Source organism: Schistocerca americana, chromosome 2, assembly GCF_021461395.2.
Source record: "Schistocerca americana isolate TAMUIC-IGC-003095 chromosome 2, iqSchAmer2.1, whole genome shotgun sequence".
Classification (NCBI taxonomy): domain Eukaryota; kingdom Metazoa; phylum Arthropoda; class Insecta; order Orthoptera; family Acrididae; genus Schistocerca; species Schistocerca americana.
The window spans coordinates 466,391,519-466,679,876 of record NC_060120.1 but is presented as its reverse complement, the minus strand read 5'-3'; the positions used below and the strand labels follow the sequence as shown (position 1 = coordinate 466,679,876).

The window sequence follows — 288,358 nt, the reverse complement described above, 5'->3', positions numbered from 1 at the left end:
TTAGAGTTTTGACATGGTTCTATGGTGTGAATTTATCGCACTATCGAGTACTCCACTACATGACAGAAGAAGGGCCATTGTCCAGTTCCATTACAAGCAGAAGCAATCTTTACCTTGACAGGACGTTTAGGGTCATGTCTGTCATACATCGAACGTCTCCAACTTATTCCTCGAACCTTACCGTCTAATGTCAGCTCATTGCTTAAAATTATCCTGTGACGTAACCCCCGAACAGTCATTCTGTACGGCGTCATGGTTATCTTGGTTTTCTAGGTTATTAAGTGAGATTTTGCTCTGATGACCTCTACTGAGTGGATTAAAAATATCAAATCATGTGCAGAAAATCCTCGACTAGAAGTCTGACTGGTTCGAAATACTTTATCTGTCCTCTTCGTTGCAATTATGTATAATAAGGATGTGGTGTGCGATACGTTAGATCCAGAGGTAAAATACTGGTATCACTGGACTAGGAATAGTCCCCTTAAATTCTGTTCAGACGGAGATTTGAACTCCAGGCCTATATTTTTGTCTCCGTAACGATTACCTACTCGTACTGTAAAATTAACGAGGACAAGGCTGACTGGAAGGATGATAACGCACCCACTTGAGTGATTTATAGATTGCTCCATTCAAACGTTTCTGATTAGATACATTCATTTAGAGAAACAAGAATTCTGCTTCACTTTCGCCATTTGCATCGGATGTACTTAGTAGCTTCAGTTTCAGATCAGAACGATTTAGGTTTCCTACGTTTTTTCCTAAAAGACATTAAAGGGACGATGATCTGCTTGCATTACCTTTTACCATGTGGGCTGCGGAAGCTAATGACCTTGTCGGCGGCTAGATGACACATTAAACGTTTTGTAGTTCAAGCAGCTGTACACATTTAAGTTTGACGAAAAACACAAATGTGTCTTATTGTGGGGAGGAAATGGCAGTTCCTCGTAAATAGATGAGTATTTTTAAGTGATGAAGTTTCCTCTTCGAGCATCTCAGTGTTCTGGACTAACAGTTTCTTGATGGGAAACTTGTACTGCATGCCTCCTGGAGCAGACACTTGTGCGATAACCTTTCGTGAAAGTGAACATTATTTACCGCGGAAAACTTCGTTACGAGTTATAAAGTGTCAAAAACTGATAACGACGAACTTTCTTTACAAAAATATTACAAAAAATATTAATTAAATGTATCATGGCCTATAAAGAACTGTTGTACGGGAAACTAATATCTACGATCATTGTCATTCTTAGAACAAATCCTCTGATTATTTTTTTGTTCTCACTTCTTCTTCTTCTTCTTTGATTTCTGATGTTGTATCTTGAGCGTGCCGGAGGCCAGACGTGATTGCTGTAAGTGTAATCTGTTAATTTCAAGCAATAGACGAAATTTTACCTAATTTCATGCTCTCTTATTGTAGTATCTGCTAACCCCACCAGCTTACGCTTTAAGAAGTCTCTGTGAATATTTTAAATACCACGCGAGGGGCGCAGATCCTATTCATATTGTTGTCGGCCATCTTAAGACCGATAACGGTGGTTAGCACACTGGACTCGCATTCGGGAGGACGACGGTTCAATCCCGTCTCCAGCCATCCTGATTTAGGTTTTCCGTGATTTCCCTAAATCGTTTCAGGCAAATGCCGGGATGGTTCCTTTGAAAGGGCACGACCGATTTCCTTCCCAATCCATCCCTAACCCGAGCTTGCGCTCCGTCTCTGATGACCTCATTGTCGACGGGACGTTAAACACTAACCACCACCACCACCGATAACGTTATTTAACTATATTTCTGAACTGATTAATAATATTCAACTCGGACTTGTTTAAAAAAATAATACTAATAATACTCCTTCAGAGTGGTTAGGCTTTTCCTTGATTTCAAGGAATTTTACGTAAAAACATCGTGCTTATGTGTGCTGATAGAATCTGTGGCAAAGACGATGTTTTATCAATACTTAAAGAAAGCTAATACACACCACAAACTTGACCGATCCTTTGCAAAAGGAGTAGTCGTGATAAGCTCTTCTTTGACATGAAGTACGGAATATTATTTACTGACTACTATAGGGGACAATTCGTTTTACTGTAACTTGCTGTCATAAAAATGTAGACAATATACTAAAATTAAGGTGAAAGTTTAATTCGTACGTTAATTCTGTATATAAAAAAATCAGCAGCACTTAATGACTTGGTGGATGTCAGACTATAAATCAGAAGAATCGGGATTCCACAGGCAGTTTTGGTGGCCTCAGGATTTTTTTCTGCTACGTAATGTTACTTTCACATCTGGCACTGCTTTGTCTATGTGAAAAACACATGTTGCTCTTGGTTTGGATTCCGTACTTGGTTAGGTGAGGTCAGAGGACACAAGACCATGTCGCCTACAATAATTCAATAATGATATTAAAAAGGAAACACTTCCCTCATGTTGTGATAAACATTGTTTATTTGATCACAGACTGGGTTTTGGCTTGTTAAGCCATCGTCAGGTGATGCCGAAAGTCGGTTCTTGATTAAATAAATAATATTTTGCAGGACGTCAGTAAAGTGTTTGGTTTTAATGTTATTGTTGTGATGTTCTCCAAAAGTATTGACTGGAAGTTCAGTTAATCAAACTAGCGTTGGTACTGATGATTTCTTTACTTACACACTAAACACTTAGTCATTCAGCTTGCTTTACCGTTTCAAAGACGTATGAGGAAGCAATTTTAGCGTTGTACAATCTCCAGTAATTTAATAAAGATATTAAGAAGGGAACACTTTCCTGATGTTATCAAAAATATTGTTTATTTGATCACAGGCCGATTTTTGGATTATTAAGCCGTCGTCAGGTGATGTAAAAAGCCAGTTCGCGATCAAGTAAATAATATTTTGCAGAATACTAGGAAAGTGTTTTGTTTTAGTGTTGTTGTCACGTTCACTCAAGCACAACTGGAAGTTAAGTTAATTTAATAAACCCTTATCGATCAAACCAGCGTTGATATTGATGACTTCTTTACTTACATGCTAAACACTTTAGTCATTCATCTTACTTCACTGTTTCACAGACGTAATAAGAAGAGGCGCAGTAATTTTAGCATGGATAGCTGATATGCTTTTATACGAAATTGATGTATTATTTTTTTAAATTTTTTAAATGTTTTATTGTGTAAAGATTATGTTCGATCTCAGGAATTTACTACTCCTGTTACTGCTTGTAAAAAGTTCGTTTCATATGGCATTAATTCTACCGCGAGGAAACTGAGTCTTCAAACTTCCTGGCAGATTAAAACTGTGTGCCGGACCGAGACTCGCACTCGGGACCTTTGCCTTTCGCGGGCAAGTGTTCTACCAACTAAGCTACCCAAGCACGACTCATGCCCCGTCCTCACAGCTTTATTCTGCCAGTACCTCGTCTCCTACCTTCCGAACTTTACAGAAGCTCTCCTACGAACCTTGCAGAACTAGCACTTCTGAAAGAAAGGATATTGCGGAGACATGACTTAGCCACAGCCTGGAGGATGTTTCCAGAATGAGATTTTCACTCTGCAGCGGAGTGTGCGCTGATATGAAACTCCCTGGCAGATTAAAACTGTGTGCCGGACCGAGACTCGAACTCGGGACCTTTGCCTTTCGCGGGCAAGTGCTCTCCGCAATATCCTTTCTTTCAGGAGTGATAGTTCTGCAAGGTTCGCAGGTGAGCTTCTGTAAAGTTTGGAAGGTAGGAGACGAGGTACTGGCAGAAGTAAAGCTGTGAGGACGGGGCGTGAGTCGTGCTTGGGTAGCTTAGTTGGTAGAACACTTGCCCGCGAAAGGCAAAGGTTCCGAGTTCGAGTCTCGGTCCGGCACACAGTTTTAATTTGCCAGGAGGTTTCATATCAGCGCACACTCCGCTGCAGAGTGAAAATCTCATTCTGGAAACTGGGTCTTATTTAAAATCGTTGGTACTGAATTTGACTTTCCTAAGAGAGTGACAACGTTGGTAAACGTCAGGTATTTGATTCTAACATATCAGGAGATTTGCTTGTCCATATATATATGGATAATCAAGGTACGCATGGTTCGGTTGTTGGAATACTAAAGAGAAGTGCATTGGCATGTAGCAGTTTCACAGGCAGCTTAAATTAGGACTGTTTTTGCCGCTTCAGCGGACCATATCAGTCGTCGTATTGCCATGGTGGCATACATTGCTTTTAAGTATTAGCAGCTCAGTGATGCCGGCGTAACGAATCAGGGTCAGTGTCTTCCACGTGGTGGGCCGGAAGCTTTGTGTTGGACAAGGGCTGCCAGAGGGTGCTTTGGCAGTCGGAGCGACCGCTCTTGTTTCCGCAAGGCAAGGTCACGCAGGGGCGGGACAAAGACGCACAGTTCGCAAAACTCCTTTGGTAACATTCGGCAAAAGAGTTCGGCCGGCGGAGGCCATTGTGCGATCCCGCAAGGGCTATAAAACACCTCTTGACAGCTGTCCGGCGCGGCAAGAGTTGCACGCACAGCGGGTCGACCACGGCCCCGGGCGGCAAGGGCAGTAGTCCCCGGGGACTTAACCATTCTCCTGCGGGATTTGACGCGCAGCCGGCTCCAACGTCACGCCATTCAACAGACACAACTTGGTCGCGTCCCACGCTTGTCACGCACTGCCCAAAGTTCTGTTACTGCTGCGTGTTCCCGCTCTTCTATCGTTTTAGTCTCCAGTCCTGTGGATTATTTTGCGCTCTAATTTCTTTGACGAAGTTGGTTTGTCAAACATATTTGGCGTAGTACAATGAGGAACTTTTGTCAAATGTTGCCCTTCGTCAAATATATTTGATAAAATCTAGTGCCTCACCGTCCCTTTGATCAACGAAAGCGATCGTCTTCTGCTTACTGCAAGCAGAAAGCTAATTTCCTATGTTAACCAAATTCCAAGACAATGTCACGAAACCCCCATGTTCTTCTGCAACTTCGCTAAGCGGTTGGCATGTGTTAAATAAACACAGGGCAAAAGAACTGTTTGAGTGTATGGGGCGGAAGAGCACATTTAAAATGCAAAGGAGGTCATATTACGTAGCTTATTGTGGCGCTCTAAATATGGAAAGATGTTTTTGTTAATGAGGAATTAAATAAAACGTTTTGCTTTTTAGGCGGGGAGATGGAAACCAACTTTCATTCTTCACAGAATTAGAACAATCTGCACTGAAAGGTTTATAAGCAGTCAAAATTAGGAATGATATAAGGCAAGTACATTGTCGCCATTGATGTCTATTCGTTCATTGAAGAGGGAATTAAAGAACTGTTGTTGTTTGTTAAGAACAGAAAATTAGCACAATACGATGATGCAGCAGTGGTAGCTCAAAGTGAATAGGAATTCTGCTAAACGCAGGTATGCAATAAAGAAGGAAGCGCCACAGGCGGATGGGTATGTTCGGATGGGTATGTTAGAGGACTAAACGTCGCAGCAGCAAAGAGAAACCTGATAGTTACACGCAAGGTATAGACGCAAAATCGGGACTAAAAGGTCTTTAATGAGAAAAAACAGTAGCTAATGCCCAAGAATAGCCCAGGAATGTAAAAATCGGTCTTACAAGTTAGTTCTGAATGTGTTAAAATGTAATTTTAATAGAAGCAATTGCGGAGCATAGTAACAAGTCTTCGTCGACCATTCTGAAGGAACTATGAAAGTATAATACCCGCTGTTGCGCCACGTCAAAGATCTTTGTCAAAGAAATATCATGAATCATTGATCAAATTTCTTTGTCATAGAAATTTAATACTGTTATACCGGCTGAACCCAACTTCTTTCCACTGGACTCGCTTTCGGGAGGACGACGGTTCAAACCCGCGTCCGGCCATCCTGATTTAGGTTTTCCGTGATTTCCCTAAATCGCTTCTGGCAAATGCCGGGATGGTTCCTTTGATAGGGCACGGCCGACTTCCTTCCCCATCCTTCCCTAATCCGATGGGACCGATGACCTCGCTGTTTCACCCCTCCCAAAAATGAAACCACAACTAAGAACTTCCGTCATTTTTCCCCACTTCCCAGTGAGAGGTGTGCCGCACAGAGCAAACTGATTAACTACGTTATATATACAGATATCTCAACGAATCCTCGATGGTTTAACGTGTCACGCAGAGACAGTGAGAGATGCAAATTTCATAAGTATAATTCCAATGACTGTACTGTTTTTCGAGGTTTTCATTTCATATAAATGTTTCGGAGCGAAAGATCCATCATTATGGTTTACAGCATTTGTTTCATACTTCCCGTCATGACTTAGTTATGCAGATGCACCTGAGCGTGGTCATATTATGTAAACGGCGAAACATATTAGCGCTGGTAAAAAGCAAACTATAGCGCTATAAAATACGAATTTTGGGAAGCCTGACGATATAACTTTCGCTCCTGTGTACATATCGGAAGTGAAAACCTAGAACACCTAAATACAGACAGTCGACGGACTTTTATCATAAAACAAACCTACTTTACATATTCCAATCATTGTCATTTCTCCTACTTTCATACCAGTTGCCACCCTAACTTTGCTGGACGCTTTAACATATATTTCTGGTTGTCCTTTACCCACTCACTCACGAAGGAGGTTCAGAAAGTTCTCAGCATGACAAAGGAACACATCTAAGAATAGTGTTTTAATTTCTTATATTTTTCAACATAGGCACTTGTAAATTAATACTTGTTCAACAACTTTCAAAGTTGTTAATACCTTTCGTAAAATAAAATTTACCTATGTGTCCAAAGTCAGTATCTCAACCTCATCTTTTGATGTGAAACTTCGTCCAGCCAGGTGCATCAGCAAGTTCAAAAATGGTTCAAATGGCTCTGAGCACTATGGGACTTAACGTCTGAGGTCATCAGTCCCCTAGAACTTAGAACTACTTAAACCTAACTAACCTAAGAACATCACACACATCCATGCCCGAGGCAGGATTCGAACCTGCGACCGTAGCGGTCGCGCAGTTCCAGACTGTAGCGCCTAGAACCGATCGGCCACTCCGGCCGGCTATCATCAAGTTCTGAGAGTCAAATGCAGCGGATACGATGAATATGAAAGCACTTCGAAACGAGTATAATTCAGTTTTACAGCAGCGATTCGGCATGTGTGTAAGAGGGCGTTACTGTTATGGAAGGGAACCTTCTTCTTTGCAAGATTTGGATGTTTATTTCAAATGCAATCTGCAGTTTGTCGAACAATTGGCATGTTAATCGGCTCTGATGGTTCTGACCTTGTATGTAGAAGTAGCCAGTGTGCGTCACCTAATGAGAACCGCAGGAAACCATACCCGTGACTTGTCCAGCTGATGGAAGTATCTTTATTTTCTGTGGCACACATTCGTCTGCAACTACATCTCCATCTACATACATACTCCGAAAGCCACGGCCTGGTGCGTGGTAGAGGGTACTCTGTACCAGTATTAGTTACTTGCTTTCCTGTTCCACTTGGAAATAGAGTGAGAGGAGAACGACTGTCTATATGCGTCCATACGAGCCCTAATTTTTCGCATGTTATTTTGGTAGTCTTTATGCGCAATGTATGGTGGCGGCAGTAGAGTCGTTCTTCAGTCAGCTTCAAATGCTGGTTCTGTAAATTTTCTACATCTACATCTATATTTATAATCCGTAAGCCACCCAACGGTGTATGGCGGAGGGCACTTTTCGTGCCACTGTCATTACCTCCCTTTCCTGTTCCAGTCGCGTATGGTTGGCGGGAAGAACGACTGCCGGAAAGCCTACGTGCGCGCTCGAATCTCTCTAATTTTACATTCGTGATCTCCTCGGGAGGTATAAGTAGGGGGAAGCAATATATTCGATACCTAATCCAGAAACGCACCCTCTCGAAACCTGGCGAGCAAGCTACACCGCGATGCAGAGCGCCTCTCTTGCAGAGTCTGCCACTTGAGTTTGCTAAACATCTCCGTAACGCTATCACGGTTACCAAATAACCCTGTGACGAAACGCGCCGCTCTTCTTTGGATCTTCTCTATCTCCTCTGTCAACCCGACCTGGTACGGATCCCACACTGATGAGCAATACTCAAGTACAGGTCGAACGAGTGTTTTGTAAGCCACCTCCTTTGTTGATGGACTGCATTTTCTAAGGACTCTCCCAATGAATCTCAACCTGGCACCCGCATTACCAACAATTAATTTTATATGATCATTCCACTTCAAATCGTTCCCGACGCATACCCCCCATATATTTTTCAGAAGTAACTGCTACCAGTGTTTGTTCCGCTATCATATAATCATACAATGAAAGATCCTTCTTTCGATGTATTCGCAATACATTACATTTGCCTATGTTAAGGGTCAGTTGCCACTCCCTGCACCAAGTGCCTATCCGCTGCAGATCTTCCTGCATTTCGCTGCAATTTTCTAATGCTGCAACTTCTCTGTGTACTACAGCATCATCCGCGATAAGCCGCATGGAACAGTGTTTCTTGAAAAGAACGTCGCCTTCCCTCCAGTGATTTCCATTTGAGTTCCCGTAGTGTCTCTCTACCCCTTGCGTGTTGTTCGAACCTACCGCTAACAAACCTAGCAGCCTGCCTTTGAATTGCTGCGACGCCTTCCTTTAATCCGACCTGGTACGATCACAAACACTCGATCAGTACTCAAGAACAGGTAGCTCTGGTGTCTTATTGCGGTCTGCTATAGAGATGAAACATACTTTCCCAAAATTTTCCCAATGAACCGAAGCCGACCATTCACATTCTCTACCGCAACCCCACATGCTCGTTCCATTCGATATCGCTTTGCAACATTACCCCCAGATATTTAAACGACGTGAAGGTGTCACGCAGGACACTACTAACGCTGTGTCCCAACATTATGGGTTTGTTTTTCCTTCTCGTCCGCATTAACTTACATGTTTCTACATTTAGAGCTAGCTCCCAGTCATCACAACAGCTAGAAATTGTGTCCAAGTCATCTTGTATCCTCCTACCCTCACTCATCTTCGACTCCTTACCGTACTCCACAGCATGGTCAGCGAAAAAGCACAGATTGCTTCTCACCCTGTCTGTCAGGTCATTTATGTACACAGAAGATAATAGCGACCCTGTCACACCTCCCTGGGGCGCTCCTGACGACGGCCTTGTCTCTGATGAACACTCGCCGTCAAGGACAACAAACTGGGTTCTATTACTTAAGCAGTCTTCGAGCCACTCACATACCTGAGAACCTATTCTATATGCTCGTACCTTCGTTAGAAGTCTGCAGTGGGGCATTGTGTTAAATGCTTTCCGGAAATCTAGAAATATGGAATGTGTCTGTTGCCCTTCATCCATAGTTCGCAGTATATCATGTGAGAAAAGGTCAACTAGGTTTCCAACGAACGATGGCTTCTAAACCCCTGCTGAGTCCTGGATATAAGCTTCTCGGTCCCAAGAAAATTTGGTACATTCGAACTGAAAATATGTTCAAGGATTCTGCAGCAAACCGAAGTTGGGGATATTGGTCAAACGATGTTAGAGATACTGGTTTGTAGTTTTGCAGGGCCGTTTTCCAGCCCACTTTCCACTACTCCTTCGACTCTGGCGCTTATTGATGAATGTATGTTACATCTCTTGATATGGCTTATCGGCTGTAATAGAGTTTTAACGAGTCTAAAGCCTGCCCTTTGACATTTTTGCAACGTCGTCGATCTCGCGTGCCGTCAGTCGCCTTCACTAAACACGGCATTGCGAATTTGCGCAAGTTTCGTCTGCACAGATTCTCGGGCGCCCTGTGCGTTCATCATCTTCCAAAGAAGCATCACTACGCTCAGATGCAGTAGCCCACTATTAATCGCCGAAAACTTAAAACAATCGCGAATATAACTACACTCGTAACTCGTAGCCGTTAAAATATTTAAAATGAAGTATTTTGTCACAGTTTGGGGTTCAACCTTATCCAGTTTTCAGGAAAATCTTAACATATCATTGTTTACAAAATGACGATAAAAAACCGATAAAAGTTCTTCTCCAAAACTAAATAGTGCGCAAGTTAAACGGTTATATTTTGCAAAGATTATTCAGACTATTTCTAAGTAGTATTTCTGTTGTAGCCTCCTTTGCAGTCCTATAGTTTCACAAACTTGTTTTGTGAGGCAGCATAAGAATTTAGCAGGGTTAGGAGGGAGGATTCACTATACATTTACGAACAGTGTGCTGCGACATTATCGTAATGAAGCACCAACTATCACTGCGTAAGGTGAAGAAAGCAAAGAAGAACAGACGTACTGGCGTATCTCGAACGCAATGAATCAACATTAGTTATTCGAAACTCAACTTGATCCTAAAAGGCATGAATCAAGGAAATAATGAATACGCAGAATTTCTTTACTTTTGAAAAACATTTGGCTCAATACGTCAACGCTTACTAACGAAAGTACGATCATGTGGGATATCAAACAAAATTTGTGACCGAGCGAGGATTTAGGGTAGGGAGGATGCAGCATTTGTTATTCATGTTGTATATTAATTACTTTGTTGGCAGTATTGACAGTCACCTCAAAGTTTTAGCAGATGATTCAGTGTGTGTAATAAAGTAACTTACTGTCTAAAAAGGCTGCACAGATATTGTCAGATGATAATAAGATTAAAAAGTGATACAAATACTGGAAACTTGCTTTTGATATAAATACTGGAAACTTGCCTTAAATGTTTAGAAATGTTTGTGCAACTCACTAATCGAAAAAAGTAGTAACGTACGGCTACAATATCAACGAGTCACAATTAGAATCATCCAACTCATAAAAATACTTACGTGTAATTTGCGTTGTATGAAGTGGAATGGCTACACAGGCTTACTCGTAGGTAAAGCAAGTGGCAGATCTCGTTTATTGATGAGATATTGAGAAAACGCGATCAGTCAACAAAGAAGATAGCACACAAATTACTTATGCTACCAATGCTAGAAAAATGGGTCTAATAGGTGATATTGAACGTGTACAAAATTGTTGATAAAGGAAACGAATTTCCCCTGTGAGTCCGCCATCATTGTGAGTATTTTATTAATGAAACCGTTTAGATCGCCGTTAAAAATTTTCTTTATTTGTTACGCCGTTTCTCTGCTACTACCATCATCACATATCTGCAGTTAAAATTTGAGTAACATAAAGAGCTACAACTATTTTGTGTACAACAACAAGGTACAAACGGCAAAAAATTAAAAAATTAAACTTTATTCTTAAGAATACTTCGAGAACAACGTTCAGTGTCAGTATTAAAACGTACGCCTAACTAATCGGGGCATCGGCTAACACGTGGTTCAAAAGGTCGCACTCATATGTGAGGTCCGGCAGCCAGGGCACTAGTGTAAGGGGGGGGGGGGGGGGGAGATGCAAGTCATCTTTAAATATTATTTCATTCTTTATTTTTCTCTCTCTTCATAGTTATAGTAAGACTGATTGTTTTTAAAATATAAACATTCTAAAATGAGTGTAGCTTCATACTAATCAGAGTAGCTATTCAGATAACGGCAATTAGCCCATGCAGAATTCGTTAAATTAACAACAAGTATTTCTTGAATCTGCTGCACAATAATATCTACATAACAGCTACGTGAACTTTCGTATTAAATGCATTTCGTTTTGACAAGGTGTTGCAATTATAAAAGCAGAAGTAACTATTATAATTACCAGTGTCCGATAAATAAAAACCTTTGTCCTGCAGCCTAAAAAATAGTCAAACAATACATTAAAATGTGTATACTTGCCAAACAGAGTGTAAAGAATGAAGCAATCAGATTATTAAATTCAAATATCTAGGAAAGCAGCTTCATGAAGAGGGAGAATCTGGAACGTGCCCTACGAGAGCGATGTTAATTGGCAAGCACCAAATTTTTAATTTTTCATTCTTTGTATTTCGTTGCTGAGTAGCAAATGGCTGTCTTTCTTTACGTTCCTCTAACCTTAATTGCAGATACCTGTTGATCTGAAACGCTATAATAAACAAGGAAAAATTTTAATAGGCATTTAGACGATTCTATTCAGAACGTATACAAAGTTGGCTACTGGAATGGTCATATGTTTGCTTGACCCATTGAAGGATGTTGCAAAAATGCTGAGAGCTCTGAACCGGCAGACGCTACAGCTACACTTGGAAGTTAACTTTCAAGAACCAGCATATATGAGAAATGTCTGGTTGCACTACTGCCTGCTGTATATTTATTTTGACCAGTATCCATACGTGAGTGGAATGGGAAAATACCCTCGTTCGTGGTAGTGTAGAATCACCCGAAATGGACTATTATTAGGAAGGAAACTGGTCATAGCTACTATCAAAAATATGCCTGTTAATTGACTGAAATAATTGGAGGAGAACAGAAAGCGTAAAGGGGACGCTTGGACGTGGATTTGAGCCCAGCTCCTCTCGAATGCTAGTTTAGTGCCTGAAGGTTCTTTTAAGCAGCTACCTGAGAGCTACCATCAGGCGCGAGAAAACAATCGTTACTGTGCATGTGCAACTACGATGACGTATGAACCCCTGGCTAGGTGTTTGGACTGCTCAAATGCTTTTTGTCCCACTTGTACCCGGAATTTCGTTGCTTGGTCTCCTATGGCTCTAGCTGTCAACACCTCCCCTCCCCCAATCACCACCCCAGTTTATTTTTTTACGCTGCGCAGGATTCAATCGCCCCAAAACTAAAATGCTGTATTTGGAAGTTTTCGTACTATAATTCGCGTACTAAGAAAATGTAATGTTCAGATACACGGATGCTTCAAAGATATATCAAAAGGAAGTAGTTTTTGTATAGCTAGACGCAGTTAAAATCGGAAAATGCAACGTTGGCGTATAAAAGTGTTACCTTCAGTCTACCTTTGTTTGCATTTAGGAATCAGACTACTTTTTAAATCTTGTACATCATGAATCCTACGCTTGCACTTGGAGCAAGCACACTACTCTTTCAGAGTGCAGAAGTGTTGCATGTATTGTATTTGTGGTAGTAAGTTTTGCAACTGAATATCTTGATGAAAAGGGCATTTTTATAAAGGCAAAGTTGTATGGACACTGAGATTCATTTTATGTCTTGTATGGGCATTTAATTTTTTGCTTTTGCTTCCAACAGACAGAGTTTATATCAAAATGCAGAACTGCTAAGGACTGAAATACGTGAATACTGGAAAAGCAGCTCTTCTACTTATATCTGCTGGCTTTCTGCTCTTGGTTGCGCTAGGTGGAGAGAGCAATCGCAGTTTGTATTATACTGTTAAACCATGTTGCGTTGTTGTGTTTTCACTACATCACTCTTAATTCCGGCTCTTAGTTGTTAAAGTTCAAGAAAATGACTCTACGTTGTTCCAAGTTTAAATTAATTTCTACCTCACTAAATTTTCAGCATTTATGTGTAATACCAGTCAGTTATGCAGAGCAGCAACAGCACCGAAATAGCTCTTAGAATATGTGGTCTAAAGTTTTTTCGTTCTTTTATGAGTCAGCGTTAACGAAACCAAGGTAAAAATGAGGTGTATAACGTTCTGAAAAAACTGTTCACAAAATATATCATATTTATCAACCAGAACATGTTGTACAACGATAAAACGCCGTACGCTGGCGGTCCATAATTTACCAAAGAATGACGTTTTCCAAATTTAAGACGTAAACAACACAAATCAAGAAGTAACGTGAGTCGTACAGAAGGTACCAAACAGGTTTCAAGTCTTATGATAGGAAACCATTGTGTCTCACGGAAGGCAGGTTAGTAAAAGAACAAAAGAATCCTTTTGTTCTGCTAAAGCTGTCAATATATTTGAAACAAAGTATTTTATTCCGTACTAACGATCAAATTCACCTACTTAGTCATCTTCAAGTGAACATTTACGTATATCGTACGTACAGTGTTAATAGATCGTACATTATGTCGTAAAAAAAACAAGGTATCAGTGCATCGGAATTTCGTAAACCTCACTAAAAATCATAATTCATCTTAAAGTTTACACTCGTTTGTCTACATTCACACTGAAGTAGTACTTGATATTAAGCTTGTATACGTGTGATTTTAGGAATGCCAGTTTTTTTGAGAATACTATCATGTTCGGCCCTTTTTACTGCAGTATAACATGTGATCTGTTAACGCTATACGCACGAGGAAATGAAAATGTGTCCTTCAAATTGAACGAACAGTTGAAATTAACCAATAATGGAATGAAATACTTCGTTCCAAATAAATTGACTTCCTCAGCGGAAAAGAACAGTTCATTCTAATTGATCAATAAAAGCCAAATTTCTTTAGCATACCGGTAAAATAACTTCAGTGTTGTGTAAGACGACAAATACTGCTAACAACATGGAAATAAAATAAAAAAGAAAATGGAACTAATAACATATTATTTTAGTCTTCCGCGATTATGTGAATGTATTTTAATTCACTTAATAGCTCCCAGTCACGAAAATCCGTTTTGTTTTCATTTGACTTGAGATTTGTACACGAAGTAAAAACAGAGAATAACAAAATTGCGAAACGTAAACACTGGTCACTTGGAGACTCCCAGTCAGAGCCCTATGCGCATGCGTGAATAAATTTTTCTTGGTATATTCTGACAGCTTGCTATATATTCCCTGCTTAAGGGAGGGAGGGAGCCGGGGAGGTTGGTAATCCCTATCTTAAATAATGTCAAAGCTATTCATATGAAAGGTAGCTTTTATCAGAAACTACCGAGAATATATTTTTTTTTAAATAAAGTTTGTAGGTTACACATTTCTAACCACTTTAACAGAAAAACTCCTAAAAGTATTGATTAGTCTTAAGATAATGTTTTTTTTTTTTTGTATAAAGTGGACATGAAACTCTCATCCATTTCCATATTGCTTGGTTTCCATTACGGCGTGCTCATGTACGAATTGTTTAACACTGCAGTTAGGTTATAACCTAATTTCCTTCCACGCACTTCGAGTCTTATAATTGCAGACTGTTTTCTGTATTTTCATCACTGTTACATCCTTAGTTTCGAAAGTGAACATTGTCACGTGCTTTCTCTAAATAGATAAATACGCTAAACATAGGTTGGCCTTTCTTCAGTCTGTCTTTTAAGATTAGTCGTGAGGCAAGTTTTCTTCACGTGTTCCTACGTCTCTACAGAACCATAACTGATCTTTCCCAAGGTCGGATTCCACCAAGTTTTCCATACCTCCGTAAATACTTCCTGTCAGCATTTTATATCCACGACTTATTATAATGTTCACATGTGTCAGCTCCGACCTTTTTCGAAACTGAAATCATTCCGTCCGTCTTGATTTATGGAGTATTTCGTCTGTCTTAATATGTCTCGCATCTAAGTTGGAGTACATCTACATCTACATCTACATTTATACTCCGCAAGCCACCCAACGGTGTGTGGCGGAGGGCACTTTACGTGCCACTGTTATTACCTCCCTTTCCTGTTCCAGTCTCCAGTCTCCTCGGGAGGTATAAGTAGGGGGAAGCAATATATTCGATACCTCATCCAGAAACGCACCCTCTCGAAACCTGGCGAGCAAGCTACACCGCGATGCAGAGCGCCTCTCTTGCAGAGTCTGCCACTTGAGTTTATTAAACATCTCCGTAACGCTATCACGGTTACCAAATAACCCTGTGACGAAACGCGCCGCTCTTCTTTGGATCTTCTCTATCTCCTCCGTCAGACCGATCTGGTACGGATCCCACACTGATGAGCAATACTCAAGTATAGGTCGAACGAGTGTTTTGTAAGCCACCTCCTTTGTTGATGGACTACATTTTCTAAGCACTCTCCCAATGAATCTCAACCTGGTAACCGCCTTACCAACAATTAATTTTATATGATCATTCCACTTCAAATCGTTCCGCACGCATACTCCCAGATATTTTACAGAAGTAACTGCTACCAGTGTTTGTTCCGCTATCATATAATCATACAATAAAGGATCCTTCTTTCTATCTATTCGCAATACATTACATTTGTCTATGTTAAGGGTCAGTTGCCACTCCCTGCACCAAGTGCCTATCCGCTGCAAATCTTCCTGCATTTCGCTACAATTTTCTAATGCTGCAACTTCTCTGTATACTACAGCATCATCCGCGAAAAGCCGCATGGAACTTCCGACACTATCTACTAGGTCATTTATATATATTGTGAAAAGCAATGGTCCCATAACACTCCCGTGTGGCACGCCAGAGGTTACTTTAACGTCTGTAGACGTCTCTCCATTGATAACAACATGCTGTGTTCTGTTTGCTAAAAACTCTTCAATCCAGCCACACAGCTGGTCTGATATTCCGTAGGCTCTTACTTTGTTTATCAGGCGACAATGCGGAACTGTATCGAACGCCTTCCGGAAGTCAAGAAAAATAGCATCTACCTGGGAGCCTGTATCTAATATTTTCTGGGTCTCATGAACAAATAAAGCGAGTTGGGTCTCACACGATCGCTGTTTCCGGAATCCATGTTGATTCCTACATAGTAGATTCTGGGTTTCCAAAAACGACATGATACTCGAGCAAAAAACATGTTCTAAAATTCTACAACAGATCGACGTCAGAGATATAGGTCTATAGTTTTGCGCATCTGCTCGACGACCCTTCTTGAAGATTGGGACTACCTGTGCTCTTTTCCAATCATTTGGAACCCTCCGTTCCTCTATAGACTCACGGTACACGGCTGTTAGAAGGGGGTCAAGTTCTTTCGCGTACTCTGTGTAGAATCGAATTGGTATCCCGTCAGGTCCAGTGGACTTTCCTCTATTGAGTGATTCCAGTTGCTTTTCTATTCCTTGGACACTTATTTCGATGTCAGCCATTTTTTCGTTTGTGCGAGGATTTAGAGAAGGAACTGCAGTGCGGTCTTCCTCTGTGAAACAGCTTTGGAACAAGGTGTTTAGTATTTCAGCTTTACGCGTGTCATCCTCTGTTTCAATGCCATCATCATCCCGTAGTGTCTGGATATGCTGTTTCGAACCACTTACTGATTTAACGTAAGACCAGAACTTCCTAGGATTTTCTGTCAAGTCGGTACATAGAATTTTACTTTCGAATTCACTGAACGCTTCACGCATAGCCCACCTTACGCTAACTTTGACATCGTTTAGCTTCTGTTTGTCTGAGAGGTTTTGGCTGCGTTTAAAGTTGGAGTGAAGCTCTCTTTGCTTTCGCAGTAGTTTCCTAACTTTGTTGTTGTACCACGGTGGGTTTTTCCCGTCCCTCACAGTTTTACTCGGCACGTACCTGTCTAAAACGCATTTTACGATTGCCTTGAACTTTTTCCATAAACACTCAACATTGTCAGTGTCTGAACAGAAATTTTCGTTTTGATCTGTTAGGTAGTCTGAAATCTGCCTTCTATTACTCTTGCTAAACAGATAAACCTTCCCCCCTTTTTTTATATTCCTATTAACTTCCATATTCAGGGATGCTGCAACGGCCTTATGATCACTGATTCCCTGTTCTGTACATACAGAGTCGAAAAGTTCGGGTCTGTTTGTTATCTGTAGGTCCAAGATGTTACCTCCACGAGTCGGTTCTCTGTTTAATTGCTCGAGGTAATTTTCGGATAGTGCACTCAGTATAATGTCACTCGATGTTGTGTCATGACGTGTTCTCTCAAAGTTTTCAATAATTCGCAGGTAATGTTGTTTACTCCAGGGGCCTTGTCGCGATTTAAGTCTCGCAGTGTTCTGTCAAGTTCCTCTCTCAGTGTCATGTCCCATTGTCATCAACTTCAGTTTTCGTACGTCCGTCCGAAAAACAACATTTATTTTTATCTGGGTCAACAGGCAATTTTGTCCCAGAAATATACTAAAGCATTTGTAATCGACCAATCCGACCAATATTTTCGGGAGTTTTCCCTTGTTAATCAGGTTAATCCCGACCCTGGTAATGGCCTCGCATTTATTCCCAACTGGTAACGCCTCTGCTCAGTTAACAACTTCTCTGGCAAAAGGCTGTCGAGAGCCACGTTTTTATAATGAAGCGGATGTAAAACTGCCCGCTCTAGCTCTCGGAATGGAGTATGAAAAATGAAAAAAAAAAGATCCATAATACTGATATCATGTGTTTCTTTGTATAGCATTTCTACATATTTCATCCGTCTTTCGACCTTCTCTTTTTTGCTTTTGTACTGGCTTGCCAGCCGAAAACGTTTCGCTCGAGAGCTAGTCCTGACAAAACTCTACCATCTGGTGAGCAAGATGTATGAAACAGGCGAAATACCCTCAGACTTCAAGAAGAATATAATAATTCCAATCCCAAAGAAAGCAGGTGTTGACAGATGTGAAAATTACCGAACTATCAGTTTAATGAGCCATGGCTGCAAAATACTAACAGGAATTCTTTACAGACGAATGGAAAAACTGGTAGAAGCCGACCTCGGGGAAGATCAGTTTGGATTCCGCAGAAATGTTGGAACACGTGAGGCAATACTGACCTCACGACTTATCTTGGAAGAAAGATTAAAGAAAGGCAAACCTACGTTTCTAGCATTTGTAGACTTAGAGAAAGCTTTTGACAATGTTGACTGGAATACTCTCTTTCAAACTCTAAAGGTGGCGGGGTAAAATACAGGGAGCGAACGGCTATTTACAATTTGTACAGAAACCAGATGGCAGTTATAAGAGTCGAGGGGCACGAAAGGGAAGCAGTGGTTGGGAAAGGAGTGAGACAGGGTTGTAGCCTCTCCCCGATGTTATTCAATCTGTATATTGAGCATGCAGTGAAGGAAACAAAAGAAAAATTCGGAGTAGGTATTAAAATCCATGGAGAAGAAATAATAACTTTGAGGTTCGCCGATGACGTTGTGATTTTGTCAGAGACAGCAAAGGACTTGGAAGAGTAGTTGAACGGAATGGACAGTGTCTTGAAAGGAGGATATAAGATGAACATCAACAAAAGCAAAACGAGGATAATGGAATGTAGTCGAATTAAGTCGGGTGATGCTGAGGGAATTAGATTAGGAAATGAGACACTTAAAGTAGTAAAGGAGTTTTGCTATTTGGGGAGCAAAATAACTGATGATGGTCGAAGTAGAGAGGATATAAAATGTAGACTGGCAATGGGAAGGAAAGCGTTTCTGAAGAAGAGAAATTTGTTAACATCGAGTATTGATTTAAGTGTTAGGAAGTCGTTTCTGAAAGTATTTGTGTGGAGTGTAGCCATGTATGGAAGTGAAACATGGACGATAAACAGTTTTGACAAGAAGAGAATAGAAGCTTCCAAAATGTGGTGCTACAGAAGAATGCTGAAGATTAGATGGCTAGATCATATAACTAATGAGGAGGTGTTGAATAAAATTGGGGAGGAGTTTGTGGCACAACTTGTCAAGAAGAAGGGACCTGTTTGTAGGACATGTTCTGAGGCATCAAGGGATCACAAATTTAGTACTGGAGGGCAGCGTGGAGGGTAAAAATCGTAGAGGGGGACCAAGAGATGAATGCACTAAGCAGATTCAGAAGGATGTAGGTTGCAGTAAGTACTGGGAGATGAAGAAGCTTGCACAGGATAGAGTAGCATGGAGAGCTGCAACAAACCAGTCTCTGGACTGAAGACCACAACAACTGTTGATGACCCATTGCCTGCGTAGCGAGCTTCTGAGATATTTCATGGGCTTATGAATAATCCAGTATGACCACTTGTGTCAAACATAAACAAAATACTAAATTCGAGATCCTAAAAATAAGCTGTAATATAGAAAAAGTGGTGGTCTGTGAGAGATCATGGCAGTCCCTGGTTGTCTTTCTAAAGGTACCGTAGTCAGGGGCTAACAAAGACGAGCTGCGGTCTACCTGTCCTCGCCTGCTGAAGTAGTGCTAAGCCGGATGCACGGCGGAGCAAGTTGTAAAGCTATTCTGCTGCAAATACCGCGTATCGCTCCCATCTCTGCCCGGGACGGTCATCCAGTTTGCCATGGTCAGTTCACTCACAATGCCGGCCTTAATGACAAACTCCATTCAGCCCTGGACCACGACGGTGTATCTGAATTATATCGAAACGGCTATTCTCCCTAACTGAAAAAGCGTCATCCTTTGTGGGGGCAACCTACGCCTCTATTCCGGCAATCTGTCTCAGCAGTCCCAAACCTCCGCAGAATGATTACGCATCTCAGTGCTTAGTTTAACTTAACGTTTCTTACAAGGGAATAACTTACCTGCCAAGTTTTCCGGTTTTCCGGGAAGATTTACGGGTATTGGTGTAATCTTCCGGTTTTCCGGATGAACATCGTTTTTTCCGGATTTTCAAATCCCGGGATTTTTCCCACCCACTGCATTCATATCACATTTCAGTTTTGACTTTCGATAATAGCTACTATTCTGAGATGCGAGTGTTTGAAATTTTCGGAAAGTCCACTGATAATATTATCGATAATCTCTTCTCCCAGAATATCGCTGCGCTTTTGTCATTTACTGTATGTGTTTGAAACACTGCCGGCGAAAGTGGATCGAACGTTCTATCGAGAATCACATCGTACATTTTTTTGCTGCATTCTCTTTGTGCTTCGACTGCATGTTAGCGGGAAAGGTTTGTTTATGCTTGCTCTCATGTGGTGTTTGCTGTATGTTCTGGTATTCGTGCAACTGTGTGACGAATTTTTGTGCGATTTAGTGTTTTCGTGACAAGTTCAACTAAGAAACGATAGCATCAGTCTTTCAGGGATGCATATTCTCCTGAATTTCCGTGTATTACGCGGTTATGGAAAGATGAAACATTCGCGTTCTGTTCCATGTGTTCGTGTGATATAAACATTGCTTACAGAGGAAGAACTGAATTAATAAATCAAATTAAATCCGATACACACGTCTCCAATACGATTGTGAAGGATAGCCGTAGGAAAATTGTTTCATTTTGCAGGTCGATGACTCTGTTACTGTTGAGAGCGAGAACTTGACAGATGATACCAAATGGGCTCGCTTGACGAGCATTCGTGGAGCTGATGGTGTTCCTAAGTACGATAGGTTATCCAGGCTAACGCTTTCGGTTTTGACTCTACCGCACACCAATGCTGAGTGTGAGCATGTGTTCAGCTTGGTGAAGAAGAATCGCAATCAGTTTAGGTCCTCCGTGTCGAATGAAACTCTAGCATCCATTTCTGTTTTGAAAATAAGAATCAGCGGTCCAGGTTACATTAATAGTTTTCCTTCAGAATTTCTGTAGAAAGCAAAGAAGGCTTCTCATCTTCATTTCTCCTTTGCAACCTGTGATGGAATATAGCCAGTATTCTGTGAACTTGAGAAAATTTTGTAAATAAGTGTAAATCAATGTTCAGTTTAGTAGTTTTGACGGTGTCGTTCATATTGTAGCTGGCAAGATGAAGAGTATAAAAGCTTATTTCTGTGTAGTGTGTAAACTGTTCCCAATGTTAAGTGACAAAAAATTAACACTCATCAGCAAGTAACTTGTGTAAGTACCTAATTCAGAGTTCGAAAACAGTGATCTTAAAATGTAGCCTACATTATATGTGTTAACTTTAGTCTCTTTCTGTGTAGTCTTTTCTCGCTCTGTTTGAACACCTTGCGACGCATGCACGCATTAAATTTTTGCATCTTGGGATCTTCTGGATTCCTGTTTTTGGAAGTTGGCATGTATGGACAGAACCGCAAGCTTCAGGGTGAAGAGCAAAGTGGGCGTTACTACAGTTAAAAGCAAGTACTGTAGAGTGAATGGAAAAAGCCTGTTTGTAACGAAGCACACAGCCTACACCGTCGAAATTTAATCTGTTTTAAAGACATTTTCAGTGCAGTATAGATGCAAAGATGAAGGGACGAGAAAACAAACAAAATTCAGTTACTGTGTAATAGGACACGAAAATATTCAGAAAATATGGCCGAACAACCTACTACGAAATTATGTCAGTGCATTTCGGATTCACTCTCTATATTGTTTTCAATAACGTATTTCGGATTCACTCTCTATATTGTTTTCAAGAAAGTATACCTAAATAATCACTGTAAAACAGTAATAATCGCCTTCGCAGCCAGAAGAATATGTCTGAAACGCTGGGCTACTTATAATTGAAACGGCGTTTATTGTCATTCCCAGCACTCATTGCCACCAAATACGCGCAAACGCCGATGTTGAATGTAAATTTAGATGGTTCCTTATTAAAAGAAGGAGAAAAAATTACTTACTTAGCAGTGATACGCTGTTGTAGCATGTTGAATAAAAAAATTAATTCGTTGCGGGTAGAGAGTTCAAAGACACGCAACTCTGATTTATACAGGTTTATTATTATTATTATTATTACTATTATTATTAATGATCTCGAATACATAGTTTCATTGATGCAGTACAATGCCAGCATAGTCAATCTTTTTTCGATTTCAGGAAACCGCTTTCACTTATCTCAATAATGACGTCATAGCATTATGACCATACAATTCACAGTTAGTTCCGCTGAAGCAATCGTCGTTTCTTAAGGATTTCTGTGTACCATTAAATCACCAAGATATAAAACAAAATGAAATTATTATTTTATTCTTCTCTCTCTCTGTACAGGAGTAAAAAGAAAGGAACCTTAGAAAAATTTTATCTGACACATTTTCAGTTGTGATGGTTTTGACACAAGCAGTACGGTAGTATCGGCACCATATTGTTGAGTATTAGGTATTTTATTTCGTGATTTTTATTTATTTCACCTGGTTGCCATAGTTTATGTGGTTCAACAGCTTCTTAATACTAGTAATAACTTTAAATAAGCAGCTTGCCATTTAGCAGCGACAAGCATTAATTACGAGTAAATCAGTACCCCAAATAACAGCCACTTTAACAAAAGCGCAATTCGAAGGAGCTATTTTAGTAAAGGATGCAGTAACACTCTTGTTTTTGAAGTCAATAAAGAATTTATTATAATTTCGTGATGGAACAGTATACAAAATAAAACGTTTTGCAGAACATTTATTCTAATTGATGATGAATTCTCTACGCCATTGCCCTAAGGTCTAGCTGCATCGATGTTCCAAAGAAAAATATATGTCTCGAGGACTACTTTGCCACTGTATTCAGCCACATTTCATGTTGGCTCTGGCTAACCTTCGCTTCCACTAATTACGCAAAAATCTATGCCACTTTTATGCTCAGCAATCATCAATCATTTTCTTGGCCCGTGAAAGGTGCTTTCAGGTCAGGTAGACAAGAATTAAAAAGAAAACGGTGGAACTGATACACTTCTAGGAGCGTACACTCTCGGAACTGTAACAGTAGACCACTCCGTGATGCAGAACGCCTCTTTTGCAGCGTCTGCCACTGGAAACAATCCTGCTGCAGGAACATCTGCAACTGAGCTTTATACCAGAGATTGAAAATGCCGCTACAATTTTAACGTTCCTTTTATTTTTCAGTGCTTAAACCACGACCGGTTTTGGGCTCTTTCACACCCATCAACGCATGTGACAAATTTATGGTGTAACACCGAGCGCCATGATGGACGAGTACAGGACGCGGTGTGGGCATGTAAAAGTCCGAAGCTGGTCGTGGTTTAAGCATTGCAAAACAGAAAGAACGTCACAACTGAAGCGGTGTTTTAACCTCGGCTTGTCTGCCACTGGAGTTGGCTGAAGCGTCTCTGGGACAATTTCGCACTTACTGACCGAACTTGCAACGAACCTGAAGATCTTCTTTCGATCTTCTCTATTTTCTCTATCAGTCCTAGCTGGTACGAATTCAATGCTCACGAACAGTATTAAAGTAATGGTCGAATGAGTGTTTTGTAAGCTACTTCCTTTGATGATGGACTACATTTCCTGGGGATTCTTGCAATGAATCTCAGTCTGGTATCTGCTTTACTCGCTATTTGGTCATTCCACTTCAAATTGCTCTGTACGCATACTACTAGATATTGTAAATTCTTCCGTTAATTATTCAGCAATTGGCTAATCGTACAGAAAATGGTCTTTCTGTCTATATTCGCAATACGTTACATTTGTGTATGTTGAGGGTTAGTTGCTACTCCCCACACCAAGCGTCGATTCTCTGCAGGTCTTCCTGCATTTCCCTACGATTTTCTAGCGTCGTAACTCCTCTGTGTACAACACTATCGTTCGTGCAAAGACTCATGAAACTTCCGGCATTATCTACTAGGGCGTTTATATTTACTGTGATAAGGTAATGGTTTTTAACACTCCCCTGGAGCAGGCCCGAAGTTACTTTTACGTCTGAAGACTTATCTCGGTTCAGAATGACATGCTGTTTTCTGTTCGCTAGAAATTCTTTAATCCAGTCACACGCTTGGTCTGATACTCCGTACGCTCATATTTTGTTCATTAGATAACAATGCGGGACAGTATTGAATGCCTCCCGGAAGGCAGGGCACACGGCATTTACCTGGACGTCTGTATCTGCTGATTTCTGGGTCTAGTGAGCGGACAGAGCGAGCTGGGTTTCACAAGATCTTTGTTTTTGGAAACCATGTCAGTTCCTACTGCGGATATTTTTCTGCCTCCAAAAATGCGGTAATACACCAGCATAAAACATGTCCCAAAATTCTACAACTGACGTGTTTTATAGATACAGCGCTGCATTTTTGTGCGTCTGTTCGACGACCCTTGGTGAAAACGGGAATTACTTGTGCTTTTTCCCAATCATTAGGAACGCTTTGCTCATCTAGAAGCCAACGGTACACTGCTGCTGGAAGACTCAAAATGGTATCCCGTCAGGTCCAGTGGCCTTTGTTCTGTTGAGCGATTTCAGTTGCTTTTCTATCGCTTGGTGACTTATTTCGGTATCTGTAATTTTGTCCTTCGTGTGGCGATTTAAAGGAGGGACTACAGTGCGATCTTCCTCTGTGTAAAAGCTTTGGCAAAAGACGTTTAATATTTCGACTCTTTCTATCGTTTGGTGTTTCGGTGCCATTATGGTCACACAGTGTCTGGACAGATGGTTTCGATCCGTTTACTTATTCAACGTAAGACCAGAACTTCTTAGGATTCGCTGACAAGTTGGTAGATAGAGTACATGATGAGTATTTAATAAGGAACTTGTAAAAATGCAAAAATGGCTGGCCAGGGTGGCCGAGCGGTTCTGGGCGCTAGAGTCTGGAACCGCGCGACCGCTACGGTGGCAGGTTCGAATCCTGCCTCGGGCATGGATGTGTGTGATGTCCCGAGGTTAGTTAGGTTTAAGTAGTTCTAGGGGACTGATGACCTCAGCAGTTAAGTCCCATAGTGCTCAGAGCCATTTGAACAATTTTTTGCAAAAATGGTTACCTGTTTCGAGCCGTTGGTGCTGAGAAATAAGTACTTCAGATGTGCCGCTGTGCATGTCATGACTTACTCCAACTCAAACACTCTCTCGCGAAGAAAAAATTGCACTGTACCCTCACAAATTGAAAAGTTACATGGCACGAGTACGAACCATGAACGGCTCAGTCGTCATGGCATCTTCAATATGATATTTGTATACAGTGCAATCTACATGAACAATTTTCTGTGACTGAATTCGTTTACTGCATTTAGTGACGTATTTATTTACGCCAGAGTAGGCTGTACCTTTATGAAATGCATGCCTTCCCTTGAGGTAGGCTTGAAGACCTTGCGGAACTTGAAATCTGAATGGAAATGTGATTAGCATTTATATGATGTTTCTGCAATGGACGTGGGGGAGAATGCTGGTCCGGCCGCGTGCCATATGGTGGCGAGGGCTGCGAAACTTCTCGTGCCTGGCAGCCGGCACGCCCGGATCGCTTCCGGCGCCTGACAAACCGACTGGTGACGGGGGTCGCGCGGGGCACCGCCACCAAAACACCGGCAAAAAACCAGCGCCCACCACGTGCTGCCACTCCACTCGCCTCAAGTGTTTTCACTACGTTGGGGCCAACATTCGAGTCGGTACAAACGATCTACTTGTGACTCTTACCAAACTCAACGGGAGTAGTGCGGAGGCAACGCGTTTCACTTATTCTCGGGAAGGTCAGATTCAGTGATCTGATTTGTGTAACAGCACTGTTTCTGGTCGAACATGGCTTGTGAAGACCCGATGCGTTAAAATCTTCTCGGTTGACAAAGAACACGGCCTGTGGCCATATGGATAATAATTACAGGAATACCTGTAAGATGAGACTCTTATGTGACAAATTAGATAAAGGACTAAGGAAAAGACTTGGCAAATGTTTTGTCTGGAGTGTGGCACTATATGGGGCAGAAACATGGACACTGAGACGAGAGGATGAAAAAAGGTTAGAAGCATTTGAGATGTGGATGTGGAGGAGAATGGAGAGAATGAGCTGGATGGAAAGAGTGAGTAATGAAAGAGTATTGGAAAGGGTTGGTGAGAGAAGATGTCTGCTGAAGGTTGTAAGAGAAAGGAAAAAGAACTGGTTGGGACATTCATTGAGAAGGAAGTGATTGCTAGTAGATGCTTTGGAAGGATTGGTTTGTGGGAGAAGACTGAGAGGAAGAATGAGATATAAGGTGATAGACGACATAAAGGGAAGAGGAAATTATGCAGACCTGAAGAGGATGGCAGAAGACCGGACAGCCTGGAGAACTACCATGTGAAACTTTCCTTTAGGCAGAACACTGATGATGATGATGATGATGATGATGATGTGTTAAATGATTTGCAGTTGTAAAACACATTACATGTATCATTACTACCTTTTTCATAAACATAACGATTTTCATATCGTGTGTTTTAAAATAAGAAATCAATAATGACAGCGAATTGCCACTGTAAGTAATTTGGAGATCATAAACAAAATGATGTGTCAAGACGGACGCGCAGGTCCCTTACTGTTTTTCTACAAACACCGATCAATCGTGAGAAGAGGGTAAGTGAACAGTGATTGATCTCATTCACGAAGACACGAGTCTCTTATATGACGCCTGCTTGCAAATGTTGGAACTGGCAATTATTTTAGTCCAGGCAGGGCAGTGGAATCAAAATTTTTATGAGTAATTTTATTTAGAAATGTAAGACATTAACTTTTATTTTATACTCTTGATGGTGTCTCCATTGGGTGCTGGGTTTTCAACAGGATGTCTTCTCTCAATCCATTTCTATAGCAGAGTTGTATCGAGATACCGGAAGGTTCTTACATGGTGTGGGTAGATGGAAGAGCTGCAACTCTCTGGAAGTATGCCGGCCCGTGTGGCCGAGCGGTTCTAGGCGCTTTAGTCTGGAACCGCGCGACCGCTACGCTCGCAGGTTCGAATCCTGCCTCGGGCATGGATGTGTATGATGTCCTTATGTTAGTTAGGTTTAAGTAGTTCTAAGTTCTAGGGGACTGATGATCTCAGATGTTAAGTCCCATAGTGCTCAGAGCCATTTGAACCTCTCTGGAAGTATAATTCGTAATTTCGTAACCAGACAGTTTCATGGAACACGTTAAGTCGAGTTGTAGCAACAACGTTATTAACAATTAGGAATGGTCCTTAGAGATACGTTGTTGTTCGATACCACATTGTAATCCATGCTAGGTCCACATGATGCTCCGCAGGAACACCAGTTATGAGGCTCAGAATAGTTGCAACTGTATAACACGTTTGGCAAAGGCCTCTTCACAGTGGCAACACTGTTTCCCGTCAGATCACAAAGAGAAAGCGATGTTGGGCTTGGCTATTGCTTGGATGGGTGACCGTACGGGTCTTCCGCGCGCTGTTGGCAAGCAGGTTGCACCCAGCTCTTGTGAGGTGAATTGAGGGGCCCATCACGAAAACTGACGACGGGCGAGAGCGCAGTTTCCTGGGCACACGCCCATCCATATCGGCGTCTGTCCCTCCATATCCGCATCCAGCGACGCCTATCGCCTGAGCGTGACACGGCGGTCGGTCAGTGCCGTTGGGCCTTCCAAGGCCTGTTCGCACAGTTTTAGATTTAGTATAACACGCTTGTTGGAGTTGTATCTGGTAATTATGACATTTGAAATTCTTTCTGAGCAACTTAACAGTTGTTTCCAGGGCTCTCGGCTGTCCAGCCGAATGCGATCGTTGAAGTCTTACGATATTTCGGCAAATAACCTTTCCGCCATCATCAGGTGGTTCTGATGGGACTTCAACGATCGCATCCGGCTGACACCCGAGAGCCCTGGAAACAACACATACGCCGGGAAAGCCTCCGATCACATATCAACTTAACAGTTGATTCTGAAGCGTACAATAGTTGCAGTTGTGTCTCCTAATTGTAGCATTTAATTCGAATCTGTTCTCATCGCTAATACGGATTTGTCTGGGATGCCGCTAACGGTCCAAGCCGTACCGACAAAATTTAGTTTTGTGATCACGATCACTTTCATCGGACGCATGGAGTGATATTCGAATGCACCTTTTTTTTCCAAATGCCTAACTTCAAAATCCCTTGGACACTTGACTTTGAAACTCTTGTCTCGTTAGCCGCTTTCCGCATGGGGTTTCATGTGGACGGAAGAGAGATTTGCAGATATTGTTGTTTTGACATTAGTACAGTACTGATATCATCCACAATATTCGTTATACATATGTTTGAAAGCTTTCAGTTGTAGTCTTACTGTGAGGTTGACGCATTGTGTTTGTGGGTTCCTACACTGTCTAGTCACATAAATGTGGCCACCTGCCAAAAGCATGGATAAAAAATTTTTGAGGGGGAAAATGTTTAAATGTGTGTGAATTCCTAAGGGACTAAACTGTTGAGGTCATCAGTCCCTAGACTTACACACTACTTAAACTAACTTATACCAACTTATGCTAAGAGCAACACAAACACCCATACCCGAGGGAGGACTCGAGCCTCTGGCGGGAGGGGCCGCGCAATCCGTGACATGGCGCCTCTAACCGCGTGGCTACTCCGCGCGGCCACCTTTTGCAGCGCAGGCCACTGCGGACGTGTAGGAAGATAGTGGGGTTCTGGAAGATGCCGATAGTGATGTGGAGCCATGCCGATTTCAGTGCCGAGGCCAGCTGCCCTAGGATTCTAGGCTGAGGATCCATGAGGCAAACAGCGCGATTGTAGTCGTCCCATAAATTCTCGATTGAGTTTAAAGCGGGGAAGTTTCGTGCTCAGGGCAGTACAATGCACTCATCCTGCACTGCGAGCTGTGTAACACGTTGCATTGTTCTGCTGGTAGACGCCATTGTGCCGAGGAAAAACAAACTGCGTTTATGGGTGGACAAGGTCCCCAAGCATAGATGCATACGAGTGTTGATCCATCGTGCCTTCCAGAGTTATGAGAGCATTCCTACCACTATAACGTTCCCTCCTCTGGACTGGACTGGACCCTTACGCAGATTGTTGCAGGGTCATTCAGTACTAAGCTTGGTCCTATATGGAACTTGCCCGTCTGGCAGGGTAATGTGTACCCACTTGAAAGAACACTACAGAAGCTGGAAACTTAGGACAGGAGACTAGATTTGCAGTCAGCCTGCTTAATGAAGGCCGTGGTTACAAAGTGGAACCTGAAGTATTGTATCACATTATGAGGATGCAGCCTCCCCCAGACCTCATATGAAATGTCCGATACCACCTTTTTTTAAAATATGCATCCGGATAGTTATCGGACAATATTCAGTACTTCCTAAGGCCCTGTATGTGTGTCTTTATGTATATCATTCTGTCCTATTTGATAAAAAACTTGATATTCATTGCGAAAGCATATGGAATGTTCTGGAAGGAGGTGCGTTATCATAATTATCGGTGGATTGTTGTCATTGACAAAATTATGTACATATACTAAATTAAGTAACTACTCAAGAAATTGAAGTAATAAGTCCTTAGAAATAAAGAACTAGGGACTGCAGAGATGTTAGCATGAAAAATCAATGCTTCTAATTAACAAAATGGTAATCTAAAATCCAGTAACAGGAGACCTCACTGTCTTGAGAAACAGCTTAAAAGTTATTACCCAGCGATGTATTTTCATTTGTTATTTATTTTTATGTCTTCCTCTGTAATTAATATTCATTGTGATTACATTTCTAATTAACTCTCCAATTGTTTACATCTCACAGTTTTCCAGTTTCCAGAATTTGAGGACTTGTTTGTGCATTTTGTGTACGTAATCGGATAAAGCACGATCTCTGTACTACCATTAAATATTAGTAACCAAATCCAAACTGTAATTAATTACGTAACTAAAATAATACGAGAGACATTATTGTAATTAAAGTTCAGAATGATTTTCTTATGGAAAACTAAAGATATTACTTTAAAAGATTGTCATTGAATATTGTATTTTATACCTTATTTGACTGTAACATCAGTTTCTTTACGTTTTGTAAATTTTAATTTTAACATCAAAATTGTATAAAATTAATAATGCTTTATTTTGGAAGTTATTGTAAAAATTCTATATAAAGCGATGCTGCGAGGAGTCAATTTTGAAGTTACTTTTGGAAGTCAAAGATATCAGTGAAGTCTCTCCATGTTTTGTTTACATGACGAGTGCGCAGTTCGGATGTCAATTAATGTCAATAAATTTTGTGAAGCATGAAAATTTCGCATTCATTTATCAATGGGCCAGGCAGAAGAAACTTAAATATTCAACATGAATCGTTACAACATCCATAAAAGACGAAAGATGAACTATCTTGAAATAATATAAATTAATCAAGACATGTCCACCGACCCAAGGTCAGTACTGAATGACCAGACACAGTTCCTTTATCGCCACTTCTAACTGCAGATGCTACTTATAATCTCATCCAGGCGACGTTGTAAATTGTCCGTCTTACTCACATGCCCCATTTTCTGTACTTCAGTGACTATAATTTCTCTCGTTGTGTTAAAAAATGTTCTTTGTATAATCACAGCTGCATCACTCACCTGCTTAAAATCACTATTATATCTTACCTGTTCGTAATTTAGGATGTATTAGAGACAAGATTATTTTGTTCAGGCACATCTTTGGAATATGTCACCAAAGTTTATGGTTCAATTATTTTCTTCCATGTATAACTCTTGTAATTTACGTATAGTTCGTTGGTTAGTGTTTCACATGTTTTATCTTAGTCAGATAATCTTACATCGCACTTGGACTGAAATAACCCCGCTTGTTTCATTCCTACTTCCAACATTAAATTTTTCATCACTACAAATTGAAATACTCTGTTGATGCACTAGTTCAAATTCTTTGATCCAAATTTATTTCACTGCACAACATACTTATCTTCGTAGGTGATGATGACGTAACAGCCGAAACCGGTTTGTAACAAATAATAAATATTGTAGAATATCCCTCCAGTGTTATATGAATTTAATTCATAATGTGTAAAATATTCTACTAAGAACCGACGAAACAGTCACTCAATGCAGGGCGTTGCTTTCAGACGTTTCACCCCGTTCCCGATGTAGCCTAAAAAACGTGATTCATCTGGAAAGCCCACCTATCGGCACTCTTGCGGTATTGTCGTGTAAACTGCAGCCTTCGTCGCCATCGTGGGTGCATGAACCAGGCGCCTGCTGCGGAGCCCCATACGCAGCAACGTTCGCTGAATGGGCTTTGAGGAGACTATGTTGGTAACCCCTTGGTTCATCTGGGCAGTAAGTTGCTCAACAGTTACACGTCTGTTCGACGGCTCACATCTCCGCAGCCATCGTTCAGCTCTGTTGTCTGTGCTGCGCGGGGTAGCCGCGTGATCTCAGGCGCCTTGCCACGGTTCGCGCACCTCACCCCGTCGGAGGCTCGAGTCCTCTCTCGGGCATGTGCGTGCGTGTGTGTGTATATGTGTGTGTGTGTGTGTGTGTGTGTGTGTGTGTGTGTGTGTGTGTGAGAGAGAGAGAGAGAGAGAGAGAGAGAGAGAGAGAGAGAGAGTGTTGTCCTTAGCGTAAGTTAGTTTAAGTTAGATTAAGTACTGTATAAGCCTAGGGACCGATGACCCCAGCAGTTTAGTCCATAGTAACTTATCACAAATGTCGTCATTGAGTCAAAAGCCAGTGATGATGCCCCGATGGACGTCAGATGCATCACTCCGTTTCCGCATTACGACAAAGACTGCAGAGCTCCCCACCTCCCTCCTCCCTCCCGACACACTTTATATACCGTCCGCTGTTCGTGCTGCCACCTGCCGTCTGTCAGAGGTTATAGCACGTTGGCACCGAAGGTAGGCAGTGGTCATATTAATATGACTGGACCGTGTATTAAATTTTATTCTAAACACTTCGTTGTTATTTTTGTGTTTACCGCTGATATTTTCGTATTTACACTTACATTACTGCAAACTTTTCGGTTCTTCTGAGCTTAGCCTCAGTGCTGGTGCAGTAAACGCTGTGGCGCTGTAGTTAAGAAGATGGATTTGCATTCGGACGGACACCGATTTAAATTGCCGTCCCTCTTATAAGATTTAATTTTTCCGTGACTTCCCTAAATCGCTTACAGTAAATTGCGGTATGGTTCTTTCGAAAAGCAGGCGAGTAACATCATTCTCAAATTGAAGCTCTTGCTCCGTGTCTGATATCCTCTTCGTCAAAAGGACGCTAAACCCAATTGCTCGTACAGTGCAGCCCTTAATTCCGTCATGGCAGCAGAAGCACTACTCCAATTTTCTGCTGCAACAGCGGGCAAACGCGCCCTATAAGTTTAGTCGAATGATGTAAGAGGCAGAACAGATATCGCAGCGGCCGCATGTTAGCCGGATTACACCTATTGTTGTGCTCTCCAATTCGAAGACTGGTTTGCTGCAGCTCTGTACACTGGACTCACTGGACTACCCTTTTGCAAGCTTCTACGTTTCTACATTACCATTACACCTTACAGCCATCTGAAGCAGTTTCTGTAGTCCAGCTTTGATTACCTCTACAACTGTCTTCTCCCTCCCCCCCCTCCCCCCTTCTTTCACTTGCCCATGTACGTTCCTGATCACAATCAGACTGACTGTTCACTTCCAAGCTGCTATTCCAGGCGGATGTAAAAATAAAAGTTCGCAACGCAAAATAATAAACGCTAAAATGAAGATTTGGTCCTGTCTGACTACCCCCTGAAGCAGATCTTAGGATCTCTTAATGGACTTTAACATATAAATTACAACCTAAACATAAATGAATGATTAAGGCAACTAACACTACTAAATGATTAACGTTGTTCCGGCTTATATGTTTATTGTAGATTAAAAAAAAAACTTTATATTACAAAGCTTACATTTCCTAAGTAAATTTACTAATCAATTGCTCAACTCTGCCCCTTATTATGACTGCACGATCTAATTTCAATAACGTGAAATGATTGACATAATCTACGTACCAGACACTAGAAGACACAACTTTCAAAGATGATCTACGGTGGTGTGGAACCTCAGTAGAAATAAACTAACGTGATCACAGCTGTTTAGCTTTTATAGCGCAAATAAGCTGAAGCAATTTGCGATATCACCGCATGTACTACGTCCGGTGTGTCGAAGTGGTGGTTCTCGTACTCGTCTGCGACGATGGAAGAACTCCAGCCACAAATAAACTCTTTCAAACACTAGGACGGCAGAAGGCGGTCCTCTGACTAGTATACTCTAATACGTTCTCCTCTCTGTGTTCTGCAGACACGAAACGCGAACTCCCAGCCACAAGGATGTATTTTAGATAACGTCTCAACGTAAGAATAGGCAGAGGAAGTGCTCTCAATTACTGAACGCTGCGTACTCAGCGACGACTTCCAACCCGGAGGCGAAGTCGAGAATCGTATAGGTTCGCAACAGTACAGTGCCTAACTGTTCTAACTATAGATTCTCCTGACAGCAAAGACAGCAAGTCCGTCTGTACCAGAAAAGCTGATATTGAGCGGCCGTCACACACGGGCGCTCACAACAGAAGACCTCGTCTCTCCACCGCTGGCCTCCCAGCAAGGCTCTGCTACCCACCCTCGTAATTCCGAAAAACGAATCATATTCCCGAAACAACGGAACCTTCTCCCTCTCTACAGATTATTCCGAACGCCGACAAACCATATTTTAGTCTTTTGTCATCCAGCGCGAAAAGTTTGCGAGGAAAAACCTATACTCGTACAATGGTACGCTTCTGAGTAAAAATCCTTGGAAATAACCCAGCCTGTGTGGTTTCGGAGATGACTCTTCCTCGTTTCTCTCAGCTGCGTCCAAGATTTTCGTAGTTTCCGAATATAATCCTTCCCGTCCAGCTACTAAACTGGCCGGTCGCGACTCTGTTGTGGCCCAGCGATCAGGTGTCCCAAGTCCGTCTTGCTACTTCCTATGTTTAAGCAGGACCAACACACCTGTGTGGGCCTTCCACTCAGGGCTTGAGTCCCGCCTGCCGTTTCATTTCCACTGTCGCTCCAACCTCTACTAGTATGATAATAAAGACACTCTGTCACCTTTCATGCAATAAGCGTTAACAATTATTTACAAGGCGTACGTGACAAAAAATGGTTCAAATGGCTCTGAGCACTATGGGACTTAACATCTGTGGTCATCAGTCCCCTAGAACTTAGAACTACTTAAACCTAACTAACCTAAGGACATCACACACATCCATGCCCGAGGCAGTATTCGAACCTGCGACCATAGCAGCCGCGCGGTTCCGGACTGCGCGCCTAGAACCGCTAGACCACCGCGGCCGGCGTACGTGACAACGTCAGCCTCCTTTACATACTCATATATATGATGTACAACCTATCACATGATACGGAATTGTGTTTGTAGATCACAGCAAAGTACGTGGATGGTTGCTTGTTACGTGCGAAATTATAGCCATCTTACACACTGATACCTCTGGATGTGAGCTGTCAAACAATCCCTTTTTTTAGCCACGTTGCACCATAAGGTTATTTCTCAACATTTCCATGCATGCAGAACTTTTTGATTATTTCGACGATGTACCCATCTAATGTTTAGCATTCTCCTGGATCACCGTATTTGAACCGCTTCTAGACTATTATGCGCATCGTGCATGTTACGTATTGCGTTAGTGCATAAGCTCATAGCCGGCCGGAGTGGAGGAGCGGTTCTAGGCGCTACAGTCTGGAACCGCGCGACCGCTACGATCGCAGGTTCGAATCCTGCCTCGGGCATGGATGTGTGTGATGTCCTTAGGTTAGTTAGGTTTAAGTCGTCCTAAGTTCTAAGGGACTGATGACCTCAGCAGTTAAGTCCCATAGTGCTCAGAACCATTTGACTCATTTGATCCATAAGCTCATAGCGGTTTTCCATAAGTTTAATAAACACAACAGATACTTATAACAGAGACTTTAGTCATTAATAATATGTTCTCCTTCACTATTTAGAACAATCTACCAAAGCTGGGGTACGTTTACGATTTTGCGACTGTAGAACTCACATGGTGGTTTGAAGCGAAGAACTCGCCGAGCCATGTTAGGAGCACATTTTCATCCGGAAAAGTAGTTCGTCGAAGATTGTTCGATAGAGAGCGGAAAAGATGATAATCTGAGAGCGCAAGATCAAGTGCATAAGGTAGGTCCGGAATGACATCCCAACCCAATTCTTGTATAGTGTTTTAGTGCGGACTTTATCGTGGAGTACTATCACTTCAAGCGGTCTTTCCGACCGTTGTTCTTGGACTGCGTCTGCAAGACGTCGCAGTTGTTGGCAAAAATGCCTCTGGGCAGCAAATCGTAGTACACAGCGTCGCTGTTCCACCAGATGCATAACGTTATGTTTTGCAGATGCGTGCGAGTTGTTGCTTTGTTTGTACTTAGTCATTCCTTTCTTTTCCTAAAGACACCATTTCTCGTCACCAGCGACGATACAGGGTAGGAATGGTCGGTGTTGTTCGCGAGCCAATTGATGACGAGCAAGTAGAGATGCACATATGGCCACCCACCGATTTTTGTGACACCCGATTTTTGAACCTTCCTCATTGCATACAAATGTCGCACGATGGTAGAATGATCACAGTTCATTACATCTGCCAGGTCTCTAGTATACTGATGTGGATCATTTTGGATTAATGCGTTTAACGATCTTCATCAAACCGCGAAGGTCTTCATGAACGTGTAGAATCCCTAATGCCAAAACGATCCTCCTCAAAACGTGGAAACCATTTTATTGTCGTACTCTGCCCAATGGCATACATGGCGCAAATGTTTCTGGTTGCCTCCGCTGCTGTCACCCCTCTATTGAACTCAACAGAAGAGTATACCGGAAATGTTTCGATTTCTCCACGTAGCGTCCACAACTCCAGTCATCATCTCCAAATGAATAACAACTCGAATGAAACGCGAATAACAACAGAGAACTACAATTAAAAAATGACAGCCGGTAAATAAATTCGTGGCAATCGGGATGCCAAGAAGCAAAAGAAAACCGCTGCGAACTTATGCACCAACCTAATCTTACTCTTTTTCAGAACAGCTTTTCTTGCTACGGACAATTTGAATTTTATATCCTCTTGTTTCAGTCATTGTCAGTTTATTAACAGAGATAAGTATTGGGGAAAGAGGGAGAACTATAGAGACACACCACTGCTTGACTACAGTAAGAAAGTAGCAGCTCCGCAGAAATGAACAGGCTTGTACAGGGTAGACTAGCTTGGAGGGCTTCATGAAACCAATCTTCCAGCCGACGACCATTGCGACAACAATGTATTATTGTAATGTGAGACGTAAAGCAATTACGAGGTATAGATGCGTGTAATAGTTACTTGTCTTAAAACGTTCAAATTACCAACCAACGTGTCGGAAAGAGATTCAGAACGTAATTGGAATCAATTAAGAGAGACTTTCAGCGTCAAAGTGCGTTTAATTTAAAAAATTCTAGCTGTGTAACCTTGTCATTGCAGACGTAATAAAGGGTATCAGTTTCAAATTACAACAAGACGTCGACGTGCACCTAGCTTTTTTTTCCCCACATGATTACAATCAAGTAGCAGTTCCAGCTAGCAGCGATGCATGCACGATGATATGTATTAAAATCCACCCATTATCTTGTTTGACGCTGTGGTTTCGTCCAACACAAAAGAAACAAAAAATTTCGTCACATTCCTGAATGCTGCATAACATTGCATGTCACTACACTTACAAGGGCAGAAAAGGTCGGAAATTTATAGCATAACGGCACTGTATCCTTTAATTAACTTGCCACTAAAGTGAAATTATTGTTTCATTCGTTCGTTATTATTCTCAGAGAATTTTGTATGATGAACGACACGATACTTATTACGTTTATCAAATCTTTTGCTATTTGTTACGTTAATGTAGCAGTTGAATAGTTGCAATTAATTCTTTTGGCGTAATATAAGTGTTATTATGGCTACTTCGCACCTTCACTTTACTTCTAAAAACCTTTTCTGGGACTAAGTTTTATTTATGTATTTATTGCCTTCATTCGCGATTTAAATACTTTTGCTCCATTTGTGGTGCTATGTTAAGGAGGATCGGGCTTCAGATTCCATTATGAATAACCTGGTTTACGTTTTCAGTGGTAGCTGTTAATCACTTTGGATAAATTTGGAATTTATCCCAGTAACAATGTCAGTATCCCTAACAGTTGGCGAGTAGAAAACTTTTTGAAAGCTTGCTTCAAGGTTGACGACCCGAGAAGATTATATCAGAGAAATTAACTGAGAAAGAATGACTGTTGTAAGCACAAAACACGGGACGGGACTAGCGATGTATGAAGAAAGTGCTAATGCTTGTGTACAGTTTGATAATTCGTGCGTACTAGTAGTAGTTTTCGGTGTACTGATGCGCCTGGAAGCTCCTTCTGTCTTCCATCTGCGGTTACGGACCGACAAGCGAAAGAACAACAGAGGGACCAAAGGTGTGCGCCTGCGGGATACATCTCTGTTCTGTGAATAATAATAGACTGGCGTTTGTGGGAAGAAGCCCCCGCCGTGAGATCGGCGCTCTGGGACTCTTCTGGGGTTATTTCCACCGCCGCGCCGCTCTCTCTCGTCCCGTCCTGACATTCCCCGTGCCCACATATCTCGCTCAGCCCCGTAGCGCCACAACCGACACATCCTCCACCCCAGTACAAGTGCCGCTCTTTCCATCCTGCCGTTGGAGGCCGTCAACTGAACATTCTACGATATGAACGTGTTACTGAGACATTCTCGAATATGTTATTTCCTACAAGTATACATGCTCCTTGCAGTAGCTGGTTCAAATGGTTCAAATGGCTCTGAGCACTATGGGACTCAACTGCTGTGGTCATAAGTCCCCTAGAACTTAGAACTACTTAAACCTAACTAACCTATGGACATCACACACATCCATGCCCGAGGCAGGATTCGAACCTGCGACCGCAGCGGTCGTGCGGTTCCAGACTGTAGCGCCTTTAACCGCTCGGCCACTCCGGCCGGCGCAGTAGCTGGATATTGCCAAACTTATTTTGACCTTCAGACAGTGAGGAAAGGCGGTGTTGCGCGATTGTGCATTGCGATTAAGTCCACTTGCCGCAGTTACGGATATGTGACTTATAATTCAGAAGTCAGCGAACTTCAGGCACGCTGAAAATTCTTATGAGGTAGTTTTTCGACATGTAAGGAGACAAGTCATAAAGTTTTAATTATCACCTCGAACGAATGAAGTTGTATGATTAATATTTTCTTGGAAATTTACAGGCAGACTTTTGCCTCTAGCGGGCAAGTGCTCTACCAACTCAACTACCCGAGCTCGTCTCACGACTGATTTTCACAGATGTTCTTTCGCCAGTGCCTCATCTTGTACCTTCTATACTTCAGAGAGCGTCTGCCAAACTTGCGAAAGGAGCACTCCTCGAAAAAGATGATATTATGGAGACATAGCTTAGCCACACCCTGGGAGACTGTTTCCAGAATGACTTTTCACTCTGTAGCGAGGTGTACACTGATATGAAACTTACTGAAAGATTAAAATTGTGTGCCGAACCGGGTGGAGCACTCGCTCGCGAAAGGCAAAGATCGCAGTTTCGAGTGTCGGTCTGGCAAACAGTTTTAATTTGCCAGGGAGTTTCAAATCAGCGCACACTCCGTTGAAGAATGAAATAGATCATTCTGCAGTCTTGGTGCCCATTGAAATCCCAGTGCCGTAGACACCGCTAGAGGGCCCAAGATAGAGTATCGCAGCCCAGCTACACATTATCGGTAGACAGCAGCGTCCTACTGTACTGTGGCGAGTGGATTACCAGGGCTGCAGACATCTGCCTTCAAAAAAAGAAAAAAAAATATTGATCGAACAGTCCACGGGTATACTGCCGGTTCATAGTGTCCAACGGGCACTATGACACTATGAACCGGCAGTATACCCGTGGACTGTTCGAGCAACAAATTCGCCGGGAGAAACTGAAGAATCACAAAGAAAATATTAATTACATAACTGTAATTTTTTCGATATGGTGACATTTACAGGTAACAAGATACACCCACACACATACAAAACAAAGGAACACACGATGAGTAGGAAGTTCATCAATATCTCCTTAATTAATAAATGCATATATACTGTATTAGTGTGCACTATTGATATTGATTAGAAAGTTCGTCAATATTTTCAAAAAAGAATAGTACTATTGATATTGTTAGGGGGTTTGTCAGTATCCTCTAAATTAATAAATGATTCGAAACTTTTAGTGTGTACTATTGATATTACTTCGCATTAACACAGCAGAAGCAAAAGACGAAAGATAAACGCACAGAGACAGTTGGCATCACTACACCGCTAAACACACACACGTTCAACTTACAGCGAAAACTGGAGGTAAAGTGTTGTAATCAGTATGGGTGAAACGACGCCGAAAATCGGACATCTGGAATATGGAGACCGAGTAAACGTATCTCCAGGACTACACACATGGACTAGCATCACCGAAAATCGTAACACCAAACGATAATTTGATCACACGAAACATGTGCTGCAGAAGTTGCTTCTAACTTGAAAAACAAAGAATAACACAAGAAAACGTAACATAGCAAAAAATGGTTCAAATGGCTCTGAGCACTATGGGACTCAACATCTGTGGTCATAAGTCCCCTAGAACTTAGAACTACTTAAACCTAACTAACCTAAGGACATCACACACATCCATGCCCGAGGCAGGATTCGAACCTGCGACCGTAGCGGTCACGCGGTTCCAGACTGAAGCGTCTTTAACCGCACGGCCACACCGGCCGGCGTAACATAGCAACATACTTGTAACTACTGCATATTATATTATCATATATATAAAAACAAACAGGTCACTGAAGATGCTTCATAATTAAAAGTAGCGAAACGCGTATGGCAAATAACAGTCCTCCACTTAGATGCAAAGACGGAACATCCCTCCATGAAATTTGAAGCAACTTGTGGTAAGGTTTTGAATGTGGAACCCGAGGATACGTTCGCTTCAGTTCATTCAAGGAAGAAATTTTTGCTCTCCCCTTGTCTATTACGACGATAACCTATCTCAGATTTCTTAATCGTCGGAGACGAGGAAAAATAAATACAGTACGTCGCAAACAGCAGTGTAAGCAGTGTTTAAATCTTCTAGATAACGCCGTTATTTCTCTGCTTGTTTTCTTTATTTATTTACAATTCTACTACGGGAGTCATAAGTCCATGGTCCTAGAACGCACTGCAAGGAAATGGTTCGGCCACAACATCTTCGGACACCATCCAGAACGAGTACCGTCCGTTATATTGGGTTGAGATTTGCAAAACTGTTAGTATCCATCAACTAAAAACAGATACCAGGTGGAAGTGGTATAAAGTTGTTAGCAAAACCATTCCAATAAGCAACCAGCTACATGCTATTCACCTAACCGGTTCACCCAACTGTGTAAAATGTAAGAAGGAAGACACATTAACACACAGATTTACAGGGTGACAATTACTGAACTATATGAAATAAAATCGTCATAAATCTGAACGGTTTACGTTAGGACGTTCAAACTGCACGGTAGGCCGCGGGGCATGATGGGAATTAGTGTGGTATATATGGTTTGGTTTAGCGACGAAACCCACTTTCATTTGGATGGGTTCGTAAATAAGGAAAATTCGCGCATTTGGGGTATTGTGAATCCGCATTTCGCGATCGAGAAGTCTCTTCACCCTCAACGGGTGATGCGTGGTGAACACATGCAGCACAGCCAAAGAAGTATGGCAGTGGCTTCGAGGAAGACTGCTATCATGCTAAGAACGGCTATACAACACATTCATATAGAACAGGTACTATGGGGAGTTGTAAAGTGATTTCCAATCCATAAACACAATATGACTATCGGGTGAATTTGTTCATTGAGTAATGAGCGTGAACAACCCAGAACTCTTGAAGTTCAAATATAGACTAGGAGGAGGATATTAGGAGGAGGATATTAGTGTTTAACGTCCCGTCGACAACGAGGTCATTAGAGACGGAGCGCAAGCTCGGGTGAGGGAAGGATGGGGAAGGAAATCGGCCGTGCCCTTTCAAAGGAACCATCCCGGCATTTGCCTGAAGCGATTTAGGGAAATCACGGAAAACCTAAATCAGGATGGCCGGAGACGGGATTGAACCGTCGTCCTCCCGAATGCGAGTCCAGTGTGCTAACCACTGCGCCACCTCGCTCGGTGACTAGGAACAGTGTGCGATGTACTGTTAAAGAAACGAAAATATAAAGATATTTTTGTTAACTATACAGTGGCATGATATTCTCGTGCTTAGTACTGCAACCATTCATTTCTTTAATGTTTCTATGTCTTTAAGAACTGTAATATTCAACTATAAAGCAACAGTGAGAATATATACATAACTTTATATAAAGGCTGTGATATAATGCAATCTAAAAGAAAGACTGGATTTTCAATGTTAAATAGTAGAAAATGAAATACTGCATATTTGGGAAAAATTTTGAAAATCAGAAATTGCATTTGTAAATTGAAGAGATTCAAGAATGAACGCTATAACAGCACCATGTGTAAATTAGGGCAAACGTTCATACAGCTCTGTTTTACGTACTGTATTTGCATTATTAACATTTTCTCGACTACGTAGAGTGCAATAGCAATTGAAGGTTAGCTTCTCAAACTGCGTAACGTTACACATCCAGAACATTGTAATAAAATAAAAAAGCATTACTTGGAGCTAAGGCCATCTCATTAATAAAAACCAAAGAACGTCATATTCACCAAGATACGTGGCTGATTGACCAAAAATAATAAAAATGTTTACTGCTTGTTTCGACCGCATATAGCAACAGATACAATAAAAATTCAAGTTAGTATATTTAACATACCGTAGGTAATCTGAAATCGTCAGTAATAGTTAGATGGCATCGGTGACAAAATGAAACAGTAGGGCTCTTTACAAATAATGGTCATTACTGTCATCAACGATCAAATTCCATATACAGGTATTTCACCAAAATATCTGTAAATATCAGATGTGCATTCTGCATTATGACAAGCTGATTACTGTTTTGCCGTCAATAGAAAAATAATTAATTACACAGTATCTTTATTGACAATTAATCGACAGTGACTGTAAAAGATATGAAAAAGTTTTCCACAGGCCACTATCAGTCACAAGATGTTGTTACCTAACATAAGTTATTTAATAAAGTGACGTGTTTCGTAGTACAAAACTGATCTTCAGCCTACAATGGCAATGCAAAAATACTGCCTTTGTAACCTGAAGATATGTTTGTACCTCGAAACATGTTACTTCATTGTATAACTTACGTAATACAACAACAACATTGCCGGCCGTGGTGGCCACGCGGTTAAAGGCGCTACAGTCTGGAACCGCGCGACCGATATGGTCACAGGTTCGAATCCTGCCTCGGGCATGGATGTGTGTGATGTCCTTAGGTTAGTTAGGTTTAAGTAGTTCTAAGTTCTAGGGGACTGATGACCTTAGAAGTTAAGTCCCATAGTGCTCAGAGCCGTTTGAACCATTTGAACAACATTTTGTGAGTGGTAACGGTCTCACAAAAACTTTTGTCATATTTGTCATAATAAGAGCCATGCATAATGTAGTGTACTCAACACTAAAGAATAATAATGTGTTGCCAGGAAAGGAGATGATGCTCTGAATCTAATAGTGACGCCCCAGGCTTCGGATGCTAGGTAAGGGTTCACAGAGCAGGTCCCTTTCAGAAGTATTCACGAACTGTGTGCCGGACCGAGACTCGAACTCGGGACCTTTGCCTTTCTCGGGCAAGTGCTCTACCAACTGAGCTACCCAATCACGACTCACGCCTCGTCCTCACAGCTTTACTTCTGCCAGTACCTCGTCTTCTACCTTCCAAACTTAAGAGAAGCTCTCCTGCGGACCTTGCAGAACTAGCACTCCTGAAAGAAAGGATATTGCGGAGACATGGCTTAGCCACAGCCCGTGGGATGTTTCCAGAATGAGATTTTCACTCTGCAGCGGAGTGTGCGCTGATACGAAACTTCCTGTCAGATTAAAACTGTGTGCCGGACCGAGACTCGAACTCGGGACCTTTTCCCAGGCTGTGGCTAAGCCATCTCTCCGAAATATCCTTTCTTTCAGGAGTGCTAGTTCTGCAAGGCCTTCAGGAGAGCTTCTGTTAAGTTTGGAAGGTAGGAGATGAGGTACTGGCAGAAGTAAAGCTGTGAGGACGGGGCGTGAGTCGTGCTTGGGTAGCTCAGTTGGTAGAGCACTTGCCCGCGAAAGGCAAAGGTCCCGAGTTCGAGTCTCGGTCCGGCACACAGTTCTAATCTGCCAGGAAGTTCCATATCAGCGCACACTCCGCTGCAGAGTGAAAATCTCATTCTGGACACAGGATACTTGTCACGTAGGTTAATACTGCTGCAATTGCAGTGGCTGCGTTTTCCCATCGGCCCTCTTGTCGCCTGCAGAGAAGAGATGTACAGTTTTTGCAAAAGTGAAGTTGCGGCCGCGAGCAGCTGCCGCCCTGGGCAGGTGGAGGCGGTCGACTTCCGCCCACGTGTCTGCCGCGCACGCGCCGCCACGTCCCGATACTCGCACTGACAGGCGCCACGGCCGCGCCAGCTGGAGGGGCGCCGACCGCCAACACCGATTTCATCCCTGTGACGTCCGGCTGATACCCGCCACACCAGGCGACTCTTAACTTTTACACGGGGATTGTATTCGCCTCTTCACACAAGTTTTGAGATATATCGAGGCAAAGATTTTACTCGCACACACAGCTGCTAAGAGGCTAGACGTCCTCTCTGGAACTTTTGATAAACATAAAATCAAACTGATGAACTCAGCTTTATTCGAAATTTGTAATGCTGAAGCGAACTTGGTATTCTTACACTGAAGCGCCAAAGAAACTAGTGTAGCCGTACGTATTTCAAATACAGAGCTATGTAAACAAGAAGAATAAGGCGCTGTAGGCGGCAAGTGTCTGGCGCAGTTGTTAGATCAGTTACTGCTGCTACAATGGCAGGTTATCAGGATTTAAGTGAGTTTGAACGTGGTGTTATAGTCGGCGCACGAGCGATGGAACACAGCATCTCCCAGGTAGCGATGTAGTGGGGATTTTCCTGTACGACCATTTCACAAGTGAAGCTGGTGGATACTCTGTAATGGTGTGGGGCGTGTGCAATTGGAGTGATATGGTGCCCGTGATACGTTAGATACGACTCTGACATGTGACACGTACGTAAGCATCCTGTCTGATCACCTGCATCCATTCATATCTATTGTACATTCCGACGCACTTGGGCAATTCCAGCAGGACGATACGACACCCCACAAGTCCAGAATTGCTACAGAGTAGCTCCAGGAACATTATTCTGAGTTTAAACACTTCCGCTGGCCACCAAACTCCCCAGACATGAACATTATTGAGCACATTTGGGATACCTTCCAAGGTGCTATTCAGAAGAGATCTCCATCTCCTCGTACTCTTACGGATTTATGGACAGTCCTGCAGGATTCATGGTGTCAGTTCCCTCCAGTTCCCTTCAGACATTAGTCAATGCCACGTCGTGTTGTGGCACTTCTGCGTGCTCGCGAGGGCCCTACAAGATATTAGGCAGGTGTACCGGTTTCTTTGGCTCTTCAGTGTGTATCTACACAAGGGAACGATACCCTTTGGAATTCGATGAGAAAAAAACCGTCACCGCTAAAACCGACATAAATACAATGCCTGACAAAAGAAGAGAAGCATTCAGAAAGGGTGGAGGAAATTAAATGAAAACTCACTAGTTAGTGAGGATGTGTGATGATGTGATTTCAGTGATTACAAAATCGAGCTAAATTCTTCACTTGGCAGCATGAGTCCACACGTCAGTATTACATTGCATTCGCTGTGTCCCAGATGCATGCACTGATTCGATTGGGAAGGTTGTCATAAAGCCGTTGTATCCTTTCCTGAGCAAGATGGCCCACAACTGTTATAACTGGTACTTCCTATCCTGGATAGCTGCCCGTGGGAGTGCCTCAATATTGCATGGAAAGTTCATAGACGCACGTGACATGTGTGGGCGAGCACTGTCTTGATGAAGAACGGCACTACGATGCTGTTGCTTGAGAGGTAACATATGGATGCAGGATGCCCATGACATATCGTTGTGCCTTCATAGTTCCCTCTGTCGCTGCCACTGTGATCTGAATTCATACCCGATGGCTAGCAACTTCGTGACTTCAGAAGTAATATCACTGTGCCTCTCCAAAACTTTCGGAGCGTGGGACTCCCCAGGTGGCCGCATACTCGCTGACGATGGTCACCCAGGGTAGGTGGTGGTGGTTGTTGGGATGTTTAAGGGGGACTAAACAGCGAAGGTCATCAGTCCACCCAGGGTAGTACAGTACCGCTATTCACCGCTGAACACAACACGACACCATTCATTAGCACTCCGTGATTACCAGTCACTGAACTGTTCCAAATGTTGTACAGTTCACAGAACAAGTTCGAATATCGCACCATGAACGTCAATGCACTTTTGCGTTCTGGTGATAACATGTTATGTTGCTTGTTCAATTACCTGTGGTTGGTTCCTAATCAATCCAGCAGCGTCCATGATGCGACGAAGCAGTCCATCTCGTGTATTTACCTTCACTTTGTGCACCTCTGATTTCATCCGACCCCATAAACAGAAATCTAAAGGTCTAAGGTCGGGTGATCCTGAAGGCCAGTAGTTAATAGCACCGCCACGGCCAATCTAGCGATTAGGGTAGATGCTGTTGAGATGGTCCCTCACACGTAAGGTAACATGTGCAGGGGCACCGTCATGTTGAAAATACATTCCAGTTCGCTTGGCTAAAGCAACCTCTTTCAATAGTTCCACAAATGAATTTTCCAAAAAATGCAGGTACCTCTCTTCCACCAATCGCTGGTTGATAATAAATGGACCTATCAAAAGGTTACCAAACATTTATGGCAAAACGAACTTGGAAATTGCTATCAACTGAAGCGTGTATATTTTCCCGTGACCGTCGATGTTTATTGCGTGTGTTGTTTATTTCATGTCGTGAAAACTGGGCTTCGTCAGTGAATAGTATGTATGGAAGCAAATGACTAATCTCAATTACCCAGTGACAGAATTGAAGTCGTTGGGCACTGTCACCAACATGGAGATTTTTGACACGCTGTATGTGAAATGGATACAGGTTTTCCGCATGTAATGTTTCTCATACACGTGTCTGTGGGACATTCATACGCAGGGACATTCTTCGTATGCTCGTACCGAGACTTCGCTTAACACTTGCGATAATTTCTTCCTGTTCTTGCAAAGTTTCATGACGTGCACGATCGGATGAAAAATGTCTACTTGGAAGAGAGCCTGTTGCCCGCAAAGTGATCTGGTAATCGTCTAGTCGGAAGGCGCCTGTGGTATTATTCTCTTGCAGCGATAGCACTACCGTCGCAGAAGCCATAAACATACATCATATCTGCGTATTCCTCATTACTGTAGATGTGTGGCATTGTTAGCAGCGCTTGTACGAACACAGTTAACACCATACACTACACAGCTAACCTATCCGTAGCTGGTACACTACACAATGCGGCTTACACGGCCCAAGTGCGCAAACAACGGGTGATTGTACTACGTACGTCACATGACCATAATACGTGGTAGGTTGCAAGCGTAAACATGGCATATTACCCGTGCATTGTTTGCAAGAAAATCACATTGCGGTTCAGATGTATCGCGTATATTTTCCCGTTGTGCACATCAGTTTTGCAGAGTTAAAGTTCCTTTCAATACCCATACATACCTAACGAAGTATTTGCGGACCTACCTTCATATAACATTTTTTGTTCAGAATTACTTATACTATCACTGTTTAAAATATTGACCTTTCCTACGCAACACCGTGTACATCGTGATCATTGTTCTAAATGGTTCAAATGGCTCTGAGCACCATGGGACTTAACATCTGAGGTCATCAGTCCCCTATAACTTAGAGCTACTTAAACCTAACTAACCTAAGGACATCACACACATCCATGCCCAAGGCAGGATTCGAACCTGCTACCGTAGCAGTCGCGCGGTTCCGGACTGAAGCGCCTAGAACCGCTCGGCCACCGTGGCCGGTTGATCATTTTTCTCTCAACCAACACTGCAGGTGTGAGATCAGTGTAGATCGTGATTCGACACATCATGTTTCCGCACTTAGATGTTGTCTGATACTACTCCGCTCCTCTGCTGAACGGCGCTCTAGTAAACGGCCTTCAGTGGCGTCAAGACATACTCTGCTCGGATCACTAAACACAAGCCCAACCATTCGCCACTCTAGCTGCGTCTGTCACTACAGTACTGGAGAACGAATTTGCGGCTGTGAGACGTGAGACGGAGTTTGGCAAACGGTTCCTACCGCTACTAGATGACGGAAGCGCAGCATACAGTGCAGTGTACATGGCAATTTTTTGTTTTTACTCCATCCTTGTAATGGATGGTTGCCAATACTTCAGCTGTTCAATATGAAATGAAAATTGAAACATCTGCAACCATCACTTTTACGTTTAACTTACTTATGCAACCAGATTCGGTGTTCCGTTAACACTGTCTTCGGACTCCGTGTCCAAAGTAAATTGGGAGGAATTCAATCTCGTGTGCTGTCATAACAAGAGCCAATATTATGTAGAGGTCTACGGACATTAGTTATTTAAAATTGGCTGCTGTTATGTTTGCACGAAATAGGATTCCTCCCAATTTACGTTGGACAACGAGCTTTAAGATGGCGTAATGAAACACGGGAACTGATCGCATAAATAAATTAAATGCAAAAGTGGCGGCTGCAGGTCTTTCAGTTTTCATTTCATAGACATTATTGTCGCAATTCTGTGTGGTCTTCGCTTTGTTGAGTTTTGTTTCGTACTTCGTTAACTCCACATGTCACGTCTGGTTTCATGTACAAAAACACACTGCATGGTAAAGTCAGTGCTGTCTGCCAACTAAGTCGGACGATATGAAGATGGTACATCGGTGACCATGCAGATTTCTTAGAATGAAATGATAATTAACTCAAGACCTTAAGCTGTCGACAGGCGTTGATATACATCAACGGGGACAGTTGAAAATGTGTGCTCCGACCGGAACTCGTACCCGGGATCTCCTGCTTACATGGCAGACACTCTGCCCATCTGAGTCTTGATTTAATTACCATTGCATTCTAAGAGAGCTGCATGGTCACCGATGGTATCTGTTCTTTCGGACATGTCCGAAAGAACAGGTACCATCTTCATATAGTTAAGGCTAACCGGCCATTGACTTCCTCCTTCTGTACTGGATACACATGCATTGCCCAAACGGTACTCGGTAAGATTGTCTGCCGCGAGTAACGAGTGTAATGGGCAGGGGCACTACGAATGTAGTGTGTGGACATTAAGTGGGGAATGTGGGTTCAAATGGCTCTGAGCACTATGGGACTTAACATCTATGGTCATCAGTCCCCTAGAACTTAGAACTACTTAAACCTAACTAACCTAAGGACATCACACAACACCCAGCCATCACGAGACAGAGAAAATCCCTGACCCCGCCGGGAATCGAACCCGGGAACACGGGCGTGGGAAGCGAGAACGCTACCGCACGACCACGAGATGCGGGCGGGAATGTGGGTCTCACGGGGAGCGTGCAAGGGATAAATCCCTGCAGTCACACTGTCCTCTGTGCCCTCGGTGGCTCAGATGGAGAGTGTCGTCTGCCATGTAAGCAGGAGATCCCAGGTTTGAGTTCCGGCCGGGGCACACATTTTCAACTGTCCCCGTTGATGTATATCAACGCCTGTCGACAGCTTAGGGTCTCGATTTAATTATCATTAAGTCAAACTAGGTTGACAGTGAGGGAAAGCTTTAACGGGTGTTCTTAGATTTCTGGTTTACACGACACTGTCCTTGCGTCCATCAATCGACAGTGATGAGCGAGTGGTGTTCAAATGTGGGTGAAATCTTATGGGACTTAACTGCTAAGGTCATCAGTCCCTAAGCTTACACACTACTTAACCTAAATTATCCTAAGGACAAACACACACACCCATGCCTGAGGGGCGCGTGACTGCTACGGTCGCAGGTTCGAATCCTGCCTCGGGCATGGATGTGTGTGATGTTCTTAGGTTAGTTAGGTTTAAGTAGTTCTAAGTTCTAGGGGACTGATGACCACAGATGTTAAGTCCCATAATGCTCAGAGCCATTTGAACCATTTTTTTGCCCGAGGGGGGACTCGAACCTCCGCCGAGACCAGCCGCAGCGATGAGCGAGTGGACAGTGTCGTGTAAACCAGAAATATGGCTCATTTTATGACTGCACACGAGTCAAGATTCCTCCCAATTTACATTCTTCAATGTGCCTGAAGTTGGTGTGATGGAACACAGAAATTAGTTGCATAAATAAATTAAATGCGAAAGTATCGGTTGCGAATGTTTCAATATTAATTTCATAGGCATTGTTGTCGTAATTCTGTGTGGTCTTCGCTGTTCTGAGTTTTGACCTGTGTGTCGTTAACATCTCACGTAACGTCTGTTTTAGTATACAGACATCGACCATACGCTGAACTCAGTGCTGTCTGCCAACTACGTAAGGCTAGGATGGCAGCGAGGTAAAGGTGTGAGCGACTGTGGAACACTTATTAGACGCTGTATCGAGTCAAAGAATTGCACGTGTGCCTTCCTCGTACTGCCGACACCTACAGTGATACCCAGCGGTCACCACGTCCAACGCATTTGGCATTTTTTAGGCTGGACCACCCAATCATAGCACATTAACTACAAGTCCTTGTTGATTCATTTAATTGCATGAACTGTGTTCGTCGATGTTGTCCTGGCACGCCTAAAATCCTTAACAATAAAAAATAGTAGACAGTTGTTTCATCAACTGAAGTACAGTTACTATGAGCTTAGCGTATTTATGTTTAGCTAGAATTTCCCACTGCCAGCAATTTGGCACTCTGAATCATCGCCCATACTGCACTGTGTCAGTGTTCCATGCAAATAATCTGATATTTCTGTGTCACATCTTTAGATACTGGTATGTTCATTATTCATTCTTCGCTGATTGTGAGTGTAGAGTATCGCATCTACCGTTTCAATAGCTTGTATTCATATTTCTGCGCGTCTGGCGCGCTGCTGAACAATGGCTCGACGTATAATGATAATGTTCGTTTCTAAGAATGTTTCACAAGGATAATTGTGCTAATACGTGTGTGTACTTTGCTGTAAACTGTCACAGCGCTCACTTCTGCTTATCATATGTTGTTCCGTAAATGTTTTGCGGCTTTCGTATTTCGAAAGTTATTGTTTCTACCTACAGCTTCAGAAAGGTATCCCGCGCTTCGGTAACTGTTATAAATGTCTCATCATCATTAGCAAAAGTCACGTAAGCTTCCGGAATCCTGTAAGCAACTGCATCATACCTGTGGTATTTAAACAAATCGAATAAAAAGTAATTCTTTATTAACAAAAGTACGTATCATATAAAATATGTGATTCGATGCATGATTTCTTGGTAGCGAGGACGCAGCAAGTTACCTTGGATGTAGAATCATCAACAGAAGTAGAGGTAACTTCATGCATGCCCCGAGGTACTCTATGGGGAGGCTGACAGTTGATGTTATACTGAAGACTCTCAGACAATATTAATACCAAAGTCAACTTTTGTAGACGATTTTGGTTTCTGTAGTGACGCTTTATCTGAGAAAAGACAGCACAAAGATCCAAGCAGATCTTCACAAGATTCCAAAGTGTTACAGTGATTGGGAAGTGATTTTATATATTCAGAAATGTAAAATTGTGAACGTTATAAAACGAAGTAATGTAGTTTCTTGAGACTACAATATCAGCTTATCTAAACTGGCATCAGTCAGTTCAAACAAATACGTGGGTATAAAAATATATATGAATTTGAAATGTGATGATTACATAGGCCCGTCGTAGGAACGGTCTTCTGTTCATTAGTAGAATTCTGAGAAAATGCAATCAATCTACAACTGAGACTGCTTGCAAATCACTTGTGCTTCCCATCTTACAGTATTACTCAAGTGTGTGACATCTATATCACATAGGACGGGATAGAACGTGTACAAAGAAGGGCAGCATGAATGGTCACGAGACACTTCAGCTCCATAGATATCGCTCTCATTGAGACCGCGGAAACCATATTAGACGCATTAGAGAGTGAGCACAGCCATTTAAGTAGTCGTTCTTCCCGTGCTCCATGCGTGATCGGAACGGGAAACAATACAAACATGTGGTGCCATACTAAGTACCCTCTGCCGTGCACTTCAAAGCGAGTTGCAGTGTGTGTATGACATCAGAAACTGTATGACATACTATCGTATGAGTTACACTGTTTCTCCAAATATTCACTATCATACTATCGTATGAGTTACACTGTTACACTGTTTCTCCAAATATTCACGCTGCATATTGTCGTTGCTTGTGCAGTTTGCAAACTGAAAGTCGGATTGTTCAGTTCTGTCATCAAATATTCGCACAGAGAGATAACTTTAAGATAATAGCTGCCACTCTAATGCCGTTTTACTGAAAAGATAGCTGATACGGCTATCAGTACAGAGTAGCGGCGAAAGCATCAAAATTCATCGAGACTCTACGGCCCGATGGACTCCGTGTCATAATTTGTACGGAATTTTTAACTGAATTGGGTCCTCTTTTAACCAACAAATTATCATGAATCCTTTTTCCAGAGAAGTATTCACAGCGATTCTACATCTACATGGATACTCTGCAAATAACATTTAAGTGTCTGGCAGAGGATTTATCGAACCACTTTCACAATTTTCTATTATTCCAATCTCGTATAGCGCGCGGAAAGAACGAACACCTGTATCTTTCCGTACGAGCTCTGATTTCCCTTATTTTATCGTGGTGATCGTTTTTCCGTATGTAGGTCGATGTCAACGAAATATTTTCGCATTCGAAGGAGAAAGTTGGTGATTGGAATTTCGTGAGAAGATTCCGTTGCAACGAAAAACTCCTTTCTTTTAATGATGTCCAGCCCAAATTCTGTATCATTTCTGTGACACTCTCTCCCATATTTCTCAATAATAGAAAACGTGCTGCTCTTTTTTGAACTTTTTCGATGTACTCCGTCAGTCCTATCCTGTAAGGATCCGAGGCCGCGCAGCAGTATTCTAAAAGAGGACGGACAAGCGTAGTGTAGGCAGTCTCCTTAGTAGATCTGATCTGTTACATTATCCAAGTGTCTTGCCAATAAAACGCAGTCTTTGGTTAGCCTTCCACACAACATTTTCTGTGTGTTCTGTTCAATCTAAGTTGTTCGTTATTGTAATGCCTAGGTATTTAGTTGAATTCACGGCTTTTAGATTAGACTGATTTATCGTGTAACCGAAGTTTAACGAATTCCTTTTACCACTCATATGGATGACCTCACACTTATCGTTATTTAGGGTCAACTGCCAATTTTCGCACCATTCAGATATCTTCCCTAAATCGTTTTGCAATTTGTTTTGATCTTCTGATGACTTTATTAGTCGGTAAACGACAGCGTCATCTGCAAACAACCTAAGACGGTTGCTTAGATCGTCTCCCAAATCGTTTATTTTAGATAAGGAACAGCAAAGGGCCTATAACACTACCTTGGGGAAAGCCAGAAATCACTTCTGTTCTCTCCTATGGTTTGTCAGATGCATGTTCTCTTGTGTTTCGACTGATATTTGCAGTTTCGTTTTTGCAACGTGTAGGTGGAGCCAGCGCAAACAAATCCTGCCCATTACGTCTTTCATTCGACGGCCAGCGTCCACAGAAAGCTTGGGTTTGTTCCCCGTTACAAACAGAAAGATTTTTAAATCGGAGTTTTACGTGTCCATTCAATAGGGCGGTCCCATATTAGCTTGGCGCGTTACTCGTTTAATCGACGAGAATTAACAGGAACAGTTAACGACGAATAACGGGTACTCCAGCTGCGACTGAGCAAGACTTCTGCACGGTGGCACCAGTCAGCGCAGGCCGTCGTTGCTGAAGTACTGTTATTCTTCGTGTTCCACTGTCCCTATTAATACATATCGGTAAAACAAATATCGCAATAGACTAATTTGGGACATCTCTACCGAACTGGAATGTAAAATTCCACTTTAAAAATCATTTTATTTTTAACGGGAAATAAACAGACGCTTTCCATCGCGCTGGGCGTCGCATGGAAGACACGATGAGCGATATTACTTTGGGCTTACTCCAGCTACACATTGCAAAAACGTCAGTGAAAATGCACCTGACGACTGTAAGGAGTGTGTGCACTGTTTAATAGCACAACGCACAACAAAAAAGGCATCAGAACTAATTCATAGAACTAGCATACGATGTCAGTCACCTCCTTATTTGTTGTAAAATTCTATATGAGAAAATGAAATCAAAAGATAGTGACCTGTGATTCGGGATAAGATGCTCCGACAAGACGAATTCTTTCTGTGAAGAGTGGCGCTCTGTCAGAAACAACTCCTCACATCACAGGCAGTTGCAAATTACTCGTCCAGAACACGCTATCAGATAGTCACCACGTTATATCAAAAGACCGTGGAGACCACAGTGCATTGAAAAATTAAAATGCCTTACTTCGAAAACATGATATCTCCTAGCTATGACCATGCAGATTTTTAGGTCTAAGCTGATTGTATCGTTCTGAATGAAAGAGTGGTCTAACATAATAGACTAGATATAATTGTTGTACACCAGAAACGAGACTAGGTATCATTGTTGTACACCAGAAACGGAGAACTGCTCTCCTCATTCACATTTCAGTTATCAGAAACTCGAAGATAACGTAATGTAAAAATAGAAATACGAACAAGACATTGATCCGTATTATAAAAATGTATTTGTGTGTGTATTTTTCACCCATCTCCTACTAAACCAGTGGCCCGGCTTCAACCAAACTCGGAATACATATCCCTTACTGTCAGACAACAATGACTGTGTGGGTACTTATTAAAATTCAAGAGATGTTTCGTCATAAACAGTGAGATGCGTGCAAAACTGCTGCATTTTGCGTGACGTTTAAATGTATTATTTCAGTACTACTTACCGTATTCGCCATAAATTTCGCAAACATATGGCGCTAAATGTACCTTCAAAAGTACCGGGTGATCAAAAAGTCAGTATAAATTTGAAAACTTAATAAATCACGGAATAATGTACATAGAGAGGTAAAAATTGACACACGTGGTTGGAATGACATGGGGTTTTATTAGCACAACAACAACAACAGCAAAACGAAGTTCACAAAATGTCCGGCAGATGGCGCTGGACAGCAAAACGTCAGTGACTGCGCGTGACAATCGTGTATAAAAGGAGCTGTAATGAGAGAGAGAATCAGATGCGCCAGCAGTCGCAGCATGTTGACGTTACCTGAAAAGGCGCTTTTAGTGAAGCTGTATTATCAGAATGGGGAATGTGCTAGTTCAGCGTTACGATCCTATCGCCATAGGAAGGGGATTCGAACGGGTAAAGGTCCGTTGACAAATGCAGCTGTGGCGAGAATGATTTCGAAGTTCGAAGCCACAGGTTGTTAGACGATAGACCCCGTAGTGGCCGACCGAGCACAAGGCGTAATGCTACTGAGACAGTTCAGGAAGAAATGGAGGCGTCTATGCACGGGGAAGTCAGCGCTCGTGCAGTCGCACGTCGCACCGGCATTCCATACACTCCGATGCTATCCGTACGAAATCCATCGGCATCATGAACTGTTACCTGGCGATTTAGTGAAGCGGAGGGCATTTGCGGTGTGGGCGTTTCAAAAGATGGTGGAAGATGACGATTGGTTGAGTAACGTGTTGTGGACCGACGAAGCTCATTCCTCGCTCCGAGGGTCTGTCAACGCCCACAACGGCAGAATTTGGGTTACCGAAAATCCTAGAACTGTCGTGGAAACTCCATTGCATGACGAGAAAGTCACGGTATGGGTTGGATTTACCACATCTACCGTTATCGGGTCTTTTTTCTTTGAGGAAATGCGTGATTCTGGTTTTGTAACTGCTACCCTGACGAGTGAGGTGTACGCCGATATGTTACAGAATCCCATCATCCCCAGCCTGGCTGATAAACACCTGCTGGAACGTACGATGTTTATGCAGGATGGCGCTCCACCCCATATTGCTAGACGCGTGAAAGATCTCTTGCGCGCGTCATCTGGTGATGATCGTGTGCTCAGCCGCCACTTTCGTCATGCCTGGCCTCCCAGGCCAGGCCGTGCGATTATTGGCTTTGGGGTTACCTGAAGTCGCAATTGTATCGTGATCGACCGATATCTCTAGCGATGCTGAAAGACAACACCCGACGCCAATGCCTCACCATAACTCCGGACATGCTTTACAGTGCTGTTCACAACATTATTCCTCGACTATAGCTGTTGTTGAGGAGTGATGGTGGACATATTTAGCATTTCCTGCAAAGAACATCATCTTTGCTTTGTCGTGCTTTGTTATGCTAATTATTGGTATTCTGATCAGATGAAGCGCCATCTGTCGGACATTTCTGGAACTTTTGTATTTTTTTGGTTCTAATAAAATCCCATGTCATTCCAAGCATGTGTCAATTTGTACGTCTCTATCTACTTTATTCCGTGATTTATTCAGTTTTCAAATATATACTGTCATTCTGATCACCCGGTATCTAATAGTACCACACATAGTTCAGGAGATATGACGTCATAAACATCAAGGTACGTGAAAAAAATGTCGCATTGTGTATGACTTTTAAATTTATTACTTCTTTACTACTAAGACACTCCTACACTCAATTAAAGGAAAAGCCCGACGCATCGCAGCGCTTTTGACAGCTTTCAACTGCGAAGTTCAAACGGTTGTAGGCGAAAACGATAGCCGTCTATAGAGTTATGAAGAGGCATTGCTATTTAGACGTTTACAAAATCGCGTTCTAGACACGCGAGGCAGCTGCGCACAGCGTACAGAAACAATCCGGGATCAAATGTTCAAATGTGTGTGAATTCCTAAGGGACCAAACTGCTTAGGTCATCGGTCCCTAGACTTACACTCTACTTAAACTAACTTACACTAAGAACACACTCTACTTAAACTAACTTACGCTAAGACCAATACACACTCCCATGCCCGAGGGAGGACTCGAACCTCTGGGATCATGTTTCTTAATTTTGATACTGTACTTATACATTTACACGACATTCATATTTCTTTGTATGGTTGGTTGGTTGGTTTGGAGAGAAAGGGACCAAACTACAAGGTCATCAGTCCCTTTGTATGACTGTTTCATAATTTCAAAGATGTTTTCACAAATACATGGAAATGGATGTTTTTCTTACTTCACTTGTTTTCGTTTCTAATAGAAGATTGGCAAAGTGAATACGAGGGCAATCTCAGCTTTGTCAGTAGGGTTCAAATAATGGAAAAGTGGAAGGTTACTGATGTCGAAATCCTTCCAGTCATTGTATGAAATAAGTGATACGTCGGTAAAGACTTCCAGAAAAATCCATCGAAAAGTCCGTGATGCTGATTGTGACTACGCATTGGATTGCGCGAAATTTGTAGCAGTGCAGTCCTTCAGCACCATACTAATCATATTTCCTGCATGTCTTGTTATTAGCAATGTTTTAGTTACCAGTTTTACTAATGCCCCAATGTTTTTCGTCAGTGACACACTTATATTTACCAGTCATAATGCTTTTCTGTTTCTTATTCGTAATTCTTTCCCCTGTGCTCATTGTAAATTACGCAATCCTGTAAACATAATTTCTTAGAGGGATTGGTCCCGAAATGGAATTTATAACTACTGTAGTAATAATAATAATAACGTTATAGTAGTAGTAACGGAAGCGGCATCTCACTACACTGTCGCTCACAGATCCATCCCCATGGTTTATGTTGCAGGTCTGAATAGGGAGTACCAATGAAACATAAAAAAGTGAAAACTCGTAAAACCATCCTACTACTGGCGAACACATGAAACAACTGGTAGTTATGTAGAGACACTGTTCCTTTGTGTTCGGCCCTCCTAGTTCCGTGCATCGGCTATGATCCAATGCACAGAGAATAATGTCCAGTATAGAGGCAACAAATGCAGGGCATGGCAAGGTTGTGGTATGGAATGGGTATGCTGTGAGTTGTGATGATACTGAACGGTTTATTGCTCAGAAAAATGGCCCTCACATCGACGCTTTCGGGTGGCGCAGTGGGCTGCTTCTCCTAACCTCATACAGTTTTATGAAATACTGTTAATAGTGGTCGAAAAATATGGATGTACACCCTGCGCAGTAGTTAATGAAATGTTATAATATTTCTTGAAAAGAAATTGTTCCCTGTCCCTTATACTTACTGGAGGAGGCAATATAAAAAAATAGCTCTACAGAACTCAAATGGTGTAATGATGGGGATAATAATAGTAGTATCTTTTCATCCTCATGGTCATCACAGTTACCTTGCTAATTTTCAACAGTGGTGATTATCATCTTAGAACATCCAGCAACCTACTGGGATTAATTACTACCACAATGAACGATACCGTTAGGGTCTTCCGAGACCTATTCGGACGGAGTCACACTAAACGATAGTGGTCATATAAAATGGTTGCAGGGACCTAGCCAGGTGCATTTCCTTGGGTGAGATCGTAAGAGGGAAGGAAAACAATTACAGGGACTACACCGCGATTCACCTTTGGATGGAGGAAATCTGGAAAGTACCCTTGGTCCATGTTTTCTCTAAACGTGTACATCTAATATGGTGGGACAGAGAGTAAAAGTGAACCACCAGAGCCGGCCGCTGTGGCCGAGCGGATCTAGGCGCTTCAGTCCGGTACCACGCGGCTGCTATCGTCGTTGGTTCGAATCCTGCCTCGGGCATGGATGTGTGTGATTTCCTTAGGTTACTTAGGTTTACGTAGTTCTAAGTCTAGGGGAATGATGACCACAGATGTTAAGTCCCATAGAGCTTAGAGCCAAGTGAACCATTTTTGAACTAGCCTTTGTTCTTCTCTTTCAAATAGATTACGAGAGATGTGGCAGTAGAACTTCTAACATATGCTTTCTGCATAAGCTAACATATGCTTTCTGCATAAGGTAACCGTCCCACTGTTGTCGTTGGCACTGTGTACTCGAGACGCCTTACTCTCGGAAGTCACTTAGGTAATGATGGTCATCTAATTAAGTGTAAACATCATTTTAATGCTCTCACGACTTCATCGATAACTGTAATTTATCTTCTGCTTTATATTTGGCAGTCGAAATTTTCCATAAAATATCTGTGCTGTGATGACACTATATAGCCCTTGTAGCTTCGCGAATGTTACAAAAAGATGTGTGCTCTGGCAATTTTCACGAATATGAAGTCTGCAATACCGCACGTGGTAATAGAATAACATAATAATACGACGATCGCAGGGGTACTGACATTCTAAGATTTTTTCCGGAGATATTATAGCAGAAGGAAAAGGAGGCAGCTACTATATTCTACAAATATATCAGAAAAGAAACTCTGGAAATGAGGTGTTTGTCTGTTGGGTGCACATCATTTTTGTCTAAGCCCTAATGTTGATCGTGTTATGCGATATTTAATGAGTAAAATAAGAATCATAAAATGAAGTACGATTCAGATGATTCCTATTGAAAGATATTTCTTTTTTCCCTCTCCTCCTCACCTCAGTTAATATCGTGTGAATTTTTTGTCCCTTTTTGTTTTATCAGTGTCTATTACGACTTCAGAAATAATTCTAGATGGATATATATTTTCCCGTTCTTGTTCATAAGGCAACTTTGAATGTTTGTAGTAATCACAGATTTACGGCCACGACGGCCGCTATTCGTTTGTGTTCGTTGTTGTGAACGTTTTTGGAGGTAATAAAATCTGTATTTCCAGCTAATGGGGTAGCTCTGATGACTAGACGAAACGAAAACTTTTTCTGTTGATTGTGCGCTCACTTAAAAACCTATTATGCATATAGTAAGCGTTATCTTTGACACTGGGTTGCGTCATTCACTGAAGCCTACTATGATTCTAGAACGTTGAGTGTAAAATGATAACCTTACTGTAATCAGAAGACGTACAGCTCAGTATAATGTATACTTACCTACGTCCTCTGTATGTTTTCTGCAGTAAAACACACCGTAACACTTTAAAAACACGACCTTGGAGAACATTAAGCTTTCTACATTTATCGCTTCATTTATACTTCGTAACCCATCTAACTGCGTGTGGCGGTCGTGTACTTGGAGAAACAGAAAAAATTGCCCGTTTCCTTGTTCCATTTGCCAGTGGTGCGTGGGAAGACCAACCGACGGTGAACCTGCTGCGTATGATGTTAATTTTCGTGTTGTGGTCATTTTGTGACATGTAGGCCTATGTGGTAGGAAATAATGTAATGTTTAACTTTACTTGAAACGTGCGGTCTTGTAATTTTAACGGTATAGTTCTCCAGGATACTAAACAGCTGCTACCTGAGTTTGATTAGCATTTTCCTGACTCCTTTATGCATACTAGACGATCCTGTGACGAGGCGTGCTGCTATTCTTCCAAATTTCTCTATATCCTCTGCTAATCTTTCTAGTTAATGATCACAGACTGAAGAAAAAAAAAGTCTGAGCACTACGGGACTTAACTGTTGAGGTTATCAGTCCCTAGAACTTAGAACTACTTAAACCTAACTAACCTAAGGACGTCACACACATCCATGCCCGAGGCAGGATTCGAACCTGCGACCGTAGCGGTCGCGCGGTTCCAGACTGTAGCGCCTAGAACCGCTCGTCCATTCCGGCCGGCTCACAGACTGAAGAGCAGTAAATAAAAAACTTAATAAAACTCTAACTGCTGTCTTTTATATTGTTTTTATTGTGTGTATGTACGTTTGAAAGTCTCAGTTTCATAATCAGGGCTTTATCTTTTTATGTCAGGGCCTTAACTGAGATCTCAACGCGCCAGAAATGCATTGTGTGTGGAAGCTGTAGTGGGTATGGCTGCCATGTAGAGCATTATTCAAGAACCTGCCGACTGACTTATTTGAAGCTACCTCTTTCATAGATGAATGATATTGTCGCAGAATTCTTCTAAAGAATCTCTGTTTGCCATCTGATTTCCCTATAACTAGTTTTATTGGATTGTACCATTTAAAGCTGCTACCAACTCATATTGAAAGATATTTTGAGGTTGATACTGTTTCCATTATTTGATCGCAAATACTCTAATCAAACAATAACGGGTTTTTTCCTCCTTTTGTGAGTGATACGTTACATTAGTTTATGTTGAATGTCGATTGTCAGACCTGGCACTGACGTCGATTTTTAAGCTGGTCGTAGGTTGTGTTCAAAAAACGAACAGCATAGAGACAGAAGTGATGACACTTTCTGCAGGACCTGACCATCATTTTGCAGTGCAAGCTGTTACTGATTTGTTTGACTGATGGGGCTGCTAGGTGCTATACCACCTACTGCACCCTCCTGACTTAAGCCCTCATAAGTTCAACTCGATTTCTAAACTGAAGGAAACACTTCACGGCATTCGCTTCAGAACTGCTACAAATTCGTCGGGCAACAGACCGCGCCGCTCCAACTGTCAACACAAATGGCACTGCTAAGAGTATCCTACAGCTTCCACATCGCTGGCAACGGGTTAGACACAATGCTGGTGACTAATCTGAAGGTCAGTAAAATTTTGAAACAAGTATCTATTTTGTACGAGCTGTAAATAAATAGTTGCCACTATTAAAGTTCCAACCCTCGTAGATATCCTCGGAGTAGTGAAGCAACTTAAATCGTTTGATAAAAGCAAGTCCTCTGATCAAGACTGTATACCAGTTAATAGCAATAGCTCCATACTGAACAATCATATGCAACCGCTCGCTCGCCGAAAGATCCATACCAAAAGACTGAAAAGTTACACAGGTCACACCAATATCCAAGAAAGATGATAGGAGGCATCAACTAAATAACAGGCCCATATCATTAATGTCGATACGCAGCAGGATTTTGGAACATATATTATGTTCTAACATTATGAATTATCTCGTAGAGAACGGTCTATTGACACACAGTCAACATGCTTTTAGAAAACACCGTTTTTGTAAAACACAACTACGCAGCTCTTTACACACACGAAGTATTGAATGCCGTTGACAAGGGGTATCAAACTGATTCCGTATTTCTAGATTTCCAAAAGGCTTTTGATGCTGTACCACACAAGCGGCTTGTGGAATATCGTCTCAGTTATGTGACCAGATTAGTGATTTCCTGTCAGAGTGGTCACAGTTCGTCAGAGTCAGGTCGACAGGTCAAAGCCATCGAGTAAAACAAAAGTGATTTCTGTCGTTCCCCAAGGTGGTGTTATAGGCCCTATGTTGTTTCTTTTCTATATAAACGATTTAGGAAACAATCTGAACAGTCGTCTTAGGTCGTTTTGCAGATGAGGCTGTCGTTTATCGTCTAATAAACTCATCAGAAGATCAAAGGATACTGAAAAACGATTTAGAAAAGATATCTGAATGGTGCGGAAATTGGCAATTGACCCTAAATAATGAAAAGTGTGAGGTCATCCACATGAGTGCTAAGAGAAATCCGCTAAACTTCGGCTACACGATGTTGTTGTTGTTGTCGTCTTCATCCTGAGACTGGTTTGATGCAGCTCTCCATGCTACCCTATCCTGTGCAAGCTTCTTCATCTCCCTGTACTTACTGCAACCTACATCCTTCTGAATCTGCTTTGTGTATTCATCTCTTGGTCTCCCTCTACGATTTTTACCCTCCACGCTGCCCTCCAATGCTAAATTTGTGATCCCTTGATGCCTCAACACATGTCCTACTAACCGGTCCCTTCTTTTTGTCAAGTTGTGCCACAAACTCCTCTTCTCCCCAATTCTATTCATTACTTCATCATTAGTTATGTGATCTACCCATCTAATCTTCAGCATTATTCTGTAGCACCACATTTCGAAAGCTTCTATTCTCTTCTTGTCCAAACTATTTATCGTCCATGTTTCACTTCCATACATGACTACACTCGATACAAATACTTTCAGAAACAACTTCTTGACACTTAAATCTATACTCGGTGTTAACAAATTTCTCTTCTCCTTGCCATTGCGAGTCTACATTTTATATCTTCTCTACTTCGACCATCATCAGTTATTTTGCTCCTCAAATGGCAAATCTCCTTTACTACTTTAAGTGTCTCATTTCCTAATCTAATTCCCTCAGCATCACCCGACTTAACTCGACTACATTCCATTATCCTCATTTTGCTTTTGTTGATGTTGATCTTATATCCTTCTTTCAAGACACTGTCCATTCCGTTCATTTCTTCCAGGTCCTTTGCTGTCTCTGCCAGAATTACAATGTCATCGGCTAACCTCAAAGTTTTTATTTCTTCTCCCTGGATTTTAATACCTACTCCGAATTTTTCTTTTGTTTCCTTTACTGCTTGCTCAATATACAGATTGAATAACATCGGGGAGAGGCTACAACCCTGTCTTACTCCCTTCCCAACCGCTGCTTCCCTTTCATGCCACTCGACTCTTATAACTGCCATCTGGTTTCTGTAAAAAAGGTAAATAGCGTTTCGGTCCCTGTATTTTACCCCTGCCACCTTTAGAATTTGAAAGAGAGTATTCCAGTCAACATTGTCAAAAGCTTTCTCTAAGTCTACAAATGCTAGAAACGTAGGTTTGCTTTTCCTTAATCTTTCTTCTAAGATAAGTCGTAAGGTCAGTATTGCCTCACGTGTTCCAATATTTCTACGGAATCCAAACTGATCTTCCCCGAGGTCGGCTTCTACCAGTTTTTCCATTCGTCTGTAAAGAATTCGTGATAGTATTTTGCAGCTGTGGCTTATTAAACTGATAGTTTGGTAATTTTCACATCTGTCAACACCTGCTTTCTTTGGGATTGGGATTATTATATTATTCTTGAAGTCTGAGGGTATTTCGCCTGTCTCATACATCTTGCTCACCAGATGGTAGAGTTTTGTCAGGACTGGCTCTCCCAAGGCTGTCAGTAGTTCTAATGGAATGTTGTCTACTCCCGGGACCTTGTTTCGACTCAGGTCTTTCAGTGCTCTGTCAAACTCTTCACGAAGTGTCGTATCTCCCATTTCATCTTCATCTACATCCTCTTCCATTTCCGTAATATTGTTACACGATAAATCAGTCTAATCTAAAGGCCGTAGATTCATCTAAATACCTAGGAACTACAATTAGAAACAATTTAAATTGGAAAGAACACAGAAAACGTTGTTGGGAAGGCAAACCAAGGACTGCGTTTCATTGGCAGAACACTTTAAAAAATATAACACCTACTAAACAGACTACCTGCACTACGCTTGTCCATCCTCTTTTGGAGTGTTGCTGCGCGGTCTGGGATCCTTACCAGATAGGAGTAACGGAGTACATCGAGAAAGTTCAAAGAAGAGCAGCATGTTTTGTATCGTCGCGAAATAGGGGAGTGTGTCACGGACATGATACAGGATTTGGGATGGACGTCATTAAAACAAAGGTGTTTTTCGTTGCGGCGGAATCTTCTCACGAAATTTCAGTAACCATCTTTCCCTTCCGAATCCGAAAATATTTTGTTGACGATGGCACGGATATGGAGAAAAGATCATCATAATAAAGTAAGAGAAATCAGAACTCGCACAGAAAGATACAGGCGTTCATTTTTTCTGCACTGTTCGATATTGGAATAATAGAGAATTATTATGAAGCTGGGGTCGATGAACCGTCTGCTAGGCACTTAACGTGTGATTTGCGGAGCACCCATGCAGATATAGACACATAGAGAATATTTCATATCTGTTAAAACCTTACAAGATGAGAATTGCAGATTCTGAGATATTCCATGAAATGAACAATTGTCATAAAATGAAACTCTTCAGAAAGTTAGGAATATTTTACAATAGTTAACAAAACGACCATAAAAGGATGAATATAGCAGTTGAAGGCGACTAAATGGCTGAGAGAATAGAACTCGAGACAACAATTTTGTACATGTAGTACTTTACAAATTTTACCGTATTTTTTTGTGTCTACTTTCTGGACTAATAACGCAAGAGGCAGCATTTTAATGGAACAGAAACGCGTAACGCTGTTTTATGATTGTGATCCTTAGATGCCAGTATGGCTGCCGAAAGAGGTAGGAATTGCAACCGCGCTGTTTCCAGGTAGAGGTGAGTGGCCACTGCAGGGAGCGGAAGCGTGGTGGGAGGGTGGCCGCCTCGACGTGGGAACGACAACCCGACAACCCTCTGCCCCCGCTCTCCGCACTTCCAAAGGCTTTTCCCACGCAGAGCTCACTGCCGCCGGACCCACAGTCGCAAACAACCTCACAGAGCCGACTAAAAAAGGGATCTTGTCGGCGGCAACGAGAGAAAAAATTGTTTTCGCTGAATTTCTTCTATCCCGCTTACCTGGAATTGTGTGGTCCATCATTCGTCCACAAGGCAGAAGTTTGTACACGGCTTCCATTTTTGTACGAGGTCTCCTAACTTGAATAAATTCTGGTGGGCACGTCCGACGAGACTCCCCATTTCTCCCCCTTTTCGTCTAGTTTGGCCAGCAACTGCTTATGAAAGAATTTCATCCTGTTCATGAACTTCCATGCGTCCTCGAATATACGAGCGTGAGTCAAATGAAAAACTTAAATATTTTTTAAATATTATTTATTGTGCAGAAGTGGTACAAAGCTGTATCACTTTTCAATATAATCTCCCCCACGCTCAATGCAAGTCCTCCAGCGCTTACAAAGTGCATAAAATCCTTTAGAAAAAAGTTTGGTAGTCCGAGCAACCACCCATGCACCACGTGGCGTACCTCTTCATCAGAACGGAACTTCTTTCCTCCTATTGCGTCTTTGAGTGGTCCAAACGTATGGAAATCACTTGGAGCAAGGTCTGGAGAGTATGGTGGATGAGGAAAGACACTCAGATTGCAGGTCTGTGATTGTTGCAACTATTGTACGGACAGTGTGGGGCCTTGCATTGTCATGTTGCAAAAGGACACCTGCTGACAGCAATCCGCGTCGCTTTGATTTGATTGCAGGCCGCAGATGATTTTTTAGGAGATATGTGTATGATGCACTGGTGACAGTGGTCGCTCTAGGCATGTAATGCTCCAAAATGACGCCTTTTTCGTCCCAAAAGAGAGTCAGCATAACCTTCCCTGCTAATGGTTCTGTTCGAAACTTCTTTGGTTTTAGTGATGAGGAATGGCGCCATTCCTTGCTCGCTCTCTTCGTTTGCGGTTGGTGGAAGTGGACTCAGGTTTCGTTCCCAGTAACGATTCTTGCAAGGAAGCCTTCACCTTCTCGTTCAAAGCGCCAAAGAAGTTCTTCATAAGCATCAACACGTCATTATCTCATTTCAGGAGTCAGCTGCCGTGGCACCCGTCTTGCAGACACTTTATGAAACTGGAGAACATCATGCACAATGTCGTGTGCTGACCGCCGGCCATGGTGGCCGTGCGGATCTAGGCGCTTCTGTCTGAAACCGCGTGACCGCTACGGTCGCAGGTTCGAATCCTGCCTCGGGCATGGATGTGTGTGATGTCCTTAGGTTAGTTAGGTTTAAGTAGTTCTAAGTTCTAGGGGACAGATGACCACAGATGTTAAGTCCCATAGTTCTCAGAGCCATTCGTGTGCTGACCGATGACTAATCTGTAAACATGCTGCAATGTCATTCAGTGTCACTAGGCGGTTTTTCTTTACTATGGTTCCAACTGCTGCAATGTTCTGTGGAGTCACAACTCGTTGTGCCTGACCTGTACGAGGAGCATCTTCCATTGAAGTCACACCATTTGTGAACTCCCTACTCCAGTCGTAGACTTGCTGCTGTGACAAACATGTATCACCGTATTGAACCTTCATTCGTCGATGAATTTCAATAGGAAACTTCCTGGCAGATTTGCCTTACTCCGCTAGTCACCCCACGGTGTGCGGTGGAGGGTTACTTTAATACCTCTATTTTTTCCCGTCTTTCCTAATGAATGTACGAACGGGTGCGATCTAATTTCTCTGATTTTAGCCTCGTGGTCATTTTATGAGACGTTGGTGGGAAGAGGTACTACCTTGCTACTCTTCCTGGAACGTGTACTCTTATAATTTCAAAAGTAAAGCTCTTAGTGATCTACAACCCTTCTTTTGTATGCCAACGGTTTTTACTGAGCTTCTCCATAAGACATCCGCGCCGACTAAACGATCCCGTGGCTATCGGCCCGCTCTTAGGTGGATCCTCTCTATTTGTTGCATTAAATTAGCCAAGCTAGAGACGAACAGAACTCGAGAATCCGTCGAACAAGTGTTTTGTAAGCCACTTCTTTCGTGGATGAAATACATTTCCTTAAATTTGCCCATTAAATCCCATCCTGACAGCTACTTTTCCTACAGTTTATTTTTTGTGGTCACTCTGTAACGGGCGATCGAAAAGTTGCAGCGTATATGCGATGTAGCGCGACCCCGAGGCGGGTATACAAGTACCGACATGTAGGCAAGGGATTAGTGTGAAATTGGTGTCTTACCGATGCGCGTGCGGTAAATGCGGAAACGTGAACTATGAAGACGTTATTACCAAATGCGTCCAGGCAGGGCCAACGCGCTATTATTCTTTTCTTGGCTGTCGAAGGACAGACGCCGTTAGAAATCTATTGGAGAATAAAAAATGTGTGTGGGACAACATGCCTGTCGAAAAGCACCGTTGTGGAATGGTGCTCCAAATGGTGCTGCTGCTTCATGATAACGCACGTCCCCTTATGGCAAATATCGTTAACGCAGAAGTTAGGTCAGTTCGAGTGGAAGACACTCGAACACACGCCCTATAGTCCTGATCTCTCCCTGTACGATTATCACGCCATCGGTCCCTTAACAAATACGTTGAACAGTCGACGATTCCAGTCGGACTAGTACGTGTGGCTGGCAAGTACGGACTTGTTCACGCAGCACACTGTGTTTCATCAAATGGATAGCTTCAACCTGGTGCGCCGGTGGGATGATTTCCTCAGTGCTCACGGCGATTTTTTCCTGATTGGCATACCGATTCTGGACTGTACGGCTTTCGAACGGAAACTTTCTTATCACCCTTTGTATTTAACTCCTACGTAGTTTCTTTTTTGTAATCGCTGTTTACGGATCTGCGCCATTCATTATTCGAACTGTTTTCGCCTTTTCCCCTCTTTCACTTTTTAATGTCATTTTCCAGTGCTATTTTTTTCTTGTAGAACTTTCTCTGTTCAGAGTATGAATAGTTGCTTTTTTTATTATCTTTACACATGGCAGAACAAAAGTTGTAATGGATATGAGCTCGAGCTCGACAAACTTTAGTAAGTTTACAAACCTTGTGGGAATCGAATTCTAGAGTACTATCACTCAAACAGCCGTCCAGCTATCCAGATACAGGTTTCCCACGATTTCCTTAAGTTGCCCTAAGCAAACGCTTGGCTCCTTATAAAAGGACATGGCTAATTCCTTCCCCTACTTCTTCTTGGCTTCGTCTCTGCTCACTTCGATGACAGTGTATTAATTCTGTCCTTCAGCAAGTCATAGTACTTGCCGAAGGAAACTGAAACATACCTTGATTCACTCCCCTCTTCTCCCTGTGTTTTGTAGTTGAAATTCTGTTTTGTAGTTGTAATTTATTGACACTAACTGACCCACTAACTTATTTCGTTACTATTCTCGATATACTCGACTGATTACTATAGAATTGATGTGGCTGCCACCAAAATATATAAACAAAATTGTATATATAAAATTTTAGGGTGCTTAGTGAAGGTAAAAAGAGATACTTATTTATGTGACAAAAATTTCAGAGGTTCGCCGTTTCCCCAGTACGTCTCCATGAAGATTTTGACACTAGTGAAGTCCTCGAACGGTGTTCGAACTGCCGTTGATGGATATGGTTCTAGAGTTTTTGCTGACCTATGGATTTCTTTTTGTGGCTGGAGATGAAGCGTTCGGCGTAGGCACTCGACAGACACTCCAGAAAATCTGGTTGCCTGTTTGGTTGAAGCTGCAGCCATTAGCTGGCCGGAGTAGCCGTGCGGTTCTCGGCGCTACAGTCTGGAACCGAACGACCGCTACGGTCGCAGGTTCGAATCCTGCCTCGGGCATGGATGTGTGTGATGTCCTTAGGTTAGTTAGGTTTAATTAGTTCTAAGTTCTAGGCGACTGATGAACCATTTTTTTTTCTTTTTTTTTGCAGCCATTATTCGTGAAACACTCCTAGAGGGGACAAGCCGCACCTGAGACGTTTTTGTTACCTAGCAAAATGTTTTTTCATCCCATCTAAACATTAAAATTTTTTATGCTTACCATTTTTTGCCACCCTTTCCATATAAAAGCAGTTAAGATATGAGTGACAGAGGGGGAAGGGGGGGGGGGATCTGGTTAGCTGTTCCGAGCTAGTAAGTCTTCGAAGTTATGTAGGAAAAATTTATTTCTCAATTCAGTTTGGTCATCGAGAAGGTCATCTGATGCTATGTGTGTGCTGACGAAAATTTCAGTTTCTTCAAAAAGGTTAAGTTTTATGCCTTTGTTAGCAACGTGCAGTACCTGAAGGTTCTGTCCTTTGCTACTGGCAGCATGACTGTGTTGGGCAAGATTTTCAGCATACCTGGATTTGCTTAGGTTCTTCAGACTGAATATGAAGTACCTTATGGTTCTGTCATGTGCTATTTGCAGAAAGTGTTGGGCAAGCTGTGTGGCAAAGCAGGCTTCGTTTAGGTTATTCGAACGGATTGAATCCATGTATTCTTCTGATCTTGTTGTGAAGTTGCTACCAGTTTGTCCATTGTAGAAACTTGGACGTGAGTTGAGTTTGCACACACCTGGCTTTTCATAATGTTGCATAGTAGTTCGAATATTGTGGACTTTTTTTTTTTTTTTTTTTTTTTTTGCTATTGGTGAAGAAGCTCGTGTTAAGGGGGTAGGACATCAAATGGGCCGACTTGGAGCAGGAGAGGCACCACAGGACATTTTAATTTCCACTGTCTATACTTTTACGAATAAATTCATAAAACTTTGTCAGCATGACCAGGAAGGATTCAGAATTCACACTCATAGCAGTGGAAGTTCGAGAACATAACGAAGTAATTTTTTTTTTTTTTGCATGTGAAATTTCATCTTTTTTTTCACTTACTAATGGCAGCATTTGTTGCTTTAGGTACACTTTTCTTCATAAGTAAGAGAGATGGTTCGATGAATTTTGCACAGCATACAAACCATACTTAAAGGTGTATGAAACTCTAGAATTTTCCAAATCGATTAAAAACTATGGAAAAAATTGAGGTAATTAACTACAAAATTTGTGTTTTTTCTAAACATGAAGTTTAAAATACAACAGATCATTCGTTTTTTCATAAATTAAATAAATTCTAGAGTTTCATACACCTGTAAGTGTGGTATGTATGCTGTGCAAAATTCATCGAAGAATCTCTCTAACTTATGAAGAAAAGTGTACATATAGCAACAAATGCAGCCATTAGTAAGTGAAAAAATGATGAAATTACACACGTGAAAAAAAAAAATGTTTTCGAACTTCCAGTGCAATGAGTGTGAATCCTGAATCGTTCCTGGTCATTCTGACAAAGTTTTATGAATTTATTCGTAAAAGTATAGACACTGGAAATTAAAATGTCCCGTGATGCCTCTCCTGCTCCAAGTCGGCCCGTTTGACGTCCTACCCCCCTTAAACAGGTTGGCAGTTTGGTAAGAGATCTTCACTAGGAAAGGTAAGCTTACAAACGTGGGTTTGTGGGTGGTTATTGAACAATTGGTTGGTTTAATGTTATTGTATAGATTAGTTCATGTATTAGTGCATGATTGTATCCAATACTTCCGGGTTCAGAGGCCGTGCACGATGTGTAAAACTGTTTACTAATGTTTCATCGCCATGTGTGGGAGATTCCTTAGAGATAAAACTGGTAACTGCGTTGAAATCTCCAAGGACCACGAACTGATAGGCGCATTATGAGCTATATGGAGACACCAGCACTTGTCAAGCGATACCAAATGCGTACGGTTGTCTATGCCAGGGGACATCATTGCATTGCACCGGCGCATAAATATGTAGCTCACGCACCCACCACCCCTGGCGCCATTTGCTAGTTGCATCAGACAGTTTTGATATGTGTCACTGTGCACTGCATTAACCATCTTAACACCGCCATAAAACAAATGCTGGTCTTTTCAGTGCTGCCACGCGGAGGGACTTAACGCCCTGCCGTCTGAAACCCTAGAAGCGGTCAGGCAAAGGAATACCGTCAACAATGACTGTAGTCTGGCTCGTGACCCAATCTTAGCATCACAGATGAATGGTAAGTAGTTTGATATTTTAGTCTTATTAGTGATACATCATATTTAATGAAACTTGTGAGTAGCTTTTAAATGCAATAATTCATTACATGTTTCGGCAGTTCAGTGATGTTTGCCAAGTGGTGCACGTTTTGTTATTTCTTTTCAGCAGAAGGCTGGGAAGAATAGAAAATATTGGTCAGAGGAAAATATGAAGAAGGCAATGGAATCCATTAAAGAAAGTGAAGGATCGTTAGAAGTACTCTCTTGGTGCAAATTCCGCATCCATATTTTAACTCCCCCTTTTGCCTCCTTAAAAGATATTTCTCTTCTTTTCATCTACACGAATTTTGACTAGGGCTCATCAACTAAAGACCAACACGTTTTTCCAGCATTACTTGCGAAAGGAACAAGTGCTTCACCACCAGTATAACACATCTGTATCGAACAAATTTAGTGATAACAAGTCTTTTTGCTGGTCTGCCAAGAAATGACACAGCAAAAATACGTTGAAAACCGTACGGGAATTTTTGCGCAGTTGTTTTAACGGCGCACTCGGCGGGGACTGGACAGAATACTCCCGTGCAGCACGACATTCAAACGGTTGCAACACAAGTGCAAAAATCCCCATGTTCTATGTATTTTCACACAGTAGTTTTCTTACCAGACATCCAAAAGTTTATATCTCTGAATATGTCTCATACGGATCTGTTATACTGGCAAAAGAGCTATAGTTCAATTAAAATAAATTTAATGTTGTATTTCGATGATAAATGGAATTGCGGAAACGGTTTGTTCTGGGAGGCCTGAGTTTCTCCCGGCGTATACAATGTTCAGAAAACTCGCTGGGATGCTCCCAGGTGAGATCGTCAGCAACTGCCGGTATTTCTACAGGAGCACACCCGGCCATTTTTAAGGCAAAGTGAGTGCCTGAGAGGACTGCTTTACGTTGACTTAGAGCTGATCCGGATATTGTTATTTTACCTGCTGACAAGGGCAATGCTACCATTGTTTTGGACAAGCAGGATTACTTTCTAAAGATGCAGTGTTTACTGTCTGATTGAGCGTATCGCAGGATCTGTGCCGACCGCCAAAAAGTGTTGAGAGAAAGAATAACAGCTTCCTGAGGAAAAGTTCCTGATAGCATGGGATTTCGGCGGCGTTGAAACCTGCGTGGTTCTTTTTTTTTTCCAAATATATGAACGATACTTTTGTTGTTTGGCTTCATGGCAGTGACAAATTGAACGACTTTTTAGAATACTTGAATTCGATCTACCAAAATATTTGTTTCACGACGGAAGTGGAAAGGGCTGGCTGTCTTCCCTTCCTCGATGTGGTGGTCAGGAGGAAAGTGGATGGTACACTGGGGCAAGGGACCCTACTCCCACTGACTTGTATCTGTAGACTTACAGTTGACACCATCCGGCTTAACGGGAAGGGGTTCATAGGGCCCATGTCATCTCGGACCCTGAGAGTTTATCAGCTGAGTTATCCCAATCTTGAAGTCACCTTTTTGTTAGAATGGTTATAGTGAAAGATAGATCAGATGTGCGTTGCGCTATCGGCCAACTGTGCACCAGGTAAGTGAAGATAATACCAAGGTGGCACCAAAGTCTATGGCCTTATTGCCTTGCGCAAGGAGCAATTCGAACATGATTGGGAGTATATTTTGCGCAAATATGATGTGAAGTGTGTTTTTCGACCACCATCTATGATAAGGGTCCTTTTAGGTCCCATAAAGAATGATCTTGGTTTGCGTAAGGAGGGCGTCTACCGTATTCCTTGCAGCTACTGTATGTCATATAGTGGTCAGACTATCAGGACTGTGGAGGATCTGATGTACTGACTATAAGTGACTGACACGTTTACAACAGCCGAGCATATCTGCCATTGCAGAACATTGTCTGGCACCGGTTATCCTAAGGAATATAACAACACGGAGTTTCTGTCATGCACTTCCAGCTATTGGGACAGTGTTGTTAAGGAAGCTATTGAAATTAAATTAGCAAGTAACCCTATGAAAAGAGATGGTGATTTTGGTTAAATTCTGCATGGCATCCTGCTCCCTCCCTTGTCAAAAAACGCAGAGGGACAAAGTTTATGTTACCTCATCCATTATTATTAATTTCACTATTTCTTTGGTTTGTGATGGCGCTAGTGTTTACTGTGTGTGTGTGTGTGTGTGTGTGTGTGTGTGTGTGTGTGTGTGTGTGTGTGGTGTCTGTATTGTCTTTCCGGTGTTTCTCTGAAAACCAAGGTTTTAAATTTCCTTGCACAGCGCTTACTTACTGCAGTTTTACCTTGAAAATGTCAGGGAGTGGTACTAGCCTGCCACTGTGGCCGAAAGGTTCTAGGCGCTTCAGTCCAGAACCGCACTGCTGCTACGGTCGCAGGTTCGAATCCTGCCTCGGGCATGGATGTGTGTGATGTTGTTAGGTTTAAGTAGTTCTAAGTCTAGGGGACTGTTGACCTCAGATGTTAAGTCCCATAGTGTTTAGAGCCATTTGAACCATTTTTAAATGGTCCTATCGAAATATCGGCGGTTGTCGACGTCACCCGGCTGCGTTCCAGAGAGTCATTTGGTTCGATCTTTGTTTCGCCGTCTCATGATCTACTCATCAAGGTGGAAAATGATTACAGATATCTTCAACTAGTCGAAAATTATTTGAGTTGACAACGTTAAGCGCATCGCGCTAAGTGAATACCAACATGAATTCCTTCTGGTTGGACCACAGAACATACAGGAACAGTAAAAAGGCCTAACAGTACCACAGCAAATTCAAAAGGCATCTATGCAGAGGCGAAATCAACAAATCAGCAGTGACGGGACATGCGCTAAAACGGGCGGAACCCTGATTTTTTGCAGACTATATTTACATTTACCATAAGCAACGACTATCATCACTTATCAAGGCAACCATTGCAGAATCAGACCCGTCACACACACAAAAAGAGAAACAATAAGCAAAATATGGTCACCATTCTAAAGACAACTGCGGACGTTACGAAACAATGCGGAGCTCGTCCGACAACGGACGGACGTAGTTGTAACTCGGATAACGGTCCCTGTTTCTTGTGTGCATACCAAGCAAACAGCTCGGGTGATGCTAGTGTTTTCCGTTTCCCACCGCAATTTGCAAACGCGATATTGAGAAGCTGGAGGAAGAACTGTTCTCCGAAAGAATGAACTTTTCTCGTAATTTAAACCTATATTCAGTTATTAGATCATGTTTACAGTCTAACATGCCCTTCAGCTTGGGTTAGCTTAGAAATCGTGCGCAATGTAGGTCATATTTTCCGCTGAGTATCTTGTTGCTCTCTGTTCAGCAAAGATCTATAATCATTGTAAGTAGAACGGATCAAATCTCACAGACATACTTAATAGAAAAATAATTAATTAACTCACGAAATTGAGCGAAAACGTTTCTGTCCCCGTCAGGAGCAGTGAAATACTACATACATGTTGATGCTTGTGTACGAGGACCTACAGACAGAAGTTTCTGAAGTCTTAGATTTATTATATTACTTCTTTATGTGTTAAATATTCCGATGACTTGCCTATAAATATGTCCAGCATTAAAAGTATCTCAAAGTACAATTTCCGTAGAAATCCGGATATATTTAAAATGACACCACTCATTAAGGGGTAGCCCTCTTTGAAAGCTTGAAAAATGGGTGATTTGTGATGTTTCTCAGGTAAAATAAAAAGTAATGCTAAATCGGATGATATAGTTTTATTTCTTAACACTTTTGTGTTCTAGCGAAATGTTTTTCGTCCAAAACAAAAGCGAGCACCGAAAATGAACGTTTGAAGACATCGAAAAACGGCTATGTACACTGACAGAATTCAATTTAGAATGCTGGCACCAAATTCAAATCAAAATCGTATGAACTATTCTCGTGTTATGTTTCCCGCCAATTTAACAAAATACGGTTTCGAAAAAAACGCGTTTAAAGTTCGGGTTAAATTTTTTTATTAAGTTAAACATGCCTCTATTCATCGATCCTTGGATAATAAAGCGAGCCTTCCATATCCAAAAGGGGATCCTCCTTCGTCTTCTTTGTGGACATGATGGACCTGAAGGTCTTTTTGGCAGCTTCTGTCATCCACTGCTCTGCTCCTTCGATGGGCTTTTCGTCCGCTCTTGTGCAGAAGCTGTAACGTGATGGCCCAATGTCGAGTTAGAGAACGTTCATAATTTCCATAACGCCTGCTACGTCGTCTTTGACGTTATATGCTGCCACATTGGCCGCAATGTCGATATTTTTTCCTCACTGCGTATAGTTTTCGGAGACACTTTTCGCAAATCGTCTTGTTACTCTACAACGAAGTTTCTGGCGTACTTGGGATGCACACTACATTAATGTAGGCACCCCAGAAAACATTTTCATTCCCCAAAAAACTGATATTTTAAATTTTCAAAAAGTACTACCCCTTTAAGTGAACTTCAGTTTTAAGGGCTTACATTGTATCACAACTGGACAACTGTCTCGGACAAATAGTCATTGTCCTCTGAGAGTTTAAGAATAATGGCAAGTGTCAAGAGCCGAATGCGGATTTTGCAGTCTGTCCGCGGACACCACTGTAAAATTGTCAGGACGCTCCGCTAAGCTATCGCCTGGCTTCAGAGGAGGGCAGTCGTAATTCAGACCTCGAGAGCCAAAATGGTATAGTTCTGGGAGGATTTGAGAGTGACAAACAGACCAAAATCGTTTCCTTCTTGAATAATAACCGCTTGGCTGCTCTTGTAAATATTTTATTTAACGACTAATTTCGTAGCATGGAAGTCACCTTGTTAATCATAACATTATAGTTGCAACATGGATGGGATGGAACGTTCCTATATGTAAATGAGTGATGCAACTGGCAGATCATCGGGTTCCTCAAGCGTACAATGAACGTTGATTGCGTCATTTATTCATAGACAAGAAATTTCGGTCCTGCCCTTGTTGCAGCTATAATGTTCTGGGAGGATCTGAGAGTGACGAACAGACCAAAATTGTTTCCTTCTTGAATAATAACCGCTTGGCTGCTCTTGTAAATATTCATATAATACCATATTTAACCCAATGATTAGCTTCTAGGCTGCGAAACCGGTCTTTAATAAATTATTTACAAGAGCAGCCAAGCGGTTATTACTCAAGATGTCTACTTATGACTGCTGTTGTCCCTCATGCAAGATGCGTTTTGTTCCGTTGATATTTGTTTCTTACTAAGCTCATTAGACCATATCAAAAAGTGCCTAAAATACAGAACTGGACGTGTATGGTGTTGTTGTGTCGGGGACCACTCTGAAACTCCGAAACGTTAGGGGATAATGGTCTGTACACCGAGGTTACGATCAAGATCGACCTCTGTGCATCTTTAACTCTGTTGCGTACAGTTCTAAAGGGCGATGGTTTCTACTATGCTTACATTGAGCCAGCCCAACTTCATTTTATCAGTACACTAATAGAATGCTTCTATCTAAAATAAAGGCAGGTGGATAGACAGAAATTTAAAACGAAGTCATATGACATAGAAGAGGAGGGAAACCTCGTGGCCATTTTGGAAACTCCCATCTTCGATGCAGCTTGTGATTGTCAAATGGAATGAGAGTTATGGACAACGTCTGGGCAGAGCTTTATTCAATTTCGAGTTATGTCGCATTTGGTGCAGAGGAAGGCAGATGCTATATGGTGGCATCGACGTGTTGTCTCACTCGTTGTAAGGTTATTGTTATCCGCTTCACCCATTCCTCATCGACATCGACCATCACATGTACCTGAATCTGAACAAAAGCATCAGAAATCTTAACTTGTTCGACTGACCCCAGTTTCTGCGAGATGCGGTGAATATTGCTCCGAACCGTTACTGAACGATGCCAGAATAGAGGTTGATGCTATTTCATTTCGATCGTCTAGCAGCCCGTTTGTCTGCAAAAGAGCCAGTTTCACGTAATTTTGCGATTAGTGTCACCAGCGCGCTTTGGGTAATGAGTGTTCAGTGTGGATGGCGTTAGCTGAAATCCTCTGCGATAACATGGTTGCCCCTCCCTCTTGATATCAGGACGATGTCAATGCTTTTGGCTTGTGTTGACGCCATCAGCTCTCGCACCAACCGTAAGGAAGAAACATTTGTCGTAACTCGAGAATGAGTACTCAAATGAAAGGCACCAGTGTAATCCTCGTGTAACTCTCTATCTGTTTGATATGTCACACGAAGCCCCTTACGTTTAAAAATTGCTAGTTGAGTCAAAGATGGCAGCCTCCAAAATGGTCCTATGTTGGTAACATAGCCTCATCGGTTTCCCCCCTCTCCCATCTCATACTAATTGACTTTAAATTTCTGTTTATCTCACCTGTTATTGTTTTAGAGGCGTGGTTCCCCACCTATGCATCATCCTGTACATCAGCACTCAGCCACACACGTCATTATCGTAATCGTCATCCATGTTGGAAAGTCTTTCAACGACTTCTCCATCCACTACTATAGACAACCAAGCTGCTATTGCATATTTTCCAGTGCCATCTATCTACCTCGCATTAAATTGTTGTCTCCTACCTTTTTCTTGCCTTTCGGAATCTACCAGAAACATCCGTGGCGCTACGACCATCCTCTCACCTGCATAGGCCTACGCGTTCCAACCTCTCCATTTCATATTCACTGAAGTTATGTCTTCCAGTCCAGTCTGTTCCATGACAAGTTTGTTTATTTTATGAGCATACATTCGTTGTTCGTCCTCTGAGCAGCCGCCAGTTTTTGATGGTATTCCCATTAAATGTGTTATAAGTTAAAACTGACAACACACCGTTAATAAGTATACTATACAGACACAACGGCAAGTATGTTTGTACTGCAGTTTCACGGGACAAGAAGAACGAAATTGTTTCCTACGTATAAGTACACACAGAAGAGCCAAGGAAATTGGTACACCTGCTGAACAGCAGAACACGCAGAAGTACCGCAACACGACGTGGCGTGGACTCGACTAATGTCTGAAGTAGTGCTGGAGGGAACTGGCACCATGAATCTTGCAGGGCTGTCCATAAATCCCTAAGAGTGCACGTTGCAAGGCATCCCAGATATACTCAATAATGTTCATGTCTGGGGAGTTTGGTGTCCAGCGGAAGTGTTTAAACTCAGAAGAGTGTTCCTGGAGTCACTCTGTAGCAGTTCTGGGCGTGTGGGGTGTCGTATTGTCCTGCTGGAATGGGCCAAGTCCGTCGGAATGCACAATGGACATGAATGGATGCAGATGATTAGACAGGATGCTTACGTACGTGTCACCTGTGAGAGTCGCATTTAGACGTATCAGGAGTCCCCTATCAGTCCAACTGCAGACACCTCACACCTTTACAGACCCTTCACCAGGTTGAACAGTCCCCTGCTGACATGCAGGGTCCGTGGATTCATGAGGTTGTCTCCATACCCGTACACGTTCATCCACTCGATACATATGGAACAAGAGTTGCCCGACCAGGCAACATGTTTCCAGTCATCAACAGTCCAATGTCGGTGTTGACGGGCCCGAGCGAGACGTGAAGCTATAACTGGATGTGTTAGTCAGTTTACAGCTCGAAGGAAGGGTAAGTCCAACAAATAATGCTGTGCAGAACCGAAATAAAAAGGAATTAATTGAGTTCGTCCTAATACTGTTTCACTATAAGAAATAATAGTGCTAGAAGAATTGGTTAAAATGCTGTATCTGATTAGAAGTTTCCGGACAGTCATATATAATTCGAAATTGTCCACTAGATGGTGAGAGAGGCGGACTCGCTGGTGTAAAAGGAGGCAGGGAGTATTGTGTTGGCGGTAGAGAAGCAGTAACAGCAGAGCGGCTATCAGGAGAGCTCAGTGACTTCAGACGTGAAGGCCTACTTGTCATTCGATTCCACATGAGTAACAAATACTTTGGGGACGTTCCAACCATTCTACAGCTGACCAGTCGACTGTTGGTGATGTGATCAGTGGCTTCGCGAAGGTATAACCACAGATAAACCGAGAACAGGCATACCTCATGTGCAGACGGGCAGCGACTATCGAGCTTTGCGGAGGGTTTAATAATTTTTTCATAATGCGGGGCCACAGTCATAATATATTTCTTTATACTATGACTGTGACCCCGCATTATGAAAAAAATATTAAATGTCTGCCTAGCCAAGCATTTGGGAATGTACTTCGCTTCCAACGGCTGAAGATAAAATTATTGAAAGATATTGAGTGTATTAGATTTAACAAAAAATGCACAACTGAAAAAGTGATACCAAATTACATTAACATTAAGACTAAAGCTTCTTCAAGACCAGCTAAACGTGCACTGGAGGAAACACTTGATAATGGCACTTTGAAATATAATACTTGATAATGGCACTTTGAAATATAATGATCGTGTAAATGTAACACTGCAAATAAACAACAGTCTAATTGCGGAGGGTGGTTGTAAAAATCGCATAGAAACAGCGGAAGGAATTACCCATAGGTTCCAAAGTGCTACCAACAGTCCAGCTAGCACAGTGACTGCGCGTAGAGAGTTTAAAGGATGGAGCACAATGATCGAGCAGCTCCTTATAAGCCACGCATGTAGTCTAAGCCACGCTTGGATAGTGTAAAGAGCGATGACACTGGGCAGTGAATGTCTGGAAACAATTTACACTACTGGCCATTAAAATTGCTACACCACGAAGATGAAGCGCTACAGACGCGAAATTTAACCGACAGGAAGAAGATGCTGTGATATGCAAATGATTAGCTTTTCATAGCATTCACACAAGGTTGGCGCCGGTGGCGACACCTACAACGTGCTGACATGAGGGAAGTTTCGAACAGATTTCTCATACACAAACGGCAGCTGACCGGCGTTGCCTGGTGAAACGTTGTTGTGATGCCTCGTGTAAGGAGGAGAAATGCGTACTACCGCGTTTCCGACTTTGATAAAGGTCGGATAGCAGTGCGCGATTGCGGTGTATCGTATCGCGACATTGCTGCTCGCGTGGGTAGAGATCCATTGACTGTTAGCAGAATATGGGATCGGTGGGTTCAGACGGTAAATACGGAACGCCGTGCTGGATCCCAACGGCCTCGTATCACTAGCAGTCGAGATGACAGGCATCTTATCCGCATGGCTGTAACGGATCGTGCAGCCACGTCTCGATCGCTGAGTCAACAGATGGGGACGTTTGCAAGACAACTACCATCTACACGAACAGTTAGACGACGTTTGCAGCAGCATGGACTATCAGCTCGGAGACCATGGCTGCGGTTACCCTTGATGCTGCATCACAGACAGGAGCGCCTGCGATGGTATACTCAACGACGATCCTGGGTGCACGAATGGCAAAACGTCATTTTTTCGGATGAATCCAGGTTCTGTTTACAGCATCAGGATGGTCGCATCCGTGTTTGGCGACATCGCGGTACACACATTGGAAGCGTGTATTCGTCATCGCCATACTGGTGTATCACCCGGCGTCATGGTATTGGGTGCCATTGGTTACACGTCTCGGTCACCTCTTGCTCGCATTGACGGCACTTTGAACAGTGGCTCTACCCTTTATTAGATCCCTGCGAAACCCTACATTTCAGCAGGATAATGCACGACCGCATGTTGCAGGTCCTGTATGGGCCTTTCCGGATACAGAAAATGTTCGACTGCTGCCCTGGCCAGCACATTCTCCAGGTCTCTCACCAATTGAAAACGTCTGGTCAGTGGTGTCCGAGCAACTGGCCCGTCACTGTACGCCAGTCACTACTCTTTATGAACTGTGGTATCGTGTTGAAGCTGCATGGGCAGCTATACTTGAACACGGCATCCAAGCTCTGTTTGACTCAATGCCCAGGCGTATCAAGGCCGTTATTACGGCCAGAGGTGGCTGTCTGTGTACTGATTTCTCAGGATCTATGTACCCAAATTTCGTGAAAATGTAATCACATGTCAGTTCTAGTATAATATATTCGTCCAATGAATACCCGTTTATCATCTTCATTTCTTCTTGGTGTAGCAATTTTAATGGGCAGTAGTGTAGTTGCGGTGATGAATCACACTATACCCAGTGGCAATCCGATGGAAGGCTTAGGGTTTGGCGAATGCCTGGACATCGTTACCTGCCATCGTGTGTAGTGCTAACTGTACATTTCTTGGGAGGAGATGTTAAGGTATTGGGGTGTTTCTCGTCGTTGTGTCATGGTCCCTTTATTATCTGAAGAAAAACTTTTTTGCGGGAGAATATGATAACGTTTGACAATATTGTGTGCTACGTTCAGTAGAGAAATGTTCGGATACTGTGATTGTATCAGCGTGATAATGCACCCTGTCTTGAAGTAGCATCTCTGAGACAGTGGTTTGTGGTCAATAACATCCCTGAAAAGTACTGGCCTACCCTTAGTCCCCACTTGCACTCAATGGAACACCTTTGGGATGAGGTGGAACATCGTCTTCGTTCCAGACGTCAGCGTCTAACATCACTACCTTTTTCTGGTTTTGGCTCTTGAGGAAGAATGGGCTGCCGTTCCTCCACAGACATTCGAACACTTTATTGAAAGTGTCCCCAGCACCAGAAAGGTGGAGAAGGGTGGACGCATCCCATATTAATGTTAGCTAAAAGTAGTCTCCATGCTTTTGATCTGATAGTGTACCTTGGTTCGCAAATGGTTCTCACTAGTTCACGAAAAAATTCGAAGATCTGTAATAGGATATTCCCTAGAATTAAGGTACTGGTGGAAAACTACTGAAGAGGAACGAAACTGACAGTAACAAATTGCTGGGCAGACGAGAAGACATACTAAAAGGAACTTGGGAAAAAATCTGGAAAACAAGCTCTGTTTGTTGATTGTATAATGTGGTAATGATGCAAGTAGTAAAAGAGGAGAAATGTTAGAATATGTTGTTCGAATTGCCGAGGACTTTGAGTGTATCAGATATAAGCAGATAACGTCATTGACATGTAGAGCGCTGGAACAAGTTCATGAGGCAATAAAATAGTCAAATGAATGATCACAAATGTTTCAGTTAGTGAGAAACATAATTTTTCTCCTAACCCTCTTCTTTCTTTTGATTTCATTTGATCTAGCCAGGGAGACCCCTGTTGTTCACACTGAAATTAAGTTTATTTTTCGGTATCTCTCCCTGACATTCCAGAAAAAATAACCAGTAATCGTCACTTTACTAGATCTCCATTAGTCACAGTTTCTTCTGCAATTAATGACTGAAGTATCTTGTTCTTTTGGCCTCCAGTGCTTCGCATCGGAAGATTAAGTATGGTGCTGATTCATCCACCGCACCACATAGTCTGCACTTAGAGCCTCTTTCTATGTTCCCACCATGTGCAGTTGTTTTTTGAAGTGCCCTTGGCCAGACATTAGATGTATTTTGAATCTTCTTCCTTTAATTTTTGAGTCTTATTTATAAATTAGAGGAACTTGCTCTAAGAGAATGCGTAGCAGTACCTTTAGGTATTTGTCTTCCACATATTGCTGGCATGATATTTCCACGCCTCCTCAATCCGTTTATTTTTTTCGTACAGGGAACATCAGAGGCGAATTACCATAAGAACGTGCAATATTCTTTCCTCTTCGTGGTGCTGGATTTGGGCTGCCTGCCATGTCCCACGTGCGTGTAGCTTCCGCCCCAGAGTCGCTCTAATGCGGGGACGGGACGCCAGTGTCGGGAAGCTCAGATGTACACACTAACCTTCACACATACCGCTTTCGTCTCCCACTAACAACGAACCATGCATTTGCTGCAACCATATAAACAATGTAGGTGAAGGATTAGTTTTCTTCGGAAACCTCTTCTGGAGGTTTAAGGTTATTTACTAATTTTATCTCAACAGTTCGCTTTCAATCAGCAATTTGACAAGTAGAGTAGATTTGTGATTTTAAGGATGACGTAATAGGCCTTTTACATCCTTATCTCCAGCTACAATAAGAGATGTAATTTTTCCGTGTCACAGTACTTACCACCGAAAATCGACTTCTAACACTAGACTGCACCACTATAATATCACCACATCCTCTCCGAACAGTCTGTCAAGTTTGAACCGTTACTTAACAGAATCAGTCAGACAGACCTGCGGGACAGTTACTTACAACGATATTACACAAAATACTCACGAACAATCCACCTACTGCTGACCATTCTAATAATTCAGACGTATTTTTACAGGTAATGAGAAGTTGACCAGCTAATTTCTTTGTTCAAGAAATCTGCCAACTTCTTTAGAAGTGTGAAGGCACCAACTACAAGGATCTATCCGAAAATATTCTGCACTGATATGGGAATCTAAGGTGAAACTCGTCATGAAAGCTACCCTTCTTGCGTTATGACTAGGACGTCTACCCCGAAAACTGCAGGCGACGAAAATGAAGAACATTTCCTCCACGAAAATTCTGAGATGCAAGAAATGTACAAAGGTAAAGTGGAATATACCATTGCTGACTGATTACTGCTGTACACCAATACTGGCTGATTACTGCTGTTCAGTCTTAAGAGAATCTCCAGTAACTTTATAAAAACTATAGGAGAATCGATTTTACCTTCAGCGACATTATAACGTTCTTTAAATACGGATATTTTAAGGGTAATTCGGCAAAAGTGGACTAGCTAAAAAACTAGAGCATAGCTTGCATCTCAACGACCATTTTCATGCTCAGCACTTACGGAAGTATAAAAATTAAAGACACAGAAAAAAAGTGAAATTTTGTTGGTTACTGTTGTATATTAATAGCAGATCGTACATTTACGTAGGATGCTGGGGGTGTAGGTAGTGATTAATATATACCCACTTCAGTGACGTACTGTAGTTTTAAGAGTCTTCCCATAAACACATCAAATAATTTACTATCTGGAGGTTTCTGCACGGATGTAACAGTGTCGCGAAGTGGACTACGCCTTCAGTATAGACTGTCGGTTTTGCGGCCATGCGTCCACACTTCAGTACCTGACCTGCTGCCTAGAGGAAAATGATCATTGATTGCCTACTTGTGCCACGCTGCTTGGAGGTACCAGCCAACCTAAAAACATATTACTCGTAATAGCTACAATTATTAATCCGCAAATGAAATAAATACTGATGTAATGGTGTTCAGTACATCGATTCCTTGTCTGGCGCATACTCTTAATCCTTCAGGAAATGTCAGTAGTACCTTGGCGGAATGGAACATTCTTTGATCAACCATCAGTAACTATGTGCTGTATGTAGTACTCGTTCCTCAAAACCTAGTATTAAGGCGGTTGTGCCGATTCTATTGGAAGTTGAACATTATGTACTCAAGAAACTTAATGGAGGGTTCGTTGACGACCGCTTCGTTAGAAAATCTTCACTTCATCAGAAAATGGCCGGAAACTTAAAAAAAAAAAAAAATAGCGAAATTTGACTGGTGAGGGCTCTTGCAAACATGAAGCACTTGTCGGCTTGCGCTCCGGTGTGCGGTGAAATACAGACACTATGTAAACGGTAAAAACTGTATTATTTTATGATTTTCTGTCTGCAAGTGTGCATTCCTTCTGAGCATTTACTGAACAAAAACAGAATAATTAATCATTGCAGCAGGAGGTTACCAATGTCTTTCTAAGGAAGTACTTGTTCAACAGAGATATCGTTCCTTCTAAAGTTAACATGAAGTGCTGAAACGACAAAATGCAAACTTCCGTTTTCAATTGTTTTTTTACCGTAGTAGAGTAAATTCTGTAAAGCTCAGTGAAAAGAAGTGCGACTTAAAGTAACTGCGCGAGTTGCAGGTACAGTCGCAGTCGCCATCTGCCGGCAGGATGGCTGTACTAGTTGCCCGCAGCACAGTGTCACCACCTGTCAGAGACGGAGAAAACTATTGGCGCCAGGATTAAAAAGATCGCAACCAGAGGCGCAACGGGAACGAGGTGACGTTAAAAACCACGCTGCCAGAAGCACTGATCGCGCTATAATCTATGCTCACAGTCTTCGTTTGCCACTCGGCGCGTTCGCAAGTACTGGATCGCACATACTCTGCTTCACACCTGCGCTTGCCAATATGAATCCATCCCAAAACGCTCTCAAAAATCTGCCCAAATCTAGGGTAAGTGCTTTCTAAAATTTAGTTCTGGAGTCTCCCACTTTAATTTCTGTGTATTCACCGCAATTTCGAAATATTCCAGTTATAAACTGACTGTCAGTCTTGGAATCGGGACGCTGTTTAGGCCCTCAGTGAGAAGTGATGGACTTTCAGCTGCACCGTAGATGTCAAAATAGAGTTCTATTCATCTTGTGGTTGATGCTGACTTCTGCTCCAAGTTTGCTTTCTAATATGTAATAACTAAAATACGGTTCTTCCTTGAGCGAACGCAAATTCTTCTTGTTTAAAACCCAAGCATGTTTCTGTGAACTTTCATCATCGTCAGTGGGTTCATTTATTTTCTAAGTATCACATACTGATATTTATGTGACTGAATGACATTTGCTGTGCGGCTGATATTTTGATCCAGTTTATCATCTTTTGTTAACTCTGCTTTCTCATGCCTCCACAGGGTGTGTAAGCTGGGCCTTGTACCTCGCACTCGTTACATACCCTGTAAAGGCATGAAAAAGCGGAATCAACAAAAAACGACAAACTCGAACAAAACATTAAATTTAGCATCAAATTGGCCTGCGGCGTAGAAGATATCTCTTAAAGACATTATGTAATAAAATTTACGTAACTGCTATTGTAGTTTAATGATGTATTTATTGTGATGGATACATTTCGGCTATAATGCCATCTTCAGACCATCTATGAAAGTGAGATATCATTTTTTGTTTTATTATTATGTTTGTTAATCGTATTTTCTGACATAAAAATTAGGTGCTTACGTCCATATATCATCAGCGATTCTGTGGTTTGCTCCCGTTGTTAATGGTCCTTTACTGTAATTTGTAAAATATGAAGTTTTATCGTCGGATTTGACAGATTGATAGTTGGACCCTCTGTCTTATATGATAAATCGTCAAATTATAAAAAATTACAAGAAAAACAATAGAGGCAAACCGCAAAACAGCTCATAGCATAGGAGTCGTAAATCTACACCATGTTGTAATATGATACAGAGTAACGGTGATTACTGATGATGTATTGAAATAACTACCAAATTTGCACAGTTTATCAGAAAATATGGTTAACTAACATTACAATAAAATATAAAATATTATGTCACTTTCGCAGATAGTCTTAGCGTCGCTGCCTCTGGATCACGGGGTCCCGGGTTCGAATCCCGGTCGGGTTGGGGATTTTCTCTGCCCAGGGTCTGGGTGTTTGTGTTGTCCTCATCATTTCATCATCATCATTTGTGAGAGTGACTAGATTGGATTGTGAAAAGAAAATGGACTGTGTAAAAATTGGAACTTTGTGCAGGCGCTGATGACCGCGCAGCCAGCGCCCCACAAACCAAACAACATCATCATTTTCGCAGATAGTCTGAAGATGGCATTCTAGCCGAAATGGACACATCGTAATAAATACATCATTTAACTACCATGGCAGCAATCTGGATTTTATTATATAATGTACTGCAAATCTCAGACAGCCACATAAACAACAGTACGTGACAATAAGATACTAAACGAACCCACTGACGATAGTAAAATTTTGCCGTGTTCAGGTGATAAAAAAAGAGGACTTGTGTTTGTTCAAGGCAGAATCTTATTTCCAGAATCCAGCTTCTGATGGTGTATTTCAATTATCCGTAATAATCTCAAGATACAAAACAAAATATTATGGGCAAGAAACAATTTTAATACTGTTGCTCACAAGTTTCCTATTTAGCTGAGTAAATATCTTGAAGTCAACTTACGAATAGTTTCTTATATATGAATAGTCATACATTTGGATATATTGTCTCCTGTGGCAAGGTCGTTGCGTGAAATCAAAGAATTTTTTTTTCTCTAGCGATGAAACGAAACATATTTACGGTCATTGTGTGCAATTTCTTCAATATGTGTACAATTATTTTCTAACCAGTGGCGTTTCTCGCGCTCTTAAGGTACTTTCGAAAGATATCCTCAAATATAAATAACAGTCCTCTACAGATAACAGTCATTTCCACTTAACTGGCGGACCTTACATCCTACAATAGTAATTTCCACATACATAGAGTGAAGTCGAACATCGCCAACACAATTTCTGATGTTGTTTCGGGATATTTTGGTGTAAGGACCTCCCTTCATATCACTCCTATAAGGATCGTGAGGAGAAGGTTAGATTAATTACAGAACGCACCGAGGCATTTAAAAACGGTCATTCTTCCCGCGCTCCATACGTTCACGGAACGGGAAAGAGCCTTAATTGCCGGTACGATGGGACATACCATTTCCCATGCACTGTAGATGTAGATGTACTTTCCAGTGGCTCGTCACAGAAAACACGGTGTCCCAAACCTTTTGGGTCAAATTGAATCAGGTGATAGTGGGTCCAAAGCCGATTATATTGAGACAGGGAACCAAGGGTCGGAAATGCATATTTATTATGTTATGAGATACACAGCGTACGCTGGATAACAACAACGCAGCTCACAGTAATTGTTCAAATGGTTAAAATGGCTCTGAGCACTATGGGACTTAACATCTGAGGTCATCAGTCCCCTAGAACTTAGAACTACTTAAACCTAACTAACCTAAGGACATCACACACATACATGCCCGAGGCAGGATTCGAACCTGCGACCGTAGTGGTCACGCGGTTAAAGACTGTAGCGCCTAGAACCGCTCGGCCACTCCGGCCGGCAGTAATTGTTCAAAGCGACAACCGCGCCTCAGAGCATGTATTGCAATGGGGCAAGCAGTTCTGCCGCATTCTTGTAGAGATCCCGGTTGTCTGTTGTGCACTGGAACAGGCAGCTGGTGATAAACAGCGTAAGCCACTGACCACCAAACAGACATACTGACACAACTTAGCTCAGAGCACGCTTGTCATGTGACGAGCGCCATCCTCGGAGACATTACTCCTTGTTGTCCGTGAAAGGGTGTGGTTTCAACTGGGCGGTGCACCAGCCCAGTCCGAAATTAATGTCCTGAATGACACGTACCCTCATCGTTGGCCTGGAAGGGGAGGTCCTCTCGCATGGTCAGCACGATCGAAGGATCTCACACCTGTGGACTTTTTCCTCTGGGATTACCTGAAGCTGTTGGTGTATGAAACCCCTTAGAAACGGATGAAGACCTGCTTGCTAGCGTCCAAGCTGCCTGTCTCCTGGTACAAAAGACACCGGGGATCTTTGAGAGAATGAGCCGTTGCGAACAGTTAGTATGAGCTATGTTGCGGTGTGCGCTGCGTATGCCCATAACACAATAAATATGCATTTTAGACCATTAATTCCCTATCTCAACATAATAGGTTGAAGATCCACTATCATGTGTTTCAATTTGACCCAAAAGGTTTGAGTCACCCTGTAGTTGAAATTCCTTTGATTCATTACACCCATTTATCTTTGCATCTGTATTCCAATAGAACAAATGTGCATTGTGTGTCTTGTTGGGAAACAAATTTACTCCATTCTATTGATTACAGTACTGCCCACTATACTGTTCCGCCTAAAATTTGCATTCAGTGTTGCTCGTTTCTGTGTCCGTCCCCTCCCGCCGTAGGTTCGAGTCCTCCCTCGGACATGGGTGTGTGAGTTGTTCTTACCATAGGTTAGTTTAAGTTAGTTTAAGTAGTGGGTAAGTCTAGGGACCGATGACCTCTGCAGTTTGGTCCCTTAAGAACTCACACACATTTGGACATTTTTTGTTTTTGTTCTCCGTCATCGTTACTTGTACGTTAACAGTGATACACCGCAGAGCAGATTGGTTTATTAGTGAAGAGTTTGCCGACATGCATCTCGTGGATAAGTTCAATGAATGTGGTTGAAGAGCGGCACAACGCCGCTACGCTGAGTTGCTACCGCAGCGATAATACCGTCAATATAATTTTGCATCTGAGGTTTGTTGCTTCACTATGTGTTTTGTGTTGTGCGGTTTGATGATCGTATATTAAAGGCTTTCTTACAGTTGTAAAATCACGGAAACTCAGCTAATTGCGGTAACAAACCAAATACAAGGGGCACCAACTGAAAACGAGGCAGATGGAAATAAGAAAGTAAACTGTTTATTATTTCAAAATCAATCATCATAACTGTTAATACATTTATCCCGCTGTGAGACAAGGCGGCCCATGCCAACATGGAAAAATGTTTGCGGTTGCCTGAGGAACCATGATTGTGGCCAGACGTGGATCTCTTGGTCCAAAGCAAACCTATGGTCACGAATGTCTTTCTTCAGAGCTCCAGAAATGTAGAAAACGCATAGGGAGAGATCGGAACTATATAGAGGCGGGTCCATATGTTACCAAGGTTGTTTCGATTGCGCTGCAGAAGTTTCGCTGGGAACCCCTTACACATCTTCCACACAGTTCCCAAGCGATTTTTATAGTTTTGGCGTCTTGGAGAGAGACATTCGTGGCCATCGACTTCCTTCGGACGAAAAGGTGCAAACCTGCGTACAATCATGTTTCCATAGGCAACCGCAAACATTTTTCAATGAAGGCTCTGTCTTCTTTCACAGTGGTTCAAAATGGTTCAAATGGCTCTGAGCACTATGGGACTGAGGTCATCAGTCCCCTAGAACTTAGAACTACTTAAACTTAACGAACCCAAGGACACTACACATATCCATGCCCGAGGCAGGATTCGAACCTGCGACCGTAGCAGTCGCGGGGTTCCGGACTGAAGTGCCTAGAACCGCTCGGCCACCCCGACCGGCGTTTCACAGTGGGATAAATGTATTAACAGTTATGGGATTATTTCTGAAACAATAAACAGTTTACATTTTTCCACCTTCCTCGTTTTCATTTAAATGCTCCTTATAACTCACATTGCAGTTATAGTAACGACTCTATAACGAGTTACTGGAGACCCTTATACCAAAATACTCATAAAACATCCGTGAACGGTCTCAGAAAACTTGTCGGTGAAATTCGGTTCAGCCCGTATATTTTCCCGTTAGTGATGTAAATAAAAATCATCCGAAAACATGTTCTTACTTATTTGCAATAACTCATATAACTACGGATACGCCAATCATCTGCCTTCTTCAATAACAGATCCCAACTATGAAAACATGCTTCTGTCGCATGACGTTGGCCTTTTACCGAAGCGGTCGTCACAGAATGCGGAAAAACGGAGCTAGGTGAACCGACGTTCGTAAACTTCGGTTTCGTGTCAGAAGCGACAGGGAAATGGGAAATTAAATACAGGATAAGACTATTTTATTTCGAGTCAAAAACATTACAACAATATTTACAATATATACAATATAACAAATCAGGTCAAATCATAAAAGAACAAACTAAACGGTATTAGCCCAAAATTGTGCAACGGCAGCAGCATTGTCTGAAACATCAACAAGCTCTTGTGTGGAACATGATACAGGACATCTAGGACAGTTAATTAAATGTTTGGTTGTCTGTTCTTCTCCGCAGTCACACAAGGTGGAAGATTCCTTCATGAAGCCCCATTTAAACAGATTGTCCTTAGTTCGTCCGACGCCACTCCTGAGCCGATTTAGAGACTTCCACACTGTCCAGACTTGATTTCCACCAGGAGGAAGGGTCTCAGAAGGAGTCATCCAATCGTTACTGTCAGATTTTGCTGTCCACTGAGATAGTCTGGCTGCTCCAGTCCGACCGGTGAGGGGTGTAGTAGTTCTCATGAAGCTCCTCCTAGATTTGAGTCTACTAATTGGTAGCTGGTATCCATGTAGCAGGTGATCGGTGTTATGATCTGCTTTATGTCTCTCAAGTTTGGCTGCGACTTCACGCCTTATGTCTGGAGGAGCAATACCTGCTAGTTTATGGAGTTTATCAATAGGTGTAGCTTTGAGGCATCCCGTTACTGTCCTGCAGGTTTCGTTCAGGGCCACATCAACCTGCTTTGCATGAGATGACTTGTACCATACAGGACATGCGTATTCAGCTGCGGAATAACACAAGGCCAAGGCTGATGTTCTTAGTAGTTTGGGATCTGCACCCCAAACGCTGCCAGTGAGCTTCCGCAGGATGTTGTTACGAGCAGCAACTTTCTGCTTGGTGTTAGTGCAGTGTTTTCTGTAGGTCAACGTTCGATCTAAGGTGACACCCAGATATTTGGGGTAGAAACAATGTTCAAGCTCTTGATCTTCCCAAAACACTGTAAGTTTTCTATAGGCCTCTCGATTGCGTAGGTGGAAAGCACAAACTTGAGTTTTAGCAGGGTTCGGTCTTAAGTTATTGACTCTGTAGTACTCAGATAGGTCCTTGAGAGCAACAGTAAGCTGGTTTTCTACTGTGTCAAAATCTCTGGCTTGTGTGACTAAGGCAAGATCATCTGCATAGATGAAACTCTTTGTAAGAGAAGGTTGAGGCTGGTCATTTGTAAATATGTTGAACAATATGGGGGAAAGGACACTACCCTGAGGCAAGCCATTCCTTTGACTTGCAATGAGGAAAAACGATTCGCCTGACTGACTTGAAAGACAGAAAGCCTAGCAAAGTGTTGCGCCGTAAATGTTCCGTCAGCTGGCCGTGCGATTAGTCGGTGATAACCAGTGGCAGATATGCCCACAGCACGCGCTGCAGAAACTCGGTCAGTACACGCAGTAGCGGTGCGGTCAGCAGGGTCGGCAGCTGAGCCAACGGCTACACGAGGCGTGCCGCGCGGCCTCTGCCGCGAGACATCCGCACAAAACCTTTGTACTGCGGGACAGAAATTGTTGTAAGCTAAGTACTCTGATGCTCATTCCACTCAAGAATGGACCAGGTGAAAAAGCTCAGAATATTCCTGTATTTCCTTTTGAAAATTAATATTACCTATTTAGGTTTCTAAGAATTAATTCTATTTAAGATTTTTAAATGTCTCTGCTATTGAAAACATAAAAGGATTCGACAAAAATATGAAAACACACGAGAAATGTATGCTTGAACATACATGCCAAGCCTGCAAGTTGGTGTTCAGCATTTGACCACGAACGGCACCTATGCGTCCTCAATACATTGAAAATGTCAGTCGTCGTCAGAACCGTTTTCTGTGTAGGAGTGAAAGCATTATGTTGGAGCTAAGCGAATTGTTGGAGCTCGTATGGTGAGAGCTTTCGTAACCGAGGTAGCCGAAGTGTTTGCGGGCAAGAGGCAACGCATCAGAGATTTATAACACATCCAGAGGAAGCAGAAAAACATCAACCGCTAAGTCATAACGCGGTCGAAAGAGTGTGTTGAGTGATCGTGACACACGGCCATTGATGAGAATTGTGACGCAAAGTACGAGGACGACAGCCCCGAAAGGCACCGCAGAACTGGTGAACTCTTTTCAGCATCCAAACAATACAAAGCAAGGAACTGCAGGACGAGCTGCCCTTAACAGGTAAACGTGGTGCCGAAGCCCTAAAATCTAGGCTATGGAGCAATGCGAGAAGGTCGTTTGGACGCATGATTCTCGGTCCACACTGTTTCCAACTTCTGGCCGAATTTTCGTGGTGGCGGTTTGCTGATGGTTTGGGCAACTATACTGAAGAGCCGAAGAAACTGGTACACTTGCCTAATATCGTGTAAGACCCCCGCGAGCTCGCAGAAGTGCCGCAAAACGACGTGGAGTGGCCTCGACTAATGTCTGAAGTGGTGCTGGAGGGAATTGACACTATTAATCCCGGAGGGCTGTCCATAAATCCGTAAGAGTACGAGGGAGTGGAGATCTCTTCTGAATAGCACGATGCAAGGCATCCCAGATATGCTCAATAATGTTCACGTCTGGGGAGTTTGGTGGCCAGCGAAAGTGTTAAAACTCAGAAGAGTGTTCCTGGAACCACTCTGTATCAATTCTGGACGTCTGGGGTATCGCATTGTCCTGCTGGAATTGCCAGAGTCTGTCGGAATGCACAATGGAAATGAATGGACGCAGGTGATCAGACAGGATGCTTACGCACGTGCACCTGTCAGAGTCGTATCTAGATGTGTCAGGGGTCCCATATCACTCGAACTTCCCACGTCCCACACCATTACAGAGCCTTCACAAGCTTGAACATTTCCCTGCTGACATGCAGGGTCCATGTATTCATGATTCCATTCGCTCGACACAATTTGAAACGAGACTCGTTCGTCCAGGCAACATGCTTCCAGTCCTCAACAGTCCAATGTCGGCGTGGAGGGGTCCAGGCGAGGCGTAAAGCTCTGTGTCGTGCAGTCATCGAGGGTACACGAGTGGGAGCTCGGCTCGGAAAACCCATATCGATGATGTTTCATTGAATGGTTCGCACGCTGACACTTGTTGATGGCTCAGCATTGAAATCTGCAGCAATTTGCGGAAGGGTTGCACTTCTGTCACGTTGAACGATTCTCATAAGTCGTCGTTGGTCCCGTTCTTGCAGGATCTTTTTCCGGCCGCGGTGATGTCGAAGATTTGATGTTTTACCGGATTCCTGATATTCACGGTACTCTCGGAAATGGTCGTACGGGAAAATCCCCACTTCATTGCTACCTCGGATACGCTGTGTTCCATCGTCCGTGCACCGACTATTTAACACCATTTTCAAACTCACTTATCTTGATAACCTGCCATTGTAGCAGCAGTAACCGATCTAAGAACTGCGGCCAGACACTTGTTGTCTTATATAGGGTGGTCCATTGATAGTGACAGGGCCAAATATCTCATGAAACAAGCATCAAACGAAAAAACTACAAAGAACGAAACTCGTCTAGCTTGAAGGGGGCAACCAGATGGCGCTATGGTTGGCCCGCCAGATGGCGCTGCCATAGGTCAAACGGATATCAACTGCATATTTTTTTTAAATATGAACCCTCATTTTTTAACATATTCGTGTAGTACGTAAAGAAATATGAATGTTTTAGTTGGACCACATTTTTCACTTTGTGATAGATGGCGCTGTAATAGTCACAAACGTATAAGTGCGTGGTAGCACGTAACATTCCGCCAGTGCGGACGGTATTTGCTTCGTGATACATTGCTCGTGTTAAAATGGACCGTTTACCAATTGCGGAAAAGATCGATATCGTGTTGATGTATGGCTATTGTGATCAAAATGCCCAACGGACGTGTGCTATGCATGATGCTCGGTATCCTGGGCGACAGCATCCAAGTGTCCGGAGCGTTCGCCGGATAGTTACGTTATTTAAGCAAACAGGAAGTGTTCAGCCACATGTGAAACGTCAACTATGACCTGCAACAAATGTTGATGCCCAAGTAGGTGTTTTAGCTGCTGTCGTGGCTAATCCTCACATCACTAGCAGACAAATTGCGCGAGAATCGGGAATCTCAAGAACGTCGGTGTTGAGAATGCTACGTCAACATCGATTGCACCCGTACCATATTTCTATGCACCAGGAATCGCATGGCGACGACTTTGAACGTCGTGTACAGTTCTGCCACTGGACACAAGAGAAATTACGGGACGATGACAGATTTTTTGCACGCGTTCTATTTAGCGACGAAGCGTCATTCACCAACAGCGGTAACGTAAACCGGCATAATATGCACTATTGGGCAACGGAAAATCCACGATGGCTGCGACAAGTGGAACATCAGCGACCTTGGCGGGTTAATGTATGGTGCGGGTTTATGGGGCGAAGGATAATTGGCCCCCATTTTATCGATGGCAATCTAAATGGTGCAATGTATGCTGATTTCCTACGTAATGTTCTACCGATGTTACTACAAGATGTTTCACTACATGACAGAATGGCGATGTACTTCCAACATGATGGATGTCCGGGACATAGCTCGCGTGCGGTTGAAGCGGTATTGAATAGCATATTTCGTGACAGGTGGATTGGTCGTCGAAGCACCATACCATGGCCCCCACGTTCACCGGATCTGACGTCCCCGAATTTCTTTCTGTGGGGAAAGTTGAAGGATATTTGCTATCGTGATCCACCGACAACGCCTGACAACATGCGTCAGCGAATTGTCATGCATGTGCGAACATTACGGAAGGCGAACTACTCGCTGTTGACAGGAATGCCGTTACACGTATTGCCAAATGCATTGAGGTTGACGGACATCATTTTGAGCATTTATTGCATTAATGTGGTATTTACAGGTAATCACGCTGTAACAGCATGCGTTCTCAGAAATGATAAGTTCCCAAAGGTTCATGTATCACATTGCAACAACCGAAATAAAATGTTCAAACCTACGTTCTGTATTTTAATTTACAAAACCTATCTGTTACCAACCGTTCGTCTAAAATTGTTGTGTGACTATTACAGCGCCATCTATCACAAAGCGGAAAAAGTTGTCCAACTAAAACATTCATATTTCTTTGCGTACTAACACGAATATGTAATAAAAAAATGGGGGTTCCTATTTTTAAAAAAATGCAGTTGATATCCGTTTTACCTATGGCAGTGTCATCTAGCGGGCCAACCACAGCGCCATCTGGTTTCCCCCTTCAAGCTAGACAAGTTTCGTTCTTTGTAGTTTTTTCGTTTGACGCTTATTTCGTGAGATATTTGGCCCGGTCACGATCATTGGACCACCCTGTATAGGCGTTGCCGACAGCAGCGCCGTATTCTGCCTGCTTACATATTTCTGTGTCTGGATACGCATGCCTGTACCAGCTTCTTTGGCGTTTCGGAGTATATCGTGATATTCCATGTGTCTCATGATTACTCTGCAAGGTCACATTACTCCCAAGGTTTATGAGACCATTTTGGCTGATTAGGTCCATCCCATTGTACCAAATTTGTTCCCCAATGGTGATGCTGCATTCCAAGATGACAGGACCCCTGTTCACACGGCTCGCGTTATCCGGGACTGATCTCGTGAGCACGAGGATGCAGCGTTGCATCTCCCTAGCCACAAGTCACCAGATCTCAATGTTATTTAGCCTTTGTGATCTCATCTGTAGAGAAGGGTGTGTGGTCGCCTTCCGCTTCCATCTTCGGCATCTGAACCTGTCAATATTTTGCTGGAAGACTGGTACAAGATTCCCTTGAAAAAGACACAGGACCTGTATTTATCCATTTCGACACGCCTGGAAGCTGTTTTAAATGCCTGGGGGTATCCTACTCCGTGTCAGACATGGCAATGTGTTGTGTTTTTGATGTTTCCATATGTTTATACCGTTCCATACTGTATACCTGTACACAAATCATTTGTCAAACACCAAAGTAATAGTACGAAAAATGTTGGCCTCTGCCATCCCATACTTACGTAACTTTTAGTGCACCGGGCTTCCTTGACCTTGGCATCTACATACACGTTCCTCGCGTAGACGCAGCGCCAAGTAGGTGAACATGCAGTAGGCAGCAATACAAGTCCCCTCGCGCTGCGGTAGTCACCTCCGTTGGTTTTCTTCAGTTTTTTGGAATCCTTGAAGCCTGCGCCACACACACCACTGCCAAGTAATAGGAACTCACGGTAAATGAGACTGTGGCATGAGCGAATCCTCCGGTAAGTGGCATCATGGACCAATGGCTTAGGTTGGGCCGGGAACCTTATGAGTCCACATCCCGGCAATTCTGCATAGAGTGTAAGATATTTTCTTTGTTTGCTTCTGCATCGTATTGTAATCAGGGTAGTACAGTGACGGATGACTGCTGCAACTGGACAAGGCCTGAACAAAAATTGGTTTCGTCTTTGCGGAGAGAGCATTACGACGTACGCCCAAAGAGAACTGAGGAAATAAAAACTTATAAAATCAGTTTTGCTTAACTGCAATACGAACAGGCTGCTCACGAAAGCCGGACCATAATATTTGCCTAGTGCTCTTTTCGGAAGCTTTCCAAGTCCAGTTCTGAGGTACTGTGATTTTGATATGGTTTTTATATGAAGGGGTTAAAGTCGTGTGGCAAAAGTACCTTCCCGGGTTTCCCCCTCCCAGCTCCCGCCCCTCTCCCCGCTCTCTCTCTCAATAGTTGTTTCCCTTAATGTAGGATTTGCGAAAGATCGACAACTGAACACTTATTTTCATTGTTGAGGTTTTCGAGGCCGCTTGTTGGCATATAGTCGTAAATAGTTTCGTCTCGGGATCTGCGGCTGACCTTTGTTTAATGATTTTACTGGCCTTTCGCAAGCACAAGGGGCTATCCTTGTCAAAGGTTCACTCTCGACTGCTGCTGGTAATGGAGGACGAACCTTGACAATGCCAACCACTCGCTCATCCGAAGATCCAGAGATGAAAGTCAGCAAGCATTACGCAAGTTAGTTTTGTTTCGATGCTCTTGTCGTATGCCCTTCCCATACCCAAAAATGTCAGTTACCTTTTGGGACACCGAGCGAGGTGGCGCAGTGGTTACACACTGGACTCGCATTCGGAAGGACGACGGTTCAATCCCGCGTCCGGCCATCCTGATTTAGGTTTTCCGTGATTTCCCTAAATCGCTCCAGGCAAATGCCGGGATGGTTCCTCTGAAAGGGCACGGCCGACTTCCTTCCCCATCCTTCCCTAATCCGATGAGACCGATGACCACGCTGTCTGGTCTCCTTCCCCAAACCAACCAACCAACCAACCTTTTGGGACGAAATTCGTGTGCGATATCTGTTTAAGTTTTTGTTATAGTGGTCATCGGTCCAAAGGTTGGTTTGGTGCAGCTGTCCAAGGTAACCTATCCTATGCATGTCCCGTCGCCTCTACGTAACTACAGCAAACTACACATATTTGTACCTGCGTAGTTTAGTCAAACCTTGCTCTCCCTCTACAATTGTTAACCCTCACAGTGCCCACTATTACCAGACTGATGATCCCATGATGCCTCAGGAAGTGTGCTGCAAAATGAACCTTTGTTTTAGTCAAGTTCAAGTTGTGCGAGATATTTCTTCTCTCCCCGATTCGATTTAGTCCTCCTCATTTACAGAAGAATGGAAAGAATGGTAGCAACCCACACTGCAGAAGATTATTTTGGGTTCCGGAGAAATCTAAGGACACATGAGGCAATATTGACGCTAAGACTTATCCTATAAGATAGACTGAAGAAAGGAACAGCCACGTTTACAACATTCATAGATTTAGAGAAAGCTTTTGACACTGTTGACTAGTTTGCGCTCTTTGAAATTTTGAAGGTAGCGGGAATCAAATAACAAGAAGCAAAAAGCTATATATAAAAGTAAAAGAGCAGTAAAGGAAGACAGTAGTTGAGATGAGAGGAGACAGGATTGTAGGTTCTCTCAGATGTTACTCAATCTATATATAGACCAAGCTGCGAACATAGGAGAAATTTGGAAAGGGAATTAAAGTTCACGGAGGAGAAAAAATTTTTTGAGGTTTTGCCGACGGCATGTAATTCTGTCAGAGACGAAAAATGACTTTAGTGTCTTAAAATGGCGTTGTAAGCAAATATCAACAAAATTAGAACAAGGATAATGGAATGTTGTAAAATGGCTCTGAGCACTATGCGACTTAACTTCTGAGGTCATCAGTCGCCTAGAACTTAGAACTACTTAAACCTAACTAACCTAAGGACATCACACACATCCATGCCCGAGACAGGGGAATGTTGTAGAGTTAAATAACGTGGCGCTGAGGGAATTACGTTAGGAAATTAGATACAAAGTGGTAGATGTCTTTTGTACGCAGAGTAGCAGTACAGAATCAAGAACAGGGAAACATTACTTCCGCTTGTGGCAGTGCGGGAACACCTGAACAAACAGTAGCGGAAATCGCTCTATGCCAAGATATTCCGAGATAGCAAGGAGAACTTACGAACTACTCCTAACCGATATGATTCATAATGACATGGTATACAGGGTGCTACAAAGAGGTACGGCCAAACTTTCTGGAAACATTCCTTACACACAAATAAAGAAAATATGTTATGTGGACATGTGTCCGGAAACGCTTAATTTCCATGTTAGAGCTCATTTTAGTTTCGTCCACCTACGCTCAATGGAGCACGTTATCATGATTTCATACGGGATACTCTACCTGTGCTGCTAGAACATGTGCCTTTACAAGTGCGACACAACATGTGGTTCATGCGCGATGGAGCTCCTGCACATTTCAGTCGAAGTGTTCGTACGCTTCTCAAATGGTTCAAATGGCTCTGAGCACTATGGACTTAACATCTGAGGTCATCAGTCCCCTAGAACTTAGAACTACTTAAACCTAACTAACCTAAGGACATCACACACATCCATGCCCGAGGCAGGATTCGAACCTGCGACCGGAGTGGTCACGCGGTTCAAGACTGTAGCGCCTAGAACCGCTCGGCCACTCCGGCCGGCAGTAATTGTTCAAAGCGACAACCGCGCCTCAGAGCATGTATTGCAATGGGGCAAGCAGTTCTGCCGCATTCTTGTAGAGATCCCGGTTGTCTGTTGTGCACCGGAACAGGCAGCTGGTGATAAACAGCGTACGCCACTGACCACCAAACAGACATACTGACACAACTTAGCTCAGAGCATGCGTGTCATGTGACGAGCGCCATCCTCGGAGACAGTACTCCTTGTTGTCCGTGAAAGGGTGTGGTTTCAACTGGGCGGTGCAGCAGCCCAGTCCGAAATTAATGTCCTGAATGACGCGTAGCCTCATCGTTGGCCTGGAAGGGGAGGTCCTCTCGCATGGTCAGCACGATCGCAGGATCTCACACCTGTGGACTTTTTCCTCTGAGATTACCTGAAGCTGTTGGTGTATGAAACCCCTTAGAAACGGATGAAGACCTGCTTGCTAGCGTCCAAGCTGCCTGTCTCCTGGTACAAAAGACACCGGGGATCTTTGAGGGAATGAGCCGTTGCGAACAGTTGGTATGAGCTATGTTGCGGTGTGCGCTTCGTATGCCCATAACACAATAAATATGCATTTTAGACCATTAATTCCCTATCTCAACATAATAGGTTGAAGATCCACTATCATGTGTTTCAATTTGACCCAAAAGGTTTGAGACACCCTGTAGTTGAAATTCCTTTGATTCATTACACCCATTTATCTTTGCATCTGTATTCCAATAGAACAAATGTGCATTGTGTGTCTTGTTGGGAAACAAATTTACTCCATTCTATTGACTACAGTACTGCCCACTATACTGTTCCGCCTAAAACTTGCATTCAGTGTTGCTCGTTTCTGTGTCTGTCCCCTCCCGCCGTAGGTTCGAGTCCTCCCTCGGGCATGGGTGTGTGAGTTGTTCTTACCATAGGTTAGTTTAAGTTAGTTTAAGTAGTGGGTAAGTCTAGGGACCGATGACCTCTGCAGTTTGGTCCCTTAAGAACTCACACACATTTGGACGTTTTTTGTTTTTGTTCTCCGTCATCGTTACTTGTACGTTAACAGTGATACACCGCAGAGCAGATTGGTTTATTAGTGAAGAGTTTGCCGACATGCATCTCGTGGATAATTTCAATGAATGTGGTTGAAGAGCGGCACAGCGCCGCTACGCTGAGTTGCTACGGCAGCGATAATACCGTAAATATAATTTTGCATCTGCGGTTTGTTGCTTCACTATGTGTTTTGTGTTGTGCGGTTTGATGATCGTATATTAAAGGCTTTCTTACAGTTGTAAAATCACGGAAACTAAGCTATTTGCGGTAACAAACCAAATACAAGGGGCACCAACTGAAAACGAGGCAGATGGAAATAAGAAAGTAAACTGTTTATTATTTCAAAATCAATCATCATAACTGTTAATACATTTATCTCGCTGTGAGAGAAGGCGGCCCATGCCAACATGGAAAAATGTTTGCGGTTGCCTGAGGAACCATGATTGCGGCCAGACGTGGATCTCTTGGTCCAAAGCAAACCTATGGCCACGAATGTCTTTCTTCAGAGCTCCAGAAATATGGAAAACGCATAGGGAGAGATCGGAACTATATAGAGGCGGGTCCATATGTTACCAAGGTTGTTTCGATTGCGCCGCAGAAGTTTCGCTGGGAACCCCTTTCACATCTTCCACACAGTTCCCAAGCGATTTTTATAGTTTTGGCGTCTTGGAGAGAGACATTCGTGGCTATCGACTTCCTTCGGACGAAAAGGTGCAAGCCTGCGTACAATCATGTTTCCATAGGCAACCGCAAACATTTTTCAATGAAGGCTCTGTCTTCTTTCACAGTGGTTCAAAACGGTTCAAATGGCTCTGAGCACTATGGGACTGAGGTCATCAGTCCCCTAGAACTTAGAACTACTTAAACTTAACTAACCTAAGGACATTACACATATCCATGCGCGAGGCAGGATTCGAACCTGCGACCGTAGCAGTCGCGCGGTTCCGGACTGAAGCGCCTAGAACCGCTCGGCCACCGCGACCGGCGTTTCACAGTGGAATAAATGTATTAACAGTTATGGGATTACTTCTGAAACAATAAACGGTTTACATTTTTCCACCTGCCTCGTTTTCATTTAAATGCTCCTTATAACTCAAATTGCAATTATAGTAACGACTCTAAAACGAGTTACTAGAGACCCTTATACCAAAATACTCATAAAACATCCGTGAACGGTCTCAGAAAACTTGTCGGTGAAAGTCGGTTCAGCCCGTATATTTTCCCGTTAGTGATGTAAATAAAAATCATCCGAAAACACGTTCTTACTTATTTGCAATAACTCATATAACTACGGATACGCCAATCATCTGCCTTCTTCAATAACTGATCCCAACTATGAAAACATGCTCCTGTCGCATGACGTTGGCCTTTTACCGAAGCGGTCGTCACAGAATGCGGAAAAACGGAGCTAGGTGAACCGGCGTTCGTAAGCTTCAGTTTCGTGTCAGAAGCGACAGGGAAATGGGAAATTAAATACAGGATAAGACTTGCAATGAGGAAAAACGATTCGCCTGACTGACTTGAAAGACAGAAAGCCTAGCAAAGTGTTGCGCCGTAAATGTTCCGTCAGCTGGCCGTGCGATTAGTCGGTGATAACCAGTGGCAGATATGCCCACAGCACGCGCTGCAGAAACTCGGTCAGTACACGCAGTAGCGGTGCGGTCAGCAGGGTCGCCAGCTGAGCCAACGGCTACACGAGGCGTGCCGGGCGGCTTCTGCCGCGAGACATCCGCACAAAACCTTTGTACTGCGGGACAGAAATTGTTGTAAGCTAAATACTCTGCAGCTCATTCCACTCAAGAATGGACCAGGTGAAAAATTTCTGAGCGGGCAAGCTCAGAATATTCCTGTATTTCCTTTTGAAAATTAATATTTCCTATTTAGGTTCCTAAGAATTAATTCTATTTAAGATTTTTAAATGTCTCTGCTATTGAAAACATAAAAGGATTGGACAAAAATATGAAAACACACGAGAAATGTATGCTTGGACATACATGCAAATACTAGCCAAGCCTGCAAGTTGGTATTCAGCATTTGACCACGAACGGCACCTATGCGTCCTCAATACATTGAAAATGTCAGTCGTCGTCAGAACCGTTTTCTGTGTAGGCGTGAAAGCATTATGTTGGAGCTAAGCGAATTGTTGGAGCTCGTATGGTGAGAGCTTTCCTAACCGAGGTAGACGAAGTGTTTGCGGGCAAGAGGCAACGTATCAGAGACTTATACCACATCCAGGGGAAGCAGAAAAACATCAACCGCTAAGTCATAACGCGGACGAAAGTGTGTGCTGAGTGATCGTGACACACGGTCATTGATGAGGATTGTGACGCAAAGTAAGAGGACGACAGCCCCGAAAGGCACCGCAGAACTGAATTTAGCACTGGTGAACTCTTTTCAGCATCCAAACAATACAAAGCAAGGAACTGCAGGACGAGCTGCCCGTAACAGGTAAACGTGGTGCCGAAGCCCTAAAACCTAGGCTATGGAGCAATGGGAGAAGGTCGTTTGGACGTATGATTCTCGGTCCACACTGTTTCCAACTTCTAGCCGAATTTTCGTGGTGGCGGTTTGCTGATGGTTTGGGCAACTATACTGAAGAGCCGAAGAAACTGGTACACTTGCCTAATATCGTGTAAGACCCCCGCGAGCTCGCAGAAGTGCCGCAAAACGACGTGGAGTGGCCTCGACTAATGTCTGAAGTGGTGCTGGAGGGAATTGACACCATTAATCCTGGAGGGCTGTCCATAAATCCGCAAGAGTACGAGGGAGTGGAGATCTCTTCTGAATAGCACGATGCAAGGCATCCCAGATATGCTCAATAATGTTCACGTCTGGGGAGTTTGGTGGCCAGCGAAAGTGTTAAAACTCAGAAGAGTGTTCCTGGAACCACTCTGTATCAATTCTGGACGTCTGGGGTATCGCATTGTCCTGCTGAAATTGCCAGAGTCCGTCGGAATGCACAATGGAAATGAATGGACGCAGGTGATCAGACAGGATGCTTACGCACGTGCACCTGTCAGAGTCGTATCTAGATGTGTCAGGGGTCCCATATCACTCGAACTTCCCACGTCCCACACCATTACAGAGCCTCCACAAAGCTTGAACATTTCCCTGCTGACATGCAGGGTCCATGTATTCATGATTCCATTCGCTCGACACAATTTGAAACGAGACTCGTTCGTCCAGGCAACATGCTTCCAGTCCTCAACAGTCCAATGTTGGCGTGGACGGGTCCAGGCAAGGCGTAAAGCTTTGTGTCGTGCAGTCATCGAGGGTACACGAGTGGGAGCTCGGCTCCGAAAGCCCATATCGATGATGTTTCATTGAATGGTTCGCACACTGACACTTGTTGATGGCGCAGCATTGAAATCTGCAGCAATTTGCGAAAGGGTTGCACTTCTGTCACGTTGAACGATTCTCATAAGTCGTCGTCGGTCCCGTTCTTGCAGGATCTTTTTCCGGCCGCGGTGATGTCGGAGATTTGATGTTTTACCGGATTCCTGATATTCACGGTACTCTCGGAAATGGTCGTAAGGGAAAATCCCCACTTCATTGCTACCTCGGATACGCTGTGTTCCATCGCCCGTGCACCGACTATTTAACACCATGTTCAAACTCACTTATCTTGATAACCTGCCATTGTAGCAGCAGTAACCGATCTAAGAACTGCGGCCAGACACTTGTTGTCTTATACAGGGTGGTCCATTGATAGTGACCAGGCCAAATATCTCATGAAATAAGCATCAAACGAAAAAACTACAAAGAACGAAACTCGTCTAGCTTGAAGGGGGCAACCAGATGGCGCTATTGTTGGCCCGCCAGATGAACCCCCATTTTTTAACATATTCGTGTAGTACGTAAAGAAATATGAATGTTTTAGTTGGACCACATTTTTCACTTTGTGATAGATGGCGCTGTAATAGTCACAAACGTATAAGTACGTGGTATCACGTAACATTCCGCCAGTGCGGACGGTATTTGCTTCGTGATACATTGCTCGTGTTAAAATGGACCGTTTACCAATTGCGGAAAAGGTCGATATCGTGTTGATGTATGGCTATTGTGATCAAAATGCCCAACGGACGTGTGCTATGCATGATGCTCGGTATTCTGGACGACATCATCCAAGTGTCCGGAGCGTTCGCCGGATAGTTACGTTATTTAAGGAAAGAGGAAGTGTTCAGCCACTTGTGAAACATCAGCAACGACCTGCAGCAAATGATGATTCCCAAGTAGGTGTTTTAGCTGCTGTCGCGGGTAATCCGCACATCAGTAGCAGACAAATTGCGCGAGAATCGGGAATCTCAAAAACGTCGGTGTTGAGAATGCTACATCAACATCGATTGCACCCGTACCATATTTCTATGCACCAGGAATTGCATGGCGACGACTTTGAACGTCGTATACAGTTCTGCCACTGGACACAAGAGAAATTATAGGACGATGACAGATTTTTTGCACGCGTTCTATTTAGCGACGAAGCGTCATTCACCAACAGCGGTAACGTAAACCGGCATAATATGCACTATTGGGCCACGGAAAATCCACAATGACTGCGACAAGTGGTACATCAGCGACCTTGGCGGGTTAATGTATGGTGCGGGGTTATGGGGCGAAGGATAATTGGCCCCCATTTTATCGATGGCAATCTAAATGGTGCAATGTATGCTGATTTCCTACGTAATGTTCTACCGATGTTACTACAAGATGTTTCACTACATGACAGAATGGCGATGTACTTCCAACATGATGGATGTCCGGGACATAGCTCGCGTGCGGTTGAAGCGGTATTGAATAGCATATTTCGTGACAGGTGGATTGGTCGTCGAAGCACCATACCATGGCCCTCACGTTCACCGGATCTGACGTCCCCGGATTTCTTTCTGTGGGGAAAGTTGAAGGATATTTGCTATCGTGATCCACCGACAACGCCTGACAACATGCGTCAGCGAATTGTCATGCATGTGCGAACATTACGGATGGCGAACTACTCGCTGTTGAGAGGAATGTCGTTACACGTATTGCCATGCATTGAGGTTGACGGACATCATTTCGAGCATTTATTGCATTAATGTGGTATTTACAGGTAATCACGCTGTAACAACATGCGTTCTCAGAAATGATAAGTTCCCAAAGGTACATGTATCACATTGCAATAACCGAAATAAAATGTTCAAACCTACCTACGTTCTGTATTTTAATTTACAAAACCTACATGTTACCAACCGTTCGTCTAAAATTGTTGTGTGACTATTACAGCGCCATCTATCACAAAGCGAAAAAAGTGGTCCAACTAAAACATTCATATTTCTTTGCGTACTAACACGAATATGTAATAAAAAATGGGGGTTCCTATTTTTAAAAAAAACGCAGTTGATATCCGTTTGACCTATGACAGCGCCATCTAATGGGCCAATCATAGCGCCATCTAGTGGGCCAATCATAGCGCCATCTGGTTTCCCCCTTCAAGCTAGACAAGTTTCGTTCTTTGTAGTTTTTTCGTTTGACGCTTATTTCGTGAGATATTTGGCCCGGTCACGATCATTGGACCACCCTGTATAGGCGTTGCCGACAGCAGCGCCGTATTCTGCCTGCTTACATATTTCTGTGTCTGGATACGCATGACTGTACCAGCTTATTTGGCGTTTCAGAGTATATCGTGATATTCCATGTGTCTCATGATTACTCTGCAAGGTCACATTACTTCCAAGGTTTATGAGACCATTTTGGCTGGTTAGGTCCATCCCATTGTACCAAATTTGTTCCCCAATGGTGATGCTGCATTCCAAGATGACAGGACCCCTGTTCACACGGCTCGCATTATCCGGGACTGATCTCAGGAGCACGAGGATGCAGCGTCGCATCTCCCTAGCCGCAAGTCACCAGATCTCAATGTTATTTAGCCTTTGTGATCTCATCTGTAGAGAAGGGTGTGTGGTCGCCTTCCGCTTCCATCTTCGGCATCTGAACCTGTCAATATTTTGCTGGACGACTGGTACAAGATTCCCTTGAAAAAGACACAGGACCTGTGTTTATCCATTTCGACACGCCTGGAAGCCGTTTTAAATGCCTGTGGGTATCCTACTCCGTGTCAGACATGGCAATGTGTTGTGTTTTTGATGTTTCCATATGTTTATACCACACAAATCATTTGTCAAACACCAAAGTAATAGTACGAAAAATGTTGGCCTCTGTCATCCCATACTTACGTAACTTTTAGTGCACCGGGCTTCCTTGACCTTGGCATCTACATACACGTTCCTCGCGAACAAACTAGTTTGCTTCGCATACTAGACGCAGCGCCAAGTAGGTGAACACGCAGTAGGCAGCAATACAAGTCCCCTCGCGCTGCGGTAGTCACTTCCGTTGGTTTTCTTCAGTTTTTTGGAATCCTTGAAGCCTGCGCCACACACACCACTGCCAAGTAATAGGAACTCACAGTAAATGAGACTGTGGCATGAGCGAATCCTCCGGTAAGTGGCATCATGGACCAATGGCTTAGGTTGGGCCGGGAACCTTATGAGTCCACATCCCGGCAATTCTGCATAGAGTGTAAGATATTTTCTTTGTTTGTTTCTGAATCGTATTGTAATCAGGGTAGTACAGTGACGGATGACTGCTGCAACTGGACAAGGCCTGAACAAAAATTGGTTTCGTCTTTGCGGAGAGAGCATTACGACGTACGCCCAAAGAGAACTGAGGAAATAAAAACTTATAAAATCAGTTTTGCTTAACTGCAATACGAACAGGCTGCTCACGAAAGCCGGACCATAATATTAGCCTAGTGCTCTTTTCGGAAGCTTTCCAAGTCCAGTTCTGAGGTACTGTGATTTTGACATGGTTTTTATATGAAGAGGTTAAAGTCGTGTGGCAAAAGTACCTTCCCGGGTTTCCCCCTCCCACCTCCCGCCCCTCCCCCCGCTCTCTCTCTCAATAGTTGTTCCTCTTAATGTAGGATCTGCGAAAGATGGACAACTGAACACTTATTTTCATTGTTGAGGTTTTAGAGGCCGCTTGTTGGCATATAGTCGTAAATAGTTTCGTCTCGGGATCTTCGGCTGACCTTTGTTTAATGATTTTACTGGCCTTTCGCAAGCACAAGGGGCTATCCTTGTCAAAGGTTCACTCTCGACTGCTGCTGGTAATGGAGGACGAACCTTGACAATGCCAACCACTCGCTCATCCGAAGATCCAGAGATGAAAGTCAGCAAGCATTACGCAAGTTAGTTTTGTTTCGATGCTCTTGTCGTATGCCCTTCCCATACCCAAAAATGTCAATTACCTTTTGGGACGAAATTCGTGTGCGATATCTGTTTAAGTTTTTGTTATAGTGGTCATCGGTCCAAAGGCTGGTTTGGTGCAGCTGTCCAAGGTAACCTATCCTATGCGTGTTCCGTCGCCTCTACGTAACTACAGCAAACTACACATATTTGTACCTGCGTAGTTTAGTCAAACCTTGCTCTCCCTCTACAATTGTTAACCCTCACAGTGCCCACTATTACCAGACTGATAATCCCATGATGCCTCAGGAACTGTGCTGCAAAATGAACCTTTGTTTTAGTCAAGTTCAAGTTGTGCGAGATATTTCTTCTCTCCCCGATTCGATTTAGTCCTCCTCATTTACAGAAGAATGGTAGAAACCCACACTGCAGAAGATTCTTTTGGGTTCCGGAGAAATCTAAGGACACATGAGGCAATATTGACGCTAAGACTTATCCTGTAAGATAGACTGAAGAAAGGAGCAGCCACGTTTACAACATTCATAAATTTAGAGAAAGCTTTTGACACTGTTGACTAGTTTCCGCTCTTTGAAATTTTGAAGGTAGCGGGAATCAAATAACAAGAAGCAAAAAGCTATATATAAAAGTAGAAGAGCAGTAAAGGAAGACAGTAGTTGAGATGAGAGGAGACAGGATTGTAGGTTCTCCCAGATGTTACTCAATCTATATATATACCAAGCTGCGAACATAGGAGAAATTTGGAAAGGGAATTAAAGTTCACGGAGGAGAAAAAATTTTTTGAGGTTTTGCCGACGGCATGTAATTCTGTCAGAGACGAAAAATGACTTGGAATGTTAGTTCAACGGGATGTTTAGTGTCTTAAAATGGCGTTGTAAGCAAATATCAACAAAATTAGAACAAGGATAATGGAATGTTGTAAAATGGCTCTGAGCACTATGCGACTTAACTTCTGAGGTCATCAGTCGCCTAGAACTTAGAACTACTTAAACCTAACTAACCTAAGGACATCACACATATCCATGCCCGAGACAGGGGAATGTTGTAGATTTAAATAAAGTGGCGCTGAGGGAATTAGGTTAGGAAATTAGACACAAAGTAGTAGATGTCTTTTGTACGCAGAGTAGCAGTACAGAATCAAGAACAGGGAAACATTACTTCCGCTTGTGGCAGTGCGGGAACACCTGAACAAACAGTAGCGGAAATCGCTCTATGCCAAGATATTCCGAGATAGCAAGGAGAACTTACGAACTACTACTCACCGATATGATTCATAATGACATGCTATACAGGGTGCTACAAAGAGGTACGGCCAAACTTTCTGGAAACATTCCTTACACACAAATAAAGAAAATATGTTATGTGGACGTGTGTCCGGAAACGCTTAATTTCGATGTTAGAGCTCATTTTAGTTTCATCCACCTACGCTCAATGGAGCACGTTATCATGATTTCATACGGGATACTCTACCTGTGCTGCTAGAACATGTGCCTTTACAAGTACGACACAACATGTGGTTCATGCGCTATGGAGCTCCTGCACATTTCAGTCGAAGTGTTCGTACGCTTCTCAACAACAGATTCGATGACCGATGGATTGGTAGAAGCGGACCAATTCCATGGCCTCCACGCTCTCCTGACCTCAACCCTCTTGACTTTCATTTATGGGGACATTTGAAAGCTCTTGTGTACGCAACCCCGGTACCAAACGTAGAGACTCTTCGTGCTCGTATTGTGGACGGCTGTGATAAAATACGCCATTCTCCAGGGCTGCATCAGCGCATCAGGGATTCCATGCGACGGGGGGTGGATGCTTGTATCCTCGCTAACGGAGGACATTTTGAACATTTCCTGTAACAAAGTGTTTGAAGTCACGCTGGTACGTTCTGTTGCTGTGTGTTTCCATTCCATGATTAATGTGATTTGAAGAGAAGTAATAAAATGAGCTCTAACATGGAAAGTAAGCGTTTCCGGACACATATCCACATAACATATTTTCTTTCTTTGTGTGTGAGGAATGTTTCCTGAAAGTTTGGCCGTACCTTTTTGTAACACCCTGTATAGGGCACGACTAGGACTTAAACATTTGTAAATAGGAGGATGCAACTCCCAACCGTTTTCGAGAAAATCGAGCTTTAATTTTAGACCTCTCGATATACTTAGTATGGTCGCTAGACCGCAGCGGAGTGAGTAAGCGGTACCAGGATCGAATCTGGCAACAGGTAGATAGATACATTTTCATCCATTCCCACATTATTTTGCCAACGTGCAGTGCTAAATTAATCCCTCCCAAATGTACTACGCTGGTGCAGCCTTGCGACGTTTATTTTTACATGCAGGCGAAGAACTTTTAAAACGACTATATATTGCTCGCACTTCATTGAAAAGAACAGAGGGATAGTTTCTAGAGAAGAATGCATAAAAATTCAGTCAGTCGTACGCCATCAGTCGTCTGTATTAATATTCGGTGAAATGCTTCGATATTTGTGGTAAGCCGCTAAATTGTGTGAAGATCTAGGACCGTTTACGCACGTTACCCAAGTTTGGTTTTCAGTAGAGACACTGAAAGATTATGCATACATACATTAACGTAATGATGTGGGACGTGTCGCTTTAACAAAAATTGTCTAATAATAACACTTATTATTTTTTTACAGTTACTACTTCATACCTAAAAATTCATCTTTTGAGTAGAAGGAGCTGTAATTCAGAAAATCTTTTAATTTGTTTTTAAATGTTGGTTGGCTGTCTGTCAAACTTTTAACGCTATTTGGCAAACGTTAAAACATTTTGTCAAAGTCAGATTTAACCCAGAATAGCGTAGATCATTCTTTCTTCTATTGTTGTAGCTATGCACTTCGCTGTTATTTTTGAATTAGGATGTGTAGCCTACATGCAAAAATTCGGCGTACATCACACATGCTGTATGTCGCAATAATTATTGGTTTCCATATTTCTACGATGAGTATCATCCTGATTCGTGGACTGCTCCAAAGGCTACAAATTATACTTGTCACAAATGTAGATACAATAATATAAATGAAATGACTATACTGATCTAACTGAAAGTTCTCGTACCGGTACGTCCCTTTTTTATTTCCAACCTCTTTACGAAAAAAATTTTTCCTCCTTTTTTTCAAGATAAGTGTTATGTAAAGAACCAATTAATCATGAAGTATTGATAATTTTCACAGTCGTGGTAATTTGTTGTTAGAACCATCCAAAGAACTCGCGCGTATGCAACTACGGTGCGGGCGGCTTCAATACACAGGCTGTTTCAAAAAGAATATACGTATGACAAAGTATTATTTTGTCCAACTATCGATCGCGGCACCTCGGTTCGGTTATTGGAGAAACGAATACATAGTCTAGTTTATATTAATAGCCGCTAGGTGCCAGCTGTCTTCTGTTTTGGTTGGTAACCGTCATACGTTTAAAATGGCTACTCCGACGCATAAATCATTTTTTGTTCTCGAGTTTGAGAAGTGCAGTTCCGTGATTACAGTGCAAAGACGTTTCAGGTTGAGGTACCAAATTAGTTCTCCGAATGGGTGGAACATTCGCAGATGGCATCGACAGTTTCTAGACGCAGATGTTTATGTAAAGGAAAGAGTCCTGGCCGCTCTCGTGTTCCTGAAGAAAATGTTGCACGAATGCAGACTGCTTTCCAACGTAGTCCTTCAAAATCAACTCGTCTTGCCAGTCGGGAGCTACAACTGCCTACGACAACAATTTGGCGTGTTTTGAGACGTCGGTTACAGCTGTTACAAGCTCTGCGTCCTGATGACAAACGCAAACGTGTGGTATTTTGTAATGAGATTCTTATTGCTATTCACAGTGATAATACTTTCGCACAACGCATTGTGTTCAGTGATGAAGCGACTTTCCGGTCTCCTTTTAAGGTCGGCAGCAAAAGAGGAACAGTCGCACTGTGGAGTGGGATATGGTGTCCGTATGATTTGTTTTGGACGATTCTGCAGCTGCAGTATCCAGAAATGGAAGGAAGCAGTACGCTGGAGATGGTACTATACGCTTGCCCTTGATCTTTACCAGTTGGGCAATATATCTGACAGTTAAAGGAACAGCCAAAGTGCATAACTATTGATGAAGCTGACGTTACAGGAAGGCCGAGCGCATAAGATGCAACCGATGCATAAGTCTAAATTCGGACATAGATAACATTAATAGCCATGAAATTGGATATCGATAATTTTAAAATCCATGAAACTAATCAGAATTTGACAGGAGGCCTATTGTGTCCATTTAATCCTAAGGGCAGTGAAAACTATTGTCTGGGATTATGCAGATCAGGCCCAATAGCCTGGATAAAACTGATTATGATTTTTTAGTTCTCATACCGTAGAAAATAATGATGACCATTAACAAAGATGCAGGCTAACGTACATAATAGGGGTAGTAACGCAATACCACTAGTAAGTTTACTGTGATAATTTTAGCCCAGCAAAGTGAAATCTGTTCTGGGAACGACTACGATAAATTTTAAAATATTTTAGCCATATTATGCATAGGTTTTCTTCTTCTTGTTGTTCCTTCTTATGAATCTCTTCTTCTCAGAGATGAGTAGATTCCTCTATAAAAAGATAACTTAGTGTTTCCATATGTATGACTATAGACTTTTCCGTTGTATACTGGCAATGAATAAGGTATGATAGTCGTAGAAACGACGAGGAACTTAAGCGCTGTCACCCGACTGGAAACCTTAGCTTTTCCTCGTTAGTACCCATATTTAATTTTCGTCGCCAGGCACAAGGTTTATTCTTACTATTGATGGTAGTGGGCTATACCTTTGTCAAAGATTACAAGTGAGTCAGCATTATTCATTAATACTTTCGTTCATGCCAGAACTGACATTATTTCATGCCTACCCATTTTAATTCAATACAGATTTAAAAGCCCTCTACTTTAGCTTTTGTTACTGATTAACAGAAAACATTCGAACTTGTTGTGACCAAGGTATAGAACGTTTGCTGGGGTACACAACTGTTAGATATTATCAGTCATGTTTTACCATATGATTTATTTATTACAGATTTTATTCGTTTTAGTACAGATTCATTTAAATCATGAACAATAATCTAGAGTGAAATTTAGCACTATTTTCGCGAAATACTGTATATCATTTATTTGTCGCAGAGTAGAGGGGCGAAAAAAAAACGGTTTTTAACTTAATTCCTAATACGAGTAACAGAAACCCAACAGTACCTCACCTAACGCACTGTTTTAGGGAAGATGCTCAAGTTCCTTTTCATCAAACAATAACTCACAAGTTTTACCTTCGTGCGTTAGTAATTGTCAGCGTGAAAAACTATGTAAGACGGCAAAATCTATATCGAAGTACTGGCCTGATCACTGGCAGCAATTTGCCTTTTAAGAGTAATAATGATGATCAGAAGTGCTGCTCAAAAGAACATGGACCCACGTCCTTTACAGTAGGACAAAAATGCTCTTTAGGCTAAGTTTCTAAAGTTTTCCATATATGTCAAAGCCGTGCCTAAGGTAATTCAACAGTTTGTCTTCAAAGGTCACCGCTCCATGTCTTATATTTGACGCGCCATAACTTTCTGTTCCGAACTGTTATCTTTTGTAAAAACGGATTCGGGAACGGCATTGCAGCTCCACCGCAATCGTTGATTTTTAGAATTTCTTGAAGAAATTATTGTTTTTTATTGTATCTGCTCTGAAGTGGTTCAGCGATTCATTTCTACAGTCGACTTGCGTATTTGGCAGTCCTCATTTTGGTGTAATAATCGAGGCTGCCTCTATCTCCTCTCATGAAGGCCGCACCTCCTATTAGTGCAGGTAACACCGTGAACAGACCATTATGTCCCATGAAATCGTATCTTAATATTCTGTTTCTCTGCCTTTGGAGTGATTAACAGCAGAAATTCAGAATTGCATAGATTCATCGAGTCTAGACAGACTATTCTCAATGAAAATACGCTAGAACATCAGTTCCTCCTATGGTTTCAAAAAGATTCGTGGGCTGCTATGTTTCTGCGAAACTTGTTCGAGATAATCCCGTTCATTCGCTCTAAAACTCAAGTCAGTGGCTATATCCTACGGCTGGATCTGTGAGAATGTCCACGTACACTCCTCTAAATCTACATCTATGCCCTGCAACCCAGTTTATGGTGTTTGATGGAGAATGCTTTATGTATCACCATCGCTTCCCCTCTTTTTGTTCCTGTCGTCAGAGGTGCACAGGAAGAACGATTCTTAGTAAAAAACCCCCTGTGAGGTCGAATTTCTCTAATTTTATCTTCATGGTTTTCGCGAGATATACGTTGGAGGAAACAATATATTGGTTGCCTCTTCTTGGAAAGTATGCTCACGTAATTTTATCGGTAAACTACGCCATGATACATAATGCCTCTCTAATGGCGCCTGCCACTGGAGTTTGTTGCTCATCTCTTGACGCTTTCACGCATAGTGAACGATTTGTAACGAAATGTGCCGCTCTTCTTTGGATATTCTCCATTTCCTTTATCCGCCCTATCTGTCACGGTTGACGTAATGACGATGAACAGCGAAGTATCGGTCGATCGAGGGTTTTTAAGGCTATCTCTTTCGTAAGTAGACTACATTTCCTGACGATTCTTGCAGTGAATTTCGATCTCGAACCCATTGCTGCCTGCCGGCCAGAGTGGCCGAGCGGTTCTAGGCGCTACAGTCTGGAACCGCGCGGCCGCTACGATCGCAGGCTCGAATCCTGCCTTGGGCATGGACGTGTGTGATGTCCTTAGGTTAGTGAGGTTTAAGTAGTTCCAAGTTCTAGGGGACTTATGACCTCAGAAGTTAAGTCCCATAGTGCTCAGAGCCATTTTAGCCCATTGCTGCCACGTCCTGGCTCAGTGGACTTAACAGCCTTCGTCCTGGAACAGAAGTGCCTCTGTATAGTGTTTCTTTCGGATTCTGGACAGAAGTCAAGGCCAAGTGACGAACGATATGAATTTAGCAGCTATACGTCCCCCCAATGAACCATGGACCTTGCCGTTGGTGGGGAGGCTTGCGTGCCTCAACGATAGAGATAGCCGTACCGTAGGTGCAACCACAATGGAGGGGTATCTGTTGAGAGGCCAGACAAACGTGTGGTTCCTGAAGAGGGGCAGCAGCCTTTTCAGTAGTTGCAGGGGCAACGGTCTGGATGATTGACTGATCTGGCCTTGTAACACAAACCAAAATGGCCTTGCTGTTCTGGTACTGCGAACGGCTGAAAGCCGTAATTTTTCCCGAGGGCATGCAGCTTTACTGTATGATTAAATGATGATGGCGTCCTTTTGGGTAAAATATTCCGGAGGTAAAATAGTCCCCCATTCGGATCTCCGGGCGGGGACTACTCAAGAGGACGTCGTTATCAGGAGAAAGAAAACTGGCGTTCTACGGATCGGAGCGTGGAATATCAGATCCCTTAATCGGGCAGGTAGGTTAGAAAGTTTAAAAAGGGAAATGGATAGGTTGAAGTGAGACATAGTGGGAATTAGTGAAGTTCGGTGGCAGGAGGAACAAGACTTTTGGTCAGGTGAATACAGGGTTATAAATACAAAATCAAATAGGGGTAATGCAGGAGTAGGTTTAATAATGAATAAAAAATAGGAGTACGGGTAAGCTAATACAAACAGCATAGTGAACGCATTATTGTGGCCAAGATAGACAAGAAGCCCACACCTACTACAGTAGTACAAGTTTATATGCCAACTAGCTCTGTAGATGACGAAGAAATTGATGAAATGTATGATGTGGTAAAAGAAATTATTCAGGTAGTGAAGGGAGACGAAAATTTAATAGTCATGGGTGACTGGAATTCGAGAGTAGGAAAAGGGAGAGAAGGAAACATAGTAGGTGAATATGGATTGGGGCTAAGAAATGAAAGAGGAAGCCGCCTGGTAGAATTTTGCACAGAGCATATCTTAATCATAGCTAATACTTGTATGCATAGAAGAACCCTGGAGATACTAAAAGGTATCAGATAGATTATATAATGGTAAGACAGAGATTTAGGAACCAGGTTTTAAATTGTAAGACATTTCCAGGCGCAGATGTGGATTCTGACCACGATCTATTGGTTATGAACTGTAGATTAAAACTGAAGAAACTGCAAAAGGAGATGGGACCTGGATAAACTGAAAGAACCAGAGGTTGTACAGTGTTTCAGGGAGAGCATAAGGGAAGAATTTGCAGAAATGAAGGAAAGAAATACAGTAGAAGAAGTTTGGGTAGCTTTGAGGAATGAAATAGTGAAGGCAGCAGAGGATCTAATAGGTAAAAAGACGAGGGCTAGTATAAACCCTTGGGTAACAGAAGAAATATTGAATTTAATTGATGAAAGGAGAAAATATTAAAATGCAGTAAATGAAGCAGGCGAAAAGGAATACAAACGTCTCAAAAATGAGATCGACAGGAAGTGCAAAATGGCTAAGCAGGGATGGCTAGAGGACAAATGTAAGGATGTAGAGGCTTATCTCACTAGGGGTAAGATAGATACTGCCTACAGGAAAATTAAAGAGACCTTTGGAGAAAAGAGAACCACTTGCATGAATATCAAGAACTCAGATGGAAAACCAGTTCTAAGCAAAGAATGGAAAGCAGAAAGGTGGAAGGAGTATGTAGGGGGTCTATACAAGGGCGATGTACTTGAGGACAGTATTTTGGAAATGGAAGAGGATGTAGATGAAGATGAAATGGGAGATATGATACTGCGTGAAGAGTTTGACAGAGCACTGAAAGACCTAAGCCGGAGCAAGGCCCCCGGAGTAGACAGCATTCCATTAGAACTACTAAACGGCCTTGGGAGAGCCAGTCCTGACAAAACTCTACCATCTGGTGAGCAAGATGTATGAGACAAGCGAAATATCCTCAGACTTCTAAAAGAATATAATAATTCCAATCCCAAAGAAAGCAGGTGTAGACAGATGTGAAAATTACCGAACTATCAGTTTAATAAGTCACAGCTGCAAAATACTAACACGAATTCTTTACAGACGAATGGAATAACTGATACAAGCCGACCTCGGGGAAGATCAGTTTGGATTCCGTAGAAATGTTGGAACACGTGAGGCAATACTGTCTCTACGACTTATCTTAGAAGAAAGATTAAGGAAAGGTAAACCTACATTTCTAGCATTTGTAGACTTAGAAAAAGCTTTTGACAGTGTTGATTGGAATCTTCTCTTTCAAATTCTAAAGGTGGCAGGGGTAAAATACAGGGAGCGAAAGGGTATTTACAATTTGTACAGAAACCAGATGGCAGTTATAAGAGTCGAGGGGTATGAAAGGGAAGCAGTGGTTGGGAAGGGAGTGAGACAGGGTTGTAGCCTATCCCCGATGCTATTCAATCTGTATATTGAGCAAGCAATAAAGGAAACAAAAGAAAAGTTCGGAATAGGTATTAAAATCCATGGAGAAGAAATAAAAACTTTAAGATTCGCCGATGACATTGTAATTCTGTCAGAGACAGCAAAGGACTTGGAAGAGCAGTTGAACGGAATGGACAGTGTCTTGAAAGGAGGGTATAAGATGAACATCAACAAAAGCAAAACGAGGATAATGGAATGTAGTCGAATTAAGTCGGGTGATGCTGAGGGAATTAGATTAGGAAATGAGACACTTAAAGTACTAAAGGAGTTTTGCTATTTGGGTAGCAAAATAACTGATGATGGTCGAAGTAGAGAGTATATATAATGTAGACTAGCAATGGCAAGGAAAACGTTTCTGAAGAAGAAAAATTTGTTAACATTGAGTATAGATTTAAATGTCATGAAGTCGTTTCTGAAAGTATTTGTTTGGAGTGTAGCGATGTATGGAAGTGAAACATGGACGATACATATTTTAGACAAGAAGAGAATAGAAGCTTTCGAAATGTGGTGCTACAGAAGAATGCTGAAGATTAGATGGGTAGATCACATAACTAATGAGGAGGTATTGAATAGAATTGGGGAGAAGAGAAGTTTGTGGCACAACTTTACTACACTCCTGGAAATGGAAAAAAGAACACATTGACACCGGTGTGTCAGACCCACCATACTTGCTCCGGACACTGCGAGAGGGCTGTACAAGCAATGATCACACGCACGGCACAGCGGACACACCAGGAACCGCGGTGTTGGCCGTCGAATGGCGCTAGCTGCGCAGCATTTGTGCACCGCCGCCGTCAGTGTCAGCCAGTTTGCCGTGGCATACGGAGCTCCATCGCAGTCTTTAGCACTGGTAGCATGCCGCGACAGCGTGGACGTGAACCGTATGTGCAGTTGACGGACTTTGAGCGAGGGCGTATAGTGGGCATGCGGGAGGCCGGGTGGACGTACCGCCGAATTGCTCAACACGTGGGGCGTGAGGACTCCACAGTACATCGATGTTGTCGCCAGTGGTCGGCGGAAGGCGCACGTGCCCGTCGACCTGGGACCGGACCGCAGCGACGCACGGATGCACGCCAAGACCGTAGGATCCTACGCAGTGCCGTAGGGGACCGCACCGCCACTTCCCAGCAAATTAGGGACACTGTTGCTCCTGGGGTATCGGCGAGGACCATTCGCAACCGTCTCCATGAAGCTGGGCTACGGTCCCGCACACCGTTAGGCCGTTTTCCGCTCACGCCCCAACATCGTGCAGCCCGCCTCCAGTGGTGTCGCGACAGGCGTGAATGGAGGGACGAATGGAGACGTGCCGTCTTCAGCGATGAGAGTCGCTTCTGCCTTGGTGCCAATGATGGTCGTATGCGTGTTTGGCGCCGTGCAGGTGAGCGCCACAATCAGGACTGCATACGACCGAGGCACACAGGGCCAACACCCGGCATCATGGTGTGGGGAGCGATCTCCTACACTGGCCGTACACCACTGGTGATCGTCGAGGGGACACTGAAAAGTGCACGGTACATCCAAACCGTCATCGAACCCATCGTTCTACTATTCCTAGACCGGCAAGGGAACTTGCTGTTCCAACAGGACAATGCACGTTGAAACACGTATGTAACGCAGCAGCGATGGCGAGGCATTGTAGCATCTGTGACCAGAGAGTATGCGCTTGACCGCGCGAGTGTTGCGAGCGGTTCTCAGTCAGTAGCAGTCTTTGCGAGTTAGTTGTCGCTATGCAGAGTAGCAGTCAGTCAGTCGTTGCGAGTCTGTAGCTCTGTTTAGTTGAGAGCAGTACTCAGTCTGTAGTCGTCATGCAGAGCGGTTGTGTGATGTAGGCGGTCGGCAACAATGGTTAAGATGAGGAATAAGGTATACTGTTAATTACTATAATCATTAGATAATGAAAAATTTTATTTATTGTAATTATTCTCCAACAAGTCTCTCAATAATAATTTTTTATTTCAAAAGCATTTTTTCAAAAGTTTAATTTTTTTTTGAACTAAAGATCTCGTTGCACTTCCCATTTCATTCCACTTCTTTTTGAAGAAAAATTTCACTAGAATTACAAAAAAAAGGGAGAATATTATTATTTGCAATGCAGTTCCTCCAAGTGGTGCGCAACAACAAGAGCAGATATGTGACATCCATTTATTCTGAGGTAAGACTTTAATTCTGATTGTTTTTACACAGGGCCAAAGACCGATATTTCGGTTTAATTGAATTTTTTTTGTCACTGAATGGACTTTAATTTTTTGAAGGATTTATAATTGAGTCAGATTGCGAATTTCACATTTGTTGCTATTGTCAGTACATTTGATTGTAGGCAGGTTACGCATAGAGCCATGTCCATCAGCATTTCTAATTAGTATCGTTATTTTCTTTTAAAATTTTTGTGGGGAGGTTACACTTGGCTCCCATTTCTATTAAGTATTGCTATATTTTATTTTCTCTTATAAAATAACGGTGGGAAGGTTACACTTGGCGACACCCAGTCCAGGATCGTATTTCGTTGAGAGTCTTTTGAGCGACAGTCAGATATCTGCTCTTGTTTGCTTAGATATAATTAGGATTTAGCGCAACGCTTTTATTAATCTTGTGACTTTCTCTCTACAGGTCAACGGCAATTTGTTGCTTTGTTGTATTTGTGTGTTGCTTTTGCATTGTGTTGATTTGTTTTGTGAAAAATTTTGGCGATTGTAAAAATGCCGCGAAAGACTGTGAATAGTGTATCGCGAGGTATTACGAACGAAATTACCGATTTAAACAACTTTACCGATAGGACATGTGACACGCAGTGTAATGATGACAATCCTGCGTTCACTAACAATCAGTGCATTCCAACCACTAATGATGACTTTTACCTTAATGATGAACAAACGAACTCAATTGTCTCGTCTGTTAACTTGACGACAATTGATGACGCGGAGCGGTCTATAGTAATGAGCGCTGCCGAGCTTAACACACCCGATTTAGAAAATCTAAGTAATGTACAGACAAATTTGTCTAATGAAAATGAACAGATCACACAAAGTAGGACAGATTTATTTAATTCCGAAACAATGACTGATAGTATACATTTGACTGACAAACCTTTTTGTAAATCTCAGAATAACCAAATGGTTACAGTAAGCGAGAGAGTTCCAGATCCACCACTAAACAGCACAGAGAGTATAAACGCTAACTTTGGCTTTGAACAAATTATGGTAAGATTGCTACAACAACAGAGTGAAAATTTCAAACAGTTTAATGAAAGATTTAATAAAATCGATGAAAATTTCAAACAACAGAACGAAAAACTTGACAATAATGACGAAAATCTCAAACAACTTAGTGAACAGGTCAGACAACAAAATGAAAAATTTGACGACAATTCGAGGCAGCTTAGTGAACAAATTAAAGCTGTTGCCGCGCAGTGTCATGACACTAAGGAACAGTTGCGCGCGGAAATTGAGGCGTGTTCACAAAAAAACAGCGAAGAAATTAAATCTGTTGCGCAAGAATTAAGAGAAATGCAAACAGTCGCAACAGAAACACTCAGAGACGAAATTAGCGGAGTCGCTAAACAATGCTCTGAAAAAGCTACACAATTACGGGACGAGTTCAAAGCTATGACGGTAGAACTTTCGCGCACAGTGGACGCGAAGATAGACGCGAAATTCGAACAGCAGAACACTCAGATTAACGAGCGCTTTAATCAGCACATACAGAACAGTGATACGCGTTTCCGCAGATTTATTCAAGATCAAAACAATGTAAAACGACAAGTCATGGAAACAATCACTGCACAAAGACAAGAGGACAAACGTAAAATGTTTGCGAAAGCGAAGACGTATGTAGATAATAATATTACTACAGTGTCCGGCAAAATTAATACCTTAGAACAGTTGAACGCGGAATTAAGGGATGAAATTTCTGATCTTAAATCAAAAACAGATACACACACAGTAAATATTCAAACAGTGACAGATAGATTCGAACAACTAGATCTAACACAGGATTGCGATGTCATCAAAGCTGATGTTAAAAAACTGAGCGAAACTACGCGCAAGTTGCAAAAACAGATTAATGCGTCTGATTCTAAAACCGATGATCAGGTTAAAATACTGACTGAAAAATGTGATGAATTGGCCAGTCGTATTGATGTTATCGAAAATACTGATGACAATAAATCAGACGATACTGCACCGGTTTCTTTTATCCAAACACCTGAATTTCAAAATTTACAGCAGACAATTAATGAAATCGATTCATCTAACAACACGTTACGTCGGAAGTTATCAAATTTACAACAAGAAGTAACAGAGATGAAAAACATGTCAGTTAATAACATACCACAACAGACGCCACCTTATGAACATGTGTCAGACTCACGCAGCGCGTATAATTTGGGTAATCTACAGAGAGTACGGGACTTAGATTCCGATCAACCGCAGTTCAATAGATTCTCTTACGATCCTGAACCTGTTTCATTACACAGAGATGATAATTTCGACTATAAACATTTTCTGTCAGTAAGAAAGTTCAAAATATTTAAAAACGATAGAACGCAGATTCACCCACTGGATTGGATTCAACAGTTTAGCTTTGCTCTTCCACCGACTTGGCCTGTAACACATAAACTTGAATTTATTTGCAGTTTTTTGGAAGGCGAACCGGCAACTCGTATGAGACCGATCGCGAGACAGTGTTACTCGGTAGAGGAATTTCAGAATGCTTTTCTGTCAGCGTACTGGTCGAAGACGACACAGCGCGGAATTAAAGATCAACTAATTAGTTTGCCAAACTATGAAAACTCAAATTTTCCCAGTGTAACCTTCCCACCGTTATTTTAAAAGAGAAAATAAAATATAGCAATACTTAATAGAAATGGGAGCCAAGTGTAACCTCCCCACAAAAATTTTAAAAGAAAATAACGATACTAATTAGAAATGCTGATGGACATGGCTCTATGCGTAACCTGCCTACAATCAAATGTACTGACAATAGCAACAAATGTGAAATTCGCAATCTGACTCAATTATAAATCCTTCAAAAAATTAAAGTCCATTCAGTGACAAAAAAAATTCAATTAAACCGAAATATCGGTCTTTGGCCCTGTGTAAAAACAATCAGAATTAAAGTCTTACCTCAGAATAAATGGATGTCACATATCTGCTCTTGTTGTTGCGCACCACTTGGAGGAACTGCATTGCAAATAATAATATTCTCCCTTTTTTTTGTAATTCTAGTGAAATTTTTCTTCAAAAAGAAGTGGAATGAAATGGGAAGTGCAACGAGATCTTTAGTTCAAAAAAAAATTAAACTTTTGAAAAAATGCTTTTGAAATAAAAAATTATTATTGAGAGACTTGTTGGAGAATAATTACAATAAATAAAATTTTTCATTATCTAATGATTATAGTAATTAACAGTATACCTTATTCCTCATCTTAACCATTGTTGCCGACCGCCTACATCACACAACCGCTCTGCATGACGACTACAGACTGAGTACTGCTCTCAACTAGACAGAGCTACAGACTCGCAACGACTGACTGACTGCTACTCTGCATAGCGACAACTAACTCGCAAAGACTGCTACTGACTGAGAACCGCTCGCAACACTCGCGCGGTCAAGCGCATACTCTCTGGTCACAGATGCTACAATGCCTCGCCATCGCTGCTGCGTTACATACGTGTTTCAACGTCCGCATGTATCCCGTGCCACCCAACGTGCTCTAGAAGGTGTAAGTCAACTACCCTGGCCAGCAAGATCTCCGGATCTGTCCCCCATTGAGCATGTTTGGGACTGGATGAAGCGTCGTCTCACGCGGTCTGCACGTCCAGCATGAACGCTGGTCCAACTGAGGCGCCAGGTGGAAATGGCATGGCAAGCCGTTCCACAGGACTACATCCAGCACCTCTACGATCGTCTCCATGGGAGAATAGCAGCCTGCATTGCTGCGAAAGGTGGATATACACTGTACTAGTGCCGACATTGTGCATGCTCTGTTGCCTGTGTCTATGTGCCTGTGGTTCTGTCAGTGTGATCATGTGATGTATCTGACCCCAGGAATGTGTCAATAAAGTTTCCCCTTCCTGGGACAATGAATTCACGGTGTTCTTATTTCAATTTCCAGGAGTGTAGAAGAAGAGATCGGTTGGTAGGACATGTTCTGAGACATCGAGGGATCACCAATTTAGTATTGGAAGGCAGCGTGGAGGTTAAAAATCGGAGAGGGAGACCAAGAGATGAATACACTAAGCAGATTCAGAAGGATGTAGGCTGCAGCAGGTACTGGGAGATGAAGAAGCTTGCACAGGATAGAGTAGCATGGAGAACTGCATCAAACCAGTCTCAGGACTGAAGACCACAACAACAACAACAACGTCGAGAAAGTATCAGCAACAACCAGTTAGCCTTTTTCTGTAACATCTTGTACGCTTCCTTTCGACTTAATTTGTACAGGGACAATACGCATAGCTTTAAAGCACAGGTTCTCCATCACTGCGGTCTTATGTAACACTACAGCTCTGAGGTTTGTAGACTGGACACCTAGAGCTGTTTACAGGTCTCTATTTAAAACTTCACTTGAGTCGTTGGAGTCAGCTAATTTTTTATTCATGGAGTCTGATTTTTTGACTGGGTGCTTAATATGCCAATCTTTGTAACATACACCGTGATTAAATACTTCACCAACGTGGTCACTATGAACATATATATTTATAGACCATCAATGCATGTGTTGTCATTTTCAGGAAGAATGTGAAACAGTCTTGTTATACGCAAGCGCGATGTGAACCGGAAGGAGGCGCAGAATTAATTGCACTGAGAAGCTTTCTTGTAATAGATAGACAGGTGAGCACTAAGAAACTGCGAAACTCGGCCAGCGGACGCCGTCGAGCGATGCGACACGTGACGACCACTGCCTGCTGACTGTATCTTATTTTTCCCTATTCCTAGGAGCAGTTTGGGCTTTTGAGTTCCTGTCCGTTATAGGGTCACGACTGGCATCGGCCAAAGATCCCACTAGGCTAGGAATGGGCCGGAAGGAAACCAAGCTGGGAATATTTGGGAGAGGATTACAAATTCCAACATTTGCCTGACAGCAAAGGTAAATCTCCCAAAAACCTTGGTTGGAACAGAGGCATTGTGTGGGTCAACGTTGTTCATTGTCCCAGAGAAAAAACAAAATTTTATATGTACAAGGTCTGCTCAGAAAATTCCTGAACTTTGTCCACTTCTGTGCTTACCTGTGGCTTGCTATGCAGTCTTGGTATGCCTCTTGCTGGATCGCGCGAAGCGCCGTCTGTGAGTTTTCTTTTATTTCGTCTGTCGTTGCAAATCTTCGTCCTTTCACGTGGGTCTCCAACTTTGTAAATCAATAAAAGTCCGCAGGGGCCAGGTCTGGAGAGTAAGGAGGGTGAGGCAGCACAGTGATTTCATTTTTGTGCACTAGTCACGCACCAACAGGGATGAATGTGCGGGTGCGTTATCGTAAAAGCAAGAGCCATGAATTGTCTGGCCGTTTCCTTCTCACATTTTCTTGTAGGCGTCGCAACACGTCCCGGTAGTACCATCGATTAACAGTTTGTCCCTGTGGCATGAATTCTTGATGAACTAATTCTTCAAAGTCAGACAAAACTACCAGTATGGCCTCGACATTTGACCTGACCTGACGAGCTTTTTTTGGTCTTAGAGAACCTTTCTCGACCCATTGTGAAGATTGAACATTGGTCTCAACATCATAACCGTAGACCCACGTCTCATCACCAGTTATGATTTCCTTAAGGAACATCTCGTTCTCATTTGCGCCATCCAAAAGCTCTTCACAGATTGCGTGGCGAAGGTCTTTCTGTTCTTGACTCATAAGCCGTGGGGCGAACTTTGGCGGCAGCACGATGCATTGCAAAATGCTGTGTCAGGATATCATGACATGATCCAACTGGAATTTTTCATTCTTCTGCAATTTCTCGGACAGTCAGGCCTTCGATTGGCACGCATAATTTCGTTGACGATCCTGACATGAGCGTCTATGGTAGACGTCGACGGGCGATGGTCATCTTCAACTTCCGTCCCGTCATTTTTAAACCGTGTGAACCATTCGTAACACCGAGTGCGGTATGAGCACTCATCACCGTGGTTCCTACATCATTTGGTGTGTCTTTGTAAAGGTCTTCTTAAGCAATACAGCACTGAACAATAACTAACAGACATACAACAATGAAACTTCTAGCAGTTACACATTAACCACAAGCGTGTGCAGGGATGCCAACTGGATTTCGCTCCAACACATCAGTGGCACGAAATTACGACTGTTCCGGTATTTTCTGAAGAGAGAGAGAGAGAGAGAGAGAGAGAGAGAGAGAGAGAGAGAGTAGGTGTGTGAATGTGGTCGTACATGAGGTGTGCCGTCGAGTCGCCTTTTCCTGATTAGAGCGAGCGGCCCGCTGCGGTTCTGCGGCGGTGTTAATGAACTCATTATCAGACATGTGAAGCCACCTCTCAGCCCACACCGTCATCCTGCTCGGGAGTTTTCGTCTGGTAACGAAGAGCAGCGCCGTTTCCGTAGACTTACTGAAAAGACTTGACTTAAAAACAGTGAAAGTATAGGGACGTTGTACCGAGTGGTTATAATTAGAGTGCAGCCACTCACGAAGGTCCATTGTGGACTGTAATTATAATACGCAGCGAAACCTAGTAGATATACTAATGCGTTAATGGGGAACCGATTTATGCTGAAAAAATTTGATACCGATTTTGGCCACCAGGTACAAATCTGGCACTTTACAGCATCTCCTCGAGAACTCCGATGTTCATATTAAACAAACTGTAAGCTGCGATTAACAATAAAATCGACGATATATCTTTCTCACGTGTCCGGAGATGACCCACACGCTAAGAATCCGCAGCACCAGGTGAAAACTTAGCCCACTGGACAAAAAATTTGTTGCTTGATTAGTTTACGAAAAAAGGTACCACACTGAACAAAAAATTTGATGCTTGATTAGTTTACGAAAAAAGGTACGTTATAGAAACAATGGTAGTTAAATATTCCAATCCTTGTAAAGTGTACGTCGACGAGCATTTTCAAACAAACATTGCGCAGAATATCAAGCATTATTCTGTACGCTAAGTCTCAAGTTTTACTGTTTTTACTGTAATAGTTTTGGAGATATATACAGAGGAGTCCAAAAAAATGTATCCACTGTTTAAATGTCCATAGCTTGCAAACTAATTGACGGAGTTGTCTCATTTTTGGTGAAAGTGTAGCTTAAAGTCCAACTTAAAGATATCACTGTAGGTGTTCGAAGTGGTCACCATTAACATCCAAACACAAACGATGCCGCCGAACCGCAGCACGAAATACTGACTGCAACATGTTCAATTGGATATTTGCACATGGATGTACGATGGATTCTAGAAGGTCATCCAATGTGCGTGGCTTTTGTCGATAAACGACGTCCTTTAGTGTTCCCCACAGGTAAAAGTCCAGAGGAATTAGGTCTGGGGAACTTGATGGATACTCCACAGCACCTCAACGGCCTATCCATCTTCCTGGTAGATTTTCGTCGAGATCCGCCCTAACACGATTTTGGTAGTGGGCTGGGGCACCACATAGTTGAAAGTAAACTCTTCCGTCTCCATACAAGTCTCGGATGTCAGGTAAAATGGATGTCTGAAGCTTCTGAAGGTACACCTCACCAGTAACAGTGCCTCGAAGAAGAATGGCCCAATCAAGCCACGGTAAGAGAACCCACACCACACATCTACTCCTGGCAAATTCACGGCTTTGTCTACATGGACGTCCGGATTTTCGGCGGCCCAGTAGATACAATTGCGGCTATTTACTGTACCGTTGAGTTTGAACTGTGCCTCATCAGACCACACAATCATCTCTGCAAACTCTTTATCGTTGCGCACCATGTTAGTAAGCCACTCGCAGTACTCCATTCTACGATCTGGGTCGTCCTCGTTCATTGCGTGTAGAAATCGTGGGATGTAGCACTTCCAGTTTGCAGTCTTCAAAATTCGCCGAACACTTGAGCGACTCACTCCAGTTTTACGGGCACATTGTCTCACAGACTTCTGTGGTGAGCGAATGAATTGTTCTAACACACGACGGGAGTTAGCTGGACTTGTTACAGGTCTTCCAGATAGTTGTTTGTGTACATCTTTCACACAGCCTTTGGCTTCAAATTTGTCTCGAATGCGACGAATCGTTAAACGTGTCGGTGGCTCTGTTTGATACTCATTTCGCCATTGCCATTGAACCTCATTAATGTTTTCGTACTTAAAATACCACTTCAAAACTGACTTCCTTTCATCGAATGTCAGCCTTGCGCCAGCCATGTTTCTCAAGTAACTAGGTGCAACTAAGAACAAAACACTTGACTATCTGACGACTGTGATCTGACAAAACAGAACAACGCAATACAACGCTTGTGTGGCGATTGCCGGAACTACAGACTATCACACTACCAAAGATGAGACAACTCCGTCAATTAGTTTGCCGGTTATGAACTTTTAAACAGTGGATACATTTTTTTGGACCCCTCTGTATGTTTACGTACAAGAATGCATTTTGCCTTACGTCTGCCTTTAAGTAGTCTTCCAGCCAAAGACCCTCAGACCAGCGTGATTGATGGGAAGACTAAACCTTCGACGACCATCGATAACCAGGGAGGCACTACTCTTCCCGCGAAGCGACAGCGCACAGCTCATTACTTACTGTGTTTCTAGTTCTTGTTTACATGTCCTGCAAGCCACTCCAATTTTATCTTCATGGTCTTTTCGCGAGGTATACGTAGGAGGAAGCAGTATATTGGTTGACTCTTCCAGGAACGTAGGCGCTCTTAACTTTAACAGTAAACCACAGTGCGGCGCAGAACGCTTCTCTTGTAGCGTCTGCCGGCCGCGGTGGCCAAGCGGTTCTAGGTGCTACAGTCTTGAACCGCGCGACTGCTACGGTCGCAGGTTCAAATCCTGCCTCCGGCATGGATGTGTGTGATGTCCTTAGGTTAGTTAGGTTTAAGTAGTTCTAAGTTCTAGGGGACTGATGACCACAGATGTCAAGTCCCATAGTGCTCAGAGCCATTTGAACCATCTTGTAGCGTCTGTCCCTGGATTTGGCTGAGCATCTTCGTGACTCTTTCGCACTTACTAAATGAACGAGTAACGATAAGTGCTGCGCTGCTTCTGACCTCCTCTATTCCCTCCATCAGCCTATCTGGTACAGATCCCGGACTGACAAACGGTATTCATCTATTGGTCGAAGGAGGGTTTTGTAAGCTACCTCCTTTGTGTGTCCTCTATACAGGATGTACATTAAGTCTGGGAACACTTTCAATTATTTATTGGACAAGAACTAAACATTCTACAGATATCATACATATGTCATTTTGAAGAGAAACTCTGAATTTTTTTTTTCATGTATACCGCCACAGCGTAGTTTGGTAATTTGCCGATAGCGCTAGTCGCAAACATGGCGAGTTCAGGCGCGGAGCGAGCTTCCTGTCTGTTGGAGTTAGACAAAAACAAGTGTGCTACAGCTCAAATAAATGGTTCAAATGGCTCCAAGCACTATGGGACTTAACATCTGAGGTAATCAATACCCCTAGACTTAGAACTACTTAAACCTAAATAACCTAAGGACGTCACACACATCCATGCCCGAGGCAGGATTCGAACCTGCGACCATAGCGGTCGCACAGTTCCAGACTGAAGCACCTAGAACCGGTCGGTCACAAGGGCCGGCGTGTCACAGCTGCTCAACGGATGTTTAGAACCAAGTACGGTAAGAAGCCACCAACAAGGAAGGCCATTTACCACTAGCACAACAAATTCGTTACGACGGGTTGCTTGTGCCCGGCAAAGAGAAGCGGACGTCCCAGTGTGAGTGAAGCGAATGTGAAGCGCGTACGAGAGACATTCAGAAGGAGTCCAAAGAAATCGGTGCGTCGTGCATCCCGTGAACTCGAAATAGCTCAAATAACAGTGTGGAAAGTCTTGCGACAGAAGCTGTCTATGAAACCAATCAAATTGGAGCTAGTGCAGAAGCTCAATGACGACAAAGACAAGTGTTTTGAGTTTTGTTCGCAGTTGCAACAAATGAATGAGGATGGGGATGGCATTGTTGATCGATTAATTTTTAGCGACGACACCACTTTTCACACTAATGGGAAAGTGATCAGGCATAATTGTCGAATCTGAGGTGCAAAGCATCCACACTAATGCATTGAATTTGTGCGTGATTCCCCAAAGGTAAATGTTTTTTGTGGCTTGTCACGTCGAAAACTGTACGAGCCATTATTCTTCGCCACGACCACTGTCACTTGATATTCTTACTTGGACATGTTGCAGCAATGGCTGATGCTTCAAATGCAATCGGACTCTCCGTTCATCTTTCAGCAGTATGGGGCTCCACCCCATTTTCATAGCGAAGTTCGTGTGTACGTGAATATGGAGCTGGAGCATCGATGGATCGGCCGTGCTGCAGAAGGGGACAGCTGTTTCAAGAAATGGTCTCCCCGATCACCAGATCTCACTCCGTGTGAATTTTTCCTGTGGGGACACATTAAAGATATGGTGTATGTACCGCCTCTACCACGTGATGTAGCAGAGCTCCGGGAGAGAAAACGGGAAGCGACTGCCAGTCAACGATGCCTTGCTGGGATGGGTATGGCAAGAATTCGATTGCCATAGTGACATCTGCCGGGACACTCACGGTTCGCATATTGAATGTTTGTAAAAAAAAAAAAAACTTTCAGAGTTTCTCTTCAAAAGATCAATATGTATGACAACTGTACAATGTTTTGTACAATGTTCAGTTCTTGTGCAATGTTGTTGTTGTTGTTGTGGTCTTCAGTCCTGAGACTGGCTTGATGCAGTTCTCCATGCTACTCTATCCTGTGCAAGCTTCTTCATCTCCCAGTACCTACTGCAACCTACATCCTTCTGAATTTGCTTAATGTATTCATCTCTTGGTCTCCCTCTACGATTTTTACCCTCCACACTGCCCTCCATTACTAAATTGGTGATCCCTTGATCCCTCAACACATGTCCTACCAACCGATCCCTTCTTCTAGTCAAGTTGTGCCACAAACTTCTCTTCTCCCCAATCCTATTCAATACTTCCTCATTTGTTATGTGATCTACCCATCTAATCTTCAGCATTCTTCTGTAGCACCACATTTCAAAAGCTTCTATTCTCTTCTTGTCCAAACTATTTATCGTCCATGTTTCACTTCCATACATGGCTACACTCCAAACAAATACTTTCAGAAATGATTTCCTGACACTTAAATCTATACTCGATGTTAACAAATTTGTCTTCTTCAGAAACGCTTTCCTTGCCATTGTCAGTCTACATTTTATATCCTCTCTACTTCGATCATCATCAGTTATTTTGCTCCCCAAATAGCAAAATTCCTTTACTACTTTAATTCTCTCATTTCCTAATCTAATTCCCTCAGCATCACCCGACTTAATTCGACTACATTCCATTATCCTCGTTTTGCTTTTGTTGATGTTCCTCTTATACCGTCCTTTCAAGACATTATCCATTCCATTCAACTGCTCTTCCAAGTCCTTTGCTGTCTCTGACAGAATTACAATGTCATCGGCGAACCTCAAAGTTTTTATTTCTTCTCCATGGATTTTAATACCTACTCCGAATTTTTCTTTTGTTTCCTTCACTGCTTGCTCATTATACAGATTAAATAACATCGGGGAGAGACTACAGCCCTGTCTCACTCCCTTCCCAACCACTGCTTCCCTTTCATACCCCTCGACTCTTATAACTGCCATCTGGTTTCTGTACAAATTGTTGATACCCCTTCGCTCCCTGTATTTTACCCCTGCTGACTTATTAAACTGATACTTCGGTAATTTTCACATTTGTCAACACCTGCTTTCTGTGGGATTGGAATTATTATATTCTTCTTGAAGTCTGAGGGTATTTCGCCTGTTTCATACATCTTGCTCACCAGATGGTAGAGTTTCGTCAGGACTGGCTCTCCCTAGGCTGTCAGTAGCTCTAATGGAATGTTGTCTACTCCCGGGGCCTTGTTTCGACTCAGATCTTTCATTCATCTTCATCTACATCCTCTTCCATTTCCATAATATTGTCCTCAAGTACATCGCCCTTGTATAGACCCTCTATACACTCCTTCCACCTTTCTGCTTTCCCTTCTCTGCTTAGAACTGGGTTTACATCTGAGCTTTTGATATTCATACAAGTGGTTCTCTTTTCAACAAAGGTCTCTTTAATTTTCCTGTAGGCTGTATCTGTCTTACCCCTAGCGAGATAAGCCTCTACATCCTTACATTTGTCCTCTAGCCATGCCTGCTTAGCCATTTTGCACTTCCTGTCGATCTCATTTTTGAGACGTTTGTATTTCTTTTTGCCTGCTTCATTTACTGCATTTTTATATTTTCTCCTTTCATCAATTAAATTCAGTATTTCTTCTGTCACCCAAGGATTTCTACTAGCCCTAATCTTTTTACCTACTTGATCCTCTGCTGCCTTCACTACTTCATCCCTCAAAGCTACCCATTCTTCTTCTACTGTATTTCTTTCCCCCATTCCTGTCAATTGCCCGCAGTAGAGCTTCTGTAAAGTTTGGAAGGTAGGAGACGAGATACTGGCAGAAGTAAAGCTGTGAGTACCGGGCATGAGTCGTGCTTCGGTAGCTCAGATGGTAGAGCACTTGCCCGCGAAAGGCAAAGGTCCCGAGTTCGAGTCTCGGTCGGGCACACAGTTTTAATCTGCCAGGAAGTTTCATATCAGCGCACACTCCGCTGCAGAGTGAAACTCTCATTCTGGGATCGTATATATCTCTGTTTGCGTATTTAAGACGTTACACGCAAAAACACTATTGCGTCATGGTTCGAAGGATCTTCTCCCCCGAATGTGGAACTTAACAAAACAAGTGATGTGCGTACTCCCGCTGTTTACACGTTTCGCATTTCACAGGTATACCGTTGTGGGCAACTTATGAATGCCTTGTTTCAAGATTTACAGATGAATCATTCCACAAGTGAACCGATTTTAGAAATTATCCCCACCTGACCATCTCCAATTTGAATAAAGTTTTGCACCGATGTTGAAGGTTTTACAAGGATTTCAGTAAGGGGCTGCAAAATGTAGTGTGAGATCTGCGAACATTGTGGTCAGAGCCAGTACGACTTAAAATTGAAACTAGTTGTAATCCAAACGAGATAGCCGGATCAGTTACACAATTCTTCATGCTAAACTACCTGTTAAAATTTCAAGGTTCTCCCATTAAGTATTTGTATGCTAATTAAGGTCAAAGCTGGGGGCAATTCAGTCGCGACAATATTTCAACTGTCCGCAGCTCGTGGTCGTGTGGTAGCGTTCTCGCTTCCCGCGCACAAAAAATTCTTTTCTTGGACAAAACACTTGAACTGTCCCTTCAAACAAAAATAAAAAAATAGGAAGTGATATTATTTTGCATATGACATATGCATAAAACTGATAAACAGAGGCGTTGGCATGATTACATATTTATGATTTATGACAACTGCTGCACTTCAGTAGAATCGATAAGAAACAACTTCTCTGTGGAACTATTAAAGAGTACTCAATATCCCTTTGTTGTCCAAAAATTAATTGCGGTCACAAAATTGTAGAAAAACGAATGCAGTTGATTTTTCCCAAACTTGACCTCATATAGCACAACGTTAGTGAATGACATTACCTTGAAATTTTAACAGCATACTTAGCACACAACATTGAACATTGTGAATCTAATACGAATAAATCCTTGGTAGTTCCAGTTTTAATTTCACAACATTTTACAGCGTTACTATTGAAAACTTCGTAAAACTATGACTTCTTTATATCGAGCTCAAATTTTACACAGCTCTTTTTTATTCCGTAGAGAACATTTGTGCAAATATCATTCAAATTGGAGACGGTCGGATGAGGACTACTGGTGGTCCATTGTGTGTAATGACGTCGGTGACTGCGAAACGCCGCCCTTGGTTCCCAGCCCGTTCATACCATAAAGTTTCGTAATGATTTTCATCGGGAGGTCCGCAAACTAGTCGTGTCAGTGGAATTCCATTGTGAGTTAAGCACAATGGTCTTTGCGCGCTTGTGCGACTGTGTTAGTGATGCTCCCGCCGCAGCATCCTTCCGCTCCTGTGTGCGCTGACGGGACGCTTGCTCAGTTCCGCCGCCTCGCCTTATCTGGTTTCGCTAACCACTCACTCCGTAGGCGTTGTTCCTGCACCGCTCGCTACTTCAGCCTCGTTGTTGTACTGGTTGACTACCACCCAGCTCCAGTACTATTTACCTCTTAGCGCCTGGTTCAAGCCAGACTCCCTGTAAAGCATCGTGTACAATTGATCGAACTCGACCTTGCCCTGCGAGTAATTTTCTCGTGACGATCAGTGCTTTACAGCAAATGGGGCAAATAAACTCCTGCAGTTCCTAGATGGGAGCAGCCCTTCTAGATTAGTTCCATTAGAGGGCGCAGGAGAGAGATTGTCCACTTGCACTCTTAAAACCAGAAGAAGGAGGCGTTGGCCCAACTGATCTCATTTAGAGGTTCACTTCTCTTTTTAACGACAGGACATTCAGAACTATAGAAATCAAGTCGGCCAGCCCGACAGCGGTCTTAATCGATGAATATTGGCCAGGGTCCAAAACAGCGCCAGTGGACCTCAAAAAGATTCTTTTTACACTCGGCTACATGCGATAATACTACACGCATGAGAGCTACATAATAGGAAGCGCCCTCAGTCCCAGAGAGAAGACTGCAAGGAAGATATATGACGCAGTTGGAGGCATTCCACTCAAGAATGCCATTGCGCCAAACTTCCGCTATAGCGGTGGAACATACACTGAAGAGCCAGAGAAATGGTACACCTACCTGATGTCGTGTAGAACCCCCACGAGCACGCAGAAGCGCTGCACCACAACGTGGCATGGACTCGACTAATGTCTGAAGTAGTGCTGGAGGGAATTGACCCCATGAATTCTGCAGGACTGCCCATAAATCCGTAAGAGTACGAGGGGATGGAGATCTCTTCTGAACAGTACGTTACAAGGCATCCCAAATATTATCAATAATCTTCATGTCTGGGGAGTTTGTTGTCCAGTGGAAGTGTTTAAACTCAGAGTGTTGCTGGAGTAATTTTGGGCGTGTGGAGTATTGCGTTGTCCTGCTGGAATTGCCCAAGTCTGTCGGAATTCACAATGGACGTGAATGGATGCAGGTGATCAGACAGGATGCTTACGTATGTGTCACCTATCAGAGTCGTATCTAGACGTATCAGGGGTCCCATATCACTCCAACTGCACACGCTCCACACCATTATAGAGTCTCCACTAGCTTGAACAGTCCCCTGCTGACATGCAGGTTCCATGGATTCATGAGGGTGTCTCCATACCCGTACACGGCCATCCGCTCGATACAATTTGAAACGAGACTCGTCCGACAAGGCAACATGTTTCCAGCCATCAACAGTCCAATGTCGGTGTTGACGGGCCCAGGCGAGGCGTAAAGCTTAGTGATGTACAGTCATCAAGTAGGCCTTGGGCTCCGGAAGCCCGTATCTATGATGTGCCGTTGAGTGGTTCACATGCTGACATTTGTTGATGGTCCAGCATTGAAATCTGTAGCATTTTGGCAAGGATTGCACAGTAGTCACGTTGAACGATTTTCTTCAGTCTTCGATGGTCCCGTCCTTGCAGGATCTTTTTGCGGTCGCAGCGATGTCGGATATTTGATGTTTTACCGGATTCCTGATATTTACGGTACACTAGTGAACCGGTCGAACGGGAAAATCCCCACTTCATCGCTACCTCGGAGATGCTGTGTCCCATCGCTTGTGCACTGACTATGATACCACGTCAAACTCACTTAAATCTTGGTAACCTGCCATTGTAGCAGCAATAATCGACTAACAACTGCGCCAGACACTTGTCTTATATAGGCGATACCGACAGCAGCACCGTATTCTGCCTGTTGACATATCTCTGTATCTGAATACTAATATCTTTGGCGCTTCAGTGTAGTACCGCAAAATGTCTCTGTCCGATTTTTGTCTCCAGAAGTTCGCAACACGTAGTGCAAAGATCTTAACAGAACGATATGTACCAGTGTAAAACTACCAAGCACACACTTGATCAGGGCAGACGTGTGCGACGTATGCAACAAACCAGTCACTCTGAGGCATAGGATTTTGTGTTGAACGGTCGCAGACGTTCGTGCCAAATCATTTTGCCCCAACAACAGTCACGGCACCAGAATTCAAGCCATTCCCTGCCTGCAAGAGATCTGTCACCAAGTAGACGTTCGCTCACACAACGCGTCCCATCTGTCACCTGCGACACAATGATAAATTGCAGTGTTTGGTAGCAACATGAGAAAACAAGTAATATACCAAAATAAGAAGAAATTTTTATGTTTTCTTTAATTTTTTTTTTAAATCATGGCATTAGACACAACCTTCAGAAAAATTGTAGTGAACGTCGGCTACGAAGCAGGTAAGAAACTGTTTACCAACAAGAAACAGGCAGGCTCTTATCAACATCAAGACGCAGTGGCACACGGATGAACGACACAACCCCCTACACAGAGTCGGCTTGCTAGTAGCACCCAGTCACAATGGAATGTATTAAGCTTCGAATCATTTCCCATTTACATTGTCGAATTAACTATGTTAAGTTCGTAAGATGATAATAAAATTTTCTATAATGCATGTGGAACGTGTGGCATGACAGTCACATATCGCTGTGCGATATTTGATTATTTTTCAGATTATTTGCTGACTATTTTTTGAAGAGTACGTGGCTTGCTAACTCAGGAAGAAGGCTTCACATTTTCTTGCTAGAAACGAATGGGTCCAGGTTTTCGTACTGCGGTCTGGCTTGACCACAGGAGATCAGTCACAGAGGCTCTAGAGAAGGAACGTGGGTTCCCAGGGCACTGTAGTTTGCAGGAGTCGGTTGCTGTGAAGTCCCTGCCCCGCACACTGTCGGCAAATGCGGTTTTCTCCTTTGAAAGCAGTCCGCCGCTAAACCACTACATGTCCGTAGTGTATCATTGGCGTTACGAATTCACCTCTCTACACACAGAGTTAACAACGGGCTGGTGGGGATCTGCTTGACCACCATGAGAAAATTCGTAGCCTTACACTCCAGATTTTGTCATCCAAACAAATGCGTATTGTCCCCTTAGTGCGATGTGATCGACCAATGAGTGGAACTTAGCTAGCAGTCGATAGATACCAACCTCTTGCAACAAGATGCATTCTGTAAGCAGAGAATGGGAAATTTTTGCGCCGTTCCCCTGTATTCACGATAAAAAGAAATATTTCGGTAGGCACATTGGCAGTGGCCAACGGCCGTGCCACAGTGGTAGCACCAGTTCTAGCCAGATCACCGAAGTTAAGCTCCGTCGGGCTCGGCTAGCACCTGGATAGGTGACCGTCCGGGTCTGCAGAGCGCTTTTCGCAGGCGGGTTGCACTCAGCCCTCGTGAGGCCAGTTGAGGAGCTGCGTGATTGAGGAGTAGCAACTCTGGTCACGTAAACAGACAACGGGTGGTAGAGCGGTATGCCGACCACATACCCTTCATATACGCATTCAGTGATACTTGCAGCTGAGGGTGACACGCAGGTCGGAAGGTATCTTTGGGTTGGTTGGTTGATTTGGGGGAGGGGACCAAACAGCGAGGTCATCGGTCCCATCGGATTAGAGAAGGATGCGGAAGGAAGTCGGCCGTGCCCTTTCAAAGGAACAACCCCAGCATTCGCCTGAAGCGACTTAGGAAAATAACAGAAAAACTAAATCACGATGGCCGGACGCGGTTACACCGTTGGGCATTCCGAGTTGCGTTGGTAATAGCACTGAATTATCCCTTTTGCGAGAAGTTTTCTAAAAAATGAGTTGCTGGTATCAGAGCAGGACTTCTGGTCCTGGCGCGAGTGGACATGGATGTGTGTGATGTCCTTAGGTTAGTTAGGTTTAAGTAGTTCTAAGTTCTAAGGGACTGATGACCTCAGATTTTAACCATAGTGCTCAGAGCCATTTGAACCTCTTTTTTTTTTTTTTCAATGAGTTCAGTAGACGTGCAAGGGCACGGCAGGTAGAGGCGTCTTTAGTCCGTGTGTGGAGCCATTGGATATATGGAGGCAGTATTCAATGAAAGAAGCGAACTTGGCGAGGTTTAATCGAACCAACTAAATTCCTTTTGTTTCCGTGAAAATCTGAGTCCCTTTTGGCGTGCTTGTTTTGAACTGTATTCCTGTTTTGTTGCTACGGAGATCATGGCGGAAGCAGCTTACAGCCAACTGGAAGCGGTGTGTGAACTGTTGCCGTTATATACAGTATATTCCAGTCTTTTTTATCAAGTTACGTAAGTACAAGACTTTATTCGCTGAACTTTGAATGGTGAGAAGTTTAACCCTTTTGCGCGGATCAAAACGAGGCTGGTGACCCTTATTAGACTGAGTTTGTAAGTGTTTGTAGAGGATTGAACTGTGTTCTGTGTTGTCATATTTCATCCGCTTTCGTATCTTATTTTTTGGGGCCACCCCAACATTTGCACAAATGAGTGTACAAAACTGCAACACACTTACGCTGACAGGCGTAGGAGCGTTGTGTTCAAAGCAATACGAGCAGTTCATTTTGAGATAAAGAATAACTCGTAGGAATTGAATATTCCAGGCGTGCTACCCATTTTGATTCTATGCTTGTTGTTGATAATACAGAGGGGACCCTCCGAATATTTATTTACTAAATTAACTAGCTAAATCTTGAGCTGAACAACTAAGCATAACGATTAATGCAGTGGAAGGGAGCAAGCAACCAAAAGAGGCAGGTAAACGAAGGTATTTACACCTTTGTCTGGCACGATCAATAACCACATGGGTTTATCATTTAAAGAATGACTGATTCAACATTATCTGGAGGTAAATCTATTCAGGTTTGAATTATTAGATGGGTTCAGGAGACCGAAATTATTACCGTGAACAATAACGTTGATTCTCATTAAAGACACAATTTATTTTATCACTTGGCCCCAGTGTCAGTAGAGATCAAAGAATATACACGCATAAAAAAAAAATTAAAAAAAAAAATTGCACCATCTCGGTTCCGGAACCTCTACAGAAAATTGGAATAGAGATCAACATAAACATCATTTCCTCCCTTTTTGTTGCTTATGAAAACCGCACATTGCATGTTGTACCACCATACAGCGAGACATTCAGAGGTGGTGGTCCAGATTGCTGTACACATCGGTACCTCTAATACCCAGTAGCACGTCCTCTTGCATTGATGCATGCCCGCGTTCGTCGTGGCATACTATCCACAAGTTCATCAAGGCACTGTTGGTCCAGATTGTCCCACTCCTCAGCGGCGATTCGGCGTAGATCCCTCAGAGTGGTTGGTGAGTCACGTCGTCCAGAAACAGCCCTTTTCGATCTATCCCAGGCATGTTCGATAGGGTTCATGTCTGGAAAACATGCTGGCCACTCTAAAACGAGCGATGTCGTTGTCCTGAAGGAAGTCATTCACAAGATGTGCACGATGGAGGCGCCAATTGTCGTCCATGAAGACGAATGCCTCGCCAGTACGCTGCCGACATGGTTGCACTATCGGTCGGAGGATGGCATTCACGTATCGTACAGCCGTTACGGCGCCTTCCATGACCACCAGCGGCGTACGTCGTCCTCATATAATGCCACCCCAAAACAGCAATGAACCTCCACCTTGCTGCACTCGCTGGACAGTGTGTGTAAGGCGTTCAGCCTGGCCGTGTTGCCTCCAAACACGGCTCCGACGATTGTCTGGTTGTAGGCATTTGTGACACACATCGGTGAATAGAACGTGATGCCAATCCTGAGTGGTCATTCGGCATGTTGTTGGGCCCATCTGTACCGCGCTGCATGGCGTCGTGGTTGCGAAGATGGAGTGAAGTGGCACATCATGCAGCCTATTGCGCACTGCACGAAAAGCATTATTCAACATGGTGACGTTGCTGTCAGGGTTCCTCCGAGCCATAATCCGTAGGTAGCGGTCATCCCCTGCAGTAGTAGTAGCCCTTGGGCGGCTTGAGCGAGGCATGTCATCGACAGTTCCTGTCTGTATCTCCTCGTTGTCCGAACAACATCGCTTTGGTTCACTCCGAGATGCCTGGACACTTCCGTTGTTGAGAGCCCTTCCTGGTACAAAGTAACAATGCGGACGCGATCGAACCGCGGTATTGACCGTCTAGGTATGGTTGAATTACAGACAACACGAGCCGTGTACCTCTTCCTGGTGGAATGACTGGAACTGTCGCACCCCCTCCGTCTAATAGGCGCCGCTCCTGCATGGTTGTTTACATCTTTGGGCGGGTTTAGTGATATCTCTGAACAGTCAAAGGGACTGGGTCTGTAATACAACATCTGTCTTCAGGAGTTCTGGGAACTGGGGTGATGCAAAATTTTTTTAGATGTGTGTATAATATATAAACCTAAGCGGTCTTGTATGTTATTATGCATGGGACTGGCAGGAAAATTATGTTGCTTATTAAGGTGGTTCTGACACGTAATTTCCATACTAATGCCATGCATGTACTGTCCAGTAGCTGCTGTTTCTAATGATGATCTACACAACATGGCTGTTGAGGGGGAGGGGGTGAATAGTTTTGACTGTAATAATCAATGCATAACTCCAAGATATTCTAAAATTGGGCAGATGGAGATTAAGGAGGCAAAAACACACGTGATAAAATACATATAAATCATCAGTATATGCTAGTAATTTCTACACAAGATCACATGTGTATCCTACTTGAAATTCTACAGGGTCAATCAATCTGCATTTGCAGTGACCGTGTATTTAACACTATGCGAACGATTGGAAGAAGACAATGGCAGCAACACGTACTCGGCATGTGGGATCGATTTTGGATTAATAGTAACACTTCACAAGCAAAAACCTGTTTGTAAATTACACAGGAACGTCCTCTGCTCATTTAGTGTGCAGCCATCACCCTGTTGAATTGTTCTTGGCTTAATAAGCATCACACGCCACTCCTATCCCTAACTAACTAGGGAAGCAGATGGCCCTTTTTCTCCGTACAGTTACACTCGCTTGAGAGCTTGGAGTCAATGACCATCAGAGAAAAACAAATAAAATCATGGTCGTGTAATGGTTTCATTGTATGTGCGGCACGTGTTTAAAAACTGCAGATGTTTCATAACAATCACCTACCTGGCCACGTCAGCTTTAGTAGCACACCTGAAAAACAATATGCGCCGGCCGGAGTGGCCGAGCGGTTCTAGGCGCTTCAGCCTGGAATCGCGCGACCTCTACGGTCGCAGGTTCGAATCCTGCCTCGGGCATGGATGTGTGCGATGTCCTTAGGTTAGTTAGATTCAAGTAGTTCTAAGTTCTAGGGGACTGATGACCTCAGATGTTAAGTTGCATAGTGCTCAGAACCATTTGAACCACTTGAAAAAACAGTATGCACTAGCTCGTGAGGTGTCTGTGATTTTATCCTTGTTTACAGAACGTGACTGGTTGCCGAAGACAGAGCATTACTCGTTGCGAGAACTTTTTCAGACATGCATTTAATGTGTAGCGCGGAGGATGCTGTGACCGTATAGCCGAATGACAGTATACAGGAATGTTACCGCAACACGCGTCAGCGTAATTGGAAATTGGAAATCTGTGGTAGGTTCTATGGGACCTAACTGCTGGTGTCATCGGTCCCTAGGCTTACACACTACTTAATCTAAGTTAAACTAACATACGCTAAGGACAACACACATCTATGCCCAAGGGAGGAGTCAAACCTCCGACGGAGGAGCCGCGCGAACCGTGGCAAGACGTCTTAAACCGCACGGCTACCCCGCGCGGCCACCTTATTGAAAGAGCTTTATAGCTGCGAACAGAATGTAAGTCATTCGAACCAAAGAGAGCTGGTCAGAGATTCTCGTGAAACGTTTACTCTTACAGTATAACTTGAGGAGAAGGCGTTGAATTGAGTGGAAAAAGATTCATGGATAAGAAAACGTTAACCCATCCATGAAATTTACACTTTGAGTAATACAGGGTGAAGAACACTGGTGGAGCATCAGTCAGAAACAAAGAGTGCAAATATTCGGCCAAATAATTTTGAACACAGAGGTAACTTCTGTGAGTGGATCTTGTGGTAATAAATGCACAGAATCGCGCTCGTCACTTCAAACAGTTGCTTTGGCGCTAAGTTGTCGCTGTAACGACTAGTAGTTCAAACACCAGTAGAAAACTAAATATTCATTTCCGACCATTACTTCCTTATCTCAGTGCACTAAGCTTAGGCCTTCTACCGGGTCTATAACTTTGATACTAAAGTTTTGGGGCGCCTTCTGTATCAGACGCTGTATTTTCTGCCATTCAAAGTTCACTGTTCCATTGTTCATCGTTTCGACAAGTGCTGTGAATTATGCACTAACGGGTGCTCGCTGCCTGAACTTGCCATGCTCCTATTAACATCACGTTTCTTTTAATGTTTACATCAACGTTTCGTTTCGTAACATGTACCCAGTACCTTATTACTCAAGTGGTACATATAATGATTAACTGTGTGTAAGGACAACCAGAGCATTTAGCAGCTAGGTCCTATCAGAGCACTTGTAGCTGATAAAACAGCATGATAACTAGGAACAAGTGCTCTTCTTTTAGATTTTTGAGGAATAAAACTATTTTTTCTGAAGTGACATTGAGACATGGTGTTATAATCCATTAAATGTATTAAATGGACAAACGTAAGCTGTAGTATGGAATGATGAAATGAAAATTTGGTCCGGCCTGGGACTCGAAGTCGGGTTTCCCGCTTTTCTCGAGCCGATGGTTGTCCATATTCGCAGTTGCATCGTATTCGGAATAACACAGGTACTGTAATGTCGTATTTTTCCGCCGACACCAGACAAGTGACTTTCAAGTAAAATGTCTCACCTGTATGGGCATATACATAATGGATGTACGAGTACAGGTTGTCGACACCTGGTTAACGACATATGAAAGTTTGGATGTAGCCATGAGTCGTGCACGGATGGCTAAATAGTAAGGCGACCGTATAAGCTGGAAATCCGGGCTCGAGTCCCGGTCTAGCACAAATTTTCACTGTCGTCATTCCATTCTACAGCTGACGATTGCCCGTATTCGCTGATGATTGCCCATATTCGCAATTGCGAATACATTTAATGTATTTCATAACGGCTGTAGTCGTCGCAGTGCATCGTATTCGAAATGACACATGCTCTGGAATATCGTAATATTATAACCGTCCATGTTTTCTATAGAGTAAACGCGAAGCGGCTTCGAGACGTGTGTTACGCATTACAGTGATGAGCAAAAACATTATGAGCACCTGCTTAATAGCTTGTTTGTTTGTCTTTGGAATGAAGACAACCCGGATTCTGCGTATCAGGAATCCGATAGTTTGTTGTTGGTTTTGTGGAGGTGTGTGGCGTTAGATGTCTACGCACAGGTCATGTAATTCGCGTAAATAACGGGCAGCAGATTTGCGTACCGGGTGATGGCGCCCGATAGTGACCCAGATGGGTTCCATAGGATGTACGTCAGGCGAATTTGGTTGCCAAGACATCAACTGAGTTCACTACAATGCTCTTCAAACCACTGTAGCGCTGTTCTGGCTCCGAGGAACGGACAATTATGCCACTGAAAGATGACATCGCCGTTGGGGAAGACATCAGTCATGGAGGGGGATTCAGATGGTTCGATTACTGCGACAGGTCCCGAGCAAGCGCAGGAGAACATCTCCTATTGCACGACACTGCTTCCACCATCCTGTGTCCATGGCGCGCTACACGTTTCGAGCCGCCGTTCACCTCGATGACGGCGTTGGTGGAGTTCGTGGAGACCTAGTGTAGCGAAAATGTGATTCACCCGAGGAGCCGACATGTTCCCATTGATCGACAGTCGAATCCCGATAGTCCCGCGCCCACTGCAATCGTAGTTGACGATGTCATTGTACCAAAATGTGAACACGTAGTGGTGGTCTGCTACGGAGCTCTATGTTCAACAATGTGCTCCGAAACACTTGCACGTGCACCAACATTGTGCTCTTTCGGCAGAGATGTCACAGACCACCATCTACACTACTTTACAGGGCAGACAAGCCTCCGAACTCCACGTTTTGTGGCGAGTCGTGGACGTCCAACCATTTAGCGCCTAGTGTTAGTTACCTCTTCCCGTAGATGCTCACGACAATATCACTTGAACATTCGACCAGCTTCGGCGTTTTCGAGATACTCGTACACAGGCTCTGCGTAATAATAACCCGCCCTTTGTCAAAGTCGCTTTTCTCAATGGATTTTCCCGCTTGCAGCCCATATTTTCGCTAGTGTGATCCCCCATCCGTGTCTGCTCCGCTTGCATATTTTTGTTACCGCGTCACATGGCGGCAACGCCACCCGGCGGGATTCAAAGTCGCGGTTGGCAGTGGTTGTAAGGTTTTGGCTTATCAGTGTACTATTGCAAAGTAACTTTTATTGAATGTTGCACTACACTTCAAAGTCACACAGACAGATGACACTATTTTTCAACCTAGTCACCAAGTCGCTGTAAACAACAATAGGAACGTTCTAACCAATTATTAAATTCCTAGGTGATAGAAATCCTGTCCTTTGTCACGGAGACATTTGAGAAAGGCTGTGCGGACGTCCTCATCGCTGAAAATCTCTTTCTCCTCAGACGTTCTTTCTGCTTGCCGAAAAAAAATTGAAATCGCGTGGTGAAAAATCTGTACTTCCAGATCAGCGTGATCCAATGTATGCTACATTTCACCTCAGTTGGACCTATCATTGTATTTGGTCCATACACCACCAGAATTTCACGATGAATCTTTGTGTAATTTAGACGTTCCGCTCACAAGAATTCTACTGTACCGCGTTCATTAGCTTTGGTGTGTACAGGGTGATAATTATTGAACTATATGAAAAAAAACGAAAGTAATCCCACAAAAAGGAGTCGAATGTGTTTAGATTCGGAGAATATGGCGGCCAGTCGAGGCCCATACCAGTGGCCTCTGGGTACCCCAGAGCCAAAATGCGGCGCCCAAAGTGCTCCTTCAGGACATCAAACACTCTCCTCCCTCGATGGGGTCGAGCTCCGTCTTCCCTGAATCACATCTTGTCGAAATCAGCATCACTTTGGATGATGGGGATGAAATCATCTTCCAAAACCTTCACTTACCGTTCGGTAGGCACCGTGCCATCAAGGAATATCGCACTGATCACTCCGTGTCTGGACATCGCACACCACACAGTCGCCCATTGAGAGTGAACAGACTTCTCGATCTCGAAATGCTGATTCTCTGTTCCCCAAATGCGCTAATTTTGCTTATTGACGATCCCATCCAAATGAAAGTGGGCTCCGTCGCCAATCTAAACCAAGCATGCGCATACTAATTCCCATCATGCCCCGCGGTCAACAGTGCAGTTTGAACGTCCTGACGCAACCGTTCAGAAGCTATGACGATTTTATTTCATATAGTTCAGTAATTGTCAACTTATATTTTCAGTTGCCACGCCATTTAAATACCACATGTTTTCTCTTGTGACAATGTGACACATTTGTTACGAAAAGGTCTTAGTGTGGAACGACACGTGTAACCTGCTTTCTGAAGTTCCTACGCACCAAACAATACGAAGATATAGTTGCACTATCAGCTGACCTTCCGTAGGATATTGGCTGACACTTCACGGGGTGGTACAGAAACTCTTCTTGGAGCTACACTTCAATTGTGAAGATAATGGTGTTTCTTCTGGGAAATTGTTGTTTCAGCTTTCTTAGTCTCTCGCGCAAAGTGACTTACTGATCGCCACATCACTCACACGAAAAGAATAACTGATTTACAACACCTTCTGATATTCAGCCACAAGAACAAATTGGATAGTTTTTGCAACCTACTTTACAGAGGTGACAGAGGAAGTATCCGTGACGGAAGCTCATTCTTATAATGAATTAGGGGCACCGTCTACAGAAAATACAACCGGTAAACCACGATCTTCAGGAATTGAGCAAGTTGCTAACTATACATGGCTCAGTCACATTAATGTCACCACCTGTCAGAATCCTGAATAACCACCTTTTGCAGCGCGGGCCGCTGCTAGATGTGCAGGAAGAGATTCATTGAGGTTCGGGAAGGTACCCAAAGGGATGTGGAACCATGCCAACTCCATTGCCGTGGCCAGCCGTACTAGGTTTCTCGGCCGAATCCATGCCGCGAACAGCCCGATCGAGGTGATCCCGCAGATTCTCAATTGGGTTTAAATTTGGGGAGTTTTGTGGCCAGAGGAGGCCGGTAAGCTCATAAAAATGTTCAAATGTGTGTGAAATCTAATGGGACTTAACTGCTAAGGTCATCCGTCACTAAGCTTACACACTACTTAACCTAAATTATCCTAAGTACAAACACACACACCCATGCCCGAGGGAGGACTCGAACCTCCGCCGGGACCAGCCGCACAGTCCATGATGGCAGCGCCTGAACCGCTCGGCTAATCCCGCGCGGCGGTAAGCTCATACTTGTGCTCTTCGAACCACGCACGTACTCCACGAGCTGTGTGATGCGTTGCATTGTCCTGCCGGTAGATGCCATTGCACCGAGGAAAAACAAATGGCACCGAGGAAAAACAAACTGAATACAGGGGTGGACATGGTCCCAAAAGATATATGCATGCGTCTATTGATCCACTGTGTCTTCCGTAATGACAATATCGCCAAGGGAATGCCACGAACATATTCCTCAGATCATAATGCTCCCTCCTCCGGCCTGGACCCTTCCGATGATTGTAGGGCTGTACACGGCAACGGTCATCTGCTCGATGGTGCATAAAACGTGATTAATTTGAAAAAGCCACCTGTCGCCACTCAGTGGACGTCCAGCTGCACACTGGACTCGCATTCGGGAGAACGACGGTTCAATCCCGTCTCCAGCCATCCTGATTTAGGTTTTCCGTGATTTCCCTAAATCGTTTCAGGCAAATGCCGGGATGGTTCCTTTGAAAGGGCACGGCCGATTTCCTTCCCAATCCTTCCCTAACCCGAGCTTGCGCTCCGTCTCTAATGACCTCGTTGTCGACGGGACGTTAAACACTAACCACCACCACCACCATCCAGCTGCGGTATTGGCGTAGGCATGGGTGCATCAGCTTCGCGCCTGCTGTGGAGACTCTTACTCAGTAACATTCGCTGAAAGGTCGTTGAGGAGACTTTCTGTACCCCTGGTGCATCTGGGCGGTCAGTTGCTCAACAGTTGCACGTTTATTCGCCCGCACACCTCTTCTCAACCGTCATGTACCGATTTTAACTACTGTCTGTCGTGCGTACCACAGTTGCCACGGCACAGGTTTTGGATAGCGCCATTTTGCCATACACTGTACTTTACCCACAGCAACACGCGAACGGTTTACAAACTTAATCGTTTCGGAAATGATTGTACCCGTGGCTCGAAAGCCAATGATTATTTCGTTACTGAGGTCTAATAAATCGCTCCGTTTTGTGACGTCCCTTGCCCCCTTCTTCACTCGCCGGGAAGAGACACGACTCGTAGCGATGTTCGTCACCTTCGGTGTGACGTGGAACAGCACCTGTAACTTTCGTAAGAACAGAACTCCTCGCGTGGTTTAGAAATATTCTGTTATCTGTTCGCATCAGTCTTCTCAGCTTGTGCGAACTCATAAACTGCAATCGTTTATTTTTATTTTTATGCCCAGTTATTTCCGTGATGAAATAAAATCTTGATTCTTGATTTTATCAGTACGGTCGTTTTTCACATCATACATAGGGAGAATGGAATTTTCTGTCTACTATTCCGTTGCTATGCCGTTGCTACGTCCAGTTATTAACAACGGTCCGACGTAACTCCAGAGATAACTTATATTGACGTAACTCCAGAGATAACTTATGTTGGAGTAAATGTTTGTTTTCTTTTTTTAATACGCCGTAATACTGGTTTAAACTATTCACTGTCCATTATTCATGTACTCACTTAGTCACTTAAAATGTTTAAAGAGTTTGGCGACACGTAAGGTTTCTCTTTTGACTCCGATTTTATTGTTCTTTCGGTAATTAATTGTTTCTCCCTACAACACACACACACCGATATGTCATTCAAGATTAACTTCTGTTCAGTTCAGTAATTCACATTAGGACAACGGCTGCATTGTTTTCCGCGTCCACTGAATGCTTTATATACCCTCCACTGCTAGTGCTGCCACTTGCTGTCGGTGAGTGGTTATTGCACGTAGTTGTCGAATATAGGCGGTGGTCACATTAATGTGTCTGAGCCGTGATCTACTGCCTACCAGCGGTCTCTGTGCCGTTCTGTTTCTTCCCACGCTATCCGCACGCATTATATACCGTCGATGTATATTCAAGGATGTGGCCGAATGCATCGAAACAGGGAACAAGCAAAAGTGTGCGGTGCTGTGTGACCTTTATGAGGAGCTTCGCATACTCATTTTGTTGGATGCATCGCTGCGCCGGTGTCCACAGAAAATTTCATACCGCCGCAGCTCAACCATCTGTTTCTGTACACTCGTAAGAGAATGTTTCTGTCTCTCTGTATTTCTGATATGTTTAGAACTGAAAGTACACAGCTATGAGCAGGACCAAGTTCAGTTTAGCAGTCCGATGCACTGGAGAATTTTCCGCTGTAAATACGCCGTGTCTCTGTGCCGTTCTGTTTCTTCCCACGCTATCCGCACGCATTATATACCGTCGATGTATATTCAAGGATGTGGCCGAATGCATCGAAACAGGGAACAAGCAAAAGTGTGCGGTGCTGTGTGTCCTTTATGAGGAGCTTCGCATACTCATTTTGTTGGATGCATCGCTGCGCCGGTGTCCACAGAAAATTTCATACCGCCGCAGCTCAACCATCTGTTTCTGTACACTCGTAAGAGAATGTTTCTGTCTCTCTGTATTTCTGATATGTTTAGAACTGAAAGTACACAGCTATGAGCAGGACCAAGTTCAGTTTAGCAGTCCGATGCACTGGAGAATTTTCCGCTGTAAATACGCCGTGTTCCTGTAGAAGGGAGAGTGACAGCTCTGCTTGGAATTCAGGAAAAAAGAAAGCGCTGCTCATATATGGTTGTTAGACATTTTCGACCCGGCGGTGAACATTAATCGTATCTACCTACTGTATCTGCGCGACTGTCGTGAACATTTTGTCGGGGTTAGAAGTTTCACGTGTGAGAAGCAGACGGAGTGAACAGCTGAGAGAAAGGAATTTTTGATGTACTGGTTTGTCTGGAGAAACTGAGTAGTAAGGAACCGTTCATGTTAAACAGCGAATACTACTTTTTGTTTCAATAGAGATGAAAGCTAGACTGTATGAGCATAGGTATGTCGGCCAAATTATTAAAATCGTGGTGTCTCCAGAGAATGGATTCCCCACAGAAACCGGCACCGGTTGTGGAGTGTCATTTCCTCTTCTTTGAGAAGCAGAGCATTGGTCGATGTTGAAGGCATCGCAGCGGTAATATATTTTGTTTAATTTGACGAGTGCTAACTTGACGCTACTGTGATGACAGATCGCACCAAGGACTACACCAGCAGTCGATACAGGTTGAGCACTGTGGTGGGATGTGTGCCCCACCAAGTATGCGCTAACGCTCGGGGAACGTTTATTGCTTGTTCAAGCCTCGGAAGACCCGACCGAATAGTAGCGGCTCCGGTCAAAGAAAACCATCGTAACGACCGGGAGAGCGGTGTGCTGACCACACGCCCCTCCTATCCGCATCCTCCACTGAGGATGACACGGCGGTTGGATGGTCCCGATGGGCCACTTGTGGCCTGAAGACGGAGTGCTAGCCTCGGAAGAAGGCGTCTGACGTAAATCTACCACGTCATCTATGAGTTATAAATTAGTCCCAGGAATGGTTCAGTCGAAGTTATCAATATCTAATTAATGGTTTCTCAAACCCATCTGCCTAGAAATACATGCTGTACACTTCAGCAAGTAAATACCACGACTTGTCGTTTGCCTAGTGATATTGCTAACTCATTTTTTATCAGCCAGTGGTCAAGTATTATGACAGAACGATCTATTCTGTAGCAGATATGATGGAGAGACGCTACCGTTTGAATAGAGACATATATCGTCGGCATATGTGAATAGTATAACAGCTGGAGATAATAGTATATTTCAGTATCAATAGTATTTATGGTGTACATTATCGGACTGTTGGACGCCTTTTGAGGAAAAAAATTAGGATGTCCTGCGTAAGCCTGCCGTATTATTTCTCACCTGAATGTACGACCGCCGATTGTGAAGAGGGCCGTCTATACCTGTGATGAATGTATCTGCAATTCTTAGAACGCAAAGCTCCGTTAATTTGCATGGTCACCAACCTTTCTTTATAAAAGTACTGTTGTGTGGTGTAGCAAACAAAACATATGAGTGGATTGAGTATTTCTTGTTAGGAAGGCCACAGTATTTTATCCTGGATGGAGAGTCATCAACAACAGCAGAAACAGCTTCATGCGTGCGCCAGAGAAGTGTGTCGGAAATCTTCTTAAATGTAGTACGCGGCATGATCAAAAAACACGATAAATAATTTTTCTAGAAACAAAATAATAAGTTTACATGGAATTTGATTTAATCTCTTTCAAAGTACTGTCCTCGGCTAGAAATGCACTTCAGTCCAGTTATCCCAACGTTCAATCCATGAGTGGAAACATTTCTGGAAGGGCGTTCAGCTGCTCTGTCGTGGCCCTCTCTGTGTCAGAATGGTGTCAAAACATTTCCTTCGAGCACGGTTTTACTTTCTTGGAATGGCCAGAAGTTGCATGGTGCTAAATCTGGCGAGTAAATCAGATACGATCAGACAGGAACACTTTTTACTAGCGAATCAAAATCAAGGTCTGGCATGGCTTGTTGTTGTGAGGAAAAAAGTAGCCGTTCCCTCATTTTCCCGGTCTCTTTTTTCGTACATCGTTTCGCAAAAGTTGTAGTACGCCCTTGTAAAATCAGAGTTGATAGTTATCCTTCTTGGAAGGAACTCTTATCGCACTATGCCCTCTGTCGGAAAAAAAGTCAGCACGACTTTGATATTTGATTTTGACTGTTGTGCTTTTTTAGGGCGAGGATATTTATGAATTTTCCATTGGCAACTCTGAATTTTCCTCTCCGTATCATATCCATAGACCCAAATTTCATCCCAGCTTACAGTTTTGGACATCATGTCCGGATTTGAGTAAAGACGATCCTTCAACTCTGTTTAAACTGACACACGATTTTTCTTCCATCACTCAATAGTCTGCAAACAAATTTTGAACTTACTTGTCTCATTTGCAAATTATCAGTTAAAATGTTTTTCACTGACACATACGAGATGCTAAGTTATTCGATAAGCTCCCGAATCGTTATTTGACAGTTTGAACGAACAATTTTTCTGCTTTTTGCACGTTTTCTGCTTTTGAGGTTAATGAACGTCCGAAACGTTGCTCGTCTTCTACCGACTTATTTCGGTTTTTAAATCATGTCTTGTAAACAGTCTTTTGAGTCACAGCAATATCGACATAAACGTGTTTCAACATGTCATGAGTTTCTTGGCATCTTTTTGCTACTTCAAACAATACTTAATGCTCACGCGTTAAGCCATGATGCGCGAGAGATACGGTAAACACAATCTCACTCTGGCGTCTCTGGACGCTGAGTGCCAAGTCAGAACTTGTTCCAACTTGACGCTGCCTGTCTCAACGGAACAAGATATCGGACAGATTACATCAAATGGTTGTAGCGTCAGCAGGTGCTGCTAAAACCGTATTTTTTTTATTACATCTCGTATATTAATGGCCTGGAGGGCAATATTAATTGTAACCTCAAACTTTTTGCAGATATTGCAATTATCTATGATGAAGTACTATCTGAAAGAAAAGCAAACATCCAGTCAGCTGTTGATCAGACTTCAAAGTGATGCGAAGTTGGCAACTTGTTTTTAATGTTCAGTAATGTAAAACTGTGCATTGTACAAAACGCAGAAAATTAGTATCCTATAGTTGCAAGAAAGATATATATAAATAATAGTGGAAGGTACGTAAATGATAAATTAGCTATTGAAAGAGTAGGATTTGTACATAGGTAATAGAATACGATAAAATTACGAAAAGGAATAAGTTACCGAATATAATAAGCGTTACAAAGATAATGAAGTTACAGTAGAGTAGTTTTTTGGTGTATGTCCATACATTATGTGATCAAAAGTATCCGGATACCTGGCTGAAAATGACTTACAAGTTCGTGGCGCCCTCCATCGGTAATGCTGGAATTCAGTATGGTGTTGCTCCACCCTTACTTAGCCTTGATGACAGCTATCACTCTCGCAGGCATTCGTTCGATCAGGTGCTGGAAGGTTTCTTGGGGAATGACAGCCCATTCTTCACGGAGTGCTGCACTGAGGAGAGGTATCAATGTCGGTCGGTGCGGCCTGGCACGAAGTCGGCGTTCCAAAACATTCCAAATTTGTTCTATAGGATTCAGGTCAGGACTCTGTGCAGGCCAGTCCATTACAGGGATGTTATTGTCGTGTAACCACTCTGCCGCAGGCCGTGAATTATGAACAGCTGCTCGATCGTATTGAAAGATGCAATCGCCATATCTGAATTGCTGTTCAACAGTGGGAAACAAGAAGGTGCTTAAAACATCATCAGTGTAGGCCTGTGCTGTGATAGTGCCACCCAAAACAACAAGGGGTGCAAGCCCCCTCCATGGAAAACATGAGCACACCATAACACCACCGCCTCCGAATTTTACTGTTGGCACTGCATACGCTGGCAGATGACGTTCACCGGGCATTCTCCATATCCACACCCTGCCATCCGATCGCCACATCGTGTACTGCGATTCGTCACTCCACCCAACTTTTTCCACTGTTCAATCGACCAATGTTTACGCTCCTTACACCAAGCGAGGCGCCGTTTGGCATTTACCGGCGTGGTGTGTGGATTATGAGCAGCCACTCGACCATGAAATCCGATTTTTCTCACCTCCCGCCTAACTGTCATAGTACTTGCAGTGGATCCTGATGCAGTTTAGAATTCCTGTGTGATGGTCTGGATAGATGTCTGCCTATTACACATTACGACCCTCTTCAACTGTCGGCGGTCTCTGGCAGTCAACGGACGAGGTCGTCCTCTACGCTTTTGTGCTGTACGTGTCCCTTCACATTTTAACTTCACTATCACATCGGAAGCAGTGGACCTAGGGATGTTATGAGTGTGGAAATGTCGCGTACAGACGTATGACCCAAGTGACACCCAATCACCTGATCACATTCGAAGTCCGTGAGTTCAGCGAAGCGCCCCATTCTGCTTTCTCACGTCTAATGACTACTGAGATCGCTGATATGGAGTACCTGGCAGTAGATGGCAGCACAATGCACCTAATATGAAAAACGTATGTTGTTGGGGGTCTACGGATACTTTTGATCACATAGTGTATCTTGTGACTATCTAATACAATATGGCAAACGTGAACATAGTAAACATTGTAGTATGTTTTAATACAATAGTATTGGTTTCGTTGGTGGTGTTGCGTCTCTTTCCTTGCCATTTTTAGTTGACCCTTGAGAGGGGTACGTTCAGAGTTGTCGAGAGGTCGTGTTGTTGCGATCTGTTGGTTTCTTGTGCTAATGCGTGGTGTCGTTTGTTTGTGTGCTTGCTCGTGCATGTGAGGTTAATCTATTATCCTTTCTTTGTGGTGTTGTGGCGTGGGTGTTGTGTTTTCAGTTAGGGGCAGTAGGCTCGGGGCAAGGTCAGGGAGTGATTTGGATGTGTTATGGGCTGTTGTGCGTGAGGGTGGTATGTATTTGTACATCGGTTTTCTGTTTCCTCTGTGGTTAATCGTGAGTATATTCCCCATACTGGGCCTTGTGTGGAATATGTGACTGATATATCTCGCTCTTCGCTTGTTTGCAGTGGTTCGATCCCAATGCTTTCAAGACTTCATTGCTGGAAATTGTGGGTGGTAGTTTGGTGATGCTACTGAGCAGTCTTCTTCCTGTTCTGTAGAGTGTTTCAGCAATGTGGGCCTGTATTCCTCCGAGTGGGGCAACCGCATACTCTAGCCAGGTCTTACAGGTATGTGTAGTGCTGTTTCGTCGCTACAGTCGTGGAAGCGTCCTTGTACTCGTCTTACCAGGTTTCGTATGAGTCGTGTTTTGTTTCGTAGGTAGTTCATGTGTGTTTTCCAATTGAGGTGGCGGTCGAGGTGTGCTCGTAGGTATTTAGCTGTGTTGTTGAGTATGAGGGGGGAGTCCCATAGTGATAGTTGAATGTCGTTATTGTCTTGTTGTCGGTTTTAGGTCAGTGTCTGTGTTAGAAGAGAACTGTTTACGTCTTGGCACGCGGCCGACTAATATCTCCTGCCCCCGCGAGCCTCTCCACAACCTATGGAGAGGGTAGACGTCACGGAGAAAGAGGCAGCTGCCATTATAAAGTACACTGGCGCACTATCGGGAAAAATCGGATGTATATTGAAGAAACATCGAGCAAAAACTGTATTTTGCCCGCCCAGTAAAGCACGAACATTACTGGGAAGCGTCAAAGACGATCTCGGTTTGCGGAAGGCCGGCATATACCATATTCCATGTCATTGTGGGAAGACATATATTGGACAGACAGTGTGCACCGTCGAAGTTCGTTGCCGAGAACACCAGAGGCAAACTCGGCTGATGTATCCCAACAAGTCAACGGTCGCAGAGCACAGTTTGAACGACAATCACGCGATGGAGTATGAACGTACCAGGATCTTGGCACAGACTTCCAAACACTGGGACAGCGTCGTTAGAGAGGCAACAGAAATTCGCAGCAGGGGCGATCTCATCAATCGACATTGCGGCTATAATATTAGCAAGGCTTGGAACCAGCACTGAGCTTAATTAAGTAGACTCTCAGTAAACAAAACGATCTGATGACCAGGGCGAACAGATAACATCAGCACTGTCACACGCTAGCGTCTCCGCGACAGCCGACGCGTGGGCGCGGTCGCGGGGACAGGGGATATTAGACAGAGCAACTCGCGGAAGCAAGGGATATTAGTCGGCCGCTCGTCCGAATTACAGAAACTTGAGACTGCGAATGTTTCCACGCGGAAATACTAGGGTCTCTCGAAGACGCAGTTAACGCCGAAGTACTCGGGGCCGACGCAGTCCTAGCGTTCCTCAGCCGAGGAATACTACGAGCAGCAAATGCAGCCATCCCGAGACGAACGCAGCGTCGACGAGACTTCCCGCGTCAGTTAGCGCCACGCATCCTGGCGGCTATCACTGAGAGAAACCGACTCTTCCGTGAATGGCAGTTCTCTCCTCAACCCAGACGACGGCAGCGCCTGGAAAATCGCGAAGAACCTCTTACGGCGCCGACAGCGGTACCAAAGCTACCAGTCGGCGACGAATACTTCAGCGAGCCAAATGCAAAAGGCAGCGTGCTGGCCGGCGCATTCGCCGCAAGCTTCACGCCAGTGGCCGACGTCGTGAACGAGGCACACAGCCGTGGGATCGACCAGAAACTCCCAATCTCCCTAGCGGCTAGAAATGAAGAAGACATAATCAAGCTGATTACAGAGGAACAAGTCGTGGTGCAACTTCGTTCCCTGAACACCAGGAAGGCAGGAGGGAGCGACGGAATAAACAACCAACTGCTGAAGAACCTCCGACCCCACCAGCATTTACCTGACGTGTTCAACGGGTTACTCCGCACAGGCAGCTAGCAACGGGGAAACACGCTGAAGTTGTAGCCATCCTGAAGACCGTCAAAGATCCACTAGCTACCGACGCATCAACCTGCTCCCGTCGCTCTCGAAAGTTTTCTAGACGCTTTACGCGAAAAGGCTGATGAACAAGTCACCCGGGAGGGTGGTATTCCAGACGAGCAGTTTAGTTTCCGTAGCGGCCTTTCGACATCTCTGCAGTTTCTGAGGCTGGTAGAGACGGCGATGAGAGCACTGGCAATAATAGCTTGGAGCAGTGTTCCTCGATATCTCCAGAGCCTTCGATTGCGTCTGGCACAACGGTCTCATATACATACACTTTGTACTCGGGACACCTCCTAAGATCCTACCGAGCGGAGCGAACCTTCCAAGTCAGGACAGACCGACAGATACGTGCTGGGGAGCCACAGGGGTCGGTGTTCGGCCCCTTGCTGTACTCACTGCACACTTCCAACAAACCGCGAGTGGCGCGCGTCGAATTGGCACTCTACGCCGCTTACGCAGCGGTGTGTGCCCGCAGCATGAACGGGCAGACGATACAACGCCGCCTCCAACTCGGGTGCGACACTCTTGGTTCGTGGTCAACGATATGGCTGCTGAAATTCAACGCTGTGAAGAGCCACGCAGTGATCTTTACTCGAAGAATGCTGCAGCCAGATCTCTCTCCCGTCGAAATCTTGGGAGCATCTACAGGGTGGTCCATTGATAGTGACCGGGCCAAATATCTCACGAAATTAGCATCAAACGAAAAAACTGCAAAGAACGAAACTCGTCTAGCTTGAAGGGGGAAACCAGATGGCGCTATGGTTGACCCGCTAGATGGCGCTGCCATAGGTCAAACGGATATCAACTGCGTCTTTTAAAATAGGAACCCCCACTTTTATTACATGTTCGTGTAGTACGTAAAGAAATATGAATGTTGTAGTTGGACCACTTTTTTCGCTTTGTGATAGATGGCGCTGTAATAGTCACAAATGTATAAGTACATGGTATCACGTAACATTCCGCCAGTGCGGACAGTATTTGCTTCGTGATACATTACTCGTGTTAAAATGGACCGTTTACCAATTGCGGAAAAGGTCGATATCGTGTTGCTGCATGGCTATTGTGCTCAAAATGCCCAACGGGCGTGTGCTATGTATGCTGCTCGGTATCCTGGACGACATCATCCAAATGTCCGGACCGTTCGCCGGATAGTTACGTTATTTAAGGAAACAGGAAATGTTCAACCACATGTGAAACGTCAACCACGACCCGCAACAAATTATGATGCCCAAGTAGGTGTTTTAGCTGCTGTCACGGCTAATCCGCACATCAGTAGCAGACAAATTGCGCGAGAATCGGGAATCTCAAAAACGTCGGTGTTGAGAATGCTACATCAACATCGATTGCACCCGTACCATATTTCTATGCACCAGGAATTGCATGGCGACGACTTTGAACGTCGTGTGCAGTTCTGCCACAGGTCACAAGAGAAATTACGGGACGATGACAGATTTTTTGCACGCGTTCTATTTAGCGATGAAGCGTCATTCACTAACAGCGGTAACGTAAACCGGCATAATATGCACTATTGGGCAACGGAAAATCCACAATGGCTGCAACAAGTGGAACATCAGCGACCTTGGCGGGTTAATGTATGGCGCGGCATTATGGGAAGAAGGATAATTGGCCCCCATTTTATCGATGGCAATCTAAATGGTGCAATGTATGCTGATTTCCTACTTAATGTTCTACCGATGTTACTACAAGATGTTTCACTGCATGACAGAATGGCGATGTACTTCCAACATGATGGATGTCCGGCACATATCTCGCGTGCGGTTGAAGCGGTATTGAATAGCATATTTCATGACAGATGGATTGGTTGTCGAAGCACCATACCATGGCCCGCACGTTCACCGGATCTGACGTCCCCGGATTTCTTTCTGTGGGGAAAGTTGAAGGATATTTGTTATCGTGATCCACCGACAACGTCTGACAACATGCGTCAGCGCATTGTCAATGCATGTGCGAACATTACGGAAGGCGAACTACTCGCTATTGAGAGGAATGTCGTTACACGTTTTTCCAAATACATTGAGGTTGACGGACATCATTTTGAGCATTTATTGCATTAATGTGGTATTTACAGGAAATCACGCTGCAACAGCATGCGTTCTCAGAAATGATAAGTTCACAAAGGTATATGTATCACATTGGAGCAACCGAAATAAAATGTTGAAACGTACCTACGTTCTGTATTTTAGTTTTAAAAACCTACGTGTTATCAACTGTTCGTCTAAAATTGTGAGCCATATGTTTGTGACTATTACAGCGCCATCTATCACAACGCGAAAAAAGTGGTCCAACTAAAACATGCATATTTCTTTATGTACTACACGAATATGTAATAAAAAATGGGAGTTCGTATTTAAAGAAACGCAGTTGATATCCGTTTGACCTATGGCAGCGCCATCTAGCGGGCCAACCATAGCGCCATCTGGTTTCCCCCTTCAAGCTAGACAAGTTTCGTCCTTTGTAGTTTTTTCGTTCGATGCTTATTTCGCGAGATATTTGGCCCGGTCACGATCAATTGACGTGACCACCCTGTATACCACGCAGCAAGACGGCGAAGTACCTAGGTATCATCCTCAACTAAAGACTCTCCTGGGCGCCTCATACCCGTTACTGAACCCGCAGTCGACACTCTGCCGCAACACGGCATCACGCTGTACGTAACACTGTCCCGACCAGTGTTGGAATACGCAGCTGTGGTGTGGGGAAAGGGCGCAGATTCGCTCATCGCAACGCAACGCTGCAAAGGATCCAGAACCGATCTCTGAAGACCGCTCTACATCTTCCGAGTGGATACTCCACTCGTGTGCTGTACGGGGCACAGGCTTCCCGCTCCTGCAGAACAGGTTTAGGATCATGCCAGGTCCCTCTACGAGAAGGCGGGAAAATCCCGTAACCGACTCGTCCGTGACCTGGGCCACCGACCCTATCACAGACCAACAACAAGTTGGCCTGACCTGTTGCGAGAATAATTTTCTCGCAGAAGACACATGATATAATCACTACATCACTCAAGGACAATTCGTATAGGGGTAAGATTCTTCTTTTCTTCCCCACAGGAACACCATTTTCATGCTTTACATTTCTCGACATGCGGAGCAAGGAAAGCCCGCCAATGAAGCCAAGGAAAGCTCGCCAATGGAGCGTCGGCGTCAGCTCAGGAACCGCACTCAACAGAACACATCATCCACCATCGGAGAATGGATGGAACATAGTGGAGCGGAACGGGAAAATCTACTGTGAACCTTCGCGACCGACTATGCCCGACGGTCGGAACCTACCACCGCACCACGAGACACCAGAACCGGACGATAGAATGGAATCACTCCAGACACCAACAGCATCAGCAGGCAGCTGAAGACGAGCCAACGACACTCGGAGCCCACTACCGGACACGACGAGTTAAGTCACCACCACATGTGTTACTTCATATGTGTTACAACTTCTGGAAGACTTCACGCAACACAAACTACCGACATCAGATACGCCACCAAATCAATCAGAATGACGAGATACGGTGAAACATTCATCAGGATAGTAATGTGGAGAATCGCAAGCCGAATTCAATCAGAAACGCCGAAGGTTCGTGAATACCAGAACAATAGTTAAGATAGAATACAAGGGACCGGCCCCAACAATGCCAACAGCCAGCATTTAGCGTAGTAATAAACAGAATACCACTTGACGTGGAATACGAGGAGACTCACAAATAACTCAAGACTTAAAAGTAGATAAAGTGTGGCGAATGCGTTGTAACAAAAGAAACGGAGCATTCACCGCAACAAAGACATAATGACGCCATCCTGAGCAATGGAGTAATAATAGATTACGCGCACAAAGAAGGCGAACCCGAGGCAGGATTCGAACCTGTGACCGTAGCGGTCGCGCGGTTCCAGACTGAAGCGCCTAGAACCGCTCGACCACACCCGCCGGCTCGTAGACATCGAGCGTGCTTTTGATAAGCTGTGGCATCGCTGTTCAAACTGTCGCAATTAGGAATACCAACCAGAGTGATAGGGTAATAAACGCTTACGTAATTAACAGAACCTGCAGAAAACACATAGGAAACTAACCCCACAAGCAAGGAGTCCCCCAAGGAGGAATACTATCATCATTATTGTACACTCTGTACACTACAGACATACCAAATGCCACGACACCAGACGAGACGGTTGCAATGCGTGTGGATGACACCGCATACTGGCGCACCGGACTACAAACAGCAGCAATACATCGGACGGCAAGGGCATACCTCCGAAAATTAGAAACAAGGATGGCAAAATGGAGAATAAAACCAAATCCTACTAAACACAAACAATCCTTTTCAGACATAGAAATGCGAAAAGAAAACGAACACATCCAAACGAAGACATACGACCAATCCTATCGGTCGCAACACTAAGACTAAGCAGGACAGCAAAATGTCTGGGGGTGCACATGAACTGGAGCGCTCATTTGGCTCACCTAGTAGATAAAATAAGAAACAGACAAAACCTAATAAGACTAATCCAAGGACACCTCTACGAATGCGAAAACAAAACGGCAATACATAGTATAAAACATTCATTATACCATTAATAGAGTACGCCACAGTACCCCTAGGAGGCATCTCAAGACCAGTTGCAAGCCGACTCTACAGCACTGACTACCCCCGCTAACCCCTTTCAGTGATAAATACCGCACCACAAAAATAGTCTCTACAAATAAGACTTACTCGACTAAGAGCAAATTATGGCAGAGACATCCTACAAAGACGCCCTGACATGGAAGATCTAATTACAACTAGACCTCCGCCAAAAAGAATACCCCGACATAAATACACAGTGCCAGCTTGTACAGTAGCACATAGCATATCTAAAATATTTCCAGAAACCGCCCGCACCATGGAACACATTATACAAAACTTAGCACAACAACAGAGCCATGAAACAACACACATAGGCGCGCGCGCGCGCGCACACACACACACACACACACACACACACACACACACACACACACACACACACACACACACATCCACCCACCCACCCAGCACCCACACACACACACACACACATACACACACACACCCATCCACCCACCCACCCACCCACACCCACACACAAAACTAAGTCAACTGCCTGCACCTCCAAATACACCAATGTGTAAAATGTAATTTACGTATAATGACAATGCACTTTTCTAACGAACTGCATACATGTAAAACCTCGTATAGCTAAAAAGGGCATATGCAAGCCTTCGAACAGCCCGCTCTCCCGCATCAGCGGGGGGGATTCAGGAGTTCGTCAGGGTGATGTCTGATCGCAAAATTTTGTGCCCGTTAGAACCGGCAGTACACCGGTGGATCGTTCAATCAATTCGTCAGTGTTCTCTTATGTTCTCTTACCGTGATTTTGTGCTGCATTGTTCGGCGATATCCACGTTTGTCTTGTCTCAGTAGGCCTTCGCGATGTTCGTCGTTATGAGATGGTGAGACTTTCGGTTGTTCGATGCACTTCATTTGATTGAGAATTTTGTGGATTTAGTCAAACTTTTCAGCTAGTGAGTTTCGAAGAGTTGCATCTGATGACAGTTGCGGCGCTGTAGGAGGATTCGCAGAAACCTGGAACCATGGTACAATGTTTCCATCAAACATGACAGTTTATCGATAGGGCGGGAACACTAAATGACGTAGTATCGATAAAACGTGAGTACTAACGGCTGCCGCTTCTTGAGGCAAGTCCACCCACTTCTGCGACTCGAAGCGAATTGTTTAGCTGACCCTGTTCTCGAACGCAGCAGCCAACTTAAGAGCGCCCCTATAGTACGGCCGTTGCTATGCAACAGTACACCATAGTTCAATTCCAGGCGGCTGCTACGCGCATTTGTTTTCCGGCGTCAGGCCATTGTTGCTAGAAAGTTCATCTCTTCGGTGACTTCGATTGTGGTGAATGAGGGACCTGCGAATGCTGGAGCTCAAACATTGCCGAAACGGTAAGTTTCCTTACTGTTCATTACGTTTCCAATAATGTTATTATTTACGTAGTCCTAGAACTCTACTACGATCCTGGTCTTGTCTATATCAGCTCCAGGTAGTGCCCTGCGACATGAGATTTGTTTGGCTCCTGCATAGTGCACGATGCAGATGTGTCATGTTAACTGATCTGCCCCTCATATTACATCTACATATTCACAGAACGTGGTATACATCCAGTTTTAGGAGTCCTATACTATCCTTAATTGGCATAAGTGAAACGTAATCACGTGAGGTACGTTACCGCATTATGATGTAAACTACAGAAAATGCTGAACTAACCAGAGCTTCCACCGTGTTGCACCAGTCTTCCTCAGGGCCTAGATTGTTATAGCTGCACATGAGCACTTTTGTGTACTGCGCCTGTTCTGGTATAGAGAATACCGACGTTACTGCTCTAATCTAACTAGGTGGCGAAGTGTCTAAGACCCTAGAGTCTCCTTCGGAGGACAGCGATTCAAAACCCCGTACGTCTATCATGGTTTAGGATTTTTGTGAGCCGGCAGCAGTAGCCGAGCGGTTCTAGGCGCTTCAGTCTGGAACCGCGCGACCCCTACGGTCGCAGGTTCGAATCCCTCCTCGGGCATGTATGTGTGCGATGTCCTTAGGTTAGTTAGGTTTAAGTAGTTCCGAGTTCCAGGGGACTGATGACCTCAGATGTTAAGTCACATAGTGCTCAGTGCCATTTGAACCATTTGATTTGAGTTTTGTGATTCCTTAAATCGATTATGGCTATCGCCGAGATGGTTCCTCTGAAGTGTAGGCCCTATGCCTCCAGTTTCCCTCCCTATACTCCACCGATCCGAAATTCGGTGTGCTATCCCCCTGGATGGTCTCACCTCGCCTTTGAGGTATAAAGTCCTGTGTCGATGGGAAGATGAGTGGCTAGAAGTGATCGACAACAATCTCCGTGTCGTCAAGCCCACAACTTGGCCGTGGCGTACTTCCTCCCAGCCACGTCGACGGGACGAGGTCCTTCTTACTCGTCTTCGCATCGGCCACGGCCCTATGACGCATGGATTTTGTACTCCGGCGAGAGGACCCTCCGATGTGTGATGCTTGTGGAATGCAGATCACGGTGCGCCACATTTTATTGGACTGCATTCTATTTGCCGACCAGCGGACTGCAGCGGATTTGCCGGCGGATCTGCAGTCTATTTTATGTAACGATCAAACGAATGTGGTTCGTGTTTTACCGCAGAATGTAACTTTCTGGGGTGCATTACGGCGGTTTTGGACAGTGTTTTGACGTCTTACTGTTGCTTACTTATGGTCTTCTCTGTGTGGAATAACGATCAGCACATCCCTTTTGATGACACCATCCGAGTCGCTAGTACGCTGGGTGAGATGTACAATAATTCAGATTGTTTCATTGTGATGTGTTGGATGTAGAAACAATCTAGAACTCAGTGCCCATGTCTACGCGTCCTAATGAATTAAAGTTGTTCCAAAGTTGGTCAAAGTTCAAAATAGGTTTTTGGCATAGTAATTATTAATTTAGAGAAACGATAATGGACAGAGGTTAATCAGCGTTGAAACTAGAACTGAATAGCGGTCTTAGTATCTCAATTGGCAAAATTTGATTTTCCATCAAAAAAGTGGTTATCCCTTACACGTCCTGTAGTAGTACTACTGTACGCGCGTGCTGCTAGTACTACTACAGCACGCGTGCGGGATAACCACTTTTTTGATGGAAAATCAAATTTTGCCAATTGAAATACTAAGACCGCTAATTAAAGAAGAATAGACTTGCTGCAAACAGTGAAATTAAAAGAGACGCGAGTGCAAATTTGCAAAGTTCTATGACACTTCGCCAGATTGCGTATTGCGGTGTGAGGCGATGACGTATGTTATAACACAACGTAGTGTGACTCAATAATTGTACACCAAAATACAATATTTGACATTGGGAGGCTTGTGGTTATATGGTAGAGTAAGACAGTTGAAAGGTTATGCCCTAAATACCTTTTTCTAAAAAATTTTTTTTGCGAAAATACTTTAAAAAGTAACTTACACTTTGTTATGATAGGCCAAGTAAGTTTCGTTGAATGTTGCATTGCATTTAAAGAGACATAGAACCATGACACGGTTTTTCAGCAGAGTCACCAAGAATCTATAAACAACGGTCGCAGCGTTCTACCACTCGCTATGGTTCTACCAAACGTTCAGTTCCTCGACAATATAAATCCCCTCCTTGGTTGCGGAGCCATCCCAGAACCGCTTTGTGGACCCCCTCATCGTTGGGAGTTGGAAAAAATCTCCCCTCCTCCCAGATGTTCTTTTCAGCTCGTTGGAAATCTGGAAATCGGATGGTCAAACTATTGGAACCATTTCGCTACCGCTGGACGCAATACTGCGTTTGGTCCATACACCGCCGAAATTTCACGGTGAATCTGTGTGCAGTTTAGAAGTTTTTTCCACATAAATCATACTGTCCCGCGTACTTCAACTTTGGAGTACGTTTCCGGTTGCTGTGCCATTTCAGTCGCACACTGTAATGCATCTGTTATTCGTACTCCAACGACAGTACGCCACACTTGTTGCCCACTGATTTTAGTGTGGGACGACATGTGCAACTTACTTTCTGGAGTTCCTACGTTCTTGTTTTATGTCTTTTGTCGCTGACAAATCTTTATATGCCTGAATAAATGTCAAGTTACACCACGGCTCCGATCCAATTAAACTCTAGGTCTACTTATAATGGCTCGAATGAGCTGATCATAGTAATAAATTAGTATCGTAATAAATTAGATGATGCTATATTACCTGCAATGCGACCGTAGTTAGTAAGTACCAATCAAGCCCTAATTCGTTAAAGAATCAAACTCAAATTTGTAAAACAGCTTCGAAGGTCTCATTACTTTACAAATGAGTTAATGTGTTAAACATTTGGCGTTAAGCATGTAAACGAGAAAAAGTTTCTAAGTCGTCACGCCTGATGTTGAAGTTTCACTGTGCGCCGTTTTAAGCAGAAGCTAGTTTTTCACGCATCTACAGTGAAGAGCCAAAGAAACTGGTACACCTGCCTAATATCGTATAGGGCTCCGGCGAGCACTCAGAAGTACCGGAGCAGGACGTGGCATGGACTCGGCTTGTGTCTGGACTAATGCTAGAGGCAATTGACACCATGAATCCTGCAGGGCTGTCCATAAATCCGTAAGAGTACGAGGAGGTGAAGATATCTTCTGAATAGCACGTTGCAAGGCATCCCAGATATGCTCAATAATGTTCATGTCTGGGGAATTTGGCGGCCAGCGGAAGTGTTTAAACTCAGAAGAGTGTTCCTGGAGCCACTTTGTAGCAATTATGGACTTGTGGGGTGTTGCATTGTCCTGCTGGGATTGCCAAGTCCGTCGGAATGCACAGTGGACACGAATGGGTGCAGGTGATCAGACAGGATGCTTACGTACGTGTTACCTATCAAAGTCGTAGCTAGACGTATCAGGGGTCCCATATCACTCCAACTGCACACGTCCCATACCATTACACAGCATCCACCAGCTTGAACAGTCCCCTGCTGACATGACGGGTCCATGGATTCATGAGATTGTATCCGTACCCGTACACGTTCGTCCGCTCGATACAATTTGAAACGAAACTCGTCCGACCACGCGACATGTTTCCAGTCAACAACAGTCCAGTGTTGGTGCTGACGGGCCCAGGCAAGGCGTAAAGCTTTGTGTCGTGCAGTCTTCAAGCGTACACGAGTTGGCCTTCGGCTCCGAAAGCTCATATCGATGATACTTCGTTGAATGTTCGCACACTGATACTTGTTGATGACCCAGCATTGAAATCTGCAGTAATATGCGGAAGGACTGCGGTTGTGTAACATTGAACGATTATCTTCAGTCGTCATTGGTCCCTTTCTTGCAGGATCTTTCTCCGGCCGCACCAATGTCGGAAATTTGATGTTTTACCGGATTCCTGATATTCACGGTACACTTGTGAAAGGGTCGTACGGGAAAATCCGTACTTCATCTCATCCCGGAGATGCTGTGTCCCATCGCTCGTGCGCCGACTACAACACCACGTTTAAACTCACTTAAATCTTGATAAACCGCCATTGCAGCAGCAGTAACCGAACTAAAACTGCGCCAGACACTTGTTGTCTTAACGTAGGCGTTGCCGACCTCAGCGCCGTATTCTGCATGTTTACGTATCTCTGTATTTGAATACGCATGCTTACACCAATTCATCTGGCGCTTCAGTGTAAATGTCTGTGATGACACATCTCCTGAACTATGTGTCGTACAATGATATGATTTTGCACATACATTAAATGCTATATGTTGATACTATTTGAAAACAGTGTTGCAAATAAAGTCGCCAGAAAAGAAGTAATAAATTAAAACGTCATGCTGAAGTTTTACTGCATGAACAGCGAAAATGTAGTAAGCGATAAAGTATTTTTCCCTTTTATGATTTAGTTTTTCTCCTTTTATCATTTTGTGGGAGATGTTAACGAGAAAACGTTTCATAAAGGTTTTAAATAATGTGTGCTTGGAAGTCACTGAGTGCGCGCCTTCTCAAATACTAGACGAATGCAGTCCGAGTATTTGCATGCCGTCAGTTGTACTGCCTCAAGACAAGCACATTGTTTTAACTACAATACTTTTTTTATTGTTTTAAACTTTTAACGTTTATAGTCCGATCCACGAACGATGGCGGTACGCGCACACAGGTGCTTTGAGCTTCATGAAAGAGAGTATCCTGCAAATTATTTCTCTCACTTGCTTTTCTAGACTTCGTCGCTTACCACCACAATCAGCCATGACAACTAGCAAGAAATGGAATAACAAGTTACGTAATAATTCGCTACGACCACGTTTAGTGCTCGCATTGGCTACCACATTCACAGCAGGGAGCTCAGAACGCTAAATGAATTTTATCCATAGTGGATACTGTTGAACTCCGTGACTGTTCCTTTATAGGGTGTAGAAAAATTTCCGTTACCAGTCAGTTTGTAGATAAACACAGCGTATTTCACGAGTGCACGTTGTAATAGTGAAATATACAGCTAAACTTTATATAACTGAAATATGGACGTGAAAATGATAACTAGTGTGCAACTAAGTGGAAAAACTGTCACCACATCGTAACTATAATAATGATGTTTCATCTTTCTTGATCTCCAGCAATATAAACATGTACATGAATGTATAAACACCTGAGGATGGGCACAAGCCCGAAACTGGTCGTGTGACGAATAAATAACCATTTATTGTGACTGGTAGCGGAATTTTTTCTGCTCAGAACACTACTGAACGCTTATTGGCTGTCGGAGAATGCTTGACGTAGGTGTGCAGAACAATTCTAAATTCGACCGCCATCGTCCTCGACTCCAACTATAGCATTCTAGTGTTGGAGAACCGCGACCTTTTTTCCTTCAAGCTCGTTAGTATGGAACCAACTTTAGGGGGATGATTACTTTCATTTTATTGGGCACCTGAAGACGCAATAGGAGCAGCTGTGAGTGGTGGGCGGAGTGTCTGGAAGCCGTCGCCTTACCACAGTGAACTCTAGCGAAGTCGAAGATTTCTCGGTAGCGGTGCGGCGGTATGCGGCAGCAGGCTACTTTCGCCAACCGGTCACCATTCAAGGCCGCGGAGCCGCGAGGCGTGGACCGGCGACAGCCGCTGCTGGCCAGCTGGAACGCGGCCACGCCGCCTCTACTGCGCTGGCACCAGCCGCGGCGTCGCTACAACCTGCCGTTTCCAGGACTCGTGAAACACGAGAGCACAACGGGAGGCATTTGTAAAGCAAATTAAACTTCTGAGAGAAGAAATAAAGACTTTGAGGTCTGCCAATGACACGGTAATTCTGTCAGAGACCGCAAAGAACTTGGAAGACCAGTTGCCTAGAATAGACAGTGTCTTTAAGGCAAGTTATAAGAAGAACATAAAAAATAAAACGAGAATAATGGATAATAAATCAACCGATGCTGAGGGAATTACACTACTGGCCATTAAAATTGCTACACCAAGAAGAAATGCAGATGATAAACGCGTATTCATTCGACAAATATATTATACTAGAACTGACATGTGATTACATTTTCACGCAATTTGGGTGCATAGAACCTGACAAATTAGTACCCAGAACAACCACCTCTGGCCGTAATAACGGCCTTGACACCCCTGCACATTGAGTCAAACAGAGCTTGGATGGCGTGTACAAGTACAGTTACCCATGCTGCTTCAACACGATACCACAGTTCATCAAGAGTAGTGACTGGCTTATTGTGACGAGCCAGTTGCTCGGCCACCATTGACTAAGCGTTTTCAATTGGTGAGAGATCTGGAGAATGTGCTGGCCAGGACAGCAGTCGAACATTTTCTGTATCCAGAAAGGCCCGTACAGGACCTGCAACATGCGGTCGTGCATTATCCTGCTGAAATGTAGGGTTTCGCAGGGATCGAATGAAGGGTAGAGCCCCGGGTCGTAACACATCTGAAATGTATCGTCCACTGTTCAAAGTGCCGTCAATGCGAACAAGAGGTGACCGAGACGTGTAACCAATAGCACCCCATACCATCACGCCGGATGATACGCCAGTATGGCGATGACTAATACACGCTTCCAATGTATGTACCGCGATGTCGCCAAACACGGATGCGACCATCATGATGCTGTAAACAGAACCTGGATTCATCCGAAAAAATGACGTTTTTCCATTCGTGCACCCAGGTTCGTCGTTGAGTACACCATCGCAGGCGCTTCTGTCTGTGATGCAGCGTCAAGGGTAACCGCAGCCATGGTCTCCGAGCTGGTAGTCCGTACTGCTGCAAACGTCGTCGAACTGTTCGTGCAGATGGTTGTTGTCTTGCAAACGTCCCCATCTGTTGATTCGGGGATCGAGACGTGGCTGCACGATCCGTTACAGCCATGCGGATAAGATGCCTGTCATCTCGACTGCTAGTGATACGAGGCCGTTGGGATCCAGCACGGCGTTCCGTAACACCCTCCTGAGCCCACCGATTCCATATTCTGCTAACAGTCCTTGGATCTCGACCAACGCGAGCAGCAATGTCGCGATACGATAAACCGCAATCGCGGTAAGCTACAATCCGACCTTTATCAAAGTCGGAAACGTGATGGTACGCATTTCTCCTCCTTACACGAGGCATCACAACACCGTTTCACCAGGCAACGCCGGTCAACTGCTGTTTGTGTATGAGAAATCGGTTGGAAACTTTCCTCATGTCAGCACTTTGTAGGTGTCACCACCGCCGCCAACCTTGTGTGAATGCTCTGAAAAGCTAATCATTTGCGTATCACAGCATCTTCTTCCTGTCTGTTAAATTTCGCGTCTGTAACACGTCATCTTCGTGGTGTAGCAATTTTTAATGACCAGTAGTGTAGATTAGAAAATGAGAAACTAGAAGTAGATGAGTTTTGCTATTTTCAGTGGCAGAAAATTGACAATGGCAGAAGTAAGCTGAACAATGCGGACTGGCAATACCAAGAACATCGTTTTTTACCAAAGAAAAATTTGTGAAGCTTCAGTGTAAATTCAAATGCAGTCTAGTACGGAAGAGAAATATGTAAAATAAACAGTTGAGATAAGAAGAGATTAGAAGTTCTTGAAACTTGATGCTATAGGAGAATGCTGATGTTTAGACTGACACATTCTGTAACTAATGAAGAGATTCTGGATGGACTAAGGAACAAAACAAATTTATGGCGCAGCTTGACCAGAAGAATGGTTCTTTTATACGACACATCACGAGGCACCAAGAAATTTTCAGTTTGGTAACGGAGTGTAGGAAGTAAAAGTCGCAGAGAGAGACCACGATGTGTCTAGATAAAGCAGATCCCAGTGGATGTATATTGCACTAGTTAATCAGAGATGAAGAATCTTGCATAGGATAGGCTTGTGCGAAGAGCTGCATCAAACAATCACTATTGCAGCAAACTGCCCCTTTCAGAGTGACGAGAGAAGAAGGTTATACTTGGAAAAGACCAGGAGACAACCGACTGCAAAGCATACCCAGTACAGACCACATTCAGACCTGGTATTCAGCCCATAACCGCGCACAGATGAACAGCAGGCTGAAATTGAAGGAGATAAGGAAAAAGCAGTTAATGAAAAAATGGAATATTGAAAATTTATGATACAGTGAGACGAAATGGGAATTTTAGGAGACAGTGACCAATGGCGCATGCAAAAGCGTCGAGAGAAGTTCAGCTGATGAAGAGTTGAATACTGTATAATAAAGAAGGAAATAATTAAGGCAGGACAGCATACCGTCGGTATAGCGAAATTAAATTATAAGAAGCATAGAATGACGTGAGAAAATCTCGAGCGAATCTTACGTGTGAGGTAGGAATGCAGTTGTGTAGCTTGCTTAGGAATTAGACTAACCGAAAAAGCAAACAGACTAATTCAGAATGAGTAAGTCGAATATGCAAAGCTACTGAAAAGCACTGGTTTCCATGACTCAAAAGAGGATGAAAAACGCCATTGACCCAAAACGCTGTGGTGCACAACACGCGATGCATCTTTAATAAAACAGTAAAATACCATTTCATACTTGGAATACGTTTCAAACGTACGAAATGAATGTCAGCCTGGCGCAGTATTAATTAACGCCAATGTAGAGTTTAATTACCCCAAGCAACAGTGTAGCACATAGTAGTATAGTGATGTCATCGTGTTAATGCTAAAATCTATGACAAGTTGAAGGCCATTCTTGTTGTAAACCTGTGCTTAGTGCACTAACGGTCAGACGATTGCGAGCAGCCACAAGCCTACAGAGAGCATTCCAAGCCTGCTCTTGTTATTCAGATTGGAAGATCGAGCTGACTGTTTCACGGACTAGATTGTTTGTTTTTGAAGGTATTCCTCCTCAAAACAAGCCTTGTGCGGTCGAAAATTGTTTTCTCTTTCAAAATCATGTCCTATTGCTCCAACACAAGGACGTAGACATTCAAAGAATATTGTCTCTCTAAATCTGCACAATCATTAAACCCCGCACAATTCCCGAAGACATCCAGTGTTTGATGGATGGTAACGGGTTCCGAATTTTCAATAAATCAAGGAATATCAGCCTGAAAAGTTAAGAGACGTATCCATGAAGAGAGCAGTGCTCTACTGATGAGTGCAGCGCACATGTTGGCTTGTTGTCTACAAATTTTTCTCCTGCCTCGAACGTGGAACATGTTGCCTCGGATACAAGCCACTCTCGAGAAGATTTCTGCTCGCAGAACTCGAGGTTTACTTCACGCATTTGACTGATGCATGGTAAAAGATTTTACCAGCGTTGCAAATTCTCTGAGTGTTTTGGGCTGAAGGTCGTTATGTAAAACAAAACAGTCGCCAACTGCAAATAAATATCAGTTTAGACGTTTTTAGTTTCAGTTCATGACAAATTGGTCACTCCTTCTCCTTACATCCTATGTCTAAAATTCTTTTGTAGATACACCGCCCTGTCGGTGGTACTTTGATCAAACCAAACGCGTCCCCGGGATCGTTCTAAATGGCGAGCACATCAGGGAGCTGACGACCTCGGATTTGGTGATTGCCACTGCCAAGGTTACTATACAAACAGTTGGATTAAAGTATTCAGCAGTGATAGGGCGTTTCCGCGTGACGCCACTGTCTAGTAGCTGTACCAGAGCGAGACGTATTGTCGCATTCGGGTATGACACTATTTCTCTTACACTAACATTAATTTATGAGAATTGAGGGACCTTACACTTGGGTACACAAAGGCAAATAAAAAAATGAGAGGAATAACGTAATGAATTATGCGTACGATAGAAACATACATACATGGGGACTGAATGCTACTAGGGTCATGAAACCCCTATGGTTCAAAAATGGTTCAAATGACTGGGTACTATGGGACTTAACTTCTGAGGTCATCAGTCCCCTAGAACTTAGAACTACTTAAACGTAACTAACCTAAGGTCATCACACACATCCATGCCCGAGGCAGGATTCGAACCTGCGACCGCAGCGGTCGCGCGGTTCCCGACTGTAGCGCCTAGAACCGCTCGGCCACTCCGGCCGGCAAACCCCTATGGTGTCTCACTAGTAATGACAAGAGTGAAACTATACATTACGACTCCTCTTGACATATGTGTTCTGTTGCTGAATAATAACTTCTAAACTGGCGTCCTTCAGTCCGTTGTTATTACACAGTTTTTAATACTGAAAGTTTTCAGTTCAGTAAACACATTATGTGAATCACAATTTGCAATAGGCGTTTCTTGTGTTTTCCTCGTAATATATTTCTTAAATTTCGTTCGTGTTTTTCTGTTTAAGAAGTGTAAGTTCGCATTTTGTAAGTGTAAACTGATTTAGTCTGGAGCACAGTTTTCATTTCTCGTAATAGCCGGCTACATAGCTCATTGAGGAATCAGCGGCCATTGGTGACACATCAGGAGGGTAGCAAGTTGCATATCCAGGATTCTGTCTGCCTTTATAATCTACTTCTTCTGGTAATCTTGGTGAGATGGGTAGGTTTATGAACAGCAGAATGTGATTTTGGTTACGGGCAGTCATCTTTAGGCTGTTATCTCGGGGTGTAGCGGTGGCAGAGAATCTGGTGCATCGCATGGGACACCTCAGGTGTCGCTAGTTTCAACCAAGGGCTCTGCTGCGGAGGCACCTCCTAGTGTGCCCGACGCGATGAATCTGCAGAGTGAGTGGCGGGTGATAATGCGTTGGCGCCGCTCGAGGCGCTCAGTGTGGAGACTGGCTGTCTGGCTTCGCTCATTCACCCGGTGAGTGGACAGGTGGCCGCTCCTTCAGCAAAGTCCGTGCAGGCACACGGGGGGAAGGGCTCAGTAGTTGTTGAGAATTCCAACTCTAGTCGCGTTATGAAGCCCTTTAGGCAGACAGCGTCCAGGGCCCGAAAGAAAGCCAGTGTGTACTCAGCATGTCTGCCAGAGGGCGTCATCCGAGATGTGGAGGCGGATTTGCCTGTGGCTATCAAGCGTGCAAAGTACAGTCGTCTGCAAGTCGTGGCTCACGTAGGCACAAAGGACGCCTGTCGCATGGGTTCTGAGTCCATCCTCAGTTCATGCAAGTGGCTGGCGGAGCCGAGTTGACGGTCTCAGATTTCTAGACCTGCATTGTCAGTTGGGGTTTTGTAGGACTCCCCTTGACAGATCAGGGACACACTACACGGAGGAAGCAGCTACTCGGGTAGCAGAGCACTTGTGGAGTGCACATGATGCTTTTTTAGGCTAGGCGATTATTTGAGGTACTCCGATGAACACTCGTCAGTCGATAGGCAGCAAGGGAAGTCAGACTGCGTTCAGAGTAAAGATACTTCGACTGTCAAAATTGCATAAGTAAATTGTCGAAGTATTCATAACAAGGTTCCAGAATTTACTGCCGTCCAGGAACGTTCTCGCGCTCAGATTAATCTCGGGACCGAGAAGTGGCTGACAGCCGAAATGGAAAGTTCTGAGTTATTTAGCGAGTCACGGAACGTATATCGGAAAGACACATTAGAGGCCATAGGGGGGGGGGGGGCTGTTCGTTGTAGTTGAAAAAAGTATTGTCTCTATTGAGGTCGAAGTTGAGTATGACAATGAAGTTATCTGGTCTCGTATGACAGGTGTAGGGGAAACCATGTTAATTGTTGGATGCTTTTACCGGCCACTCGATTCTGCTGTGACAGTCTTAGAGTCATCCAAAGAAAGTCTACGGTCAGTAGCGCGTAAAATACCCAGATTATGCAATACTAGTTGGAGGCGACTTTAACCTACCGAGTATCGATTGGTAGGTCAGTGGATTCTTTGCAGGGCCACAGACAGTCTTGCGAATGACTTTTGAACATGTTTTTTGAAAACTGTATTGAGCAGCTAGATTGGCAGCCCACACGCAATGGAAATATCGTAGATCTTGTAGTAAGGTGGACATAGAAGAATTACGGGCAAAGTTTTAAGCAGCTTTAAAATCGTGGTCTGGAGAATGATGTGCCTAGTAAGTGGGTTAAGGACGGAAAAGACTCACCATGATTTAATAACAAGATTCGTAAAATGCTGAGGAAGCAGAGGCTCAAAGGAGAACGCGCAACTGACGACAAGCAAAGGCTAGTAGAGGTTCGTGCGCCTGTGAAAAGATCTATGCACGAAGCATACAACTACCACCGTCACATTTTATCAAAAGTCTGGCAGAGAACCCGAGAACATCCTGGTCCTGTGTAAAATCGCTGAGTGGTTGTAAGGCTTCCATCCAGTCACTTGTTGACCAGTCTGTGTGGCAGTTGAAAATAGCGAAAAGAAAGCCGATGTCGTAAATTTCGCGTTTAAGAAATCGTTCTCGCAGAAGAATTGCACAAACATACCGTCGTTTGATCACTGAACGGACTTCCATGTGGACGATAAGACGCTATGGACAACAAGGTGCACCTTCAGTTTTAAACAGTTTTTTAAAAAATAACAATTTTTATTATTAGGTTGCAGAGCCAGACTAAAAAAAATTCTTAATTTATAAAATCGAACTGACGTTTAAAATCCTTGAAAATCATCATCTGAACCCTTTGTTATTCTTCTTCTTTGTCATCGTTGTCCTCTCCATATGTAAGATGGTCTTCAATGTCATCAAGAGCGTTACTTATGCCATACTTCTTCAAACATTGAACAATAATATCTTCTCTCACTCAAGACCACGACTGTTTCATCCACTGACACACTTGTTTCGTTGTAAGTCTTTTTAAAGCTCCCTTCGGCATGAATTCATGTTGGGTTTCATCCATCATCCATTTGCTACATTCTTTTCTCATATACACTTTAAATGGTTTATTTATCGAGACATCAAGAGGTTGCAATTGTGAAGTAAGTCGTCCCGGAATAACAGCAATCTCTGTATTTCCCTGTCGCATTTTCTCTTTCACAGAATTTTTCAGATGACTACTAAACTGATCCAACACAAGGAGAGAACTCTTCTTCAGTAAAGCACCTTTCCTTCTCTTTCACACTCTGTTAATCCATAACTTACTACCAGCCTCGTCCGACCAGCCATTGTTATGTACGTGAGCAACAACATCTGGTGGTATTTCAGAAGCTTTTGGCACTGTTTTTCGCTCGGAAATGATCATAGGATTGTTTAGTAATGTCAGCACAACATGAAAGCTCAACAGTGTAGTGCATTTTTGCACGTTTCCTTGTTTCTATAGTTACAGTTTTTGCACCTTTCTGGAAACAGTTCTGTTACTCGACACATCAAATGTCAGAGGAGTTGGTCCACATTCGCTATCTGGCTTAGCTCCATACACATTTTCTTTCAATGTTGAATGATAAAGTGATGGAAAGATTTTCTCTTCATACTCTTGTGGCATTTTCTGAGATAGTTTGGTCTTGGTTCTCATGCAGAGTCCCTGATGCTTCTTAAAACTGTACCACCAACCAACTACTCTGTTAAGTTTCACTTAACGCTAGTTTACGAGCGTGTATTTGAATCATTTTTGTATTAATTCAGATGGCCATCTTGATTTGCACATTTAGTCTTCCTCGTATTTTTTACTTCTGCTTTACTAGCCCGCCAATCGCGAACGATTTTTTTTTTCTAGTGTTAGAGGACCGAAATGCCGCTCAGCTGCTCTGTTTCCATGTTGTTCTGCATCTACATTTACATCTACATTTATACTCCGCAAGCCACCCAACGGTGTGTGGCGGAGGGCACTTTACGTGCCACTGTCATTACCTCCCTTTTCTGTTCCAGTCGCGTATGGTTCGCGGGAAGAACGACTGTCTGAAAGCCTCCGTGCGCGCTCGAATCTCTCTAATTTTACACTCGTGATCTCCTCGGGAGGTATAAGTAGGGGGAAGCAATATATTCGATACCTCATCCAGAAACGCACCCTCTCGAAACCTGGACAGCAAGCTACACCGCGATGCAGAGCGCCTCTCTTGCAGAGTCTGCCACTTGAGTTTGCTAAACATCTCCGTAACGCCATCACGCTTACCAAATTGCCGTGTGACGAAACGCGCCGCTATTCTTTGGATCTTCTCTATCTCCTCTGTCAACCCGACCTGGTACGGATCCCACACTGATGAGCAATACTCAAGTATAGGTCGAACGAGTGTTTTGTAAGCCACCTCCTTTGTTGATGGACTACATTTTCTAAGGACTCAACCTGGCACCCGACTTACCAACAATTAATTTTATATGATCATTCCACTTCAAATCGTTCCGCAGCGCATACTCCCAGGTATTTTACAGAAGTAACTGCTACCAGTGTTTGTTCCGCTATCATACAATCATGCAATAAAGGATCCTTCTTTCTATGTACTCGCAATACATTACATTGGTCTATGTTAAGGGTCAGTTGCCACTCCCTGCACCGAGTGCCTATCCGCTGCAGATCTTCCTGCATTTCGCTACAATTTTCTAATGCTGCAACTTCTCTGTATACTACAGCATCGCCGGCCGGAGTGGGCGAGCAGTTCTAGGCGCTACAGTCTGGAACCGCGCGACCGCTACGGTCGCAGGTTCGAATCCTGCCTCGGGCATGGAGGTGTGTGCTGTCCTTAGGTTAGTTAGGTTTAAGTAGTTCTAAGCTCTAGGAGACTGATGACCTTAGAAGTTAAGTCCCATAGTGCTCAGAGCCATTTGAACTACAGCATCATCCGCGAAAAGCCGCATGGAACTCCCGAAACTATCTAATAGGTCATTTATATATATTGTGAAAAGCAATGGTCCCATAACACTCCCCTGTGGCACGCCAAAGGTTACTTTAACGTCTGTAGACGTCTCTCCATTGATAACAACATGCTGTGTTCTGTTTGCTAAAAACTCTTCAATCCAGCAACACAGCTGGTCTGATATTCCGTAGGCTCTTACTTTGTTTATCATATGCTATTACTTTCAATTTATAGCCCGAATCATATGAATACCTCTTATTTTTTCCATTGCGAAACTAGCTATTAACAAAAATATTGTACTGTTACCGATAACACAAATCACTTTCAATTCAAGTTCACTGGCACCGTAGACTGCAGTGACGCCTGACGCATCATAAGTTACATGGTGTTCCGGGTGTGTGATGGCAGGGCAGGAGGGAGACATTATTAGGAAGCTTGTGAATCCCCGCAACTCATGTTCGTTGCATCGGTGCACTGCTACTGCCAGTCGAATCTAATGTTGCCAGATAGACAGGTCTCGCGGCATGCCCATTTTTAAGACTGTCGGAAATTTTAAATCAGGCACAGGACATTTTTATATTAATTTCTAGTATAAGACGCACCTGAATTTTGGAGGCAAATTTTCTAAGAAAAAAGTGCGTCTTATAGTCCGTAAAGTACGGTAGTAATAAGCGTCCCTGGCGGGGAGAAGCAACCGAGGGAGATGAAAATAATAAATTACCAAGTTCGATGGATGGAATCGCCATTCGGTTTTTCAAAAAGTGCCCTACAGCATTGGCTCCTTGCCTAGCTTGTGTTTATCGCGATTCTGTCGCCTGGCGCAAAGTCCCAAGCGACTGGAAAAAAGAGCCCAGGTGACTCCTGCATGTAGGAAGGTCAGAAGAACGCACCTGCAAAATCCCTAACATCGGTTTGCTGCAGAATCCTTGAACACATTCTCAGTTCGAATATAATAAATTTTCTTTAGGCCGAGTGTCTTTAGACCATGAATCAGCATGGTTTTAGAAAATTTTGGTCATGCGAAACTCAGCTTGCTCGTTACACACATGATATATTGTGAACTATAGATGAAGGGCATCAGGCAGATTCCATCTTTCTAGATTTCCGTAAAGCATTTGACATGGCACCCCATTGCAGGCTGTTAAAAAAGGTATGGATGTATGGAATAGGTTCACAGATGTGTTGAGTGGAAGTTATAGGATCCAGTATGTTGTCCTTGATGGTGAGTGTTAATCAGAGACAAGAAAATCGTCAGAAGTGCCTCAGGGAAGTGTTATAGAAACGCTATTACTCACTATATAGATAAATGATTTGGTGGACAGGGGGCTGCAATCTGGGGTTGTTTGCTGATGCCGGCCGGAGTGGCCGAGCGGCTCTAGGCACTACAGTCTCGAACCGCGCGACAGCTACGGTCGCAGGTTCAAATCCTGCCTTGGGCATGGGTGTGTGTGATGTCCGTAGGTTAGTTAGGTTTAATTAGTTCTAAGTTCTAGGGGACTGATGACCTCAGAAGTTAAGTCCCATAGTGCTGAGAGCTATTTGAACCAATTTGTTTGCTGATGATGCCGTGGTGCACGGTAAGGTATCGAAGTTTAGTGACTGTAGGGGAAAACAAAATGACTTAGACAAAATTTCTAGTTGATGTGATGAATGGCATCTAACTCTAAATGTGGATGAATGTAAGTTAATGCAGATGAGTAACAAAAACAAACCTGTAATGTTCAGATACAGCATTAGTTGTATCTTGCTTGACACGTTCACATCCTTCAACTATCTGGGCATAGCGTTGCAAAGCAATATGTAGTGGAGCGAGCTTGTGGGGGCTGTGGTCGGAAAGGCAAATGGGCAACTTCGGTTTATTGGGAGAATTCTAGGAAAATGTGGTCCATCTGTAAAGGGGTCCACATATAGGACACTAGTGCGACATATTCTTGAGTACTGCTTGAATGTTTGGGATCTGTACCAGGTCAGATGAAAGGAAGACAACGAAGCAATTCAGAGGCAGGCTGATACACATTTTACTGGTATGTTCAAACAACACGCAAGTGTTACAGAGATGCTTTGGTAGCTCAAATGGAAATCCCTGGAGATAAGGCAACATTCTTTTGGAGGAATGCTATTGAAAAAATTGAAAGAAATGGCATTTTAAGTTGACTGCAGAACAATTCCGTTGCTTCCAACATACATTGTGCATAAGGACCACAGATATAAGATATGAAAAATTAGGGCTCATAGGAGACTTATACACAGTTGTTTTTCTTTCGCTCTATTTGCGAGTGGAACAGGAAGGAAAATGACTAGTAGTGGTATGGGCTACCCTTTGCCTCGCGTGGTATAGTGGATTGCAAGGTATCTGGATAGATGTAGATGTAATATCTTCTTCATGCAAATATAAGGGGTGGCCAAAAAGTTTCTGTTAGAGGGTGTTGCTGCAGCATATATGCAACACAGCATGATGCCAATGTGTGTGTATAAGCACTGGTGTGTGGATGAGGAGTTAGTGTGGTATTTGTGTCTTTCTGACGTGTGTGTGGTAAGTGTGGAAAGATGAACTATGGTGTCATTATTACCAAATATGTTCAAACAAGACAAACATGCTGTTATTCTTTTCTTGTCTTCCCAATGACAAAGATGATAGAGATCCCGAAGGATCAATGATTCCTGTCGGATGAGGATGTGCAGCACATAGTTACGGAGTTCTTCATGCAGCAGGATGTGGTGTTTTACCAAATAGGTAACTTCAACCTTGTGCACCAGTGGGATGATTGCCTGAGTGCTCACAGCAGTTTTGACTAATTGGTGTACTGATTCTGGACTGTACGGCCTTTAACAGAAACTTTTTATCACCCCTTATATTAAGTGATAAGAAAACACCATAATTCCAGTTACCTTACACGTTACTATGCCTAGGTATACAGATGCTGGAAGTTATCGCCTTACTTTTGACACTTTCAGCAAAATATTGAATGCCTTATATACAATCTGGAATGAACTGCAGAAGCTCTCCACTTGCACGCTATTTTCTTCTGCTGCTGTCTAGCCCTGTGTGCATTTGATGATGTGTTGAGGTGGCTTATTCTGATGAAGGTTTTGGTCCAGGCATACATTGTGATGGCCTTTTGAGAAGTACTTAGTTGCTTGCCAGTTAAAAGTTTGGTCAGGTATTTTATTACTATGGTGTTTTTACAGAGACTGCTACCATGGCATTTTGAGGGTGAATACCAATATACATCTGAAACCATCAGCTATGAACTGCTTCAGCAACCACCAAAGAGTCTAATGGTAGAATTTTGTACAGAACATTATCCATTACTGTAAGTATGCGTGAATTGGTCTTACAGTCAGTGAGCTTGGAGAATGGAGTGCAAAGTGTTAATGGAGGAAAGAAAAACACAAGAAACTGGAGGATGTACACAAATTTTCTATGCAGAAAGGTCAGGTAGACACTTAAAGACCCCCCAGTTTATCGTATTTTATGTATCTTTTACTTCAACCTTTAATATGTCAGTTTCTAAAGTAAGCACTTCAATACTGCAGGGTGCAATCATGTCAAACTTTACCACACTGTAAGTGAAAGTGCAGTTGTATGAGTGATGTTGATAATGTGCCAACTGATGTCTCCAAATCAACTGCAGTAATAAATGAGATTCACTCGCATATTGTTACCAAGTCAACAGCGATACTGACGAGTATCTGTCCAACTACTCACATGCTCCCAACCACCACCACTCCACCTACAACAACAAAAAAAGTGTTAACTGATTCTTCCATTGCTCCTTGGTAGAGCAACATAATAAAAAATCAAATTGCAATATTGTGTATGGTCTACAAGATTAATTTGTTTAATTAATAGGGTTTTGGCTTACAAGACCATCATGAGACTTTAACTGACTATCATCGTCAAAGAAGTTTCAATGTTTGTAAATAACACTGGTAAAGAGTTCCTCGCCTAGATGTTAACAGTGAATTATACATTTAATTTTGAACAGTTTGCAGTATGTGACGACTGCTTGTAACATGACTTCAGTTTATTTCCAATGAATGGTGAAATGCTGCACATAATTATGGCAGGAAGTTGTAACTTACTAAGGATACCAAAAGTATGACAGGCAATGTTGTTTTAAAATCTGGTCTTTATCAGCCTCTGTGTTCTTAATCAATGGGATGTAAATTACAAGGTCTGCCTTCAGCAGATGAAAATTCAAGCCAGGGGCAATCATATGCAGATGAAGATCTCATTTCTCTTCTCTTTGCTGATCTCTAAATACAAACTGTTCAACATGTGTAGCCAGGAGAAGAAACCAGTCCAGGGCACAATTTTTCCTACAACACGTAGGGAAGCACATGATATAATGCTAGTTACAAAGGCTGGAGGAATTAGTAGATATGGAGGAATTAGCAGATACAGGAGCCAAAGAGCAATGCACAGCATTTATGATAACATAGTATACCATCACCCTGTGAACAGAGTTGACAGGCCACAGATTCATGTAACAGGGGAAGGAAAATAGTTGGAAGTGAAAGATAAGAAGCTGCCGTCTGCTGAACCTGGTGCCCAGCTGTGGCATGGCTCTTTCCATTCTGTCCCAATATGCCACAGAAAGCAAGCACAAGGCATTTCACAAAGTTATACTAACCCTTCAGAAGCTCACCTTATGAATCACTTATGATGCAGTGCGCAGACATAGCTGAGGATATTTATTCTCCACAAAGCATATTAACACCTCATGGAATAATGATATGAAATACCAATAACACCAACGCAAGAAATGCATGTTTACAGAATTTGTATAAATCTCTGAACACTGTTCCACATTGCTAGAGGGGCAACTTCCCCCACCACAAGTGCTGTTTGCTTTTCAGTTAACAGACATGATACCTTCCCATCATTAGAGGTCCAGTTCTGTCATTTGAGAAGACAACATAACTTTACAGAGCTTGTGTTTATACAGTGGAGTCATTTTTTAGTTTATTCTCTGACTATTTAATAGTAGCTGTTAAATGAGCTACTGTGTAAAAAAGCTCAACATCTGGTTCTGTCAACTGTCTACCACACTGAAGAGCCTGTCCCAAACATGATATAATGTCAATATGCATTGGACAATGTCTCCACTAACAATGGCTGGAATACATTTCACAACATGAAGGTATCAAATGCATCACCCCAGCCTCAGTGCTCCAGACAACTTAAGAGTCTCTGAGCTTAAATTGACTCCCTCTGTAATAGAAGTAGATCACTTAGATGTTATGCAACTTCAGACATTTCAATGTATCTAAGGAAATGCATTACAGCAGATTACTGTTCTAGACTTGAACATGATCACTCTCATTCCATCAAATACACTCACACCCACCATGCAAGACGTACTCTGGATGTGCGGTAAGTGGCTCCACTCAATGAGGTCCATTCCACAGGTGCCAGCAATTCCTGAATGGATTTATGTGGTCAACAAGTAAGACAGTTAATGGTGAGAGAATTACAGTAAATTTCTGATCATCCATTATTTTACCAGAAAATAACTGCAACATGGTTAATCAGTTTTACAACCCGCTGTCATCAAAACTATAGACAGCAGCATGGTGCCATATTTACAAATTCAGTATCTTTTCCACCAACACTGCATAGTCAGTGACAATATCATTGTCAGTGACTGTGACTGACTTTTCGAGAAGTGTAGTTCATATCTAAAAAGAGACCACATGTAGGACACTAGTGTTAACCCATTCTTGAATACGGTACTGCCCAAGGGTTTGGGATCTGCACCAAGTCAGATTAACATGCTGAATGCTATATGCCCACCGGTGGCACTTTGAAATATCTCTGTTAGCCCGTGTGCTCACTCTTGGTCATTCGGAGTGACATACTTCAAGCCTGTGTGTTCACCTGTGGGCATGTTTTATATGTTACAAGCATACACCAGAGGATTTTGTGGTCCTAGTTAACAACAAAATCATATGCAGTCTGGCAGAATGTATGTACTGGTACTGAGTTTTAAGGAACAAGAGCATGAAACATGTTCTGACATAAATGTATTATTATAATTTTTGTTATTTTATTTTCATGAATGCTTCAGAGAAGATTACAAAAATGCACATAAAATGAAAATATAATTTGTGAACTAGACCTTAAACTAATAACATATTATTTATTCTAATATATAAGAGAAAATGAGTGACATTTCCTTTGTTATTGCAAAAGCACATAAGTACATAAATGAAATGTAAGGAAAATGTGAAACATAAATCAAACTAATGTTGCTTCTTAGCAATGTCCTTGATGAAAACAAAAGTCATCGGAAATGTGAAACAAACTTCTGTTACACATACATTTAGTGATGTTTTTGGAAACATTCAAGACATGTTGGCAAGTTGAATGTTTTACAGAAGATGTTAATTTTTTTCTCATTTTTCAAGTATAAGCAGCATTCTGCCACTGTGTTATGCTTTTGCAGCTTTTGCTGGTAACCCTTTTCTGCCCCTCATATTCTTTCAGCAAGCAGCTGAAAGGTCTTAGCAAGTTTGGATCCAATGTGGGATACATGAGTGGTTTGACAAGAGTTTCTTTGAAATCTTTGATTTTCTTATTTTTTACCTTATTGTACAAAGACAGAGCAATTACAATAGAAGTAGAACTCATGAAATGGAAGACAAGTCTCTTGTACCATTTGTTAGTTCTCATATATGAGACATATGAGGCCATCTGGTTGGAGAGGTCAATAAGGCCTTTCCTTTGTTATAATAGGAGTAGTAGTTTATTCATCCAGAGACAATTTACATTGCATGGATTTCGTCAAAAAATACATAGTATATTGGCACAGAGTACATAAATATAATTGTTTAGTATGAAGCTATTCCAGGTATTCTTTTACACTATAATAGCAGTTGGTCATTAAAAATTTGAATACTGCTTCTTTAAATGAATACAATTTTTTTATTTCTTTTATCTTTACCGGTAGTTTGTTATACAATCTGCTTCCTTGTATGTTTGTTTGTTTCTGCGCCAAAGCCTTGTTAACTCTTTTTATATGAATGTCATTGCACTTTCTTGTGTTGTAAGTATGTAGATCCGAGTTGGATTGGAAATTGTTAATATTTCGTTTTACATTAATTACGCTTTTCTGTATATAGAGGCATGGTAGGGGTAGAATATTCAGCTGTTTAAATAATTGCTTTGAAGGAGTTAGCCTTGAACTGTTGGTAATTATTCTAACAGCTCGTTTTTGTAGAGTGAAGATGGTTTTGAGATTTTTTTTACTATGACCCTAGAATATGAGGCCATAGGTAATAGCAGAATGTATATACGCAAAGTAAACAGCTCTGCTACATTCCCTACTACATACAAAGCTAATAACGCATAAAGCAAAGCAAGCAGAGCTTAACTTATGCGAGAGATACACGATATGGGATTTCCAGCCTAAATTTTCATCTATATGTACACCTAAGAAGTTTGTGGTAGCAACTCTCACAATTTCTTTATTTTGTATTCTGAGATCTAGATCAGAGTGTGACTTTGCTTTCCTGTAATGGATATAGTTAGTTTTAGAGATATTTATGGTTAATTTGTTCACTTCAAACCAATTTTGCAAATATTCTATAACTCTGGTTGCAGATGTTGGCAATACCTGGTTTATGTCAGTTACTACAATGTTTGTGTCATCCGCAAACAGGGTTATATGAGTACCATTTACTGGAATCTTGATATCATTTATGTAAAGAAGAAATAGGAGAGGTCCTAGAACACTCCCCTGTGGTACCCCTATTGGCACAGTCTGAATATCCGATCTGTAAACAATACTTTGGTTTTTACTGTTTGTTGTTGCAATTTCTACTACCTGTTTCCTATTATGGAGATATGACCGAAACCACTTTTTAGCTACTCCTCGTATACCGACATATTCTAATTTGTCTAGCAGGATATCATGTTGGACAGTATTGAATGCCTTTGAGAGGTCCAAATTTATTCCTATTGTACTGTTGTTCTTACCTAGCCCCGTTACAATATTTTCAATGAATTGGGTGATGACTGACTCTGTACTCATTCCTTTGCGAAAGCTGTGTTGGTTTACAGACAATAGACTGAATTTCTCGAGGTAATTTGTAATTCTGTTTTTCATGACTGTCTCTATTACTTTTGAAAATACTGATAATAAAACTATTGGTCTATAGTTTCCCACTTCATGTATATTGCCCTTTTTATACAATGGTTTTACTTTTGCAATTTTTAATTGTTGTGGAAAGACACCTTCTGAAAATGATATGTTTATGATGTGTGAGAGTGGGTCTGATATGACACTAGCACATCTCATCACGACTGAGCAAGGTATCTCGTCAATCCCTGAGAACATTTTATTCTTCATTGTTTTTATTATTCGATTAACTTCCAATTTGTTTGTGGGAGGTAGCAATAATGAATTAACACTTTGTTCTTCTGGGATTGATGTTCTACTAATCTTAGAACAATTTTTATGCAGATTGATTGGACTATTTATGAAGTAGTCATTAATGTAATTTGCTAAAGTACGATTTCTGACTATCACACCTTGATCATCTTTTAAAACAAAGTCATCTGGATTAGTTGATGACCATAGCAGGTTTACTTGTTTCTTTTTCATTTTTGGGTAACTTGAACCATTGGGTCATCATGTTTTGTATTAAGAATTAGTGCATCTCATTTATCCTTCCACTTCAAAACTACAGTTTTGCCTTCATTCTATTGGGCTATAACATCCCTTTTTTCCAATTTTGTCTTGACCACATCTGAGGGATTATTCTTTCAGTTCGCATGTAACATGGCTTCCAAGTGTTTCCCTCGTTGGATTAGCATTTTAGATAGTGAAACATTAGTATACCAGTTATTGGTGTATAATGTCCTACCACTACACAAGAGTTCATCGATTCATTGTGTTACCACTCTCTCAGTAACAGATATATTGTCTGCTCTTTCTTTGCCAGTTTAGACTTTGAGCAAGTATAACGTCCATTAATAAAAAGCTTGAAAACCTTAACCCATATTTATATCTTTTATTAGTGATGTGTCAAAAGTAAATACATTCACGAAATGCTACTTTGGTTTTGTCTATGCAGATAACTTCTTCTGGAGTGTGGGATTCCTTGGAATTCTTCCCCAGAATATTAAAAAATTCTGAGAATTTGATGAGCCTGTCTCTGGATCTCTTTCTTGCTCATTATTTGATAAATGCTACAGTGAAAGTAACAACTCAGAACTGTTATGGCTCATTTTTGGAATCTCATTTTCATACATTCTTTTTGTGGACCAGTAGTGCCTCAGTTTGGGAAACTGCATAAATCCCATTCAGAGAATGAGCCCAAAAAACTTGCACATTTTGTCAGTATTGTTGCCAAACCATTTTGATAGCCTATGATTTGGAAGACCAGTTGCAGCAATGTTTTGCACAGCAAACCTATTAGTCTCTTAAACTAATAGAAATATAATATTATCTTCTATGAAGTGTTCAAAATTATCCACTGCTACTGGTTCCCATTTATTCCAGTTTACAAGATTCACAAGAGGAATGTCATCTGCCTCAGATTCAGTTGATCCTGCATTATGTTCATCATCATCATCATGCTCAGAACTCAAACTGGAACCACCATCAGGCGAAACATTCGGATCTGCAACAGAGCATGTGGCATCTTCAGAAAAATTAGCCATTATTTCAGTGATTTCTGAATCTGTGAAATACCTGCTAGCCATTTTAGTTCAAAGTTGGAATTGAAATAAACGTGTCAAAGTAAAAAACAAAATACCCATATGTGGTCATTTGGTTCCTTGATGCAAAATTACTTGTGTGGACCATGTGATCACAGGTGGACTTCTAAAAAAATACATAAAAATATTAATTAACAAGGTCAGAATAACAAAGGTTCCTATTTTATGACTTTCCACTCTGCTTTGATTTTATTTGCTGCATTAAATATGGTTTCTTACAATTGCACAGTATACCACTGTAAATCTTTATGTGACAGTGATAAAAGTTAATGAATTCTGGCACATTGTTAACTTTCTTATGGAACTGAAATGTTTAATGGTGTAGGAATACTTTTTAATACCTCTTTTTGTTGTTGTGGTCTTCATTCTGGTGGTTTGATGTAGCTCTCCACACTAGTCTATCCTGTGTAGGCCTCTTCATCCTAGTACTGCTGCAGCCTACATCCATTTTAATGTGCCTAGTGCATTTAAACTTTGGTCTCCCTCTACATTTTTACCTTCCACACTTCCCTCCATTAGAGAGTGATTATTCCTTGATGTCTCAGGTCATGTCTTATTAACTGATTTCTCATTTTAGTTAAGGTATGCTATAAATTTCTTTTTTCTCCAGTGCATTTCAGCACCTCCACATTAGTTATTAAATCTACCCATCTAATCTGCAGAATCTTTTTGTAGCACACATTTCAAAAACTTCTATTCTATTCTTGACTAAAATTATTGTCACCCATGTTTCACTTGCATACAATGCTGCTCTCCAGACAAACACCTTCAGCAAAGACTTCCTAACATTTAAATTTATGTTTGATGTTAACAAAGTTCTCTTTTCCAGAAACAAAGTTTTTGCTATTACCAGTCTGCATTTTATATCCTCTCCATTTTGGCCATCATCAGTTATTTTTCTTCCCAAATAATGAAACAATTCAACTACCTTTTGTAACTCATTCTCTAATCTAATTTCCTTGGCATCATGTGATTTACATTCCATTACCTCTGTTTTACTTTCATTGATGTTCATTTTACAATCTTCTTTCATTACACTAATTTCTCCTTGGTTTCCTTTATTGCTTGCTCAGTGTACAGCCCTGTATCACTCCCTTTATAACTGCTGTTCCCCTTTCATGTCCTTTGACTTTAATAACTACAGTTTAGTTTCTGTGTGAGTCATAAGCAACCTTTTTCTCCCTGTATTCTATTCTTCCAACCTTTAGAATTTCAAAGAATGTAGTCCAGTTAGCAACGTCAAAAGCTTTCTATGAATCTACAAATGCTGTAAATGGTTTGTCTTTCTTCAATCTATCTTCTAAGATGAGTTGTAAGTCGAGTATTGCCTCACATGTTCCTACGTTTCTCCAGAACACAAACTGTTCTTCACCAGTGCTAGCCTCTACCATCATTCCACTCTTCTGTAAATAATTCTTGTCAGTATTTTGCAACCATGGGTTATTAAATTGATATTTTGGTAAAATTCACATCTGTCAGTAAATGCTGCAGACCTGCTGTTATACTCTCCTGTTTTTATTGGATGTGTGTTTCCTGCAAATCTTGATGTCTGTAAGAGACTAGGGAGAGGAAGTTTGTATTCAAAATATGGTTTTAATAGTGTAAAGATGTTAGAAAACTTTGTATCTATACACTAGTAACTTTATTTTGTATACCAATACTAGTAAGTTCATTTTTTCTGTAAGTTACATAAACAAGAAACCATGTAGGACACATAAGTACATGAATTAAAATTTCTCCTTGTTTCTTCATCTGGCTTGCAACTTTGACATATTTGCGTATCCAACTAAAAGCCAAGTTTTTATTATAATGTCTCAACACTGAATGCATGACTGTGTGTTACAGCTGAGTTTTAATGTCAAGCCATCATCTGACTTTATGCTCTGGCCCCTCTAGAAGTTAATGTGACTATGTGTACTGTCAAGAGAGCACTTGTCAGGCATGGAATAGACAGGAACTGCATAAGTTTCATCTGGCATTCAAACACATGCCAGATGAATAAAGTAAAGTTGCCAAGTCACCTTCCCCCTTGGCAATTTTGCTCTGTCAAACCAGCAATTCTGGCACATTGATATAGACATAGTAGTTTAACAGGGAAGAGGAAAGGAAGACTGGGTTTAATGTCCCATCTCCATCAAGATCATTAGAGACAGGCACAAGCTTGGATTGTGTCAAGGATAATGAAGGAAATCAGCCACACCTTTTCATAGAAACCATCCTGGCATTTGCCAGGAGTGATTTAAGGAAATAATGTAAGACCTAAATGTAAATGGCCAGATGTGGGTTTGAACCATCATCCTCTCGAATTTGAGTCCGGTGTGCTAAACACTGTGACACCTGGTTCAGTTCAGTTTAACTATTGGCAGGCTATAAATGTCCCCTAATGGCAGCTGAGCCGACTGTTTTTCACATTGGGCAGAAGCCCTTATGTTGGCAAATGCTACGGCTCAGATCACATCCAAAACACTCTTCCATGGATGGATTTTGCAACTTGGCATACCTCAGTGTGTAGCTACAGATAACAGCTGACAATTTGAGTCTAACTTATTTAAGGACCTAGAAAAATTCCTAACAATGCACAGAATTTGGACAGTAACTTACTATCCTTCAGCAAATGGACAATTAGAGCACTTATATCTTTGGCTAAAGGCCTCTCTCAGGTACCGCACTCCTGAATGCTGGATGGAGGCTTTACTGATAGTCTGACTCGTCATCAGAACCTCCTTCAAAAAGAACCTGAATGCAACAACCATAGAGGTGGTCATGGACAAATGTTACATTTACTAGGAGAATATTTTGATGCCATTCTCAATAATGTTTATCAGGTATGCACACAAACAAAACTGTTTCATCCTGCAGTATCCAGACGGTGCCAAATGTCCACTCAGTTTTCAAGATTAGTGAGCAATTGAGTGCGTATGTATGCATTTAATGTGATTAGTAATTCACTCAGCCGCCATATGATGGCCTCTTTAAAGTTGTCATGCATCAGGGAAAGACATTTTATATTGTCATACACAATTTGCCTACCACAATCTTGATCAATAGGTAAGAACCAGCTTTTACTGCAAAAGTACAAAATACTTACAAGACCAGGAAGGGCATACAAGGCTACATGCACCTGACTATATAAATATGCAGCTAGCACATACCTTTTGACCAGCAACACCAGAGTGATCTGACTGTGCTCTCATGATATTAAATGCATTTTAACCCTAAATACCAATTACCTTTGTCACTTTCAGAGGAAGGAGTAGTGTCACTAGGCTGACACTGATGTATTGAGAATGTATGACTATAAAATTTGATAATTTTCTTGCTTTGTTTATCAATGTTAATTGTAATTCCTGTGATAAAGTAAAGTTGAAAACTCAACAGCTCCAATTATACATATAGAAAGGAATGGTTTTAACACAATATTATCAATCCAGCAATGTGCTGCCTCCCCAACTGGAAGAACCAAGTGCTGTGATGTGCATGTGGCATATCAGTTTCAGTGCAGCTGAAAACTACCTCTTATTTTCTTATAAGGAGATGGTAATTTGACTTGATGATGACCTGTTCTCTACTTTATTTAGCAATGAGATGAATGGAGATGATGTTAGATTTTTTTGAGTTGTCCACATTCCTGCCCAAATTTTTAAGCAGGATATTTTAATGGATGTCAGAGTGGCTGGTTACTCAGTGATCAACAGTCCATTGGAACTATGAATTTATAATTTTAGCTGTTTTAAACTGTTCTTTTAATTTCAATTCTTTTCAGAGCCTCAGGCTTCGAATGTTTTTGTATCTTTACAAACTTTTATTTCTTTAACCAAAATGCTTCACATTGATTGAAAATACAGGATCCATGATTACTCACTAGGTATTGAGGATACTGAGGGATGGACAGGCCTTAAAAATAAATATGAAAAATTGCTTAGCTTTCAGAGAGTCTGTTTAAGAGCTATCCAACGAACATAAATTCACATAGACAGACCTTATTGTGTCAAGTATTGTGTCTTGTGCCAAATGACAACAGCAACTGAACAGTGCTGCTGCATGGTGTTAGCTGTCAGTGCAGACCTGAGAGGTGCTGTTGCTGCTGGAGTACTGGTTATTGTTCATGTTTTACTGCCCCTCTCAATACATATTGATAAAACTAATATTGCACTTGACTAACTTGGGGCAGCTATATCAAATGGACATGTAAAATTCTGCTTCACTTGTCTGGTTCTCAGCACCTCCTCTTACGTGGTGATTATGATTTATTGGTATTTACATTGCATAAATATTTTATTTATTTCAACAACAGTCATCTCATACTAAAAACAGTGCAGGCAATTATAGCCCAGCTGCTATATATCATAAAGATGAAATCATAATTATTAGAAATAGAAATGAGGTTAAAAAGAAAGTCATTTTTTCTCAGCCTCATAAATTTACACAGTGATAGCTGATAAATTTACATGGTGATGTTGATTAAATGAACAGTACTTTGGGATCTTGAAAATCAGTTTGTTTTATTTTCTACACAATTCACTATTAATAATTAAGTTTTATGTATTTAATTTAGAGGTATAGATTTCAAAAGCATAATCATTATAAATTTCAATTTGTCAGTAACGTACTGTCACTCTTTCCACAGGTCGAGCTTCATGTGCACTTGGATGGATGTGTGAGACATGAAACATTATGGGAACTTGCAAAGTAAGTTTATTATCAGTGTATTTAGTTTCTGTAGTTTTGCTAGATATATTAAATGTAATGATTGTATTAGATCTCATTCTATTAATCAATATTTCTCTCAAAATGTATTCTGTGGTAATGAGGAAGAGAAGAGTCTTGAGAAGATTTATTGCACAGCGGGAATGTAACTTGACTACCTTAATGCTCAGACCTATCTACATGTAACTTCTTTCCATGTGGTTTCTCTGGTAGGAAATATATGTAGCATGACTTAAAACCATACCTTAAGCAGCAGCAGAGACATAAGAACAGTTTATTTCAAGTGAAAACCATAATTATATATATAATATACTTTTATGTGTTGGTAGGTAACAAACTGACTTCATAATCTGACAATACACTCTCATTTGTCGTTCTTGCCTTCAGAAGAGTGGTTTTTTTGTACTATTGACTTGCAGAAAGAAACACTAGTATATTTTGCATACTGCAAATGTACAATTTTATGTGAAACATTTCTGTAAAACACAACATAAGTCAATTAATTACTTGCATTGTGGGGGATTGTTTCCCTACTTAATTTACTAAAACTGAATACAATGTAGCAGAATGTGGCATGCTAGGTGCTGTATAAAGAACAGTTCTACATGTGGTTCGAAAATGACACTTTTATATAAAATCAAATTGTTACACCAAAGGAACATGATTTACTCTCGTAGATTAACTGTCCTTGGAGGAGGTTACTGGGTAATTTCTACAAAGCTAAGTAAAGCAGCACATGGTAATTGTCTCACATGGAAAATATTGACGATGAGATAAAGAACAAAGTTTGCATAGTTATTACATGCGTGTTAACAGTGGAGATGGGCAAACTCATACAGTACCCAGGTGGGCACAAAACACATGCTGGTCAGAATGTTTGTGGCATTAACTTTCAGTCACTCACTGGGATTTGTAGTGGGTATGTAGGCAGCACAGCATGGGAGAACTTTCAAACTCAGTGGCAAGTGTCACAATTTAGTGTGTCTGTCATGACAGTAGCATCAGATGGAACTTATGCTGAAACCATGAGAGCCAGGCTGAGCAAAGCTAGGCTGGCAGAAGCCTTCTTTGAATCGGTAGCCAGCGGCTACAGTGTCCAGGTATCTGGTCGTATGGTAAAATTGATAGCTTGTGATGGAAGTCAGCACACGAAGAAACACTCTAAATGGCTCTGAGCACTATGCGATTTAACTTCTGAGGTCATCAGTCGCCTAGAACTTAGAACTAATTAAACCTAACTAACCTAAGGACATCACACACACCCATGCCTGAGGCAGGATTCGAACCTGCGACCGGAGCGGTCGCTCGGCTCCAGACTGTAGTGCCTAGAATCGCACGGCCACTCTGATGTAGTAACCTGTGGGAATGCTAGGGTTGATGTGTGGCTAAGGGCCACCACAGCATGATATTCTTAAATTTCAGTTTTACAGAATAATTCAAGTGACTGAGTATGGTGAAGAAATTAGTTTGAAACTTTGTTATTCTTATCCTTTTGTTCAAATATTGCTGGCTAGGAATATGGGAGGGAGGGGTGGCAGGAATATGGGCTGGACATGTGATACATGGATTCCAGAGCCAGAGGCGAGGGGCACATGATGAAGTCACATGGAGACATTAATTGGGAGGGCGGATAGGACAGATCTGTTGGATGGAGGGTGTAGGGATAGTGGCTTAATGGAGATTTAGGCCAGGGGGGTTTTGGAGTGAAGAATGTGTTTTCCCAGAGATAGCTGCCACCTACGTGGTTCAGAAAACTTGATAATGGAGGGAAGGATACAGTTGACCCTGCTTGTGAAGCAGCCGTTGAAAGAGAGCATTTAGTGCCCAGCTGCATTTTGTACCACTGGTTCATCAACTTTGTTCATGGCAACTGTTTGGTGGTGGCCATATATTCTGGTGGGCAGCCGATTAGTTGTCATACTGACATAAAAATCTGTGCAATGATTGCAGCAAAGTTGGTGTATGACATGGTTGCTTTCACAGGTAGCCCTGCACCTGTCCTATCGTCCCCTCCAAATTCTTTTGACATGGCTGCTTTCTTAGGTGGCTCTGCACCTGTCGTATTACCCCCTCCCAATCCACATTTCTATGTCACTTTCTTTGTGCATCCCTCCCCGTCAGCTCTGGCATTTGTGCATCACATGTCCTATCCCTTAAAAAATATGTCTTTAAGTTTTTTCCAAGTTTGAAGTTTGTTAGAAAGTTTAACACTCATGGGGAAAGCACTGATCTGGCATAGAGGTGCATTGATTTAAGTGATATGACAGTTTTTGTTTTGCCTGTAAAACAGAGTACTGCGCTGGAAACACAGTAATGGGGATTTACCACACTCTTCCCCTACTGGAAAGGAGGTGGGGAGGTGCAACAACACTAAACATTGGCCCAGCCCCTTGCTGGGCATAGAACAAGGTGTGCAACCTCCATCTCATCTGCTCTCCCCCCTCCCCTCTCCCCTCCCTAAGGCCTCAGGCAGCAGAAGCCCCTGGTCTGCAGACACTTGAGGGTAGGGCCAAAAGTGGCCGTGACAGCGATAGCTGCACTGGGTGGGGATGGGTGTGGTGGCTGCAGCCAGAGGTGACGCCATGATGACATTTGGGCTATTGAGTTGTGGCCATCTCTGTGGTGCACCATCTGTTGAGGTCCCCAACTAAGGTATCTGGACCCAAATTGTCAGTCTGCCTCATGGTGGAGAAGCAGGAGGTGAGGCTGGGTTCTGCCTTCCCGTTGCTGTGGTGACCCAGAACAGTTCACATTGGGGTGAGAAGGGGATGGGTGGAGGAGGAATGGGGGGGGGGGGGCCGGATGGGGGGAGAACGGACTCGAGGTTGAGCTCGTCTTCCACCGAAGGACAGGAAACTTCGGGAGCTTGGGAAGAATTAGTGAGAAGAGAAATGTGGACTGAAATTGCATAACTGTAGCTGTTTCTGGTGAAAGGAAGGTGAATAGACGTGCTTCGCTCGATTCTTAGTGGAAAGTTCTCAAAGACCTATGCCCAAAATTGCAGCATTGTCAGTGACTATCACCTGCTGCAGGCCCTCATTGGTGAAAATCCTGGACAGCACCATTATTGTATATTCTGCCATGATAGTATGGCAGTTGACAATGTATATTGGAGAAACTATCTATTATGATGAGGCATGTTGTACTTAGGAAGGGTCCGGCAAAATCAAGATGCAACTGATTCTGAAGTTTGTTGGTTGTTGGCATTGGCAAAAAAACCTGATGCTGGGCTGCTTACTGGTCTCAATGTGTGTTGCATTGACAGATTAGGCACTTTGTTTTCCATTTGATGACAGGCCAATAAGTGAACCACCGGATGAGCAGCTTGGTTCTGAATATACCCCAATGTCCTTGATGAAGAAACTGAATGATTTGTCTTCATCGTGATGTTGGAATTACCACTCGTGATGACTTGTGGTCAATTGTTAAAAGGACCACACTATCTACCTGGCTCAAACTGTGTCTCAGCACATAGTAATGGTGAAGGGGATTAGATTATTGATAGGCCAGTTATTCATGCCACCCCCCTCAAAATGAAAGTGTGAACTTGTTGGAGAATGTTTCCATTCCCACGGCATTGGCAATTGAGATTCCTGTAACTGGAAAACTGTCCGTGGCTTGTTGAGCCTTGTTGTCCAGGAAGAAGCAAAGTATTTCCTCCTGATTGAACTTGTTGCTCAGCAAAAAGTGTCGAGTTTGATGTGCTGTACTGTGTTTCTGAAATAAATGGAAATGTCGTGTGGCTAGGGCCTCCCGTCGGGTAGACCGTTCGCCTGGTGCAGGTCTTTCGATTTGACGCCACTTCGGCGACCTGCGCGTCGATGGGGATGAAATGATGATGATTAGGACAACACAACACCCAGTCCCTGGGCGGAGAAAATCTCCGACCCAGCCGGGAATCGAACCCGGGCCCTTAGGATTGACAGTCTATCACGCTGACCACTCAGCTACCAGGGCGGACTGATTCTCTTACTTAAATCTAGAGAGGAACAGTGCACAGCGGTGGAGCTGACAACCATATGATATGGTAAATGAGCTGCTGGGTTGAGCAATGAGGTCAATGGCTTCTGGTCTGTCACCAGCTGGAACCTGCTACCATAGAGAAATAAATAATTTTTTTAAAGCAAAGATAATCATTGTGCCCATTTCTCATTTTCAGAGTTTTTTTATCACTGAGATTAGGGTTTCTGAAATCTGATCTATCATCATCATCTCTGTGAGCAAGGACAGCCCCCAACCCATATTCTGATGCATCTGTTGCCACCACTAGCTGCTTTCTGGATTGGAACATCTCTAAACAAGGTGCTGAGAGGAGGTGCCATTTGAGCTTAAGGAATGCCTTTTCCCATGCTGTGGATCAAGTTAATGCCACTCTTTTCTTACACGAGTTTTGTAATGGATGAGCTGTCTGGGATGCAGCAGGAATTAATTTTATGTAGTATGTAATTTTCACTAGAAAAGCCTGGAGCTGTTTTAGCATTGCTGGCTGAGGCATTGATGCAATTGCTTCAGCATGATTCTTTTTTGGTAAAATACCTTGTTGAGAAAAGACTTGGCCTAAGTACTCCACTAAAGGTTGGAAAAATTCACATTTGCTGAGACTGCATTTTAATCCTGCTGCCTGCAAAATAAAATGAGGGTCTTCAGGTTTACTAAATGCTGCTTGGTAGAACTTCCATGATGAACTGTGTGTTGTGCAGATTCCTAAAATCTTCTGAGCACTTTTACCTAACTGTAATTACATGTCAGTGAGGTCAACTTAAGGTAAGAAGTAGCCACCTTTCAGCTTTGTGTATAGTTCATCAGGCTTCAGAATCAGGTACATGTCCACTTTAGCTTGAGCATTCACCCTGACTTCAGAATCCCTACAAAGCATGAGCCTGCCACGTGGCTTCTTGATGATAACCAGGAGAGTTGCCTGCTGGCTTGATGAGATAATGTACGATCACATCCAATTCCTGCAGCCTGCCTAATTTATTTGTGACCTGTTCATGGAGTGCCTAAGGAATCGACTTGGGGTGGAAAAATCAAGGTTGTGCCAAAGGCTTTAGTGAAATGTGAGCTTCGATATTCTTTCTTTCCCAGATCAGAAGAAAAAATCCTGGGGATTTCTGTACAGAGCTCCTCCAGTTGTTTGTAAGTACATTCTCGAATACTAGATTGCTTGAGTCATTGATGGGCAATCCAAAGATGTAAATACCTTCAGGCCAAAAAGTTTTACCATATAATCACTGTTTAAAATTTAGAAAGTCATTTCTCTTCTCATTTTTTGTGAGTGACTCCTGTGGTAAACTGATCTTTCAACAAAATTTGTTGCTTGCTAGAATTTACCAGTCATTGAGCAGATAGAGTTAGTGCAGTTGCCCCTAATTGTAAATATGTTTCATAGTTGATGAAACTTGTGGTGGCACCTGTATTAACCTCATAGTTTACTGATTTCCCAGCTACTTGCAGGGAGATGTGTATTTTATTGGAGGATTTTCTGTGATTTGAAGGGTTATCATTGATAACATTTATGTCCATTTGATCTCACGATCGTGAAGATGGAATGGCTGCCCTGCAGGTAATAGGAAGCTGACAATGTCTTGCACATCTAGTGCACTGCCGATCTGCTTGGACTGTTGTCTCTAGCTTACTTCTGCAAACAGTCTAGGCAGGAAGGATGTGCCTGTCTAAACCTGGGGCATCTTGAAAACCACTGTTTACATGCGGGGGGATAGGCCTGCTGCTGTTTGTGGACTGCCACACTTCCCCTTTGGGCACCAAATTGTAAAGTTTGCTGGGCTATCTGTTTACTGCAGCAATTTCTGTCCAGGAGTCTAAGTGTTGGCCTGCCACTTGTGTGACTTAGTATGACTGTGTTAGAGGCAACACATCATCTAAAGAAGGGTCTCCAAATTGTAAAGACTATACGTGAAATTCTATCAGATGTTGCATCGATAAGTGCATCTCTAATCAAGACCTCTGCAGACAATTATTTGCTTTTGGCATTAAAAAAACCTGGATCTGTGACTTAGTTCTGCTGCCTGAGGTCGATAGGGTTGACCTGGTTGCTTGCAGCGTTGGTAAAACCCAGGACGAGCAGAAATCACATGACAATTTATTTGGTAGTGAGCACTAACTGAGGAACACATTTCCTCAAATGTCAGTTTATCAGGTTCTGTCAGGGAGGCTAGCTTGCTCAACAATTGATAAGTCTGTGGTTGGATCCAATATACGAAAAAAGATTTAGCTGTATCATTGTCCTTTACCTTAAACATCATAAAGTGCTGCTGTAGCCATTTTTCGTATGAGTCCAAGTCTTCTGAATTCTCCTTGTGTTGTGGAAATGGCAAAGGATTAGCCATCTGTTGCTATACCCTGGCCAGAAGATCCTAAATAAATTTTTGACTTTCCACCTGTTGAGCCATTAGCTGCTGTAGTGTAGCTGCCATAGATGGTTTGTCTATGGTGTCTGGAAAGAAGGAGAAACACACACGGTTCACAGTTCAAAGCACAGAGACCCAAGGTCCACAATTCACAGAATAATTCACAGTCCAGGTGTCACTGCATGAAAGAATGCACAGTCGTAGTGCACAAGCAAAGTTCACAGTTCGAAAAACTGCATGAAAAATTGTCACAGTCTGAGTGATAGAGCCCACACAAAGTTCAAATTTCTGTGAGTGGTGGACCTATAAGCTCAGTCCACAGTCACAAGTTTTCACGAAAAGTCTGAAAACTAATGCTTCTGAATTTTTTATGTGGAAGCTCTTAAAGCTGTTTAAATGAAATAGACTTTATTCTGCATGTCTACATATTTGTTTCTCAGCATAGTCACCCAGGCAACGAACATATTTTACCCAACAACAGAATAGTATTTTGTTGGTACAATCATTGTAGAATATTTGACTTTGTTGATGGAGGCACTACCTCATCTCTGCATGGACTACTTCTACATCTACATCTACATCTATACTCCGCGAGCCACCTTACGGTGTGTGGCGGAGGGTACTTATTGTACCACTATCTGATCCCCCCTTCCCTGTTCCATTCACGAATTGTGCGTGGGAAGAACGACTGCTTGTAAGTCTCCGTATTTGCTCTAATTTCTCGGATCTTTTCGTTGTGATCATTACGCGAGATATATGTGGGCGGTAGTAATATGTTGCCCATCTCTTCCCGGAATGTTCTCTCTCGTAATTTCGATAATAAACCTCTCCGTATTGCGTAACGCCTTTCTTGAAGTGTCCGCCACTGGAGCTTGTTCAGCATCCCCGTAACGCTCTCGCGCTGACTAAATGTCCCCATGACGAATCGCGCTGCTTTTCGCTGGATCATGTCTATCTCTTCTATTAATCCAACCTGGTAAGGGTCCCATACTGATGAGCAATACTCAAGAATCGGACGAACAAGCGTTTTGTAAGCTACTTCTTTCGTCGATGAGTCACATTTTCTTAGAATTCTTCCTATGAATCTCAACCTGGCGCCTGCTTTTCCCACTATTTGTTTTATGTGATCATTCCACTTCAGATCGCTCCGGATAGTAACTCCTAAGTATTTTACGGTCGTTACCGCTTCCAATGATTTACCACCTATGCTATAATCGTACTGGAATGGATTTCTGCCCCTATGTATGCGCATTATATTACATTTATCTACGTTTAGGGAAAGCTGCCAGCTGTCGCACCATGCATTAATCCTCTGCAGGTCCTCCTGGAGTACGTACGAGTCTTCTGATGTTGCTACTTTCTTGTAGACAACCGTGTCATCTGCAAATAGCCTCACGGAGCTACCGATGTTGTCAACTAAGTCATTTATGTATATTGTAAACAATAAAGGTCCTATCACGCTTCCCTGCGGTACTCCCGAAATTACCTCTACATCTGCAGATTTTGAACCGTTAAGAATGACATGTTGTGTTCTTTCTTCTAGGAAATCCTGAATCCAATCACAAACCTGGTCCGATATTCCGTAAGCTCGTATTTTTTTCACTAAACGTAAGTGCGGAACCGTATCAAATGCCTTCCTGAAGTCCAGGAATACGGCATCAATCTGCTCGCCAGTGTCTACGGCACTGTGAATTTCTTGGGCAAATAGGGCGAGCTGAGTTTCACATGATCTCTGTTTGCGGAATCCATGTTGGTTATGATGAAGGAGATTTGTATTATCTAAGAACGTCATAATACGAGAACACAAAACATGTTCCATTATTCTACAACAGATTGACGTAAGCGAAATAGGCCTATAATTATTCGCATCTGATTTATGACCCTTCTTGAAAATGGGAACGACCTGCGCTTTCTTCCAGTCGCTAGGTACTTTACGTTCTTCCAGCGATCTACGATAAATTGCTGATAGAAAGGGGGCAAGTTCTTTAGCATAATCACTGTAGAATCTTAAGGGTATCTCGTCTGGTCCGGATGCTTTTCCGCTACTAAGTGATAGCAGTTGTTTTTCAATTCCGATATCGTTTATTTCAATATTTTCCATTTTGGCGTCCGTGCGACGGCTGAAGTCAGGGACCGTGTTACGATTTTCCGCAGTGAAACAGTTTCGGAACACTGAATTCAGTATTTCTGCCTTTCTTCGGTCGTCCTCTGTTTCGGTGCCATCGTGGTCAACGAGTGACTGAATAGGGGATTTAGATCCGCTTACCGATTTTACATATGACCAAAACTTTTTAGGGTTCTTGTTTAGATTGTTTGCCAATGTTTTATGTTCGAATTCGTTGAATGCTTCTCTCATTGCTCTCTTTACGCTCTTTTTCGCTTCGTTCAGCTTTTCCTTATCAGCTATGATTCGACTACTCTTAAACCTATGATGAAGCTTTCTTTGTTTCCGTAGTACCTTTCGTACATGATTGTTATACCACGGTGGATCTTTCCCCTCGCTTTGGACCTTAGTCGGTACGAACTTATCTAAGGCGTACTGGACGATGTTTCTGAATTTTTTCCATTTTTGTTCCACATCCTCTTCCTCAGAAATGAACGTTTGATGGTGGTCACTCAGATATTCTGCGATTTGTGCCCTATCACTCTTGTTAAGCAAATATATTTTCCTTCCTTTCTTGGCATTTCTTATTACACTTGTAGTCATTGATGCAACCACTGACTTATGATCACTGATACTTCATCACTATCAAAGTGAAGTCCTCAAAGAAGTTCTTTAACTCTTGGAAACAGATGAAAATTAGATTGGGGCAAGTCTAGACTGTATGTAGGATGATCGATGACAGTGAACCCAAAACATCATATTGTTGCAAATGTTGCAGCCCTCATGTTTGGCCTGGCATTGTCATTCAGAAGGAGAGGGTGCTGCATGTGTGGGTGAACTCTTTGAATTTGTAATTTCAATTTTCTGAGGTTCTCTAACACTGACATAGTTTGTTACACACCACCATGTTACATGCTACAATTCAGAGCTCTGTATTGGCAGAGGGTTGCAACTTCCATCAACAAAGTGGGAAAGTTGACTGAGTAATGTGCATGACATGTAATATCTCAACCAATGTTGAGAAGAGAATAAAAAATTTGAAAGCATTACTTCTCAGTACACCCTTGTATACGTCAGTATATCATTGCATATTCCATCAGCAGCTCTGCTAATGTCCTTAATATTCAGAATGGAGAATCTTGTGAAAGTGTTTGTATGATAATTATTTGTGATACTCTGTTATCTGCATTAGAGTAATCACTGTTATCATGCCAGACCATAATGTAAGAGGCCAAGGTACTAATTTGGTCATCTGTGTACTGTGGCACTCTAATAATTCAGCCTCAATCTCTATAAAGAAATTATTCTCCACAAATTATTGTCCTCATGGTTTATTTTTTACATATACAGATTAATTCAGTAAATACAGTATGTTACCACCTTTCCTGTCGTATGCGCATCTCTCAAACTATTTTGTTTTTAGCTCTTTCTTCAAGTTATTATTTTTGTTGAATACTTTTGTATTCTGTTAACAACATTATTTTTGTCTATAATTATCTATTATTTTATTTGAAAATGGTGATGAGGTTGAAACTGTTCCTAGTCTTGTGTGTGTGTGTATGTGTGTGTGTGTTGGTGGTAGTAGTGGGGGGGGGGGGGGGGGGGGAGCTTCCTTTGTAGGTGCATTAACGTGGTTGTTTTGCACACATGCTACCTGCACTAGAAGAGAGAAGTGGGGACTTATTTGCTTTGCTCCAGCCTTCTTTCTGTTATAGTCTAAAACTGATTAAAATTAAACTAACTATATGTTTTGCTTCATTGTGTCTAACTCTACTCCCATTCTTCTGCCTCTCTATTTATCTACCTTTCTTGTCAAGTGGGGCGGGGGAAGATTGCTTTAACATTGACAATGTAGAGTGAGAAAGCTGGGTTAATTTTAATGTTTGAGAAGTCTGGGAGGATAACTGAATGTGACCTTGTTGTTGAAAGGGTCATCCCAGTGTTTGTCAGGTGAGGTTTGAGGAAGTAATAGGGAATGTGAGGCAGTACAACTTCACCAAAGCTTGAATATAATTTCTCTTACACAGAAATAGTGTGGCTTTGCCATAAAACTGCTTTAACCAACCCTCCTTATGTTTTATATTTGGCTGACACTTGCTACTATTTGTCATCTACTTTTACACTTATTACACCAATTCTATTCTCAGTTTTATTCAGCATTTAACAAACTTTGAACAGTCAGTAATCAGAGACCAGGCAAATTGCCTGGCTGTGTGTTGCATACAGGACTATTACAGTTTTTGTCCAGAATCATTTAGTTTGGTTGAGATTCCAGTAAAATCTATAATTTTAGCAATGTTCCTTTATTGAGAATGTGTCTCATTCTTTTCATATTAGCTTACTGTTAAAGCTAGACCATTCCTATAATTTATCAATACTTGGAGAGAAACCTATTATCTTTTAATGAGGCTTTTTGGAAGTATCTATACCTGCTTTTACACTGATTAACATGTTTGTTTACCACTGTGTTAATTATTTGTGGCTGCTATTGCTCTTTTCTGATTTCATATACATGATGGCCTTTATGTAGCATTATATTCTTCCATTCATTCATCATGTTCTGTAGATTCCATTAGGAGGAGAACCCATAGGGATATGCAACAAGTTCTAACATTACCTTTTCAAATTCAAGAAATATTACTGCTTTTTTTACTGTTCATAAATAAAGTGCTTAAAAAAAATTAAACACCAGAAATTTCTTATTTCATTCTAAGTTGCTGCTTGCATCTCTTTTCATTTATCTTTTTAAAACAAGGAAATGGTAGAATACTTCACTTGTCTCGTGGAGACTCTCCCACTCTCTTACATCTTTATGTTGGATGGAAGCACAGTGTAAGTTCTGCAATGTAAATGGTTTACTGAATAATTTCTGACTCAAATTATGTAACACTTTTTTATTTGGTAGAAACATTTGAAATATCCACTTTCCATGTCTTTCCAGAACTGTAAACTCATATTTTCACAGGAGGCCAATTCCAGTAGGATTGCAACCACATTGTTCAATGACAAAACGATCTGAGATTCATGTTGACTCTTTTGTTAATCATCCTCTCATTAGAGAAATAACCTATCTTCATAAGAGACAATGTCTGAGCTTATTAATTTTTTAAACTTTTGTGGTGCAAGAATCTTACAGTTAGTCAATGAACAGTGACGGGAGCCATCCACAATGCATTGACCTGAACATCCATTGATTAGAGAAGAGTAATGAATTTTTTTTTTTTTTTTTTACATTGGAATATTTAAATTTTCTTACTGAAGCTACTCAGAGAAACTGTAAGAATGAAAAATAATCCCATCACTGTTGGAATGTGCATTCTTGACATGACAAAATATGTGTACACAAACCTTTTGACTTATTCACATCTTATAATGTCACTTAACAGGAGAATTTTTTTTTTCCTTTGTGCAATTTTCTCAAAGAAGTAGGCACATTTCAGGGCCATAGTATACATTAATACAAATCAAGGTCATCATAGAAACTTAATCTCCATACTGTATTAACAATAAATTGTCAGTATTATGCTTAAAAAAAAAACCACCTACTGCCTCCTCAGTTTTATTGTGTAGTTGCTGTTTATCTGCTGTCTGTAGCTTAATATTCACTTACTTGATAAGGAAATATTTCTATATCTTGAGAGATACTAAATCTTGTTTATAGTACATTACTACTTGCCATGTAGGTAACAAAACTCTTCAGTCCCTGAATCTAGACACTCAGATAATTTGTAGGAAGAGTGGTTGATGAGGTAGGTTTTTAATTTTATTTTGAATTGATGTGGATTTCCAATTTCTTGCATGATATTAGATGAGAGTTATCGTATCAACAGAGTACGTAACTGCATTCTGAATCCTGGATAAGGAGGCAGTCTACATGAAAATTATTTTTGTGTCTTCTACTGCAACTGTAAATCACTGTTCACTTGATACTGACTTTTACTATTGGGAACAAAATCCATTAAGAAATGAATATGTTGGGAAGGAAGTGTAAGAATTCCTAGATCCTTAAAAAGTTGTAGATTATTTCCTCTGTGTAGTAGGATAGAACGTACCAAAAATACACGAACACAAATTTAACTGGCTACAAGTTTTATTTGTGACTGCACACTACAGAATCACCTCTGTCTTGCATTGCTCAGCACAAACTGCCTGTCTGAAGCACAGACACTTCACGCCTCTGCTCAGCTGTGTAAGTCAGTGATATTCTTTGCCTCAATGTTACCACAGAACAGGCTGTTCAGAATGGTAACCGGTAGAGTGATCTTGAGTTCACCTGCTGAGGAGGTTCATGAAGAAACTGTCATGACATCCACTGTTTCTGGGAGGCAAAGATACTTACAGAACTAGTAGTGATTGCCTTGGTTGTTGCATCAAAGGCTGCATGCATTGCTTCACCCAGAAGTCAGTGTTGATCAGTTTGACCACAACTGCTTCAAGTTGAAAGTCATGGATGTTGGCCGTGGCCATTTCTGATTAGTAGGTCGAGATCCGGTTGAATGTGAGACATCTGGATTGTTGTCGTCTTGTGATTGTTTGTATCCTCCATGGTGATGAGGTTTCATGCTGGTTTTACTCTGTTAATGAAGACTGTCATATGGTTGCCACTGACATCAATATCGAATGTGTGGCTGCCACTTTTTAACACTTAGAATGGCCCATTGTAGGGAGGCTATAAGGCCGGATTGTAACATAGCAATTATGTTATGTAGTACTTTATAAACATACCCATCCTATTTTGCAATTTTATTTAAAGGCTTCAATAGTCATTTTAGTAATAATACAGAATAATAAAATAGAAGTAATATCTGGCATTCCCCATTAAGTGTTATAGGCCCTCTATTGTTTCTGATCTGTATTAACGACATAGGAGACAGTCTGAGTAGCCGTCTTAGATTGTCTGCAGATGATGCTGTCATTTACCTTCTTGTAAAGTCATCAGATGATCAAAACGACTTGCAAAATGATTTAGATAAGATATATGTATGATGGGAAAAGTATCAATTGACCCTGAATAAAGAAAAGTGTGAAATTATTCACATGAGTACTAAAAGAAGTCAGCTAAATTTCGATTTTGCAGGAAGTCACACAAATCTGAAGGCTGTAAATTCAGATAAATACTTATGGATTGCAATTATAAATAACCTAAATTGGAATGATCACATAGATAATATTGTGGGTAGAGCAAACCAAAGACTGTGATTCATTGGCAGAACACTTAGAAGGTAAAACAGGTCTACTAAAGAGACTGCTTACACCATGCTTGTCCGCCCTATTCTGGAGTATTGCTGTGCAGTGTGGCATCCATATCAGGTGGGACCGACGGATGACATCGAAAAAGTACAAAGAAGGGCAGCTCATTTTGTATTATCGTGAAATAGGGGAGATAGTGGCACAGACATGATAGTGAATTGGAGTGGCAATCATTAAAACAAATGCATTTTTCGTTGCGATGGGATCTTCTCATGAAATTTCAATCACCAGTTTTCTCTTCTGATTGCAAAAACATTCTGTTGCCACCCACCTACATAGGGAGAAATGATCATCACAATAAAATAAGAGAAATCAGGGCTTGCACGTAAAAATTTAAGTGCTCGTTTTTCCTGTGTGCCGTTCGAGAGTGGAACGGTAGAGAGACAGCTCGAAGGTGTTTCATTGAACCCTCTGCCAGGCACTTTATTGTGAATAACAGAGTAATCACATAGATGTAGATGTAGATGAATAATAATAATATAATAATAACATAAGGGCTTTACCCAAATTTAAACCAAAATAATTCACATCACTCATAAGGCTACATGAATTAATAAATTTTTGTTATTAACCAAAGTAAATGTAAATGAGATTATGGAGAAGGCAGTGGGCAGGCATACTCAAACTATCAGTATAGAAGGCTCTGAGTCATCTCGAGAGGGAAGGCACACTGGCACACTCAATTATGTGCTTTACAGTACATTTAAAAGATATTTTTCTTAACCTGAAGGGTTGCCATCGAAGTTGTGGAGGGGGGGGGGGGGCTCCCGCGCCCCCCCCCCCCCCCCCCCCCAGCATCCCACCATTCACAATCCCTCATGCTTTCTGATACCAGAACAGTATTACAATGCTGAAATTGTTCTAGAAGGTACTAGAAACCAATAATTTTCCCACGCAACTGGCACCCCCATCTACACCCAGAATTTCTTTGGGTTTTGTGAAAGACAATTTGACAACAATCTGCTACAGTAATCATTGAAGGCTTCGTGCATTACTCTCTTGATGCATGAACACATTTCATTCAGCATCTCTCTCTCTCTACAGCCCTATGCTTAGTTTTATATCTATCATCCAGTAATTTCTTTTCCTTTCGAAGTTTCTTTACAGTGACTGTATACCTGGAGGTCCCTCCCGTTGTGAATTGTGCCACTTCTTACATATCTCTCCAGTGCATAGTCAACTATTCTCTTAAAGTTGAGCCAGAGTTTCTCTACATGCTCCTGATGTGTGCGGAAAGTTTCAAGTTCCTCATTGAGATGTGACATTTCTGACCATTTTTATCTAGTTTACTGAACATATATATCTTTCTGCTTTTTTTAGTTGTCCTTTGTACTTTGGTAATCATTATTGCTGCAACTGCTTCACATTCACTGATATAAGTTTTGATCTGGGCATCCACAAAGTGGTCAGGTCTATTTGTTGCCATTAGATCCAATACATTTCCATCATGAGTGGGGTTTTGAACAATCTGTTCTAGGTGGTTTTCAGAAAAGGCATTTAATAATGTTTCACAGTATGTCTCATCACATGCAGCACTAACAAAACTGTAATTTTCCCAGTTGATTGTTGGATGTTAAAGTCATCACTGATGATTACAATATGATTGGGAAACTTAAGTACAAGGGAACTGAGGTTTTCTCTAAAGTTTTCGGTTACATCAGGAGATGAGTCTGGTGGGTTATAGAAGGATCCATTTATGTTGAGTGATTCCAGTTGCTTTTCTATTCCTTGGACACTTATTTCGATGTCAGCCATTTTTTCGTTTGTGCAAGGATTTAGAGAAGGAACTGCAGTGCGGTCTTCCTCTGTGAAACAGCTTTGGAAAAAGGTGTTTAGTATTTCAGCTTTACGCATGTCATCCTCTGTTTCAATGCCATCATCATCCCGGAGTGTCTGGATATGCTGTTTCAAGCCACTTACTGATTTAATGTAAGACCAGAACTTCCTAGGATTTTCTGTCAAGTCGGTACATAGAATTTTACTTTCGAATTCACTGAACGCTTCACGCATAGCCCTCCTTATGTCAACTTTGAGATCATTTAGCTTCTGTTTGTCTGAGAGGTTTTGTCTGCATTTACACTTGGAGTGAAGCTCTCTTTGCTTTCGCAGTAGTTTCCTAACTTTGTTGTTGAACCACGGTGGGTTTTTCCCGTCCCTCACAGTTTTACTCAGCACGTACCTGTCTAGAACGCATTTTACGATTGCCTTGAACTTATTCCATAAACACTCAACATTGTTAGTGTCGGAACAGAAATTTTCGTTTTGATCTGTTAGGTAGTCTGAAATCTGCCTTCTATTACTCTTGCTAAACAGATAAACCTTCCTCCCTTTTTTATATTCCTATTAACTTCCATATTCAGGGATGCTGCAACAGCCTTGTGATCACTGATTCCCTGTTCTGCACTTACAGAGTCGAAAAGTTCGGGTCTGTTTGTTATCAGTAGGTCCAAGATGTTATCTCCACGAGTCGGTTCTCTGTTTAATTGCTCGAGGTAATTTTCGGATAGTGCACTCAGTATAATGTCACTCGATGCTCTGTCCCTACCACCCGTCCTAAACATTTGAGTGTCCCAGTCTATATCCGGTAAATTGAAATCTCAACCTAAGACTATAACATGCTGAGAAAATTTATGTGAAATGTATTCCAAATTTTCTCTCAGTTGTTCTGCCACTAATGCTGCTGAGTCGGGAGGTCGGTAAAAGGAGCCAACTATTAACCTAGTTCGGTTGTTGAGTGTAACCTCTACCCATAATAATTCACAGGAACTATCCACTTCTACTTCACTACAGGATAAACTACTACTAACAGTGACAAACACGCCACCACCAGTTGCATGCAATCTATTCTTTCTAAACACCGTCTGTGCCTTTGTAAAAATTTCGGCAGAATTTATCTCTGGCTTCAGCCATCTTTCTGTACCAATAACGATTTCAGCTTCGGTGCTTTCTATCAGCGCTTGAAGTTCCGGTACTTTACCAATGCAGCTTCGACAGTTAACAATTACAATACCAATTGCTGCTTGGCCCCCAGATGTCCTGACTTGGCCCCGCACCCTTTGAGGCTGCTGCCCTTTCTGTACTTGCCCGAGGCCATCTAATCTAAAAAACCGCCCAGTCCACGCCACACAACCCCTGCTACCCATGTAGCCACTTGCTGCGTGTAGTGGACTCCTGACCTATTCAGCGGAACCCGAACCCCCACCACCCTATGGCGCAAGTCGAGGAATCTGCAGCCCACACGGTCGCAGAACCATCTCAGCCTCTGATTCAGACCCTCCATTCGGCTCTGTAGCAAAGGTCCACAGTCAGTCCTGTCGACGATGCTGCAGATGGTGAGCTCTGCTTTCATCCCGCTAGCAAGACTGGCAGTATTCACCAAATCAGATAGCCGCCAGAAGCCAGAGAGGATTTCCTCCGATCCATAGCGACACACATCATTGGTGCTGACATGAGTGACCACCTGCAGAAGGGTGCACCCTGTACCCTTCATGGCATCCGGAAGGACCCTTTCCACATCTGGAGTGACTCCCCACTGTATGCACATGGAGGCACATTGGTTTTCTTCCCCTCTCTTGCTGCCATATCCCTAAGGGGCCCCATTACGCGCCTGACGTTGGAGCTCCCAACTACCAGGAAGCCCACCCTCTGCGACCGCCCGGATCTTGCAGACTGAGGGGCAACCTCTGGAACAGGACAAGCAGCCATTTCTGACCGAAGATCAGTATCAGCCGGAGATAGAGCCTGAAACCGGTTTGTCAGACAAACTGGAGAGGCCTTCCATTCAGCCCTCTGGAATGTCTTTCGCCCCCTGCCACACATCAAAATAAGTGTCCAAGGAATAGAAAAGCAACTGGAATCACTCAACAGAGGAAAGTCCACTGGACCTGATGGGATACCAATTCAATTCTACATAGAGTATGCGAAAGAACTTGACCCCCTTCTAACAGCCGTGTACCGCAAGTCTCTAGAGTAATGGAAGGTTCCAAATGATTGGAAAAGACCACAGGTAGTCCCAGTCTTCAAGAAGGGTCGTCGAGCAGATGCGCAAAATTATAGACCTATATCTCTGACGTCGATCTGTTGTAGAATTTTAGAACATGTTTTTTGCTCGCGTATCATGTCATTTTTGGAAACCCAGAATCTACTATGTAGGAATCAGCATGGATTCCGGAAACAGCGATCGTGTGAGAACCAACTCGCTTTATTTGTTCATGAGACCCAGAAAATATTAGATACAGGCTCCCAGGTAGATGCTATTTTCCTTGACTTCTGGAAGGCGTTCAATACAGTTCCACACTGTCGCCTGATAAACAAAGTAAGAGCCTACGGAATATCAGACCAGCTGTGTGGCTGGATTGAAGAGTTTTTAGCAAACAGAACACAGCATGTTGTTATCAATGGAGAGACGTCTACAGACGTTAAAGTAACCTCTGGCGTGCCACAGGGGAGTGTTATGGGACCATTGCTTTTGACAATATATATGAATGACCTAGTAGATAGTGTCAGAAGTTCCGTGCGGCTTTTCGCGGATGATGCTGTAGTATACAGAGAAGTTGCAGCATTAGAAAATTGTAGCGAAATGGAGGAAGATCTGCAGTGGATAGACACTTGGTGCAGGGAGTGGCAACTGACCCTTAACATAGACAAATGTAATCTATTGCGAATACATAGAAAGAAGGATCCTTTATTGTATGATTGTATGATAGCGGAACAAATACTGGTAGCAGTTACTTCTGTAAAATATCTGGGAGTATGCATGCGGAACGATTTGAAGTGGAATGATCATATAAAATTAATTGTTGGTAAGGCGGGTACCAGGTTGAGATTCATTGGGAGAGTCCTTAGAAAATGTAGTCCATCAACAAAGGAGGTGGCTTACAAAACACTCGTTCGACCTATACTTGAATATTGCTGATCAGTGTGGGATCCATACCAGATCAGGTTGATGGAGGCGATAGAGAAGATCCAAAGAAGAGCGGCGCGTTTCATCACAGGGTTATTTGGTAACCGTGATAGCGTTACAGAGATGTTTAGCAAACTCAAGTGGCAGACTCTGCAAGAGAGGCGCTCTGCATTGCGGTGTAGCTTGCTGTCCAGGTTTCGAGAGGGTGCGTTTCTGGATGAGGTATCGAATATATTGCTTCCCCCTACTTATACCTCCCGAGGAGATCACGAATGTAAAATTAGAGAGATTCGAGCGTGTATGGAGGCTTTCAGACAGTCGTTCTTCCCGCGAACCATATGCGATTGGAACAGAAAACGGAGGTAATGACCGTGGCATGTAAAGTGCCCTCTGCCACACATCATTGGGTGGCTTGCGAAGTATAAATGTAGATGTAGATGTAGATGTAAATTTCATGCCCTTCCTTCATACTGAGTCTTGCCCGAACAATCTCACATGGAGCTTCAGTATCTATCATGGCAGATCTGAGTTTTTTGTCTACTGTAACAAATATGACACCTACATTTCCCATTTGCCAATCCTTTCAATATACACTCAGATATTCTCCAAAAACCTCACTGCTACCAGTTTCAGGTTTAGCCAGATTTCTGTAACTGGTATTATGTGAGCTTTACTGCTTTTCAGGAGTGCTTAAGAATTGGAAATTTGTGAATAATTGCCCCGGCAGTTAATCATTAGGAATACTCTAACCTGTGGGAGGCGTTTCTTTCAATCTTACACTGATACTTATGGGTTTCCTACAGCTACCGTTATGTGGATTGGATCTAAAAAACACTTGTGTGCACTCCGCACACAGTCAGCTACCTGAGTAGCAGCCTTTGATGTGTAGTGCACACCTGACCCATTTAGGGGCACCCTACAGTTCTGAACCTCTATGACACAAGTCCATGAAATTGCAGCGTAGTTTGTTACATAATCTTAAAAGTCTCTTGTTGAGGCCTTCCGCTCGACTCAGGACCAAAGGGCGACGATCAGTTCTGGGGACAATGCTGCAAGTTGTGAACTTCATTGAAACTCCATGCGAAATCTGTTCTTCTCAACATTCTCCTCCAGTCACTGGAATGATCCAAGTATGACCTTGGAGACCAGACAACATGCTTTGTTTGCTGCAGTATGCACCACAAGCTGCAGTTTGTTATATTAGATTGAAATTCAGCTTCTTGAGTTTCCTGTTTATGTTCTTGCATAACATTCTGCATAATTTTGTACACCATAAAATCAAAGATTCAGTTTTAAAGTGGTTTTCTGAAACAATTGTCCTTCATGTGAGATAATGTTTTGATAGCTTCATAACAGCTTAACTTCTTATCATAGCCTAACATAACGTCTGAATGCATTGTAAACACAAGAACAACTGAGGTGAAATTGGTGAGCTGTATATACAAACTATACATTCATGCCAGAACTTTCTAGGGTGACTATTATGACTATTACCATGTGTTATATTGCATGCTATGTCATAATCTGCATTTCTTAATGCGCCTATGAAGCTACTGAGTGAGAAACTGAATCAAAGTCACCACATTTATTAAAAATACAGTAAACACAGTTCTGTTATGAAGGGTATTAACGTAAAACACACAAGTCCACCAATGATACTTAGACAAAAAGTCCTAAACAGAGTAGTTCCTTCATCCCAGAATATAAGCCAATTCAGAGGGCACTGGCTTGCAGTGCATCATATAGGGAGTAGACACTCATAGACAATTGTAGAGCTCTTGATGACACTTGTGTACAACTTTGTTGATAACTTGAAGATTCACTGTCATTGGTCTGTGAAGCTCCCTGATGAGTGGAAGAATATTTTGCACTCTAGTTCATTGTATGTGACTGGCATTGTAAAGTACTGCAACCACTTTGTCACACTATGGCAGAGTTGGTGCCATCCGTGAGCCTGACTGGAACTATGTTGTTGTTATGTTTTTTATGTCTGTCAAGTGGGCAACCTTGTAGACATGTCTATATCACAGAAGGTCATACTACTCCTTGTACTCAGCAAAACTATTTTTTTTTTTACTACAACAACTTTTTAAATAAGGCTTCTATTATGACAAAATAATACACTTTCATTAATGACTATTTTGATGCTACAAAATAAAGGTTGTTATTCTTTAAATGATTTTAAATTTATGGTCAAAAAGTGTAGAGTATATGAATTTGTTTGCTTTATAACTTTAATGAATTTTCTTGTAACAAGAATTTTTTCACAGAAACCAATTACCTTATTTTGATCAGGTAACCACACTTTATTTCTTGAATGATAAATTTCCATTGGCAGTGTTTTAATTAAATACTTATAACTATAAAATTTGCATAATGCACATTTATCAGATAGTATAAAACAAAATTTAGAGTGAAAAGCATTTAAATAACGCTTTGTTTTTGTTTCTGAGAACCATTTCTGTTTTAAATAAATGATGAGATGATAAAACCTTTTGAGAAAACATTATTATTGTGTACTGTGCAAAACACTAACTAAATGAAATGTGAATGTTAATCTCTGCTAATTATAAATGAAATATTTACTTTGCGGCCAAATGTATTGCGTAATACAAAGACAATTATGTATCAGATGGTGATATAATGTGTGGTATCAAATACTTTATAGTTGGGAATTTGCCTACAACCTTACACCTTACAATCTACAATCTTTATTATTTATAAGGCTGATGTCTTTATAGAAGACGCTAAATGCATTTTCTTTAACGTCCTTGATTTTGTCCAAGTTGCAATATTTCGTTGTACTAGCAGCTGTTTTGAACTGAACTGTAATTGTATTTATTCTGCAATTCTGTCTTTCAAATGAATTTAGCCTAAAATGGAAAGAAAGCAGTTTCCCCGCTGTAACATCTACATCTACATCTACATCTATACTCCGCGAGCCACCTTACGGTGTGTGGCGGAGGGTACTTATTGTACCACTATCTGATCCCCCCTTCCCTGTTCCATTCACGAATTGTGCGTGGAAAGAACGACTGCTTGTAAGTCTCCGTATTTGCTCTAATTTCTCGGATCTTTTCGTTGTGATCATTACGCGAGATATATGTGGGCGGTAGTAATATGTTGCCCATCTCTTCCCGGAATGTGCTCTCTCGTAATTTCGATAATAAACCTCTCCGTATTGCGTAACGCCTTTCTTGAAGTGTCCGCCACTGTTCCTAAACATAGTATATGTAAAACCTCTTTGGAATTTAAAATCCAGACTGGTAAGTTACTACTATATAGATCTGTTCCATGTAGACTCAGAAAGAAATGTAATGCAAAGTGGCCCCCAAATTTTTAAAAAAAGTGAGATGCTTTGACTATCAGACTGCTCAACATTTCTAATAGTTCTGCACAAAACATGTGTTTGTTTGTAAACTTTTATTTATAGATATTTTGACCATTTGATGGAACAAAGTCCACAATTTAATAAGACAATTTCATGCTTGCATTTGGGCTATAGGTAGTCATTTAGATTGTTTCTGCCACTGCAGAAAAAGAGGCAAAATGGGACAAATATTCAAATACATATTTTAATTTTTTTGTATTTACTTATTACTGGTGATGTAAGTCCCACAGACAAAACTCATGCCCTCAGCCAGAGGGGGGCAGAGGGGGAGGGGTGTTTCACTGAATACATTTAACACCTCAAATCATATATTTCTGTCAATTACTCATTTTTGTATGTTATTTTGTATAATGTTTTGGTCTCAGCTTTTTATAATTTGTCATTGCAGGAAAAAAGGCCTCCAATTACCAGGCAAAGGGACCTTTCAAGAGTTACGTGATGCACTAGTGATAAAAGATCCAGTTGATCTGAAATATTTCTTACATCCCTTCCTCATATTTACTCCATATGTTGCGTAAGTATTTGCAAAGAAATATTTTGTATGTATGTACAGAAATTCTTGTTTGCTTTACTTTTGTGTACTCCATGGTTCAAAAAATTATTGAAAATTTTAAATGCTGTCTGACTAACAGACCATTACTTACAGTAACAAAGAAATGATAACTCTGGCTGAACATTATTTCATCCAACATTTTGTACATATATGAAACTACAAATTGTGGATTCTGTGGAATTTGGCAAGAACTAACACAATGATCCATGGTAATAGTACATCAATCCCTACAAAGTTACAATCTTGTTCTGAATTGTCACATACTTCCTACACAGACCATAGTGTCACAAAGCTGCATTCTGTCTTCTTTACTCTTTTACAAATAATAGGTAGCTTTCTTCTACTTAGAGTTCACTATCATTGACAGTTTTGTTGATCTTGGAGATCAACATCAAAATTTTGAGAGCAGCATCTCTTGTGTTGAGAATCAGGAAAAGGATTTGGAGAAGTAAACTGTTAAAAAAAACCTCAAGCTTTAAAAATGTTTGAAAATGAAATGACTGTATGACATTGTTGGCTGAAAGACCCCATTTGGGTTTGTCTGGCATCCTTGTGGAAGTCTGTTTATTTGTTCTGCTTTGGCGACTTGCACATCTTTATAATGAAGATGAGTTGAAATGAGTAGGATAACACAAACACTCATTTCCCGAGTGAAGACATGGGAAGAAAATCTCCAACCCACCATCTAGAGGCACTGATGATAAGAGGACAGTAAATGTGTAATCAGCATGCTTCTACAAGCAGCAAAGTTGGTCAATTTTGTGAGGTAAGAGCACAGGTGGATGAGATTTCTAATTTGCTGCCTTGTGGAGGTACAAATTCCCAAACAGTTGGCTGACTCTATTCATTATTTGTATGTTTTGTTTGTTACACATATTTTTCAATTTGTTTTGCTTCTTGTTTGTTTCTGTACTAGTATTTTGTATTCATGTTTCAGGTATATGATATCACCCACTGACACTGTGATGGTTTCATCAAACCAGTCTTTCTTCACTAGATTCTGGCCTAAATGAGCCACACTCAATATATATTCATATTTTGTGCTTAAAATGATCTTCAGTCAGGCAGCTAAAATGATACAGTACCAGGAATTAAAGCATATAATTCTCTTCTTTGCAAGGTTTTCATCAGGTCAAAAATTTTCTTTTAAATTTAATGGGTAGTTGTAGAAAACACGATTTCTTGAACACAAAGTTACTGATTTGTTTGGTCACTTTTGATATAATACTTCATACACCATGACTAAAAGAAGGGGGTCAGTTGATAAGACTTCCTTTTTCTAAACTTGAGGACAATAAAAAATTAAATTATGAATTCCTATACAAATAACATTAATAATTCAACTTTTGTATTACATCAATAACATGATGTTCTAAACTTCCAGCAGTCCATTATAGGAGATTGGTCCCAGAGTTCACTAACACTAAGTGAATATTATTAAGTCAGAGCTGTGTATTCACACAATGATGTTTATTATGTGAACATAGTTCACAGTCAAAGTTCTCTATAACCACAGCCTTTGCCCATGTTTCTTCATTGTTGCCAATTTACTTTTGGAACACATTAAAAAAAAATACAGAAGTTGTTGGTCTCATCGGCCTACCTCAGCACCAACTCTCACTGAACTGGTCCTCTGTCACCTCTCAAAAATCAGTATACAAGGTGATCTGACAAATCGCAGGGACAGAACCCTGACTGGAAATGTAGGAAAAAAGGTCCTATGAATGCATCATTGTCATTGTAGACGGCACTGATAAATGACAGTTCCTCTGACCACATACCATGTGTTCCTTGTCTCTCACAGACTGTGTAATTGATGCCGCATACTGTAAGCAGTCGAAGGGTCCAATATTCATTTTGGAAGAAAGCCGAGAGGATGTTTGTGTGTGTGTTCAAGCAGAAGGAAATGGTCAAGAGGCATAATGGTTGTATGAAAACAAGTACTCTCACAGACCTCAACCACATCACACAATATTTCAAGCCCTTTCTGGGTGTTTGTGTGATCATATATCCTTTCAGACAAATATGCAGGGAAGTGGCAGACTGTGCATACTCCAGATTTGAAGGACCAGGTTCTACTGCATACTGAGACGAAGCCTGGTACAAGCTCCAGCCAAGTGGCCCACCAGTATGGTGTGAGCCAAAGTATGATTATGTGTATTCTGCATGACAACTGCTACTATCCCTATCACCTGCAATGAGTGCAAGGATTATCAGCAGTGAATTTCGCTCTATGGGAAGGATTTTGTTGCTGGTTTTTGCACCTGACCATAACAATTATGGGATTTCTGTCATGAGTCCTCATTATTGACAAAACAACTGTTACCAGAACTGGTATCATCAGTTTGCATAATCATCATCTGTGGGCTACAGACAATCCTTGGGGAATTGTTCAGGTGTCTCATCAGCTTCAGTTCAGCATCAATGTGTGGGCAGGGATCCTTGGCGACCACATACTTGGACCAGTTATTATTCCACAATGCCTCAACAGAGAAACATTCCTCGACTTCCTGTGGAATACTCTGCCTGGGCTGCTTGAGGGTGTGCCTTTGATAATATGATAGGTTATGTGTTTTCTGCATGAGGGAGCACTACCCCACTTGTGCATCACAGATCATCGGCACCTCAACATTTTCCCTGGATGTTGGATAGGATGTGAAGGCCATGTAGCATGGCCTGCTAGATCACCAGACTTAAGCCCCTGTATATTTACCTTTGCCCTCTAGTATGGCCTGCCAGATCACCAGACTTGAACCCCCTGTATTTTTACCTGTGGGGACCTGTGAAAAGTATTGTGCATGCTGAACCAGTTCCTGATGTGCAGACCCTACAGCAGCCTGTTCATGATGCCTTTGACGCTATTTGGAGAGAGGCCAGAATGTGCGAAAGAATGGGGCAATCAATTATACAGTGTGTGAACGCATGCATTGCTTTCCATGGAGGCCACTTTGAATGTCTGTTGTGACGTGGATATGATGCAGCTCTATGCTGTGTTGCAGGATGATACGTCGTCATTGCACGCACAACGTCCATTTCTGGACACATGGTCATGGGACCTTTTTTTCCTTCATTTCCAGTCAGGAATCTGTCCCTGCAGTTTGTCAGTTTTATTAATGTTCACCCCGCATAAACATGCCTCTTCACACCACTTCAAGGATGTGAGGTCATTAAGGGATGTGAGACCACAAAAACAAAGCATAAATATGTACAGGGTTATTACAAATGATTGAAGCGATTTCACAGCTCTACAATACCTTTATTATTTGAGATATTTTCACAATGCTTTGCACACACATACAAAAACTCAAAAAGTTTTTTCAGGCATTCACAAATGTTCGATATGTGCCCCTTTAGTGATTCGGCAGACATCAAGCTGATAATCAAGTTCCTCCCACACTCGGCGCAGAATGTCCCCATCAATGAGTTCGAAAGCATCGTTGATGCGAGCTCGCAGTTCTGGCACGTTTCTTGGTAGAGGACGTTTAAGCACTGAATCTTTCACATAACCCCACAGAAAGAAATCGCATGGGGTTAAGTTGGGAGAGCGTGGAGGCCATGATATGAATTGCTGATCATGATCTCCACCATGACCGATCCATTGGTTTTCCAATCTCCTGTTTAAGAAATGCTGAACATTATGATGGAAGTGCGGTGGAGCACCATCCTGTTGAAAGATGAAGTCAACGCTGTCGGTCTCCAGTTGTGGCATGAGCCAATTTTCCAGCATGTCCAGATACATGTGTCCTGTAACATTTTTTTCGCAGAAGAAAAAGGGGCCGTAAACTTTAAACCGTGAGACTGCACAAAACACGTTAACTTTTGGTGAATTGCGAATTTGCTGCACGAATGCGTGAGGATCCTCTACCGCCCAGATTCGCACATTGTGTCTGTTCACTTCACCATTAAGAAAAAATGTTGCTTCATCACTGAAAACAAGTTTCGCACTGAACGCATCCTCTTCCATGAGCTGTTGCAACCGCGCCGAAAATTCAAAGCGTTTGACTTTGTCATCGGGTGTCAGGGCTTGTAGCAATTGTAAATGGTAAGGCTTCTGCTTTAGCCTTTTCCGTAAGATTTTCCAAACCGTCGGCTGTGGTACATTTAGCTCCCTGCTTGCTTTATTCATCAACTTCCGTGGGCTACGCGTGAAACTTGCCCGCACGCATTCAACTGTTTCTTCACTCACTGCAGGCCGACCCGTTGATTTCCCCTTACAGAGGCATCCAGAAGCTTTAAACTGTGCATACCATCGCCGAATGGAGTTAGCAGTTGGTGGATCTTTGTTGAACTTCGTCCTGAAGTGTCGTTGCACTGTTATGACTGACTGATGTGAGTGCATTTCAAGCACGACATACGCTTTCTCGGCTCCTGTCGCCATTTTGTCTCACTGCGCTCTCGAGCACTCTGGCGGCAGAAACCTGCAGTGCGGCTTGAGCCAAACAAAACTTTATGAGTTTTTCTACGTATCTGTAGTGTGTCGTGACCATATGTCAATGAATGGAGCTACAGTGAATTTATGAAATCGCTTCAATCATTTGTAATAGCCCTGTACTTCATAGTAGAAGTAAACTTCCAGATGGCTAGTATAAATTTAGTTTTAAGATAAAAATTTTTATCATTTTTATATTAATCATAATATCTATTACTATGGTAGCAACCATATTTGAGTCAACTGTTCCTTCCACAACTTGTTCTGTCATCTTAGCAAAATAAAATAAATTTAATTTTTATTAAATGTAAGATGACTACAAAATTACTTGTAAAATGTCTCATCTTAAAGGAATTTTTGTGCTGTTTCCAAAACTGGTCTTAGATTTTGTTAGTCTGTAATATTACCAAAGTGATGGAGAAATTCATATTATGATTAGTTTTTTATTAATATTAATTCACCTGATGCATTTAGATTACAATTGTATGTGTGAAATGCAATCTTTTGTCCTCTAGTATTGGTTTAATGAAATTTACTTATGAAAAAAGTCATTTAATGTAATTTCAGTATTGCATCACAACTTCTTCTGTTAATACATGACAAATTTTGGAATTAGCCAAGGGAGTGGGTCCCTCATGAAACAAAAAGAAAAAAAAGAAAAAAAAAATGTTCAAATGAGTGTGAAATCTTATGGGACTTAACTGCTAAGGTCATCAGTCCCTAAGCTTACACACTACTTAACCTAAATTATCCTAAGGACAAACACACACACCCATGCCCGAGGGAGGACTCAAACCTCCGCCGGGACCAGCCGCACAGTCCATGACTGCAGCACCTTAGACCGCCCGGCTAATCCCATGTGGCCCTCACGAAACCTATTATTCTATTATGTTCTGTAGATGTTATATGTCCTCCATTCAAGGTAGCAAAATATGACATGGTGGGTTTAACTGGTTTCCACATTCAAAATGTGGATTTCTTACATGTATCCTAAAATACAGTTTCATATGGATAAGAGCTCTGCCTGCTGGGCTCCTTCTTTAATGCTCTTTTGTAAGTATTGGAGATACATATTACACTATTCTATGGCACATATTCAGGGCGATTATAATTAAAGTTAACATTTCAAACCACTGTAAAAATAACACCACTGGGCAGATTGATGTCAAATTGCAACAGAACATTATCGGAGAAGGGGGAAAATGTGTGGCAGAAGAAAAAAATAGTGTGAAAATTGATCAATAGAGGACACTGTATGTGTCAGAACACGTAAATGAAATTATATGTCATGTGGATGACCCATTGAAATTGGCATAAACACGCCGGGTACACAGCTTTTCCTCCTTTCGTGTCTGAGACGTTCGCCATGACTGTCTCAATGCAGGATCATGCTCTTCTTTGGAAAGCTGTATTACAAGAATGACGATTGTGCACACATTGCTCTGCAGAAGTTCCAGACTCTGAAGGGTTTGGAAAAAGATGTTGGTCTGATGACTGCCATAAGTCTAGAGAAAATGATTCGGAAATTAGAAAAGACGTGTTCTTTTGGTGTGCAACCTGGTAGTGGGAAAAATGAATTGATATGACATCAGTGGAAGCAGTGGCCACTGTAATGCAGAAGGAGACAAGTGGTGGTGTGCAAACATATAGCGCATGGAGAATTGCCCGAACATTGGACATACCTGTCAGCATGGTGCGTAAAAACCTACGAAACATCCTTCTTTGCTATCCATTCAAAATTACCTATGTGCGCAAGTTTCTTCCTGTAGACCTGCCAGCAAGAGAGACCTTTGCTTTAGAATTTCTTGCTCACATGGAAGTGGACAATGATTGGGCATGGAAGATTTTGTGGACAGATGAAGCCTACTTCCATCTGACAGGATACATCAATACATAGAATTGTCAAATATGGGCAACAGAAAATCAACACACAAATCAACCAGTACCACTTCATATTGAAAAGGTCACTGTGTGGTGCTGGTTTACAGCACCATTTATCACAGTTGCTTTCGGTCCTGTTACCTGTACCATCACTGGTAAGTGCTATGGGTATCTTTTGCGCAACCACATCATTGCAGCTCTCCAACAGCGTAGATGCGTGGATGGGATCATTTTTATGCAAGGTGGCGCACCTCCACACATTGCATATCCAGTTAACAGCTATTGAAGCTCAATTTTGGAAATGCTAGAATTATAAGCCGCCATTTCCCTACAGCCTGGGCATCCCAATCACCTGATCTTAACCCGTGTGACTTCTAGCTGTGGAGCTATCTGAAAGATGTTGTGTTCATTGTTCTGATTGAAAACTTAGCTGCACTGAAAGCATGCATTTCGCAACACATTCTAAACATGACCCTGGATACACTTTGATCAGTTGTGGAACATGCTGTTTCTTGATTTCAACTTGTTGCAGAAAATGGTAGACAGCATATTGAACATGTTTTGCGCCAGTCACACAGAAATTAATAATCCAATTTGATTTTGATTGCTGCTTTTTATGCAGTTTTTGGCACGTCAGGACAATTAAAAACTGATGTGAGTGATGCTTTTTATGCTGTTTTTGGCCTCAGTACAATTAAAAACTGATTTTTCCCATCGGATGTGATATGACCCTTCTGTGGTGGATGGGCTTATGTAACTAACAGTCTCACACCTGTACACCCATGTTTGTTTAATGTCAAACGCACACCTTGTTGTATGATTCATTTATCATTTGTAGTTGACCACTATTAAATTATGGTACTTACAGTGCCATCTATTGCTACATTTTATAACTATTTATTTTTCTTCTGCCATATGTTTTCCCCCTTCTCCGATAATATTCCGTTACATTTTGACATAATCCTGACCAGTGGTGTTATTTCTATAGTGGTTTGAAAGTTTAACTTTAATTATAATCACCCTGTATATCAAAATATGTCGCAGCAGCAAGACTCGCACAGATGCCCAGAGGTGCCTCACATAGAGAGCATCCCAGGGTGCCCCTGAGAGCTACAACACCAAGAAGAATCACTTCTCGGCTTTTGGCAAGATCAATGTGTAGACTGTTTTGTTTTTAAAAGAAAAAGGATCTACGGGAATAAGGAAAGGGTAGCTAGTTTATTTCAGTTTCTATAATAATATGTCACAGCACCAATAACTTTAATCTTGCTACAGTTAAGAGCTCCTGTAAGCCATATGGACACAGAGTCTGACTCATTTATTTTATGACGATTCCTCATCCTGAGAACCAATGGCATTGTATGCATATAACAAGATGTATCTCTAACTCAGTCATGGACTTCATATATCTGAAATGTCCATAAGCAATAATTTCTCATCAGATAAGTCTCCAGCCCTGCTACAGTGTCTTCTTGAGGACCATGTACTACAGCCACAGTAACCCAACCATTACCATGTCCATTAGTGTCTGCATTCATAAGTGTGATGAAATTCAATACGTATCCGCAAAAGACTGAAGGGCCATGCAAAATCACTTGGGCACCTACTCCATCTTTGCACTAATTGCAATATTATCAATAGCTGTATATACTGTAAGGTGGGAATGCCTTCTCCTCCTATAATTACACAACATCACTAGTCTGTGTCAATGCTGCTGCAAGTGCGACTGCTCGACGGCTGACGCCGTCTTAAGAAAACTGCTGCATTATTATAGGAGGAGAAGACTTCACGCCTTACAGTATATAAAGCTACTGATAATATTGCTATTAGTATGAAGACTGGAGTAGGTGCCCAAGTGATTTTGCATGGCCCTAGGCAATGTTGTGCCATTATTTCAAATATGTCTCATGAATAAAAAATAGAATTTATACAGTATCAATTCAAGTTAAGGTCAAAGGGTGTGTTGCTAGTTCTCACAATTATCTCTGCTTCACTAACCTGCAACTGATCACAAAATTATGTCACAAGCCACATCCTGAACCACCAACAAAAACATGAATCTGATAACGAAGGGAAGAATGGTAGATAAAAATTGTAGAAGGATACTGATTCAGTAAGCAGCTCCACGTGGATGTAGGTTGCAGTAGTTATTCGGAAAGTAAGAGACTTGGTAGATTAATGTGGAGAACTGCATCAAATGAATCTTTTGATCGAAGACCACAACAAGAAGTAGAAGTAGTAGTAGAAGAAGAAGATATACAAATGTTTCATGTGAATATTAATTTGTTTTCAGCTGAATTCACATGAGAATATATAACAGTAAAAAAATAGTCAAATAAAAAGTAATTATTTTTCAAAATATTACATTAAAGCAAGTGTCTTAATCATGATGAATTGCACAAAATGATCCATGAGAGGGGTTCACTAACTTAGCATATTTATTTGAAAATAAAGAATAATACAGCATGTAGTTTCAAAGGGAAAAAAAAACCACTCAGTCATTGTGTTCTGCAGATCCCATCAAGAAGCAGAGCCTTCAAGGATGTGGCGAGTCAAGTTATACATTAACAAAAGATGAGGAGATCATAAAAACATAATCTGTGTATATATTAACAGCAAACTATCACTATACTCATTAATGCTATACATGCTTATGACAGCTAATTTAATTGAGTACATTAGACAGAAAGTTTTCACTATAAAAAAAGCTGCTCCCTCCTTAGTTAAGCACGTTACTACAGCATGTAATGCAGCTTTACAATGGGCAATACAATTTCCCATGTAGCTCAGAGAACTTTACAATTTCTGAATCTAGATATTCAGAGAAACTGAAGAAGAAGGAGTGGCTAATGAGACGTGTCTCTCTTCCTTTTTATCTTTTAAATTGGTAGAATATCCCAATATCTTGCTTTATGTTAGATAAGAGCTTGTTGAATATTTTACAATCCAAGCATGAATACCATCCTGAACTCTAGACAATGGTGCAAAGTCTACATGAAAATTATTTTTGTGTCTTGATTGTTGGCTGTGTGGATCAAAATTTAGCTAAAACTGATCTTTCTCATCAGCTGTGACAATTATTAAGGGGTAAATGTATTGGGAAGTGAGTGTAAGAATTCCAAGATACTTAAAAAGGCAAAATGGTGGTTATCTTACAGCTCACTTCTGCTGAATAACCACTTTATTGTGAATTGTGTTTTATTCATCTCATGACGTATATTTGCAGTCCATTTAGTTTGCTTACAGGAGACATGTCAAAAATTTATAATACAGTTACAATGATCTGCACATTAATAAATAATAGCACTACAGTAAATGATAACACTATAAGGAAATGTCTTGAAATATGTAACACATTGCATCCAGCTCAAATTTCCAGTTTGTCCTGCATGAATTCATCCACTGAATAATAACACTTCAGTGTCAGTGCCTCATATAGCTTTCTTTTAAGTGAACCTAAATTCATCCGCGTCAACTTTTTCCCTTTTAATTTATCACAAATTTTCACTCCCATGTATTGTGGTCCCTGGGCATACAATCTGAGGTGGTGGGTGGGAAGCATAAAATTTTCTCTGTTTCTGGTATTGTGTGAATGGACAAAATGGTTTCACTCAAATAATTCATGTCTGGTGTACAAAAATATAATAATCTCATATACGTATAAGAATGCAGAGTTAATATTTTAAGTTTTCTGAATAATGGTCAACATGGTTCTTTGTGATTTGCACTGCACATATTTCGAATGATTTTTTGGTGTATTTTTGATATGTAGAGTAGCAGATAGGCACAACAAAAAGAGTGTCATGCAAGTTAGCTCTTGGCCAAAAAGGCCCTTTCTGACTTAGACAAAACACACACACACACACACACACACACACACAAACACACACACACACACACACACACACACACACACACACATACAGGCAAACACAACTCTCATGCAAATGACCACTGTTTCCGGTTGTCAAGGCCAGACCAGGTCTTGCATTTGTGTGTGTGTGTGTGTGTGTGTGTGTGTGTGTGTGTGTGTGTGTGTGTGTGTGTGCATGCTTTCTCTAATTCAGAAGAAGGCCTTTTCGGCTGAAAGCTGGCTTGTTTGACAACCTTCTTGTTGTGCCTATCTTTAGATGTGTTGCCCAAGAATGGAATTCCACAGGACAATAGGGACTGAAAATATGAAAAATAAGGCAGTTCTGTTGTCTTTGGTCCAATACAATGATAGATATCTCTCTCTCAATAGAACATCCACATTTGTTATGAACATTATTCATGACTGATATCATCTGCTACAGTTGTAAAGACAATTATTTTCCAAAAAAGGTGCTTTCCTTTTATTGGAAAATAATTTCTTTTACAACTCTAGCAAATGTTATCGATCATGAAGAGTGAGATGTACGTCTAAGGGGATAATATGCTGAACAGAGCTTCTGATTAGCTCATTTAAGTGTTGACTCCAGACTCCATTTTGCCTTGGAGTTCCTCTGTGTGTGTGTGTGTGTGTGTGTGTGTGTGTGTGTGTGTGTGTGTGTGTGTGTATCTGAGTGAGAGAGAGGATATTGCAGTCTGTAGCTGTGTCAAACTAGTTTTGTATGTATGTGAGCCACATATGTAATTACTGTAACAAATTTACTGTGCGTACTTATGTAAACTGTGTTATCTTTGCAATTTGCAAGTTTTCATTACATAGCATCATGACATCAAATACAGAGTGTTTCAAAATGAATATACAGGGTTTTAAGGCTTTGTAGCACATATCACATTCTCCTTGCAACTATAAATACTACACCAAATGAAAGAGAAACAAGCAGATTTTCTTACACTTATTCAGTGTGAACACTGATCACACATCGAGTTGATCAGTGTGTCAGGATTAACTGTTGCAATAACACTGTTTCTAAGGCCAGATAGATCAGCTGGTATCAGAGGCACATACACATGATCACGTCAGATCATGTGTGAATGTGGAGATCATGCATAAATTGCTGTATCAACCAGCCCCTTGTGCCCAATCCACCGGTCGGATACAATGTTGTTTAACCAGTCGCGTGCTAAGTTACGACAGTGAGACAGTGCACCATCTTGCTCCCAAATAAAGATGTGTTGTTCAGCTTCTTCCCATTGAGGAATGGGCCATAGCTGTCGCACATCAAGATAAGAAACATCATTTACAGTTGATTCACCATATAAGAAAGTTCAATAAACTTTCCACGGGGATATTTCTTGGGGCTAAACGTGAAAGACCCGCACTTGTTCAGCACATTTTTCAGTCACTCTTTGTCATTCCATGCTCTTCCCATTGTGCACAGCTATACAAACAAAACTGTTTGAGTTGTTCTTTTATTTGGTGTATTATTTATAATTGTAAGGTGAATGTAATACGTGCTACAAAGCCTTAAAAACTGTATATTCATTTTGAAACACTCTGTATTTGATGACATGGTGCTATGTAATGAACGTAATAAATTCTACAATGCCTTAAAACCTGTGTGTTCATTTTGAAACACCCTGTATAACATCATATATGTTCAATATAATAGAGGGAAACATTCCATGTGGGAAAAATATATCTAAAAACAAAGATGATGTGACTTACCAAACGAAAGTGCTGGCAGGTCGATAGACACACAAACAAACACAAACACACACACAAAATTCAAGCTTTCACAACCAACAGTTGCTTCATCAGGAAAGAGGGAAGGAGGGGGAAAGACGAAAGGATGTGGGTTTTAAGGGAGAGGGTAGGGAGTCATTCCAATCCCGGGAGTGGAAAGACTTACCTTAGGGGGAAAAAAGGACGGGTATACACTCGCACACACACATATATCCATCTGTGTCTGTGTCTGTATATGTGTGGATGGATATGTGTGTGTGTGCGAGTGTATACCCGTCCTTTCTTCCCCCTAAGGTAAGTCTTTCCACTCCCGGGATTGGAATGACTCCTTACCCTCTCCCTTAAAACCCACATCCTTTCGTCTTTCCCTCTCCTTCCCTCTTTCCTGATGAAGCAACCATTGGTTGCGAAAGCTTGAATTTTGTGTGTGTGTTTGTGTTTGTTTGTGTGTCCATCATACTTGTTCAGTATCATAAAGCATTTTTGTATATCACCATGTGCACACCTTGCGCAAAAAATTATTCAGAGGACCAGTAAATAGATGAAAGAAAGCTATAATTTTGCCAAGCACATAATGGAACATAGGTTGCAGCAGAAAGTATTCAGGGTGTCCCAGGAGGAGTGGTCAATATTCAGGGATACAACAGGAATGATCATTCGAAGCAAAGAAGTCCAGTAAACATGTGCTCTTAAATGCATACCTTTAGAGCACTTCTTCATCTTTGGTACTGTGAAACATGTCTCTTCTACTAAATTAGTGCTCATAACTTTTAAGGTATACATTTCAGAGCTCATGTTTATTAGAGTTTTTTGCTTTGAATGATTGTTTCGTCATATCTGTGAATATTGACCATTCCTGCCGGGACACTCTGTGTTATGAAAATATGAACAGTAAGGAAAGTTCTGGCAAAATCCTGGTCCATTATTATGCCACTCCCTCCGCAAACACATTGTCCCGTGGATCAGATCACTATGGAAGAATCAGGTGCAAGACATTCATCTACCCAGCACATCCTGCTATTGTCTTTGTCACAGACTTACGCTATCCGATCAGAGCAGGGCCACCTGTGAAAGCTGCCATGTCATATTCCAGATATGCTGCAATTTCTGCACAGCATGTTATGTAAGTTTGATCACCAACAAGCTGCCCACCACAATCAGTGGCAAACCTCAATGTGTGATCAAGAACAGTATTGACCATCCAGTGACACACTACTGAGAACAAGCTCAATTTCTGTGGCTGCTTTACACTCCCTCTATTCACCCCATCCAGTCATTGCACTGTAGAGCGTGTGTGTGTGTGTGTGTGTGTGTGTGTGTGTGTGTGTGTGTGTGTGTGATCAATAACCCAATAACCGAATGCTTCTGCTATTTGGTGAGTGGTCTCCATTACTCAAAATTATTCACAAAATGTGAGCAATGAAACAAATGCATCACAGCAGAAACACTTCAATGCTTATGTTATAGTTCCAGAAGAATTTAATTTGAGGAGGCCTATATTAACTAATGTAATCTGAAATTACTGAAGCTGTGGGAAGTGATCAGAAATATAAGACTCTGCTTATATTTGCCATTATGTAGTTTGTGTTTGACAGACATAGAAAATACATTTATCACAAAACAGGAAAATTCTAAGACATACTTGTTAAAATATGTTTGTTACTTTATGTAGCTCCTTAGGCAAACAATAATGTTCACAGTGGTGACCTTGATGCCATGGAGAGAATTGCATATGAATTCTGTGAAGATGAAGCCAAAAATGGAGTAACTTATGTTGAAGCACGATACTGTCCACACTTTTGGTTGGGCACAGAGGACTACCATGGGAAACTGAAAGGTAATTGTTGGAACTATTGACAAAGAAATCTGTGTTAATATTCAGATACAAAATTATCTTAATAGGTATATGCTTTATTACCAGTGTTTTGATACAGGCTACTAGAAGATAGTTTTAGAACCATGGTGAAGATTTCTTTCTTTGTATTTCCTTTTTCTTATAGCATTTTGTCAGATAGCTCATTTCTTAATTGTTCAAAAGTATTCACAGATATAACTTCATCTGGGAGTGTAGTATGTCTTTACTTTTGAAAATGTAACATCTCTAGGAAAATTACTTTTGTGCTATTGGTTTAACTCCTTGGTGAACTTTTCCAGGTGCATAGATTTAAATAGGTTTACTTCTTATATTTAGTATTTTATTACATGATACTTATCATTAATTTCCAATACAGGACAAGTCCCACTTGTGTGTATGTAGTTGAAAGAGATAGACATCAGCAGTGAGTATAAAGATGAGTTTCAAATGGTGAGAAGAAGTTTCTGAACTGAATAAAACACTATCCAGGTTCTGAACTAACTAATTCACTTCTAAAAGGAACAAAATTATCTTATGAAAATTGTGCAACAAAACAAGCATGCTAAATCTAAAAATGTATGCAGAACCCCCAAGATCAGCAAAGTTTTACAGAAGCTCAAAATTTAACAGGACCTTCAATGTGAGATGCTTTTAATAGTTTCTATGATGAAAACTTGTCTCGAAATCTGGGGGAAAAAAATAAATAAATAAAATAAATAAATCAATCAATCAAGTACACTAGCAGCAAGAGGCAATCATTACCTTTATTGCGTGATAACAATGTTGATGTTACTGATGACAATGCCACTAGACTAGAGTTACTAAATACAACCTTCCAAAATTCCTTCACCATAGGAGGTGAAGTAAATATTCCAAAATTCAAATGAAGAACAACTCCCAACATGAGTAACTTAAGAGTAGATATCCTCAGCATAGTGAAGCAGCTTAAATCATTTAATAAAGGCAAGGCCTCCATTCAAGATATCCACTCACTCACCATAAGATCTGTACCTAAAGACTGGAAAGTTGCACAAGTCTCACCAGTACCCAAGAAAGGAAATAGGAGAACTTTCTTTGATTTACAGACCCATATCACTAACACTGATTTACAGTAGGATTTTGGTACATGTACTGTGCTTCAACATTATGAATACATTGAAGTAAATGATTTATTGCCAACAACCAATGCGATTTCAAAAAATATCATTCCTGTGAAACACAGCTAGCTCTTTAGTCATTACAAACCTATGAGTGCTATCAACAGGAGATGCCAAATTGATTCTATATTTTTAGATTTCCGGAAGTCTTTTGACATCATTGCTCACAAGTGACTTCTAATCAAATTATGTGCATGTGAAGTATCATTTCAGATGTGCAACGGGATTCATGACTATCTGTCAGCAAGTCATTGAGTAAAACAGAAGTAATATCTGGCATTCCCCAAGGAAGTCTTATAGGACCTCCGCTCTTCCTGATCTATGTAAATGATTTTGGAGACAATCTGAGCAGTCCTCTTAGATTGTTTGCAGATGATGCTGTCATTTACCATCTTGTAAAATTATCAGGTGGTCAAAACGAATTGCAAAATGATTTAGACATGATATCTGTGTGATGTGAAAAGTGGCAATTGATTCTCATTAATGAAAAATGTGAAATCATTCACATGAGTACTAAAAGGAATCCACTAAATTTTGATAACATGATAAATCACACAAACCTAAAGGCTGTAAATTCAAGTGAATACTGAGGGTTTACAATCACAAATAACTTAAACTGGAACAATCGCTTATATAAAGTTGTGGGGAAAGCAAACCAAAGACTGCAGTTTATTAATGGAGCACTTAGAAAATGCAACAGGTCTGCTAAGAAGACTGCTTACACTATGCTTGTGCACCCTTTTCCGGAGCACTGCTGTGAGGTGTGTAATCCACATCAGATAGGATTGACAAGAGGACACCAAAAAAGTTCAAAGAAGGGCAACTCATTTTGTATTGTCATGAAATGGGGGGGAGAGTGCCATATATATGATAAACGAATTGGGGTAGCAGTCATTAAAACAAGGACTTTTGTTGCAGTAGATTCTCATGAAATTTCAATCACTAACTTTCTCCTCAAGAGTGTGAAAATATGATAAAATAAGAGAAACAACATAATAAAATAAGAGAAATCAGAGCTTGCACGGAAAGATTGAAGTGTTCATTTTTCCCATGTGCTCTTCATGAGTGGAATGGTAGAGAAATAGCTTGAAGGTGGTTTGATGAACCCTCTGCCAGGCACTGAATTGTGAATGCAGAGTGATAATGCAGATGTAATTTGTTCACATATTCTCCTGCACATTATTAGTGAGAAAGAAGAAACTAACGTGGATGATATAATTTAGATCTGCCCAATCTGTTCGTGCATATAATGTTGTAAGTTGCATTCTACATTTTCCAGTTTGATAGTTCACATTTACTTTTGCACGTTGCTTCAGGTCTAACTCTAATTATTGCTTTCTGTTGGCCTTTTCCTTATCTATTGCCTATGAAAATTCCCATTCAGTTTCTTTTTTTATTACATAGGGACAGATTGCTACTCACCATATAGAGGAGATATTGAATCGCATATGCTTTCTGCCGAAAGTCCTTCTTGTTTTTTTCATCATCTTTGTATTTAGCTATATTTTATTTCCCTTTACAGTTTTGATGGCACTTTTTTACAAGTTCAAATCTCATTTCAGACTTAATATCCACAGGCAGCTCATTTTTCACAGTATTCTGGAAATTGCACCTTGGCTGTTAGTCTTAATTTACTTCCCACTCATTTTTCTGTGCTCTTTATTCAGATTTCTTTTTTAATTGTTTGTTACCAATCAATAGTCAGAGGGAAGAACTTTAGGTGTTTGTAAAAAACCAGATATTCAACTGTATGCTAGTTGGATACTTCTCTTTTACTGTCAATTCTCTGTGTATTTTTAATCTCTGTTCTAAAATTTTCTGTTGTGCATTTGCAGTGTGAAATTATGTAGAAACTATATTTTGAGGTATTCACCAAATTAACTTCCTGCTCATTTTTGTTAATCTGTTTGTGGTTTTTTATGCCTATGTTAAGTTTTCCTCACAATTTATTCATTAAAATGTAATTATTAATAAAATAGTTCACAGTATAACACAATTTAGATAGACATTTACATGTACAACTGATAAAGCAGATAGCTATCTAAATCAAGTGATATAACAGTTACCCAGCGCATTTGATTTACCAATAGGGCCAATGTAAGTCAGTGAAAGACAATCCGATTTATCTAGAGTTGCTTGCGTAACAACTTTTTCTCTTTCTTACTATCACACATAACTGTATGAGTTCACCAAACAGTGGAAAATCCAGGATGGACTAATGACAGTATTATGAAAAGAAGAGATTTTTACTCATAATATAGCAGAGATGTACAGTAGAGATGTTGAGTCGCAGACAGGCACAACAAAAAGAGTACTAGATGCATAATATTTCAGCCAGGAGACCTTCTCCCAAAACAGACAACGTACACACACACACACACACACACACACACACACACACACACACACACACACACACACATTCGCGTAAATTCAGCTCATACACACACGACCACTGTCTCTGGCTGCTGGGCCAGACTGTGAACAACTGTGCATGGTGCGAGAAGTAGTCTGGGTGGTGGGTTAGCTGAGGGGGAAGGAGGACAGGGTATGGTTGGGGGACAGTAAAATGTTATTTTTGGGAGCATACAGGGATGAGGTGGAGAAAGGGTAGGGCATGAAGGTGCAGCTGGGAGGTTGGATGATGGGAGTGGAAAAGTTACGGACTGTGGATGCACTTGTGGATTAGGAGGCAATGGGGTGGGACAATGGAAAGGAATAGGTGAGTGAAGGACAATACTTTCTTTTGCACGGAAACAAATCTCCTGTGCCTTATCTCTCCAATCACCCATCACCTTCCAAAGTTACACCATCTGACCACATAGGAGCATTCCCCTCATGATTCAGTACCACCCAGGACTGCAGCAACTGAATTACATTCTCCACCAGGGTTTCGACTACTTCTCATTGTGGCCTGAAATGAGGAATATCCTACCCACTATCCTTCCCCGCCCCTTCCGCACTGGTATTCCACTGTCCACCAAACTTACAAAATATCCTTGTCCATCCCTACACAGCCCCTGCTCCCAACCCCTTGCCTCATGGCTCATATCTCAGTAATAGACCTACATTCAAGACCTGTTCCATATATCCTCCCACCACCACCTACTCCAGTCTGGTCACAAGCACTAAAGGCAGTGCTACCTTTGAAAGCAGCCATGTGATTTACAAGCTAAGCTGCAACCACAATGCTTCATTGTATGTGAGCATGGCAAACAACAAGCTGTCTGTTCACATGAATTATCACCAAAAAGCTGTGGCCAAGAAACAGCTGGACCACCCATTTACTGAGAACACTGCCCAACACAACTTCCTTCATTTTAATGATTACTTCACAGCATGTGCCATTTGGATCCTTCCTACCAATATGTGGTAACTCCCCATGCAATATATCCTACTTTCGCACAACATTCTTGGCCTCAAACTCTGTTAGTCATTGTCCTTCATCCACCTATTCCCTTTCCTTTTCCCATTCCACAACCTTCTATTCCACAAGCACACCCACAGTCTCTTTAGTTCCCTCCTTTCCCAAACCCTGCCATCTAACCTCCCAACTGCACCTAAGTGCCCTACCGTCTCTCCACCTCATTCCCGTATGCTCCTACTTTACTGTCCCTCACCTGTACCCTGCTCTCCCCTCCCCCTCCCCTCCCAATCCTAGCTACCCCTACCACCCAGATTGCTTCTTGCATCATGCACAGTTACTCACAATCTGGCTGCTGCTACCAGAGACAGTGGTCATATATGTATGAGGTGCATATGGGTAATATGTGTGTGTTTGTTGGTTATTGTGAAAAGTGGCCTTCTGGCTGAAAGGTTACACTTTTTTGTTGTGCATGTCTGTGATTTGGTATCTCCACTATATGGTGAGGAGCAGTCTACCCTTTTCATAATATTATATGAGTTCATCAGTATTCATAAATCTTTTGGGAAATAATAATATGAATAAAAAACAGTGGGATCTCAATAAACATTTAATTGTAACTTTTTTGGAGTGGCGTTGCTTCAGTAACCATACATGTCACTGTAACACACAGAAGTGAATGATTGACAGTAGTGGTGGACAACAAAATCCAGACATGCTATGTTACATTATCTTTTGTCTTCCCTGTTCTTTATTTGTCTTGTTCTGTCTCTCTTTTTACATCAATTACTGATTACATTCTGTTTCTTTTCTTTTTGTTGCTGTTAATCTCATATTTCACTGTCATTGAAGCTATTTTTAAACTCTTCACTGAGATTTTAGTGATAGCAGCTGTAAATATGTTATAAATAAGTTCATTTCCAACTCCTCCTCTTCATCTTACATAAAATAGTGTCTGCTTATTTCCTGTGATCTTCATTTTCCTCAGTACATCCTTGACACTTCTGCTTTGGCCATTGCTTCATCTGCCATACTGTGTTTCTTCCCATTTGTGAACATAGTTCAGAAGTTCCTGTATCTGATACTCAAAACTAAGTTACATGTGTCTGAATAATGGAAATTTGAAATTTTTTCATATTAGGGTGTGCTTATGCTTCACCCACAACATATATGCAGGCGAGTGAATGTCTGTCCTCACTTTATGTCAAAGTAAAGTCAAATAATAATCATTTATTCCATTTCAGAATTAGGGGAGATTGTGAATGCTGTAAATCGTGGCTTTGAACGTGGAGAAACTGACTTTGGTGTCAAAGCAAAGACTATACTCTGTGCACTCAATGGTACAGGCATGATAAAGGATGTTTTGGAACTATGTAAAAAGTTTAAAGGTGAAGGTGTTGTTGGAATGGACATAGCAATGAATGCGTATGATAAATCAGAAACCTATGGTAAGTTATTTGCTTTCATTAGAGAAAATTAAAGGAGAAAAAGATTGCTTTGAAACTTAATGCTTCTTCTCTTATTTGACACTGAAATTAGTGGAATCTCTGGTTTAAAAAATAAATAATAGAATCTGACTATATAGCCAATTTCACAATTTCAAAATCAAAGTACAGTGCCTGAGAAGAGTAAGACATTGTTCAGTTGTGATTACATCAGATAGGTAATTCATGTCAGCATGAGATAACTGTTACAAGTAATGTTTCAATCAGTTGAAGTGCCGCTTAACCCAGAAGAGATTGCTGCATATGAAGAAGCTAGAAAATGTGGTATTCACCGAACACTGCATGCTGGTGAAGCTGGGGGAGCTGATATGGTACAAAGAGTAAGTAACAGAGGTTTTCCTTTCTCTTATCATTTCTGAAGAATGCACTTATATGAAACTTGTATACAGTTCCCAAGAATGTCAACCATATCTCTTAGATTAGAGCACATGAAAACCTATATGTGATATCATTGTACTTTGATAAAGTTTGCTACTTAAATCTGCTGGTGTAAGAAAAAGTAGAGAGCTATTACACCTGAAACCCATAGCATGTTCCCCTTAAAGGAATTCTCTGAATGATGTGGCAGATAGACACATAATAATGACTCAGATATCAGATACACGAATCCTCTGTGCAGAATTTTTGTACTGCTGATACAAAAAGAGGAATTAGTCAAGTAGAGTTTACATTTAATGACATGCAGTTAACATGATTAAACCCTGAAATTTTTAGCATAATGGCTAATGATAATGCTTAACATAAATGGGCAAATACAGAATAAGTTTTCAAAATTTAAGGGATCTGATTATAGAGTTACTGTTGTTTGCAGATCAGCAATGTAATCATAGGATTCCAATATAAAATAAAACATTAAAAATACCAGTCAGTGGAGGAAGCAGTATTAATATAATTCCTCTCCAGCAAACTTGGATGAATTTGCTTTAAAGCTTAATTATGCAGTTATGTTTTGTACAGCACTAAGACATAAAATAACTGATGATAAGAAATCTTGAACTTTCAGAACCTGAGATCTTGAACTTTCAGAACTGATGTCTAATTGCTGGGAGTTGAGAGCAAAGTCAGTAAAAATAGGAAATGAATCAGAAGAAGATAGAATTTCTAAAAGATGCACATTGCAGAGACCCATGGTGTAGTGACTCTGAGGGCGATGGTCGAGGAACTGTTCTTTGAGGTCAGGATGGCATTTGGCTCTTCCACCTGGAAATTGTGGGCTTATGGGTTGGCAGGAGCTACAGGAACTTGATGGAGGTGACAGGGGCTACAGCAAGGGAAACAGAATTCAGGAGAACTCTTTATTGTTCCTACAAGCTGGATTAGATGCAAGTGTATGCCCTCATCCAGTGGCACAGCTTGACCCTGACCCATGGTGTCTTTGTTTGGTGCAGTGGGGGTCAATGTGCCTGAAGGCCACACACACCACTGGGGAGCAACATGATTACTGAGACAGCAGCTGGTGGTCAAGGAGTCCTTTGCTCAGTTGGCACTTGCTGGGCTGCTGTGTGGCACCTCGGCATACCAGTGGTGAGCTGATGATGATGACAATGTCCAGTATATTCTGGAGGGTCAAGCAGCACAGCAGCAACGTGGTTATGGCTGTCGCCTTGAACCTGCCTGATGACTAGCTCACCGCTTATAAATAACACCACAGTGACTGTTTGTTTGACTGTATGGCAATGAAGGCATGCACTGCCAGTTGGTACAATGCTGTGTCAGTGAATCATTGTTAGTGTCTTTCCACATGTTGAGATAACTTGAGGGACATTTTGCAAGTCAGCTGCATTGTCAGTTGCATGTCTTTGGGGTGCTAATTGGAACTCTATGCCTCAAATTTTCTTGGTTTTGTTGTACTCCATCCATACCACAAGTTAACTCCCGTCTTTGTAGAAACTGAATTCTTGAATTTAGCATGGTGCTGCACCAGTGACAGTTAGATAGAGCAGACATTCAGACAGAATTAGAAATGACAAAGCCCTCTATAGTTCATATAGTAATAGTTAGTGGCTGTTTCAGAAAAGTGCGCAAAAGTCCTGTGAACACACACTATGAAAGTTGATCTAAGTTACTACACTTTGACTCCAATGGTTGCTTTTGCCCACCCCATTCACACTTGAGTCCACTGTTATGCAATCCACTCACTGCTTCATGATTACTCTGTAGGCTGTCTCACTCAGTCTCTAGGCAAAGTTTGGTCATTAAACACTTATAGTTTACGACATTCAATTGTCAGTTTGGCAGTAGTGTTGACAATCTCATCAGGACAGGATTTTGGAATTCCAAGAGATTTCCTACAATTATGCGATCATAATACTCCAGCTTGACCTAACTAAAATTACAAATTTACAATACTCACTTATATCTGTGAATTAACCCCTTAAATCTATACCAAACTTCATCAACACATCACTCATCCTTACCAACAAATTCATTCTGTTCCCCACATTAAATATCACCACATTAACCAATTATATTTTATCACTATGTCATGAAATTTGCTACTTAAAGTACAAGCACAAGAATTTGGCAAGAAGAGATTAAACTGTTTACAAAAGGAATCTGTGATAACATCACTAAAGTTGCATTTCTCATCATAATGTCTGCAGAACTATCACTCAAATCTTCACTTCTCATCTGAGAGAGACCTGTTCAGTGTACTGAACTCCATAAACTCTGCAATAACACTGATTTATTTGTCCAATCACAGATTTTTCACAATCTTAACCTTCGCAACCTTATTTCAGCTCCTAATACTTAAATAACAATTTATTCTCATCATACATCCTTGAAACTTGATGCATTCTCCCATTATTTTTTGCATTGATTCTCCACTGTCGTGCTGACTGAATGTCGAGGATCAGGAGCTGTATAATGATATCAGGGTCATTGATTCACCCCAGATCCTTGAGGTATCTCAGTACCCTACTGTACTTCTTTGAGTCAGCATTCCATGATGAAAAGGCAAAATAATGTAAATCATAGGACACTGTTATGGTACAGAATTTTTTCCCCGTCAGTGCTGTATCACAGCTTTCAGATGCCTCAGTAGACAATAGAATCACCAATAATGCAGAAAGAGCACAGCACAGGAATGGAAAGAAAGAAAAAAGCTCTGCCCAAGACTCAGATTCTCTCTGAATGTCAAAAAACATATGTACTAGTATAGATCCCTTGAGGACTTTTAAATTGATAACTTATATGACAACTCTAAATTATGTCTACACTTGTCTGTTTGCTCATCTCTAACACACACTTACCTTCATCCCTAACAATTTCCACACAGAATTGGAAAATGAGGATGGAAACAAATCCAGAAACAATAGACGCAAGGAACCCATGAGTGGTTATAAAGCACATGTGCTGCTACTCACTTTCGGAGCTGTTGATAAGGATAGTAACACCTTGGCCAGTATCTCTTCCAACGCAACTTGTAGAGGCCCAGGGTATGGTGACCACAACAGTGGGTGGTGGAGGAGCCATTCTCAGGTTGACCGGGATGGTGTTCGGCTCTTCCGCCTGAGCATTCTGTGTTCAATTAGTTAGCAGGGAGGCAGGAATCCATTGGAGGTGAAGGAAAACTCTCTATTGCTCCAATATGTTAGAGAAGATGTAGGTGCTTCTCATTGCTGGTGCTGAGATTGGGGCTAATAGTCAAGGCACCTGAGGCTCAGGTGGTGCTGGCAGGTGTCATTCACAGCACTGGACAGCAGTGTAGAAGCAGGGCAACACAGCACACTGAACTCAGGACCTAATTGTATGACTAGTTGGCTGGAGATTATGATGGCTGTCCTATGAATGCTGGAAGTCTAACAGCATAGTAGCCTTCTGGTTGTGGTTGCCTCTACATGCCTCATGCCTTGCTCAGCATGTATAAATAATACCCCAGTGACTGTTCTGTTGTTTGGCAGCATAAGACATGCACTGCCAGTTGTTGCAATCCTATGTCAACAAGTCATCAAGATCATCTTGCCACATGTTGACGAACCAAGTGGGACATTTTACAGATTAGCTGTGTCATCAGCTACATCTCTTTGGGATGATAATTGGAACACCATGTCCCAAATTTCCTTGGTGTCATGGTACTCAGTCCATACCATAACAATATCAGAAGTGACTCATAAAACATAGCTGAGGAGTTAGCTTTAAGGTTTGCATGATGAGACTTAAATTATGGAATTCTTAACAGTAATAGAAGATGATAATCAGGCCACATCTGGTATTAATGAGTAAATTCAGCTGGCATAAGAGTAACAAAGAGATCTTTTTGTTAGAATGAGGCATTCTGAATTAAATTTTTAAAAATCCGTTGTGTTACCTTCAGCCAAGTGTTGTAACTTCACCCCCAAGGGGAAGACCTCAGACATGGCCAACAGATTCATCTCATATTTGGCAGGTCACTTGTGTAAAACCTAAAATGAAATATTCTAAGACAGTCTGTCTCAACATCACCTTGTTTTTGAAAAAGTTACCCCTAAAGTTCATGATGTGCAGTCATCTCAAAATTGACAGGATTGATGGGTTATTGAAAATTTAGCATTTTTCGTCATATATGGGGACCACAAACACATAGTTTCCTAGAAATTGATGAAATGAACTATGGAAATTGTTGCGTATGTACCCAAGAGATAAAAGAGCTATTAAATGAAAGTGCCAAAGGTCTGGTTAGAGAGCAGATAACCTGTGTTTGATTCCCAAATGCATTCTGCAGCTTTTTTCATTTGTATACAGATTGTATGAGAAATTTATTTGCTTACCATCTTGTTATTCCTCATCAATTTACTTACCTTATTAACACCCCTATTCCTAAAATTTTGATGTGGAAAAAAATACAAACGACAAAACTGCAGTATGCATTTGAGAATCAAGCAGAGGTTCTTTGCTCCACAGCCAGATTCCTTGGTCGCTATGCCAGCAGCACTCTTGTTGAGCAGCATTTACTGTATTTATAGATAAGCTGCAGTTATGGATAGATAAGCTGCAGTTGTAACAGAATCTTTCCTTGATTTATGGGAAAATATGACCTTGTGGACCCCATATATGATGATGAACAATCATCAATTTTCTACTATCTAGCAATCCCATTGATTTTTAATCCATTGCTCACCATGAACTTTGTAGGAGTGGTTTTCTCAGAAATGATGTAGTTTTGAGCCAGACTTTCTTAGAGTCTGTCATTTTAGCTTGTCCACAAGTGACCTCCCATATATAAGCCAAGTTGATTGCCCATGTATGAGACCTTCCCCTTGTTAGTGAGAAATATGTGGTTATTAGCTGTTTTTCCATTGTTTGCTGTTTGATTTTCTGTCTATGTGTTTATGGCGTGTAAATCTGTAGCATTCATCATGTGAAATCTTTCATTAAGGGGGCCATATGTTCATTTATTCATTTTCTGTAGATCCTTTGATGAAACAGAAATTTCTGGAATGTGTAACGAATCAAGCTATACACTTTGAAACAATATTTGCTGTTAGAAACTGCATTATTACACAGTTCATTAATTTGCTGTAAATGTAAAATTTTTGGTTAAGACACTTATTTGTGGTTGCTTATTGTCCATTTTTTTCTATAAATGTATACACATATGACATAACTGTTTTATCTTCATGACAAGATTCATAGTCATTAAGGGAGAGACTTAAAGGTATTTTGAAAATACGTAAAATGAAAAGTCCCAATTTATTTGTTTCATGAATAATTAATTCCTGTTTGTTTCATGTGGACTTACTTATGTTTTAGGCAGTGGAAGTATATCACACAGAGCGTGTAGGACATGGTTATCGGGTGGTTGAAAGTGAAGCAATTTACAGCAGCTGTAAAGAGAAAAAAATACATTTTGAAACTTGCCCTTGGTCAAGTTATCTAACTGGAGCTGTCCCATTAGGTACAAGGAAGCATCCAATTGTCAGGTAACACTGATTTAATAAGTTCATTAGTTCTCTCATCATTCTCCATTCTTATTGTTTCCTACTGGATCTCATACATATTGTTTACTATACTCCTTTCCCTATAGCTTATACCTTTTTTTTTTTTTTAGAACACCGAACATTTTACCTGATGTTATTTGTTGGATGTTTTTTATAGCTTGTTCCTGTAATTCTTCATTATTTTCAATGAGGGTAGCAGTGTCATCAGTGCATCTTAATCCCATTCCTGAACCTTCCTTTTATTTCAGTCATTGCTTGTTCAGCCTACAGGTTGAACAGTAGGGGAGAAAAAACTGCATGACAAAGTCAGTTTAGAGAATGCTGTGACCATTATAGTCAAATAAGTCCTAGATTGGTTCCCTTCAAATAGTCTGTCCCTCAATATTACAAAACTCATTTCACTCATTCTAACACAGCAAACATAAAACCAGAAAACATTGAAATAAAAGGTGGTGATAAAGAAATATCGGGAGTTGAGTCTTCCAGACTCTTGGTATTACATATTAATAACAACCTAAACTGTTCAATTCAAATCATCGACCTGTGTAAAAGATTCAGTTTTGCATAATTTGCCATTTGCTCTGTTGCATCTGTTTGTTACTTGGATCAATCAAAGCTGTTTACCTACGATATTTCCATTCACTTACAACATATGGTGTGATATTCTGGAGAAACCAGCCACAAGCGAATAAAGTCTTTATTGCACAGAAGAGGGTCATAACTGCACAGAAGAGGGTCATCAGAATTATGAGTAAATTGTGCCCTAGATGCTCTCATAGAAATTTATTTAAACAACTGGAGATCATCACTCCGCCACGCCAATACATTTTTTCTCTAATTTGCATTGTGAACAAGAATCATACAATTGAAAAAATAAATACTGCATATAATGTTCATGATACAAGAAGATAACATGATTTTCACAAACATAAAAAAATCTCAACATGGTACAGAAAGGAATGCATCATTCAAGCGTAAAAGTTTATTATAAACTTCCAGTTCATGTCAAATCAGTCATTGCGAATGTGACTAAATTCAAAAGACAGCTAAAACGTTACCTTTTAGACACCTTTTTCTATTCTTTGCAGAAATGTTTTGACAATGTGTAGTACTTCATGTGTTTAGTTTTAAGCATTACTATGTAAACTTACTATGTATTACTGATGTATCACTTGTTGACAGAATAATTTTCATATGAATTTGAATGTAAGCCTTACAGTTTGTTCATGTGAACATTATTACTACTATTATCTGTGCTATTATTGGAGCGCATGAACCTCAATTTTCATGTATCTGTTTGCATATGACATAGATTGCAAGGTTTGTTAACCATTTACATATGGTTATTACTGTAATAATCTGACATGTTCTACATACTATCAAAACAGTTGCACGAAGGATCAACTAAAAACTAATTAAATAAAATGAATAAAAATAAACAACTCTGTTCTTGATTTCCTCTCCTACTGTGGTGTTCTAATCCCCGGTGATCAGTATATTTTTGTCTTCTTTTACATACTTAGTTACCCATTTAGTGCCGAAATATACTCTCTCCACCTCTTCATCTACAGCTTCAGTTTTTGATGTCAAGTCTATATCTGAAATATTATTGTTGGTGTTGGTCTGCAGTTGATTCTGACGAGAATAATCTTATCACTAAACTGTTCACAATACCTCAGCCTTTGCTTTACCTTTCTATTCATAGTGGATCCTACACCTAGTATAATTTTTTTCTGATTCTTTGATAATACCCAATATTTGCCTGATTAGAAACTTCATTTTCTTTTCATTTCATGTCACTGACACCTACTATATCTAAAATGAACCTTCATGTTTCTGTTTTCAGATTTTCTGGCTTTAAAACATTCAGACATCTAATATCACATACTTCAGGCAGTTGAAAAGCCAAATAAATGCTTAGATACTATCATTTTCTTGTGGTCACCTCCCCATTGGTAATCACCTTCCAGAGATATGAACGGAAGAATAAACTAGAATTTTTTGGTGGCAGAATTACATACTGCAGTTACTAAGGATACATATTTTGTGTTCTCAATGGCAAGAGAGTTCCTTGAACTTCTGCCCACTCCTTCACTCCTTCTGATAAGGTTGTTGGCAGAATGAGGGTGACTTTATACCAGAAGTATTTAACCCAAAATCTAAGCAGTAGCTGGAATCAAACCAGGGACCTTTTGATCAGTGTTTAGAAATGCTAGCATTAGAAGATTGGCAGAGTAAAATGGAAAACCATCTGCAAGAAAAATACCAAGGAGACAATCAATCAATCAATCAAATTTTATTGTTGTTCAGCTCATAAAGCAATAGACAAGTCAAGGTAAGAAACTTCCTGGCAGATTAAAACTGTGTGCCCGACTGAGACTCGAACTCGGGACTTTGCCTTTCGCGGGCAAGTGCTCTACCATCTGAGCTACTGAAGCACGACTCACGCCTGGTACTCACAGCTTTACTTCTGCCAGTATCTCGTCTCCTACCTTCCAAACTTTACAGAAGCAAGTTCGCAGGAGAGCTTCTGTAAAGTTTGGAAGGTAGGAGACGAGATACTGGCAGAAGTAAAGCTGTGAGTACCGGGCGTGAGTCGTGCTTCGGTAGCTCAGTTGGTAGAGCACTTGCCCGCGAAAGGCAAATTCCCGAGTTCGAGTCTCGGTTGGGCACACAGTTTTAATCTGCCAGGAAGTTTCATATCAGTGCACACTCCGCTGCAGAGTGAAAATCTCATTCTGGAAGTCAAGATAACTTACATTTTTACATTAATTACTAAATACAATTTAGTTTGGATTACATAAGGCTATCCGCTAGATACAGTGTTGAAAGACAGTATTTTCAGTTTCAAAAAATTCGTCTACTGTGTAGAAAGCATTATTTACTAGTATTCTGTACAACTTAGCTTTGAAGATATTGACAGGTAACTCTTTTAAATCTATACTGAACTTATTGTACAACTTAAGTCCAAGAACTAAATATGAATTCTGTGACTTGGATAGTCTTTGGTATGGTACATCTAAACATGATTTGTTCCTTCTTGTCCCTTCTTAATGATATATTTATTACCATCAGGCATTGCAATTTAACAAACAAGGGTTTACAGTGTTCTAACTTATCTGAGTCGGTTATTATTCTTACTAATTTTTTTGTGAAAGTAGAATGCCCTTTACGTGACTGCTATTGCCCCACAATAAGATTCCATATGATATAATACTTTGAAAGAAAGCAAAATATGCTGATCTTATATAACTATTAGAGACATGTCTTTTTAAGTTTCTAATTAAATGATAACTCTTGAGATTCTGGCAGATAAATGTTTGACGTGTGGTTCCCATGCCAACTTGTTGTCTACTATAACACTTAAAAATTTTATACTTTCTAAGTCATGATTCTCTCTTAAGCTAAAGGAAAGTGCCTGGGTCTTACTTTCATTTAGTAGAAAACCGTTCGCTCTAAACCATAATGAACTGTGAGCAAGGGTATCTTTAACTATATTTTTTAGTGTGTTTAAAAGAAATGGAGACACACGGTCACAGACAAATTCTTAAAAACAACACATACAGTTTGTGATGATTGTATGGTGAATTGATCGTATGCAAAATGTTAAATGTATGTGCTTGATTAGGACTCATACTCAGATCTCTGCTTTTTGTGAACAGTATGCTACCAGCTGTGCCATACGAGTACACCTCATGAAACAGCTCAGAGCTTCAACTTGTCATAAAATCTTCCTCTTTTCTTCAAAATCTGTAAATACTATCCAATGTAACAGTGAAATTAATATCTCCAAGGAAAGGGATGTGTTAGGGAGTTTGCCAAACACCTTACTATGCCCTTGCTTAGAGCTTGTCAGCAAGAATGAATTCAGGTTACAAATTAGAAAAGAATCTTGGTCCTGGTGATAAAAGAATTTAATAGTTTTTTCTACATTGCTTTCAGATTTGCTGAAGAAGGTGTAAATTTCTCTCTAAATTCTGATGACACTACACTGACTGGAAGAACGCTAAGAGATGATTATGCACTCGCCGCAAGTTGGGGCCTCACTGAAGCCCATGCAATTCGTGCAGTAAGTTAATCTACTGATATTAATACTATTGTTATTGCATTCATTTTCTTACTTACAAAAATGATCAGGAATAGATGTTCATTATAACCCTTATTCCCTTGCTGACATTTAATACTTGTGCAAAGATAACATAGACTAAAGAAAGAGACTTGCCAAGAGTAGCTGTACCAGAAAAATATGTAATGAATGTACAGAATGAATTTTCACTCTGTGGCAGATTGTACTCTGATTGAAAATTCCTGGCAGATTAAAGCTGTGTCCTGGACTGGGACACGAATGTGAGACCGTTGCATTGTGTGGGCAAGTGTTCTTCTTACTGACCTATCCAAGCATGACTCAAACATCCAAGCATGCCTCATGGCCCTCCTCACAGCTTTACATCCACCAGTACCTCACCTTCTACCTTCCAAATTTTATAAAAGGTCTCCTGCATACCTTGCAAAACTAGCACCACAGGAAGAAAGGATACTGTGGAGACATGGCTTAGCTACAGCCTGGGGGATTGTTTCCAGAATGAATTTTTACTTTGCAGTGTAGTGTGGACTGATATGAAACTTCCTGGCTGAATAAAACTGTGTCTCAGATTGGTATTCAAACCTGGGACCTTTGCCTTTCATGATCAGGTGTTCTACCAAATGAACTATCCAAGCATGATTGATGACCTGCTTTACTTCCACTATTACCTCATGTCCTAGCTTTCAACCTTCACAGGCTGTAGCTTAGCCCTGCAACATCCTCTCTTCCATGAGTGCTAGTCTCACAGGGTATGCAGGAGTAATCTGGAACGTAGGAGATAAGGGACTGGTGCAAATAAAGCTGTGAGGATAGGTTGTGTGTTATGCTTGAATATCACCGTCGTAAAGTGCTTGACTGTGACAGACATAGGACCCAGGTCGACTTCTGGTCTGGTACACAGTTTTAATCTGCCAGGAAGTTACAATATAGTTTGTCTACAATATTATGAAAAGGATAGGTTGCTACTCAGTGTAAAGATGACACATTGAGCTGCAGACAGGTACAACACAAAGACTTGACACAATGATCTTTTGACCAAAGCCTTCTTCAGAAAGGAAATACACACACACACACAGTCTCACAAGCAAGCACACCTCACGTACACATGACCAATATCTCTGGGCCAGAATCTCTGGCCAGTGCAAATGTAGATAGCAGTCATGTCTGCATCATAGCAGTCGTGTGTGCTTGCTTGTGTGTGTGTGTGTGTGTGTGTGTGTGTGTGTGTGTGTGTGTGTGTGTGTGTGTGTGTGTGTGTCCTTTCTGAAGAAGGCACTGGCCAAAAGCTCAGTGTGTAACAGTCTTTTTGTTGTGCCTGTCTATTGCTCACTGTGCTGTGTTATCTCTATGGTGAGTAGCAGTCTATCCTTTACATAATATTGTTGATATTCTAACCTGTACTTTTCATTGTTCAGTATAGTTCGTCTTTAAAAATAAAGAACACTGCCTTTGCGGATAATAAAGGGATGAAAGGATAGACACCCTGAAGATGAAGTTGTGAGTATTGGGTAATAACAAAAACTAGAAGGGATTGTTTATTTACTGTAGTGATATCTTATTCGCATTCAGGACAAAAAATTAATAGCATGCACTTCTGATGCCATTGAAGGGCTATTTTGGCTAGTCTGAGGAGTCTAAGAAGGCAGGATAAGTTGGAGGAAAATGGAAGCTTTAGTTTACATAGCTCAAAAAAAGAGAATAAATACAGAGCAGAGGGAATACAGGGACAGCTCCCAAAGACAGCTGCTGTCAGGGAGAGGATGGGAACACATGAAAGATTAATCAAAAAGGTAGTAGAATCCTAAAGACAAAAGAAACTGGAATAAGAAAGATGTGAAGTCAAATAATAAAAATAAAAATCAATGATTAGAAATATTAAAACTGTATGGTGAAAGAGTAACACAGTGAGGGGGTCAGGTGAGTGCATACAATGGTAATCCTTATTGTTGCTTTAGTAGATATGTCATTAACTGTCTTCTGAAGTTGGAGATGTTATTCAGTTCTCTAATATAATGTGTGAGGTTATTCTAGAGCCAGGTTCCTTCAACTGAGAGGGAATTCAACAAAGTGGCTGAATGATGGAGTGGGTGAGAAAGGATTTTGCTCTGATAAGAACAGATGTTTCTTTTATGTTGTTCAAATAGGAGCATTAATGTTGAGGAGTGATGTGAGGGACAGCATTCGTTGATGAGACAGTAGAGGAGACAGACAGTATGGAAATATCTGCACTTCTATGCATGCATCCAGGATAGTTAAGCATATTACAGTGAAATATTGCCAAAGAGTCAAACATCATAGATATAATGAACAACCAGGAAAGGCCTAGCGCAATAACATCACTGTAATAAGTAATTTGAAGTATAAGTGTTTGAACAATTTTCTTTTACAAGTCAAGAGAGAATAGTTTTTTATATTTTTGTAGGGCATCAGGAGATGCTGATCTCTTCTTGCACATTACAGTTATGTGCTCAGTCCAATTTACATTTTCATCTGGACTTTGTTCTGAGGAAGAAAAGTTGTATTTGTCCCAATTAGGGTTAAAGATTGCTGGGGTTCCTGATATTTTGGGCTAATGAACACAGAATGACCAATTTGTACTGCTTGGGTTTTGGATGGGTTGAGCTTAAACCCTATAGCCTACATCCATTATGATAATGCGCATAGGTCAGTATTGAAATTCTCGATAGTTGTTTTCAGGTTTTATTGTTTTTGCACTTAGCTACAACTGGAGGTCATCAGCATTAATGTGGTATTTGCAGTAGGACAACGCTGATGACACATCATGTATATACAAAGAAAAGAGTATAGGACCTAATACTATGCCCTGGAGGATATCTGATACTACCTGCCTCCATTGTGACTTTAGGGTCCTGAACGTAACACATTGTTGGTGAGATTTAAGGTATGATTGAAACCACTGCACTCCACTTGGCAAGAAATTTAGGCTGCTAAGTTTGGCAAGTAAAATGTCAAAATCTGTTGTGTAAAAGGCTTTGCTGAAGTCTTAAGAAGCACATGATATTTACCTTACCTTTAGTTGTCTCTTAACTTTAGTTACCTGGTGCCTTCAGTAAGGCAGATGTTGTGCAGTGGTGTTTATGGAAACCTAGTTGCTATTCATGTAGTACATTGTTTGTAAAGAGGTAGTTTGTTAGATGGTCATGGACTATACATTCTAAGGGCTTGGACTGTGCAGGAAGAATGCAACTACAACAGCAATCAGAGGGTGCTGTGGTATACTTTTCCTATACCAAGATTGTGCAATTTTTTCACAGGCAGCTGGTCTATCTCTGTAATCAGTTAATGTATGGGAATGTCTGAGTTTGGTATTTATCGCAGTATGACTGACTCTGTTCTGTTTCTGCTTGTGAGCAACATTATTTTCGGGTATAGCACATAGTTTGTAAGCTGAATATGCAGCATCTCTGAGATTCATGAGCTGCTTAAGTTCTTCAGTTAGCTGAGGTGCAGGTTTCCTTCGTACTTTTCCAGTATGTAGGGGAATATAGTCGGGTACGTTTATTAATAAATGCTTGAAGTTTTTCGTTTATGTCCAAGAAGGGAATAGATGATGTCCCCCAGATTATTTCTTGTGCCTCAGTTGCAAATTCAGATAAATTAATGTGTTTGAAGTCATGGATGTAGGCTACCAATCATTAAACGATGCAATCAGTATTCTTCCATGTGGTATTAGATTAGATTAGATTAGTACTTGTTCCATAGATCATGAATACGACACTTCGTAATGATGTGGAACATGTCAGGTTAATAAAAGATGTCTATACAAGATATTACATTAGACAAAATATTAAATTACACTCAATATTTTTTTTTTTTTTTTTTTTTTTTTTTTTTGGGGTGGGGGGGGAATTACCCACTTACTATATCCAAAAAGTCATCTAATGAGTAGGAGTTGCCATTAAGAAATTCTTTTAATTTCCTTTTAAATGCTATATGGCTATCTGTCAGACTTTTGATGCTATTAGGTAAGTGACCGAAGGCTTTTGTGGCAGCATAATTTACCCCCTTCTGAGCCAAAGTTTGATTTAACTTTGAGTAGTGAAGATCATCCTTTCTGCTAGTGTTGTAGCCATGTAGACTGCTATTACTTTTGAATTCGTTCGGATTGTTAATAACAAATTTCATAAGTGAATATATATATTGTGAGGCTACAGTGAAGATTTCTAGCTCTTTAAATAAGTGTCTGCAGGATGATCTTGGATGAGCTCCAGCAATTATCCTGATTACACTCTTTTGTGCAATGAACACTCTTTTACTCAATGATGAGTTACCCCAGAATATGATGCCACACGAAAGCAGAGAACGAAAATAGGCGTGGTAAGCTAATTTACTCAGATTTATATCGCCAAAATTTGCAATGACCCTAATAGCATAAGTAGCTGAACTCAAACGTTTCAGCAGATCCTCAGTGTGTTTTTTCCAGTTCAACCCCTAATCAATGCATACACCTAGAAATTTTGTATATTCTACCTTAGCTACCGATTTGTGATCGAAGTCTATATTTATTAATGGGGTCATTCCATTTACTGAATGGAACTGTATATACTGTGTTTTGTCAAAGTTTAATGAGAGCCCATTTACAGAGAACCATTTAATGATTTTCCGAAAAACATCGTTTACAATTTCACCAGTCAATTCTTGTCTGTCGGGTGTGATAGCTATACTTGTATCATCGGCAAAAAGTACCAGCTTTGCATCTTCGTGAATATAGAATGGAAAGTCAATATATATCAAGAACAACAGAGGATCCAAGACCGAACCTTGCAGCACTCCATTCTTGATTGTTCCCCAGTTTGAGAAATCACCAGTTTTTTGCACATTATGTGAACTATTTATTTCAACTTTCTGCACTTTTCCAGTTAGGTATGATTTAAACCATTTGAGCACTGTCCCATTCATACCACAGTACTTGAGCTATATGGTAAAAAACTGACCGACTAGGATTTTTGGGACACAGCTTCTATTAAATTGTTTGCAGTGCTTGCTCACTATGTCTTATAAGGAGTAAACCAAGTCATTTTCATTGGTTGTGTGCTAGTAGCTACTCGCTAATTGTTTCTTACACTTGGCGCCACTTGTGTTTGAACTGTTTCTTCAGTTCAATTATATTTTTAAATTACTTTGTTTGTCAGTTTGTCTCCAGTTCCCCCAAGTTAATTAGTTAGTAAGTAACAGTACCTCTTCTGTGGAAGATAGAGTAATAATCATTCTGAAGTAACCAAGTAAATTTTTATGTGCATAGACTCTTCCAAAATGTTTGTTACTCTCTAAATATCTGCTTGTGTAATAATGCAATGTCTTTGTTTTTTCAGAATTTCAATGCAGCCCACTCATGTTTCTTGCCTGATAAGGAGAAAGACCATTTGATCCAGAAGCTGTACAAAGAAATAAACATAACTGTCTAAACCATATTTAAAATTTTGTTACATGTTATAACAAAGAATGTGTACTGAAAGATAAGTTAATTTTATGTTTTTTATGTGCTGGTTGACAATTTTTTATTTTATTTTTGTCAGTACTGGTTATTAAATAAAACAGTCTTCCTTGCCTCAAGTATGCAAATTGAATGGTGTGCAATTATCATCAGTTTCATCTCACTCATTGATCTGCTTCATCATATATCAGGCAAATGCTTTTTATTTATTTAAACACCGTTAGACTGTTTACCTATTAAAATGTAAAATTAATTCTTTAAAATAAAACAGCAGACTTTTTTAATTTGGAAATATGTATTTTGGCATAAATAATGAAATGCATTACATTTTTTTATAAAATAAACAAAAATAAGATAAGACAGCCACTCACCTGTAGCTGATTGATGTTGCATCTAGGCACATGTAATAGCAAAGAGATATTACTAGCTTTAGAGCTACCTTTCTCCTTCTAGTCTCTCTAGTTTAAGCATTACTGCTGTCAAAGAGATACCATCAAACTATTGACCAATTTCACTTTTGCTGGCTTTCTCAAAAATATCTGAAAAGGGTGTGTTCAAGCATCTTCTAAGCATCTGACTAAAAATAATATATTGTCCAAGTCACAGTTTGGATTTATTAAGGGTTCTGGAATAGAGAAAGCTATTTACAGTGAGAATGTATTTAATTCATTAGATAATAAATTAGAGGCTAGTGGCATTTTCTGTGACCTGTTAAAAGCCTTTGACTGTGAGAAACACAGCATTAGAATATTATGGTGGCACCGACAATGCTGCAAAATGGCTTCAGTCTTATCTATCTACCAGGAAACAAAGGGTGTCATTGCAAAATACCTGTACAGTAAGCAGTTAGTCTTCATCTGATTGGGAATTAATTACATGTTGTGTACCTCAAGGTTCTGTCTTGGGTCCATTGCCTTTTCTTGTGTATATTAATGACCTCTTGTCTGTTACATTGCCAGATTATAAGTTGCTTTCAGACGATACAAACATTGCAATAAGTAGCAAGTCAAGTACAGATTTAGAAATAGCTGCTAATCAAATTTTCAGTGACAATAATAATTGGTTTAAAGCTAAGTCACTGTCATTAAAGCCACCAGGGTGGCCAAGCGGTTCTAGGTGCTACAGTCTGGAACCGCACGACCGCTGCGGAACCGCACGACCGCTGCAGTCACAAGTTCAAATCCTGCCTCGGGCATGGATGTGTGTGATTCCCTTAGGTTAGTTAGGTTTAAGTAGTTCTAAGTTCTAGGGGACCGATGACCTCAGCAGTTAAGTCCCGTAGTGCTCAGTGCCATTTGAACCATTTGAACTGTCATTAAAATTTGAGAAGACCCACTATATGCAGTCCAGAGCCTGTAAGAGATTTCCTTCCAGCATGTGTATAACATATGAAGACATGCAGATCGAAGAGGATGACAGTGTTAAATTTCTGGGATTGCAACTCAATAATAAATTCATTTGGGAAGGGCATACCACACAATTGCTTAAGTGCCTAAACAAGTCTCTATTTGCAGTGAGAATGATGTCAGATGTAGGAGATATAAAAAACTTGCATACTTTGCTTAGTTTCATTCTATTATGTCATATGGGGTCCTATTCTGGGGTAACTCATCAAACTCAGGAAAACTTTTTAGGGTAAAAAAACGGGTAATAAGAATCATTTGTGGTGTAAATTCATGAACATTATGTAGAAACCTGTTCAAGGAACTTGGTATTCTAACCACTGCTTCTCAGTATATTTATTCCTTAATGAAATTTGTTGTAAGTAATATATCTTTATTTCCAGCCAATAGCTCAATACATAGTATCAATACTAGGAATAAGAAACAATCTGCATAAAGACCTAAAATCATGTACCTTTGTCCAAAAAGGGGTCCAATATTCAGGAACACACATTTTCAATAAATTGCCAGCAACCATTTCAGTTAAAGCACAGTTTAAACAGAGTTTGGAAGACTTTTTGATAGGCAACTCCTTCTACTCTATAGATGAATATCTTAACAGAGACTGTTAAGCCAGCTTACATAAAAATGTCTTTTAGATTTCAGTTTTGACAGCACTTGGTCACAACACTCAAGATTAGGTATTTTTTTGTACGATAAATGTATTAATAGTGCATAGCAATGTTTCATTGTGGCAGCATATTAATTCTGTAAATATTAGCTGTTCCAGATTACCGCATTGTACTCACCTATTTCAACAATCTCCTGACAAATGATCAGGGTAGTAAGTATTATATTCAAATGTTTTATGTTTTTTTGTTATACTCGTACTTTCTGACATGTTCCACACCTATTAGAATCATCTCATCTTTTGGGTCTATGGAACAAAAACACACATGCGCACACACGCACACACACACACACACACACACACACACACACACACACACACACACACGATCACAGTCGCTGTTAGCTGATGCCTGACTACCTGGTCATCTGGCTTCAGCTGCCAGGGACTGTGGTCATGTGTGCGTCATGAATTGCATGTGTGTGTGTGTGTGTGTGTGTGTGTGTGTGTGTGTGTTTTGACAAAGGTCTTGCTCCTTTTCATAATATTATTAAACTGAAATTAGCACATTTAGCATGTAAATGAATTGTTGTAACATACTGTAAAATGAATCAAATGATTATAAGCTCTAAACTGAGCACATCTGCCTAAAAATCTCCTCACAAAGTGTAAAAGCACTGAAACTGAACAGTGAACTACTAAGAAATTAAGTGCATCTTTAAGACAGACCCAAACTAAATTACTACAAACGTGGGTCAGGTGAAATCGTTTCGTCATACGAAGTAACTAACTACAAAGCATACGGATGTAACATTAGAATACATAATTATAAAATGAAATCAATATAATAGAGGGAAACATTCCACATGGGAAAAATATATTTAAAAACAAAGATGATGTGACTTACCATACAAAAGCACTGGCAGGTCGATAGAAACACAAACAGACACATACATACACACAAAATTCAAGCTTTCGCAACAAACTGTTGCCTCATCAGGAAAGAGGGAAGGAGAGGGAAAGACGAAAGGAAGTGGGTTTTAAGGGAGAGGGTAAGGAGTCATTCCAATCCCTTAAAACCCACTTCCTTTCGTCTTTCCCTCTCCTTCCCTCTTTCCTGATGAGGCAACAGTTTGTTGCGAAAGCTTGAATTTTGTGTGTATGTATGTGTCTGTTTGTGTTTCTATCGACCTGCCAGCGCTTTCATATGGTAAGTCACATCCTCGTATTAGAATAGATCAACATATGTGTAAATATCAGTTGCAGCTTGTCCACAATGACATGTCTATGTTAAAGTTTTCCTTTCAGCCTGTTCAGTTAGTCCCTTGACCCATCACCACTTTCCTTTTTTTCTGCCAGGAGAAGGTGACTCTGGATTCAAAAGCTAGCAGTTGTAACCCAAAATCATTTTGCAGGTGGCGTGTCTTTCTCTTTCCTCTGACCTGGAAAACGTTTCACCCAACCAATTGTAAGGTAACCTACACTGTAACAAAGAATCAGCATCATGGAACAATTTGAAATTTTTCATATGCACAGAGCATTGCCAGTCATGATAGTCAACTAATAAATAAAATAAAAAATCCTTGAATCAGTCAGAAATGGAACCTTGGATCATTAATTTTGTAGTAACTTATGTACCATACTGTCTTACTTGCACATTACAATTTATTAAAAACTTATTTCAGATGAAAAGCATCCATTACCAAGTTTCAAATAGTTATTGCCTTGCAAAACTGGTCATTCATATATGATAAAGTGAAAACGTGACTTACTCCACGCTACTGCGGCAAATATTGGCATTATAGTTTTGGTCTGAAGTGTATGTAGTCACTGCTTAGCCACATATAGACTGATAGAATTCTTTAAGAAAAATTTCACATTGGAGAAGATATTCACTTGAACAAATTATGTAAAAGCTTTATGGAGACTTCCAGGAAAGCAGATGACACGAATAGAAACTCAGATTGAAGTATTACATTAAAGTCAACATAATCAGTGACAGTTACTGGCACTGTAAATGTAATAAGGTGAATTTTAGTATAAACATAAATAAAATCATAATATGAAAGACAGAAAAAGCATAGAATATAGATCCGCATTAGGTAAAGATGCTATTTTGAATAACAGTTGGCTTGTAGTGACACATTATCATCATTTGTTACGCACACTCAAGTGAAATTACATGCATAACCATAGATGATGTCATGGTGACAGTGTTTTATTCTTTGCCCTTCTTCATTCTTTGTGTAATCATACATAGTTACAACTTTAGCTCTACTATGCATTCTCCATCAGCCATCCCAATGTGTTAAGGATGATATTATGCTCATGTAAGGCGTCTTCTCACTAATGTAAAGTCTGCCGTGTGAGATCAGCCAAATTCTCTAACTCATTGCATGGAATGCACAACTCGGTTTCTTTGGCATCAAGTGTGTAGACATGGGACACCACCCTTTGAAGTGTATCATGATGTAGCCAGCTGTTCACATGTGATGCTATGTCTTGCAGATGGTTTAGAGCCTTCTCTGCAAGCTCAGCCTCACACTGGGTGGTACAAAGAGATGCATGAACAGTAGACATTCCTATTGACAGCAGGACCATGGCTGTATCCACTGACTGTGTCAAGGTGGCATACAACTGCAAGACATATCACCAGCAGATGTTTTGAGAAGATAGCTTCCTCCCTCCATGCCAGCACCACAACTACAACCGTGACCTCAGACTCAAGCACAACTACAAACTCAGCAACTGTCCAACTTAGTTCCACAGCCAGTATGCATGACCCACTCTGCATGGCATGTGCATTTCTCTGCACGTTTCAGAGGTGATGCTCCACTTCCACCACTGGGGCAACATGTCATTATTATCCAGTACAATATGCTGTGGGCGGTCATCACACAGTCAAGTGAAATTGCACGCACTGCCTCAGATGGAGCTACAGTGATAGTGCTTTTATTCTTTGCTTTTCTTCCACTCTGTGTAATCATACATAGTGACAACTTTAGCTGTACTGTCTATTTGCCATAAGTCTTTCCAGTGTTTTAAGGATGATATTACACTAATTTAAGATGCCCTTTCACTAATAAAACAGATTTCATAGGATTATTTTACCTCTTAATAAATAAAATTATTGTTCTGAGTTAATTGAGGTGGATTATTTTTATATGGCCTGATGGCTTGAAGAAGCACACTTAACAAAGTCAAGCAGCCTTAATCTCAGCTGTGCCGACAGGCTGAATGTCATTAAGTTGCTACAAACAATGATTCTATTTTGTGGGATAGAAGTATGAGCATGCACTTGCATTTGTGCAGCCTGATGAGATTTTTCTAGTAAATCAAACAGTAGAACATTTTATAAACAGACAATTTTGAGTAAAGATAACTTTTGAAGTACACGCCTTTAGAAATATGGGACTGATGGCTTTAAAATGATGCATCCAAAACATAAAACCAGCAAATATTAGAACAAATGAGTTTTAGCAGTGCACCTTGTTTTCATGAATTGCAAATGAATATTTTACTAAGCACAATGTTTCTATGGGAATTATCTACGCTATTGTAATCAGCCAACTGTAAATTATATACTGAATAATAAAGCTTTGAAAAATACAGTTCAGGTAAGAGGTTGGAAATTACATATATTTACAGTGCATGTATTATGTATAGAATAGAGAAATTGAAGCCACAAAAGACACCAAAGATATGCAGCCAAAAGATTATTAGACCATTAACATACACTTTTGTCTTTTCCCTGACATGTCAAACATTCCACAGGGGCTGGACAAGAATTGGAAACACTGAAAGAAATGCATGCTTGAATATAAATGCTGATGCTAGCCAAGCCTGCAGGTTGCACTGTTGTATTTGACCATGTATGGCACCTGTACAATGTTCTCAGTATGTTACAAGTGTCAGTCATTGTCAAAATCATGGTCACAATGGTTACTGAACCTTTGTGGTCCATTTTGGAGAGAAGGGTGTGTGACTGCTATCCATCTACATCATTGTTAACTGAACTTGCCTCTATTTTGCAGGAAGAATGGTATAGCTCCTTGAAAGCTATATAGGACCTGTATGTACCCATTATGAGATGACTGGAAGATGTTTTGAATGGCGGCAGGTTCCTATACCATTTTAGGCATGGGAATGTGTTATGTTTTTGGTGTTTCTGTTTTTCTGATCAACTCTTGATTTAGAGTTTATAAAAATTAGGCATCTGCAATTTATGGGAAGATTGTCATCTCTGTTAATTGTATTGGATTTGACAATATACATTGTACCCTAAACAAATACAATAATGTTTAACACCTGAGAATAAAATACTGTGCTATGCTACTGGTGTGGTGTTACATGGAAGAGTGATATGTAATCTGATGTTTCTGATGAATACTTGAATGATACTCGAAAACAATACAACAGTTTAATGAATTATTAAATAGGATAGCACAACTACTGTGTGAAATTATTATTTATTTTCATGTGCCGAGTCATGTCGAAGGATGATGCATTTCTTCAAAACAGGGTGGTGATTGCAGCAACTTAACAAGAGGAAGTAGTACAGGCATTTGTGCATGCTCCTTGTATTGCCAGCCCAGTTTGGAGTAATGCATCAGTCCAGGAATAGGAACTAAAGTCAAACAATGTTCGGACTGACTTTGGTAATAGTATTTCGTGCCGTCAGTCAGTACCATTGAGTTGAGATTCACATTCAAATATTGTGTTATAATCTTATTGGTAATACTCCCATGCAGTCAACGTTTGTCACGAGAAGACTTGAAGAATACGTGGAACATATCTTTATGAGAAGAGTCATCATATTTTTTGGAAAAAGAAAATTGATATTATTGTCTTCCAGCATAGGCTGCATAATTCAGTAAAGAAGTTTACAATAGAAGCCTCCATGGTTCATTAAAGGTTAGCAGAATAATATGCTCAAGATATACCAAAACTTCGAGAATAATATACTTTGAGAACAACCAATGAGAACTTTACACAGTGGGATTTGAAATGAGAAAATTTTGTAAGTCAGATGTCACTTTTTGTATTCATTATCAAAACTTAAGCTGAATACTTCTAACAGACTGATACCACACCCACTTGATTTGAAAATTATATTTCTATCACACAAAATAGTCCATTACTAAAACTGTGAATTTGGGTAACAATCTGGATTGACTGATATAAACTTTAATCCCCTTAATAATCTGCTCGTGGTTGCAAAACAGACTATGTTCAACAATCAAGTTTATTACTTTTGCATGCATATGGCTCAGCAAAACCTCAAGTGATTCCAGTAAATGTGTATCTCCACAATACTTCTGTCCTCATCTAAATGCAAACTACTATACAATAACCAGCATTATCATTAATAAGTTTCATGTGTTAACTCTGCAGTATGATCGGTAGCTGCTGAGTATTTCTTCCAGCATGACCACATACATAACTCAAAATCTGCATTGGCATTCCACAAAACAATGCCCTAGACTCCTATCAACAATGTAGTACCCAAAGAAAGTGCTTGAAAGAAAAGGAAGGGTATACTGCCCTTTCTAAATGTGCATATGTGGTGTGCTTCCAGTCAAATTAGGGAATGCTAAGCTATTGAAGGTTTTAATTCATACTATAGTAATTTCAAAATATCTACTTCTGAGAAATAATAAAACAGGAAATGTAACATTATTGCTATTAGAATTAAGGTGTTAGTTATCATTATCAGTATTTAATTCAAATGTAAATATAAGCTACTAAATATTGAAAAAAAAATTTCGTTTTGCACAGTGACGTTGGGTTGGTGAGTGGTGACATGATTGGGGCTGAAACTTCCTGGCAGATTAAAACTGTGTGCTGTACTGAGACTCAAACTCGGGACTTTTGCCTTTCACGGGCAAGTGCGCTACCAACTGAGCTACCAAGGCATGACTCAAGACCCGTCCCCACAGCTTCAGTTCCACCAGTACCTCATCTCTTACTTTCCAAACTTCACAGCAGCTCTCCTGCAAATCTTGTAGAACTTTCACTCCTGAAAGAAAAGATATGGTAGCCACAGCCTGGGGGATGTTTCCAGAATGAAATTTTCAGATTGAAACTGCATGCTGGATCGAGACTTGAACTCAGGACTTTTGCCTTTCGCGGGCAAGTGCTATACCATCTGAGCTACCCAAGCACAACTCACAACCCATCTCCGCAGCTTCAATTCTGCCAGTATCTCGTCTACTACCTTCCAAACTTCACAGAAGCTCTCCTGTGAATCTTGCAGAGGTAACACTCCTGGAAGAAAGGACATTGCGGAGACATGGCTTAGCCACAGCCTGGGGGATGTTTCCAGAAAGAAATTTTCACTCCGCAGCGGAGTGTGTGCTGATGGGGCTGTTTGAAATTCAATTCTCCGAACCTTCTGAGTGTACGCAGTCTGTTGCCCCATCACTGAACAATTTTACATTTAAAATAAAAAGGAGCAGAGATAAGTTGCAAGCAGTAGAGGATGAATGTTAGTGTGAATAATTTCATTTATTCTAACCATGGCTAGAGGATTGCTGAAAGAAAGTAGAAATTCACAAGATACAAATTATGTAGATAACTGATGATCAATCTGAAACATTGTAGACATGATAAAATTTTAAAAGGAATCCAACCAGATATTGTATGTTCATCTCCCATGAAAAAATGTGAAAACACTAATCAATCAGATGGTAAAATATGAGAGGGAGATACTTGCTGGGTTGTCAAGTTAGGTACAAGTTCACACTTCCAGTAAACAGATGTATATGTGTCCACCTTCTGCATTACAAAAGCATGATTGTTGTTCAGTCAGTTTCTTGAGAAGCAAAAGAGTGTGACTGCTTGACTGATTGGTTGATTTACATAAGAAGGCAAAACAATAGTGGTCTTAGCACACTGTTGTTCCCACCAAAATTGAGTTTATTCTGCAGTTTCTCTCCCTAGTAAAGTCAGCCAGTACCTTTAAATAGTAGTAGTAAGAGGAGTTTTAGTTGTTCTTTAATAAGCACAGTTTCTTCAGCAATTAAGGTTTCCAATTATTCTGTGGCTTTTGGCCTCCAACACTGCATTGTAAGATTAAATGTGGTGCGATTTTGTCCCCCTTACCACATAGTCTGCATTTAGGGATTTCCTTCTTAATACTCATTGTGTGTAGGTGTTTTTTAAAGTTCCGATGGCAAGTCATCAGTCCTACCATAAGTTTAATCTGTCTCCTGTTGAATCCCAGGATTGCAGAACTTCTCTTGAAACATGGCTTTGGCATCATTAGCTGCCAATGTTTCTCTTTTTAGATCTTAGTGCAATATTCTGCATGTTGTCTCCTAATCCAACTATGAGGTTTCTGGTACCATTGTCTTTGTCATGGTTAGGATAGGTTCTAGCCCAACAAATGGAGTTGTCACACCTGTCCTGGCCAGCCTATCAGCTTGTTCATTGCCACTGATTCCTGTGTGACCAGGGTCCCACAGAAGGTTTACTCTGCTGCTTTCCCCTAGCCCTCAAAGGGCTTTGTAGTATTCTACAATCAAATTTGACATCATTAAGTAGCAGACAGAGGTTCTAGAGCTATTGAGATTCTAGAGCTATTGTGGTATTCTACAATCAACTTTGACATCATTACAGTAGCAGACAGAGATTCCAGAGCTATTAAGCTGTCTGAATAAATGTAAATACCATGGTCTTTGTAGCAAGCAGATTGTGAGACCTTGATACAGTACGTGAGTGCCAGCCATTATGTATCAGGAGGTGATATGTGGACACTAAAAGGACTGTTGCATGAAGACCACAAATACGGTTATGTTAACTGTCAAACAGCATAAATAATTGATACCAATCATGTGGTTTGTTACTGTTGTGTTCAAGGAAATAATGAATGTAAAATGAACATAATTGTTAAATGATGGACAAATAATTAACAGTTGCCATCAACGCATATTTATGTGACTGTCATATTAATCAACTGGACTCTGTGACTATATGTATCAGGGATCATAATTGGGATTACAGATATGCTACATTAAAGTAGCCCCGGTGAAAGCTACTATGTGATTTGAGCATCATACAAAATGTAGACTGGATTTCTCTGATACCAATAACTTCATTAACTAGAGGCATTAAATCTATTATGCAACAGTATTTCTCTCCAAGGAAGAGAAGCTGCATTTGTCTGTAAAACTGTATGTACAACACTTACCAGAAGCCAATTTGAAGGTTGTTTCTGCACTTCACCACAAGTGATGCCTGACAGCAAAATAGTTCTTGTGAGATATTTGACACTTATATGTTCTTTGAAGGTATGTAACTTAGTTTAAATAATACCAGGCACTTGAGAGAATTGACAAGTAATATTAGCAACCACAACAATGGCCCTTATTAATGCTCACAGAGGTGCAGGTGAACACTGTTCCTCCATTGTCAGCCAAATTGACTGTGAGTCTTTTAGTTTTTATCAGTCCAGAACCTTAATAATGCATAGGAATAGGGGAGAATGTTCTAACAGCAGAACAAGATTATAAAGCTTTTGTACTAAGTGTGTTGTTGTGAATTATACTTGCTAATTAGATGATATGTCTTGTCATTAAATATAAGTATTTGTTACTGTACTTTTTGACTTCATTATTTGCAAAAACTGCCATGGATCTTTCCCAGAATTCTAGTAGAACAGGTCCCTACCTCAGATTTGCTAATTTTGTCACCCTATATCAATTCAGGAGGGAAGTTACAACTTATGTGCATTTTGTTATTTGTTTGTTGTTGTTTAGCTAAAAAGGAGGCATCTGGGTCACAAGTGCTGTTAATTCATTAATATAACATACACTTCTATTTAATAAGCAGGTGAATAATTGACTGAAATCAATGCACCATTACATCTACTCAGTATGGAATTTATGGTAGGCAACATAAACTTGTTTAAAATCTGCATGGCTGTATTTCTTATTAGAATTACATAAGAAAGAAACCTGCTGCGATATATTGTAAGTGACATTGGAGTGCTGACATACTTAATAAGAGACCAAAAGTTTCCCTCTTCAAAATTTTTATTTACCTTTCACAATTATTTAACATACCTCCACTGGATATACAATATGATGAATGTCTATATGATGATCAGACTCGTCCCATACTTTTGCAAGCATGTCTGGAGAGACTGCAATCACTGGTTGCTGTGCAGTGTCACAGTTCACATGAAATTAATGTAGACAGAGTCTTTCACAAATTCCACAAACAAATATCCTCACACTGTGAGATCAGGCGACAACGGAGGCCCAGAGTGCAGCGCAAGATCCATGTGCACATTATGCTCGATATGTTCTTGAGGCAGATCATCATTAAGAAATGCTCTTACATACAGTTAACAGTGTGGTAGTGCTCCATGCTGTTCATAAATGAAATGTTCAGCGTGTTCTTGCAATTGAGGAAATGACTTCACTAACATACCCAGGTACGTGACTCCTGTAACCATCTTTACCACAAAAACAACAGGGCATTAATCATTTCTCAGTAAATGACACACAATACATGAACTTTGGGAGAGTATCTCTCATGCTTGATTGAGGTATGTGTGTGCTTTCTTCATATTCTCATGTTGTGGTGATTCACTGAAAGAAACTAGTGGAAGGTGCACAAGATACATTGTGTTATTGTCCAGAAAATGAGCTGAAATACATCACATCAATATGAAAGAATGGTAGACAAATGTCAACAACATACACAATGAGGGGGGGCTAAAGGGCAAATCAGAAAGCAAATAGGAGACAATGCTGCAAATAACAGTGGAATGGGGCCCATTGACTATACAAGAGGTCAAATATTAAGGGCCAGATTGAGAATTTTTCCACACAATCAGCTCATCAGCTGACACACCTGCCCCTTTCTCCTCCCATCCCCAGAGCCTTCCTTTTCCCTCATTTAATTTCACCACTGGCAGTTTTCACTACTGATCATGATATCCCCTGTATAAAATTCTTGCACTTAGGCGTTCTGGCATCACTCTCAACTTGGCTCCCGAAGCTGCTAATTTTGATATTTTCTGTATAGAAATCTTACAATTTTAATGCTTCTGGCATACCTTTCAGCTTGGTGCCCCAAACAGTGGCTTGTGTCACTTGGGCCTTCAATTGGCCCTGCAAATACATCATTAGCGGCACCAAGAACAAAACAGTGTTAGGCCCTCACAGACTGTATAGTTAATACATAAGTCACAACCCAAGTACTAATATGAGAGTGGACAAAACTTTACAGTAAGTGAATAGAAACTGCCACTGTTCCAGAACAGTGGCAACAACCAATAATAAAAGTGCTGTATAAAGGAAAACGAGATCTCCAAGGACATCCCGCCAAATACAGAGGCATAGCGTTAACAAACATACCTTTCAAAATATTCACAATAATAATAATAATAAAAGGAAAGAGTAAAGAAACAACTGACTAACACCTCTCTGAAAACCAAATTGCATTTGGAGAAGGAAGATAAACTCTAATTGAAAAAGAACTCCTGCTAAAGAGCATATGGGAAGCCATTGAACACTGAGAAAAATTTTATGCAGTGTTTATAGACTTCATTAAAGCATTCGACTTTATAAAAAGAAAGGTAGCAGGAAAAAAAACCTAGAGAAAATCCCAAACATGAACAACGTATGGACACAAATCATCAGTGCAAAACTGCAGTGGAGCAAAATAAGAATTTCAGACAACCTCTCTCTATCAGTGCTGATACTCCAATCAAACAGAATACTTCAGCTAGACCCATTAAGTTCATTATCATTTATCCTTGTTATGGAAGAAAGTGGAAGAACACCTCAAAGGTAGGGTGTAATGTCATACGCATATGCAATTCGTACAGGGTGTACATAAAGTCCAGGAACACTTTCAATTATTTATTGCACAAGAACTAAACATTGTACAGATGTCATACATATTGCATTTTGAAGAGAAACTCTGAAAGTTTTTTTCACAAACATTTGATATGCGGGATGCATGATGCACCAATTTCTTTGGATTCCTTATGAATATCTCTCATATGCACTCCACATTCACGTCACTCACATTGGGATGTCTGCTTCTCTTTGACGAGCACAAGCAACCCGTTGTAACAAATTTGTTGTGGCAGTTGTAAATGGCCTTCCTTGGTGGCTTCTTATCATCCTTGGTTCTAAACATCCATTGAAAAGCTGCAGCACACTTGTTTTTGTTGAACTCCAACACACAGAAAGCTCACTCCACACTTGAACTTGCCATGCTTGTGACTAGCGCTGACTATCGGCAAATTACCAAACTACGCTGCTGGCAGTACACATGAAAAAAAACTTTCAGGGTTTCTCTTCAAAATGACATATGTATGATATCTGTATAATGTTTAGTTCTTGTGCAATAAATAATTGAAAGTGTTCACGGACTTTATGTACACCCTGTATTGTAATAGACTCAAAAGACACTACAGAGTTGCAAGAAACAATAAACGAAGTGAAAAATTTTTGTGTCAAACATTATAGTGTTCAGAAATGGAGGAAACACATATGGCTCAGCAGAGGTCTTCATACTGTAGAAAAAAAGATGAAAATCATGCTGGACATTAAATACATTGGCATCATGATGCAAACAAGTGCAAAATGTTTCACTAAACATGTAACAGAGATAGCAATAATGGCTATTCACAAAGTAGAACACATCAGATTAATCACCATAGAGACAGTAATGGCACTATTCACAGCCAAAATTTCGCCACTACTAATGTACATCATACAGGGTGTTACAAAAAGGTACGGCCCTTTGTAACACCCTGTATAAATCATTGGACCGCATCTCACAGTGCAAAACCTGACATGACTAGAAAGAGCAAAGGCAACCTTTATAAAAACTATGTAATCCAGACTGATATACCCACTGGTGAGGGAATCCTTATTCAAAACCTGATGCTACCCAACAACAACATTTCAGAAAACTACTGAAGATATTGAAGGAAAAAAGGGAATATATACCTATAGAATTTTACAGCACAGGCAACTTGATTGACCAAACATAGGCAATGGAAAACTTGTATGTCTACCTCCACATGAGACATGTGATTACCATAATGGCAGCCCATGGGTTCATCCATCTTATCTGCAACAAAACACATATCATGAACCAAACACAATGTGTGAGTGTAAACTGTGTAACTGAATATGGAAACATTGCCATACAAAAATGTGCAATAAAAGGACCCAGTAAATAAGTGATGCAGACCACAGTATGTAAAATTTCTACTTTATTGTATAAGTCTAATTGAATTTTGAATTTGAGTGGCTATTTGGCTCTAATTAATGAGTTATTAACTTATTTCTTAGTCAACACAAAATGCATGAAGTTTTGGAGAGCGTCTCTTGTGCTTCACTAAGGTGCATGGCTGCTGCGTTCCACATGTTCTTGTGTTTTGGAATGCAGCCTCATCACTGAACACTGAACATAAATGGAATTTGTTATCTTCCAACTCCAAGACCAGAAAGAATTCACAAAACTGTACACATTGTTTTTATCTGTATCATTAAGGGCTCACAGCAATTGAATCCTGTAAATTTTGAAATACAAATGTAGTGGAAAAACATACTTGACAGACACATAAGGAATAGTTATCTCTCGACTGATATGATCAGTATACTTCTGTGGACTATATGAAAAACTTTGTCAAGTGTACTCTACATCTTGAATGAGTACTCGAGGACACCTGTGAATTTTCCCTTACTTGAACAACTAGTGTCTTTAAATTGCTGTGGCCTTTATTGCATGCTTTGAGCTGTAGAAGGTGAAGCACAGTTGCAACTGAATTGCACCTCTTGAGACGGAGAATGCAAAACACCATATGTAACCATTTTGACTCAACAACCAACTCACATTGTGTGATACACAAGTGCGCTAGGGGGCCAGCTGCACCAGCTACTGGCAACTACATGAACCAATTACTTACACCTGGAACTTATGTAAACTTTTAGTTTCACTGTGTAAGTTAAAAATCACCTCAAATTTCTACCTTCATTCATGTAGAAGACATAGTGCTGTAAAATCAAATTAATCTTTTAGAACCATCCTGCACTTCTTAGTGTCTGTAAAACATATGGAACTCCAGTGTTGGCATACATGGCCACGTATCCCTTCAATGTCTTGCTAGCATTTCTGACACTAGTGTCACATCTCCAAAGCATTCCACCTATCAGTCGATATATGCAACACATGCTTGCAATCTCTTTGATTCACACCAACAATGAACTTTGTGCAATCCGTGGAACAATCAAGCTTACCAGGCATGAAGGTGAAACAAAAATGTTCCATTCATTCATGGAAATTTACCAGACTTATCAAACCACTCTTGTACATGTCATTTTGCAGGAGACTCCACAACAAGTGTTGCTAAGCAAAGGTAACAGATTTACACCAGTCGTAATTGTGGATGAACTAATAGTTCTACAAGTGGCTTCAAAATATTCAGCACCATATCACTCTGATTTGCAACATGTTTACTTGTATAACATCTGTGACTGATGTCTTACATGTTTCTAGTGTATATTTCCTAATGTACACACTCGGACAACTCTGTAATCATTCATTACAGAATCAGTTTAGTCATAACATGTCTTTCTGTTCTTTAGACTTGAGGAGACGAACGTTTGACTTTTGTTCTGGTAATCACTTCTTTGTCATAGAGAAAATTCTTCCAAATTCATGCTGACCTAATGATATGAACAAATATTAGTGAGCACTACATTACAACAAAACTATAGATAGATTCTCCTCTGCCTGTGATTCATTGCCTCATAGATTATACATGAACATTGCCCAATTTTTTGCTTTCCCTTGTACTGTCCCCTCAGCACTGCCCTGTTGACAAAGGAGTCGAGTGACATTTTGTAATGTTTGGGTTTTCCTGAGGTTTTCACTGCCGCTCTCTTTCCTCCTCTCTATAATATGTGTTTTATTTTATTTTATTTTTTTCAGTGTTTCTTTCCTTCACAATACTCTTCAACTGAAACAGTTTTAATACTCTAAAATTTCTTAGAATGTTGAATTATTATCCTAGCACATTTGTGCTTGACATTTTTTCTTGACAGAGTTTGCAGGGAATTTCTGCATCTAGGAAATAATACTTTAGCACTTTTCATCTTCTTGCCCATAGACAACTGCGATTTTTATGTCCATCAGACTCAAGATTAAAATGATTATATTGTTATTTTTCCTAAATTGTTAATACAAGGTCTCTGTTGTCAGGTAACTACAGGTTTTTCTTTGAAAAATACCAATGCAATCAAGAAAAAGCACTTGTGGCCAATACAGTTAGAACACTGTGAAGATGATGTGCAGCAAATGGCAAATTGGCATGAAGTGTAGTAACACATGTTTGGATATGCTAATGATCAGCATTTCAGTGCAGTCTCTCATGTTAGGTAGGAGTAACACCATCTACTTTCTGCATATAAGGAAAGATTACATAATAGGTTTCTCAGTCTGAGTTCACATTTGAAAGATGATTGTTTGTGAGAAGATCATGTTATGCCTTGTGTAAGCAGAAGAAATGTCGACAGCCATGTGTTGGAATTCGGAAACAGCAGGAGTGTGGGCTGCTGAGACTGCAATTTACTGTTCCACTATATTGTAGCTCACATTGGTCAGGTTCCCACAAGTTTCCTGTGACGTGGAATCAGTTTATTCAGGAGGACCATATTCAACGCCATGCAGAATTTCAACTGCACCATGCAGTTAGCATTCGAGAGGACAGACACATTGATCCCTTGGCTGTGTAGGCTCGCACAGCTATATCAAGCATCTTGAAGCAGGAAATGAGCTTCTTTTCAGCAAGGCAACTACCAGCACACATACATCTCTGGCACTAAAAATTGTCAGTATGGTGACCACTGTCGCTGTTGTCTTTAATGAGACAGCAGCGACAGATGCACTGATGTAATGCACCCAAGTACAACATTGGTTACAGGAGTGGCATGACCTCATCTTTTAAGATGAGTCCCAGTCATGCACACAGCATCACTATACATGCATCTGTGAGAGGTGAATGAACATTGCTGGACTGAAGTTGTCATTGTCTACAGCCCCAGCACCTGGCATGATGGTATGGTCTGCATTTGGGTACACAACACAATAACATGTGGTTCATGTAACTGATAATTTGGACAGCAGCTGTTACATTTCTGATGTGTTGTGCCTAACTTCGACATCTTCATGATGTTATTTTTCAACAACATAACATAGACTACTTGTTGCCAATACTTTCTTGACCTATGTTGATCTAGAGGGTGTTCTCCATATCTCTCAAAACATCTGGTCATGAATTGTCACAAAACTGCCAAACAACACTTACCAGCTACTATTATTGATATACTGTGATATAGAGTTGAAACAGCATGTTATAGGTATTTGATGACCAGGTTGGTAACAGCCATTGTTGTTGCCACGTGAGGCAGATATGTGGAGTAAATTTTGTATCCTGTATACCCCATATCACCTGCAAATGTAATCATGAATTCTTACAATTATATGGTATATGCCCCTCGTGTTATAGTGAGGTGATGAAGTTATTAACACAATGGACTTCATTCAGGAGGATAACGATTCAGATCCCTGACTGACGATACAGATTCAAGTTTTCCCTGATTTCTCTAAATCATTCCAGGTAAATGGCAGAATGGTTTCCTTTAAAAAGGGCATGGCCAATTTCTTTCCCCCTAGCTTTCAAGGAAAAGAAAAAATGTGCTGTACCTAGGTTTTCTTCTTTCAGGAAAGTGATTTAAATGTCAGTATTACACAGGTCAAGAACAGGAACTTTTTTGTGGATGCTTATAAGTTGCCATTTGTCTTCCTAAACATTAAAAATACTTAATACCCTGACCCAGTTTGCCATCCCCCTCCCCCCTATAAACTATTATATGGGGGTGCTCTTGCAAGCTTATACTCCATTGCTCTGCTTTTAATGATCTCGCTGCAGTCACGATGTTGAACTCAAATATTGCTCCCTTCCTTCCTCGTGCTGAAGATAAATAGCAGCTATTTAATATCACTGAAAAATCATTAGCTCTTTTGAAAGTTTGAAAGTAGGTGTTTTCTCTCTAAGTATAGCACTTCTGTTTAGGTGAGATAACAATTTCGCTAAGGATTTAGTTATCGTTTGGCACCCATCTCTGAACATCTAACAGAAATTTGGAGACCTGGGACAGTAGGAAGTATGACTTCTTGGTAAGGGTTTGGTATATCATTGGAATTTACATCTAGATTCATACTTCACAAGTGACTGTGTAGTGTTTTGTGGTAGGCACATCTTATCATTAATACTATAAGACAATGGATACTTCCTATGGTATTAGTTATCTCTCTTTATCTTCTGTTTATGTTTGGTGTCCCAAAGAATAGCCTCCCTATACACCTCTATGCTTGCTCAAATCTCTCTACTTTTACCATCACAGTCTCCATGTGAAACGCGTGCAGAGGTAATGTATAAGTAGAATCTACTGCCAAGAGATATGTTTGAAATTTTAACAGCAAGCCTCCAAAATTATGCTGTATGATGTCTTTCTTGTAAGTATTCATTTGGCTTTTATAGTATATCTTTGTAATGCAGACCACCAACAAAATGAATCTTAAAGGGCATAGCTCTTGCTCCAAGTTTGGCAATGTTTCTACTCTACCTGTTCTGGTCTGGATCTCATAAATACAAGAACAAAAAATTTTGCTTTATTGCTGTCCATTATCAAGATAATGTAGCTTAGCTTCCTTCATACTTGTCACATTTATCATAGATCAGTAGAGATAATAACTATGTGACGGATATCTGGATAATTTCTATATTTTCCTAGATAATTCTGTTTAGTCTCATGTTTTGTTTTATGGTATAGGTGCCAAGGATCCTCTGTTGCCAGATGTTTAAAACACAACATGCTTAGGGTGATTGTTATAAGAACAACACACATAGTGTTTCATGAAAATAATGTTCTCTTCCCTTGAGGGACTCCCATGTCAATTCATGGAGCATTCCTGTAAAACTGTCATGTTGATCCACCCAACTGGTAACAAATCTAGGGGCTCACCTCTGATCTCAAACACTCAGGTGGTAACCAAGAACGCATCGCAAAAGTGTTCTATATGTGGTCTCCTTTATAGACGAGCTACTCTTTCCTTAGCCCCAATAAACCAAAGTTGACCCTCATCTTGCCTACAACTGGCCGTATGTGCTCATTCCATTTTATATCATTTTGCAGCATTTCACCTACATATTTAATTGCATCATACCACTGATACTGTGTTTGAAAATTACAGGGTTATTTTTCCTGCTTATATTCACTAGCTTAGATTATCCTACTTTAAAACAAGCTGCCATTCATCATACCAAATTGAACTTCTGTTTAAGTCCTACATTTCCTATAATCACTGAATAATGACACTTTTCTGTACACTGATGCCTCATCAGCAAACAGTTGTAGATTACTGCTCACCCTATCCATCAGATCGTTTATGTATATGGAGAACAAGAGCAATCCTATCATATTTTCCTTGGTCACTTCCTAATTATAGACCCTATTTCGTACACTTGGACCTTCATTTACAGTTTGCAGTGGGGCACCATGCCAAACGCTTTCTGGAAATCTAGGAACATGAAATCTGCCTGTTGCTTTTCATTCATGGTTTGCAAGATATTGTGACAGCAAGGTAGTTTCACATGAAGTATGCTTTTTTACATCTGTGTTGGTTTATTGACGGAACCTTTTCTGTCATGAACAAATTTTTGTATTTGAACTTAGAATGTGCTCAAGAATTCTGCAGCAATCTGACATTAAGGATATTAGTCTCTAATTGTGCAGGTCCTTCTTTCCTCTTCTTATATATGGGAATCTCCTGTGCTTTTTTCCAGTAGCTTGGGAGTTTATGCAGGGCAAGAGATTCACTGTAAATGCTAGTTAATTAATGATGAGGAAAACACTCTGCAAAATCAAATTGGGATTTCATCTGAAGCTGGCGATTAATTTATCTTCAACTCCTTCAGCTGCTTGTCAACGCCAGAGAAACCTTTTTCCATGTCCTCCATATGAGTGTCTGAGCCACGGGAAACCGATGGTATATTTGTACAATCCTCATGAGTGAATGATTTATTGAAAGCGATATTTAAAACTTCAGCTTTCTTCTAGCTGTGTTCTATTGCCACACCAGACTGGCTGACTACTGACTGATTAGAAGTCTTCAATCTGCTTAGCGAGTTAACGTAGGACCAGCATTTTTAGGAGTTCTCGGTAAGATCTGTCGCTCAGCTATGGCAGTGGATGCTGCTGTTGCTTTGCGCATCAATCTTTTTATTGACGCACAGACTTTTGACTTCTACAAACATATTCCTGTTGACATTTCTGCATTTCTTTTTCGAACCAAATGTGCTGCAGCAACCGTTTTCTGAAGTCAGACGGGCACAGCCCAGTAGTACTTCATACGCAACCAAAACAACCATAGCCTCGTCGCAGTAATCATTTCCTCAGCATTTTCCAAATTTTGGTATAAATCACGATGGGTCTTTTTCATTCTTAATCCACTTACTTGGCACTTATTTCTCCAGAGCGTGATTTGCAGTCATTTTAAATGTTTTCCATAATTCCTCTACATCCATCACATTGGAACTAAATGATGTCCATTCACTTTCTAAGCAGGATGTTAACAACTGCTTATCTGCCCTTTCCAGCATAAAAACTCTCCCAGCCTTTTTGATGGATTTCTTAACTTCAGCAACCATCTTTGCTGTGTTGACATGGTCACTAATCCTTATCTATATACTGGCACCGTATTCAATAAGGTCATGCCTGTTTGTAGCTACAAGGTCTAAAACATTTCCATTGTGAGTGGGTTATCAAATTAGCTACTCAAGATGGTTTTCAAGGAATACGTTCAGTACTACTTCACAAGACTGTCTGTCCGTGCCATCTGCAATTAATCCATAGACATCTCAGTCTAGACTCGTTAGGTTAAAGTTGCCTTCGTCTAATGTTGCATGATTGGGGTATACACTCCCTACTGAGCGTAGAATTTCTTTGTACGATTCAACAACTGTTGCATTGGTATCAAGCGGTCAGTACAAGCATCCGATGATTAACTGTAGGTCACATAGGCCGATTATCACATCCACATAACTTCGCAGCCAGACTAAATTTCTAAAAAATGGTTCAAATGGCTCTGAGCACTATGGGATTCAACGGCTGAGGTCATTAGTCCCCTAGAGCTTAGAACTAGTTAAACCTAACTAACCTAAGGACATCACAAACATCCATGCCCGAGGCAGGATTCGAACCTGCGACCGTAGCGGTCTTGCGGTTCCAGACTGCAGCGTCTTTAACCGCACGGCCACTTCGGCCGGCTACTAAATTTCTACCTCGATAAACATAACATTTTTGTCGACTGCAGTGAACACTTGCCCTTCTATGGCGCCTAACCCGTCTTTTTGATATACATTCCACATCAAAAATTTCGGAGCTTTCTACTTCGGGTTTCATCCAGCTATTGATTCAGGGTATAATTTGAGCGCCACAGTTTTTCAGAAGGCTGGTAAATCCAGGGACTCTGTCACGAATACTTCGGCAATTTACAGTTAAAATTTCGACACTTGATGTCTCTTTACTTTCTACGAGGTCTGATTTCGCTCGCTGTGTATCAAGTGGTTGCTGTTCATCAGAGGATTGCGGACTGTAGTCTAGCCTAAAGAAAAACACCATACGTATTCCACTAGCACTCTGCTACCCAAGTAGTTGCTTTCTTTGTATAATGTACCCCTGACCTATCAAGGAGAATTCTACAACTCTCCATTCACATAACACAGGTTCAGACATCAGCAACAAAATCCATGACAGAATCGATGGAGCCTCTGCTTGAGACACTTCACTCTGCTCCAAACCAAAGCACACCATATAGTTCTGAGTACGACACTGCAAACTGTGAGCTCTGCTTGCACCCTGTGAGAGATGGCTCCAGTATTCACACCTTTCGCCAGTCGCTTGTACAAACTGAGAATAACCTCAGGACCCAAGTGACGGACGTCATTGGTGCCGACGTGAGCCACAACTTACGGACAACTGCACCCTCCACCCTCGAATATGTGAGGCCAGACAGCCAGTTTCCTCAGTTCACTCTCCATCTCGAGCGACACAAACGTCTTACAACCTGCCACTCTTCCTGAGGTGGGCTTGGTTTTCCTGTGTCAGGTACACCTTTGCAGCAGAGTCGATGGGCGAAACAAGCAACACTAGAGGTTGCTAAACAGCTGCCGCTACATTCTGAGGCAGCAGCCTGCAGCGGCTGACTAGCCAACAGCATCCTCAGCTGTTCGCCAAGTGTGGCTAGCTCCTCCCGCGTCCGCATATAGCAAACACACTCCCTGTGCGTCCTAAAAGAGAAGTAAGATTCGAAAGGAAACAAAAACGAGCCCTTTGTCTTTTATAAGCTGATTAGCACTACCAGACATCTTAAGATCAAATACGCAAGCTACTAGAAAATATTGAGCCTGTCACTGACAGTACTTCGCTGCGCATGGAATGGCTCTGACAAGGGAACCTCCCCATCGCACCCCCCTCAGATTTAGTTATAAGTTGGCGCAGTGGATAGGCCTTGAAAAACTGAACACAGATCTATCGAGAAAACAGGAAGAAGTTTTGTGGAACTATGAAAAAAAAAAATAAGCAAAATATACAAACTGAGTAGACCATGCGCAAGATAGGCAACGTCAAGGATAGGGTGAGCTTAGGAGTGCCGTGGTCCAGTGGTTAGCGTGAGCAGCTGCGGAACGAGAGGTCCTTGGTTCAAGCCTTCCCTCGAGTGAAATGTTTACTTTCTTTATTTTCGCAAAGTTATGATCTGTCCGCTCGTTCATTGACGTCTCTGTTCACTGTAATAAGTTTAGCGTCTGTGTTTTGCAGCGGCACTGCAAAACCGTGCAATTAGTAGACGAAAGGACGCGCCTCTCCAAAGGGAAAAGAAAACATTTGACCGCAAGGTCATAGGTCAACCGATTCCTCCACAGGAAAACACGTCAGATATATTCTATACGGCATGACGGCATGTGCGTCACATGACAGGAATATGTTGTCCACCCACCTAACTTGTACACTTGGCGAATGGGTAAAAAGATTCTTCTACCTTGCCCGATTTAGGTTTACTTGTGGATGTGATAATCACTCCCAAAAAAGTGATGAAAACATAAGAGTTTGTCACATAAACTGAAAATAAAAAATTAAATTTTTCTCTCGAGGGAAGACTTGAACCAAGGACCTCTCATTCCGCAGCTGCTCACGCTAACCAAGGGACCACGGCACTGCTGAACTCCCAGTATCCCTGATGTTGCTTGTCTTTCGAATGGATTACTCAGTTTGAATATTTTGCTTATTTTTTCATAGTTCCACACAACTTCTTCCTGTTTTCTAGATTGATCTGTGTTCAGTTTTTCAGGGCCTATCCATTGTGCCAACTTATAACTAAATCTGAGGGGGGTTGCGATGGGGTCGTTCCCTTGTGAGCACTATGGGACTTAACATCTATGGTCATCAGTCCCCTAGAACTTCGAACTACTTAAACCAAACTAACCTAAGGACCTCACACAACACCTAGTCATCACGAGGCAGAGAAAATCCCTGACCCCGCCGGGAATCGAACCTGGGCGCGGGAAGCAAGAACGCTACCGCACGACCACGAGCTGCCTACGCTGCGCATGGAAGACGAGGACTGAAAGTATGGGTGTTTACATTACTATATTCAAAACTACGCGCCCGTGGCGTTGCATGCGCCGCTAAGCTACACTGCAAGCTATGGAAATGAAAAAATAATAAAAAAAATGGCCAAGTGCAAGTAGGACTAGCGCTCCGATGGTTCAGTGCAAACTTAAATTATGTGTACAGACAGTCCATCCATCTCGAGAATCTCGACAATTTTACCTATTATCGACATATATATTAGCAGGACATCAGTCCCGGGAATTCCAAAACATTCGAGAACTTTGTAAGTTTGAATTCGAATAACAAATTACAAAAAATTTTGTGTGATACAATTACAAATTGGCAGTTTTACGATTTTTTCCCTCCACTTGTACTCCGAAATCTCGCTTCTTGCCAAATTTTATGATACTAGATCAACGGGAAGTAGCCTACCCTAAACGTTTTGATGAGTGAGTTTGCAAGTATCAAAATATGTGACATAAATGGCTGTTTTTTTACAGCGCCAAGGGACCGTAGACCTTAGAATGTGGCATAAATTTCAAACTGAAATGTCTGTGTGTTCCATAGAAAAGGGTTTTTTAACAGTCGGACAAGCAGACGAACAACAAACTGATCCTGTAAGTATTCCGTTTCTACCGTTTGAGGCACGTAACGCTAAAAAGGAGCCGCGTTCTCCTTTAGACAAGAATCTGCACTACCAAGCTTGTTAAGAACACAAACGCACGCTAATAGACGTCATTAAGCCTGACACTACCTCAGTGCACACCGGCAGAAAAAGAAATTCCTTTCGCGTTTGGTGCGCGGGAAAGCATCCTGGCCATGTTCTTCGGTACATGTCCTGATATCTCTTCTTTTACAATTAGTCTCTAGTGAAACGTCTATAGAGGGACACATTTTCTTCGAAGAGAAGGACAGAATAAATTCGTCCTGTTGCTTTAGATTGCTTTCAGTGGTCACAATGAGTTCCATTACTTATCTACGACTGATTTTCTTGGTTTTGAATGTAGCTTTACACTGCTAAACCTGTACTTCACGCAAGTGTCTGCACTGTAGTCTCGTTGCTGGAAATGACAAAAGTTGGCAGTAGTGGAGTTTCGATAGCCTCGGGTGGAAAACAACATTGTGAAGGCAGTATGCTACCCAAGCACTCGTTCACTTCAGCGCAGGGAGAAAGAAAGTTTTGTCTTCGCCGCTGTCATTTACTAAGATAACGTATCTCAGATCTCTAATCACTGTCGTGTTTACCGCAGTGTATCGAAAAAAAGACCACGTGCTGCATCTGTCTAGACAGATTTTAGAGGTGATCTAGATAACGATGTTTTTCCTCGGGTTTTGATTTCGAGTGCAAGTGCAAACGTTTCAAGGTCATCAGACAGTTGCTACCCGATACCATTCGCTCTGTTAAAAGATAAACGTTAAAGGTACGGCAGCATGGCTTATGTCCTAGAGCTCACACAAATGCGATTATTCTTAGTTTATCATTGAATTATAGAGTGAATTTCACTTAAATCTTACGCCTCTTTACGTTGTAGGAAAATTAGATGCCAGGCTGAGATTCACTGGAAGAATCCTGAGGAAATGTGGTTCATCCATGAAAGAAGTGACTTACAAAATACTCGCTCGATCAATACTTGATTGAGTATTTCTCATCAGTATGAGATTCTTACCAGCTATAATTAGTAGCAAAGCCAGATAAAGATCCAACAAAGAGTTGCACACTCCACTGGCAGACGCTACAAGAGAGGCTCTTGAAGAGAACTATAATCTTGAAATTTGTAGCGCGTATGTTACATGAAGAGTAATGCAACATATTATTTCCTCTGACATATTTTTCGTGAAATAATTACGAAGAGAACTTTAGATAAGTTAGAATACATACAAAGGCCTACTGGTACTCATTCCTCACGCGCAACTGTAGTGAGTGGTGTTGAAGATGCAGACAATTACAGTGTTACGAGAAGGACTCACCGGCACACACCATAAGGTGGTTTGCAGAGTATAGATTTAGATGTTAACGAATTTTTAGTGGACATCTGGTAAGGTGATTCCTAGGTTACTTTGTGGTCAGAGGTTAGCCGCAAGTATGAATGACGGTAAAAGATTTTAAACAGTAAAATTTCGTCACAATTAAGTGAATGAGTCATTTGTGGTTTGATGGAAGGCAATGACACGGGTAGGTGGACTGCGATATGTTATTTGCACACCCCACGAGACAAAAGAAGATATAGTTCCAGGACAGGACGGATCCTTGGGGGCACAAATGTGTGCACTAAAATGTATTTAGCGTAATTTTTGTTATCTTGATATTTGTTTATTTTTCTTTTGGAGACTTCTAGGTGCTGAACCAAGGCATATGACCTGGGCCAGGCGCCATCCATACCATCAGAAGCTGTCAGACCAGAGGGCTGGTCGCTGAATAGCAGTGTCCATAAGGTGTGCTGACAACTGCCCTAGAAAGAAGAGCATTAAGAAATACCGTAGTGATTATGTTTTATTATAATTTTCATGTCGTTCAACACATGTATTGAACACATCTCCTCCCCCTCTCTGTGTCCACTTCTTCCTCCTTCTGTCTATCCACCTCATCCTCCCACCTCTACCTGTCTATCTTTTCCTCCCCACTATCTCTGTCTCTTCATCTCCTCCTATCCTCTCTTTGATCATTTCTTCCAGCCCCTCTCTCTGACCATATCCCTCTCTCTGACCATATCTTCCTCGCTCTCCCTCTGACCAGACGCACCTCCACGTCTCTCTTTCCATCTCTGTCTCCCCTCTTCCTTTTCCACCTGCCCAGCACCTCTCTCCACCTCCACCTGTCTCATACATCTCTCCATCCTCCCCTCTTCCATTCATTTCCTCCTCTGCCTTGCTCAGTCAAACCCACCCTCTATCCATCTCAACCTGTCGCCAATTGTGCTCATCAGCACATGTAGCGCCTGCAATATAGTTAATTAAAGCAGGCGAATATTATTTCCACAGCACACCTGTCATGCAGGGCAGACTAGACATCAGGGTCTTCAAAATCATTTATTTGGCATTGACAATACAGGCCACCATGCAAAGCAGGTTTGATAAAGCAGGCCGATACTGCTCCAACGCAATACGCCTGTCAGCACGGCAGCCTACATGTTGGGGCCTGAAAAACTGTTTCTTGCCCCTGACGTGTAGGTTGGCCAGCAAAGGAGGCTGATTTGGAAGGCCTATATGCGAGATCCTATTAGAGCTAGGAAAATATAAACTCTATGGTGATGATACTCGCGAGGCCTGTTGTTTCTATGCCAAGTTTGGTTGAGGAGATTCCGGTCATACAAATTGACAAACATGCTGCTTTACATAAATGAGGTCTATTCAGAAAGTAAGGTCTGATCGGTTGTGAAATGGAAACAACTGTGAAAATCAAAAACGTTTTATATGCAACAGTTAGCTACACCTTACAACTACTTCCCTGCGTAGTCTCTACTCTGACTTAAACATTGTTATAGCATTGTACCAACTTTCCAATACCTTTGTCATAGAAGGCAGCTGCCTGGGCTTTCTGCCATTTCTCTTTGCTAGGCTACAGCTCGTTTTCTGTGCCACAACGTTGTCTTCATAGTGAGCAGTTCATGTGAGCAGACATGAAACTCATAGTAGCTAATGATGGGCTGTGTTGTGGTGATCAAACACTTCTCATCAAAAATGCTGCATGAGCATTTTCATTGTCCCTGCAGAGTGCAGGCGAGAATTGTCATGAAGAAGAAACAGCATGACAGTTTTATGCGGGCTGCATGGCATCAGGCAAAATCTCTCATAAGATCCTAAAATTTGGCTGGAGACTATATTGTTCTAGACACCTTCAATGCTCAGTGTGCGCTTACAACTGAAAAGAGCAATGTGATGAGAACGACAGGGATACTAGAGTCTCTGCCCAAAACGTCTGCACAAAGCTTAATTGTGTGTTCACTGTGGTTCCCATTTCGCGCCCCATCTCTCTTTACAGTCTAAACAGACCTGATATAACATAAATTCATCGATACTTAGATGTCAGATTTACTGTAAAGAAGTCATATCAACTGTACGGTAAAAAAAAAAGTAATTCTCGAAGAAGAGAAATATACAATGGTTGACATCAGTACTAAATTTTGATGATCGATATTTATTGGAGTTTTTGAAAGATTTACTATAAGGGCTGGAGAAAAAAGAGGAGCAGCTACAGATCTATATAACGTATAAACTTAGCCTAAATGTCAAAACTTTATAAGAAAACACAATACATAAAATAATAAAATAAATGTTCAAATGTTATGGCGTGAGGTAAAAGCTAGGAAGACAGAGTTGGCAGGTTGTTTTTCCATCATTCCGCGAAACTGCTGAAGGGGAGACGAATATATGTTTTGTGAAGAGAAAAGTTTGTTGAATAGAGGACAAGAAGGCAATGACGTCTGCATTCTGGAGTAGGTGGACTGCAGTATGTGACTTGGACATATCAGCTGTGTAAAGAAGGTATATTGGTGGGAATAGAACTGATCCTTGGGACACTCCTGCAGATAGATGGAATATGCCGAATTAGACGTGGATCTTAGTGACGTATGAAGTGCGATGGGATGGGAAGGAGGCAGTGACACAGATTCGTGGTTGGTACTGCTTATGTTTGAAGTTTAAGTTGAAGATCAGAATCGTGGTTGGAGGCGCTTACTAGATCTAGAGAAGAAAATCGTTGTTCAGGTACTGAGATAAGAACAGATGAGGTTTAGAAGCCAGTCATTCGTGGAGGGATATTTTGTTGTTAATACTTTTTATACTATATCGCTACAGGCAGTGCAGACTATTTAAACTGTGGCCTGTTGTAGAGTAAGGGTCTTAGTAGCCAAATAGCAGACGAGCTTATGGGTGGGGCAGAGAGAGTAATTATCGGAAATATTTGGGAGGGAATTTCCAGTTCCAGTATTTGCCTTACAACGAAGAGAAAGTTAGTAAGAACCATATTAAGAACTGTGGAATGGAAACAATTTTTAATTTAATTGCGGGACAGTATGTCTCAGCCAAAAATGTGGAAGGCTATTCCGTTTATAAGTGTACGTATAGAGTGCATGTATGGAGTAAAATGTATGACTTTTTTCATCTGTGCAGTGCACCTACATTACTGACCGTCACAATCTATCCGAGTGTCGGCGACTAGCCCATGCAAGTATGGATCACAGCCTCCCACCCCCACCCCCCACCCCCCACATAAAGAACAGACTTTTTCAGTAAAAGCCTTTATTTTTTACAGATAACAACTTGCAATTTTTTCGGCTAACTTTGGAAGAATAAGGTAGCTTGAGAACTAAGACTTTCAAATGTGGCAAGCAGTTCTAGAAACTACAAACTAGGGTACTTTTTAACACGAGATACTTTCCGACTGCTTGTCTGAGCCGTGGCATACACGAATGGGTAGCGGCCTGGCTGTCTACAGAGAACATTTCAGGCAGGAAAAGATTCGCATTCGCAGGTTGCTGCTGCTCCTGCTGCCAACAACAAAAATCCGACACCGTTCGTAATTCAGTTCCAGCCGATTGACTACATCGTACTGCCGCGCGGGATTAGCCGAGCGGTCATGGCGCTGCAGTCATGGACTGTGCTGTTGTCCCGGCGGAGGTTCGGGTCCTCCCTCGGGCATGGATGTGTGTGTTTGTCCTTAGCATAATTTAGGTTAAGTGGTGTGTAAGCTTAGGGACTGATGACCTTAGCAGTTAAGTCCCATACGATTTCACACATACACACTACATCGTACTATACACAGGGTGTAAACTGTAACTGTTTAAACGTTCTACAGTGGTATAGGGAAATCGAGACAAACAGTTTGCTATAGGACACTTGCGATCTATCAAACTGGGACATATTGGGTTGGTGCATAAGTTCATAGTTTTCCCTGAGTTTAATAAACACTACAGGTACACATAACACAATCTCCTTCACTATCTACAACAGTCTGCCACAGGTGGGGTAACTTTTCAATTCCGCGACTGTAGAAATTCTGTGGTTTTGGGGCGAAGAACTCGTCGAGTCGTGTTCGGAGCACATTTTCAGCCAGAAAGTAAGTTCCTTGAAGGCTGTTCGATACAGAGCTGCAAAGGTGGAAGTCTGCGGTGCAAGATCAGGTGAATGAGGTGGTTGCCGAATGACAGCTCAAACCAACTCCTGTTTAGTGTCTTTTGTCAGTCTAGCAGAAGGCGGGCGGGCCTTATTGTGGAAGAGCATCACTTCACCCAATCATCCTGGTCACTGTTCTTGTATTGCGTCTGCAAGACGTCTCAGTGGTCGACAATAAACATCAGCAGTAATGGTTACACCGCGTGGAAGCAATTCATAGTACACCACACCGTCTCTGATCCACCAGATGCATGATCTTTTGTGAATGCGCGCGTAGGTCTTTGTACAGGGAGTTGCTGCTTTGTTTGGGCTCAACAATCCTTTTCTTTACCTCATGTCAGCATGAAGACACCACTTCTCGTCATCAGTAACGATGCCGGATAGGAATGTTCGGTGTTGTTAACGAGCCAATTCAGCAGGCAGGGATGCACATATGGCTACCCGCAGATTTCTCGAAGACACTGACGTGGATCATGGTGGATTAATGCTTTTAAACGACCTTCTTCAAACCCTGAACGTCTTTTTGAACGTGGAGAGTCACTAATGTCAAAACGATCTTCCTTAAAACGAGAAAACCATTTTCTTGCCGTGCTCCGTCCATTGGCATTATCCCGATACATAGCGCAAGTGTTCCTGGCTGCTTCCGCTGCTAGTCTCCTATCTACTAAACTCAAATAGAAGAATATGTCGGAAATGTTCCGATTTCTCCAATTGGCTCTCCATTTTCTAGAGTCCACAGCTCCACTCACTATCTCCAAATGACAAAATGACAGAAAGTAATCTCAGATAGCAACAGTGAACTAAAAATAAAATATGACAATCGACAAATAAATCTACAGCAATCGGAATACCAACATGGAAAACAAAAACTCTACGAGCTTGTGCACCAACCTAACAATATTAATTTGGTCTACAACAGCCACCTAAGCTACAGTGCATGCACGCTACCCAATATTTTCAATATACTCTTTCTGTCTACGCCACCGGCTTAGTCAGCTATTTCATTAATACGCCGTAAAGGTTATGAAGGAAAAAATGCCTTTTGTAAACGTTGAGCAAAAACTAATTACGTTTACAGTTTGATCAAAACTTATCTCTTCCAAGCACAGTGGATTCATAGTAAGGAGGCTGGACAACCAAAACGGTTTAACTGTTCCTAGAAGGAAATTTTTCACTCTACAGCGGAGTGTGCGCTGATATCAAACTTCCTGGCAGATCAAAATTGTGTGCCGGATCGACACTCGAACTCGGGACCTTTGCCTTTCGCGGGCAAGTGCTCTATTAACTGAGCTACCCAAGCACGACTCACGCCCCGTCCTCACAGCTTTAATTCCGCCAGTACCTCGTCTCCTACCTTCCGAACCTCACAGAAGCTCTCCTGTGAAGTTTGGAAGGTAGGAGACGAGGTACTGGAGGAATTAAAGCTGTGAGGACGGCGCGTGAGTCGTGCTTGGGTAGCTCAGTTGGTAAAGCATTTGCCCGCGAAAGGCATAAGTCCCGAGTTCGAGTCTCGGTCCGGCACACAATTTTGATCTGCCAGGAAGCTTCGGTTTAACTGTTAATTTTATGCTATAATATTCACTACATCTTGAGATAAAATTTACGCATGCGTCGTCGATGTCACATTTTGTTAAGTGCAAGAACAGCTGTTGTTTGATATTAAAGGACGATTTTATACAAAATCATGCGCGACGCACATGTGCTGTACCTTAGGCGGCTTCTGTACGCTAGGTGAGATTGTTTCCTGGTTGATAGACCACAAACGTTCTGCATCAATTTCTTCGCCTCGACTTCTACACAGCTGTGGTGCATTGCAAACAGCTATAGTCACACTTTGTAGGTGAGCGATGCATTGACTCTGCATACGTCACAGGGCGAAGGTCCTTGAGATCGTGGCCGATTATGCTTGTAGTAAATTAGTAATAAGAAACATGTTAAGGAAAGAGTGGCAGGAAGTGTGGGATAGCAGCGATAGTCGAAGACGTGTTTACGAAATATTTCTTAACATAGAGGAAAGATTTCTGATGGGTGATATCTACGCGTCCAGGGGGATGGTCCATCGTTGTAGTCACCTGAAAGATAATTTTACGTAGCAGTGTAGCGAGGAAGCACCTTAGGGGAGCTGTGGAGAACAAGTGCCTGTACAGGGTTGCTATTGGGTTACACATTGATGATATCATGATGTGACACCCAAATGTAGAATAGTTACTCAAAAAAATTGTCGTTAGCTATGAGAATAGAAAAGAGAGTTATAGTTGTAGTGCTACATTTATAAATGCGTTTTTAAAAATTGAATAGATCATATTATTTGACATATTTCACGATATTATTAGATTATTAGAAATTGGAACCATTAGACAATGCAGATTATGATTTTTTGTTGTGCTTCAGAGAACCAGTGACAGATGATCCAGTTAACTGGAACAGTTCAGCTGTGACTGCTCTGGATGTAAGCATCTGAGAGTGCTGATACCGGTTAGAGACAAGAAATATGATTAAACATTGTATGTAGTTTTTACTTAACTTCATAAAAACAATTTATAACGCATATCTTGAAGTCTATCAGTATTATATCATATGCTGCAATTTGTGTAAGAATCGAGACTGTGTACCTTTCTGTTTTGTGTAGTAGTAAGCTAGGTTTGCCACAGGCACTAGAGAATAAAGCTTACACATGAAGCCAGATAAGTAAATAAAATAGGTCAGAGGCAGAACTGGCAAACCACAGGAAGTAGGATAAGGCTAGACAGAAAGGAAAAACCCTCCAATAAGAAACAAAAAACAATGAAGACTGACTTTTCGGACTTTAGGTGGAACTTACTGAAAGAAACAATATTCTCTCCTCATATTCACGATAACACAACCACTGTCTGCCGAATTCTGTTCACAGTCGTAGTGCCAAATCAAATATTGAAAGCAGTGAATGCTCACTTCTATTTTATTTTAAAATGCGCAAATCATGACGTAGTCAGAGTTAGTATGTCCGCCCGGCTAGCCGCGCAGTCTGACACACTACTTCCTGAGCGGGAAGGCAGTCCCTGGCACGAATCCTCCCGGCGGATTAGCGTCGACGTCCGGTATGCCGTCCAGTCTGTGGATGGTTTTTAAGGCGGTTTTGCATCTGTCTCGGCAAATGCCGGCTGGTTCCCCTTATTCCGCCTCAGTTACACTAAGTCCGCAATTGCTGCACAAACATTGTCTCCACGTACGTGTACACCATAACTAATCTACCACGCAAACGTTTTGTGTTACACTCGTTTGGTATTAGACGTTCCCGGGTTAAGCGGGAGGGGGGGAAGGGGGGGGGGGGTCCACCGGGAGCCGAACCGCACAATAACCCTGGGTTCGGTGTGGAGCGGCGATGGGGTGGGTGGACTGCTGTGGCCTATTGTGTACCACTGAGGGCTACGGCAGGATGAAGCCTCTCCGTCGTTTCTAGGTCGCCAGTTCAATACACAATAAACAAATTTATTATACTTTTTAAATCAATTGCATTGAGACATTCAAATTTTTAGAAGAATGCTTTTCAGATGCATTATTTATCTGAACTGAATTTTTTTGGAAGTTATACCAAAGGGATGTACTAAGAACTGATGTAAAGATATTATTATTATCACATTAAAACATCTCATACACTGTACTGAAATTAAATGGTTTATTTATTTTGTTTTTATTATTAATAAAGTGGTAGGCGTCTCTTGCAAATTGAAAGTAGCAGACAAAGTGATATTTGAGGGGGGGGGGGGGAGGGGAGGGGAGGGGCAGGCAGTGACAAACCGTTACCGCCGCAGGAACAACCCCTGGCTCCAAGTCTGAGTTTGCGGGCAGAAGGACGATGTTGCTGACGTATCTGTGGTTGTTTCATCATATTCCGTGAAGCTTTTCGTTCCTGACGTTTTGTGAGAGCTGTGTTGAACACCTTCAAAGGTGCTCCTCGTTCTGCTAAATCTGGAAATGCTTAATGGATGACGACTTAACAGCTCGGAAGATTCACCAGCAACCGAAACAACTGGTTGTACAAATCTTCATTGTATGATTGGAAGGATTGTGATTATGGAATTTATGTTTCGCTAGTTATTAACTTTCAAAAACGTAAGAAATTAAGGAAATATGTATCGTTGCCACTTTAAATTTGTGAAATTGTGGTAGAAGAGTAACTGCTTCACAACACACTGCTACGTGTGTGAAGAAAATTGAGGTTGAAATCTTAGAAACTGACGCAAGCGCTATCCGCCAGCAAGACTGTAACACCAGCTGTATGGTAACAGTGACGTTACCTGCAGGGCTGGTTTGAGAACATTTTCCCGCACAAGCGACGTATCACTTCGTCTCCACCTGGCAAAGATCAAAAGTTACGAAAAACTGTTTCAGTCTGATTTGCTGTAGTAGAACGTCAAGTGTAGAAATGATGATGGACAACACTTGGCAAAGATCAAAAGTTACGAAAAACTGTTTCAGTCTGATTTGCTGTAGTAGAACGTCAAGTGTAGAAATGATGATGGAAAAATCAGTGTCTCTGCTGCAGCCGGATTCTCAAGCAGCAATCCGTATGAGTGGATTAATCTAAGGAAAGAGGACATGTAGCAGAGTAGAGCTTTAGCAGCACAGAAAACAGCCCAGACCCGCAATAGGGGCGCAACCTAGTGCTGCAGCTCGCGCAGCACAGGGTGGCCGATGCGCAGTGGCCAAAGCGTCCAAAGTGCTGCGAGAGTTCATTCGTTTGTTCGGAAGGGGAGGCCGATAAGGGTTTTCCACCTTCCGCCCGTCAGCTGCGACAGAATCGAGGCGCACGCCCTACAATCTTTCTCAAATGATATTACAAAAACTATTCGGTGAAAATTTTTTATTTTTGCTTTACTTATAGCTGTATATATCAGGTTCACGATGATGTGCGCATCATTTCGTTGATGGTCGTAGTTTTTGTCGTATTTGTGTGGAAGTAAGAAGCTACACGAAATTTGGAAAAGCTTGTAACGAAAAATAGAGGTCGCTATGATTTGCATTTGGTGCATATTACATAATACGTTGTTGCATATAAAATTCAGCTAACATATTGAATTTTTCTTTAGACTTGGGTAGAGTTATCTATCTGTCACCAGCCTCGAGAAACTTGATCTGGCATAGCACACTCATTTGCGATCGTGCCGGGTCAGCAATAAAGCTAGAGTGAAATATCCACAACATTCCTCATGTTTCATAACTGGTTTGTGATATCGAAAAGAGATTTTGCCAAATGATAGCACGCAAGGAGGAGAGTATTTTGCCATATTACTATTAGGTAAAACTTTATTGTCCACAATGTTATTCCGCTAACTACAAACTTTTTGATGGAACAATGTAATTTTTAAGGGCCATCGATAGCTGATGAAACGAGAAGTGTTATGGGCTTTGCAACATAAGTGAAGACATTAGACGTTTTTTTTTGTATCGAAGACGTGCTTTTTTTTATAAACTGCTGATGTTACTTTTCCTCAGTTCCTCATTCACTAAACTTAACGGCCTGCCCATGTGGCCGAGCGGTTCTAGGCGACCTTTACGGTCGCAGGTTCGAATCCTGCCTCGGGCTTGGATGTGTGTGATGTCCTTAGGTTAGTTAGGTTTAAGTAGTGTGTAAGCTTAGGGACTGATGACGTTAGCAGTTAAGTCCCATAAGATTTCACACACATTTGAACATTTTTTTCTGAGCGACCCCCTAGCATTGCCGCGCTCCCCAAGCTACCCCAGCCGACAGCGCATCTGGCGGCCACGGCATTTTGGACGCACTATATCCGTCGGACATTGTCCCTGCCGATACCCCAATTCAGCAGACGCCGTCATTTCCGTACCGCCGCGTTTGACCGACTGATGCAAAACAACAGCAGGACACTGGTCTTCCGCTCCCGCTCCAGAAGTTTCCCTGCGACACAAAAACACGAGTCTTCCGCAAACTCAGCGCTAAAGTTTGGCCCTTCTGTGACGTACAGCCCGTGCCAGTCGTCTCCTTACTTACGACGACAGCTCCGGGTCAGGAAGCAACGGCCGCCGCCTCTGCCGCCTTAGCCCGGCGCTGCCGGCACGTGGCTCCACCTCCAGGCCGAGCCGCGACTTCCGGCCAGCCCAGCACCGGCCGCCGCCCGCTGCCGCCCACTCGCCGACAGTCCAGTGTTCATGGCCCGGATAGTACTTCTGGGCTCGCCTGCCCAGCTGTGGCTAGTACCTGGCTCGTTGCCGCCGGTCGTCTACTGTCTGCCTGCTGCAGAAGCACTGATCTACGCTCATGTATGATCGTTGATGAAGAGTTCTGACAATCGACTGACAGTCTACATCGTCGGCACCTCCAGCAGTTAACCGCTCGTCCGTACCTTCCGGTAACAACAGCCGTTTACGATATTGTTAAAGAACTGGAGCAGCGAATTACACAGTGTTCAGTGTTGTCAAGATTTACCAGATGGTCTTGATGTGGAAGGGCGGGGGGGGGGGGGGGGGGGGGGAGTTGTCGTTGTCGGCGGTGGTTAAATAATTTGTAGCTCGCTGGAGAGATAAGTGCAATATAGCACACAACTGTGAATATGACACGTGGAACACCTTCACTAACAGGTAAGAGTGTACAGTAAATTATAGCATGGTCACATGCGAAGCGGTATTGTACTTCTTGTTAAGGCAGGCCTCAGGTGAAATCTGTTCTAACGGGAGAATATTTCACAGTGAAGTCAGTGGCGTTTCGTAACCTCACATACACAATTCTACATCTACATTATTACTCTGCAGTTCACAGTTAAGTGTCTGAGAGAAGGGTTAATCGAACCACCTTCAAGTTGTTTCTCTACCGCTCCATTCTCGAACGGCGCAAGGGAAAAACGAGAACTTAATTCTTTCTGTGCGCGTTCTGATTTCTCTTATTTTATCATAACGATCGTTTCTCCCTACCTGAGTGGGCGCCAACAGAGTATTTTCGCAATCGGAGGACAAGTTGGCGATTGAAGTTGCACGACAAGATGCTACCACAACGAAAAACGCCTTTGTTTTAATGACTGTCACCCCAATTCAAGTATCATGTCCGTGGCACTCTCTCCCCTATTTCGCGATAATGCAAAACGAGCTGCCCTTCTTTAAACTTGTTCGATATCCTGCGTCAGTTCCATCTCATGAGAATCCCACACTGCACAGCAATACTCCTGAAGACGAGACAGACAAGCGTAGTGCATGGTAAGCAGTCTCTTTAGTAGAGTTCTTGCACTTTATAAATGTTCTGCCAATACATCGCAGTTTTTGTTTTTCTTTGCCCACAACGTAATCTATGTCATCATTCCAGTTTAATTTATTCGTAATTCTAATCCCTAAGTATTTACCTGAATTTACAGCCTTTAGATTTGCGTGTTTTATCGTGTAACCGCAGTTTAGCGGATTTCTTTTATTTCTAATGCGGATGACTTCACACTTTTCGATATTTGGAGTCAGCTGTCGCTTTTCACACCATACAGACATCTTGTCTAAAGCGTTTTGCAGTTGGTTTTGATCATCTGATGACTTTACAAGACGGCAAATTACAGCATCATCTGCAAACAGTTTGAAAGGGCTGCTTAGACTGTTTCCTACGTCGTTAATAAAGATCAGGAACAGGAGAGGGCGTACAACAGTTCCCTGGGGAATGCCAGATATTGCTTCTATTTCACCCGATGACTTTCCATCAGTTACTGCGAACTGTGACCTTTCTAATAGGAACTCATGAAACCAGTCACACAACTGAGGCTATACCCATAGGCACGCAATTTGGTTAGAGGACGCTATTAAACGGCACATTTGCGGTTCTATGTTTGCTGGGACGTTTTTTGATTCTTTTATCGTATGTAGTTCCAACGGCGTCAATCTTCGCTACTAGTTACGATACCCCCTGTTGACCACTGTTGCAGCACGAAAGTAATTTATGTGGCCCTCGATGCTCAGCCATATAATATAATAATATGCATTTAGAAACCAACATCTGAATCAAGGAAGAACAACTAACTTTAAGAAATTCTTAAGTGCGTAACTTTCCTGCTCAGTAACAAACGAAAACACTTACAGAGACAGTAATAAACTAAGACGTGCTTAATTTTAACCGACGTTGGTGAATTCGGTCCATAGGTATTGTATTGTATTGTATGTTAACCGGGGACCTAGAAACGACGGAGAGGCTCCGTCCCCGCCGCAGCCGCAGTGGTCCACAACCCCACGACGACTACCGCAGTCCACTTCACGTCTCCACCGCCCCACACCGAACCACTCTTCCAGTGTTATTGTGTAGTTCGGCCCCCGATGGAGCCCCCCCGGGAACGTCTCACACCAGACGAGTGTAACCCCTATGTTTGCGTGGTGGAGTAATGGTGGTGTACGCGAACATGGAGAAATTGGTTGCGCAGCAATCGCCGATATAGTGTAACTGAGGCGGAATAAGGGGAACCAGCCCGCATTCGCCGGCGCAGATGGAAAACCGCCTAAAAACCACCCACAGACTGGCCGGCCACCGGACCTCGACACAAGTCCTCCGCGTGGATTCGTGCCGGGGACCAGGCGCTCCTTTCCAATCTGGAAAGCCGTGCGTTAGACCGCATGGCTAACCGGGCAGGCACAGCTCATGGGTAAGTTCGCCGCTTAGTTCAGGGACTGATGGGTAAGTAACACGGCCACGGTGAGGATGCTTTTTGAATTGCCCTTTAGCATTGACAAGTCAAAGGCGTGCGCCACTCGTAGCGATCAGCTGGCTACTTCGGTTTAAATTTTTAGGATTCGTGAACGCGCTTTACAGAGACGGTCATCTTCAAATGGAGTACATATTTGTAGGCAGGGACATGAAACTGTAACACGATGCAATGAGTAGTAGAAAACTGGCATTCAGAACAATTAACAAGCATTTGTGATCGTGTCTCATATTGCACAGTTCATTTAAATACCGTATGATTCAAAAAGAAAGTACAGATTTCAGTTGTTTATTTAGCGCAAACTGTGAAAGATAGAAACACATCGCGCGCGTCATTGGACAGAGGAAAATTCAGAGTTTTGACACAATTGCGCTGTTGTTTCTTTGTAGCAACACCGCGACTACGCCACAAGAGAAATAATTCTGTGTGCCGGAATTTGCGTGAAGTCAATCCATCGTTCAAGTGCAATCTGCATTCCGCCGTCGATTCAGCGAGAAGCCGCCTCTGCATAAGCAGTTTTATGACTGGCATACGAAATTCTTGGGCGTTGACTGCATATGCAAATGGAAGAGCACTGATCAGTCGTGCATGTCTGATGAAAACGCCGAGCATATTCCTCGGTGCGTTCATACGGAGCCCCTCGAAAGTCCACAAGACGGGCGGGCCAGGAACTTTAACTTCTTCAGACAACGGCGTGACGTGTTCTGAAATGACGTCTGCATATTAAGCCGTACAAGTTGCTGTAACTGCAGCAACTCCGTTCCGGCGACCATAACAGAAGGTAGGAATTCTCCGTTTCAGTTCTCCAGAATATGGCAGAGCATACTTCTTATGAACGACTCCTGTTTTCGAACGAATCGAAGTTTCAACTATCGGGTTGGATCACGGGGTCCCGGATTCAATTCCCTGCCGGGTTGGAGATTTTCTCCGCTCGTGGTATGCGTGTTTGCCTTGTCTTCCTCATTTCATCATCATTCGTGAAAGTGTTGAGATCGGACTGAGTAAAGATTGGGAATTTGTACGGGTGCTGATAACCGCGGAATTGAGCGCCCCACAAACAGTCCGCAGCTCGTGATCCAGTGGCTAGCGTTGCCGTCTCTGGATCACGTGGTCCCGAGTTCGATTCCCGGCAGGGTTGGGGATTTTCACTGCCCGTGGACTAGGTCTGTGTGTTGTCCTCATCATTTCATCATCATCATTCGCGACAGTGGCTATATTGGACTGTGAAATAAATTGGACTGTGTAAACAATTGGAACCTCGAACGGGCGCTGATGACCGCGCAGTTGAGCGCCCTACAAACAACATCATCATCATCATCATCACAAATCAAACATCGTCATCAAACTATCAGGTAAAGTAAACCGGTATAATGTAATAATTTGGGGTCACAAAATCCTGCTGTCATCGTCGAACGTGAAAGAGACTCACCGAAATTGGATGTATTTTGTGCCGTTTCTGTTCACGAAGTTTATGGACTTTCCTTCTCTGCAGAGGAAACTGGCACAGGAATGCTATACCTGGACATTCCGCAAAATTGGTTGTTTCCTCAACTTCACGAAGATTCCAATGATTTCTTTTTTATGCATGACAACGACCCGACCGCTTCCGCCCCCCTCCCCCTCCCCTTAATCCCTATCACTTTCACCTCGAGGTACGGCCTTAGCTGAACAAGACCATCTCATAACGTTGGACTGGAAGAGATGGACAACAAGACCTTGTTCACTGCATTTGACCTCACCAGACCTCAAACCGTGAGCTTTTTTTCCCTGTAAGGGTACATAAAAGACAGAGTCTTTGTTCCACCTAAGGGAGCTACTCTTCAAGAGGTGAGAAATCGAACTGTTGAAGCTGTCGATTCAATAAACAGGGACCCGACGCTTTGTGTGTGGAATGAAATGGACTATCGTTTCGATGTTTTCCGAGTAATGCATGATGTTCATGTTGAATGTGTGATATAGCTTCTGTGCGAACGTATACTTTAAATCTTCCCCTATCCTGTGACACGCGTTATGTGTTTCTCCTACCTTTTATAGTTTGTCTGTAATAAACAATTAAACTCTATTCTTTATTTTTGAATCACCCTGTATAAGCACAATTACTATTGTTAATCAATTAATCTTCCGCTCACAGAGACAATACAGGAGCACTTCGTCTGGCAGGTACAGTGTCACAGCTTTGGCGTCGCTGAGGTTGGCAGCAATTTGAAATAGGTCGGCAAGGAGTTATCCGAATGATGACGACTTTTAATGATCGGTACAAGGGCAGCCGGCGACCAACTTAATCGCGCACTTACTATAGCTATAGCTCTCTACTAGAATATCATAACATACTAATTTATGTAGGTTACCAACTAATAAAGAAATTTAGCCAAAAAACGGTCGAATGTTTTGTGAAATAATTTATCTAAAAATAAGAAATAAAACAGATAGCAGAAACATTTAATGCACCTCATCTGCTTAACATGATGTCGAGCAACATTCAAAGGAGCATAAAACGTTCGTCTAACCTATTTTATTTCTCACTTTTAGGCAAATCATTTCACAAAACATTTCGACTATTTTTAATTTTTTCATTTTATTTTAAAGATTTGTTCAGAACGCATGATATTTTAGACATTTCATTTGCTTTCTTGGTGTCTTCTGTTCTCGACATGCCCTGAATTTAATACCTGATTCGAAGGAAAACAATTTTGACAGTTAAATATCACTCCAGTGTTTTCGCGCAAAATTGCTAGGCCTTGAAAAGATCAACTTTTTGACACTTCATTTACAGAGCTAGTAGAAGTTCCTAGTGAAATATTTCAAGTCACAAATTAAGTTTTTCTTACTTATCCTGATTACTTTGAAACATACAAAACTTTTGTTAAACTAGACCTTATGTTTGCCACTTTGATACCCCTTGTAACCGTTTCCTACTTTTCGTTTGACTACGAAAATTTGGCCAAAAACTTTCCCTCAAATCACGAATTATTTTTTCCTCAATTTCCCTGATGAGTTGCAAGCAAATAAACCTTTTTTTTAAACCTTTTTTTTTTTTTTTTTTTTTTAACTGGAAC

General features: G+C 41.8%; 1 protein-coding gene across 1 annotated transcript; it reads left to right on the top strand.

Moving 5' to 3' along the window:
* Window positions 1-84,222: 84,222 nt before the first annotated feature.
* Window positions 84,223-247,106, top strand: LOC124595245 (adenosine deaminase-like). Its single transcript, XM_047133906.1, has 9 exons — window positions 84,223-84,360; window positions 188,901-188,962; window positions 211,385-211,510; window positions 225,174-225,310; window positions 231,094-231,297; window positions 231,562-231,674; window positions 237,088-237,257; window positions 241,218-241,344; window positions 246,693-247,106. Exons 1-9 carry the CDS (start codon window positions 84,316-84,318, stop codon window positions 246,783-246,785), a joined length of 1,077 nt encoding a protein of 358 aa, XP_046989862.1. The 5' UTR covers window positions 84,223-84,315; the 3' UTR covers window positions 246,786-247,106.
* Window positions 247,107-288,358: the final 41,252 nt, after the last annotated feature.

Bases quoted from the DNA above. Each gene is read 5' to 3' on its own strand.
- LOC124595245 (XM_047133906.1), top strand. From the start codon at position 84,316: ATGAATCCATCCCAAAACGCTCTCAAAAATCTGCCCAAATCTAGG. The intron at 188,963-211,384 runs GTAAGTTTATTA...TTGTCATTGCAG, and splicing joins ACATTATGGGAACTTGCAAA to GAAAAAAGGCCTCCAATTAC. The intron at 237,258-241,217 runs GTAACACTGATT...CATTGCTTTCAG, and splicing joins AGGAAGCATCCAATTGTCAG to ATTTGCTGAAGAAGGTGTAA.